This window comes from Sciurus vulgaris (genome assembly GCF_902686455.1).
Source record: "Sciurus vulgaris genome assembly, chromosome: 9".
Classification (NCBI taxonomy): domain Eukaryota; kingdom Metazoa; phylum Chordata; class Mammalia; order Rodentia; family Sciuridae; genus Sciurus; species Sciurus vulgaris.
The window spans coordinates 139466882-139755239 of NC_136469.1; the positions used below are offsets into that span (position 1 = coordinate 139466882).

The 288358-nt window shown below is 46.0% G+C and overlaps 2 protein-coding genes and 1 long non-coding RNA gene across 9 annotated transcripts; 2 read left to right on the forward strand and 1 right to left on the reverse strand.

Moving 5' to 3' along the window:
• Positions 1-82694: 82694 nt before the first annotated feature.
• On the forward strand, positions 82695-241165 carry CLNK (cytokine dependent hematopoietic cell linker). Its single transcript, XM_079153986.1, has 17 exons — positions 82695-82862; positions 94643-94695; positions 158534-158605; positions 169500-169528; positions 180045-180082; positions 187153-187294; positions 188475-188581; positions 193209-193254; positions 206094-206119; positions 206545-206564; positions 207595-207708; positions 213291-213544; positions 218974-219055; positions 227511-227904; positions 231223-231300; positions 234918-235073; positions 240032-241165. Exons 1-17 carry the CDS (start codon positions 82848-82850, stop codon positions 240176-240178), a joined length of 1773 nt encoding a protein of 590 aa, XP_079010112.1. The 5' UTR covers positions 82695-82847; the 3' UTR covers positions 240179-241165.
• On the reverse strand, positions 213547-218504 carry LOC306670108. Its single transcript, XR_013766320.1, has 3 exons — positions 217645-218504; positions 215963-216065; positions 213547-214780 (listed from the first exon to the last, which is right to left on the reverse strand). It is a non-coding gene; the product is annotated as an uncharacterized lncRNA (long non-coding RNA).
• Positions 241166-259423: 18258 nt separating the features above from the next.
• On the forward strand, positions 259424-276028 carry ZNF518B (zinc finger protein 518B). 7 transcript variants are annotated; one of them, XM_079154280.1, is made up of 4 exons: positions 259453-259494; positions 261430-261579; positions 261889-262263; positions 269885-276028. In XM_079154280.1, exon 4 carries the CDS (start codon positions 270061-270063, stop codon positions 273277-273279), a length of 3219 nt encoding a protein of 1072 aa, XP_079010406.1. In that variant the 5' UTR covers positions 259453-259494; positions 261430-261579; positions 261889-262263; positions 269885-270060; the 3' UTR covers positions 273280-276028. The 7 variants fall into 7 exon arrangements, with proteins under 7 accessions (XP_079010404.1, XP_079010403.1, XP_079010407.1 ...); XM_079154278.1 differs by lacking the exon at positions 261430-261579 and having other exon boundaries at positions 259424-259525; positions 261889-262444; XM_079154277.1 differs by lacking the exon at positions 261430-261579 and having other exon boundaries at positions 259424-259525.
• Positions 276029-288358: the final 12330 nt, after the last annotated feature.

Genomic DNA, 288358 nt, shown 5'->3' on the forward strand with positions numbered 1-288358 from the left:
GGGGTTTGGCTTTTGGAAGGGCTCACCCCTGCCCTTGGGTATGCTTGCACCTTGGCAAGGTTTCCAATGTACCAGCCTCATCTTGCTCATCGGTTGGATCAGGATGACTTTATCAATATTGTGGAGTAGTCGATGTTCTTGAGAACAGCCCACTGCTCCTGGATCTTCAGATCAGAGCTATCAGGGGTGGGGAGCATTCACAGTTCTGGGAAGGACAGTTCATATGCACTGTTGTCCAGTGCAGAGCAAGATGAACGCTGGCCCTCTTCTGAATAGAGATAGTAAAGAATGGACGTGCTACATTGATGGCCACCAGCCATGTACCTAGAAATAGGCCGACTGCCTCCAATGGTCATCCCACATGTGACCCAGCAGCTATCATAAGGCTATTATCTGGATGGATTCAAGTAGCTTTATTATTACCCTCTAGGGTCTGTGTGGGTTTTACAGATATCAGTGTGGGCAATTGAAAGCTATGAAACAACAGGAACCACCAACCCTACATCACTGAAGTCTTTAAGGATGCTGATTTCTGCTCTTCCTGCTGGTGTGCTGCATTGTTTTATATTTACTATTGACTGAGGGACAGGTATCTTCAATGACTTCCTCTCAGCCTTTCCTGTTACAAAAGCCCTTGGTCCTCCAGCCAAGGAACCACACTGGGAGTTGTGACAGTTACCAAGAATGGTGTATTAGTTTTCAGTATTAGAGTTGCTGTAATGAAATATCACATTCTGGGTGGCTTCAATGACAGAAATTTGTTTCATCACAATTTTGCAGACCTCACTTCCAATAGCAGGGTTGGTTCCTTCTGAGTCAGGAACCAACTGACTCCATGACTAGATGGTCATGTCTCCCTGTGTCTCCACATGGTCTTCTGTCTGTGTGTGTCTGAGTCCTAATCTCCTCTTCTTACAAGGACATCATTCATATTGGCTTAAGGCCCTCATTTTATGTTAATTGTCTCTTTAAAGGTCCTATCTCTAGATACAGTCAAATTCTGAAGTCCTGGAAGCCAGGAGTTCAACATGTGAATTTGGAGAGGACACAATTTGACTCATAATAAACATCTATACCAATGACATAGTTGAACACAGGAGAAATGACTTCACAGCACATCAGCGGAGCTGATGCAGGTTGCGGAGCACCCAAGAAGCAGATGTGAACTGGGTTATGGAGCCCTCTTGAGCCGAGTCCTAGAAGCTGAGCCCAGCAGTGCCCCACAGCAGGAGGATCCCACTCTTTCTTCCCGAAGCAGCCCTTTTGTGGGTGGGCCACAGCCTCCTGCCCACTTCCCTTGCATTCACACTGATTCATCAGGGACTCCTTGGCCATCTACCTCAACACCTTGTAAACTCAGGCTCTGTTTCAAATGCATACCACCTCTCCAAAATGACTCGTGACTGTCACCACTCTGGGCCACTGTAGTTTTGAACATCCTATTTCCAGAAACGATATAATTTCCTAGGTAAAATAAAGCAGTAAATGAGCTACTGAGAAACTCTGGGTTCTTAGGTCTCACTCCCAGAGTCCCTCACTACCCACAGAGTGGCCCATGGACCAGCCCCAGCTGCGTCCTCTGGGAACTCGTAGGAATGCAGATCCCGGCCCCACCCAGACCTGCGGAATCAAGATCTGCACTGTAACAAGATCCCTTCAGGTGGCTCTTATGCTCATCCAAGTTTGGGAAGCACTGTTCGATGTGACCCTGGGCAATTAATTAACCTTTCTGAGCCTGACTTTTCTCATCTGCAAAGGAAGAAAATTATAACTACAGGAGGCCTGAGATCCCTTCAAGTTCCAAAATACTGTGACAAACCTGAGCAGAGTTTGGTATTTAAAAGTGACACTATGCCTCTCAGAAACACATTGAACTTTTAGCCCTCTTCTTGCAGGCTCATTCTGCTTCCTGAAAATTTGACTTCTATCTGTAATCGGCAATTAAAGTCATGGTTGAAGGGAGACTTCTGATAGCCTGAATGTGAAAGGCATGCTTGTTAATATGCCAGCCCTGTGCCCTGCGGCTCAGGTACTGTAGAGGTGTCTTAGGGTAATGTGCAAATGTGCTAGACCAACACTTATTGGAGTTGGAAGGTGATTTAGGGGAGGCCAGCAATTTTACCCAGTTAGTGACTTGACTCTCAGCAAAGACCCAAGACACCTGGTTAGTCAGTGTAATTTATGGCAATGCTTCATTTACACCCAGCTATCAGCAAGATAGCGATGGGGAAGAGAGGAAAGATCTGGAATGAATGAAAGATAGACACTTTAAAGTTGAAAACTAAATTATCACCTGTTCTCTCTGTATGGATCATTGGAAGCCCCAGAATCAATTCTAAATTGAAAATTCCCAATTAATGAAGCATTCAAAGTAATGCAAAGATGATCTGAAAATAAAAATTGGAATTTTAATAATGCAAGACAAAGCTTATCATCAAAAGATACTTTGATTTTTTGTAAAGATCACAGTATAAATTTATAGGACTTAAAATACAGAAATACTGTCTGAAAAAAATAGCAGTATTATTAACATGAATACCTCTAATACCAATAAAAATAATTATAACTAACTAGTATTGAGTGGTTTCTCAGTGCTAGAAACTTTTCACGTACTTCATCAGTAAGACATAGCAATACAGCACTATTATTATCCCCTTTAAATAAGTGAAGAAACTGAAATTCAGATTAAGAGCTATTTCTAATGCTGTGTTAGCTAGAATAAGAATCCAGATATTGTAACTCCAATCCTCTACTCTATACTGTTTTGCACTTCTTAATAATCTAATACGTACTACAGATATATGCGTATATATACAATACACATACATAACATATGGACACACACGCATAGGGGTGTGTGTGTGTTCGTGTGTGTGTGTGTACAATCCCTGTTTTACAGATAAGAGAAAGTCAATTACCTGCCCAGATTCACCCTGGTTTGTATGTGTCTGGAAAGCAGCAGGTTCTACCTGACTGGGAAGCCAGCCTCTATCCACAGTAGCCACCCTTTTTCTGCACCTGGTTTGTGCTAGATCCTTTCCATTTGTTACAACTAGAAACCTACTTGCCTGATAAGCTCCATCAGGTCTTCTCTCCAGGTGACTGATAGGACTCCACTTTTAATCTATAATAAACATGATGTTACAACTTAATTTTAACTTAATTTTACTTCTAAAGAAGTAAAACTGCATGGAAAATTTAATTCACATAAAGATTCACTGGAAGATTACTGTTTGAAATAGTCAGTAATTCAACCTCTGGAACTATCCCAGATGAACTTCATGTCCATTTGATCAGTGAGGAGTCATGGTTGAGAGAGGCACACGAAAGGGCAGGCTCTGGGGTGGTCCAACCACACCCCTGGGCACCTACTATGCCTCACACTGCCTTTTTGACTTCCAGAATCCATGCTTTCTCCCTGAGGCTTTCGGTTTCCTTTAGAAGAAAACTTCTCTCTGCCTGAAAGCCAGAGGGCCAGCCATGCTGGAGAGTGGTCACCACCTCCCCACAGTCCTTGACCAGCGTCTAGTGGGAGCTGATTCCCCAATTCTCCATCCCTTCTCAACCTAGTTCCAAGATGATTTCTACACTTTCTCCAAGAATTCACCGGAGGAGTAGGTTGTGTCCATAGTGCCATAGTGCCAATGACCAAAACTTGCTTAATAATACCCTCCTTATTAACTTCCTTTTTCTCCATCTCTCATTTCCTCCAAGTTTTCCCTGGGATCAATTCCAAATAAACTCTTTGTAATTGAAGCTATAATTTGGGTTCCTCTCAAAAGGAAACTCTGAGACCAGACAGGTGACTTGCTGAAGTTTACATTCATATTCGAAGCAAAGTGCTTGCTTTATGCCAAGCACTAGACCAACGTTTTTAGAGAAATGAGAATAAGCAAGACATGCAAGGTCCGTCTTCTCATCGAGTTGACAGTTCAGTGGGCAATAGGGTTAGTCATAGTGGCACGGAAGAAGCCAGTCAAAAAGGGAGTCATGAATAGTGTTCCATATATTTTGATCCTTGAAGAGGAAGGAAGGATAGGGCCGATGCTCCACACAAAAGAAATTGCCTATGAGAAGGGAAAATCTAAGGGCCCTGTGATAGGTACCTTGGAGCAAGAACAAAATCAACGTGTTACGGAGAGAGAGAAAGGAGCAATGAGATGTGGGCTGAGGACGAGGAGGGGGCAGGGGACAGACCTAGAAAAGACTTTTAATTATAATAAGAGTTTAGAACTCTATCCTCTGGGCAACAAAAATCTGTTGTACAATTTTAAACAAGGAAGGGGAAAGATCACTCTAGCTAAAATGTGGAGACATGATAAGAATAAAAGCAAGAATTGCAGCTAAAAGGTCACTTAAGAGATCTCAGACTTCTAGTCCAGAATTATGTGTATATGTAATGGTTAATTTGAATTGTCAACTTGATTGGAATAAGAGATGCTGATGATTAAAAGGCCTCTGGGTGTGTCCATGAGGGCGTGTCTAGGAATGATTGGCACGTGGGATAGGAACTGAAGGGGAGCCCCTCCCTCAGGGTGGGCGGCACCACCCTATAGGATGGAATAAAGCTGGAAGAACCAGGAAGCAGATGCAGGTGCAAGCTCAGCTCTTCTTGAACAGGGTTCTTGATCATCTGAGGCTATCAAACTCTTGCTTCTTCACTCTTCCAAAGTGGACTATTCCACTAATCCTCCAGGTAGTTTCCAGAAGCCTTGGTCTTGAACTAGGGTAGCACTGTTGATCCTTCTTGTTCTGGGGCTTCTGCCTCTTAGATTGAGCAGCTGCTGGTTCTTCCAGCTCTTTAGCCTGCAGATGACCATTGTGGACTATCCAGCTTCTGGTCATGTAAGCCAGTCTAATAAATTCCCTTTTTTATAATCATTCTGTTCCTCTAGAGAACCCTGATTAATACTATATATACATATATAAAATTTTATATATATCTGTATATCTATATATATATATATATATATATATATATATAATTTCAACAAAATTTTGTTGACTGTGTCATTTAGGGATTGAGTTTAGTAGCACATGATGTGAAATGCATATAATGGAAGCTTAGCAAGTTAGGGGGTATGTTAGTCATCTTTTCATTGCTATGACAAAATACCTGAGAAAATCAACTTAAAGGAGAAAAGATTTATTTCCGTTCACAGTTTCAGAGGTTTTAATCCAAGTTCAGCTGGTTCCATTACAATGAGCTTGTGGTGAGACAACATCATGACCAAGAGGTCATGGTAGAGCACAGCTGCTCACCTGTGGTGGTTCAGAAGCAGAGACAGAAGAGGAGGAAGAGGCTGGAAATAGGATATACCTTCCAGGACAGGGCATGCCCCCAGTGAACTGTTTCCTCCAAGCAGGTCCCACCACCTATAGTGCACACTGCCTCCCACAGTCCATTCGATTATAAACCCACCGATGGATCAATTCAACGACGATGTCAGAGCAGAGCCCTCACAATTCAATCAATTTCCAAAGCCCCAACTCTGAACATCACTACATTGGAGACCAAGCCTTCAGTGCATGACCTTAGGGGACAGCTCAGATTCAAACCATAGAAGGGAGGGATTTTCTTCTCACATAAGTTCAAAAGTACGTGTGTTCTATCTTTAGTTTGTTGGCTTGAGGGTGTTGGGAACAAACCTTCATGGCTCTCTTGGTATTGTCCACGTGGTCACAGGTACTCCAATCCCAACGATCCCAACCATCATGTCTACAGTCCAGACAAGCAAATGTGGAAATGAAGGTGAACAAGATGATTCTGGTTAGTCCACTTCTTTAAGGATTTTCTGCTTGCATGAAATGGTCCCCAAATGTGTCCTGTGGTCGTCTTCAACTACCAGGGAAATGGGGAACGTGGTTTGTAGCTGAGAACATTACCACTGCGAAAAATCATGAAGTTCCATTAATAAGAGAGAGAGGGAAAGTGATATTGGGGAAACAATGAGCGGGCACCACCCACTCCAGGAACAATAAAACAGTCAGATCAGATGAAACAGCAAACAGCAGCAATAGCAAGAGAAAAACTCATAACCATTTGCAAAACATTTGTACTTTTCAAAATACATTTTGTGAATTCAATTCCCCTGCTTAATATACTTAATAAAATAGAGGAGCATAAAGATATTGACGTTTCACTAAGCAGAAATAACCCAAGAAAAGCCGAAAGCATGATAAATAGGAAGGGCAGGAGAAACCAATTGTCTTTGAGCCTTAAATTGTTTCCTTTTCACGAATACTTTTTTCTGGGCCTTGACCGACCTCTGTAATTGGCTATGTCTTCCTGGAGAAGGTACATTTGAGGGTCATTTGAACAAAGTACTGAAGACACTGCAATGTGGAAGAAAGAGAGACGCAAGTTCAGTGCTCGTGACAAGCTCCCTTTTCCCAGCCTGGGTTTCCTGTTCTGTAAAGTCTGGTCAAGCCTCCCTGTCTTAAGTTGCTCACAGGCTGTCAAGACAATTCTGGCTCAGTATCTACTAATTTTACTGCTTGTGCATTCTTTGTTGATTATGCTACTACTTTTAATTAAAGACACTAGGAAACATATTAAGGGAACATATTTGCAGGGCAGGTAGTGGTAGTTCTGACTTGCCATGAAAGGTTATGTAGCCTGAAGCCAATGAGCAGCAGGGGCCAGGGTAGGCCAGGGGTCTCACCTACCCCAGCCAGCACAGACAGTCAGGAGCTCTGCAGGGAGTTGAGCAGAGTCCTCTTCTGGCATGGCGAGCTTCTTGTCAGGGGTACTGCATCCGGCAGGGGGGGCGCGGGGAGGAGAATAGGAAAGACTTGAGGAGAAGGTCTTTGATTTTTATTTCCCCTCAGAATGATAAGTTTGAAGCATGACCAGAGTTTATGTCACCTTAAATAGTCTCTCACCCTGGAAGGAGCCTGGGGGAACGTGGTTTCCACAGAGACTCACAGCCTCTGAGGAGCGAATACCCAGGGCCTTGGGTCTGTCCGGCGGGCAGCCCCTCCACACCTTCTGGCCCTGCTGTGAGTCCAAGGCATTCCCTCTGAAGGACTGTGGCCTTGCGTCCCCCATCACACGCCTGCATGGAACATAATCTACTGAGCCAGGCCCCCACTGAGCTCTGTTAAGCTGCTGGAGGTCCCAGGAGGAAGCACAGGCGGCCACTCACAGGAATCAGCATGGCTGGCGCCGGGCCTGAGCAGGCAATGGAGTCCACCCTCATTTACCGAACATGGGCTGCAGGCCGGGATGGCCATAAGCAACCTTCTGCAGACAAGAAGCGGCAGAGCTCTGATCCTTCCTCAAGGAGGCCCCAGTCACCTCAGCAAGGCCACCTACCTAGGAAGAGAAAGAAAGGGTAGCGGCCTGGCTGAGAATTTGGGGCGGCTCCTAGAGAATGCGTTTTGTTTGGTTAGTAGTAGGAAATACAGCAGAAGGAAATAGCAGGCAGGGGCAGGAATGTCCAAAGGCCCAGGGTGGGGCACAGGTCAGCATGGCTGAGGCTGGAAGCACTGAGAGCCGCCCATTTTGGAGAGATGTGCCGGGTCTCCTCACGGATATGGGACTAAAGCGCAGGACAGTTTACTCCACCATCATAGGGAGCCGATGAAGGATTTTTGACCAAGGGAAGGCTGTACTCAGACATTTATTTGAATTCATAGATCAGCAGAGTGGAGCTCTCCCAATGAACTAAGCAACTAGCGTGAGGTCACCGGGAGAGGCTGCCTCCCGGGCAGCAGCATGGGATCCAGCGAGGACGGAGCCCCTAGTGCACAGCACAGAGGCGCCACGCCAAGTCTGTGCGGCACCTGTTTCCGCCGGACAGGTGGGAGGGAGGGCAAGGCCTACCCAGGGTCAGCCGAGGACTTCTTGGACACCCTTCCAGTTCGTTCTCTTGGGGTGATCTGGGGACCACCTCTGCAAACAAGGCATACCTTAATAGCAGGAATCACAAGTTACCCAGGCTCCTGTCAGGCTGATGAGCATCTTGAATGCTTTTAAAAAGAGATCTTTTGCACACACGGAGAGGTATTTCAGGCATATAGCTGAGGCCTCTCTTTGTCTTTCGGAGCCTCAAAGATACATTTTAAATATACAAAGTCCCAGAACTTAAGTCCTTTTACTGAGTCTCCTTACAAGTCACTACCACGATGACTTCTTGCTTCATCAATGACAGTCTGAAGCAGATGTGTTTGGAAAACATTAGCAAATTTGCTGCAAAATATAACCATTTCCTAACATTTGTATTCATTTCTTTGAGCTGTTGGCTTATTTCTGGGTATTAATTTAAATCCCCTCCTAATTTTAATTAGAGGTAGGATTTAACAGTGTCGGGTCCTTTTTAATTTTTTTTTTTTCTTCCAACATAGAATTTTAACCTCAGCCATCCAGGATTTAAAGGATCTCTATTTATTCCGAGACTTAACAATGATGAGTGGGGATTACTACTGGATAGGGAATATGGGAATGCGCTCACTGCACCTCTGGAAATTAATTAAAAATGTTTTAAGATTTTTTAATGGGTTATTTAGTGAAATCACCCTGAAGTAATGAACTAGTGTAAGCCGAGCTTTAACGTAAGACTCAGGTGTTGGTGAGTTCGGTGGCGTCTGGCTGGATCCCTCCTGGTCTGCATCCCCCCTCAGTCTGCACCCCTCCTGGTCTGCATCCTTCCATGTTCCCTGCCTCAGCTCTTAACTTCACAACCTCCATCCCACCTGTCTTCCACCGCCCTTTAAACTACAGCCCCCCTCAGTTTCTTCTTCTTCAAGTAACACGCTGCTTTATACCCATGTGCTTCAAATGTGTTTTTAAATGACAAGTAACCATGGTGTGTATTCAAGTGCAGAGAGATGTTTCAGTCCACACCGTGGGATGATTCCATCAGACCCAGTAACCAACACCTGCACATTTGCTTTGGAATCTCCTGTCTCTTCCAGTTGAACCTACTCCCCTCTCCACACTTTATTCACCTGAAAAATTCCTACATACCATTCAAAACTTTGCCAAGACATCCTCCTTTTAGTAAAACACTCCACGACTCCCCTAGACAGGATCTGTGTACCCCTCCTTTTGCCTCCATCCTTCGACAGCTCTGCTCCTATCTGTAATAAGGTTCTGCAATATGTGGATCTCTGTCTCCCTTTCTACTCTCAGCTCTGGCCAGTGGTATTTGCTTCTGTGTGCCACCCACAAGGGTGATAAAAATAGCAGTGATTCAAAAACCCAGATCACCCCTTATCCTACCTCTTGCAAGTTAAAGTGATGTAACGAACTAGGTATTTTTTTCCTTTTTTTTTAAAACGTTCCAGGTTGTTTATGCTTTCAATTTATCAGCTGCGTGGGTTCAGTTCATTCACACGCTGAAGAGTTCCTTAGGGCACTCATTAAATGCCAACTGAAAGAAATGGCAGAAAACTCTATCAATGTGATAGCTTAGAATTTGCAATTGTCCATTTTAAGGAGCACCATTGGTCTCGAGACTTGAAACCAAATAATAATGCTGTTCAACTATATGAGTAACAGAATTTTTTTTTTTTTTTTTTTTTTTTTTTTTTCCTGCACTGGGGATTTTTCTGCTTTCTTCTGAGAAGGAATCAAAAGCAAGAATGTTGATAGGGGGCAAAGTCCTGCTGCTTGCCTCCTGCTTCGGCTTCTGATTGTACCCAGGATTGACCTGCGATGCACAGCAAGAATGACGTGCATCTTCAAGACAAGTGATGAAACTAGATTCAGAAGTTGCATCCACAGGGACCTTCCATTTAAGCTCAGGAATTTAACAAACACACCTAAAGCTTACTCCCCAGAGCACCTGCAAAATATTTTAGAAACCTAGGGGTTCATAAAATATGTTGTCAAAAAGATTCTAGGACTCAGGAGCATCTTACTTTGCCTACGCTTCATGCCATTTCCTGTGGAGCACCATGGGTGGATCACACAGTCTGGAGCCTCATCTGTGGTTTTGAATCCCTGCTCACAGGACTGGCGGTCCCTGCCTGGGGGTCATCTCGTCCTGCAGCAGCCCATCAGGAGTACTCCAAGTACAAGGTCCCTGCTCCTCCCCTCCCTTCTTCCTGCCTCCCTGGAAGGGCAATAAAAGTAGACTTTCATGTTTGCGCTTCCCATTCTGAAATGCACAATGCTCTGACTGAGCTCTGAGTCTTTAGTGAATTGAGAAGCCAGATAATCAAATTTATTTGAATTACACAGGAGAAAATAATAAACAGAGTTCATTAAAATGAAGAAAGTTCCAAAAATGACTTTAAAATGCATACTCGGGACAAAGCCAGGGGCCAGGCAGAGCAGCTGTCATCCTACGTAAATCAAACATGCTTTCAGCAGATGCTGCTTTGCCTGCTGGGTCTAGCCCAATGTGCCGGATTCAGATTTGGCAGGTTCAAAGGTGATCAGAGGCAGAAGTGTCCTCTTTGCAATATGACAGCTCACACCTTAGTTGGGGACATTACAGAGTACCTCATTTTGTAATCACCTATAATCCCAGTGATATAATAAAGCCACTGTCCAGGAGTGGCGGGGAGAAGGACAGGACAGGGGTTCTGAACCTGTCACTCTGTGGGGGACCCTCCTGAGCTTGGTATGGACTGACTGCAGAATCACAGGTGAGGAGAGCTCAGGGAGGGTGCAGGAAGCTGGCAGTGGTGGCAGGAACCGGAGCAGAGGGAAGCCAGGAAGGAACCAAAGGCCACACGGTGGCCGTGGCTCACAGGAGGGCAGGTGTCCTTCCAGACCTTAGTGTCCCTGAAGGATGGTCAAGAGGCTACAGTCAGGACAGGGCCTGCACCTGGCAGCCTGTTTTGGAAAATAACGTTTCACTGACTCACCACCAAATCCTTGTGTTTACCTATCATCACAGATGATCTCGTGCTTCAGTGGCAAAGCAGAGTCCTCGCAAAGGAAACCCTGAAGCCCATCAGCCTGAAAGATTTGCATTACGCTTTACAGGGAAGTCGTCAGAATAATGCACAAGGCAAGGTTCTCCCCAATAATGCGCATGGCAAGGATCTCCCCGTAGTCAGGTTAAACTGCGCTGTGGGCCACTGCTGGGCTGTAACTCTCTGAAGCAGCTGTGCAGTTAGTTATCTTGTGACCAAGGTACTGGCACAGGATCCAGAGCATCATGAACAAAGACCCCCCAAGTGTGGGTAAGTCCTTAAACACATACTGATGCTTAAAATGTAATCTTCCTTTGCAAAACCAAAATTTGCTTCAAGGGATGCTGATGGTCCTTCTGCTGGGCGGGTTCTCTCAAATATCTGTCCAGTGTGCACTTTTACTTAATTCAGAAATGCCACTGTGTCAAAGAGCACCCCCGGCCCTATGGCCTGAGCACGCTCTCCTTATGTAACCACCAGGCTCTGCGGCAGAGCAGAGCAGAGCGGCCCTTGGAAGCCCTGTCAATCACTGGTTCCCTCCAGCAGAACACAGGATCTGGAGCAGGCCCTGTTTCCATTCCCCTTGCTATTCCCAGGGCCCCGATGAACGTGCCTGCTGGGAGTGAGTAATGAATGGACGGGAGCGTGCCCCACAGATGAGATTTGATCTTCTGTTAATGGGTTAGGCAGGAGTCTTAGAAAGAAAAGGGGAGGCGGGTAGTCAGGAAAACTTCCATGATAAACTGTGAACTGGTAAACCATGAGACATAGTGGCAAATTCATGGAGTGATACAGGTATGGGTTCAAATTCTAGATCTAGTTCTTAATATTTCACAATTTTATATCTCAAATATATTTTATTCAGAAATATGTTATTTATATATAACATACAACATTATGTATATGTACACATATTTTATCTAGATACATATCACATGCACACATCACAGTGTATGAGCTGAGTACACCTTACCCAACATATTTGGGACAAGAAGCATTTCAGATCTCAGGTGGTTTTTTTATTTTTAAATTTGGAAAATTTGCATAGACCTTACTAGTTGAGAATCTATAATTCGAAAATCTGAAAAATCTGAAATACTCCAAAATCTGACACCATTTAAGCATCATGTTGACCATCACTGAGGACGTTCAGCCTGTGTCAATGAGGACGGTGCATGTGAAGTTACTGGTGCCAGCCTGGCCCTCAGTTTCCTCCTCTTCCAGCAATACCCATGCCTGGCCAGGAGCCCAGACCTGCCTCCAAGCTCCCTGGCTCGGCCACACCTCCTTGGTTTTCATTCCAAAAGTAAAAGCGAGAGCCCTGAGTGGCCTCTCAGATGAAAGCCCCTGGGGTCCCAGCCTGCTCTGTTTGACTGGAGGGCGGAGACTCACCTCTGGGGGAATTCCAGGAAGTCTGCAGGCAGGGCTGCCATTCACTTCCTGTTTGAGTCTCCTGTTGCCATAGCTTGACTTTAGGCTGCGCCAGGACCAGCTTCCTCATTAAAATAAAGCCTGGTTTGGCTTCAATGGCAGATGCAAAGGCTGCTGGCCACCCCTGGCTGGGACTGGTGCTGCAGCCAGAGGCTGGGCCTCCAAACCGGGTGGGCACACACCCAGCTTGGCCCTCTGCCGGAGGCCCAGTGCCTCCCCAGGTGGCAGGGGAAAATATCTTTTAGTATAAAATGCAAATTTTATGCTCTAAACAAAATAACTGCTAAGGTTTCTTTGTTTGTTTGGGGGGGTTTTTTTGTTTGTTAGTTAGTTTGTTTGTTTTTGTGATGCCGATTGGAAGACGCTCTGCAAACGGGGCACCCAAGGAGCGGGAGGGAGAAGCGAAGGAATGTTCTCCCTCAGACACTACCTCACTGTGAGGGAAAAGACAGACTGAAATAAAATTACACTAAATAAAAGATTTGTTTTTCTCTTTCAAGAGAAAGTGGCCAGTTCTGCAAACAAAGAGTCCTTCTGAAAATTTAAGGACTTGTAATTACAACCAATAAGCTGAGCCTCAGACTAACTTCCTCCCCCTAAGATTTACGGCCTCCAGCTGCTTGGAGAATTTTAGTTCTTCGGCAGACTCCTTCCTGCTAGTGTAATCAATCCTTGTTTGTTTATGATATTCAGGAACTGGAGATTTCTAGTCTACTAGTTAATTCAGGTCAGTAGTGACAAATAGTACAGACTTAGTTTTAAGACCTGTGTTGGTGTTTTTATGGCTGTGTGCGCTTAGACAAGATATTACCCTCTCTGAGTTCAATTTTTCTCATTTGTAAAATTTGCAAAATCACGTTTAACTTTAAAGGCTGGTTGGGCACCTTATTTTTAAGGCACCTAGAATAGCAGGACTGGAGTAACATCTTCTTATTCTTCGACCTCTGGACACTGCTTTAAGATAGACCTAGGAAAGAGTTCAAGATGGTAACGTCACAAGCCTAAGGGATTGAAATGGGGTGGAAATTGAGGGGCCTAACGTGGAGAAGGGGCCATGGAAACACCTACAAAAGGCCATTGAATCTGAGTGGGCTAGATTTCCACAGGCGACATGGAATTACGATAGATCACAAGGAGTGGCAATCACAGGCGACAGAGTTTGGAATGGGGCCAGTGTGTTCCGTCCTGAGCATGAATCACGGATGACCGCGAAGCCGCCCAGATTCCAGGTCTCAGCAGTTCTCTTATGACTCGGGGAAATTTCCCTTCCTTCCCAGGCCTCAGTTTTGTTTCTGACAATTGGAGCCAATCTCAATCCTCAGAACCACCTATGACACTGATTATTCAAGACTCAGTGGTATGAAGCACTCTGTGCCCGGCTCATAACAAACATGAGGAAATAGAAAGTGACCTGAAACCAGGTGACGGGACACTCTGATAAGTGTAGCAGCTCCTGTGGTTCCTAACAGGCGAGGAGTCACCCAGAGGAGGATGGAGATGGTGCCTGGCCTCTGGAGGGAGGCGGGCAACAAGGAGCCAAGGTCGGCCTTGTCCCAAACACGCCTTCGGATGCATGGGTTTCAACTCCGACCTACGTGTCATCGTCACCGCTGTGTCCAGACGTGATTCACACATCACGGAGCTCGCCGTGGGGCCTGGGATCTGGTGAGCCCCGTGTTATTGTAGAACACTTCCATCCCCCTGGAAGCTTCCCCAGCCGCGGCAGGTGCTGCCCCGCCACCCCTTCTTCCCCACGACCCCGGTCTGCTTTCTGTCCCAGGGGAGTCGCCATTCGGGACAGCTCTGCAAGCGTCCGGGCCACCGGCTGGCTTCTCGCCCTTGCCGACCCGTCTCAGCGCTCGCTCCCGTTGCAGCCGTGTGTTGGTGTTTGGTTCCTGTTCATTTCTTCGTTTGGATGCACCACCATTTGTCCCCTTATCAGTTCATGGACACTTGGGTTGCTTCCATTTTTCAGCCCATCCTGAGCAAGTTTTGTGTGAGGTACGCTCTGCGGAAGCAGGACTTCTAGGTCACAGTATAACCAGCATTTCCTCCACATTCTCCGTCCTGTCTGCTGCTGTTTCTATCCCCCCTCAGCCCCCGTGGGTGCCACGGGGTGGCTCCTTATGATTTTGATTTGTATTTCCCTAAGGACTAAAGATGTTGAACATTATTTTTATGTGTTTATTGACCAGTTTTATGTGTTCTTTGAAAAAAATATGTTCTATTCCTTTAGGAAAAGACATCTATTCATATCTGCCCATTTTTAATTATGTTCCTTTGTTTTAGGAAAATTTTGATGTGTGCCACACATAAACCCCTTATCAAATATATGATTTACAAGTATATTCTCTCATTTTGTGACTTGCTCACATGGTTGCTGGTGTTTTAGTTAAAAATAATTTTTAAAAGAACACTAAGTTTTGATGACAAATGTAAAGGTCTGCTTTTGTCTTCTTGATTCTAGGCCATTGTTCTGTGGTTTCATTTATATTCAAGAGCCACACTATCTTGATCACTGCATGTTTGTGCTAAGTTTTGAAATCAAAACATGTGAATTCTTACCTTTTTTTCCTTTTTTTCAGGATCATTTTGGCTAATCAGAATCCTTTGCTTTGCCATATTGATTTCAAGATCAGCTTGTCAATTTCTTCAAAAGAAATCAGCTGGGATTTTTATAGACACCATGGTGAATCTGTTGATAGATTTCAGGAGTCTTGCCATCTTAGCAATTTTAAGTCTTCTGAGACATGAAGGAAGGGTAGTTCTCCCATAGATTCTTCTTTAATTTCCTTTGACAATGTCTCAGCTTCACACAATCTTGTACACTTGTTAAATTTATTCCTAAGAAGTTTATTACCTTTACTGCTATGGTGAATGAAATTGTTTTCTTAGTTCAGCTTTTAGATTATTCATTGCTAATGTGTAGAAAAGCAAATGGTTTTTGTATATATGCTGTTCTTGTGTCAATTTCAGCTTCCAGTAGGATCAGCCACACATGTACAAAGATGAATAAAAAAATAAAAAATAACAAACTGTAGATTATGTGGAGGAAAATGAGGAGGGTATGAAAGATGGTAGAATGAGACAGACATCATTACCTTGTGTCCATGTATGATTACACGAACAGTATGAATCTACATCATGAACAACCATAGAAAGGAAAAGATGTACCCCATTTGTGTACAATGAACCAAAATGCAGTCTGTAAAAATAAAAACAAATAAATTAATTAAATAAAAAAAGAACATGCAAGTATAATAGGTCAATTCACAGGTAAAAGAAGATTGCTTTATCGTTTATCTCCTAGAATGTTGGAAATAGTGACATTTTAATTCTGCATTAACCAGAAAATCATCCTAATTTTGCTTTTCTCCTTGAAAGACATTGCCAGAAGAGACAGGTACCTGAATGACAGCAGGAACAGACGGGTGCCAGTAAGCACCATGACCAAGGACCTGGGGGCAAGAACGTGGTTTGCTCTGCGTGGCCCTGCCAGCCACCTACAGCTTGATGTCACCTTCACAGCCTCTAATAAGAGAAGACTGAGCCCTGAAACCCTCTTATTAATTAATAATCTGCTGCAAAACCAAGGCAACAAACACTCAGTCTTATTCAAGTCTCATGAGTAGTTCTCAGAGAGAATTTTTTTTCCAGATTATAGTGAAACCTGAAGAAATCCACAGTTTCTATTCAATCTGTGCTTCTCGTTTTACAGTTTCGCTATATTCTCCCCAAACCACTTCTGCTCTTGTTCCCCAGGGACCTTATTCCATTTTCAATTTTAACACCATTCTTGATTTTGAAATCACTGGTGCAGCACTCAGAAATAGAAACAGCTACCTGAGTCATCCCGAGAAAGTCACTGTCCAGTACATTCCCAGCCGTAAACGACTATGGTGACGAGGTAGCACTTCGCAGACACCTGCATTTCAGGCCTTCTCAAACTGGGTGACGACCCCTGGTTCTCATACCTGTTCCCACAAACCCCTTATGAGACAGATCTGTGCCCTTTTCATGGGCTCCAGCCCCCAGCACAAGGGCTGGCCCATCTTCCTTGCTTAGAAAATGTTCTCAAGTGCATGTGTGGGGGCACTTCCTTCTGAGACTCTCCTCTACCCTCTCTCAGTCCTCAGAAAGCTTTCCAAGCATAACTGCTTTGGTATAATTTTTCTAAGCATTTCTTTTGACATTTCTTTTGGGAAATAATTTAACCAAAAGTCAACAGGGTGATTGAGCACCTGCTGTGTGGAAGTCTCCTCCAGATGTCACAGACATGCAAAGAACAAAGTGCTTGATCTAGCCAGGGACACAGTTGAGCTGGGTGATAAAAGAAGTGCAGGTGTTGGCCAAGCACCTACCTGTGCCAGCATCAACCATGATGCTTTGACGAATGAAACGCATTTAATTCATGCAGCTAATGCACAGGGTAGGTGCTGGTATTGTCCTTGACAGGTGAGGAAATGACACACGAGAGAGCCGAGCAACTTGCACAAGGTCCCCAGTCATGAATGGCTGAGACAGGAGCTGATCCTATACTACCTGATCCCAGGATATAACTGCAAAACCCAGTACTTCTGGCTTTCCAAATCCATAGACACCCTGGTGAATTCTATCAATCCTGGGTCAAAAGCATATGAAGAAAACAATTGTGTCTGTATTTAACATGTGCAGAAATTTTTCATGTCATTTTCTCCCTAAGTAATACAACCTGACTTCTTAGCTAACATTTACATTGCATTGGGGTTTATATGTGATCTAGAGATAATTTAAAGTTTATGGAACCATGAGTGTACATTATATGAAAATACTTCACCATTTTACACTAGAGAAGTCATGGGTTTTGGTACCCACAGGAGGCCTTTCTGACACTCTCCCATGGATACAGAAAGATGATTGTCTCTACTGTGCACACACAGGCTACAGATGAACATTGACAAGCAAATTTTGTCATTTATCTGGCAATGTACAGGAGCAGGTAACTGCTGTAGACAGATATTCACTCATGGGATCAAAAAGATGGTGGATTTGAGCGAGCCGCAGGAAGCCGCACCAAATTTAAAGACAATACAAGACACCCTCAGCAAAATGGAAGTGTCAGGAACACCTTAGAGAGGTGGGGCTCAGCCATTCAAGTGAGGTAACGGTTAATCGCGCCCCAAGTACTTCTCTGAGCAATGAAGATGTTCGTGCTCTCGTGTGTAATAAACTTAAAAATAAAGGTAGAAATGCCCAGTGGTCAAAGTAACAAAGCAGCATAAGAGAACAGAAAGGGACAAAGGAGGTGATGTTATTTAATGGAGTGCCTTCAGGAAACAGCCTGAGCAGATGACATTTCAATAGATAACAAGGAAGAGAGCAGGAAGCCATGTAGGAACCTGGAATGAGACATTTTCAGGAGAAAAAAAAAAAAAAAAAAAAACCCTCTAAATTCCTGAAATAAAGCATTCTTATTGAACGTGAGGAAAGTAAGCAGAACAAGGTGTCTGGAGTGGACCAAGCGGAGAGGAGAGTGCAGGGAGATGAGAACCCACGGGTAGCTGAGGCCGGTTCTGCCAAAGCACATGGGCGTGGCTTTGCATGTCCTGATGCCCAGATGTCCAGTGGCTCCCCTCCTGAGCACAGGGCGATGCCGGGGCTTCCTCCTGTACCGATGGCTCTGCTTATGTGCCCTGCAAAGGAAGCAGCTCGTGAGCAGGTAACCAGGGGCGCCAGGGGAAGCCGTCTTCCTCGGGCGGATGATCTTGGCGAGAAGTAACGGGAATCGAAGTTGAAGAAAGTAGACTGAGTGTGGTCTTGGTGGCCACCCTGGCTAATATGGACTTTGACTCCATGACACTCAAAGGGTTGGAGACCAGGACATCACATCACCTTCCAACCCTCCTATTTCCCATGTGGAATGTCTCCCTTTCTGCAAATGATGGAGCCCTGGTGATTTTCAGAATTTTGTGAAGGCATACTTGATGAGGTGAGCTAGAGAAACCGGTGAGTGTGGCTCCAGACTGCCAGGCAAGTAGGATGCTCCCCGCACCTTTCCTAAGTGGCAGCGGTGTCTTCTGAGCATGTTCTGTGCGCTAGACTCCCTGCTACATGCCTCCTTTGGATCAGCTCATTTCATCTTCCTTTGGTTCTTCATTTAATTTTTATAAGAAATCAAACAATCAGGTGCATCCTGACTTCACAGATGTGGAATCTAAGACCAGGAGAAGATGGGCAGCTTAGCCATGGGTGTACTTAAGAAATGGCAAGGACTGAGCATTTTCAGGAATATTCCACAGTCCATTTTTATTCTTATCATATGCCAATATGAATATTTACAGTTAAGTTGCTTGACTCAGAGTTAATGAATAACTCCCAGTGACCACTAAGACATCTTCTGTATTGGATGTACTAACATTTTTATATCACCTAGACTAGACACCTCTGTGTAGGGGTTAGGAGAGAAAGAAAATAAACAGCAGGTCAGTTAAGAGACAGAAGGAGAATGAGAAGTCCAGTCTTCCTGACATTGGATCAAAGAGTCATATCAATAGGTCACAAAGTCAGAGTTCTTTTTTAAAATTTTTATTTTTTACAGACTGCATTTTGATTCATTGTATGCAAATGGGGCACATCATTTCATTTCTGTGGTTGTGCATGATGTAGATTTATACCATTCATGTAATCATACATGTACATAGGGCAATGATGTCTGTCTCAGTCCACCATTTTTCATACCTCCCTTCCCTCTCATTTCCCTCTACATAATCTAAAGTTCCTCCAATCTTCTCTCACCCCTTATCGCCTCACCCCCATTATATATCCTCAAACACTTATCAGGGAAAACATTTGTCCTTTGGTTTTTTGGGATTGGCTTATTTCACTTAGCATGACATTCTCCAATTCCATCCATTTATCTGCAAAGGCCATAATATTATTCTTCTTTATGGCTGAATAATATTCCATTGTGTATCTATACCACAGTTTCTTTATCCATTCATCTGTTGAAGGCCATCTAGGTTGGTTCCACAATCTAGCTATTGTGAATTGAGCTACTATAAACATTAATGTGGCTTCATTACTGTAATATGCTAATTTTAATTCCTTTGGGTATAAACCAAGGAGTGGGATAAATTTAGAGTTCTTAAGACAAAAATTTTAAACACATAGTTACCTTTATCCTGTAATATGTATAATCAGAAAAATGAGAGATTACATTCTATTTATGTATGATCTATTGAAATGTATAAATGCATTCTACTGTCACGTACAACTAATTAGAACAAATAAAATAAAAAATTAAAATAAACAAATTTTTAAAAAGATCCTTATAAACATCCACATAGTTAGAAAGAAGTGAATTTGGTGAGGGTTTAGTTCTCATTCTCCACGTTCCGGCTGCTGAGAATTACTTGCCCCATCTCACACCTGCTGAATAAGCCGTGCTGACCCCAGGTGCCCTCTCCAACCCTGGGACGCACTGCCCACCCCTGAAACCCAGACCTGGTACCCGTGCTGCTACACAAGAGGAAGGGACGGAGTCCCCATCCGAGTCCTCCATGTGAAACTCACAAGTCCCTCCTGACGATGGCAGGGTTCCTCTGGCCGGGGGAACTGTGTCCCGCTCTGTGGGCTGCAGGTGTTGCCCGCTGGAGGAAGCTAACTCAGATTTCTCCATAGACATCAGGCACAGCAGAGATGCCCTGTTGGCAGCAATCACGCGGCACGTGAGCCCCAGAACAGTGTGCCAGGGAGCTTTCTTTTAGCACCGCCTTGATCCAGCACTGTGAATTCAGTTAGTGGGAACGACATCAGGGCAGGGGCAGCCCCTCCCCAGCCCCACTGTGACCGGAAGTGACCCCACTGGCAGGATTTCCCTGGCTCCTGCTTCTCCAGCGGGCCGACTCCCAAGGCACGCCAATCAGAGACCACTGACCAGACGGTCTCTTTTCTCACACTACTTCAAAAGGAAACTAGATCAGTTACAGGTAACTCTGCAAAATTGAGTGCTTGTTAAATACAACAATAACAAAAATGTGGTTTTCCACCTTTTCAGGCAGAGTAGAAAGGGAAAACAACCAACTTAATACAAGATGGGCACCCTTAGAATTTTCCAAGAATTGAAGGCAAAGGTCATGAAGAAGCTGTGAGAGGAGACATCAACGCTGATCTCGCCTCATTCACCCTCTCAGCCCGTCTCTAGTATCTACTTGCACATCTCTCTCCCTGTCCACCTTCTACCCATCTTTCTGTCCCCTGCCATGCGTCACTTGCCATCCGCATTTATCTATAATCTATGCACATAGCTGTCTATGGACAAGGTCAGCACACAGGCAGACACTGGCATGCTACCTGAAATTCACGTCCTAGTCTCATTTCTAAATTTTCTTTATTTTGTAGTTACAGGTTGGGCAGCTACTGCATCAGCCTGCCCTGTGTTGGTAGGGGTATGATACTCACTAGCGGAAAGACCGCCCTCCATTAGCTTACAGTACACGTGGAGGACTGACAATTGACGGTGATGGCACCCGGGGAGATACGCTCTGTGGATGAGGTCAGCACACAGACTGAGGGGCAGGGAGGAGAAATGCCTGGAGGAGGCTCGGTGGATAGACAGGCATCACACACCCAAGGGAGGAGGTAGATAGAGCAGGCTGCACCAAGACGCAGAGATGTAACAGAGAAGCCCGTGGATCTAGAAGAGTGTGTGCAGGACCCAGCTAGATCTTTCCTTGGTGCTACCTCAGGTTGATTTTCAACAAGTCCCGAATGTCAACTGGAACTCCGTCCAGAGCTCCTGCCATCCAAGTGTAAACAGTGCTCTGTGGTTTCATTCACATTCAGAGAAGTTACTGACGTCATGCAAAGTGCTCAGCACATCCACACAAGCCAGTGTCCTGCCAGTTCATGTCACTGACGTGTGTGCTGAGATGTTGTACAACACCATCCGGAATTCAAGTTACTGTTAAAAGAACTGGTGGAAAAAAGAAAAAGAGGAAAAAAAATAGAGACGACAAGGATAGTGGAGCCCAAGATGCAGCTGCTCCTGCTGGCCACTTGGAAAGCTGGCGTTCCGTTTCATACGTGGCCATCCCAGGTGAAAACAACTGCGCATTTCAGTTACCCCCCCAAGCAGGATTAAGGATCCGGCTTCTTCACTGACGTGCCAATCAAGCGAACTTTCCACTTTGGATTCAGTCCTCTAAACACAGCCTATTAAAAGTTGCTTTAATTGGCATTTTGTTAGAAGGTTAATGCAGACGTACCAAAAATAGCTTGTGAAGGAAGCAGATAAGAACATAAAAGGAAAATACATTCTAATTGCACAAATTCTTCCCTTTCACACGGGCTTCTTTTCAAAAGCGGTTTTAAAATAGTGGCTGCGTAACTCAGCCTTCAGCGGTCTTTGTCTGGGTAGTCTCTAGTCCTGGAGGGGCTGTCTGGCTTCCACGCCTCTGCTCAGACGGTGTTCAGAAGGCTTCTCGCCCACCCCACCCGTGCTGCTGACAGTTTATGCATTTCTCCTTCCTACACAGAGTCCCGCTTTGGTTGATCCTTTTCTGATTCTCCCTTTACCATAAAAACTCTACATTTTCTTGTTCCTCCTTGAAGAACTGTTTGAAAATCCTGTGTCTGAGAGGTTTCACTGTAGCCAACTCTTGCTCTATTCTCAAGCCTTTGCTGCCTATCTAGTGCCAGAAACAAGGGAAAGGACACCTGATTCTCACCTCCCAGAAAATGACAATAAAATTTGGAATGTGAAACTTTAAAGACCTGAGCCAATCCCAAAAAACCAAAGGCCAAATGTTTTCCCTGATAAATGGACGATGATATATGATGGGGATGGAGGGTTGTGGAGGGTGAGAGAAGAATGAAGGAACTTTAGATTATGGAGAGGGAAATGAGAGGGGTTAATGAAAGACGGTGGAACGAGACAGACACCATTACCCTGTACCTGTATGATTACACAAATGGTGTGAATCTACACCGTGCACAACCAAAGAAACAAAATGATGTGCCCTATTTGGGCACAATGAATCCAAATGCAGTCTGTAAAAATAAAAGAAAAATTGCTTATTTTCCAAAAACAAAAGACCTGTGCAGAGACAAAGAGGAAAAGAGAGGAACAAGACCAGAAGAGGGCCAAAGGAAGGTGGCAATCCACCACCTGCAGAACACGCCTTCAGACATGAAAAGGAATTGATGCTGTTGGTCAGCTCAGGGTCTGCAAAGTCCTGTAGTCCCTAGAACTCTTCATGGGTACACCTTCTTTGTTTTAGGATCACATAATTGCCCTATTCCTAAAGCAAAAAGAGGTCATACAATCGACTTCATTTGGCTTCGGCCTTTCTCCAGCGTGATTTTCCGCTGTCCCTCTCCTTCTACTGGCCTGTGCCTTGCTCCGCACTAACCCACACACCTGCTCTTCTCTCTCTGGAGCAAGTGGGCTAGTGGAGGTGAGCCGGCTCAGACTCACAGGGAACAGGAGGTGAGCAGACATCAGAATCGCCATCACCATTGCCACAGCAACCATGCATTGGTTGTTAACAGTGAGCAGAGACATCTGGTGTGGGGTTTGCCTGTTTCACCAACACTCTTAAGTAGAGTCATGACATCTCTAGGAAGTGGGATTGTTCTCTATGTTTGGAGATGAAGAATCAGGTCCTCAGCGAGTCCTGGCCATGAACGGAGGTCATTCCTCTGGGTAACACCTGAAGCGTTGGGGGGCAAACACAGACATAGGCTGGGGACCTCGGTAAGGCACAGAGTAGTTCAGCTCACAGGCTGACCTCAGACTGAGTCCAGGACTGCGGTTCTGAACCAATCCATCCCTCCTAACTGGCTCTGTTCCAGAATTCCTGGCCACAAGAGGAGGAAGAGTGGAGGGCGGAGCCAGGCTGGCCTGGCACCTCCAGCCCAGTCCATCCACTGCAGCCAGGAGGACCACTCTGCCCTCCACTTGCCACGGTGGCATCGGACATGTTGGGCTCACCTGGGAGGGCCAGCTGTGCTCAGGACTTGGAGATACAGGAGCCCAGAGTGGACTTACCCTCAGGCTCTGAAGAGGTGGCCTGTGCCCCTCCACTCTGCAAGGCTGCAGGGAGCACATTGGCTCAAAGTCCCACATGTCACAGCAGCTGTGCTCTGGTCACATTGGACCTTCTACCCCATTCTGAAAGAGGTCTCCTCACAAGACACAAGGCCCACTCCAAAGTCCAGCACTGGTCCAAAGTCCTGTCTCTTTCCCTCCCCTTGGGGTCCAAGATGGACAAGAGGGTTTCTGCCTCAACCCGGACCTGAGGCTCTTTTAATTGCCCGTTACCCACATTAACTTTCAAGGACTGTCACAGACCTTTCCGGACTCACGTGTCTTCACACAGGAGGCCTGAGCCCAGCTCATCGGGGAAAGAGCAGCGGCTACTGTGCTGCTCACTCCTGAGGCTCTCCTGACCTTGTGTCCTCATTACCCATCTTGCCCACCTCTCCTGCTCTGTTTTTACCTAACACACCTTGACCCTGTGCTGACTAATGGATGGGACCAGGATCTGACGCCCCACAACCTGAAGTAAAAAGCCTCCAATTCTGAATGCTGAGGGGTACCCCTGATGCCAGGGACCCAGCAGACTCCTCCCTCACCGCCACGGCCACCCCTGGCCCACCAGGCCCGCCCCACATCTTGCACTTCCATGAGCACACCTTGACGCCCACCACCCATTTCATTTCTTGAGATGCTCTTAAACGGCCTTAAACCTCCAACTGGTGCACAATAATCTGCACAGGTGTGACACATACAGCTTGATGATTGCAACCAGGGCACACAACCTTGAAACCATCCCCACAACGTAAAGGGAGTAGGCACACCCGTCACGTCCCGAAGTTTCTTCGTGTCCTTTATTTTTTGTTGTTGTTATTTACTCTCTAAGAACACTTAACATGAAAGTTACCCCCCAACAAACTTTTGAGTTCATATCACAGGGCTGTTGACTGTAGGCCCCATGTCAAGCAACAGATTTCTGGAAGATATTCTTCTGGTATAACTGAATCTTTACTCACTGTTCATTTTCTGCTTGGCAAACTCTTCATTCTTTGAGTGGAAAACTTACCTGATCTCCCCTAAGAAGGTGAAATTTGTCCATCTCCTTGCGGGTTAATATGTCTCTACTTTCTACCAATGGTCTGTGTTATCCAGGAATACAGAAAATTCTTGAGGGGATTTCTATCATTTCATATGCTTGTCTTCAGAGTTCCAGCAAATGGGCGCATCTGCAGGAATGTGAACCGAGATCATTGCCTAGATGATCTGTAGATCGATGGTCCTGGGGGTCCCATGGTTGGCAGGCATTGCTAATAGATCATGGTGTTCTTTTCCATTGAACCCGCTCACAGTCTCAGAACCTTTGTAAAGCGATGCTCCAGGCAACAGCCACCAATCAATACGAAATGGGATATGAATTTCTGTTCATCAAAAAGATTCCGCGAGAACAGTGAGAAGGCAAACCATCCTGGGAGAAGATATTTGCAAAGTACACACAAAAGATCAGCATCCATATTGTCCGCAGAATACCTACAAATACAGAAAAGAAAGGGCATGTTCTACCTTTGCTTTGGGAAGATTCTAAAGGGGACAGCAAGCCTGGAGTTTCCCAAGCTCAGGGCTTAGTCTTCATGGACGTAAAGAACAGGTGTCATGGGAACATGGGACTGTTGGATGTCAACAGCAGGTGTGAACTGGGCTGTGGCCGTGCCTGGGCTCTGCCACCTGCTTGTCCCCAAGCCATCAGACTTTGGGCTCTTGCTGGCAGCGTCCCGTCCTCATTGGTGGCAGGCAGGGGCTTCCGCCTGCTTTGGCTCCTCCTTGACCACTGTGCTTATTGAATAGACCTGATCCTGAGAGTCCCAGATCCTCACAAGGGGGCCATGGAGGATGAGTTTTCTGAAGAAGCACTGACGTACAGCACTGGGCATTTTGACAGAGAAGATCTGCTGGTTCTGTTGGTTTCAGCAGCTGGGATCTGGGCCCTGAGGTGGAAGATGTCTGCGGAATGCACTGGCAATTGGTCTGATCCTGTTCCTTACTAAGTCGCTGCGGCTTCAGTGGTGCGTCCATTAAACATTTCTTTTGTTGGGCTCCTGGCAATGACAAAAATGACAACACTGTCAACAGACCGTCCCCATTAAAAGAAAACAATTCTCTCATAAAGAGGCTGCGTGATTTTAAGAGCCTCTTGCTTCGCAGAACAATGCCTCTGACTCCACCGGAGCTTTCCAAGCGGTGGTTGGCGTTGGCCCACGTTGGCCCACTGCCAACTCTGAGAACGCGGCAGATTTCCAGAATTGCAGGCCACGCTGTGCTCGGGTTGGATGTCAGTCAACCCAGTTCAGCCTTCGCAAATCCTGGAACTGGGAGAAAGTTTCCTAATCTCTCTGGCCTTATCTAGCTTGAGTACAGAAGCAGGCAAAGCCTGCCTCTTCCCGTGACTGTTCCAGGAGAGAAATGAGATAGGACTACCATGTCCGCCCATTACAGGCACCTAGGTCGTGCTTACTGAGTAGTACTCGTTCCTTCCCGGGTCGCCTCCTTAATAACCAGATAAGAGAGAGGAAAAAGCACAACGTCTAGCGGTTGGTAAGCCAGAGATTAACCTTTAAAACGAACTTTAAGGAGAATGCGTCCAGACCAGGCTCTCGAGGAGAAAGACACCAGCGCCTGGCACACAGGCAGGAGCACGGGCCCTCGGGGGGCAGGCACGCCTGGATGTGGTCTCTGCACATCACTAGCATGTAGCCTGATGGCTTAAAAGTGGAGAAAGCACCTCTGGACAAAATGCACTGGCACAAGGAAACGGTGCCCATCGACTCTGGCCAGAAAGAGGAAGTCTACAGCGTGGCACCCGGCACGTGGCACCTGGCACGTGGCCAGGACCCAGAACGAATCAGTGAAGTGTCGGGCCATTGACAAGTGCAGAGATTCACGGCAGGTCAGGAGTAGATAAAAATAATAACTGTAGAAAATAGCATGTGATCATCTCCTCATCATTCCAGGTACTTTGAAATAGTCCTCAACCCTTAACCTAGAAAAAAATAAGAATTCCAATCCCTATTTTATACATCAGAAAACTAAGGCCCAGAGAGCTCCCTGCCTCGCCAGGTGTCAAGTAGTTAATACACAGGGAGCTAGGAATTTGTCTCCAGACACATCTTTCCTAAAGCCACCTCAGCCAGTACTGATGGGGACAGTCTGAGCTACAGGGAAGGGAGGGTGGGCCACTGTCAGGCAAGCACCTCCAGGGCATGTGGCCAGAGTGGGCTGAGGCACAGGGTTTGGGGGCAGACACAGGGCTACACCTGCCTCAGGGGTACTGCAGAGGGGCGACCAGGACAGACAGGGCAGAGGTCCCACAGAGACAGCAGTCCTAGAGGGGGACGCTGTGGCCCAAACCTGGGGGAGGAGGGGACATGGAAGCCAGGGCCACTAGTAGATTTCCCTTCTATTTGAAGGTATTTCTTAGGCTTTCTGATCTTCCATTGTGTTCTCTGGACTCTCTTGCACAAGGAGTTTCTTAAAATGAGAAGATGCAGTGTCTACTGTCCTACCCGCAAAAAAGTCCCCATCCTTCCCAGGATCACATGGGTAAAAAACACATTAGCAGATATGATCGTCTGACACTTTGAAGAAGTGATGTTGCAAAGATAAGACCCTCAGAGAGGGAGGGAGGGAGAAAACACCTGACTCACTTTGCTTCCTGTGGCTATTTATTTTAAAGATAAAGTTGCTTTAGTCCTCAAGTGGCTGGTGTATTTGTATATCTACTTATAAGGTGCATGGCACAATTTCTCTGTTCTTCATTCATCAGTTCTTACCTCTTCTGTTTGTTCTCTAAAACTTCAATCTCCCCTTGATTGTCAAAGAACATCAGAGTTAGGAGGAACATAAAGGGCATCTGGTCCCCATTCAGAGCTTAACCCTTTGCCCTAGAGTTTACCCACTTGGAATAAAACCACTCGGTGGCCACAGGAGACACCTGCCCCCTGCAGCAGGGCCTTGCCAATCATGATCATTTTCCCTCTACTTATAAACTGTGCCAAGCTCCCCTCACCACAGGGCCTTTGCATAGGCTGCTTCCTCCATGTCCTTCCCACACCTTGTTAAACCCACTCAGCCTTCAGTGGTGTGCTAGATCCAGCCTGAATGGGCTCACGGGGACTGACTTTAAATTTCCAGGAATTGAACAGGTTGTTAAACAAAGCTATTATTAAAATTCACTTACATAAACTCATGAATAAATTGTATTAAAACCAAGATAAGAAATACTCAAAACTTGTTTCTTCCTGGTTACTTTCACTATGTTGTCCCACTGTCTGTGACCTTTGGGTCCTCTCTGTCTGATGGAATGGCTGCCTCATGATGGCCGCCATGCTTGTCTGCCACAGTCCACGAGCACTCAGCATGGGTGGCTTGACATCGGCCACCGTGGGGAGGGCTGCACTGTGGAGATTCACAAGTGCTAGGCATCAGGAAAGCTGCTCCTGAAGAGACTGCGGCTGCCCTTGAGGAGCATCCGCTGCCTGGGACTCCCATCCTTGCCTCTGGTGGCTATCTTCTCAGACCCCGAGTCTGACTTAGACTCACATGTGGCATGCTTCCTCATAGCGAATCCCTTCCTAAATGGCTTCTTCTTTTGTAGTTACACACTAACAGTAGCTGGCAGTATTGCACGTGCAGATTCTAAACCCCAGAATTCTTGCTGGGTTTTGCACCTCATTATGATGTCCCTGCTGACAAAATAATGCCCAGCTCATACAAAGTTCTCAATAAATAGCTGAAGAATGAATATCAAACTCAGATTATCAGGAACATTTAACTTGCCCCAGAACCTTCGGCCCCCTTCAAGGGACAATAATGGTATATTAGCTTAGGTGAAGGAGAGTTCCTTAGGAGGAAGCTGTCTTCTGTTGGAGCAGCATTAATGAGCTGCCTGAGGTTGAGGGGAAGCCCGAAGACCTGGTGAAGCTGCCGCTAAGGCACGAAGGATGTGGCCAGCTCAGCTGCGTGTGAGGACAGGGACAGCAGCCCACGGCAGGAGGCTGGGGTCTGGCCACCAGATCTGTGTGGGCACACAACCAGAGTGTTTAAGAAAAAGATTGTGTGGTATTTCTTTTGAGGTTCCTGTTGACAGGAGGTAAATAGCTCTTAACTCTAGTCTTCCTTCCTAACTTACCCTCAGTAAGTGCACACATGCATAGCTACTGTGTGCACCCGTGTAAATTAAAGAAAGGTCACATTTCGTGCTTAGACTGATGGCAGGTGAAACAGGTACAGAATGCAGGTGAGGGCAGAAGTGTATATACTTAGATGGCTAAATGTATGCAGGAGTGTGAGCTGGAGGACGTCACCTTAGGTGTGCATGGAAATCCCAGCTCTTCTGGACTTCCAGTTCATGAAGCATGTAAGATTTTGGTTGGTTCATTTCTTCCTTTAAATCCTAAGGCCCTGGGGGACTAAGAAACATCAATTTCAGTGGTGGTCCTATTTCTAATTCTAGAGAACAGAGCATGCTTCATTTGTGGCTGGAAATCCCCTTTGAGGTAGAGGAAATGGAAAATTTGGAGCCAATCAGACCTGTATTCAAATATGTAATTAAAAATGCATTATGAGATTGGCACCCGCCACATCATCAGGCAGAAGTAAGTTCTGGTGTTGGACAGCAGCAAGGGGCAACAATAGATCATAATAACCTATTACATATTCTTTTGAGTAACTAAAAGGAGCTTGAAGACTCCAAATACAAAGTAATGATAAGGAAATGAAAATGTTAATTACCTGATTTGATCAGTACATATTGCAGGCATGTACTGAAATATCACACCGAACCTCCCAAATACAAATGATTATTATACGCCAATCAAAACTTTTTAAAAAAATATTTAAGGAGATGAAAATGTGAACCACCTTGGTTTAATCATCACACATTGTATACGTAGATTGAATTTCCACAGCACTATACCTCATCATATGTAACTTAAATAATAGTGAAATTGTATAACTTCAAAAATAAGATAAAATAAAAATAATGCATTCCCCACGTTAAGGTCATTATACTCAACCAGCAAGAACTAATGGAGTTCTAAAGTGAGTAAGAATCAAGGAGAGAGGCTTGGGCAGATTTTAAAATACATTTTGGACACAGCAAAATGTTAGTGGATTGATTTTGAGAGTGGGTAAACAAGGCTCACCCAATGATTCTGATTTCTGAGTACGGTACCCTAAAGGGTGGCATCTCTCAGTGAAGTAGGGACAAAACAGGACTGCCACCCTGCAGGACAGTCTGCACAATGTGAGAGTCCATGGTGCAGTGATGAGCTTCCACTGGGGCAAGGACAGCCATAGATGGTGGGCATGGGGACCCCACAATTAGCAGGTGGGAACCCAGAGATACTTGGAATGAAGTGGCATGACTGGGTTCCCACAATTTGTGCCATCCAACTTCCTGTTGGTTTACTTAAATAAAGGTAGGGCTTTGACTTATTGATATGCCTCTGTATTCTATATCCTTTTCTTTTGAAAAGCAAATGGCAGTAAAAATCATATTGTCTTGAGACTGCACATGGTTACTGTTCTGTGGGAAATTCCCAGCATGCATTTTCCATTCCTGGTTGATCTAATCTTTGCTCTGTGTAGGAACTCTACACTAAACATTGAAGGAAATGTGACCAAGTGAAAATTGGGGGGGGGGGGGCAGAGTGGATGAATAAATGCACATAAATTATCTTTTCTCAAAAAAATGTTAGCTTTGTTCTTACAATTCAAAGGTTTGGTGAACATCAAGAGAAAACCATGGCACTAACTATGTACAACTGGATGGGACTCTGAAGAGCCTCCAGTGTGAAGAAGCTAGTGCCAAATGGGACACAGAGACACATTCAGAAGAGAGGGCCTTCTCAGCAATGAGCCAGACGTTTGAATATGAGATACCAGCAGAGCATGGACTGCCAGGAAGTTGACAGCAATTATGAAATATAACATGTGTATGGGTTAAAGCTTCTTGGAAAATGTTTCCTCAAATAATTAACTGCCCTGTAATGTAGTCAATCTTGAAAATAGAATACTGTAAGTAGAAAATGAGAGTACATATATACATGCATTGAAATCATGGCACAGACCAGGGACCACCGAGTAGATGGCAAACCTGCAGCAACCAGTTGATGAAGGTGCCTATTGACCAAGGTGAAGCCGCACATCTTACCTTCAGCATCAGGTCAGGCTCCGTCTCCACACTATGGTCAACCAGACAGATGCTTTCTGTTATTCACACACGTGAGGATAAACTATTGTTCCATTGATGTTTCTTCTCCCCAACAGAAGAAAAGAACACTGAGCTAAAACCCAAGGCATGCATGCGTGCTTCTAAGCACTATTCAGTTTGGGGAGACGAGAGGTTTGGCAAGGCAAACGCTTCAGGGCTCCTCAATGTCGCCACCACTGACCCTCAGGGCTGAATAATTCTTTGCTGTACATTGTCAGATGTTGAACAGCGTCTCTGGCTTCTGTCACTAGATGCCAGCGTCCCTTCCCTAATCAAGACAAATGTGTCCCAAGCATTGTCAAATATCCACTGAGAGGCAAAAATCTTTCAATTTAAGCCTGTTTTAATGTCTACCCATGCATACCTCTAGTTCAGTAGCCTTTGGCCTTGAGTGTACATCAGAATCTTCTAGAGAACTGATTAAAAACAGACTGCCGAGCCCAATACCAGATTTTCTGATTGACTAGGATTGGGCGGGGTCCTGAACTGGGGTAGGTTGTCAGGCAACGCGGGGTCTCTGGTTCCGGTACCCCGCTTTGAGAACCACTGCTCTGTCTCGTTTCTTCCGGTGGCCACCTGGAGTGCCACTGTTTGTATCATCGTATTACATTCACTCATTTCTCTAGTGAGAGCTAAGCCGTCTCTCCATATTTCCTCATCTCCACAAACAATGCTCCCTGCAGCACCTGCCTGTCCCCTCACACATAAGCGTGTGGCTTTCCCTAGGTCCACACCCAGCAGTGGCATTGCCACCCCTAGGGCCTCGCACACTCCGTTTCGATGAGTCCTGCCTGACCACACTCCAGAATGACTGAGCCCAACTGGGCTCCCAGCAGCTGGGCATGAATGGGCTTCACCCCATTTAACAGAGGAAGAAACTGAATCTGGAAGTTAATTAAACTGACCCCCTCTGCCCCACCATTAACACAGAAAAAAAGTGGATTCTGGGTACGAACCCCAGTCTGAGCCCTTGCTGATCACTTATGAGGTAACCTTTCAGTGGCTTTGAGTTCAGTATGGAATTTTCCACAACTCTCAAACCTGTCTTTAGCATTCACCCCACCCCGTAAGTGTGCTGTTCAGTCTCCCTGGACTTTGCGTCCTTCAGACGCAGAAGAGCAATCACTGTGCTGAGATTCTTGCCAGTGGAAAGAGGACGGGCACCAGCTCTCGAGGTCCTCCCAGAGGTGGGCTGGACCTCCTAGGTCAAATCCCTGTGTTTCCACAGCCCAAGAATCACCTGTTGGCTTGTATGCCAGCCTGCGTGAGAAAGCAGAGGCGGTGACTGGGTGCTACGGCTTGGATCTGGAACGTCCCCCAAGGGCACATGTGTGCGAGGCTCCGTCCCAATGCAGCAGCGTTCACAGGTGGGGCTCCTCAATCCCTGGCAACCACTTTTTTTTTATTCTCTGCAACCTTCTCGTTCCTGACTGTTGTCTTAATGGAATCGCACAGTAAGTGATCTTTCTAATCTGGCTTTTTTCACCCAATCTTATTCCCTGAAGACTCATCCAAGTCATGGGTGCATCAGCCATTCATTCCTCTGTATTGTTGAGTAGTCGGTGATGACACAATATAACACTGTTTGTTTACTCATCCACAAACTGAAGGACACTTGTTCTATTTCCATTGTGGGGGGCCTTATGCACCGTGTGAGGGTTTTGGGGTGAAGACAAGTTTCCACGCCCAGGACTGCAATTTTTAAGAAACAGCATGCCTGTTTTCCAGAGCACCGGTACTGGCTGCCATTCCCATGAGCAATGCATGCACGACCCAGTCTCTCCATACCTGTGTCAGCCCCTGGTGTTGTCACTATGTAATTTATGTTTTTATTTTGCTCGTGTCTCTCCCATTGAATCTCTGGTGGTTTTTCTCACCTAATGACATTTTCATGGTGCAGAGGAAGGGAAACATCCCAGGCTCTTCCTGTAGCCTTTCTCCTAGGCCTGTGGTGAGCTCTCCTGCAATGTCTGTTGACATCGCGTGACCATTTCCTTCTTGAATGTTTGTCGGCTGGGTTCTGAGAAGTTGCTAGGCCACCTAGACGCTGGTTCTTTGTCAGCTGTGCGGTTTGCACGTTTCTTCCCAGTTCAGAACTTGCCCCCAGTCCTCCTGATTGTGACTTTCACAGAGCAAGACTTTCTGATTTTGAAGTTTTGTTGATTTGGATTATTGTGTGTTTATTTCTAGCACCTCCTCTTGGTTCTCGCTCGTATCTTCTTCTCTGTTGTCAAGATGTCACCCTTCTCTGCTAAGACTTGTCTTGTCATCTGCTTCAAGCCTGCTGCTAATTGCTCACCGAAGCACTTTCTGTGATGGCGTTCAGTGATAAATCTCACCCTTCTGTCATCTCCCTGTCAGTTGATCGTCTTCTCGTCGGGCAGGATGTTCTGGATTTTGGTGTGATGTGTGGATTCTGATTGAAACCTGTATGCTCTGGGAATCATGCTGACCTCCTGGATCTTATTTAAATTTGCATCTTCACTGGTTCTCATCATCTCCATTTGGGTCCAAGGTTGGGTTTAGGAGTCCAGATTCCCCATGTGACCTTGCTGGATCCCTGCCTGCCAGGGAGGCATGGGGTGCCTTGTACTTCTCCCCACCCCACCCCCCGGCTTCTCTGATCCCACCCCAGTGGGAGGGAGAGACATCTGATGCTGCTCAGGGAGGTACTCTTCTCTGCCACTGTCATGGGGAAGGGCTCATTACAGCAAGAGGACAGTTCCAGCTTCCTCCCACTCAGCCACCCCCGGCGGCACCCCAGAATTGGGGGTCTGCTGCTGTGGGTGGACCACAGCTCCATCTGTGGTGCTGGGCTACGGTTGTCTTCTGAAGCTTTCCTGTCTTGCTGGCACGCCCTTCCTCTTCCTTTGGGCAGCGAAGGCCTGCTCGTCTTGAGGTCTCTTTCCCCGGGTCAGTTGACTGCCCTGTTCACTGCCTTCCTCAGCATCGCACTTGAGACATAAAAACAGAAAGACAGTTGGGGAACTCGTCAGGTGATTGGTTTGGGGATCTAGAGGCCCTTGGCCCATCTTCCACCTTCTCCCCACATTTCAATTTTCTTCATTTTTAGAAAACAAATTTTCCAGAGTTTTAGTTGCACTGAGTGGAGACATTTAGTAAAAGTATGTCTCCTCCATAAGCCAGAAGCAGACTTCTCAACACGTTCCTCCTCCTTCTTTAGAAACATTGAACTGTTCTGGGATATCTACGTGCTTCCCGTTAACCTGCTTACCTGACCTTACCAGAACCCTAACCCTCAAAATCAACAGAAGGTGAAGGAAAAAAAAAAAAAAAAAGCCAAGGAAAACCAGTCCGCAAAAATCTCCCCAGGCCAGGCCATGGGAGAGTTCATGTTGACTCTTCTGAAGAAGAAATGTCTCCAGCATTAATTCAGGTAGAAACTGCCTCATGTTGATTTACTATTGCTGAAGCCTCATTTTTTGCAGCATTTACTCAGAAATCCCAATTTTAAAAATAATCAGGCACATTCAACACTTGCTTCCATGTCATTTAAAGCTTCCCTACCTTCAGAAAAAGAATCCACCTCTTTTCCATGACTCAGATCCTGATTCTAAGCTGCTGGGCCAAGGTGCATCCTCTGCCAGGCTGCAAAGCCCTCATTGGGTCCCCCACAGATGCTGGGCCACAGCCCGAGTCCTGCTTGCTGCGTGCCGGAAGTGGTGACCAGATCACCATGCCTCACAAAGCTGTGGGTAAATTAAGAGTCAGATTTGGGGGCCGAGAACACAGACCTCAGCAACAAGCACAGAATCTGACTCATGGTTTTGATAGTTTGATTGCTATTAAAGGGATGCAAACAATTCAAAATTCTTAGGATACTCCAGGTAGCTGAAGTTGCCCAAAACACTGAATTTTAAAGGAAAGAAAATAAGGTAAGAGAAACCATGTTGGAAATAACCCCATGATGAACATCCGACAGTGCTTCTCAAAGTCTCATGCACAAAAGGCTCCTAGTCCAGAAGGCCTGGGGAAGGGCTGGGGCCCATGTTTCTAACAAGGTCCCACAGCCTTCTGACACTGCAGGTCCACAGACCACCCGTGAAGTAGCAAAGACCTGAACGATCCACTTTGATAATATGTAAAGGACACTAACAGAAACCTGTTCTTTAATGGAAGATCTTTCAGGCAGTACATTGTTTTCCCTTTTAAAAAATGAAACATGATCATAAAAATTAAATGACTACTTCATTACTGATACTGAAACTGAATAAGGATGCTGATTTAAGGCAGGAAAAAATGTAGGTGCATAAGTGAATTAAAAGCAAAATGTCAGGCTGGAGATGTAGTTCAGAGGTACAGCTCCTGCCAAGCACACACAAGGCCTCCGTCCAACACCAGCTCCACAGAAGTAAATAAATAGATAATAAAAGCAAAAAGTCTGAATATAAAAATGAAAACTAGACCCTCGCCTCTTACCAACAGTTTTCAATATTCTCTAACTACACTGAGCATAATTCCTAAATCAAAACTCAGTGTACATATTTCAACTGTTTTTCAGAAGACTAAAAGCTGAAATCAGGATTTTGGTTAGAGTAACTTTTCCAGTGAAATCTGAATAAGCTATTTAGCAACAGAAGAAAGGTAAAAAATGAACCACACGTACACGTAAATCTATGAATGTGTAATCTAAATACTTTAGCCTAAATGAGATGTAAGGACCGGAAGATGTTTATATATTACCTCTTGACCTGATTTGGGGATCAAGGGTTGGTTTAAATCAAAGCAATCATCCTCTCTATATTAATCTAAAAGAAAATATTTACCATTTGAACAACACACACCTAAGTGTGCTCCAGATCATTGTATTTTCCATGGTGTATTAATTGGTCTTGTGTGGAAAACATAAAAAGAAGTTTGGAAAACGCAAGTCAAAGTTGACACGTTTTTTTGTTGATGGACTTCCTACTCAGAGCCTGGCCTGCTGGATGCCAACACAAGGTAACTTCATTTCCTTCCCTACTATTTAAGTTCATCCTGGGAGCTAGCTCTCCTCTGCCCACAGACTCCCTTGAGTTAAAAAAAAAAAAAAAAAAAAAAACCTACTCGTTTAAGTCACAAGCACAATGTTACTTTACTATCTTAAAAGTTCATTACAATTTAAGAAGAAAAGTTCCAGCTTTGATTTGGGGTCAGCCCCGCCCCTCCGGGTGGGGCTGACGCCTGCAGTCCAGGAGTCGGTCTGCAGCTGGTCTTGCTCTTTCTCCTCCCTAGGGCCTGCTCCTGCCACCTCGCCCCCACGGCACCTGCCTCTCCAGGTCTGCAACATGTGGACAGGAAGGAAAGGAGGGAGCGGCAGGAAAGCTGTCCTTTGGTCAGCATGTTGTGAGCAGGCGACAGTTTAGCCGTGGGAGGATCCATGAAGTAGCTACAAGAAGGTCAACCTCAGCGGCTCTCCACTCCCACGTTCACTGTTAGAGGCCTCTCCCTGAAGCTCTCGGATGTGGGTGATGCCCACATCTTCCTCAGGCCCTTCCTCTCTCTCCTCTCCCTCCTCTTGGCTGAGGTCTTTCTTCCCCAGCTTCCTTCCCTCCCTCCCTCCAGGGCCATCTCGAGCTGATTCCACACCAGCTCTCTCCTGGTCACGATGTTCCCTTTGTCCATGGAAAACTGCTCACACAGCCTTTCCCCCAGAGAAATTCCTGAAGAATAGGATACTCAACACTCCTTACCTCAGGTTCCACCCAGTTCACTCAGGTTCAGCTGGTCGGTGAATCATCTCTTACTCTTTAGATTGGTCACAGAAAACTCAGATTCCAGAACATGTGACTACCACCTCACCCCGGCCCATTTCCCACTTCAGGGAACTTTCACAAAATTCTCTGAGTGGTCCTGCTGTAGGCCCCACCATCACCAAACTGGATGTAGGAGGTACCTCCTTTCTTCTCTCTCTGTCATTGTGACCTTCTCATAACTCAGCATTATATTTTCCAAAACTATATATTCAAATAAAATCTCTCTCTCCACTCTGCTGGCCCTTTGATACCCTGAATGTGGGTGTAACATCTAACTAGCTTTTGATCTTCTACTTTGAACTTGCGGCATATGGTCTAGCACTTCCTTTGAGACAGATATCCATTGTCTCCTAGGGCCTTGGCCAATATCTCTGGCTTCACATTCTGTTGAATATGCTAATGGACCTCCAGAATCCCCCAAAGTATTTCTGAAACTTCTCCCAACTTCAAAACTTCTTTTCATGGTATAGATCATAGGACTAGTTTGCACTACTTCTAAATACTTCAGTAGAATGTTGGCCTTGAAAAGACTTAAGGAACAATACATTTCTAGTCCCTTCCATTAGGAGGGAAGAGGATCTGCAGCCCAGAAAGCGTATTGATAAAGTCAAGTCCCCCAGGGTCTAAGTGGAGAACAGGACAGAGGCAAGCTGCCCAGACACCGTCTCAGCCACTACTCAGGGTCTGAGGAAGAGAAGGGACTTTAATCTTTAAAGTTTTAAAAAATTGGGGAAGAATAAAAATATCCTTCCTTTTTTTAAGTGGAACAAAACCAGTCTTTGAAAACAAAAAGACTTAATGAAGAAAAGCTACACAGTATGCATTTCCAAGACTCTCTGTGCCAGAGTTCTCTGAGACATTTTGTTTTATATATTCATACATATTTTTTTATAATTCAAAACTATTTGGCAGCTCTTCTTTGGGAGAGAATGTTCTACAAGTCAGCAGCATTAGGCCAGAAGCTCTTCTGTGAGATTAAAGACCCACATTAGGGAGCACATGCTTTTCCTAAGAGAAATTCATCATTTTTATGCTCATATTGAACACCAGTTCCCATGATGCACAAAGGAAGACCCTGTGCACCCTCCCTGTTCCTAAGAGCCACCACATCAGGCAAAAAAGCAGAAAAGAGCAAAGATGCTTTAATGTCCGGGATGAAGTCCAGCCACCAGCTCCCACCTGAGAGGGAGCAGAGTCGGTGCCCACAGTTCTGCATCTGCCCTGTTGGTCTTGGGATCTTCCCCTCCCTGAGGGATGGGCACCTTCACCTGTTGACCATGGGACCAAGTCAGCCTCCCGGGTTCCACCTATCACTGATGTTAAGCCAGAGTCACGGACCTCAAGCCCAGAAGGAAACATTACAGCCTCAGGCATCAAATCCAGGGCACACAGGCTCCATCCTGCCAGCCCCATAAGGTCTTCTCATCACACGTTCACCAGGCATTCACTGTGAAGGTCGCCTGTGAAGAGGACTCTGCCAGAAGCCAGTAAGAGGGAACCTGAGTTTCAAGGGGGGAACACTGTAAGCAAGATGCAGACATGGCCGGAATACCCAAGTGTCTGGGAGGCACCAGGCAGCTCAGGAGAGGGACAGGCCTCTGTCTTAGGAGCTGAGCGCATCAAGCTCCATTTCCAATGATGCACTCCTCCATCAAGGTCTTCAGCCTCCAAAACAACAGTCCCCTGAGATGTAACTGGGGATGAAGACAGGGCCTCCTCAGGGAACTGATGTGCGGGTGGAGGGAGTTAGCACTTTCAAATCAGCCAGAGCCACGTCGAGCACATAGCAGGGCTCAACGCGCACACCAGGTCTTCCTAGAGAAGACGTGTGGGGACCACGCAGAAACCACGCAGGGGCCCTCTTGTTTCTTCACCAGTTTCCTTCGCCTGCCTCACTTCCCTCTGCATGTGCTCAGCCTAGCGTTTTCCCTCCTCCTCAGAGGCTCTGCACAAGGCCCCTGGGGTGTCCACTTGGCGCTGTCTGGTCTCTCTCCTGGCCATTTTTCCCTGACTAATAAGCCAACACCTGCCCATGGCTCACTCCTCTGCTGAGAAATCCAGGGGCTATGTCCCTGCCCTGAGCTCAGGTTTGTGAACTTTTGAGTTATAATTCCCATGGAGAGCCACCGGGCAGCCTGTTGCCTTGGAGGACTCGTTAATAGAGTCCTCTTTCTGTCTCAAAGGAATTTCTATCTGGATAATCAATCAAATGGTTATCAGATCAGCTGTCAATAATCCTGCCTAACAAGCAACTCCAAAACCAGTGACTTGAGACAACAATCATTCACTGAGCTTGTGACTTTGAGGGCTGGTGGCAGTTGCTGCAGTCTGATCCAGGCCCGGCTGGTTTGACATCGCCCTGCACCTCTGAGGTCTCAGGATGTTGACTGATGACAGGCTCATCCGGGATGGCCTCCCGAGTCTGCACGTGTCAGCTGGGACGAGGGGCTACTGGTCCTGTGTCTCTCGTGTCCAGCAGCCCAGCCCCGGGTGCTTATTGGTGAGCTGTTCGGCAGGGCCTATAAGAGCCCTTGAGGCCTGGACTTGAAACTGGCACCACATCACTTCAACATCCTTCCAGCCAGAGCAAGCCACGGGGAGCCCAGATTCAAAGGGCAGGGACATAGACTTTGCTGCCTGATGTGGAAATCTGAGAGCTCACGCTACCAGGACCCGGCTGCAAAGAGGGCTGGAGAATGGTGGCCATTTCTGCTGTCAGTCTTCCAATGTGGTCCAGCCTGAAGACCCACATGGAGGGGCTGCAGAGTCAGAGAGACACAAATTTCAAATTCACAGTGAGACTTTGGGAAAGGAACTGAGACTCCATTTCCTTCATCCATGAAATGGGATCATAATCACACCAACCTCACTTGGCAAAATAAGAAAACCTCCCCAGGTACAGGGACTGGATATGTTCAGTATCTGGCCACTTGGAAGGTATGACTATTGGGTGTCATAGTAGCTGCTCAACAAATACGAGATTTGTAGATAGTCCGTGTGCAGTGTCCTCCGTGTAGGAAGTGTTTTGTCCTGCAAGTACTTTATTTCACCAGTGAGAATAGAGTCAGTATAAGGATATATCTGAAACTCAAGCCTCCTGATTCTGATACCACATCTCTTTGCAACCAAAGGAATGTTACTAATATGAAGCTTACTTACTGAAGCTATTAAGTGCGTCTCCTGGCCTAGAGTATTTTAATTCTGTTTTGGATATTCATCCAAACTGATTTGTTAAGCCAGTCTTTTCAGTAGACCTGCCATCTTCTAGAAGTATTGAGAAAGACAAGTTTACAATACAGAAGTGGTCTCTATGCATTTTGGCAGCCCCAGATTGAATGCTGGTCTCTCTTTCTTTACAATCTGTGCTCCTTCCATGACACTCTAAGGCTAGGAATGCAGGCTCATAAATGTCTTTCACTATACACAGAAGGTTCTCCAAAATCTTGCAGAGACCATATTCTCTTCTATCCTTCCCAGAACTTCCTATACCCTGTCACCAGAGTGATCATCCTAAAATGAAAATCTGGCCATGTCATGGCCAACCGTCTCTCAGTGGTGCAGTGTCCTCCGTGTAGGAAGTGTTTTGTCCTGCAAGTACTTTATTTCACCAGTGAGAATAGAGTCAGTATAAGGATATATCTGAAACTCAAGCCTCCTGATTCTGATACCACATCTCTTTGCAACCAAAGGAATGTTACTAATATGAAGCTTACTTACTGAAGCTATTAAGTGCGTCTCCTGGCCTAGAGTATTTTAATTCTGTTTTGGATATTCATCCAAACTGATTTGTTAAGCCAGTCTTTTCAGTAGACCTGCCATCTTCTAGAAGTATTGAGAAAGACAAGTTTACAATACAGAAGTGGTCTCTATGCATTTTGGCAGCCCCAGATTGAATGCTGGTCTCTCTTTCTTTACAATCTGTGCTCCTTCCATGACACTCTAAGGCTAGGAATGCAGGCTCATAAATGTCTTTCACTATACACAGAAGGTTCTCCAAAATCTTGCAGAGACCATATTCTCTTCTATCCTTCCCAGAACTTCCTATACCCTGTCACCAGAGTGATCATCCTAAAATGAAAATCTGGCCATGTCATGGCCAACCGTCTCTCAGTGGTGGTCCATGAGACAAATACCAAGCAGAGCCCTCCCCTCCGGCCTCTGGCAGCCTCTGCCTACTATGTGCAGGTCTCTGCTGGCACTCCACCTGCACCAGCGTGCTCTGGTTAAGAGCAGTGCTGTCACGAAATGCCAGCTCTGCCGCTGATCACCTGACCTTGGGCAGGTTCCCCATTTCCTGTGTCAGGGTTCTTCATCTGCACATCTGTGGTGATAGTGTCTACCACACACACTTGAGAAGATCAGACAAGTTGATGCATATAAAGCACTTAAGTAGCACCTGGAAGAAATAAATACCAAGTTAGCTAATTATATGGCTTTCCAATGCAATCATCATGGAGATGAGGAAAAAACATTTCTGCTGCCAGATATAAAAGCCAGGGTTAAGGAGAAGCAGGAAGTGACACAGCAGGGTTGGAGCCACTCTCCCTGACCCTGCATCCAAGGCTGTCCCCTCTGCAGGCTCCTCCTGAAACCCTGCCATCTGAGGGACCCCTCACTGTTCTCTGAAGTTCTCAGGCGTCTCTGGCCTCCTTCCCATTGCATGGAACCCCCAGTGTCCTGTCTTGGTCCAGTGAAGGTTGACCTTGCCTCCCACGTCAGGACAAGCGTGGCTTCCTCCCCGGGAGGCCGCCGAGCCTGTCCACGCTGCCGCGGTGCAGCTGGCTTCTTTGGGTCTAACACCCCCTACACCCACATGGCCTCCAGGTCTCTGCTGTGTGAGCCACAGGCTGTCATCAGGCCCTGTCTCCTCCTGTCCTCTGAAGGAATGCAAGATGACACTCCTTAGTGTGTCCCAGTGACGCCTACGGCTCCTGGCAGAGAAGGGGAGCTCAGGGACCAAGTGCCAGGGGAGGGTGAGGACTCCTTGACCCAGCCAGGTGGGAATTTCAGGCTTCACCTTTCCTATACAAAGGAAACCATAAACTCTTTTCAAGATTTGAGGATAGATGAAGAAAACTGAATAGACACGACATCCCTGGGAGACGTATAGGAATGGCATTTACCTACTTTCTCCTCCTGAGGTCCCCACACCTGACAGCAACAGACCTGGTATTTCCAGAGACTATCTGGAGGGCATGAAATGCAGCTTGTCTCCTGCCCAGTGAAACCCTAGTATTTATTTTGACATCTCTGATGGTGCACCAGGGACCCAGGCTAGTGGCCCGTGGCAGGGAACTCTGTGTGGAGTCAGTTCAAGATGGAAACAAATCCCAGTTCTGTCTCAGAGTTTCCCCCTACAGGTCTCTCTAGCCCCGAACCTACAGTAATAGCAGCTCAGCCCTTGGGAGATCCCTGAGGTGCAGGAGGTTAATTCCGCTGTGATCCTTCCAATAGAGGGTCACAAGGAGAAGATAGGGTGACTTGTCCAAAGACACCCCTGGGCTGGGGCTCTGAATCCTGATGCAGGTGGGCTTCCCACCACACCTGCTCCCACTTTCTTGCCTTGGGAGGGTGCCAACTGAGTCTCTGTAAACCTGCAAGTCTGTCACTTCAGCTGCACAGCAGAACAAGACCTTGTCACAGAGCCCCTACTCCTGCCCCTTCTGCTCCCCACGATTGTTTTGTCTCTAGACAGGGCTATCGATCCACAGGCGAAGAAGCAGGGGACCATCAGGGTCACCTAGCTCATGAACATGATGCCAACAGCAAGTCTGGCCTACAGGACTGTTCTAGGGACCTCCGTGTGCATGCAGCCCACCCCCAGTTTAAATACACACTTCATTTTATGCAATGGACACATGGAAGCCAGAATAACAGCCCCTAAAATGTTCAGTTCTAATTTCTGGAGTCTACAAATGTGTCCTATTGGAATTAAGGAACAAGTGGAATTAAGAGTGTTAAGTACCTTCTTTTCAAATAGAAACAAAGCATTCTGTATTATCCGTGGTCGGGGGGGCAATGCTGTCACAGGACCCTTCAATGTGGAGGAGGGAGACTAAAGAAGAGGTCAGGCTGAAGCAGAACAAGAGAGACTCGCCAGTGCTACTGGGCTTGAGAGAGCTGGGGAAGCTAAGCAAGGAGGGCAGCGTCAGAGGCTTCAAGCCAGGGACTGTCCCCTAGGAGCTCCAAAAGAAGCACAGCCTGCCAAGCTGTTAGCCCAACAGGACCCATTTTAGAATCCTGACTCTAGAACATTCCCATTTAAAAAAATAATAAGAACCAGGTGCCGTTTAAGTCACTAAATTTTTGGCAATTTGTTAGAGCAGCAAATAGATAAAAGGACACCACCCTGGGTGGGACTAGTGCTCACCGTGGTCACACTCTCTGGTTGTCGTGGGTCAATGTGTCTTTTGCTCTCCCTTCTCCACTTCTGCAGAAGAAACTCCCACCCAGACTCCACTCCTTCCACCGGATCTTACTGGTATTCCCCAGGGAGTGTTTTAAAAAAGCTTATGTGTTAAATACCCGTTAAATCGGGTCCCAAACAAATGCTTCTAGCCCTTTTCCCAGGCCGACTCCAAAGACCACCCTTCTTTGCTCCATGAAGGCACTTCCTCCCTGGGCCCCCTGCACTTGAACTTCTCTGCCCATGAAAACCCATTGATGGCAGTGGCCCCATGCAGTCCCTGGAGACCCTGTTACACCAAAGGGGAGAGTTGTTCACTCGCATCGTCTGGTAATGAGAGCCCAGATCCTCCTCCCTGAGCTTCTCATTCAAACCACAAGGACCCAAATCCAAGAGAAAAACCGAGAAGCAATCAGCATCTGTCCTGGGAATGGCCCTGCATTCCGACCCCAGAACTCATCCGCAGGGCGTGCCTGAGCTCTGCGTCCTCTGGAGGTATTCTTCAGGAGTTCCCTGCATGCTTCAGGGATTTGGGGACACATTTAGAAATGCATTTAGAATTGCATTTAGAATTGCACATTTAGACGTCAAAGCCAGCAGGGCCAGGTTGCTTCCATTTCTATGTCCTGCAAGTACGTGGGTGTGACAGGTTGGCCTCGTCAGCACTGCATGCAGCTGTGTTGTTTCTTCTTCTCAGTTCAGAGCTGAGCTCCAGAAGGCAGTTGAGTGTCCCCCAATCCCACAGGCAGGAAGCAGCTTGCCTGGAACTTTGAGCACAGGGAGGCTGGACCCTACGGCACAAAGGCTGTGTCAGCACCAGCTGCCCTAGGCAGAGGTGCCATGGCCTGGACCAGGGGCCATGTGCTGTCCCAGCAGCTCTGCCCGCCCAGCCTGCCCAGCCAGGAGGTGCAGGCGTGGACCCTCCTCCAGCATATGGTTGATCAAGGTGCAGGGAGAAGCGGGACTGGAGGCAGTACCACCCCCAGGGGCTCAGGGTAGGCAGCTGGCATCCATCAGCAAGGAAACATTCATTTTTAAAACAGCATAAGAAAAATTAAACTTGGAGTTCCATCATTTCATATAAAAAGCCAAGAATGAAAATAAAAGCGGTTCCAGTTATTTTATTCTGAATTTATTTTTAATGCCAACAACAACAAAAGAGCTCTTTTACGTGAGTTATTTTACAAAACAGAAAACACGATTTCCTGAAATGGCATTTTAGAGAAATTAAAGAAGCATTTGACATGAAAGAGATGGAAGGCAACCAACTCCGTTCACTTGGGGAGAGGGTCTTTCCCTCCCCCTCTCCTTCCTTCTCCTCTCCCCCACCCTTCCCTCACCCCATCCTTCCCCAGCTTCTGGAATTTTCTCCTCCCTCTCTTCTCTAGTTACTCCTGCTCTTCCTGAAAATCTCATATAAACTGTTCCTTCCCCAGAGAGGACAGGACCCTGTTCCCGCGGAGCTTAGAGACTCACTGGGGAACTGATGGTTCCTGAGATGGTTTCTGCGCCTGCCTCAATCAGCTCCACGGAAAAGGGACGAGAGCACCAGGAGGGGTCACAGGCAGACGGGGCTGAGACGTAGGGGAAAACCGAGAGTAGGTCTCCCACAACCCCAGACCCTCGCTCTCTGCCCACCACCAGGGACTCAGCACAGGGCGCACGTGAGGTGCTCAGTAACTGACCATGGAGTCACTTGATGGAGTGGAAAGGAGCCTACCTCTAGCATACGGCATTAATGTGTGGCTAATGTCCCCAGCTCCAGGTTCAAAGCCGAACCCCCGAGTCTACAGGACTGACATTTCGGCTCTTGCCGCCGACCGTGCTGCCAAACGCAGGTGCGCCCCTCCTCGGGTGGAAACCCAGTCTAACTCATCATTTCCCATCTGTAGCTTAATTGCCCCAGGAGTTCGGCCCTGTGGAGTTTCTCCTGAGGAAAGCTCCCCCAGCTGAGCCCCTGCTGAGCTCCTGCCTCAGGATGGGCCTTCCCCTCGGGCCTTCCAGGCTGTTCCTGAGATGCCCCCCTCCTTGGGCGGCCCCTTGGCCCCCCCTGCCCAACACTAGTGTGTGTCAAGTGAGAGGCAGCAGCCCAGCTGCCATCCAGATGGAACTCATTTGTTTACTTATTTAACAAGCACTTGTAGTTCCAGGCACTATTCTAGATGGTTATAAATAATAATTCAGTTAAGCCTGCTACTTCCATAGCTTAGGAGTGGAGCCTGGCTGGAGGCACAGTTCCAGACTCCCTCCCCAGAAACAGTAGGGCAAATGAGTGGTGTCCATGATCTGCTCCAGCACCCGCTCCTCGACCGGTCAACTGTCCACGTCATCACACTATAAGCACAGCCGCAGGAAGCCCGGTCACCATTGTAGCCAGGCCAATGCCTTGCAGCATCAGGATCCAGTCCAGTCTGCCCTGCACTCACCCCAGGCAGATCTCCCAGGTACCACCAGCCCTAACAGCAAAGGTCAGACTGTCCTTCTCCCTGCTCTGCCTGAGGTTCTCCTGTGGACACCCTGAACCTGCCCACAGCCCTGAGCATCTTCTCTTCATCACTTGTGTGACCACAGTCCCCTAATCCACGTCTCCATCTCTCCCTGTTCATCACGGGCTCTCTGTTCTTCCTGCCGACACCATCTTTCTGTCCCCTGGCATCTGGACAATCTTGAGGACCTCCGGCTTTCTCCTTCCTAGCTTCAGATCTTCACAAACGGAGAGAACTTCCGTGGCTTCTTGTCCTGAGTACACAGGGAAGCATTTATTTGGAAGGATGTAAGCAGGCTGCCTAGCCTCATCCTTGGCCTCGTGTCCCACCTGTGCACCAGGTCTCTGTCCCTGCCTTTCCAGTCTCTTGCAGCTGCATAAACAGCTCTGTCTGCGTGGACTGTGCATCCCACACCCTCTCACTGCTCACCACCCCCGCCACGTCACCACTACTGAGATGGTGTAGGACAGTCACACGAGTATCAACTCAGGAGCCAGGAAACCCACATCAGCTTTCAACTCAAATACTTGCTGGGTGGCCTCATGTCACCTCACCTTTGTGCTCCTCAGTGTCCCCATCTTTAAAGTGGAATGATACTGTTATGTTACAGAGGTATTGGAAGGAACAAATGAGCTAAGTTGTGGGAAGCCCTTGTTTTTTCCCACTTTTTTTATTGGTGTATTATAGTTGCACATAATGATGGGAATCCTTGTTACGTATTTGAACATGCACACAATAAAGCAATATATTTTGGCCATTATCACTCCCCAGCACTGTCCCCTGCTCCCCACCTCCCACCCTTTGGTTCCTTTCCTCTACTGAGCTCCCTTTGATTTTTGGGAGAAGTCCTCATTACTGTGGCCCTGGCAAGCCCTCTAGTGTGCTGTCCTCCCTCCCGCAAACGACCAGCCCCGTCCCCAGACCTCCTATACGTACCTCTGTTTCTTCTTTCGCTGAACAGCATTTCTGTGTATTTCCAGTCTCTCACCTCACAGGGAACTCCTGGAGAGCAGGGACTGTGTTTGTCTATCCAATATTTGGCACTGGGCATGACAAGGACAAGGACTTCAGCAAAGGTTCAAGATAGCAGCAAGTGAGTCTGTCTTCAGCTGGGTTCTCACACACACATCCTGGCTTGGAGAGGTCAGGGAGTTGAAGTAGGACATTCGACCACACGGGGAGGAGGGGTCAAGAGAGGGGATGTAGAAGGAAAGTATCTTGGCTTATGTCCACTAGCAAGAGACACAACCACGTCTGAAACAGATGATGTCTGCTTGCAAAATCTGCAGCAGGATGGCTAAGCATTCCCTTGTCAAAAGATGGACAAAGAAATGAAAGAAACAGATTACACTTTTGACCAAGAAAGTTGGATGGTGATAGCCCTGTGGAGACCTTTACAGAAGAAATGGAAGACTCAACTAGGGGCTTAGAGGAGCGCTGCCCGGGCATGTGGGTTGGAGAGTAGGCAGGACCTTCTGCGGGTACAGAGCATGACCACTAATCCCAGCAAGTTGAAATCATCACCATTTGCTAAAAGGCTTCAAATTGGTACAGCAGTTGGATCGTTGGATTTCGGAACAGGAAGTCTGTTGAATTAGACGTGTATCATTACATGTGCTTTCCACCATGGCGCTCGCGGCTCAGTTTGCCATTTTTATGCAGAATGGTGTTTCCTTTACTCTCTGAAAGACTGGGGGGTCATCCTAGGTAATTTTACCCACCCAAATTTATTGCCCTACCAGCTCACTTGAGAATCTAAACTCTTAATTTTAAGAGTCATCTCTACTGAAAAAATGTAAAGCACGTGATTCAAAGTCAGGCACTTTCAGCTCCAGCATGAACCCTGGCTTCAAGTTGCATATTAGGCACCCATTTCATTCCCCCAAGTCCTGAGCTTCCTTATCTGTTCACCTATGAAATGTAAATAGTACCAACATCACAAGTCAGGCTCTGAGATTTGAATAAGGTGACAATGTTAAGTTGGGAAAATGTGAAGAACTGTCCATGTATAACAGAAGCCCACCTAAGCCTCCCCTGGAGAATAATAGGGGTCTCTGAAAAATTTCCCAGGACATTGGATAAGGAATCATCTCACGTGAGGACAGAGAAAAACCCCAAGAGCTGCAGTCAGTAGACTGGAGGCCCAAAGGAGCCAGTGGCGAGATTCCAGTGTGAGTCCTGAGAATCAGGGGAGCCAGTGGTATGAGAAATTGGGCTCAAGCCTCCATAAGAGCCGGTGTTTCAGTCTCAGTCTGAAGGTCAGAAAGACTGAGGTCCCAGCCCAAGCAAACAAAAGAAAAGGGTCCCCTCCTGACCAGCCTTGTGTTCTATCCTCATAGCCAACTAATTGGATAAACCCACCTTCCATATTAGGAAGGGCAACGAATGTCATCTCCTTCAGAAACTCCCTCAGACACAGCCAGAATAATGTTCGGCCAAGTGACTGAACACCTCCTGGCCAGTCAAGAAGTCCCAAAGTTAACCTTCGCAGCGAGAGTCCCAGAAAGTTCCTTCACAGGGGAAGTAAAAGGGTGCTCACTCACCTTTGCTTGAAGATTTTGGCTGGAAGCCAGGCATGGTGGCTCTGGAGGCTGAGGCAAGAGAATCACAGGTTCAAAGTCAGCCTCAGCCACTTAGCGAGGCCCTAAATAACTTAGTGAGACCCTAAGCAACTTAGCAAAGCTCTAAGCAACTTAGAGAGACTGTCTCAAATATTAAAAACAAAAAGGGCTGGGGATGTTGCTCAGTGGTTAGGCACCCCTGAGTTCAATTCCCAACACACACACACACAAATAATTTTGGTTGGAGGGTGCAAATATCTGATAAATACAAGAATTTTGGAAGGAGTGCTATCTATCAAGAGACAGAAGACACAGGTGGATCCGAGCATGCAAGAAGAATAGCAAAAGCAGCAGGAGTGAAATTAGCTTCACAGATTTTTCTGAAATATGACCAAGATTGCCTTACGTGTATCGTCACGTTTCATCCTCCACTAGTCGTCCATTCATTTATTTATATTTTCACTCGTGAACCTTCACTGAGAGCACAGTAATGGTCCAGATGTTACTCCAGGTACAAGGGCCAAAAAATCGACTACAGTACAGACCTTTTCCACAAATGCCCCTAGAAATTTAACCATGTTTATGAATCCCTCCAGGGAGATACGTTCATGACATCTGAGGATTGCTGGTTTGGAAAATGCTTTGATTGTTATCTGGTACAAACCTTCACTACCCAGGATGCCAGCATCACCCCAAGGGACCATCCGTATATTGTCACAGCTACATAGACAGGAACACATCAGTCACCTCCACCAGAACCAGTGTTCCATCCCTCCCCGCTTTCCTAGGGTCTTCAGTCCAAACCAAACTGCCACTTGCAGTTTTTACCCCCACCATCCTATTTATGTCACAGAAATCCACACAAAATAATCAACACTTCCATGGACACAGATTCTGCTCCTGTCTCTCGGTTCCCCTCTGATGATCACAAGGATGAAGATGATGGTGATAATGATGCTCAACCACAGTTTTTAAATAACTCTTTTATAATTAGCTTCATTTTATTCTCACAACTCAAAACATTTCAAATGAGGTGCCCAATGGCCAATTATGTAGGCCCAACTCAAGAAAGGTTCATAGTTTTCTCACTGTCTCTCAGGAAGTGGGGGCCAAGGTGGGTTTGAAACCATTTGAGTGACTCGCTAGTCCATCATCTGTGTACTACATTTGGGAAGCTAACCTAAATGGAGGCAGAGAGCGATGAAAAGCAAATTGATCTTCTGCACCCTCCAAGGCCCTCCCAACTACGGAAAGGACGAGCTCAGGATGGAAGCCATCCTCCTTGGACGCCTGACCTTAGGAAGTGAATTGCTTTCAGGAATGACCCATGCTGTCACCCAGTAACACAGTTTTTGTTTTCAATGCACTTACACTTACAAATACTGCCGTGGCTTCTTTTGTTTTCCAAGAGAGAGGACAGACTCCTGGACACCTTGGCACAACTCTTAAGTTACCCATTCTGACTCTTAAAATATCAATAGTTCTCCAGGTGCCACAGTTCTCCAGCATTTATTCCCCTGGATCCCAGAAGTTAAGTGTGCTGGGCCAGGACTCAGAAATTCCTGGTGGGCAACTTGAGGTGGGAGCTGGCAGGAAGCTGGCAGTGTTGGTGAGATTCCCTCCTGGACCCTCTGTGCTAGCTCTGCAAACCCAGGTGCTCAGACTTTTCTTGAAGGAGATTGGCGCTAAGATTTCCTTTGCATTCATGTGTGTGTGGAATCATTCACCATGGCAGGGAATGTAGCACAGGTGGAGGGTGTGGACAGCGGGCTGGGAAGCAGACATGAGGGGCAGCACAGGAAGCAGACGCAGCTCAGGTGGGACTGCATCTACCACAAGAGCTGGATCTGTGCCAAGGGCCACAGGCCAAAGAGCAGCAGGACCAAGAGGACCTGGGTCCCACCTGACCCAGACTCCAGGGTGAGCTTCCCCTCTTCTGGCCCCAAGGACAACCTAAAGTTATAACTGGTTAGCTGAAGGCCACACTTGTCCCAACTGGTGGGATAGAAGCTCAGTAGAATCTTGGAGTGTCCTTGGCTACTCTTATGTTGGTGGGGCTAATGCTGCTGAGAAGTCTGATGTGGTAATTGTACAGGCATGTGTCAATGGCAGGGTCCTAGGGATGACTCCCCCAACTCAGCCACAGATGTCAGCAAAGGCTGAGGAGGAGCGTGCACCACGCTGGGAAAGGCCTCGCATATCCCACTCTATCATCTCAAGCACTATTTAAACAAAGGAGAGCTGCTATTTGTATTATCTTGACCTCCAGAGTGGCAAGATGTTTCAGCCATGGTCTTCCCATTCTGTAACACATGGTTATGGTCAATTCTATTTGTATCCCCAGGAAACCTCAGGAAATTAACTTGAATCACATTTTTAAAAAACAATTGAGCACTTTTTCATGTATTTGTTGTTCACCTGTGTATCTTCTTCTGTGAAATGTCTGCCCAGTTCCTTAGCCCATTCATTGACTGGGTTCTTTGTATTTTGGGTGTAAAGTGTTTTAAGTTCTTTATAAACTTTGGAGATTAGTCCTCTGTCTGAGGTGTGTGTGTGGAAAAGATTTTCTCCCACTCTGTAGGCTCTTTTTTCACATTATTGATTGTTTCCTTTACTGAGAAAATCTTTTTAGCTTGAATCAATCCCATTTATTGATTCTTGCTTTTATTTCTTTTGCTATGGGGGTCTTGTTAAGGAAGTCTGGTCTTAAGCCAATGTGATGGAGACTCGGGACTACTTTTTCTTCTATTTGGTGAAGGGTCTCAGGCCTAATTCCTAGATCCTTGATCCATTGTGAGTTGAGTTTTGTACAGGGTGAGAAAAAGGGGTTTTATTTCATTTTACTGCATATGGATTTCCAGTTTTTGCCAGCACCATTTGTTGAAGAGGCTATCTTTTCTCCATTGTAAGTTTTTGGAACCTTTGTCTACTATGAGATAACTGTACTTATGTGGTATGTCTCTGTGCCTTCTATCCTGTACCACTGGTCTACCTGTCTATTTTGGTGACAATACCATGCTGTTTTGTTACTATTGCTCTATAGTAGAGTTTAAGGTCTGGTATTGTGATACCTCCTGCATCACTCTTCCTGCCCAGGATTGCTTTTGCTATTCTGGGTCTTTTGTTCTTCCAGATGAATTTCATTATTGCTTTCTCTATTTCTATGAGAAATGTCAGGTGGTCAACAAATATATGTAAAAGTGCTCATCATCCCTAGTAATTAGAGAAATGCAAATTAAAACCACCCTAAGATTTTATCTAACTCCAATTAGAATGGTTATTATCAAGAACACAAGCAATAATAAGTGTTGGCATAGATATGGGGAAAAAGGCACATTCACACATTGCTGGTGGAGTTGCAAATTGGTGCAGACACTCTGGAAAGCAGTATGGAGATTCCTCAGAAAATTTGGAATTTGACCCAGGTATCCCACTCCTCAGTTTATACCAAAGGCCTTAAAATCAGCATACTACAGTGATGCAGCCACATCAGTGTTTCATAGCAGCTAAATTCACAATAGCTAGATTGTGGAACCAACTGAGATGCCCTTCAGTTGATGAATGGATAAAGAAACTGTGGTATATATACACAATGGAATATATGAAGATGAATAAAATTATAGCATTTGCTGGTAAATGGATGAAGCTGGAAAATATCATGCTAAGTGAAATAGGCCAAGCCCAAAAAACCAAGGCTGAATGTTTACTCTGATAAGTGGATGATGATATGTAAGAGGCAGGGTCGGGGGGTGGGGGGGGAAGAGAGGAATGAAGGAACTTTGAATGGTGTAGAGGAAAATGGGGTGGGAGAGGGTGGGGAATGGAAAGACAGTAGAATGAAACGGACCAGTATTACCTATGTATATGTATGATTACATGAATGGTGTGAATCTACATTGTGTACAAACCATAAATGAAAAGCTGTACCCCACTTGTGTACAATGAATCTAAATGCAGTCTGTAAAAATAAAAAAAATTAATTAAAAAAATTGTTTAATGAGAATAAGAAAAAGATATGAATTCTATAGATGTATCAAAGTACATTCCACTGTCATGTATAACTAATTCAAATGAATAAAATAAAAATTTTTTAAAAAGAGGTATGAAACTAGAGTCTGATGGTATTTCTGTATGAAAGTAGTTTTTTCTACAGGGATTACGAAAAAAATGGTATTTCAGAGTGACAAACAGGTGGCCCTGTGTCAGTCTCCTGGGACTCCTATAACAAGGACTGCAATCTGGGTGACTTTCAACAATAGGTTTTATTTTCTTAGGATTCTAGGGTCTGATTCTGAAATCAAGGTGCTGGCGGGTCCACGCCCCCTAGGAAGCCTCCAAGGGAGGTCCTTCCTTGCCCTCCGCGCTTCTGGTTGCCGGGCACTGGGGCCATGTCCTCCCGCGTGTCTCAGCCTTCACGTGCCGCTCTCTTTCTCTGTCTCCCATTGTGTGGGGCCCGCCCTGGTCACCTCATCTTGACTTTACTATCTTCCAGATTGGGTCACCTTCTGATCTGCTGGGAGCTAGGACTACAGCATATCTCTACTACAGGGGACGCAGTTCAACTCATAACAGGCTCCAGCACCAAAGTGCCACTGACCCGAGCAAATCCACCTTTGATCACAACCAACTCCTGCAGCAACCTTTCCCCATGAACACCATCAGGCTCATTATCACGTGGCTTTCACACATCACTGTCCCTTTGGCCCCATTGTTAGGATGTGCTAGACCCAAGGACAGCCAGATAAAGCAGTGGTCTTGCAAGCCCAGCGCTTCCACAGGGCCCAGGGAATGGGTGGTGCTTCCCAGCCGAAATGTTTCGGCCTGAACACCAGCAGTCCTGCATGACAGCCCTGCCCCTGGTTAACCGATTAGAATAGCAGCTCAATCCATAGTAGGCACTCTCAGTACAGAAGCCAAACCTTCATCTGAGACCCAGGATCAACACACGGAGGCTGCATATTCAGATCATTTGGCACCACTTGGGAAGTCTGCTCAGCCCTTCTTTTCTCTTTTTTGTCTGCTAATTTACAAGGCTGAGCAAGGGCTGCTGAGAACGCTGGGAACAGATTGTGCGATTACAGAGACAGACCTGGCCTCGTGCAGCTTCTATCAGTCTTTATTAATATTCATCCAGCATCAGGTTTGTTCCTGGGGGTGTTCTACGTGGCAGATTTGGGGAGAAACCAACCCCTACACGTTTTAAGAACATTTTCCACTCTCTCCTTAAAGTGCCTTAGAATGCTCTCCTCTGCATTTTCCATTTGTATAAGCTTTTTCTCAGGACCCTACTCTCTTGCTCTACGTTGTAAAATACCTTTAGTGTTTTTGATGTGGGGATCTGACCCACATCATTATGAGCTATGCTTCTACTGGCTCTTTCAAGACCCCAGAGTTGCAGAATGTCCTTAAAAGGAGGCTGGGAAAGAACCCCAGCCCTACTGTCTCTGGCACAGGGTCAGCACTGCTGATGGGGGCATGGTCCTGACTTTTAACTTTGCTGCTCCTCTGCTCCCTCCCCTTCAGGATGGAAACAATGCCAGCAAAGGCTTCCACCTGAAGGTGAGAGATCAGAGCTGCCCTTGCTCGCTGGGCAGGACCCAGCAAGGGCTTTAAGCTAATGTCTTTGAGTCTCAAAACTAGTATTAGAAGTTATGTGCATGATAGGCTAAATGCAAATGAAGGAAAACAAAGGGCAGAGAAGCCTTTGAAAACCATCCATCACTCCACATATATGAGCTATTATTGCTCCTGTTTGTCTTAAAGAGAGGAAAGTACTCCAGGTTTCCTTCTCTTTCCCTCAAAAAAGCAAAAAGTAAAAAGTGAAGGACTCAGAATGAGGCGGGGCAGTTACAGGCCTGTCCCTGCAGAAGCCAAAGGTCCCGCTGCATTGTGGGTGCTCACCTTGGCCTTCGCCTGGGTTCCGAGTCCTTCTGTGTCCACCCCAGCTTGCTCGGCAAGCCTACCAGAGGCTCCTCCGCCAGCCCCTGTGCTGCCTTCTGATTAATCTAAGTCTTGCTTCAAGACCTGCACCCAGCCTGTGTGAGGACAGATGGTGTGGGCCCTTTGCCCTGCCAATTTAGCAACCCTGGCAATGATTTCAGTCCCTGCTTAGAGAGGGAGTGATTTTGCCTACATGGTTTAAAAATACTACCCGTGTTTTTAACCTCGGGAAAAGTGTTTGGCAAACAACCCACAGCAGATTTTTGCTTTTTTTTTTTTTTTTTTTTGTGGATGATGTCACATCCCCGGCCAGATTTATCTACACAAGAACAAGGCTCTGCACAAGAAAAAATGGCAAGCTATAGCGATCATTAAAAAAATTAAAAAAAAAATAAATAATAAACATGTAAAGTTAGGAGACAAGCTATGCTGAACTGGAAAGAGATTTCTTCCTCCGAGTCACTGTGTCCTCAGCCACCCCACCTCGTCAGGACTCTAGTTTCTCATTTAAAAACGAGAGGTTTAGATGACAGTCTTTCAGCCAACTATTGCTGGGTGATGCCAGTTAAGGTCTTAGCGTTATAAGGATTCCAAGGTGAGAAATAATTACAGCCACCTTCAAGAAGCCTTGAGTTTAAACACATACACCCGCAAAGCCCAGCCTTTCCTCAGGAACCCTCATGATGCTCCTCTTACTAGGTTTTATGCTTCGGATCAGGACTGTCCCCCAAGGCTGTGTCGAAGGCTTGGTCCCCAGGCAGCCTGTTCAGAGGTGGGGGCTTTGGGCAGTGATAGATCACTGGGGGCGCTGACCTCATGGGTGGATTAGTCCAATGACAGATTCAGAGCTGAACAGACTGGTGGGCGGTGTGGAAACTAGGAGGTAAGCCTCAGTGGAGGAAATGGGTCCTTGGGAGCACGGCCGAGCGGACCATATCTCACCCAGCTTCTCTCTCGCTCCCCCACCCCTCTCCCCTTCCTGACTGCCTTGAGGTGGATATTCATGACCACATCCTCCCCACCACAATGTCCGTTCCACTTCACCACATGGGACCAACCAACCGTGGACTGACGCGTCTGGAACCACGAAATAAATCTTTCCTCCGTCAAGTTGATCTTCTCAGGTGTTGAGTCCCAGCAGGGAAAACTGTTGGCACACCTGGAAGTCTCTTTCCTCCAGGGCCACCCCAGGCTGGTTCCTTCTCATCGCTCAGACCTCAGCTCAAGTGTCGCCTCACCCAGATTCCACCCCAGACCACCTTATACAAAGACCCCACCCCCATATCTCTGTCTGTGTCGTCCCTTCATGGAACTGCACCCTGCTCTGGGTCACTGGCATGCAGGTACAATAACGGTCAACACCTGTGACACTGAGGCCTGTCCCCATGGCCTCCACAGGACATGACTACTAGGTACTCCAGCCTTCTTGGTGCCAAAGTTGAGAGGGGACGGAGGGGGTGAACTGAGCTCTCGCCAGCGTTTGTGAGAACTCAGTGACTGATCCTCCTCTTTCAGATGTGAGACGGCAAGATAATACCCGCACAGAGGCATTGTTGTGCGTGTCTGTGAAGTGCCCGCGACAATTACGGAGTGTGCTGGGTCTTAATTAACATGATCCTCAGCAGGCCCTCTGGAGAACGGTGCCTGAAGTCAGCAGTGGGTTTGGAATTCATGGAGATTTATTCACTGATGGTCTGCCTATCATGTCTGTGAGTGAAGAATTGGGAACATCAAGGAATTCAAGGCAGAGTTTAGGGAAGAGCTCTTTTCTACATTATCGCCTCTACTGCATGATATCTAAAGAACTTAGACACGAATGACACACAACCAGGCTCAGAAATAAATGCAACCTCTGAAACCATTGTGCTCAGACTGACCCCCCACCCCCACCCCGTGACATGTGCTTGTAGGCGGAGCTCTGGGCTCACCCACGTCAGGTCCCTCCTTCCTGTGCGAGCCTCAGTCGGGTGGTTGGAGCAGGAACTGGGGGACACTGAGGATCCTGCCAGAGATAATGGACTCTCATGGAACATCCCACCACGGGGCCCCAGACAGCTGGATGCATTTGACTTGTTTATATTTGAGGGCCTTTTTCCGGAAACTACTCCTTAGCAGTCATAAAAGTTTCCCGACTAGTGTCACAGAGCCACTGAGTCGGCCTGTCTGCAATCCAGCAAAGACACCACTTGGAAAAGTGTTCCTGGGAGGTGAAAGGAGAACTCAGCTGACAGCAGGGAGGGTCCACGTACCTCCTGAAAGGGAAGGGAGGGCAGATGAGGCGGGAAGGACAATAGTGTGAGCTGAGCCCCTCTCAGGGTCCCGGGGGCCCAATGCCTGCCTGCCTGAGGCACCAGTGACAAACCTCTGGGCTCACTGACCCAGGTCTCCACACAGGCCCCTCACGTCCTTGGTTAGCGATGTTGTGGTTTGGATCCATCTTAGGAGACCAGCTCTCAAGTAGGAATTTATAAAGCAGACAACACAGCCTCCTCCGAAGGGGCTGAAAACCCTCCCTGTGTGTCGGGGTGTGGGGGTGTGCCGTGGGGTGCGGACTCACCCTTGACGTCAGCCTGAGACCAGCTGCCTGAGAAGAGGAAGCCAAACACCGCAGGCACCAGGCTGCTTACCCAGCACCGGCCAGGACTTTCTCTTCACAACTGAATTTATCTGGTTCAAAAGAAAACTACAGGAGCAGGAGCAGCAGGGAACAGCGGGAAGGTGGTGAGGTCAGGCCCTGCTGGCCATTCACTTCCCCCAGCACATGGCCTGGGTTCAGAGAGAGGAAGTGCATGAGGAGTCGGAATCTGCTTCTGCACAGTGTATGCCTGAGAAAGTTCCCCAGGAGGAGCCGGCAGGAGGCGCTACACCGGCACTCTCTACTCCCCCTGCATTCTGTGTGAATCTAGAATCATTTCAAAATTAAAAGGCTAAAAATAAAATAATTTTTAAAGTATAGATTACAACGTCAGTTTCTCTTCATGTGCATAAAACTCACAGAAGTTGAAAAGCAAAATGCAAAGATCTCCTGTTGAATGAGCTCCAGGTTGTTATTGTGTGCGTCTACCTGTGCCTGCAAGACGATTTCAGAATTTCATCCCTTTAATAATGATGGGGAGGCCGGGAGTGTCACGCCCTTCATAAAGATGAGAGATGAGAAGATCCGTTAGTTTTGACAACTTACCTAAATGCATTCAGTGAGTGGAGCTGGGCAGGGTTTGACCTAAACCAGTGTAACCCAAAGCTGACGCACCTTACGATGCAGGCTCCCAAAAGGACGTGAAGGGTCAACATCTTCCTTTCCCAGCCGTCCCCAAAACAGTGACCCAACCTGAATATGATTTTCCTAAATGTCTTGTTTGGTGGTGTCCTCCTCCGCCGCGCCTCCTTCTCTCTTCTTCTCCCTGTAATTCTTCTGCCTCACCTACTCAAGAGTTTCATGCCCCAAACGAATTAGCCAGAAAGTAAAAGCAACAAGCTCAGCAGGTCAAACTCAGACCCACCCCGCTCTGCACACACCACACATCCTTCATGCACAGAAGCAGTCTATCATTCATCCACCGGTGGTGACGGGTGACCCCAAATCTCCAGGGGGCACTGCAAGGGAGGCCCAGGGAAACAAAGGAGCTGATGTGACCCACATGCCCGGCACGGAGCTGGACCCTGCAGGAGGGAAGGATGGAGCCCTCAGTCACTCCTCCAACAGAAGCTGTGGTTCCTGTGCTACAGGCTGCCCACAGGACAGCCCAGTGCCTGGCCCCAGCCAGGTGACCTCTCAGCAAGACACCTGGACAATGGTAACCTGGTTGTCAGAACCAGACACCTCTGGATTGTTCCGGAGTGCGGTCCTATGACTCAAGGTCCCTGGGCTGTGCAGGCGGGAGGTGGAGTGAGCAGGGTGAGAGGCAGAGTCTGTGAAGGAATCGACACAAACCTCCATCCAAGAGCAGACGAACCAGGGGCCTGTCTCATCGTGGAATGTGGGGCAGACAGCAGGAAAGAGGAAGACGTCGGGCGGACCAGCGGGTGGCTGGCCGTGGACTTGGCAAGCACGAGGCCTGGGTCTGGGCTCTCCCTGCCTTCTCCGCACCCAGCCACTTCTGCGGAAGGGAGGCTCCTGCAGTGAGCTCCCTCTCCCGCCAGGCCCTCCACAGGCTCCCTGGGCCCTGTTGTCCCCATGACGCCCTACCGAGTCCCTCCCACGTCCTCCTCTGCCCTGCCCTGCTGCCTTCCCTCTGCCTTCACGCTCCTTCCTTCTTTCACCCCTCCATTCCTTTCTTCTTTCCCCCTCTTTCGCTCTAGCAAATCCCCGCTCACCCTACAGACCTCAGCTTCCGTTGCCTCCCCAGGGAAGGCCATCCTGAACGAGGCAGGGAGGCACCAGCCTCTCCCACTCCGGGGCCCTCTTGGTTCCCACCCCACTGCATGCACATCTTGACCATCATTTCCTGTCCAATCCCTCTCACCCCACTAGATTCTAATCTCCGCGAGGACAGAGATGTCATCTTTCTTCTCCACTCAATATCCCCACGCCTAGCCTAGAGCCTGGCAGATGGTAGGTAGAGGGGTGAATGAACGTCGGAGCAGACCCAACTCTAGCATTTATCACAGCTGGTAGTTCTACACGTTTGTGAAGTTTGTTTCCTTTATTTTTAACTCCTCCAGACTCCAAGGACAAGGATTAGGTATGTCTTTCAACCCAGTGGTATTTTTTAGTACCTACCGAGTGCTGGATATATAACAAATATTTAATAGATAATAAATGACACGTGCATGATAGTCCCAAAAGAGAGGCTATCAATGTCACCTATGCTACTAACCACTCTCACTCTACCAAACCGTCTCAACTCTTCCTTGAGACTTGGAATATCTCTACACTCCAGCCACTGATGAGACGTGACCACCAGTTTTAGGTTATTATTCAAAAAAGACGACAATCTATTCTTCTGTGTCCAACACTTAGAGAGGTCTCTTCATGAGTTCACTCAGGATGAATAAAAACCAGGAGCTGCATTTGGCCAGTGTGACCCTAGCAAACAAGATGTCTCCGAGACGGCACAGGCAGGTGCCCGTGGTGGTCCCTCTGCATCGAGTTCCAAGTCCACCGTGAAAATGAGTCTGGGTGGACCTGCTGCAGGATGAGCAGCCTTGTGGTGGAGAACTCAGGCACCTGGCTGATTTCCTGCCACCAACAGAGGTGGGAATGTGACAATCCTGGATCATCCAGGTGGCCCACCAACCCGTCAGCTCAGACCCAACCACGTGCTGTGGTGTGAATGGTATCCTCTCTAAATTCACATGTGGAAGTCCTGGAACCTCAGAATGGAACCTTAGTTGGAGACAGGTTCTTTGGAAAGGCCCAGTTAAAATGAGACCACAGGGTAGACGCTAGTTCAACGTGACTGTGTCCTCTCAAGAAGGGGAAACTCGACCCAGAGAAAGAGAATGCTATGTGGAACCAACCTAGGTGTCCTTCAACAGATGAATGGATAAAGAAAATGTGATATATATACACACACACAATGGAATATACTCAGTCTTAAAGAAGAATGCAATTATGGCATTTGCAGGTAAATGGATGGAGTTAGAGAATATCATGCTAAGTGAAAAGCCAAACCCAAAAAAACAAAGACCAAATGTTTTCTCTAATACGTGGATGCTAATTCACAATAAGGTCGGGGGTGGCATTAGGGAAGAATAGAATTACTTTATATTAGGTAGAGGGGAGTGAGGGAGGGGAAGGGGGATGGGGGTAGGAAGGATAGTAGAGTGAAACAGACATTATTACCTCATGTACATGTGTGACTGCATGGCCCATGTGATCCTACAACATGTACAATCAGAAAATGTGAAATTATATGCCATTTATGTATGATTTCTCAAAATGCATAAATGCATTCTACTGTCAAGTATAACTAACTAGAACAAATTTAAAAATTTTAAAAAGCATATCTTGAACTAGAAGAAAGAGGAGGGGTAAAAACAGGGCATGTTCCAAAATAAGTAATCATTGAATTATTTAAAAAAAAAAAGAAAACTGAAGAACACCAGCCGCCCGACCAGTTTAGAAGACACGTGTGACAGACCTTCCATCGGCACTCAGCAGGGACCTTTCCTGCCGACCCGCTTGATCTCAGACTCCAGTCCCCAGAACCCTGTGACCCACAAGTTCTGTTATTGCAGTCACCAGGGTATAGGACTGTGTTATGGGGAACACTAGCAAATTGATAAGGGTCCAGACCAAAAATAACTGACCGAGCGACCACACATTGGTGAACTGATGGCATGGCTACTGCGTTAAGCCCCGAGTGCAGCACTAACACTAATTGGTAAAGTGAATAAATACTTGACTCTATCTAGGCTTGTGTTTTCACAATCACAAAATGTGGTGAAAGCCGGGGCGCAGTGACGCATGCAGTGGCGCTGTGATCCCAGGAGGCTCGGGAGGCTGAGACAGGAGGATGGGGAGTTCAAAGCCAGCCTCAGCTAGAGTGAGGCAGTAAGCAGCTCAGCGAGACCCTGTCTCTAAATAAATGCAAAATAGGGCTGTGGATGTGGCTCAGAGATCGAGTGCCCTTAGTTCAAACCCCAGTACGGCCCCCCAAAAATGTGATTAAAAATGCTTTTATCACATGGTTACTAGTAAGTTACTTGCTCAGCCAACTTACAAGGAAAATGCTCCTATGTTTCTTAGCACACGAGTACCCGGCACAATTCACGTTCAGGGACGGCTATAGTTTAGTGCCACCTTTCAAAACCAAACCAGAGTTATTTACCCAACAAGCGAAGCTTCTTTCAATTCATTATAAATATCTGGGGGTTTATTATGTAATTCAACATCCATAACATCAATTTATCTAAAACTAAAGTGTGGAGTGACAAGTACCCAGAAGAGGACCAAGGGCCCAGGCGAGGACCCCCTTAGATACCGAGTTAGGCAGAAGGAACTCAAAGTGCCTCAAGCACCTAGTCTGTGCTGAACATATTGCTACACGATTTATTGACATCACTGTGTTCATTTCTGCAATAATTCTGAAATATAAGTATTGCTATCCCTCTATCATAGACAAGGGAATTAGTTGAGAAATAAATGACAATTTGCCCAATGTTGTCTTGACTAATAATGAACACAGCAAGAAGAGCCAGGCCTGTGTGTCCTCTCTGAAGGGCCGGGGCATGCATCCTGGACACTCAGGAAGCCACTGAGTCGCAGGGTGGTCAAGTGCAGTTTGCACATGGAGGAACCAATAGAGCCCCTGTTAGCTGTGAATGTTGCCCAGCAGTCTGCTTGAAGGCACTCTGGTGACTGTGAAGCGTCACCCAAGGCCGCTGTGTGACAGACAGGACAGCTCTGGGCTGGGACAGTGCCGCCTCTCACACCTTCATATGCGGCACTTCATCTCCATCTCATGGGGAGGAAGTCCTGCCTGCCCACAGGTCACGCCTCCCCAGGCCTGTGGCCTCATTTCACAGGAAACCAAAACTAAGACGGACAAGTGAGAAGGCTTCTGCAGAAGGACGCTGCGCAGCCCTGAGGACAGTCGGACCCCCACCGAGGACCCCCAGCTCCCTGGGCTCTCCACTGGGCTGTACGAGGGCCCCGTCATGAGACACGGTCACCACCGTCCTGGGCTTCTGGTACCATGCAGGCTGTTCAGGTAAAGCAAACAGGCCAGCTGCTTCTGAGGGGGGACTCTGGTGATCTCCCCATCGTAAATGATCCTCAGGAAAGAGAGCCACATCCTAAGGAAAGGCTTCCCTAACTTGCGATTCTGGGCCTCCTCTATAGCATCAAATGCATTAGAGGGAGCTGGCTTCCTTGGCCAGGATCCTAAAGCCCCCTTCATCTTGCAGGGAAAGGGTTCAAGATACCCACCCATACAAACTTCAAAGACTGCTCTTCCCAGAGCTTGGACCCCCAACCGTGTGCTGCTAAAGTCTAAAGACAGGCATGTCGCAGGCTTCCTGGATGACCTTCATTAGCACAGCCCCCTGGGAAGGCAGTCCCAAGTCAAAGGAGGTCGAGGTCGCTTAAAGCGGAGGCTGACTCCTGGAGCCCCAGGGAAAGGCATCTTCTACCTTCCAAGTGAGTGTGTTTCTCTCTGGGCTTTGCAGTGGAAGATGTAGCTGTGGAATCAGGCAGACATCCGGCCCCTCTCCGGGGGGCAGGGACCCGAGGGTGAGAGTGGAGGGGGGTGAAATGCTTGCCCTCCAGTGGTGCCAGGAGACTTCTCCTCGGGGTTTTTCCCAGAGAGAACAAAGTGTGGCGAGAGAGGAAAGAGAGCGATCTGATTTAGGGTGCTGCGGCCGGACGGCTGTTCCTTCTCGGCCACTTCTTTGCTCTTCACCAATGTCTCTTGCCTGATGCTCCTGGGAGGCCGTCCGGTATCATTTCAGGATCAGGAAGGCGATAGCAGGTCTGGCTAATTGGAGACCTACCAGAGCATTGGCAAAGCTGCAGAAATACTCGGAGAAGTGTAAGATAAAATTGATGCATATAAAGCACTTAAGTAGCACCTGGAAGAAAAAATACCAAGTTAGCTAATTATATGGCTTTCCAATGCAATCATCATGGAGATGAGGAAAAAAACATTTCTGCTGCCAGATATAAAAGCCAGGGTTAAGGAGAAGCAGGAAGTGACACAGCAGGTTGGAGGCACTCTCCCTGACCCTGCATCCAAGGCTGTCCCCTCTGCAGGCTCCTCCTGAAACCCTGCCATCTGAGGGACCCCTCACTGTTCTCTGAAGTTCTCAGGCGTCTCTGGCCTCCTTCCCATTGCATGGAACCCCCAGTGTCCTGTCTTGGTCCAGTGAAGGTTGACCTTGCCTCCCACGTCAGGACAAGCGTGGCTTCCTCCCGGGAGGCCGCCGAGCCTGTCCACACTGCCGCGGTGCAGCTGGCTTCTTTGGGTCTAACACCCCCTACACCCACATGGCCTCCAGGTCTCTGCTGTGTGAGCCACAGGCTGTCATCAGGCCCTGTCTCCTCCTGTCCTCTGAAGGAATGCAAGATGACACTCCTTAGTGTGTCCCAGTGACGCCTACGGCTCCTGGCAGAGAAGGGGAGCTCAGGGACCAAGTGCCAGGGGAGGGTGAGGACTCCTTGACCCAGCCAGGTGGGAATTTCAGGCTTCACCTTTCCTATACAAAGGAAACCATAAACTCTTTTCAAGATTTGAGGATAGATGAAGAAAACTGAATAGACACGACATCCCTGGGAGACGTATAGGAATGGCATTTACCTACTTTCTCCTCCTGAGGTCCCCACACCTGACAGCAACAGACCTGGTATTTCCAGAGACTATCTGGAGGGCATGAAATGCAGCTTGTCTCCTGCCCAGTGAAACCCTAGTATTTATTTTGACATCTCTGATGGTGCACCAGGGACCCAGGCTAGTGGCCCGTGGCAGGGAACTCTGTGTGGAGTCAGTTCAAGATGGAAACAAATCCCAGTTCTGTCTCAGAGTTTCCCCCTACAGGTCTCCTAGCCCCGAACCTACAGTAATAGCAGCTCAGCCCTTGGGAGATCCCTGAGGTGCAGGAGGTTAATTCCGCTGTGATCCTTCCAATAGAGGGTCACAAGGAGAAGAAGGGTGACTTGTCCAAAGACACCCCTGGGCTGGGGCTCTGAATCCTGATGCAGGTGGGCTTCCCACCACACCTGCTCCCACTTTCTTGCCTTGGGAGGGTGCCAACTGAGTCTCTGTAAACCTGCAAGTCTGTCACTTCAGCTGCACAGCAGAACAAGACCTTGTCACAGAGCCCCTACTCCTGCCCCTTCTGCTCCCACGATTGTTTTGTCTCTAGACAGGGCTATCGATCCACGGCGAAGAAGCAGGGGACCATCAGGGTCACCTAGCTCATGAAATGATGCCAACAGCAAGTCTGGCCTACAGGACTGTTCTAGGGACCTCCGTGTGCATGCAGCCCACCCCCAGTTTAAATACACACTTCATTTTATGCAATGGACACATGGAAGCCAGAATAACAGCCCCTAAAATGTTCAGTTCTAATTTCTGGAGTCTACAAAGTGTCCTATTGGAATTAAGGAACAAGTGGAATTAAGAGTGTTAAGTACCTTCTTTTCAAATAGAAACAAAGCATTCTGTATTATCCGTGGTCGGGGGGCAATGCTGTCACAGGACCCTTCAATGTGGAGGAGGGAGACTAAAGAAGAGGTCAGGCTGAAGCAGAACAAGAGAGACTCGCCAGTGCTACTGGGCTTGAGAGAGCTGGGGAAGCTAAGCAAGGAGGGCAGCGTCAGAGGCTTCAAGCCAGGGACTGTCCCCTAGGAGCTCCAAAAGAAGCACAGCCTGCCAAGCTGTTAGCCCAACAGGACCCATTTTAGAATCCTGACTCTAGAACATTCCCATTTAAAAAAATAATAAGAACCAGGTGCCGTTTAAGTCACTAAATTTTTGGCAATTTGTTAGAGCAGCAAATAGATAAAAGGACACCACCCTGGGTGGGACTAGTGCTCACCGTGGTCACACTCTCTGGTTGTCGTGGGTCAATGTGTCTTTTGCTCTCCCTTCTCCACTTCTGCAGAAGAAACTCCCCCCAGACTCCACTCCTTCCACCGGATCTTACTGGTATTCCCCAGGGAGTGTTTTAAAAAAGCTTATGTGTTAAATACCCGTTAAATCGGGTCCCAAACAAATGCTTCTAGCCCTTTTCCCAGGCCGACTCCAAAGACCACCCTTCTTTGCTCCATGAAGGCACTTCCTCCCTGGGCCCCTGCACTTGAACTTCTCTGCCCATGAAAACCCATTGATGGCAGTGGCCCCATGCAGTCCCTGGAGACCCTGTTACACCAAAGGGGAGAGTTGTTCACTCGCATCGTCTGGTAATGAGAGTCCAGATCCTCCTCCCTGAGCTTCTCATTCAAACCACAAGGACCCAAATCCAAGAGAAAAACCGAGAAGCAATCAGCATCTGTCCTGGGAATGGCCCTGCATTCCGACCCCAGAACTCATCCGCAGGGCGTGCCTGAGCTCTGCGTCCTCTGGAGGTATTCTTCAGGAGTTCCCTGCATGCTTCAGGGATTTGGGGACACATTTAGAAATGCATTTAGAATTGCATTTAGAATTGCACATTTAGACGTCAAAGCCAGCAGGGCCAGGTTGCTTCCATTTCTATGTCCTGCAAGTACGTGGGTGTGACAGGTTGGCCTCGTCAGCACTGCATGCAGCTGTGTTGTTTTCTTCTCAGTTCAGAGCTGAGCTCCAGAAGGCAGTTGAGTGTCCCCCAATCCCACAGGCAGGAAGCAGCTTGCCTGGAACTTTGAGCACAGGGAGGCTGGACCCTACGGCACAAAGGCTGTGTCAGCACCAGCTGCCCTAGGCAGAGGTGCCATGGCCTGGACCAGGGGCCATGTGCTGTCCCAGCAGCTCTGCCCGCCCAGCCTGCCCAGCCAGGAGGTGCAGGCGTGGACCCTCCTCCAGCATATGGTTGATCAAGGTGCAGGGAGAAGCGGGACTGGAGGCAGTACCACCCCCAGGGGCTCAGGGTAGGCAGCTGGCATCCATCAGCAAGGAAACATTCATTTTTAAAACAGCATAAGAAAAATTAAACTTGGAGTTCCATCATTTCATATAAAAGCCAAGAATGAAAATAAAAGCGGTTCCAGTTATTTATTCTGAATTTATTTTTAATGCAACAACAACAAAAGAGCTCTTTTACGTGAGTTATTTTACAAAACAGAAAACACGATTTCCTGAAATGGCATTTTAGAGAAATTAAAGAAGCATTTGACATGAAAGAGATGGAAGGCAACCAACTCCGTTCACTTGGGGAGAGGGTCTTTCCCTCCCCCTCTCCTTCCTTCTCCTCTCCCCCACCCTTCCCTCACCCCATCCTTCCCCAGCTTCTGGAATTTTCTCCTCCCTCTCTTCTCTAGTTACTCCTGCTCTTCCTGAAAATCTCATATAAACTGTTCCTTCCCCAGAGAGGACAGGACCCTGTTCCCGCGGAGCTTAGAGACTCACTGGGGAACTGATGGTTCCTGAGATGGTTTCTGCGCCTGCCTCAATCAGCTCCACGGAAAAGGGACGAGAGCACCAGGAGGGGTCACAGGCAGACGGGGCTGAGACGTAGGGGAAAACCGAGTAGGTCTCCCACAACCCCAGACCCTCGCTCTCTGCCCACCACCAGGGACTCAGCACGGGCGCACGTGAGGTGCTCAGTAACTGACCATGGAGTCACTTGATGGAGTGGAAAGGAGCCTACCTCTAGCATACGACATTAATGTGTGGCTAATGTCCCCAGCTCCAGGTTCAAAGCGGAACCCCCGAGTCTACAGGACTGACATTTCGGCTCTTGCCGCCGACCGTGCTGCCAAACGCAGGTGCGCCCCTCCTCGGGTGGAAACCCAGTCTAACTCATCGTTTGCCATCTGTAGCTTAATTGCCCCAGGAATTCGGCCCTGTGGAGTTTCTCCTGAGGAAAGCTCCCCCAGCTGAGCCCTGCTGAGCTCCTGCCTCAGGATGGGCCTTCCCCTCGGGCCTTCCAGGCTGTTCCTGAGATGCCCCCCTCCTTGGGCGGCCCCTCGGCCCCCCCTGCCCAACACTAGTGGTGTCAAGTGAGAGGCAGCAGCCCAGCTGCCATCCAGATGGAACTCATTTGTTTACTTATTTAACAAGCACTTGTAGTTCCAGGCACTATTCTAGATGGTTATAAATAATAATTCAGTTAAGCCTGCTACTTCCATAGCTTAGGAGTGGAGCCTGGCTGGAGGCACAGTTCCAGACTCCCTCCCCAGAAACAGTAGGGCAAATGAGTGGTGTCCATGATCTGCTCCAGCACCCCCCTCGACCGGTCAACTGTCCACGTCATCACACTATAAGCACAGCCGCAGGAAGCCCGTCACCATTGTAGCCAGGCCAATGCCTTGCAGCATCAGGATCCAGTCCAGTCTGCCCTGCACTCACCCCAGGCAGATCTCCCAGGTACCACCAGCCCTAACAGCAAAGGTCAGACTGTCCTTCTCCTGCTCTGCCTGAGGTTCTCCTGTGGACACCCTGAACCTGCCCACAGCCCTGAGCATCTTCTCTTCATCACTTGTGTGACCACAGTCCCTAATCCACGTCTCCATCTCTCCCTGTTCATCACGGGCTCTCTGTTCTTCCTGCCGACACCATCTTTCTGTCCCCTGGCATCTGGACAATCTTGAGGACCTCCGGCTTTCTCCTTCCTAGCTTCAGATCTTCACAAACGGAGAGAACTTCCGTGGCTTCTTGTCCTGAGTACACAGGGAAGCATTTATTTGGAAGGATGTAAGCAGGCTGCCTAGCCTCATCCTTGGCCTCGTGTCCCACCTGTGCACCAGGTCTCTGTCCCTGCCTTTCCAGTCTCTTGCAGCTGCATAAACAGCTCTGTCTGCGTGGACTGTGCATCCCACACCCTCTCACTGCTCACCACCCCCGCCACGTCACCACTACTGAGATGGTGTAGGACAGTCACACGAGTATCAACTCAGGAGCCAGGAAACCCACATCAGCTTTCAACTCAAATACTTGCTGGGTGGCCTCATGTCACCTCACCTTTGTGCTCCTCAGTGTCCCATCTTTAAAGTGGAATGATACTGTTATGTTACAGAGGTATTGGAAGGAACAAATGAGCTAAGTTGTGGGAAGCCCTTGTTTTTTCCCACTTTTTTTATTGGTGTATTATAGTTGCACATAATGATGGGAATCCTTGTTACGTATTTGAACATGCACACAATAAAGCAATATATTTGGCCATTATCACTCCCCAGCACTGTCCCCTGCTCCCCACCTCCCACCCTTTGGTTCCTTTCCTCTACTGAGCTCCCTTTGATTTTTGGGAGAAGTCCTCATTACTGTGGCCCTGGCAAGCCCTCTAGTGTGCTGTCCTCCCTCCCGCAAACGACCAGCCCCGTCCCCAGACCTCCTATACGTACCTCTGTTTCTTCTTTCGCTGAACAGCATTTCTGTGTATTTCCAGTCTCTCACCTCACAGGGAACTCCTGGAGAGCAGGGACTGTGTTTGTCTATCCAATATTTGGCACTGGGCATGACAAGGACAAGGACTTCAGCAAAGGTTCAAGATAGCAGCAAGTGAGTCTGTCTTCAGCTGGGTTCTCACACACACATCCTGGCTTGGAGAGGTCAGGGAGTTGAAGTAGGACATTCGACCACACCGGGAGGAGGGTCAAGAGAGGGGATGTAGAAGGAAAGTATCTTGGCTTATGTCCACTAGCAAGAGACACAACCACGTCTGAAACAGATGATGTCTGCTTGCAAAATCTGCAGCAGGATGGCTAAGCATTCCCTTGTCAAAAGATGGACAAAGAAATGAAAGAAACAGATTACACTTTTGACCAAGAAAGTTGGATGGTGATAGCCCTGTGGAGACCTTTACAGAAGAAATGGAAGACTCAACTAGGGGCTTAGAGGAGCGCTGCCCGGGCATGTGGGTTGGAGAGTAGGCAGGACCTTCTGCGGGTACAGAGCATGACCACTAATCCCAGCAAGTTGAAATCATACCATTTGCTAAAAGGCTTCAAATTGGTACAGCAGTTGGATCGTTGGATTTCGGAACAGGAAGTCGTTGAATTAGACGTGTATCATTACATGTGCTTTCCACCATGGCGCTCGCGGCTCAGTTTGCCATTTTTATGCAGAATGGTGTTTCCTTTACTCTCTGAAAGACTGGGGGGTCATCCTAGGTAATTTTACCCACCCAAATTTATTGCCCTACCAGCTCACTGAGAATCTAAACTCTTAATTTAAGAGTCATCTCTACTGAAAAATTGTAAAGCACGTGATCAAAGTCAGGCACTTTCAGCTCCAGCATGAACCCTGGCTTCAAGTTGCATATTAGGCACCCATTTCATTCCCCCAAGTCCTGAGCTTCCTTATCTGTTCACCTATGAAATGTAAATAGTACCAACATCACAAGTCAGGCTCTGAGATTTGAATAAGGTGACAATGTTAAGTTGGGAAAATTGTGAAGAACTGTCCATGTATAACAGAAGCCCACCTAAGCCTCCCCTGGAGAATAATAGGGGTCTCTGAAAAATTTCCCAGGACATTGGATAAGGAATCATCTCACGTTGAGGACAGAGAAAACCCCAAGAGCTGCAGTCAGTAGACTGGAGGCCCAAAGGAGCCAGTGCGAGATTCCAGTGTGAGTCCTGAGAATCAGGGGAGCCAGTGGTATGAGAAATTGGGCTCAAGCCTCCATAAGAGCCGGTGTTTTCAGTCTCAGTCTGAAGGTCAGAAAGACTGAGGTCCCAGCCCAAGCAAACAAAGAAAAGGGTCCCCTCCTGACCAGCCTTGTGTTCTATCCTCATAGCCAACTAATTGGATAAACCCACCTTCCATATTAGGAAGGGGCAACGAATGTCATCTCCTTCAGAAACTCCCTCAGACACAGCCAGAATAATGTTCGGCCAAGTGACTGAACACCTCCTGGCCAGTCAAGAAGTCCCAAAGTTAACCTTCGCAGCGAGAGTCCCAGAAAGTTCCTTCACAGGGAAGTAAAAGGGTGCTCACTCACCTTTGCTTGAAGATTTTGGCTGGAAGCCAGGCATGGTGGCTCTGGAGGCTGAGGCAAGAGAATCACAGGTTCAAAGTCAGCCTCAGCCACTTAGCGAGGCCCTAAATAACTTAGTGAGACCCTAAGCAACTTAGCAAAGCTCTAAGCAACTTAGAGAGACTGTCTCAAATATTAAAAACAAAAAGGGCTGGGGATGTTGCTCAGTGGTTAGGCACCCCTGAGTTCAATTCCCACACACACACACACAAATAATTTTGGTTGGAGGGTGCAAATATCTGATAAATACAAGAATTTTGGAAGGAGTGCTATCTATCAAGAGACAGAAGACACAGGTGGATCCGAGCATGCAAAGAAGAATAGCAAAAGCAGCAGGAGTGAAATTAGCTTCACAGATTTTTCTGAAATATGACCAAGATTGCCTTACGTGTATCGTCACGTTTCATCCTCCACTAGTCGTCCATTCATTTATTTATATTTTCACTCGTGAACCTTCACTGAGAGCACAGTAATGGTCCAGATGTTACTCCAGGTACAAGGGCCAAAAAATCGACTACAGTACAGACCTTTTCCACAAATGCCCCTAGAAATTTAACCATGTTTATGAATCCCTCCAGGGAGATACGTTCATGACATCTGAGGATTGCTGGTTTGGAAAATGCTTTGATTGTTATCTGGTACAAACCTTCACTACCCAGGATGCCAGCATCACCCAAGGGACCATCCGTATATTGTCACAGCTACATAGACAGGAACACATCAGTCACCTCCACCAGAACCAGTGTTCCATCCCTCCCCCGCTTTCCTAGGGTCTTCAGTCCAAACCAAACTGCCACTTGCAGTTTTTACCCCCACCATCCTATTTATGTCACAGAAATCCACACAAAATAATCAACACTTCCATGGACACAGATTCTGCTCCTGTCTCTCGGTTCCCCTCTGATGATCACAAGGATGAAGATGATGGTGATAATGATGCTCAACCACAGTTTTTAAATAACTCTTTTATAATTAGCTTCATTTTATTCTCACAACTCAAAACATTTCAAATGAGGTGCCCAATGGCCAATTATGTAGGCCCAACTCAAGAAAGGTTCATAGTTTTCTCACTGTCTCTCAGGAAGTGGGGGCCAAGGTGGGTTTGAAACCATTTGAGTGACTCGCTAGTCCATCATCTGTGTACTACATTTGGGAAGCTAACCTAAATGGAGGCAGAGAGCGATGAAAAAGCAAATTGATCTTCTGCACCCTCCAAGGCCCTCCCAACTACGGAAAGGACGAGCTCAGGATGGAAGCCATCCTCCTTGGACGCCTGACCTTAGGAAGTGAATTGCTTTCAGGAATGACCATGCTGTCACCCAGTAACACAGTTTTTGTTTTCAATGCACTTACACTTACAAATACTGCCGTGGCTTCTTTTGTTTTCCAAGAGAGAGGACAGACTCCTGGACACCTTGGCACAACTCTTAAGTTACCCATTCTGACTCTTAAAATATCAATAGTTCTCCAGGTGCCACAGTTCTCCAGCATTTATTCCCCTGGATCCCAGAAGTTAAGTGTGCTGGGCCAGGACTCAGAAATTCCTGGTGGGCAACTTGAGGTGGGAGCTGGCAGGAAGCTGGCAGTGTTGGTGAGATTCCCTCCTGGACCCTCTGTGCTAGCTCTGCAAACCCAGGTGCTCAGACTTTTCTTGAAGGAGATTGGCGCTAAGATTTCCTTTGCATTCATGTGTGTGTGGAATCATTCACCATGGCAGGGAATGTAGCACAGGTGGAGGGTGTGGACAGCGGGCTGGGAAGCAGACATGAGGGGCAGCACAGGAAGCAGACGCAGCTCAGGTGGACTGCATCTACCACAAGAGCTGGATCTGTGCCAAGGGCCACAGGCCAAAGAGCAGCAGGACCAAGAGGACCTGGGTCCCACCTGACCCAGACTCCAGGGTGAGCTTCCCCCTCTTCTGGCCCCAAGGACAACCTAAAGTTATAACTGGTTAGCTGAAGGCCACACTTGTCCCAACTGGTGGGATAGAAGCTCAGTAGAATCTTGGAGTGTCCTTGGCTACTCTTATGTTGGTGGGGCTAATGCTGCTGAGAAGTCTGATGTGGTAATTGTACAGGCATGTGTCAATGGCAGGGTCCTAGGGATGACTCCCCCAACTCAGCCACAGATGTCAGCAAAGGCTGAGGAGGAGCGTGCACCACGCTGGGAAAGGCCTCGCATATCCCACTCTATCATCTCAAGCACTATTTAAACAAAGGAGAGCTGCTATTTGTATTATCTTGACCTCCAGAGTGGCAAGATGTTTCAGCCATGGTCTTCCCATTCTGTAACACATGGTTATGGTCAATTCTATTTGTATCCCCAGGAAACCTCAGGAAATTAACTTGAAATCACATTTTTAAAAAACAATTGAGCACTTTTTCATGTATTTGTTGTTCACCTGTGTATCTTCTTCTGTGAAATGTCTGCCCAGTTCCTTAGCCCATTCATTGACTGGGTTCTTTGTATTTTGGGTGTAAAGTGTTTTAAGTTCTTTATAAACTTTGGAGATTAGTCCTCTGTCTGAGGTGTGTGTGGAAAAGATTTTCTCCCACTCTGTAGGCTCTTTTTTCACATTATTGATTGTTTCCTTTACTGAGAAAATCTTTTTAGCTTGAATCAATCCCATTTATTGATTCTTGCTTTTATTTCTTTTGCTATGGGGGTCTTGTTAAGGAAGTCTGGTCTTAAGCCAATGTGATGGAGACTCGGGACTACTTTTTCTTCTATTTGGTGAAGGGTCTCAGGCCTAATTCCTAGATCCTTGATCCATTGTGAGTTGAGTTTTGTACAGGGTGAGAGAAAGGGGTTTTATTTCATTTTACTGCATATGGATTTCCAGTTTTGCCAGCACCATTTGTTGAAGAGGCTATCTTTTCTCCATTGTAAGTTTTTGGAACCTTTGTCTACTATGAGATAACTGTACTTATGTGGGTATGTCTCTGTGCCTTCTATCCTGTACCACTGGTCTACCTGTCTATTTTGGTGACAATACCATGCTGTTTTTGTTACTATTGCTCTATAGTAGAGTTTAAGGTCTGGTATTGTGATACCTCCTGCATCACTCTTCCTGCCCAGGATTGCTTTTGCTATTCTGGGTCTTTTGTTCTTCCAGATGAATTTCATTATTGCTTTCTCTATTTCTATGAGAAATGTCAGGTGGTCAACAAATATATGTAAAAGTGCTCATCATCCCTAGTAATTAGAGAAAGCAAATTAAAACCACCCTAAGATTTTATCTAACTCCAATTAGAATGGTTATTATCAAGAACACAAGCAATAATAAGTGTTGGCATAGATATGGGGAAAAAGGCACATTCACACATTGCTGGTGGAGTTGCAAATTGGTGCAGACACTCTGGAAAGCAGTATGGAGATTCCTCAGAAAATTTGGAATTTGACCCAGGTATCCCACTCCTCAGTTTATACCCAAAGGCCTTAAAATCAGCATACTACAGTGATGCAGCCACATCAGTGTTCATAGCAGCTAAATTCACAATAGCTAGATTGTGGAACCAACTGAGATGCCCTTCAGTTGATGAATGGATAAAGAAACTGTGGTATATATACACAATGGAATATATGAAGATGAATAAAATTATAGCATTTGCTGGTAAATGGATGAAGCTGGAAAATATCATGCTAAGTGAAATAGGCCAAGCCCAAAAAACCAAAGGCTGAATGTTTACTCTGATAAGTGGATGATGATATGTAAGAGGCAGGGTCGGGGGTGGGGGGGAAGAGAGGAATGAAGGAACTTTGAATGGTGTAGAGGAAAATGGGGTGGGAGAGGGTGGGGAATGGAAAGACAGTAGAATGAAACGGACAGTATTACCCTATGTATATGTATGATTACATGAATGGTGTGAATCTACATTGTGTACAACCATAAATGAAAAGCTGTACCCCACTTGTGTACAATGAATCTAAATGCAGTCTGTAAAAATAAAAAAAATTAATTAAAAAAATTGTTTTAATGAGAATAAGAAAAGATATGAATTCTATATGATGTATCAAAGTACATTCCACTGTCATGTATAACTAATTCAAATGAATAAAATAAAAATTTTTTAAAAAGAGGTATGAAACTAGAGTCTGATGGTATTTCTGTATGAAAGTAGTTTTTCTACAGGGATTACGAAAAAAATGGTATTTCAGAGTGACAAACAGGTGGCCCTGTGTCAGTCTCCTGGGACTCCTATAACAAGGACTGCAATCTGGGTGACTTTCAACAATAGGTTTTATTTTCTTAGGATTCTAGGGTCTGATTCTGAAATCAAGGTGCTGGCGGGTCCACGCCCCCTAGGAAGCCTCCAAGGGAGGTCCTTCCTTGCCCTCCGCGCTTCTGGTTGCCGGGCACTGGGGCCATGTCCTCCCGCGTGTCTCAGCCTTCACGTGCCGCTCTCTTTCTCTGTCTCCCATTGTGTGGGGCCCGCCCTGGTCACCTCATCTTGACTTTACTATCTTTCCAGATTGGGTCACCTTCTGATCTGCTGGGAGCTAGGACTACAGCATATCTCTACTACAGGGGACGCAGTTCAACTCATAACAGGCTCCAGCACCAAAGTGCCACTGACCCGAGCAAATCCAACCTTTGATCACAACCAACTCCTGCAGCAACCTTTCCCCATGAACACCATCAGGCTCATTATCACGTGGCTTTCACACATCACTGTCCCTTTGGCCCCCATTGTTAGGATGTGCTAGACCCAAGGACAGCCAGATAAAGCAGTGGTCTTGCAAGCCCAGCGCTTCCACAGGGCCCAGGAATGGGTGGTGCTTCCCAGCCGAAATGTTTCGGCCTGAACACCAGCAGTCCTGCATGACAGCCCTGCCCCTGGTTAACCGATTAGAATAGCAGCTCAATCCATAGTAGGCACTCTCAGTACAGAAGCCAAACCTTCATCTGAGACCCAGGATCAACACACGGAGGCTGCATATTCAGATCATTTGGCACCACTTGGGAAGTCTGCTCAGCCCTTTCTTTTTCTCTTTTTTGTCTGCTAATTTACAAGGCTGAGCAAGGGCTGCTGAGAACGCTGGGAACAGATTGTGCGATTACAGAGACAGACCTGGCCTCGTGCAGCTTCTATCAGTCTTTATTAATATTCATCCAGCATCAGGTTTGTTCCTGGGGGTGTTCTACGTGGCAGATTTGGGGAGAAACCAACCCCTACACGTTTTAAGAACATTTTCCACTCTCTCCTTAAAGTGCCTTAGAATGCTCTCCTCTGCATTTTCCATTTGTATAAGCTTTTTCTCAGGACCCTACTCCTCTTGCTCTACGTTGTAAAATACCTTTAGTGTTTTTGATGTGGGGATCTGACCCACACATCATTATGAGCTATGCTTCTACTGGCTCTTTCAAGACCCCAGAGTTGCAGAATGTCCTTAAAAGGAGGCTGGGAAAGAACCCCAGCCCTACTGTCTCTGGCACAGGGTCAGCACTGCTGATGGGGGCATGGTCCTGACTTTTAACTTTGCTGCTCCTCTGCTCCCTCCCCTTCAGGATGGAAACAATGCCAGCAAAGGCTTCCACCTGAAGGTGAGAGATCAGAGCTGCCCTTGCTCGCTGGGCAGGACCCAGCAAGGGCTTTAAGCTAATGTCTTTGAGTCTCAAAACTAGTATTAGAAGTTATGTGCATGATAGGCTAAAATGCAAATGAAGGAAAACAAAGGGCAGAGAAGCCTTTGAAAACCATCCATCACTCCACATATATGAGCTATTATTGCTCCTGTTTGTCTTAAAGAGAGGAAAGTACTCCAGGTTTCCTTCTCTTTCCCTCAAAAAAGCAAAAAGTAAAAAGTGAAGGACTCAGAATGAGGCGGGGCAGTTACAGGCCTGTCCCTGCAGAAGCCAAAGGTCCCGCTGCATTGTGGGTGCTCACCTTGGCCTTCGCCTGGGTTCCGAGTCCTTCTGTGTCCCACCCCCAGCTTGCTCGGCAAGCCTACCAGAGGCTCCTCCGCCAGCCCCTGTGCTGCCTTCTGATTAATCTAAGTCTTGCTTCAAGACCTGCACCCAGCCTGTGTGAGGACAGATGGTGTGGGCCCTTTGCCCTGCCAATTTAGCAACCCTGGCAATGATTTCAGTCCCTGCTTAGAGAGGGAGTGATTTTGCCTACATGGTTTAAAAATACTACCGTGTTTTTAACCTCGGGGAAAAGTGTTTGGCAAACAACCCACAGCAGATTTTGCTTTTTTTTTTTTTTTTTTTGTGGATGATGTCACATCCCCGGCCAGATTTATCTACACAAGAACAAGGCTCTGCACAAGAAAAATGGCAAGCTATAGCGATCATTAAAAAAATTAAAAAAAAAATAAATAAATAAACATGTAAAGTTAGGAGACAGCTATGCTGAACTGGAAAGAGATTTCTTCCTCCGAGTCACTGTGTCCTCAGCCACCCCACCTCGTCAGGACTCTAGTTTCTCATTTAAAAACGAGAGGTTTAGATGACAGTCTTTCAGCCAACTATTGCTGGGTGATGCCAGTTAAGGTCTTAGCGTTATAAAGGATTCCAAGGTGAGAAATAATTACAGCCACCTTCAAGAAGCCTTGAGTTTAAACACATACACCCGCAAAGCCCAGCCTTTCCTCAGGAACCCCTCATGATGCTCCTCTTACTAGGTTTTATGCTTCGGATCAGGACTGTCCCCCAAGGCTGTGTCGAAGGCTTGGTCCCCAGGCAGCCTGTTCAGAGGTGGGGCTTTGGGCAGTGATAGATCACTGGGGCGCTGACCTCATGGGTGGATTAGTCCAATGACAGATTCAGAGCTGAACAGACTGGTGGGCGGTGTGGAAACTAGGAGGTAAGCCTCAGTGGAGGAAATGGGTCCTTGGGAGCACGGCCGAGCGGACCATATCTCACCCAGCTTCTCTCTCGCTCCCCACCCCTCTCCCCTTCCTGACTGCCTTGAGGTGGATATTCATGACCACATCCTCCCCACCACAATGTCCGTTCCACTTCACCACATGGGACCAACCAACCGTGGACTGACGCGTCTGGAACCACGAAATAAATCTTTCCTCCGTCAAGTTGATCTTCTCAGGTGTTGAGTCCCAGCAGGGAAAACTGTTGGCACACCTGGAAGTCTCTTTCCTCCAGGGCCACCCCAGGCTGGGTCCTTCTCATCGCTCAGACCTCAGCTCAAGTGTCGCCTCACCCAGATTCCACCCCAGACCACCTTATACAAAGACCCCACCCCCATATCTCTGTCTGTGTCGTCCCTTCATGGAACTGCACCCTGCTCTGGGTCACTGGCATGCAGGTACAATAACGGTCAACACCTGTGACACTGAGGCCTGTCCCCATGGCCTCCACAGGACATGACTACTTAGGTACTCCAGCCTTCTTGGTGCCAAAGTTGAGAGGGGACGGAGGGGGTGAACTGAGCTCTCGCCAGCGTTGTGAGAACTCAGTGACTGATCCTCCTCTTTCAGATGTGAGACGGCAAGATAATACCCGCACAGAGGCATTGTTGTGCGTGTCTGTGAAGTGCCCGCGACAATTACGGAGTGTGCTGGGTCTTAATTAACATGATCCTCAGCAGGCCCTCTGGAGAACGGTGCCTGAAGTCAGCAGTGGGTTTGGAATTCATGGAGATTTATTCACTGATGGTCTGCCTATCATGTCTGTGAGTGAAGAATTGGGAACATCAAAGGAATTCAAGGCAGAGTTTAGGGAAGAGCTCTTTCTACATTATCGCCTCTACTGCATGATATCTAAAGAACTTAGACACGAATGACACACAACCAGGCTCAGAAATAAATGCAAACTCTGAAACCCATTGTGCTCAGACTGACCCCCCACCCCCACCCCGTGACATGTGCTTGTAGGCGGAGCTCTGGGCTCACCCACGTCAGGTCCCTCCTTCCTGTGCGAGGCCTCAGTCGGGTGGTTGGAGCAGGAACTGGGGGACACTGAGGATCCTGCCAGAGATAATGGACTCTCATGGAACATCCCACCACGGGGCCCCAGACAGCTGGATGCATTTGACTTGTTTATATTTGAGGCCTTTTTCCGGAAACTACTCCTTAGCAGTCATAAAAGTTTCCCGACTAGTGTCACAGAGCCACTGAGTCGGCCTGTCTGCAATCCAGCAAAGACACCACTTGGAAAAGTGTTCCTGGGAGGTGAAAGGAGAACTCAGCTGACAGCAGGGAGGGTCCACGTACCTCCTGAAAGGGAAGGGAGGCAGATGAGGCGGGAAGGACAATAGTGTGAGCTGAGCCCCTCTCAGGGTCCCGGGGGCCAATGCCTGCCTGCCTGAGGCACCAGTGACAAACCTCTGGGCTCACTGACCCAGGTCTCCACACAGGCCCCTCACGTCCTTGGTTAGCGATGTGTGGTTTGGATCCATCTTAGGAGACAGCTCTCAAGTAGGAATTTATAAAGCAGACAACACAGCCTCCTCCGAAGGGGCTGAAAACCCTCCCTGTGTGTCGGGGTGTGGGGGTGTGCCGTGGGGTGCGGACTCACCCTTGACGTCAGCCTGAGACCAGCTGCCTGAGAAGAGGAAGCCAAACACCGCAGGCACCAGGCTGCTTACCCAGCACCGGCCAGGACTTCTCTTCACAACTGAATTTATCTGGTTCAAAAAGAAACTACAGGAGCAGGAGCAGCAGGGAACAGCGGGAAGGTGGTGAGGTCAGGCCCTGCTGGCCATTCACTTCCCCCAGCACATGGCCTGGGTTCAGAGAGAGGAAGTGCATGAGGAGCGGAATCTGCTTCTGCACAGTGTATGCCTGAGAAAGTTCCCCAGGAGGAGCCGGCAGGAGGCGCTACACCGGCACTCTCTACTCCCCCTGCATTCTGTGTGAATCTAGAATCATTTCAAAATTAAAAGGCTAAAAATAAAATAATTTTTAAAGTATAGATTACAACGTCAGTTTCTCTTCATGTGCATAAAACTCACAGAAGTTGAAAAGCAAAATGCAAAGATCTCCTGTTTGAATGAGCTCCAGGTTGTTATTGTGTGCGTCTACCTGTGCCTGCAAGACGATTTCAGAATTTCATCCCTTTAATAATGATGGGAGGCCGGGAGTGTCACGCCCTTCATAAAGATGAGAGATGAGAAGATCCGTTAGTTTTGACAACTTACCTAAATGCATTCAGTGAGTGGAGCTGGGCAGGGTTTGACCTAAACCAGTGTAACCCAAAGCTGACGCACCTTACGATGCAGGCTCCCAAAAGGACGTGAAGGGTCAACATCTTCCTTTCCCAGCCGTCCCCAAAACAGTGACCCAACCTGAATATGATTTTCCTAAATGTCTTGTTTGGTGGTGTCCTCCTCCGCCGCCGCCTCCTTCTCTCTTCTTCTCCCTGTAATTCTTCTGCCTCACCTACTCAAGAGTTTCATGCCCCAAACGAATTAGCCAGAAAGTAAAAGCAACAAGCTCAGCAGGTCAAACTCAGACCCACCCCGCTCTGCACACACCACACATCCTTCATGCACAGAAGCAGTCTATCATTCATCCACCGGTGGTGACGGGTGACCCCAAATCTCCAGGGGGCACTGCAAGGGAGGCCCAGGGAAACAAAGGAGCTGATGTGACCCACATGCCCGGCACGGAGCTGGACCCTGCAGGAGGGAAGGATGGAGCCCTCAGTCACTCCTCCAACAGAAGCTGTGGTTCCTGTGCTACAGGCTGCCCACAGGACAGCCCAGTGCCTGGCCCCAGCCAGGTGACCTCTCAGCAAGACACCTGGACAATGGTAACCTGGTTGTCAGAACCAGACACCTCTGGATTGTTCCGGAGTGCGGTCCTATGACTCAAGGTCCCTGGGCTGTGCAGGCGGGAGGTGGAGTGAGCAGGGTGAGAGGCAGAGTCTGTGAAGGAATCGACACAAACCTCCATCCAAGAGCAGACGAACCAGGGGCCTGTCTCATCGTGGAATGTGGGGCAGACAGCAGGAAAGAGGAAGACGTCGGGCGGACCAGCGGGTGGCTGGCCGTGGACTTGGCAAGCACGAGGCCTGGGTCTGGGCTCTCCCTGCCTTCTCCGCACCCAGCCACCTTCTGCGGAAGGGAGGCTCCTGCAGTGAGCTCCCTCTCCCGCCAGGCCCTCCACAGGCTCCCTGGGCCCTGTTGTCCCCATGACGCCCTACCGAGTCCCTCCCACGTCCTCCTCTGCCCTGCCCTGCTGCCTTCCCTCTGCCTTCACGCTCCTTCCTTCTTTCACCCCTCCATTCCTTTCTTTCTTTCCCCCTCTTTCGCTCTAGCAAATCCCCGCTCACCCTACAGACCTCAGCTTTCCGTTGCCTCCCCAGGGAAGGCCCTCCTGAACGAGGCAGGGGAGGCACCAGCCTCTCCCACTCCGGGGCCCTCTTGGTTCCCACCCCACTGCATGCACATCTTGACCATCATTTCCTGTCCAATCCCTCTCACCCCACTAGATTCTAATCTCCGCGAGGACAGAGATGTCATCTTTCTTCTCCACTCAATATCCCCACGCCTAGCCTAGAGCCTGGCAGATGGTAGGTAGAGGGGTGAATGAACGTCGGAGCAGACCCAACTCTAGCATTTATCACAGCTGGTAGTTCTACACGTTTGTGAAGTTTGTTCCTTTATTTTTAACTCCTCCAGACTCCAAGGACAAGGATTAGGTATGTCTTTCACCCAGTGGTATTTTTAGTACCTACCGAGTGCTGGATATATAACAAATATTTAATAGATAATAAATGACACGTGCATGATAGTCCCAAAAGAGAGGCTATCAATGTCACCTATGCTACTAACCACTCTCACTCTACCAAACCGTCTCAACTCTTCCTTGAGACTTGGAATATCTCTACACTCCAGCCACTGATGAGACGTGACCACCAGTTTTTAGGTTATTATTCAAAAAAGACGACAATCTATTCTTCTGTGTCCAACACTTAGAGAGGTCTCTTCATGAGTTCACTCAGGATGAATAAAAACCAGGAGCTGCATTTGGCCAGTGTGACCCTAGCAAACAAGATGTCTCCGAGACGGCACAGGCAGGTGCCCGTGGTGGTCCCTCTGCATCGAGTTCCAAGTCCACCGTGAAAATGAGTCTGGGTGGACCTGCTGCAGGATGAGCAGCCTTGTGGTGGAGAACTCAGGCACCTGGCTGATTTCCTGCCACCAACAGAGGTGGGAATGTGACAATCCTGGATCATCCAGGTGCCCACCAACCCGTCAGCTCAGACCCAACCACGTGCTGTGGTGTGAATGGTATCCTCTCTAAATTCACATGTGGAAGTCCTGGAACCTCAGAATGGAACCTTAGTTGGAGACAGGTTCTTTGGAAAGGCCCAGTTAAAATGAGACCACAGGGTAGACGCTAGTTCAACGTGACTGTGTCCTCTCAAGAAGGGGAAACTCGACCCAGAGAAAGAGAATGCTATGTGGAACCAACCTAGGTGTCCTTCAACAGATGAATGGATAAAGAAAATGTGATATATATACACACACACAATGGAATATTACTCAGTCTTAAAGAAGAATGCAATTATGGCATTTGCAGGTAAATGGATGGAGTTAGAGAATATCATGCTAAGTGAAAAGCCAAACCCAAAAAAACAAAGACCAAATGTTTTCTCTAATACGTGGATGCTAATTCACAATAAGGTCGGGGGTGGCATTAGGGAAGAATAGAATTACTTTATATTAGGTAGAGGGGAGTGAGGGAGGGGAAGGGGGATGGGGGTAGGAAGGATAGTAGAGTGAAACAGACATTATTACCTCATGTACATGTGTGACTGCATGGCCCATGTGATCCTACAACATGTACAATCAGAAAAATGTGAAATTATATGCCATTTATGTATGATTTCTCAAAATGCATAAATGCATTCTACTGTCAAGTATAACTAACTAGAACAAATTTAAAAATTTTAAAAAGCATATCTTGAACTAGAAGAAAGAGGAGGGTAAAACAGGGCATGTTTCCAAAATAAGTAATCATTGAATTATTTAAAAAAAAAAAAGAAAACTGAAGAACAACAGCCGCCGACCAGTTTAGAAGACACGTGTGACAGACCTTCCATCGGCACTCAGCAGGGACCTTTCCTGCCGACCGCTTGATCTCAGACTCCAGTCCCCAGAACCCTGTGACCACAAAGTTCTGTTATTGCAGTCACCAGGGTATAGGACTGTGTTATGGGAACACTAGCAAATTGATAAGGGTCCAGACCAAAATAACTGACCGAGCGACCACACATTGGTGAACTGATGGCATGGCTACTGCGTTAAGCCCCGAGTGCAGCACTAACACTAATTGGTAAAGTGAATAAATACTTGACTCTATCTAGGCTTGTGTTTTCACAATCACAAAATGTGGTGAAAGCCGGGCGCAGTGACGCATGCAGTGGCGCTGTGATCCCAGAGGCTCGGGAGGCTGAGACAGGAGGATGGGGAGTTCAAAGCCAGCCTCAGCTAGAGTGAGGCAGTAAGCAGCTCAGCGAGACCCTGTCTCTAAATAAAATGCAAAATAGGGCTGGGGATGTGGCTCAGAGATCGAGTGCCCTTAGTTCAAACCCCAGTACGCCCCCCAAAAATGTGATTAAAAATGCTTTATCACATGGTTACTAGTAAGTTACTTGCTCAGCCAACTTACAAGGAAAATGCTCCTATGTTTCTTAGCACACGAGTACCCGGCACAATTCACGTTCAGGGACGGCTTAGTTTAGTGCCACCTTTCAAAACCAAACCAGAGTTATTTACCCAACAAGCGAAGCTTCTTTCAATTCATTATAAATATCTGGGGGTTTATTATGTAATTCAACATCCATAACATCAATTTATCTAAAACTAAAGTGTGGAGTGACAAGTACCCAGAAGAGGACCAAGGGCCCAGGCGAGGACCCCCTTAGATACCGAGTTAGGCAGAAGGAACTCAAAGTGCCTCAAGCACCTAGTCTGTGCTGAACATATTGCTACACGATTTATTGACATCACTGTGTTCATTTCTGCAATAATTCTGAAATATAAGTATTGCTATCCCTCTATCATAGACAAGGGAATTAGTTGAGAAATAAATGACAATTTGCCCAATGTTGTCTTGACTAATAATGAACACAGCAAGAAGAGCCAGGCCTGTGTGTCCTCTCTGAAGGGCCGGGGCATGCATCCTGGACACTCAGGAAGCCACTGAGTCGCAGGGTGGTCAAGTGCAGTTTGCACATGGAGGAACCAATAGAGCCCCTGTTAGCTGTGAATGTTGCCCAGCAGTCTGCTTGAAGGCACTCTGGTGACTGTGAAGCGTCACCCAAGGCCGCTGTGTGACAGACAGGACAGCTCTGGGCTGGGACAGTGCCGCCTCTCACACCTTCATATGCGGCACTTCATCTCCATCTCATGGGGAGGAAGTCCTGCCTGCCCACAGGTCACGCCTCCCCAGGCCTGTGGCCTCATTTCACAGGAAACCAAAACTAAGACGGACAAGTGAGAAGGCTTCTGCAGAAGGACGCTGCGCAGCCCTGAGGACAGTCGGACCCCCACCGAGGACCCCCAGCTCCCTGGGCTCTCCACTGGGCTGTACGAGGGCCCCGTCATGAGACACGGTCACCACCGTCCTGGGCTTCTGGTACCATGCAGGCTGTTCAGGTAAAGCAAACAGGCCAGCTGCTTCTGAGGGGGGACTCTGGTGATCTCCCCATCGTAAATGATCCTCAGGAAAGAGAGCCACATCCTAAGGAAAGGCTTCCCTAACTTGCGATTCTGGGCCTCCTCTATAGCATCAAATGCATTAGAGGGAGCTGGCTTCCTTGGCCAGGATCCTAAAGCCCCCTTCATCTTGCAGGGAAAGGGTTCAAGATACCCACCCATACAAACTTCAAAGACTGCTCTTCCCAGAGCTTGGACCCCCAACCGTGTGCTGCTAAAGTCTAAAGACAGGCATGTCGCAGGCTTCCTGGATGACCTTCATTAGCACAGCCCCCTGGGAAGGCAGTCCCAAGTCAAAGGAGGTCGAGGTCGCTTAAAGCGGAGGCTGACTCCTGGAGCCCCAGGGAAAGGCATCTTCTACCTTCCAAGTGAGTGTGTTTCTCTCTGGGCTTTGCAGTGGAAGATGTAGCTGTGGAATCAGGCAGACATCCGGCCCCTCTCCGGGGCAGGGACCCGAGGGTGAGAGTGGAGGGGGTGAAATGCTTGCCCTCCAGTGGTGCCAGGAGACTTCTCCTCGGGGTTTTTCCCAGAGAGAACAAAGTGTGGCGAGAGAGGAAAGAGAGCGATCTGATTTAGGGTGCTGCGGCCGGACGGCTGTTCCTTCTCGGCCACTTCTTTGCTCTTCACCAATGTCTCTTGCCTGATGCTCCTGGGAGGCCGTCCGGTATCATTTCAGGATCAGGAAGGCGATAGCAGGTCTGGCTAATTGGAGACCTACCAGAGCATTGGCAAAGCTGCAGAAATACTCGGAGAAGTGTAAGATAAAATATGCCCTGGAGACGCAGGAAGGGCAGCTGGCACCTGCCAGCCGGGCTGAGTGTGAGCCCGCGTAACCTTGCCCCTGACCTCGAGGGCTCGCCATTATTTTCCCTGGGTCATAGATGAAGAATTCGAGGGGTCTAAGCAACATGTTCAAGTTTCCCCAGACAGTAATGAATTCAGCACCAGAATTCGAATCTAAATGGGCTCTCCCTGGAGGCTGATTGACAGGGTTAGTGCGCTGTTTGTTAGCAGCTTCATGGAGCTAACTATGGAATCCCCAGTCCCGGAGTGGTTGGTCTGTGGCATCTGACATCTTAATGGTGGCACTTCTGCTTCCTCTCTCCTTGTGGAAGACTCCCTGAACAAGCCATGCTGAAACCAAAAGCTGTGACTTTCTCCACCATCTGGCCAACCTAGGCCATAAAATCAGGAGACCCCATTTCTGGCTCATGTTGCTCATGTTCCAAGATAGTCAACTCCTGTCTTGGAAGACTGGGATTTGATGCCTGACGGAGTCTGTCAGGGTCATAACTGTTACTAGGACCAGGCATCTTTCTTTACCTCTGTTCCTGGATTCCGGCATCTTTGTAATGGAATAAGATCACATAAGTCTTGTATGGAAAATTATTTAGACATGATAATATGATATTTAAATGAAATATTATATAGAATATAGTATTACTTGACAGTATATACATAATAAATATTGGCTTATTTCTCTGTTACTTCTCATTCCTTGCCTGAGATCAGCTCTGACCTTATTCATTAAAACATGCCCACAGTTACTGTGGAGTTTATTAATACACACAACTGTATGAATATTTTAATAATCTCATTAGAGAATCATTATGTACCACAGTTGCATAGCTTTGTACAGTCCCCAGAGCCTATGAGGACATGTTTTCTCATTTAATGATCTTAACAACCTGATGAAGTAGAAGAGCATGTTTTAAATCAGTCAAAAGATGTTGAAACTGAGGCTCAGAGAAGTTGATTACAGTGCACAGCATGGTAAAATGGGAAGAGAAAGGGCTTTGAGATCAATCAAAACTGGATATGAATCTAGCGTGTGGCTTGTGTGGCTTTGGGTAAATGGCTGCATCTCTCTGATCTTCCTTTTGCTATTTCTGGTGATTTTTAATTTGAAACTGGGTTGACCAGTACACTTTGTGGGGTGCTGTGAGTTTGAGAAGTAACACAACCATGTGGACACAGAAGAGAGGCCCAGCAGATGGATGAACAGCAGAGGGGCAGCACTGTGCCTGAGGTCACAGGGAGCGCAACAGCAAGATGTACCAGCATCCTGCTCTGCATCCGGCTGCCTAAACCAGTTATGTCCCCACCACAAGCCACTGCCACCTTCTGCCACGGTCAGAGTTCTGCAGAGTCCCTCCAGGCTATGCCTAGCCCTCCAAGCACGGGAAAGAGAGAATGTGCAAAGGGATTAAATTATTAAACAGAGAGATATGTAGTGAATCTACTCACATCTAAGATTTGAACAGACTGAACCAAAATTCCAGTGATTTTGCAAAGCAAGTCATCACTAAAACTGAGAAGCATCAAGTATCACAGTTCAAAAAATAAAATAACCAGAAAAAAAGGAAGAGTGAACAATAGCTATCCCAGGGGGTTTGTTGTGATCTTTGCTATTGTTGTTGTTTTTACTTTCATGATAGAGTACTTTGAGAATCATCCTAATTCATTGTGCTTAATTTGAATCATGTCCTCCAAATAATATTGATTTGCAGATGGCCACTTGAGGGCCTGATATGTGTCAGACATTGAATATTTATTGTTTCTCAGCTTTTCAGTAGATGTCCTTATTTTTACTTTATAGAAAAGGATACTGAGGTTCTGAGAGACTCCATACATTGTCCATGTCACACAGTGAATCAGAGATTAAGACAAATGACACCCAAGTCCACCTCAATCCCAAGTCCCTGCCTTTTATATGGTGCTGATGCTCAGCTGGATGTGTCCAGAATCATGGTCAGACCATAATTTTCTCTTTTTAAGTTCTCAATTATTATCTGACAAAATAGTTTTATAGATATGTATATACATAAACACACACTCATGGGGTAAAAAGAAATGTTATGATTTATGAATGCATCCTGAAATAATTAAATCAAGCTAATTAACTTATCTCTTACCTTAAGTAATTTATTTTTGTGGTAAGAACATTTGAAATGAACTCTATTCATAATTTTGAAATATGCAATACATTATTTACTATATTCACTATGCTGCACAATGTGTCTCAAGGAAAAAACCCTTTCATCCTATCTCTTGATGCTTTTTTTGCCATCACATTCTTTCCAACTAACCAACAGCATCTTGGGACTCACAGATGTGCCACAAGGATTAGCAAAATGTGTGGTTTCTGAGAAACGTATTGCTGATGTTATTTAAAACACTGCTTCCTTCACACATAAGCATGAGAAATGAACCTCCACGTTTCAATGGCACTGTGGAAGGACTGTCTCCATGTGAGATAAAATGAGTCACAAGGTCTGGACATGCATGAAAATTCAACACCATCTGTTTGGGTCACAACCTTTGATTGTGGTAGGTTCTCTGTTGAATTTAGTTTGAGGTAAAGTAGAGGAGGCTGGCTGGTAGCCCAGCCCCACCTCTGAGAGGATTAAGTCTTTGTGGCCTCCTTAAGGACCTGCATTGTCATGACCCTTGCAGATTCGTGCATGCAGGACACTCTGAGCTGACAGGGCTCAGGAGTTGCTCCTACCTAGCATTCCGGCCTTTACATACATGTGTTGCTCCTTCATTTAAGCAGTCTGGAGTGGTGAGTTCTGATGATTGGCATGTTTGCTCTCAGGATATTAAATTGCTATTTGGACATACTTGGTAAACAGAGTCACAATTGTCATTGCAAGAGCTGGGTGTTCCCAGTTACTGATGGCCGAAGCCTCGGAAGGCACCCAGGATTGACTATGCACAGACGTTTATAGCCCACAGATGTTTGTAGGACTCCTCACACATGGCAGGGCTGGGGATCTCCTGGTCAGCTCCACCTATCTGGGCATTTCATATAAAACATCTCCACACTGCCCCCACCCATTCCCCTTCGTCTGTTTCCAAGTTCTTTCCACCATGCCACCCATCCAGTCAGAGAAATAGCATGGGTTCGAATTCAGACACTTTCCTCTGAAGAGGAGGAATTCAGGCAAGTCATTTAACATCTCAGAACTTCATTTATTCGCTTTACAATGGAATTTCAGTGCCTATATTTCAGCTCTGTGATTAAAGAGATTTTGCATGAAAAAAATCACGTTGTAGGTGTCTTAAAATTTCTCAGATGACCCTTTGGAAAGTTCAAGATTGCATGGAAAATCATAGAAATTGTTTTAGAATCCTTTCTTTGCCAATTTCAGATCCTCAGCATCTTCATAGAAATCACCCAATAATTACTTATTCAATTATATTTGCATAATGCTTAAAGTTTACAAGGGACTCGAACCTACATGATCTCAAGTGGTCTTCAAAATTCAATTCCCATGAGCAAGGAAAGGCAAGCATTTATATCCCCATTTGTCAGACCTGAAAAACTGAGACTCGAGTTGGACGATTCAGTGTACAATTCAGCACAGCTGGGCTTAAAAACCTGTCTCACATCTCGCTCACTCAGGTGAGTGAGCCTGAGTAGAAGGGACAAGGACACAGTTAATTACACTGAAGCCAGTTCAATTCAGAAGTTAGGTTCTAAGTGTTCTGGAAGTCACAGAGAAAGGGATGATCTCATCGGGATCCATGCTGTGTGTTTTCTTCACTCGACAGATTTGGCTCAGAAGGACTCTCTGAACCAAATGACAGAAGTGCTCAGTATTGAAAAATCTGGGTCATTTGGATTGTTGCCGCATGATGGAATCTAAATTGAACAAAAATGCCTTACCTTGAGTTCTGGTGTGCAGTAAATGGCATTATTATTATTACTGTTATTACTATCATAAATGAGGCTATTCTTGGTCCAGTCTTAATTAGAGCACCTGGACTGTCTTTCTTCCCCTTTGGATTTGAGGTTTTTTACAAACCTCTTCTGGGCTCTTAACATGAAACAGTGATATAGAAAATAACCAGCATACAGCAGGTGCTTAATTAATGGTATTGAAAGAATGCATTGCTGCATTGCCTTTGCCATCAGCTTTGAGCTGTCTGTAGGGCAGGTGGAGCTGACGGGACCCTAGGCCAGTCTGGAAGCTGTGGTGTGTGTCTAGCAACCCCCGAATCTTAGTCGATCTTTTCGTTCCTTTCTTTCCCTACAATTTTAGTAACACCCTGATGCATTAATCACTTTATAGACAGTAAGTCACAGAGAGGATGTTCTGATTGATCAAGGCCTAGCAGTCACACCCCAAACCAGTGGAATTCTGCCATTATTTATGAAAGCTTAATGAAAACAGGGGCGAGGCGGGGGTAAGTCGTAAAGCCAAAGTAGCAGCCTCTTTGTTAAGATCTTGGCGAACTCTAACAAGTACCCCAGGCTATAATCTACTTGGTAAACTACAATTGGACGATAAATAGGTGGATAACAGGTGGTGCACGTATTTGCTACTGCCTCGTTTTCTCAGCACAGTAAAGTAACTTCAGTAATAAAAGCAGAGAGGGAAGGTCAGATGAAAAGAAGAAGAAAGAAATGAGTCTGAGACAAAATAGGTGAATGAGAGAGGAGAGGATAAAAACAGGGTCTCGTTTACTATACCACCAAATAAAAGGGAGAGAAAATCTCCCAGGGAAGAAGGGGAACCCTTTCTGCAGAATCAGGTAGCAAAGGGAAGAAGGAAATGACTTTTGAAAACAAAATGCTCCAAGAGTAATAAGCCCCAAAACTACCAATGGCATCAGTACATTAGGGGTGTTTTCAAAGTCATTTTAGCTAGCAAATGGACAGACCATGCATGTTGTCTTGAGACACTTAGGGAAGTTACTTGTTACCAAGAAGTTGAAAAATCTTTTTTTAAAATACTCCCATACTTGATAACAGAAAAACGGTGAAAGCAGACGTCTCTAGTCCCCTGGGGAAAAAAAAAAAATCTATAATGATAATCCATTTGATTTCAAATGCCTCCACTCATTGGAAATCCAATAAAATTAAATCTTATATTTAATTAAATTTAGCTGATTGCTCTGACCAGGGTTAGAATTAGAAATCTAATCAGCATGTATTTTTTTCCCTAAGTACAAGCATCTCTAAAATGTGACTTTCTAATTTTTTATATAAAACTAGAAGAAAATTACATATCATTTTGAATCGTGGCCAAATTAATAAATATCTGTCTTGCAGAAATTTTAGTTTTAACAAGCTTACTGAAAGCTCCTGCATGTGTGTGCACAAATTCACACGCGCACACACACACTCTCTCAGGCTGCTTCCCCAAATGTACAGATGTTACTCTCTCCCTCAACTCTACCATTTAGGGTATGTAGGGTATGTGTTGAGAGAATCAGATGTGTGTTGGAGGTATTCTACATTGAGTTTTTTCTTGTTTTCCTGTTTTAATGAGAAAAAAGCATCAAGCTTTAATTTAGACCTTATCCTCAGCCTTGACCCAGTTTGGGGTCTGCACTTACCTCTTCCCTTCTTGACTGACGGATGCACACATTTTCTTCAGCACCTTGTAGTTTGCTTTGGGTCATTTTCTCTATCTTTGTCAGGTATTGTTATCATTATAATGATGTTTCTTAAAGTTTCAAATAAGCAGAGGCTAGTATTTTTATAAGCTTTATTTTCCAGGAATAAATGAGAAACGGAGAGGGAAAAAAAAAAAATCCTTACTGTAAAGCATTGTTTTTGCTTCATGAAATATTAATTTTGGGATCAGGTAAAATGCAGCAGAAATATTTATGATAAAATGTTTCTTTGTAAGTGCAGTTTGGTAGCGTTGGTGAATTCCCGGAGGATAACAAGAGTTCTCAGGGATAACAAGACAACGCGATTTGTTGTGTTACACATTTTCAATTGTTTAAACTGCTTATGATACCATAAGGGTATTAATTATTTTCGGATTAAGATCCACACCAAAATCCAATCCATTCATACAACTTGTCTTTGTCTTCTCACACATTCACTAAGGATCCAGGCAGATTTCAAGCTCAAAAGCAGGCACCCTGGATTCAACACTAGATCTAATACATGCTCTTTAGAAATCTTTACCATCCTTCCATATAAATCCTTCTTTCCTCAATTCTAGTGTTCTGCTTAAAAAAAAAAAAATACACTAATGGTTTTTATCCATCAAATCCATTATCTTTACAAAATTTCTTTGACCCACAAACTAAGAACTTAATGAACTAATCAAATATAATCTCTGAGACCATCACCTGCAAAACCAAAATGGTTTCACCAAAATGGATGCTGAAGTTAGGAGGCTGCTCGCAGAACATCCGTCATGCTGTGTGCCTCCTTTGACACGACCCTTCTCCTACCTTGAAGAAGGTTCCCCAGGAGCCCCAGATTAGGGTTCCTGAAGTCCGTGGGAACTCTGCTATTGAGACGAAAGCTTCCATTTCTAATCCAAAATAAATGATGAACATGTTCCGGCTCTTTGGCCTGGGTCAGCAATTTTAGCAGTCAGGATGGCACTGGTAATTACGTTTGCTTTGGCATCTGACACTCAGTGCAGTGACATTCTCCCATATTGGGTAAATACATAAAAAGAGACAGCCCTTCCAAGTGCACTCTCGGAAGACAAGGCCCCTTCCCACCTCCACACTCCACCCAACTCTGTCTCTTCCTGCTCACTTCCTCCCTGACCGTGGGTCCCTGAAGGTGGGGTGTGGTCTGCACTTGAGACCCTAAAAGCTCTTTCCAGCTCCAACATGGCAAAACCAACTCTGACATATCTTTTGTGCCAAGTGCCCTGCTGTGAATCTGGGTTCCACGAGCAGGACTGACAGATGGCTGGCACCTTGGTGTCACCTGTCTTTGACAAGGAAAGCCAGACTCGCATGTTATTACTGTGGCTAACCAGGGAGAGAAAGGGAAGGAAGGCCCTGACCCTATAGAAGGTGAAGGTAGAAAACACCGTGAGACTCTCCACTCTATGGGGGACCCTGCTTCCCGGACGTGAGTCCCGGCAGGAGAATGTACAGCTGTGTTAGCCTGAGCAGATCCTGAGGTCCCTGGAGAAAGACCTGCAGCCTGGGGCCAGGGCTGCTCCTCAGCTGGAAGGCCTGCCTCCTTTATCCCCACTATCACGCCAGACCTGGGGCCAGGGTGAATTCCAGGGGGAACTGGGAAGGAGCTGGCTCCACAGGGACTGAGCGGATCACTCGGGGAACACTTCCTCTGCATTCTAGCAGCTCCTATGGTCCTCTCTTACGTGGCCATTCACAGCACCAAGGAGAGCACAGGCTGTGAGCACAGGGCACTCTCTCCATGGCCTCCAATTCCTAGTATCTGGAATGTGCCCAGCACATAGTAGATCCTCAATAAATAATTGCAGAATGCATGAATAAACTCTACCTTTTAAGTTTCATGAGCCTGACTTCAATTCCTCCTTGCCTACAGATAAGATCTGAGAAATTTCTGCCTAATTAGAAACCTCCCCATCAGAAGAGCCCAAGCGTTCCCACACACAGAAACGATGAGTGGCAGGGGAGCTGTATTAGACACTGATTTGAACACTGCACACCACACACGTGTATCAGGTTATCATAATCTGTCCCATAAAGAGGCACATATATGGTGTCTCCATAAACCAAGAATGAAATCTTTCCCCCTCTCATCCATGTTTATGAATATTGGGATGTGGTGGACTTTTTTTTTTAAATTCAAGGTCAATTCAGAAATAATTCTAAATGGAAAGAGAGTTCTTTATGAGCACTGGCTTTTCCTGAATTTCTGGTTTGCATGGGCTAGAGACATAAAGCAAATGAAAGTGTTGCTGTTTGATATCTCATCTGAAAATAAGAAACATCGGCATGCTCTGCTGTCTTCCTGCGCCCTGCCCGTCTGTACTAGCTGAGGCACTTCATAGTTGAACATGGACTCCTCCCCAGGACACTGAATCAGATCTTCCAGGGAATTCTACAACTGGCACCCATGAATACCCAGTACACACCTGTCATTCCTGAAGACGCAAACCTAGGAGTGGTCTAAGGCATTTAATTACTCTTCCAGTCCCAGTTAATATTAACCCCCATTTCCTCTTGTCTTAGAACACTGTTTTCTCACATGATCCTTACAAGAGCATTTTACAGATAAGCAAACAGGTTCCAAATAAGAAAGCAGTTGTCCCAAAGCATGACTCAAAGGTGGCAGGGCCCCTGGAACTGAAGTGCCAGCTCGTTCCACATGCCATGCAAGCCAGTTACTTCATGTGAATGTCAGATTGGTTTTGAATAAAATAAAGATGATAATGCCAATCTTTAGGGGTTGCAGCAGCGTGCGGGTTGAAGGAGCCCAGCAGCTGACCCATGCTCATCCCTTCTCTTTGAAAAAGCACAGGTCAGGAGGGGGAGGGCCTTAGATTTTCTGTACTTTATCATCTTCATAAAACCTGTGGACACAAAACTCTTTCTGACTAATTCAAATTCTCACCACATCCTTTACAAAGTGATTGAGGTCAGATAAGCGTGTTGTGCTCTTTGGACACGGGGCAGTGCAGAGAGCTCCACTCTGTCTTGGTGACAACCTGTGTGGCTGACAGACTCTGGCATAGGTCTCTAACACCCAAATTTTGCTTTTTACAATGCCAGTAACGTTTGGGTTCTCTTCAAAATATTTAAGACTCTTCTTATACTCTAGGTTTCTCAAACCTCTCGAAAGCCCCAAATAGAAGGTCTCCTTTAATTTTTTTTAAATATAGGTGTCACAAATCAAATTGCAAAGGCTTACACGTAAGCAAAATGTAAGGATTCCCCACAGCTGCTCTCCACTGTCCCATGTGGTAGCAATTTGGCAGAGACCTCTGCAGTTTTGCTTTGCTAGGAGTTGTACTGGAGAAGACAAGAAAATGTAGGAAACATAATGATGTATTTTTAACTTTTAAAACCAGTTTGTGTTGCTATCAGATGTGGCTAGATTGTAGTTTTTTAAGGGAACTATTTTGTGGAAGCTTTGAGCTGGAAGAGTTTCGTTGGTCCAATCTACTCAAGTCAGATGACGAAACCAAGGCCCAGAGAGGGCCAGTAATTTGTTCAAAGCTGCACAGTGGATGGCAGGGTCAGAGATGGCCACCTTCCTGCCTTACTGATCTGAGGCAGGAAGTTATGGAAAGAACCATCCTGCATCTCCTGGTTCCCTTGCTCTGCACATGCAGCTGGCCAAGAGCTAGAAGCACAAGACAAGGGGATGTGCTATGGGGTAATGCACGGGGTGTCAGAGGACCTGGAGGTCAGTCCAGCTCTTCAGTAACTTTGCTACAGTTACTGGCCCAAGATCACAGAGTGCCAGCCAAATCCCATCCCTCAACACGCGTGATCCCTGGCAATCATAATGCACGGGCCCTCTTCATTCCACGTGCCTCCAACATCCAACAAGCTGGCTTCTGTGGTCCCACCAAACTCTGCAGAGCTCTTGTGGCACACAAAACATTCTAGCACAGCCCTGCACGTGGTTCTCCGCCAGCCTGGAACACCTTCCTTACCTCTGAGCCTGGAAGACCAGATTTATTCAGTGAGACCCAAAGTACTGTCTCCTCCATGAAGAGTCTCCTGCCTTTAAAGGCAGAATCAGGACCTGTTGTGCTTTGTTTGGGATGCATCAAGTTTGCAAAGCACTTTGATCCCAGAAGGATGCAGAAACTATACTCTCCTTAGTTTTAGGAGGACTTGAGGGCAGGACGAGGTCTCATTAGGCACAATATTTGTACGAAGTCTGTTTTCAGTAAGTGGGGGTTGATGATGGTGGGTATGCTGACGGGTGAGGAAATAGAGTCTTAGGACCTGGGCTCTGATTGCAGATGGCTGATATTGGGCCCATAATTTAACCTCCCTAGGTCTCATTCTCTGTGAAATTCACTCGCTTCCTCATCTGGGCATCCCAGGATGCTCCATAGTTCCATATCCTTGGCTTCCTGTCGAGTTTGGCCAAGGGGAGGCAGCAGTAGGAGATCCAGGGCAGGCGGAAGTGAGATGGGGATTTTCCTTCCACCCACTGAAGCTCCCTCCCTGTGCTGGCTCAGCTGAGAGCCAAGCTCCTCTCCACCCAGCCCTGCCTCCGACTCCAGTGACGACTCATGTCACTCCCTGCCCCCTCCAGGCCCAGCCCCCGTAACAGCACTTTCCTATCACCTCCAGGTATCCCCTGTCCCCCGTGGATTCCCTCTGCCCTGCCCACACCTTTTAAAGGATCTTTTTATTCAACGGTTCTGAAATTAACCTCTTCCAGGGTGCCATCTGTTTCTTGCTGGACCCCCACCTGACGCGGAGGGAAATACCCCTTATACCTACCAGGGACTTGGAGTGGATTAAAAGACGTAAGCCCTTAGTGAATGTTCCCAAGTTCTCTGCTGCTAATTTACAAAGGGGCTAATAATGTCTCCTTTGTGGGTGAATTCAGGACTCAAATTAAATGCTGTTGCCTATGTTACATAAAGGTAACTTCCAGTAAATATTTCACAGAGAAGTCACACTTGGAAATGAACAGCATCCCTTCTCCCGCGTGCCTTGGTAAGCCCGTGGAGTCTGGGCCAACATGCTGAGGTGCCCAGGGGAGCACACCAGAGCACCCCAGGGGAGCGCAGGTTGGGTGGATGTTTGCTCAGCTCCCCAGGGCAGATGGGATGGACGCTGACAGAAGGAGGCCAGCTCAGCAGTGGTGAAAAGCCCTCCTCCACCCTGTTCCAGAAATAAACCCTTCGTTGACCTGGGCTGATTCTCCTTCCATCAGATCCTCTAAGCCAACACCTGCATCCAGCTTTAACAAGAAGCGACAGTAGCATGTTCAACAGAATTCAAACGCGATGTGTCAGGTAAAGAGTTTGCTTTTGTTTCCACAGGCTGAGCTGAAGAGCCCTCTTCTTTGCCGTGAGCTGAGAACCATGAGCAGTCAGTAAGTACGGCTCCTGTCTTCTAGTGGGGCAGGAGCCACAGCCTGGGTGGTGTGCTAAGGACCGGTGCCACCGTGTCCCCAGGGGAAGGGCACGTCCTGCGGCTGGGACTGCAGATGTGCGCTTGGCGCTCGAACAAGTCCTTTTCCAGTCATGGTGGTTTATTTGGAGAGGTCACTTTTTCTGACCCAGGATGGGTGTGTGGCTGGAGCAGGGATGAGGGGCTCAGCACTGGGATGCTGGAAGGGCACCCAGAAATACCACAGGTCATTCCACGCCCAGCTGTGTGACCGTATAAGAAAACCCTAGGAGCTCAGACCCTCGTTTCCATGGGAGGAATCCTGGGGTCCAGCTTTCTCCCGCGGACACTCAGAACATGTGATGCGACTGGTTTGGATAACTAAACACACACCTGATTCAGGAAAAATGCCATCCATACTTGATGTTTATGAATTTAGTCAGAAGAGCAGCTCTCCAAGGTTTAAGGAGCATTTATAATGAAAAAAAAAAAAAAAAAAAAAAAAAAAAAACCACGAAACTTTAAATTGATTGAGAAAATTTGGCGTACTAACTCTAAAACTAGCCTACTTACCTATTCATTTGCTTTGTTTATTGGCCACTGGGTTAGGCAGCACTGTTGTTCCCCTCTGGTGTGAGACAGAAGCAAAGTGTCTGCACCAGACAGAATGTGGGTGCCAGAGACAAGCACCCTGTTTCCATCACTGGCCTGTCACTTCCCAGCCGCGCGACATTGGGCTAGTCAGAAAGGCACTTAGCCCTTTGGAAAGTGGGATCCGGCCTGGTGGAGGAAGAACACCTGGTTTCTAATTGACCCCAGGTCCTAGAGAGAGCTTGGGGGGCAGCACAGGGTGAGAGGGCCAGGGTCCTGAGCGACACAGAGGGAACAGCGGGTACCACGGCAGCCCCAGCATCATGACTGTCCACAGCTGCCCGCAGTGTGAAGGTGACCCACGGTCAGGCCCACAGGATGGGGAAGCTGGAGCTTGAGTCCCTCCTGTCGCCTGAAGAACAGAGGGAGCTCACTGGTGCGCAGGCCACAGGAGCTCACTGAGCGTGGCCTCTGGCCCGGGCGCAGCGACCCTTCCCTCTTTGGTCCTTAGGCAGGGTTGGATGGGGAGGGCAGGCACCCCTGGCTCCCCGGGGCATCAGCTTCCTGGTCCCGGTGACTCGGCTGGGATGGCACAGAATTCAGGGACGGACGCGAGTGCAGCTCCAAACGCAGCGCTGCTTCCACGATCCCACCGTGGCGGGAACTGGCAAAGGCGCGAGGAGGGAGGCAAGGCTGGGTCAGCTGAGAGGGCTGGTCCATCGTGGCAACTCAGCGCAGGGGCTGCCCCACAGGTAGTTGGGGCTGAGCGTGGCGAGCAGCAGCTGCATTGTCCGCGATTGCGGTCGGCAGCCATGTGGAGAGGTCGCAAGGCAGGCGCACCAGAGTCCTGGAGCTCCCACCATCTGTGTGGCATAAAGGGACAGAAATTGATCCTCCCACTGTTCTGGAAGCTCCAGGTCAACACCAAGATCAAGCAGGGCCTGCTGGCTCTGAAGGCTTTCAGGGAGTCCCGGCCGCCTCCTCCAGCTCCTGGGCTTAAGGCAGGTACACATGAGCTTCTCCTCTCTGGATTTGTCATCTTCTTTCCTGTCTTAAACCCACCTCTGCCTGTCTCTTATGAAGATACTTGCTATTTAAAATTCACCTGGATTCTCCTGGATAATCCAGAATGATTTCATATCAAAATCCTTAATTACGTCTGCAAAGACCCTTTCTCCAGATAAGATCATATTCACAAGTACCAGGAACTCAAATGAGCTTGTTTAGAGCCACATGCAACACACTACAGTGGGCTTTATTCTCAGCCCCGGAGCCCTCTTTGAAGGCAGTGTGTGGTGCCCGACAATCCTGCCATGCTTGCTGTGAGCTTCCACCTGGCTTCGCACTTGAGACTCCCTGCCCTTCGGTCTTGTCTTGTATGTCTTTTGTTGAGGTCACTCTGAGGCAGTGATCTTCTCGTAGAGCGAAGAGGTCCCCCTCATGTCTATGACAGACACTTGTCCTCTTGGCCATGGCTGCTTCTCAAGCTTTCTGAAGGGTAGCATCATGGTGTCAACTTTAGATAACTCCAATCCATAGACTAGAGGGCCAGCCGAACCATCATGACGTACTTCAGTTTTCTCCTCTTGGGATGAGCCAACACAGAGCCCACATATCTCCCCATCTCAGTGTACCTCCACGTTAGAAGCTGCCTCGGAGAATAACACTTATTCTTCCCAAAGCTCAGAGCATCCCTTGCCCCCACCCCATCAAACCCAAACGCATCTTCACTTTCTTCTTAATGCACCCTCAGGTCACCAAGCCATGTGGAATAGCTTGCTAACTGTTTTCGTCAACATTTTTGCTTCTGTGTCAAAAAGGACCTGACCAGAACAATCGTGGAAGAAGAAAAGTTTATTTGAGGACTCACAGTTTCAGAGGCCTTCGTCCCTAGAAGGCCGGCTCCATTCCTTGGGTCTGGAGGTGAGACTGAATTCACAGCGGGAAAAAGTGGCCGAGGGAAGCAGTGGGGCAGCAGCTCACATGGTGATCAGGAAGCAGAGCGAGACTCCACTCTCTAGATGCAAAATATATAACCCAAAGCCAGGCCCCTAATGCCCCCTCCCCTCCAGCCGCACCCCACCTGCTTTCAGGTACCATCAGAGATCAATCCACTGATTAGGTTAAGGCTAGAATCAAATCATTTCTCCTCTAAACCTTCTTGCATTGTCTCACATGTGAGTTTTAGGGGACACTATATCTAAACCATAACATAACCCATCCCTAAATGAAACAGAAACATTAAAATGAAAAAGCTCCCCAACATACACACACACTAAAGAGAAAGACACACCAGCACCATATAAATGAAAAGTAAGTTGTTATCCTCAACCGCCACGATCTCCTGCCCAGCACATTTAACGATGTGGAATTTTGTCAAAGCAGCAGCACCCAGAGGGCTTCTTAGAAATGCAGAGTCCACAATCTAGGTATTGTGAATTGAGCTGCTTTAAACATTGATGTGGCTGCGTTACTGTATATGCTAATTTTAAGTCCTTTGGGTATAGGCCGAGGAGTGGGATAACTGGGTCAAATGGTGGGTCCATTCCAAGTTTTCTGAGGAATCTCCACACTGCTTTCCAGAGTAACTGTGCCAATTTGCAACTCCACCAGCAATGTAAAAGTGTGCCATTTCCCCCACATCCACTCCAACATCTATTATTGTTTGTGTTCTTGATAATAGCCATTCTAATTGGACGAAATAAGATGAAATTTTAGAGTTGTTTTAATTTGCATTTCTCTGATTACTAGAGATGTTGAACACTTTTCCATTTCTTTATTAGTCACCTGTATATCTTCTTCTGTAAATTGTCTGTCCAGTTCCTTGGCCCATTTGTTGATTGGGTTCTTTGTATTTTAACTTTGGATTATGTAGAGGGAAATGAGAGGGAGGAGGGGGCAGGGGCATGCAAGATGGTGGACTGAGACAGACATCATCACCCTATGCACATGAATGATTGCACGAATGGTGTGAACCTACATCATGCACAACCATAGAAACGAAAAGTCGTACCCCATTTGTGTACAATGAATCAAAATGCAGCCTGTAAAAATTTTAAAAAGAAATGCAGAGTCCAGCCCAGATGCTGAATCAGATTCTGTGTTTTCATCAGTCCCCCACTGAATCCGAGACGCAACAAAACCTGAGCAGTGCTGGACTAGAGCAGAGGAGCCTCGAAGTATTTCCCTCCCCGTGCGCTGGACGAGCATCTGCAGCAGTGGCCAGGGTGTGACTCAGGGGAGGCGCCACACGTCAGGCATGGTGTGAGTGCTGTTTGGAAATGCGTGCTCCCTACCTCACAGGCAGGAGATGTGCCTTTGGGCAGCACCTCCTTCCTCAGTGACAATCATCACTATTGATACAAAGCTGAAGATTCTAAGTCCAGCAGAACATTAGCGTCACTAGGGAACCTCTGGACAGAGAACCATCTCAGTGTCCTTTCCTGGGCCAAAGAAGTCAGAACCCCTGTACGTCATCTTCTTATTTTCTTAATGCTCAACTGGGTCTGTGGCAGCCAGGGTTGAGGAATGATGTCCTACAATTCTGTGCCTGGAATTTCCTACAATTCTATCACTGGAATCCTGAAGGTCTTTTGTGACCATGACTAATTCCTTGTTATCTGTCTTAGTCTGCCTGGGTTGCTGTAGCAAAATACCTTAGACCAGGTAACTCATAAACAACAGAAATGTATTTTCTGTAGTTCTGGAACCTTGGAAATTCCAAGAAGAAGGTCTGGTGAGGGTCTACTCCCTGGCTCACAGATGGCACCTTCTGTGTCCTTATGTGGGAGGAAGCATGACTCGGAGAGCTCCTAGGACACAAGAGCTCTTGTTGAGGGCTCCACCCCTCATTACCTGCCCAAGACCCCAACCTCAACACCATCACCCTGGTGACAAGTGTTGAGCCACACTTAAACCATCTCAATATCTCCAGTTAGGCTCTTTATTAGTGAATTAATGAATACAAATGCATGAAACAGAAATAGATCCTATATACAATCTACACTAGCAAGTGCATATCTGTAAGCATACCTATTTATTTACACAGGCAAATATACTCACACACTTTACATACATAGGTATATATACATACAATGAGAAGAATCTGCACACATTCTTGTGTATAATTGCATCAGCTCTGTCCACAGCATTTATTATAACATATACATCAAGTCAGGCACTGAGCAAGGTGCCGCACTTAAAATGATGAAGATCTAGACTCTGCCCTCAGACAGTGCGAGCCGTATGTTTAACAAATCATTTTGTTATTATGTAGAAAATGATGGGGAAACTCCACAAGAATTAAGAAGGGGCCTGGATGTCATTATTCTAAATTGCTTCTTAAATTAGCAGACTATTTTGCATTGACTTTCTGGGCAACAAAATGCACAGCTTCCCTAATCATCCGTTGAATGCATAAAGCCTTGTTCCTTGGAATAGCTCAGGGCTGTAAGAGATGAGGAGACTGACCTGTGTGTGCCCTGCTCCACACTGGGGTTTGGTTTCCAGTGTGTCTTCTTTAGTATGGACAGAACCCATAAGACCCTAGAGGCAGAGGTTTAGACACAAGGTCACTAAACCTTGTTTCCAGGTCCTTTCCACTAAACCACACTCTAAGCCTGGCCAGAACCCTCTGGAGAGTAGACACTTCTCTACATCCCAGACAAGTGCCCCCAAAGTGCCCACTTTTAAATAAGCTGAGAAGGTATAGAAGTAAATTAGCTTCGTTTGTTGTTAAATTTATTTCTAATCCTGGTGGAAATTTTAGAAAACTTTCAAAAGCACAAAGAAGAAAATGTAAATCATCAATTATCCTAAAACTCAGAAACAACCACGACTTGGCTTCAGATACATCATTTTTCTATCTCAACATGAAAGGTTTTAAAAGTTTAGAAACTTTAAAACTCCATATTGTTTTCAGTCATTCACTTAATAATACTGTCTTATTTTATGAGCCATTGCCCTGCATTATTAAATTTTCTTCAGAATTGCAGTGTTGTAAAGTTACTACTAAAATAAGGCTGTCCATTCCTCTGTCATTATGTCAAAGGCAAAAAGCTTTGAAATGTCAGAAGACCTTGGTAACTAACGTGGGAGCAAAGTCTGAACTGTGTGAGGTGGCTTTGTATATTCTTCCTTCATCCCTTGGAGTAAGGCTCTCCACATGATTACTGCAAAAATAGTGCGTTTGATGATCAGGGTGACTCTGGACCTAGCTGGGGACATTTCAGAGTATATAGAATGTGTGCCTTATTATTTCACCCACAGTAATCTGAATTCCGGGTCCTAAGGAACTTGGATGAAGGAAGTGAACCTGTGTTTTATTTGGTGGTATGTTTTATCTTGCCATTGGTGTTGGATGCTTAAGTTGAGTCCCATGAAGCAGTTTTCTCTCCAAGCATCGGCTCAACTCTAGGAAAACGACTGGAGGTGGTGTGGTGTCCCTAGCAGCAGAGCTGTGTGTGCTGCCATTTGCAGCTCGATCCTGCTTCAAGGATCCACTGTTAAAATAGTGCTTTTTGTCTGCATTAGGGAACATAGCTTTTGTTTTTACTTATTTGGAAAGAGTTTTGATGGCTAACAACAACAATAAAAAAACAGTAACACAGAGATTTTGGAGAGACATGGAATATGAGCGTCCACACACTATAACCCCCTTAGCGACGGTTCTGTGAGACGGAACTGAGACTTCTGAAATACTCAGGATAAAGAGACTGCTGGCTTCTAAGGCGGCAAGCTAGCAAACAGCCAGTGAGCCCTCTCTGTCGGCATGGCCAAAGGCAGCTTGGAGTTAATCAGCCCTCGCTGACCTCATTCATTTCACTGAGCACGGCGACGATTCTTTCCTGACATATTTTCCTCACTTGCATATTCAGCGTCCAGTCATGGAGACAAAAGGGCAAGGGCCACCTCCTACCAGCCAGTCACTTGCTAGCTATCTCGCATGAGGCTCTGGGTCAGGTTTTCGGGCTGCTCAACCTCAAACGCACTTCCCAGGTTGCTGCAGAAACCCCGCCTTGGGATCACAAAATTCCCAAATTCAGAGCCAGGAGTTAGAGCCACACCCCGACTCCAAAGTCCGTGCTTTTATGCCACATCGAGCTGCTCAGCAACCATCAACAACAGGGCCCTGTGTATTTCTCATCAGGGACCCATCACCAAACCGAACAACGGCTTATTAGAGGCCTATTTTCCTTCAAAACCTTGCAGGGTAAAATGCACGCAGTCCCCAGACGGGGCGTCTATGAGCTGCTCTCCAAAGGCCTCGGCCAGTGTCCAGCACGCAGGAAAGTCCAGGGGGTGGCTCTTCCTCCTCTTGTAGGAATGATAAAATCAAACTCCGTGTCAACTCCAGGTCATTATTTTCCTTCATGATGTGTGAACAACCCCTGCTTTGGACCTCGGGGAGGGACTTCATTTTGATTTGCAGGAATTAATAAGTGTAAATCCCACTGAATCTGGGGAAAATGGGAAGCAATGATTCCGGCGCCCTGAGATCAGAGCCCTACACCTAGCAGAGTGTCAGTACAGCTGCCCTCCTGGTCACCCAGAAGTAATTATGACCAACCCTCGGCCAGCCGGGCCTGTCCTCTGATGCCATCGAAGTTGCACTGCTAGGACTCAGCTTTGTGGTTGGCTGGTAATTAAAAAACTGCAAGCTGTGCGAGAACACAGCGAGATCCAGGGAGAGGGCTTGCCAGAGGCTGCAGACATGGCCCGTGATGCCCTGCAGGGGCTGCAGGTGTCTCAGGCCCCGAGACAGTGAAGATGGTCCATGGTGGGAACTAGAGAGGTTTAAGGTGAACTTCCTCATTCTTAATGACAAAATTGCCAGCTGGTGATGGAACTAGCTGCTTTGACTAGCTTACCACCACTTGGGAAACTTCTAGTAGAACAAACTTGGTCTCCTATTGACTGTCCAGAAGGCTGCACTTTCATGGTTATTGCCTTTAAAAAAAATCACAAAGAAGGTTGTGATTTCTTTTAATATTTGGATTTGTTGTGTTCATACAAGTCATTCATTTCATGGTGGATATTTTAAAACACAAAAACATATACATAAAGAAAAACTACCACTAATAAACCATCAGAAAATGTTCAGCATTATGGGTAGTTCCTTTTAAGTTTCCTTACACAACTATGTATTCTATTTTGTTTTTAATTTAATGTATCATAAGTTTTTTCCAATGTTACTAAAGTCATTTTTACAGCTACACAATTTTCCATTATTTAGACATCCCACATTTTATATTCTTTCACTGCTTAAAAAACAACACAACTCATGAACTAATTTGACAATCTCTATTAATATAGCCATGCTCAATATTAAGAAGCTGTGTTTTACTATCTGACAATTAAAAAAAAAAATCCACCTCTGGGAATCTTATGAGCTAGGTCAGTGTTTGGAGAACCTAATTACAGTGACAATTTATAATGAATCCATAGTATTTGATTATGTAAATGTGTCACCAAGTATTGGAAATAAGGTCCAGCATTTATAATTGGATTATCCATGAAGACCAAGCTGATAGTCACTTGCATCTCTACACTTTTCTATACCCAGTATTCCCCTGCACAGATGTGGAAAACTGGATTCATAAAAACCTTTGGTCATGTCCAAGTGATACAAATATGGTGAAATGATTTCCAAAAATTTGGGATGGATAAGATTTGGGACCACTGTCCACGAGGAAGTCCTGGAAAAAGGATGAATTGGAAAGAAGAAAGAGGATTTCCAGGAGACCAGGCTGCCTAGATGTCCAAGGCCAACAGAAACCAGGTCACGGAGAAGCGTGACTGAGCACCTCCTGCTTCAGAATTCAATCTTGCCTTGCATTCTGCTCTATTAGTTTTATTTCAAAAATTATTAGAAGTAATTTTTTGGAGATTTAAGTGCTTAGAAAGAATTCTGCTGAGTTTAATCCATGAAAGCAGACATTAAAGTCAAACATTTACTTAGTTCTCATGGTAGTGACACCAAGTACTTCTGTGATTAAGAGTTCAGACTCCAGCAAAACCTGATGGAATATCAGCTCTGCCACTCACCGACTGTGACACAATAGACACCTATTAGGCTCTTCAGGCCTCATTTTCTTTGTTAAATAAAAATGGTAATAATAACTTTGTTAAAGGATTGTGGTGAATGCAAAGTGACTTAATGCGCACACTGTATTCAGCACCGTAGTGTCACATAGCAGGCATTCCACAGGTGGAGCCAATAGTGTGCCCCCAAGATGGCGACAGCTAGGTTTCCCACCCCACATGGTGTTCTGCCATGTGACCTGGACATCCCCCATTTACAGGAATCTACTTCTCTGCCTCTTCTAATTTACATGAACCTGCAACAGTTGTGACCAACAGAGAAGAGACCCAGTGCCAGATCTGAGACTGTCCTTCAACTGTCCAGGTAGCTCTGCTTCCTGTCTGGAAGTCAGCCTCCACCCAGGTCTTGTGCTGTGACCACCATGCTATGAGAAGGCCAAATCATGCAGAGAGACCCTGGGGAATTGCCCCTGGAGAGACAGAGAGGTGAGGGCACCAAGCACTGCATGTGAGAGTCAAGAAGCCATCTTCAGTGCCCCTGAGAGTAAGCCTCTGGATGGAAGAGCACCCAAGAACAGGAGGTGTCCTCACAGCTTAGGACCAGAAGAGATAAGGAGATCCTTGTTTCAAGCCTCTTGGAGTGCTGTGTAGACAGCAACGGGTGCCTGGAACAGAGGATGTCTACTATGTCCAACATCATCACAATTATCTTTTCCTGAAAGACCCTTCACTGTTAGATATTCAGGAAACAATTTAGAGACTCACATGACTTGAACCTTGCTGTGAAGTACATGTAGACAGAATGAGAGTAACAGTAAATAAACAGCTAATAGTGGGCAAGCAGGATGCTCTGAAGCCTTCCCGTCCCACATGTGTGCCAAGGGCTAAGGGCACAGGAGTGGAGGGCTGTTCTGTTGGGGAGCAAGACTTGGGGAATGGTGTGTGGCATTGGAAGGGACATCCTGGCAATGAGGAGGGGGAATGATGGGATCGTACAAAGCAGCAAACGCAGAAGACAGTGGAGATGGATTTTCTTAGAGCAGCTGGAGAGTTCTATCAGAAATGAATGTGGAAATAAATATTAAATTGACTGATAATTTGACTTTTGTGCTGAAAAACTGATTCTAAGTAATTGGAAAGATAATTTCTTGACTACCTGGGATGGGTGGTGGAATTTAATTCTCATCTCTTTCTATTAGTGGGGAAAAGAAGGAGTTAGGGTGCGAAATCAGGAGGATAAAGGCCCGAGTCTGGGTGGCAATTTGAGCGCCTGTGTTGGGAGGGGTTCTGGGGGCTGCGGGGCTTGCTCTGAGGCTGCCGTCAGAGGCATCGGTGCCACAGTGTTGGCATTATCGTTTGTTTGAACAGAAGTTCTTCAAATAATGAAAATTCTACATCCAGGTCAGTGTCTGTGGCCCCTGCGAAGAGTCTTGCCCACAACCGTGCAAGTGTATGAAGTGTATGAAAAAGAAACATGAAGTGTCCCTCTGACCCTCAGCCAGGCTTCATTCTCTTCCTTTAACTTTCCCGATTGCTTTGAATATTGATTAGATATAAATGAATAGTTATTAAAATGCATAAGATATCAAGAACAATAGAACAGTTCAGATCAGCATAACCATTCTGTTTTAAAATCATCTCTCATATAATCCTATTATGTGATACTTCCCTGACCAGAGCTCCTCAAGTCCCAGAAAACAGTATCCTGAATTTTGTGTTAATCATTCACTAACTTTATTTAAATAACTCTGTATTCAAAGGTTAGTTACTACATATATTTGAATCATCAAAAGCCTTTAGTTTGCTTGCTTTTTAATTTCACCCAAAACACTCATACTACAGGATACATTCTGTCCCCAGATGGCCACGTCTGACAACTGGTTCTGTAGTTGTGGATGTAGGATCTCAAGCAAGATGGCCAACCCCCTGTGCTTCTCTCCTCAACTGCACAATGGGAATAATAATATATGTGTTTCATAGCGCTCTTGTGAAGACTGAATGAGCTAATTCATACAACACATTTAAAATACTCCCTGTAAAATATTCCCTGGAACAGAGCATGAGCTATCTCTCCATGAGCTACCGTTGTTTGACAATCTGTGTTCTACCTGATTCACATTTCACGATAATCCATGCAAATTTGGAGATCCACACTTCCTTCAATTTCATGGGCATTCAATATTTCCTTACGTATCGACCCCTCTTCTGCCCAGTCAACGAGACATTTGAGTTGACTTCTGAATCTTACACCAGAAATTCTAAGAACAATCTAGTTTGTGTGTCCTGGTGCCTGTATGGTAGGTAGGATAGGTTCCTAGAATGGAGATTTCTGGAGTCCAGGGTAAGCATACCTTCAACTCGGTCAGGCAGTGGCATGGTCTTCAAGTCACCAGGCCACTGTACACTCCTTCTCGTCATTGTGAGTGACACCTCGCTGCAGAACCTCACCACCCGACTGTACTGGGCAGTTTTAATCTTTACCAAACTGACTGGTGACTTTACATCTTGTGCACTCTGGATGTGGCTCAGCATCTTTTGAGATGTTTATTTGACACTGTTTTTCTCTTCTACACACAGTGCATTTCAAGTATTTTTCCCACTTTTCTGTCAGGTCTTTTGACTTTTTACATTGACTTGTACAAGTTACTTACTCTGTACACTTTTCCCAGTTTGTGACTTAAATTTTCATTATCTTTTAATTTCTTGGTGACTACAACTTCAAGGCAGTGGAACATATCAAACTCATTGATTCTTTCATTTTATTCATTGTTTAAGGAATCTTTTCTTAACCTGATATCACTAAGATCACCTATCTTATTCAATTCCAAACATCATAAAATGTACCCTTTTTGAGGTCTTTAAGCAGACTGGAGTTGATTGATTTGTTTGGTATAAAGCAGAAGGGTCATCACTTTTGTTCATATGGATAGGAAACATTTCTCAGCATCACATTTTAAAAATTCTCTCCTTTCCCCACTGATCTGCAATGCCAGCTCTGCATAAGCCAAGTTCTCTCACACAGGTGGGTCTTCCTCCGGGCCTGCTCTTCCATGCCACCATAATTAGGATATCTACCCCATGTCAGTTCCTTGAGTCCTAATTAGTATAACGATATAATAATTCATGATGTCTAGAAATTTACATGCCCCAGCTCGTACATCAATTAATTTGCTTGTGAAACTTTGTTCTTTCATGTGAACGTTGAATCATCTTATCAATACAGACTCTCTCTCTCTTTCTCTGTGTGTGTGTGGTGTGTGTGTGTGTGTGTGTGTGTGTGTCCCTCTCTCTGTCTTGATCTCTTTCTCTCTCTCAGATTTTGATAGAAATTACTTTAAATCTATGGATAAACTTAAAGAGAAATGACTTCTTTTTGATATTAAGTCTTCCAGTTCACGAACATGTTATATAACTCCAGAGAAAAAGAATTTATTCAACATAATTCAATAAGATTTTATAATTTCCTTCCCAAGGAATTAGACTTAGGGATCTTGTAAGAGATTAATTTCCAGGCACTTTATATACTTTACTAATATCTTGAAAGCTAAGATGCCAAAATCTTTTTCTTCATGTTTTTGTTGGGGTATATATACATATATGTGTATATATATATTCATAAATTTTGTTGGTATATATATATATATATATATATGGTATATACATATATATATATATATATATATATAAATTAACATGTCCAGCAAGCCCCCTAAATGTTGCTTCGTCAAGCCTACTGACCTGTGTGTTCACTGTTGTTATATTAGGTAGATAATATTGTCATCTGTAAGTAACTTAATTTGATTCCTTCCTCTCCATTTCTTGTCCACTTCTCCTTGCCTGACTTCTTTGGAGAGGATCTCCAGAATGATGCTAAATTAAAGTGATAAAAGCAGGCATCCTGGTTCTTAGTCTGGAAAGGAAACTCAGGGCTTCTCCACAAAGCCCTGGTTTGTTTCAGATGTAGTTAAGCTTTGAATGTCAATTCAGTGATTGGTTATCACCAGTCTTTAATTTTTTTTTCACTTTAAAAATTGAGTAAAATTTTAATTTACTTAATATTTTTCTGCATTTGTGGAAATGAGTGTGTATTTTCCCTTTCCTTTCTGTTAATGTAAGCATTTATATTAATGAATTTTCTAATGTTAAGCAAAAGTTGAATTTGTGAGATAAGTTGAATTTGGTCATCATACATATTTTTAAAATATATTGAGGCAATGGATTATTAGTGAGTATTAGAGAGAATGGCCTGTGATATTCTTTTCTCCTCCTCTACCTGCTGGTCATGGCAGACGTCTGTGCTAGCTTCAGCAATAGCTGCAGCAATTTCCTACTCAGGACAAGAGATTGTATGACAAGGAATGATCTATTTCTAAATCAATGAAACCATCTTGGACTTTCTTGGGGGAAGAGTTTTAGTTATTGATGAAATATCATTGTTGTTTAAAGAAAAATAATGTTTTACTATTTCTTCATGAGTAATTTTTGTTTTATTTTTTTCTAAATTTTTTTTTATTCACTAATAGTCTCCCATCTTTTTAACCCATGTGCCCATAGTTAGCTCCTCTTCTACAAGTCTGATTTATTCTGTTGGTGTCTTCCCTTTTATTTCTGATCAAGTTTGCAAGAGGCTCATAATTCCATGAGCCTTTGGTATTATAATTTTATCTCCACATTCCCACTTCTGCTCTTATCTTTACTAGTTCATTTTCTGTGTGTTCTTGGCATTTTGCTTTGTTATTTTAGAGATCTATCAAGTCAGCTACATTTGCAATTAAATTTCAGCTGTTTTTCTTTTCTAAAATAAATATTTCAGTTCTTCATTTTAGATTACTCTTCTATTTTAAATATTTTTATTCCTGTTTACCATTTATTCTTTACTCATGACTTAAAGATTTACAAAAATTACTTCAGACTTTTTCATTACCTTATTATAACTTACCACTAGCCTAACCATATAGTGGTGAGTCCCCATGATGCTAATCTGTGAGTTTTTTTAGAACATGATTTATGTGCAAACATGGGCTGCCTTTTCCAACGTTTCCCATGTACCTTTACCACCACAGCTGAATGCAATGTTGTTTAAAACACCTCATTTTTTTCCTTAAACATAGTACACACACTGGTTTATACGCTCTAATAATCTCGACACATAAAGACTGAGCGGCGATTCTGTTGTGCATAGTTTCTCCTAGCTCTTGCCAGTGCTTCCCTACCTTAAGACTTTGATTTTGTCCGTAAACTCATATTTCTTAGCAATTAATTGGTGGAAATCCTCTGAGGCTCAGTGTGAAGGCACAGGGAATTTGGGTTTGCTTTTGTCAGGTACTAGAAGGAACTATTAAGAAGGACTTCCTTATGAAACTCCAGTTGAAGGTCTTAGGCAAATCTAGGCTGGAAATCCATGTGTGTGGACAAAATCTCAGAGGGAAAATGTCCATTGGGTACCAATGCTTGAGAGTGCAGAAGACAGACTTGTAGTCCACGCTTGCACAGAGAGTGCAGCTCTTCTGGGTCCTGTGGAACATGGGGCGGGTCTCCCACCAGTCTCCTCCTACTGCACACCCTCTCTGCACTCCTTCCAGACTATTCCACAGTGCAGAACACCTGGGCTTTGTTTCAAGTTCCCCATGCTCTGCAAGGCCATGGAAACCAAAGGCCATTCCCCTGTGTCAGCAAGTCTTCCAAGGAGAGCTGACCCGGTGCACCACTGCCCAGAGTGGGTTCTCTCCTTCACCGGCTTTCATTGGGTTTTGGGCTCCCTTTGAATAGTCTTTAATTTTTGCCAGATATTGATTGAAAAATAAGCTATTAAAAATGTTTTCGATGGAATGTTCAAAGTATCTTTTATGCTTCAAAAAAGTAAGATAAAATAAATAAATTGGAATTCAATTTTTTTAAATTTATATTTCAGTTTAAGCAGAAGAAAGGAGGATATTGTGTTTCCGTTTTACTGATGGTGCTGTTATTTTTATGTTAAGGACTGCAATACATCTCTGGGACTGGTGTGTTCTTTACTTAATGTGATTCACCAAAGTTTTGCAAATGCTCATCTAATGTGCAAGGATTAAGCTCCACTACATGTCAAATTTTGCACTACTCAAATTTAAAGACATTATCTTATTATATTTATTCTTGTGAGACAAAGGATTCAGGAAATAGTCCATGCATTAAAGTGGAAAAGCTGGATCTCTCTGGCTTGCCAGATGAGAGAGGGGGCATCATATGGAGCTAATGGACATATCACACAGTTTCTTGTTCTCAGGGAAATGCATCCCTAGAATAGTTGAAGTTCTGGAAATAGAAAAAAGCCTTGAGATGTTTGAAAAGTCTTTAAGAGGAATTTGTGTTAATATTGAGATTTGTTCTTTGTTCTCTCAAGCTTTGGGCATGAAGGCTCAGAAGAAGAACAGAGTGGGAGCCACTGACTCAGAATCAGGAAGCTGAACTATGGTTCTCTCCTGAACACTCACAAACTCCAGACAAGACCTTCCCTCTATAAGCTTTGTACACTGTTATCTAAAAAAAAAAAAGGGGGGGGGGTATATAATAGTCTCTACCCATTTTCTCCTGCATGTTTCAAATGTCAATGCTTGAAATGGCAGAATGTTGGATCCTGCAGGTAGACAACTATGGCCACTGGGAAAAGAGATTATGTGAAAAGAGATTAAGCCTTGAAATCAGCTGGACAACAGTTCCAATCCTCTCTCTATCATCTGCTGGCTGAGAGTTACAAGAAAGGTTTGTAAAGCACATGGGAACTATCTATCAGCATCTTCCTCTTAATTGTTAGTTTTTATATTGAAGTCATCAGATGATAATATCTCAGCACCTAGCAGCAATTGAGAGTCAGATAAAATGGTCATTTTCCTCATCTACAGAGCAGAGGTAAAAGTATGACTCATAAGATGTTACCTGAGTTCATGCATTGAAAAGATTTAAATCAGCTCAAAGGGATCAAAGGATCTGATCTCTCATTGTGTGATATTTTATACAGAAAGATAGCTAACTGAGAAGATCAGTATAAAGATTGGGAGCCTGTCCTATAGAATGAGGTGCAAACAAAATGAAAAACATGATGCCATTTCTTTACAGTTTGCAAACTATGCAGAAGGTGCTAGTGTCCTGAGATGTCATAACAGAATGACACAATTACATGCAGAGGAATGAGCACTGACTTAGAATCTGTAAACTTGGATTTTGGTTCAGAATGTAATCTATGCCAGTCTTTGAAGAATCCGAGGAGTATTTCTGCTTCAGAGCAGCTACCAAGTCTATGTCCATCATTCTTGCATCTCCATTGCCTAGAAAAATGTCTTGCATGGGTGGGCTGAATGAACAAATGAAGCAATTGTTTTTACAGTTAGTTTCTTCTATGTGAAATGATGATTATAATACCATCCTCTTGGAAGTACTGATATATGTAGGAAAAGCCTCACATAGTAGGTACTTGGTATAGAGTACTTCTCTCCCTGAAACTGCTCATAAGCAGTTCATATCTATATCATAGGAGGATTTAACATGGCATTTTTCCACAAGTCCTATCAGAGAGCTATACACATGTCCATAAATAAGTGCTCCTCCAACTCTAAACTGGTATGTCCTAAGTAAGGTGTCTTCTTTTTCTTCACTGGAATTAATGACTATAAAAGAAACTAAATATTTCTTGTTAACAAAATGCAAAATCCAAAGGGGACAAATGTCTAGCTCTTTCCAAACACTAAAGGACTTCACTTTCATAATCTATCAACTCAGATGCCTCATCAAAAAGTAATCAAGTAGGAGAAAAGAATGGAAGAGTTTTAGGAACTCCCAAAAAGCCTGAGATTCTGTGACTGAAGTTGTACAATCCCCATTTTTAACCAAAGAGTCACAGAGAAAAATAATGGAAAGAAGGATTTCTTGATGGACACCATGTTTTCAGTGTTAACCCCAGGGCCAGCCTATGATGAGCTGTGACTCCTATGTGTTGCTCCCAGCCTGGACCCATCCAAAAGGTGCTGGTGGCAGAAGCACCTCCTGAGCAGCTCATAGTCTGTAGGACTTGGAGGCACACAAATGAAAATACTACCACCCAGAGAGCATTGGTGTGGAGGGGCATACAATGTTCAGTGATGGCAACAAAAAGAGAGGAAACCAAGTCTACCCAAGGACAAACTGCCTTGAAGACATGTTTCTTCAGGGTAGCTTTGACAACAAGTCTTTGTTCAGCAATTACTCTTAAAGTTGCCACACTATTGCCTTTAAAAAATAGTGCTGGGGTTGAGCCAGTTGCTATCTGCTCAAAGTCAATCCTAGGGATAATGATTAGTCAATAATCCCTAGTCAATAGGGATCATGATTTGAATTCTAATGCTTTGGCTCCTGAGAGTCACGGATAGTTTCATTTACACAAATGTAATTATGAAATGCAGTTTCAAAGTGTATGTACAAGGAAAAGGAAAGAAAGGTCAGAGGCCCGGCCTGGCTCAGGAAAGACAGCAGTCCTCTTTCTTGATTGTAGTGGAGATGGGAAATCATGCTCTGTGCTGAGAAGCACACAGCTTGTTGGCCCACTTCTGCCTTCGCTCTGTTCTTTGCAGGCCAGGTTCACTGGCAATGGGCAATTTCTTCTTGACAAAATGGATTTGCTTGGACACATCTGCTCCAAAGCTGATAACATGTCCTGGACATCCATCATCAAGTCATTTCACTTTGCACTTCAAGTCCTGGGCCTATTTCCTGAGCTGACACATAAGTGGCCTAGACTGTCCTTTCAAATGCCAAAGCTCTCTGGATTTAAAAATAAACCTTAACTTTGCAAGGTGCAGGCTCTAATTCACTTTTAGTTGTGTTTTGTTTGGGAAAAAAAAATGGCATTAAAACTAACTAGTACACAAATCTGATCTTTTCAAATTGGGCATCTATACAAAGAGCTGTAATGTGCGTGTGCATGCATGTGTATGTGTGTGTGTGTGTGTGTGCGCGCCATTTTTTAAATGCTCACTGCATACCCAACATATATATTATTCCACGGGATCATCCTAAGGAATGAATGAGGATTAAATGTATTATTATCTCCAAAGTGAAAGATCAGGCAGTTAAGTTTGTACACTCAAGTCTGTCTGAGTTAAGCACTTGGGTCATTTCTACTTAACCATGAAGAATTATAAAGCTTTACCTTGAGAAAGGAGAGGAATTGATATTTCAAGAGGCACACAAAGTCCTGGAGCAACAGAATTAGAAAGTCCCCTTGAAGCACAGTTATCCACTTCTCAGGCATTACATGAACCCTATGACAGAGGGGGCAATGACTGGCATGGGACCTGAGAGCCTGGCTCTGCCAGTCCTCCATTCTCTGTCTTCACACCACATCATCAGCCCTGTGGCAACAAATGCTACAACAGAGGGAGGCGCAGGGTGCCAGGCACAGCCCAGGACACCTGCCTGAGGCTGGAGTGGAGGCTGCAGAGGAGTGAATCCAAAGGTATTTTGGAAGAAGTACATTCTCATCATTCAGCCAGCACCCTCTGTGGGCCCCAGGTGAAACCCTCAAGGTGTCTCAAGATACCTCGGGCATCACGGACTGAGCAAACAGCATGCACAAGAACAGGGAGGCCTCACACTTGCCCTAAACCTTGACATTTAGCTAAGACTGGCAGGAACCTGCCTTTCATTCTTTGTAGAAATGTAAAGCCCTACCTAGGAATTGTGTGAATCCCCAGCAAAAGTATCCTCTCACGGGAATCTCTGGCTCAGAGTGGACAACAAGAAATAAGAAGTGATGGGATGGGGCTGATGGTACAGCTCAGCAGCTAGTACACACTTAGTGAGTGTGAGGCCTGCGGTTTGATCCCTGGCACCTGAAAAAATAAAGAAAGAAGGAGGAGGAGGAGGAGAAGAAAGTCTGATTCCCTTCAATATCTTGCTGATCCACATGGGAGTTAGTGGGAAAAAGAAAAATCAGACACATGAATACCATCTTTATTTTTAAATTAGAGTTTTTCATTATGGATTTATTGTATTAATTTTGATTTTTTAAAAAAATACCACACTAAAACAATACCCATCCTTTTGCTAAGATTTCTGGTGACCTTTTACATTTTACTTCCAAGTCAAGGACTCTACCTTGATCTCCTTCCCAAGTCTCCACTACATTCTGACTATAAGACAGAGAGTCTGAGATCCACCTGCACTTGTCCCTACTGACAGGAAAAACTTCTATATATAGTAAGGACTCACTGAGCCTCAATTTCCTCACCTGTAAGATGGTGATGAGAACAGCACCATATCACTGAGTTGTGAAGTTTAAATGAATTAATACATGGACTGTAGCACACGCAGGCCAAACATCTAGAAGGCACAGTACTGAGTTATTGTGAAGGTATGTAAATAAATATGAAAAACTGTTCAACTTCCCAAGCAATCAGAGAAATGCAAATCAAAACTACAATGAGATGGTATATCACTCCAGTCAGAATGGCAATTGTCAAGAAAACAGATGAATGGATAAAGAAACTGTGGTATATAAATACACACAATGGAATATTATTCAGCCATAAAGAAGAAGAATATTGTGGCATTTACAGATCAATGAATGGAATTGGAGAATAATCATGCTAAGTGAAATAAGCCAAGCCCAAAAAACCAAAGCCTAATGTTTCCTCGTGATAAGTGGATGATGATACATAATGGGGGTTGTGGGGTTGTGGGGTAGGAGAAGAATTTAGGAACTTTAGATTATGTAGAGGGAAATGAGAGGGAGGAGGGGTTGGGAGTATGAAAGATGGTGGAATGAGACAGATATCATTACCCTATGTACATGCATGATTACATGAATGGTATGAATGTACATCATGCACAACCATAGAAATGGAAAGATGTACCCTATTTGTGTACAATGAATCAAAATGCAGTCTGTAAAAATAAAAAACAAATAAAAAATTTTTAAAAAGTAAAAATTATGACTGAAAAAAGAACACAAATAATAATAAAAATGCTGGTGAAGATGTAGGGGAAAAGGTGTACTCACACATCACTTGTGGGACTGCAAATTAGTGAAACCTCTCTGGAAAGCAGTATGGAGATTTCTTGAAACACTTGGAATGGAAACTTCATATGACACAGCTATCCCATTCCTTAGTACTTATCCAAAAGAATTAAATCAGCACACTACAGTGATACAGGCACATCAGTGTTTACAGCAGTGCAACTCACAAGAAGCAAGTTATGGAACCTGCCCAGATGCCTGTCAGTATATGAATGGATTAAGAAAATATGGTATATATATAATGGAGTTTTACTCAGTCATAAAGAATGAAATTATGGCATTTTCTGATAACTGGATGGAACTTGAGAACATCACACTAAGTAAAATAAGCCAGACTCAAAGTCAAGGGTTGAATGTTTTCTCTCGTATGCAGAAGCTAGAGCAAAATAAGTGGGGGAAAGGTGGGGTGAGGGAGGGAGAGACCTATGAAAATAGAAGGGAGATCAGTGGAGTAATGAAAGAAGATAGAGGGGGAGGGAGGAAGGACATGAAAGAGAGGAAGACGAAATGAAATTGACCAAATTCTGCTGCGTACGTACATGAATATACCATGGTGAATTTTACCTTTATGTATATCTATAAAACACTAATTTAAAAAAAAAACCTACAAACAAATTGGAAGAAGACAAGTAGAGTTAGAGGAAGGGGAACAAGGGAGAGAGGAAGAGAGGGAAAGGGGAAGTACTTGATACTGAATTGAAGCAACTTATCTTCCAGGCTTATATGATTATGTCAAAATGAACCCTGATATTGTTTATAACTATAGTGCACTAATAAAAAATATGGACAGAATGGAAAACATCACACTGAAAATCATCACCTGAGAGATACATCCCTCCACCACTGGCCACCACTCTTCCCTTCACTGGGTGTCCTCACCAGGGTGTCTTGCTCCTGTCTTGTCCGAATTCATCTCCATATTACGAAGCCTATGTGAACCTTTTCCAGCCCCTTCTCCCAAACCCAGCTTGAAACCTGCTGTACACAGCCAAGCTCACTGAGTTGCACAACAGAGAAAAGGGATTTCCATGCAACATGGCTGAGGGAACTGCGGTTATAGACCCCAGGGGAGCAGAAAGAATTGAGGAATGTAAAATATTTGGAGCTGTTGATGTCCAGAGGTGGCATGGTGGAATTTCTCTCTGGGACCTTTAGACAGTCCTTAGGGAATGTTTACAGTTTACAGTTTACAGAGTTTACAGTTGTTTTGCGACTTTGGCATGTTATGACCTGCTTCCGAACGCTAGTTGGGACGTGAGAAAGCAGAGGAGTCGTGAGAATGCGGAGATACTGGAGTGACTCCTCCAACTCCACCTGACAGCCCTCTGTCATTAGGGTTTAGACACTAGGTGTCCCCAAATGCTGTGTGTGAGACAACGCTAGAAAGTTTGGAGGAGAAATTATTGGGTTATGAAAGCCTTAACCCAACCTGCGAATTAATCCCCTGACAGGGATTAACTGGATGGTAACTGCAGGCAGGTAGGGTGTGGTTGGAGGAGGTGGGTCCTTGGGGACGTCCCTTTGGAGTATATATTTTGTCCTTCTTTAGCGGAGCGCTCTCTCCCTCTCTCTCTCTCTCTCTCTCTCTCTCTCTCTCTCTCTCTGTGTGTGTGTGCATGTGTGTGTGTGTCTGTCTCTCTTTCTCTTTCCTTCCTGGAATGATGTCTTGAGCCACATCCTTCTGCCACACCCTTCTGTCACAATGTTCTGTCTCACCTCAAACTCCAGGATGGAGCCAGCCTTCCAGGCACAGTTGGCACTTGACAGGCATTTTATTAACTGGGTTATTGCTACAGTGATGACTAAAAGACAAGGGGAACCTGGAGATGAGGGTCTCATGATATGCCTCCCTCTGCTGCCTCCCCAGGAGGAGAAAATATGAAGAGCGATTTGCATCTCCAGAAGGTATGGGTTAGAAATCAGTCAGCAAAGAAAAGCAGGAGGTCAGGATCACACAATAGCCAGGATCCAGAAAATTAGCATTCTACGATTTTAAGCATCACGTCTATGTCTCTGTCTGTGGGTATGTACATAGGCTGATCTGCACTGGATGGATTCTTCTGTTATCCATCAACATAGATTTACCAGATACCTGCAAAAATAAGCACTCAAAATTGTGACGTGCAGTTTTACAGCATTTAACATTTTAAATGTCCTCAGTGTCTGATACTTTAGATATTCTTCTAAGGGGCAAATGTAATCATTCACATCTTAGAAGTTGAGTCAACTGAGGTTTAAAGAAATTAGGTAACTCTCCAGGCTACATAGAAATTAAATGACAGTGTGTTCCATTGAAATGGGGTAGGTCATTGCTTTTTACTTTATTTTATTTTTTCCCTTTTCTGTTATGCTGTGCCACCTTCAGGATGTAAATTAAAGGACTTTTCAGGAGAAAAAGAACATGCCACTCACTCTTGTTCCTCATGGAACCTCCCCTCTGCAGCTGCTCACCTCACTTTGCCTTTATCCCACCACCTCTGCAAACTCATCAGAAGCTTCCAAGGCCAAGTACAGCAACTTGGCCCTCTCTGCATGTCACAGAGCAGTTCTGGGAAGGTGTCAGGCATGAGGCAGGAGGAACTGGACATGAAGTCAGAATTTGTATAGCAAGCTGAAAACTGTGAAGGTCTGTTATATGCCAGATGTGTTTATTTTTACTCTTTTTGTACCTTGACCTTTATTTCCAAAACTGACTCACAAAACTTGTTTCTCATATGTTAGTGATTATGGAGGCAACTGAACAACGCCATATTAGTGGATGATACACTTGGAAGCTGGGCTTGTGTCAACCATTCATCCCTTCATTTGGATGGAGAGCTCTCACAGTTGGTAGTTGTCTACAAGCAGCATCTTAATAGCCAGGGAAACAGTCCTTCAGCCTCAAAGGGGACTCTAGGTGACACACCACATGATCCTCTGTGGTCCTGGCACCATGTTTGGTCTCTTTCTCAAGGGCACGGGGACCCACTGATGTGAGCAGCACCTATAGTTCACCTGCTGCATCATGCTGAGCCCTGAGTGCAGACCCAGATTATCAGTTACAGACAGTGGGAGTGCCTGCCCCTCTCTGCCCCCACTGAGTCTTCTGCTCACAACAACATTACCTCGAAAATGCCTTTGCAGCTCTCCATGGTCCATCTGGGCCACTGCCCAGGAAGCCTATGAAATCCCACTTTGCTCACCTTGTCACCCACCCCCAATATGGCTCCCAGGGTCCTGCTCTGGCTGTCCCGCATGAGGCCCATTCCCCTTGTGGATCACACACGAACACTATATTTTCCTCTTATACAAGCACTCCTCCACTTACAATGTGGTTACCTCCATATGAACACACCAGAAAATGCAGTAAGTCAAAATGCATATGGCGTACCAGGAGCTGCAGCTCACTGCACTGCCCCCACTGGGAGAAAAGGACTGTACCATGTATTGCTAGCCCAGGAAAAGATGCACATTCAGGATTCCAAGAATGATTTCTACCAAATGCATATCGCTTTCATCAAGTTTTTTATCACAGGGTCAAATACTTGTAAGTCGACCATCATCAAATTGGGGACTTGTCTGTAGTTTCAAGATACTCAAGGCAAAATCATGTGTTCTTCTTTCTTTCATGTGAAAAACAGGTGTGGCATGCTGGAAGTTGGGGAGGGTGAGCTTCCAGGGGTGGCCACCCTGTGGTCCCTGAGCTGTGGCCCCCTTCCAGCGGCTGATGCCTGTCTCTGCAGCTTGGAGTGCAGGCTCCCAGGTGAGCACGCTCTGCTGGCTTCCAGCAGCTGCCTTTCATCTGCCTCTGAGTAGGTTTCACCTGCTGTTTATAGTTCTTGCTACAAGGACCATTCTTGGGTGGGAAAGCAGCCACCTGCAGTGCTGCAGAGAAGGCAGAAGCTGATGACAGAGGAGTGAGAACGATAGAAACAGCTTTTGGTAATCTACATCTAAGTCTGGTGATGGGAACAAGTAGCCTGGCAATCAGATCCCTATCTTGCCAAGGGGCTGGAAGTGAAAAACGTTCACATCATTTCCTTAACATTACACAGCAGCTGGCGGTGGGGGGGAATGATAACTAGGAGGCTGGAATGTGCATGTTGAACATATGTGTGAGGGACAGAGGGAGAGCGAGGAGGACAGGCCTTTATGTCCGTCCTCTTCACAGATTTCAGCGTAGCCTCCTGGCTAAGGCAGCGGTGCCCTGGATGACCTCCTTGGTAGAGCTCCACAAAGTCAGAAGTGTGCTTACTGCTTGGCAGGTTGGATCATGGTTTTGTGGTCTCTAATGACAGAAGAAAAATGGTCCACTGTTAAGTTGAAAATAGACGATAATGTGTGTAGTGAAAGAGTCGACGACTCTAGAGATTGGACAGTTCTCCAGCGGAGTGCCCGTTACTCCACTCTGCGTGCGAGACGCAGAAGGAACTGAACATCACCGCACCTCCAGGCGTTGGTCATCGTGGGGTAACTCCTTTCAGGGTGCAGTGTACAAGGCGCTCGCTCAGCACCATCAAGAACTTTCTGTGATGACAGGAATGTGCCTGAGTCCACACTGTCCCACAGGGTGGTCACTGGACACTTGTGAGCACTGAAAACTTAGAATGTGAGTAGTAAGAGAGAGGGACTGAATTTTTCATTTATTTCAATTTAAACGTAAGTAGCCATAGGAGCACATGAGGCCACGCTAGGGACCAGTAATGTCTGGAAACTACAAGTTTGTGTTCTTATATGTTCATCATGACAACTGGGAGTTACGTGATACAGAAAGCCTTTTCTTCTTTTAGTGATGGGACACTGAGGCTCAGAGGGGATCTCGGTGACCTCTCAGCATCATCCCCTGCCATTAGCTGGGGAGCAACAGGCTGCACCCTCCCCCAGCCCAGCAGGGCACCCACGAGCCCTGAGGTCATCACCTGAGCTAATGCTGTGCTTGGCACCATGAGCCAAAGCTGTGGACAGAGCAGCACTCATGTCGGAGCCATGGCAGTGACACACAGTGCCATTCACCAGTGCCAGGAAGAGCCTGGAATTGGATGCTCCACTCAGCTTCCTGTTGGCCACACGTCTCCAGCTCACCAGAGCACGTGTCCTGGAAATCCCCCTGCATGTGGGCCTTGACAGACAGCAGCGTTTTCAGGGATAAGGACTGGCATGTGTAATGGGCTGACCAGTCCCCCAAATTCATCTGCCGAAGCCCTAAATCCTTGCAACTCAGCATGTGGCTGTGTGGAGACAGGGTCTCACAAAGAGAGCGTTAATTTAAGATGAGGTCTGTAGGGTGGTTCCTAAACCAACATGACTAGTGTCCTTAGGGAAAGAAGAAACGTGGACACTGCTGTGCAGCGGGAAGACCATGTGAAGGCAGATGAAAGCCATCCAGCTACAAGCCAAGGAGAAGGGCCTCGGGAGGAACTGTGATCTCAGACGCCCCACCTCCAAAATCGTGAGATGGTATATTTCTATTGTTTAAACCACCCAGCCTGTGGATCTTGGCTACAGAAAATCAAGGAAACTGGTTCATCATTTATTCAATAGATATTCCCAGATGAGTCTAGCAAGCAGAGGTGGGAACCCAGCTTTAATTCACCAAGGAACGACAGTCACAGCACTGCCCAGGTCAGCCCCCACAAGAACAATCGATGAAAGCGATCCAGGCCTCTGCAATGAATGTGCCTCTTACACAGACTTTTACACAGCGTGGTGAGGTTAGTCATTGTTCCCATTTCAAAGGTGAGTAAGTGAAACCCCAGGAAGCAGAGTAGCAGTTGGTTCAAGTTCATCAAGACTATTGCTACTGAAGCCGGGTCACAAACAGGTTCCTAGACTCCTGGATCCTGGGCACATGCCATGTCATCAATCCTCAGCCTCTTACCCCGCTTTCCACCAAGCCACCTCTGATTGGGGCGACAGTGTATCCCAGCTTTACACAGACAGTTCTAATCCACACCGTTTCCCCAGAGGAAGTACTAAGGGCATCCCCTTTCATTCTCAAAAGCATCTGGGTTTTTACAAATTATTTGCTGTCATCCAACATACTGACTACATTTCATAGTTAGAGTTCTCCCCAAGAGGCTACACATCCTCCCTGGATTTGAGCAGCATTGGCTTGGACCAGACTCAGTCAAGGGCTTCCGTGCCACAGCTACAATGCCCTGCCTGAGTGCCAAGCCTCAGACGCAGGAGCACAGGAGAGGAACTGACTCCATGTTCAGAAGGCTGCCGTCCCTCTGCCGGGCCCACACAAGACCCACCTTGCATCTTCATTTAGGAGTCATCTGCTTGTGTCATGTCCCTAGGACTGCCATAACAAACTGTCACACGCCAGTGGCTTAATGCAACTGAAGTTTATTCTCTCAAGTTCTGAAGACCAAAAGGCCAACATCCAGGTTGCCAGTGGGGCCACACCCTCTCGCTTGCTTCTGGAAGTTGCTGTCACTTGCCATCTTTCCTTGACTTGCAGCCACGTCCCTCCAGTCTTGGCCCCAGGGACCATCTTCCTTCTGTGCGTCAGTCTCCTCCCTGTGTGGCCTGGCACAGGGTCTGCCCTCTTAAAAACAAACCCGTTGTGCTGGATTAAAGGCCCAGCCCCACTCCAGTATGAGCCTGACTCGCATCTTCATTACATTTGCAAAGACGGTATTTCCAAAGGAGCTCACAGCCCCAGGAACCAGGGGTGTGGACTCAACGGACTCAACGTGTCCCTTTAGAAGTGTCTCCCCAGCCACCCTTGAGCAGAATTTCTCCCTCCCACGAATCTAGACACCAGATGGGATGAAGTCTCATAGGATTGTCACCTCTCTTGAAGCGGGAAGTAAGCAAAGGACCATTACAGCAGATTTGGGTTGGGCGACTCAGTCCCACCTGCTCTCCAACTAAAGGGCTATGCAATGCTGCAGGGCCTTCCTCTGGCTGAGCCTCAGTTTCTCCCCTGGAGACCACCCAGCCTGACCACACTTCAGCCAGTGGTGACCTCCTCAGATCCTTCCTCATCTCGGTGTCTTTCACAAATCTGGATGATCCTGAAGGAAAGGCCAACTGTTCTCCAGGGAGTCTGTCCAGGGGATGCATAAAAGCTGCAGTGCTGAACAATGAGAGGTATGGAAAAACCGAGGCCTGACCAGGCAGGCTGGAAAGGCAGAGGTGACGCTGGGGCGCGCTGGGCAGCTGGAGCGCTCACAGGAATCAGCACCGAAAGCGCTCTGTCTTCCAGAGAAGCAGCGCATGCACGGCGGGCAGGCTCCCGCTGCGGGGTTACTGTCTCTTCTCTGGATCAGTTATGGAGAGGTAGAAATCACAGAGCTTGCGTCACAGGGAAAGGACAGGGAAACGCAGTAAACAGAACTAATTAACTTCAGCCCCATTCCCCAGATGGCAGAGGGCAGTGTGCACAGCAGGCTGGCCGGGAGGTGGGGGCTGCAGCCTGCCTACTGACCATGGCTGAGGGACAGTTCCCAGGGTGACCACCCACAAATTTCCTTGTGTATCTGAAGCTTCAGGTGGGATGGTGTTTTAGGAGGGTTTTGTTCGGGGAAAATATCCAGTCTTCCTCTGTTAGCCTGACCTCAGTGTCCCCTCTCAGAAACTTTTCCTGACAACCTGGTGGCATCAGTGGCTCTTCTCTGAGCCCTGGCACCTTTAAGAAACAAGTATGACCAAGGAGATGAAGTCACAATGGTGATAAGCACAGAGCTCAGTGACTCCATCAGTGCAGACCCAACTCTGCCTGTGTGACCATGGATGGGTGACCTTGACCCTCTATGGGTCTCCTTCTCCTTGTTTGTAAAACAGGAGCTTCAATTTTGACTGGCTTTCCTAATAACTAATGGGAGTCACCATCCTCAAAGGCCTGGGAGACAGGCGAGGATGATATTACTGGGCCGAGTCCAGGTGGAGAGAGGTGGACAGACCCAGGAGGCATGTGAAAGTGCTGTGGTTGGTCTTGGTTTGCCCCCGAGGGCTCATGTGCTGGAAGTGTGGTCCCCAGCACATCAGTCTTGAGAAATAGATCCGTAAGAGGCGGGGCCTAGCGAAAGGTGGCTAGGTCATGGGTCACCACCCTTGGCAGAAATTAATGCTGGTCTCAGAGTGAATGAGACACCAGACATAAGCATGATGCTGCTTGTGTTTTTCAGTCACCAGAATTATAAACCAAATAAGTCTCTTTTTTTAATATATTACCCAACCTCAGGTACTCTGTCACAGCAACACAAAGCAGATTAAGGCAGGAGGAAACCTCTCCAAGATTGGCTGTGGATTGATCTGGGGTCATGTGATGGCCAAGCAGGACTCCTGGGCTTCTGTACCAGACAAAAGGGTGAAAGGAGATACCACTCTCAAACCAAGGACACATGGAGAGATGGAGATTTGAAATACAGAGTTAAATTTTGGATATTTAATATTAAATGCTTGCCAGATATTCAATTAGAAATAGTAGGTGGCTGCTCTCTTCAAGAGCCGTTCCTGTCTTCAGTCACCATTTAATACTATAACTAATCTGGGTTCAGTAACATGCATATTGAGTCTTCCATTCAAAAGAAGCAGCTTGGGGCTCAAATTAAGAGAGACCTCAGAAGATGACACATTTGAGTCCTTGCTCCATTATCCATTCACTGTATGACATTTGGAAGACAACTTTTGCCTGTTTGAGTGTCCCTAAAACATAGAAATAAGTCCTAGGTCGCAGAGTTGCTTTGAGAATGAAAAAGGAGATGGAAGACTTTCTACCTGCCTGATGCTGTAGTTGAATTATTTCCCCTTCTTTCCATTTCCCTTTCTCTCCTCTGTCTTCCAGCTGCTTGGTGATGGGGTAGACATGCAATTAGAGATCACTGAAACAGTTGTGGCATGTTAGAAACATCTTCGCTCTGCTCCAGTGCCGGCTACTGCACGTGTCTTTAAATACCTACCCGCCTGTGTATTTATCGATCCACTAAGTGTTGCCTTATTTTCACACGATACAATAATACAAAAAAGTTTAGTTCCCTGTGATTGGGAAATGCCTCCCCTGGCATTTTATCTCCTTTTCCCTCATCTGAGCCTCTGGGGCAGAGGCGATTTCTGGCTCCACTCCTCTCTGGCTTCCATCCTGGAACAGAATGCAATTAAGCGACTTCCTGCGGAAGGAGCGGGGGTGCTCGCCTTGTGGAGCGCACGTACCTTAGGCAGTCAATCAATGTGCGGTGGGCAGGGGTCACCCAGGCTCTGCTTCTGTCCTGTAGAGCTCGTCAGGGGCCAACCTCATCACGCTGACCCAAAGACATCTAGACATGGGGAGGAGCAGGGGGCAAATGGAAGGCAAAGAGGGTCTCATGAAGCTGCAGAGCGAATCGGGAAGCGCTGACTCCTTCAAGCAGCGGCGGCTCTTCCCCGTTTCTCCTCCGTACTTTCTGTAAACTGCGTTAGCATCCCAGTTCCTTTGTCCGTCCGCTCACCCACCCACTGAGAACGTGCACGGAGGCAGCTGCCTGGCCTCCTGCTTCCCGGTACCCATGGCTGCCCTGCGGCACACTGGGGCAGCATGCCCAGCGCAGGGCCCGGCCGCAGCAAGCACCCAGCAATGAGGGTACGGGCCTGTGGATGAACGAGAGGAGGCTCAGCGCACCCAGAAGGAGCGCAGGAGTGGGAGGGCAGGACGCCCAGCACGTGGGCAGGGAGGCGGGGGCGGGAGCCACGATCCTCCTCCACTGCAACGATTTGTGGGCTCCTCCCTTCCTGGGGGTCACAGCCTGTTGGAGAGGCAGTGACGCCGCGGTGTCTGGATCCGGGCGCACAGATCAGGGCTCAGCGTCGTGAGGCAGGGGTGAAGGCGCCAGGCTCTGGGCTAAGCACACGCAGGGGGACCAGCTCTGCACGTGCCCCCCGGAAAGCCGGAGCCAGGCCCTCCCCGCACTGCCGGGTTCCCACTTCCACCTGGGCGTGGTGGGGAAGGGGGAGCCCTCTCACTTGTCTCCGGCCTTCGGAGTCCCAGGGCGGCCCCTGTGACGTCGTCCTCCAGGGATCCCCTCTCACCAGGCCGGCGAAAGCAGGCAGCGCACGCGCAGGAGCAGGGATTGGCTGGCAGCGCCAGAGCCCTGGGTGGGGCCTAGAGGAGGGTATTTCACTATTTTCATTTTCAAAAATTGGTGAAATATTTCCGAACATTTGAAATAAATGAGTCCCAAGCCTCCCTCATGAGGACTGTGATGCTCTGTCTTGAGAGAGCCTGTGACTCTCTGGAAGCCTTTCCCAAGGGGCAGCCAGGGCAGTAACCACTGCCCAGTCCTAACCACACAGTCCTACCTGTCCCCACGAGCTCTGTGGTTTGGAAGATTGCCTTGAAAATTAAGTGAGCTGTGTGTCTCTGGCCTGGGCAGGCCTTCCTGGGTAAATGCGCAGACTTTCTGAGGTTTCCCAATGTGCTGGACCTTGGACTGAGTTGTGCCAGGTGTGGGTGTCTCTGTCCCCCCATACACACACACCACAGCCCTAGAAGGTGTCATGCCTCCTTTCCTGGCCCATTCCTATGACCCGTACACATCAGGCAGCCTCCTAAGTGGGCACTGCCTTACCTTGACCCAGATTGCCAGGAAGCCGTGGGAAGGTGAACTGCCCCCTCCCTTCCACCCCAGTTCAGCTCCATGAGGACCACCATGAGGGAGGCAAGCGCGGCTGTGCTCCCTGAGGGATGGAGACAAAGACCAGGACCGTGTGGCTTCTCCCTGGGAGCTGTGCCTCAGAAACCCTGGGTCCCTCAAGGTTTCACCCTCGGCTCCAATCAATTGCAATGCGCCCGGAGACCTTCTAGGTGTTGTCCTGTCCTGGTGAGCAGAAGAGGCAGACCCTGCCTTTTAGACACTTAGCATTACGTCCAAGAGAAGAAAAGTGAATAATCTCACAAATATTTGCACATGACTATACATTCAGGATTACTTCTGGGAGGAAGCATTGATCTCCTGAGTAAGAATGTAACCTTGAGTTGAAATCTGAAAGATAATTGTAAAACCAAGCAAAGAAAAAATAAACTTCGCATCTACATGAACCACACAGAGACAGACCTTGAGGCAGAAGAGAGAGGAGAGCAGCCCTTGTAAGGAAATGAAAGGGTAGCGTGGCGGAGTCAGGAGGGAGGTTGGGGGAGCCCTCCAAGATCAACAAAGGCCAGAGCATGTTGGAGAGGCAGTGACACCGTGGTGTCTGGATCCGGGCGCACAGACCAAGACCATATGGTCTTGGTCCCAAGCCCAAGGACAGGACAAGTCTCAGGCATTGGATCAGCATACACAGAGGCCTGTTTGAACAGCCCCTGTAGGCTACTTTCTGTAAACTAGATTGTAGGGAGTACCAAGGGGACATGGACTTGCCAGTGGAGAGGGTGTGACCTGCTAAAGTCCCCTTAGGATCTGCTGGTCCTTGTGCCCCATGCCAATATCTCTAACAGCCTGCATTCTTATGCCGTGGCTTATGGAGGGGCTCCTCATAGAACCCAAAGTGGGGGGAGGAAGGAAGGAGGGAGCAGAGAGCCCTGGAAGGTCTAGCCTGAGCCTCGCTCTTCACGGAGCCCTGGAGCGTGAGTCTTATTACAGGTCGCACAACCCAGAGGCTGGGGGCTCAGGGTACCCCTGCAGATATGAGTGGGGTCCAAGAGATCAGGCTCAGGGCAGGTGGCCCCTGCCATTTAAAGATGGTCCTTCCAGAAAGGATGAAATAGAGACCATCCCCCAGAGCAGAGGGGATTGGCTGGCTGAGTAAGGGTGTCAGCAGTATCTGTTACCTCTCTGATCACAGCCCCAAGTGGCAGGACTGTCTGAATGGATGAATCAACCCAACACTCTGTCATGAAATGGAAAACAGTGTTGAGACTATTGACTAGGCAGCTGCTCAGAAGCTTATGTGGTTAGTGATGTTTGAAAAATAGTATTTCCTTCAAAAGTCAGAACAGAGTAGGGGCAAGGTTAGGAAGGAAGGATTCTCATTTGCCAGCCTGAAGTCCCTGGAGCAGGGGCTCTCCTGGGCCTGGCAGGCTGGGCTTCGAGCTGTGCCATGTGGTTCCTCTTCAACACAAAGGAAACATTTGCATCCGACACTTGGACGGCATGCAGCCCCATGGTCCTGCAGCAGCTCCCAGCCCTGGGGGGAGGTCTCTGGAGAAGTCACAGTTTTCCTCAATAATACCAACCCATTCTCTGTGTTCATCCACCTTTCTGTAAAAATGTTAGTCCTTCAAACAGGAGGGAAACCCTGCCCTGGACACGCCTGTGGCTTCTCATTCAGGCGGCAGCAGGTGGGTGAAGTTCGCGGAGCAGGGGGCAGTGAGACGTGAGAGCCAGGCTCTGGTGCCAGTTCTAGGGAGGACAAGAGGTGCAGAAGTCCTCGGTCTCTTGCAGGAAATTGAAGCAGGGAGCAGTTAAGCTGCTGCTCAAGGAAAAGGTGGGTCTTGAGTGGCAGGACCAAGAGTAAAGCCCAGAGGTGGCATTACATGACACCAGATTACAGCATGCACCTGCAACTGTGTACTTGGGAAATGGTTAAAATGCATTATAGTAGCCCTATTATGAACTACCATGTGACCTTTGAATATGATTTCATGGAGGTACAGTTTTTAATGCACATATTTTTACCAAGAATGTAATCATTTATGAGTGAACATGTTATAAACAAGAACATGTCAACATTTGTATTACCTGATTGTTATTTTCCTCTTTTTTCTTGTACCTATTTTCTCAATTTTCTACAATGTCCAAGAATTGATTTTATAACAAAAAACATTCCATAAATATAAATCTGAAAACAAATTTAAGAAAAAGAAAAGAAGGAAGACAGGAGGAGGGGGGTGATTTTTCCAGCTTTCTCAGGAGGAAAGGAAGATCTCTGTGTGAATTAATCAAAGGGCAATTGAGAGAATCAGTGGGAATAAAGACAGGCTGGCTCAGGTCAATGAAACCTCAAGAACAGGGAGGAGGGAACAAGTGAAACCTGGAGAGTTGGGGGGCCTGTCTGTCCAGAAGAAATGATAGTGGCTGGTCACTGCAGAGCAGAAAGGGCACCTGGGTTGCAAGCCAGCGCCCCCACTGACCAGCCATGGACAGTCAAGGACTCGGAGCAGGCAGCTGCAGACCGAGTGTGCCCATTTCCCTCAGGACTCTCCTGCCTCTGCCTCCATCTCCGTCTCCTCCCTCTCCAAGTCTCTCTTTCTGTCTTTCTCTGTCTTGTTCTTCTCTTCCACACAAATGTGTGCACACACTCACACACACCCTTGGCGCCACAACTGTCTGCCACTCTTTGTCTCCTAGGTTCATGATCTCACAGGGTCTAGACGGGGTGGGGGACAGAGCAGAAGAGCCCCGCTCAGTGTAGAAGCAGCAAGAAGAGCAAACGGGAGTGGCTGGAACACCCTCATGGTGGGGACAGCCCGTCCCACTTGCCTCCAGCTCTCCCTTATTCTCCAACCTCTTGCTCCGCAGCCTGGAGGACAGCCCTGCTCGCCATCCCTACAGTTGATGTTTCCCTGTGAGAGTGACACTCAGACGTCCCCAGGGCCTGGCTGATGGGTCTCTTCAAAGTCCTGAGTGGTTTCACAGCTGCCAGGCAGGATGTCTCCATGCCGAAGGCGTCTCGCAGCAGGTGCTGCTGGGCTCTTGCTGTGCTTGGGGGCGAAGGCACATTCACAGTCACAATATCATGATGGCTCGGATTGTACCCATAAACCTCTGCAGTTCATTCTTGGAAGCTGCAAGAAGACAAGTTGGAGCCCCAGCCCTGCAATCAGCAATGCAGAACCAAGGACACTTGAGTCCAACCTGCCACCACTAGTTTGCAGATGCTGGACTGATCACGTGCCCTCTGTCATTCTGTGTCCTCACAACCATAACACAAGGATTTTGGGTAAAATCACCATTTCTCCAAACACTAGTCACGAGGATTCTACAACTCGACAGAAAAATAAAATGGGTCCTTTTACAACCAAATCACTTGGGAAGCAGGACAAACTCTCTTTCTTTTGAGTTTCATGATGCTTGTTAACCTATTAAAGGCCCTGAGAAGTCCTGCTATCCTGTGAGTTGCACAGAACAACCTCCCACGAGTTTGCTTCTCTTCATGGAGTGGCTATTAGCTAGCACGTCTTAAGGATCAGGGTCCAGCCTAACCCTGGTGCTCCCTGCTGAGTGTCTCTGTTGGGCCTCCAGCTCTGCTGCTCTGGATTGTTGAAATGAAGAACACCGAGAGGCAGGGAGACAAGGAATGTTCCCAACCTGTGGGCGCTCCAGTCCTGGGAGGTCTTCGTCTCCCAGGAATTCCCATCTTAGCAAGCGTCAGCATCCGAGGTAAAAGCTGGCTGGCTGCTGAAGGTCTCCCAGGTTCCCTTCCCTCTCTGGTCCATTCTTCTCTTGTCCTTACCTGCTCTTTCCTCTGAGACTAGACATGACCAGCCTGGCTGGGGTTCCACAGAACGTTTCTTAAAGTTGAGTTTCCCTTCTGCAGTGACAGCATTTTCTACTATTTAAGTAGCATTCAAAGCACTAAATCAAAACTGCTTGTTCATTTCCCTATTTCTTCCTCTAAACTGGGAGTCCTTAGAAACCAGGTCACAGAGTTGCATCACTTGTGTGCCTCAATTTTAGGTATTATTATTCTAATTCATGTGAATATGATAATGTGTCAGACACCAGCTATTTAGTCTTTTCAAGAATCCAGTAGACGCGAGCCCTACCCCTGATTTATAGAGAGAGACCAGGGGCTTTGAAGTGGGTACTGACATGGCTTGAGTCCACATTACTGCGGTCAGGGGCTGACAGTTGAATCCAGGCCGTCAGACACCACAATGCCTACACTGATCACATCCTATTACCAAAGGTACTGAGGAGATGCCCAGCAAACATTTGTTGAATGAGAAATGAGCAAAGTTTTATTAAAGGAACGTTCCATAAGAGAGCTCCTCTCTGCTCTGTGTACCCTGAATCCTGGAGCTAATGATCTGTGAACCCTCTCAATCCCGGGATCTCTATCTAAACTCCCATAGAAGGACTTCTAGTCAGGAGCTCTTGAAGCCAAAATGGTGAATTAATTGAGTAAAGGGTGACCCTTTCTCTGGACTAAGAACTGTGTATAATACCAATGTTTGCTAATATTCTCAAAGCTTTATTGAGGTATGATTTTCTGCTGTGGCCTGAATGTTTGCATCTCCCCCACAAATCTGTGGCGAAGCAGCGTCTTCATTCCTTGGTACTGCTATAACAGAGTACCTAACACCGAGAAACTGGGAAACAGAAAATCATCTCCACAACGACGGAGTCCAGATAAAGTTGCCTTAAGTTTAGTGCCTAGCAAGGGCCCAGTCTCCAAGGTGACACCTTGAACACGGGGCCCTCGCGTGTTGAAAAGGACAGAAAGGCTAAAGGGGGCCACTGGGTCCCTCCAGTCCTTTTACAAGAGAGCTAATCCATGCATGAGAGCAAAGCCCTCGTGACCTAGTCACTATCCTAAGGCCCCAACTTTTTACTTGGTTGCCTTGGGGATCAAGTCTTGATTTGAATTTTGCAGGGGGTCATTGGCATTCTGATCTCTGCTTTAGGAAGTGAGGCCTTTAGAAGGTAACTACTTTAGCCCGTAGTCATGGGGCAGAGCCTCCATGGTGGGATTGGTCCCCTCGTAAGGAGACATGAAGCAACCAGAGCTCTCTCTCCACCATGCACTGAGCAAGACAGCAGCTCTCTGTGAGCCAGAAAGGAGCCCCTAACCATGGACCGACCCTCCGGGCACTCTGATTTTGGACTCACTGACTCCAAAGCTGCAATGAATACATGTTGCTTCAGTCACTCAGTGTGTGGTGTTCCGCTGCAGCAGCCCAAGCCAACTAACATATTTGTGTAATAAAAATCATTGGATCGTACACTTAAATAGGGAGAACTCCCTAGTACAGACTTCGGGTAATTTGTACTGCATTCCCTCTGCCAAACCATGGCACCGGGTTCAACACCAGAGCCATGCTCTTGTCAATAAAGAACCTCAGGGAAACCACAGCCACTGTGGGGCAACCATCCCTCTGTGCTGTGCAGACCCCTCTCTGCCCTGCAGCATTTCCAACAAGACAAAACCAAGACCCTCTTTCATTGGTCAGGACCCCCTATGTCTATAGTACAGTTAGCCAAGAGCTGTTCTATAACAACCAGCCATAGCTCCTCATGAATTAAAACTCTCAAAGAAGAATAACATTCTTTTATGTCTTTAGGTGGTCTCAAGAATAATAAGAATATTTTTATCTGGAGAAATCTGGGCTTGAAATTATGTGATCCAGATTTATGCCCCAGAATCACCCCTGTTAAGCTATGTGACCACAAAATTCAATTTCTGCATCTGTATAATGGGAATAATCTTTATTACAGCCCAGCTGTGCCCCTGACAATCTACATTACATTTATCAAATAAAAGGGTAAAGACCTCAAAGACATTTAAGTATTTTCTGTTCTTTAAATCTTTGATACCTAGATTTCAAGGACTCAAATTTCCAACAAAAGCTTCTTTTTCCCTAATCTCTAAGCAGTCATTGTTCCCAAGCCACTTGCTTTTATAACCTGCACTGCAAATACCAAGTCGTGTTTTGCTCAGACGAAAGAGTGATTTGAGAACCATTTAACAGCATACATTTTCTCAGCATCACAATCACAGAAATACCTGGGCTAAAGGGTTCAGTGCTGATTCACTGTGAAAATTTGTGGAGTGTTCAATTACCCTTAGAATTGTTCTTCTCTTACCTGTGGCGCCCCAGCATCGAATCATGGCACAATAGGCTAGCGGTGGGAATTTTTTTGCTGCATACAAAGAAAGTTCACTGAGAAGTGATGGGCCCAGACCCCTTGTGGAAAGTGAGCTGTCCTTCACTTTTCTGAATGTGCATTACCCTTTTCTTGAGTTTTTTTCTTAACCTCTTCCTGTGGAGGACAGAAGAATAACAGAAAAGCTGACAATGGCTTAGGAAATCTAAGGATAGAATGAGATCAAGGGCTAGAGATTCCAGTGGCTAACATCTGGGAGTCTCAACTGGAGGCCACTGGAGTTGGATAGAGGCCACATATCTGGCCCCAGCTCTCTCAAAGACATGCTCCTGACACAAAGGAACCCCTGAGCCCAGAATGCAAAGACTTCGCCGGCACTTAGCTTTCTTGGATTGGGTTGCTCATCTATTCCTACAAACATTTAATAGTATCAGCTTTCCAGGAGCTGTCCTTGGAACCTGGAGTCCCCAGCCTTGAGTCTCCTGGCCTCCAGATGTCCTGCTGCTACTCTGCCCTCTTTGAGAGGTTGCTTCTGGTCTGCTTCAAAGCACAGAGGTGCAAGAAAAACAGCAGTTGCGGAATGATCCAGCAAACGGCCCAAGAGAAGAAAGCACAGAATCCTAGGAGTGAGGGCATGGACGGGCAGGCAGGCCCGAGGGCTGAGCAGGACCAACACGGGAGCACAGACCTGCGGAAGCGCTGGGGAGGCCCAGCCCAGGCAGGAGGACCCTCATAAGCACGGGACACCCCCACCAGGCATCACCAGAAACAGTCAGCAACAGTCCTTGGGCAGCCAAGTCAGTGCCCGAGTGAGGGACTTCATGGCAGGAAGGTTTGGGACATTGTGTTTGGTGTGGAGACTCTGGGTGCCAAAATGTCACTGAAAAGGATAAAGCAATTGGTCCCAGGTGAAGGGACAAATTCCTGGTGAAACTGCACAGCACCTTGAGTCCTGGAGGGTCCAAAGAAAGGGGGCAGGCACAGGAAGATGGACAGCGCTGGGCTCCTTCCCTTCCCTGTGCAGAAGATTTCTCATTTGGCTGTGAAGACCCTGGCAAGGAGGGAAAATCCAGGCTACAGATTATAGATTTCTCACATTCTTTTTAGGGGGATACCAGGATTGAACTCAGGGGCACTTGGCCACTGAGCCACACCCCAGCCCTATTTTTATTTAGAGACAGGGTCGCATGGAGTTGCTTAGCACCTCGCCCTTGTTGAGACTGGCTTTGAACTCAGGATCCTCCCACCTCAGCCTCCGGAGCCGCTGGGATAACAGGCATGCGCCACTCTGCCCAGCTGATTTCTCACATTCTTGCAAGGAAAGAAAACTGGGCCAGCTGTGGAGGCTCTCTTCTCTGTACCCTGAGAATCCCCAGGGAGTATGAAGACAGCATCCTGAAAGGACCGCGGCATTTGAGCCTCTCAGGAGAGCCTCTGGCCTGTAGCTGCCCCCTCACCACGTGTCTAGGGTGGGGCATTTCATCTCCCTTTGCCTCCGTTTCTTCCTCTGCAAAACAGAAGAAACCCAGGGAGGCCCAAGGCCACCATGCTAGGTGCCTTGTGGTTGGTGTTTTGTCTTTTGAGAATCATAGAAATCTACCCAACCCGGCCACACTCTGCAACTTTCCTTTCTTTTTTTTTTCCCACCTCCAACCCTTGCACGCACACGCACACGCACACACACACAAACACACACGCCAGTGTTTCCTGCACACATGAAGCTCCTTCTAGCACCCATTAGTGAGGTCATTGTCACTCAGAGAGCAGCCAAGCAGCTGTGAGAGGGACGGTAGCTCACGTTTGATCGTATTCCCAACAAGGAATTGACCTCACGTGGCACAGTCTTGGGACTCCATCTGCCTCCCGTAGGTGTCTCTGTTCCTGATTCTCTGGCAGCCGCTCAAGGGGTCTGGCTGACTTAAAAGTGCAAAGCCCTGAAACCAGAGTGAGTTTATTTTCCTTACAGTTGATTAGCATGCCTAGCTGTAATTCGTGTGGCTTCCTGAGTTACAGCACTGGCCCGGGTGTTCCCCCACCAGCATGCACAGTAGAGGACCTGTGTGACCACACATCACTGAGTGGGTGGCCTGTCGGGTAGAGCACTCAGGTGCCCACGCGGTTCCATGGGAGAGGAGACGTGCTTCCGCAGCTGATCAGAGTTAAAAGGAGAGGCTTCTCTTAAATACGAGCTGATCCAGGTACACTTCACACGTCAGCTAACTCACCAGTTTAAAATATTACAATTCATGATTTTTTTAGTAAATTTACCAAATTGTGTAACCGTCTCCATAAATCTGTTTAGAACCTTTGCCTGGCCCTGGAAGGTGCCCGTGCCCACTGATAGTTAATTCTACTCTCTAACCGCCACCCGCCCCAGGCGACCGCTTACCTATTTTCCATCCCCGCAGAGTGGCTGTCTCTGGACCGTCAGATAAGTGGGATCCCGCAGTCGGACTCTCGGGTGTCAGGCTTCTTTCCCTCAGCATTGTGTTTAAGGCTCGCTGATGGTGTGGCGTGGGCCGCATTCATTCTTTAGATTGTTCTGTTGTGCGAGTGGATCCCACTTGGTCACTTGCCAGTCCATGGACAGCTAGGTTGTTTTCCATTTGGGTCCGTCATGAATGAGACTGCTAAAAACGCCATGCGCAGGTCTTTGGTTAGATACATATTTGCATTTCCCTGGGGTGGACCTAAGATGGGATTTCTGGGTTGTGTGGTGAATTCACGTTTAACTTTTTAAGAGACCGTCTCCAGATCTTGACACATTCCCTCTCGCGTCTCAAGTAAAACACTGGTGATTCTGACATGAGACATGTACCCTGCTCACCCCTCTCCCTCCAGCCCAGGATGAAAACCAAAAACAAAAGCTGTTCCTTCTCACCCGCTGCCTCTCCTCCTGGACAGAAAACAAGGGTTTGAGCTACAGAGTGAACCTGGCAGAAAAGTAATAATCTTTTTTTTTTTTTTTTCTTTCCCTTTCGCTCTCCCTCTTTTGAGGTCTTATGGTTCAGGGAGAACAGAACAATAGTAAGAGGTACTAGAAAGTGAAGCAATAAGCTTCAAAAGGTTGCCTCGGATCATGAATCACCAATTACAGCCTTTATCGTAGTGCCCTGAGCAAAGGTAGCTGTTATCTACTAACAGTTTAATATAGCAGAGAGTTCGGGTACCACTAAGTGCCTAGCACAGAAAAAGATGGAAGCAGGAGAGCAATTCGATGACCAGTGTTAGTCCCCTTGGTGAGAAGCTGCCCCTCACCACTATATGTTGCCCTGGATCTCTCAGAAGGATTCTGGATCTTCTCTTCCCTTTGCCTCGCACACAGTAGGCCTATTGACCAAGATTCTTATAGGAGGACATAGGACATTTGAACTTGGCTCTGCCCTGGGTTTGCATCTCCTCCAGTTATACCTGCAGATGCCAATGAGTTGAACTTGAAGAACAGCAAAACCAATATTGAGGGGTTAATGCATTAGAGAAGGGATGAGGAGGCCCCTACGTTACACATACTTTGGGATAAAGGGGAGGAAATTCTGTGGGATTTGTTCTCCTTGTCCCTATACTTCAGAGGAGCATAGAATTAACTTTCACTGTGCCCCAGTCCCCATCGTGCATCCACTGAGACGTTGTTGTTTTCACTCCAGAGATGAGGAGCATGTGGCTGAGAACAGGAGAGTCATTGCATCAGCCAGAAACCCGGGGTCTAATCCCTGCTGTGCATGTGCAGGCTGCAACTGGGCCCCAAACTAAGCTTACATTTTGGTCAGATTTTTTGTCACCGTGACCAAAGACCTGACAAGAATCTAAAGGAGGAAAAGTTCATTTGGCACTCAGCTTCAGAGGTCATGAATGGCCAACTCCATAGCTCCGGACCCAAGGCGAGGCAGACATCATGGTGGAAAGGCATGCTCAGGACACGGAAATAGGAAGCAGAGAGAGAGAACTGTGATCACCCATTCTCCAGCTGGACTGGCAGTCACCATGGCAGGTAACCTGAGCTCTCAGGGCACAAAGGCACATTGCCAGTGACCTGCCCCCTCCAGTCACTCCCTACCTGCCTAAGGTTACCACCCATTTAATCCATATTAGTGGATTAATACACGCTCAGATTAAGGCTCTTATAACCCACTCATCTCACCGCTAAACTTTCTTTCTCACACCTGAGATTTAGGGAGACACCTCATTTCTACACCATGACAGCTCACTTTACCACAGGGCACTGTGAGCAGCAGAGGTTCAAAGTGGGCTGGCCAGGGGCAAACAACCCTTGTGGCAGGGATATGCATGTAGATATTATATATACACAAGTTTACTGTACATTTTGCTGAAATAAAAGATTTGTAGCATGCCATTTACAAATAAACAGTGAAAGATACAGTACTCTTTATCATCAATTCCACATAGCAGATCGATTCTCACAGAATGGTTTCATTGATTTTTTTGCTGAACTCTTATATCCTTGGCAAATCTATGTTGCAGCTGACAGATGAGGCAGTTCTGATAGCAATATTTCCTCACTAATATAAAGGAAAAGGATATTTTTTCCTTATGTTAATAAGCAAAACAACAGGGACATATGTCAGAACTTATTCATCAGAGATAGAAGCAAATTCTTTTCTGGATCAAACAGTAGTTTGAAATACTGAAAGAATGATTACCTCTTCAATGTTTATCATATCCACAGTGCTGCCACTGTAGACATGGCATGCTTTTAAATTAAATCTATTTCATTAATGTCTCCTTCATCACTTTCTTAATATGAACCAATCCCTGATTTGTCTCCTGTGTCAATTTCTGTGGGGTAAATATTCCCACCATAGCCAATGTCAGACTGCCAGTGTGAACTCACTACTGCTGAGTGAGGAAGAGAGCCTAATAGCGGGTTTCCACCATTCAGAGGTAACAGATGTGCATAAAATTAAGACCTCAAATAATAGAAAAATTCAGTAAGATAACTAGAAAGTGATGCACTTTGTATTTTTATTACATTTTTTTTAGTATAACTGATTCACTTGTAATTTTATATAATTTAAGTTTTAATAATGGCTGTTTTAACAACTAGCATGGAAACCTCTTAAAATGTTATTGCAGGGCTCAGCCCTACAGTGCCCATGTGAGCCAACTTCCACACACACTCAACGACCCAAGGCAGCCCTGTTCCTCTTCCCACCCATGCGGATCCCATGCTAATACCCCCTTTACTACTGACTGTCTGCTTGCAGACTTGGGACTTTACCTTAATGTTGCTATTTACTGCTCTAAAGTTTGAGCCAGCAATCTCAGTGCTCAAACAATCTAAATTCTTATCTCATGGCTGGAGAAAGCCGGATCTGGAGAGGCAAGCACACATGTCAAGGGCCGCACACCCATTCTCCAGCTGGCCTGGCGGTCACCACACAGGTGACTTGAGCTCTCAGGCACATGGCCACCCCTGGCTCTCGGCCTCCTCTGAAGTCCTATGCACGGTGTGGTCCGTACTTCAGGTGGGACAGAGCATCTCCAGCAAGCTGTGGAAGACAAAGCCAAGAAGCTAGCCAAACCACACGGAACAGAACAGAGGAAACATGAAACGCTGGGAAACTTGGATTTTTAGTGGTTTCCAGGGAAACAGTTGTGAAGAGGAGATTAGTTCTGCAAGCGAAGTTGGGAGAGGTGACAGGAGACTGCCACAGAGGCTCAGCTATTGTTCAGAGCAGAATAACACCTCCTCTCCTTCACCCTGGTCCTAGGGCACTGCCTCCTGCTTGGGTTATTACAATAGCTTCCAAAATCATCTCTCTTCGATGTTATCCCTGTCTCAGCTCCTGTAACAAAATACCTGTGGCTAGGTAATTTGCTAAGAAAAGAATCTGCTTAACTCACTTTCTGAAGGCTGCGCGCGCCACATCTGGTGAGGGCCTACTTGCTGCATCACAATGCGGCCCAGGGTGTTGTATGGCAAGTCACAGCCGGTGTGAGATCTTGTGTGATCCTTGGGCTCTTCCTCTACTTATTAAGCCTTCATGGGGCCTGCGCTCATGCCCTCAGGAAACCCTAATTCTCTCCCAGAGACCCCACCTCTAAATGCCATTAACATGCAAATGAGGAGATTATATTGGCTTCCAACACCTGAACTTCTACAGGACACATTCCAAACATAGTGTCCCCCAACAACCCATCCACTCTGCAGCCAGCAGACAGGGAGATGCTTCGGAAACATCACCTGCAGCACCGTAGCACCGTGCTCAGCTCATTCCCCAGATCTCTTGCGCTTTCTCTCTTTCCCTCTCTCTCTCTCTCTCTCTCTCTCTCTCTCTCTCTCTCTCTCTCTCTCTCTCCCCCTCTCTCTCGTCCAACCTGTACTCGCTCCAGATGAGCCACACAGCCTCCTTGCTCTGACTCCACCAAAAGCCACACTCCTGCCCCAGGGCCTTGGCTCCATTCATCCCCTGGGCCTGAGGTTCTTCCCTCAGAGCCTCACAGCAGAAGCCACAGTGCCTTCTCCCTGTTCCCTCCTTCTCACCTCCACCAGCCCAGGGACTCCCCTGCCTGCCCACTCGGCCACCTGGCTCTCCCACCTCCCAGAGCACCTTCTCACCTACCATGTGCCCTGGGCATTCCTGATGCATTCTGTGGACTGTTATTGTCAGCCTTCTTTATTCCAGGGACAGGGGTCCTTTTGCGCTTTACTCCATGGGAGGTGGGAGGCTCCACTTGGTGCACGGGTATACTCTGAACACTGGCCCATGTTGCATACTAAGGGGGAAAATGTGTTATTGAATTAATTTGGAAAAATTTCCAGCCTACATATTTATTGTGGACTTACTCTATTCCAAACACTGTTCTAAGCATTTTGCATGCACTCTCTCATTTAATTCTTACAATATTCTCAAAATACAACAAAACCTAAACACCCACAGTGCCAAATGATGCTCTTAAAGAGTCCCTGGGAAGCACAGAAGAGAGGATGTATTGCAAAGAATAGCTGCAACGCTGCTTTTCCAGGTTTGATATCTTTTGATGAGTGCTGTGAAAACCAATGTTGCCAAGCCATATGATAAGCTAGACCTGCTGCAGCACAGAGCTCAGCAGTGGGGGAAAGAAACAGTGTTCAGATAACAGCAAACAAACCCTGTGGTGACTCTGGGATCCTGGCCACGCTCCAGTTCCATGAACCCCAGCATGATGCAACAGAAAGAAGCGGTCTTGGAGAAAGCAGGCCTTGCCTTGCATGCCACTCCAGCTCTGAGAGCTGTGCAGCCACAGGCAATGGGTTTTGCCTCTCTGTTTATCTCCTTCTCCATCCGTAAAATAGGAATGAAGCTTCACCCATAATCTCTCAATAGGCCTCCAGGAAAGTGGTTGACACATACTTATGTTAAGTCTTTCATGAGTCAGTTGGTCCAGTCCCTTGTGTTTTAGGTACTGATTTCAAACTTATGCTGCCTCCTAAGGACTACGATGCTGGACAGACCTTGTATTAAAGCTCAGTTCTGTCACTCTGGGCCAACCGTGTTGAACACTTCCTGCGGGCAGAACCCCACTCTAAGGCCTGGGAATATGTCAATGCATCAATGTCATCTTTTCATGGAGAGGTGTAGGCAGGTCCCTTAATCTCTCTCAACATCAGTTGGCCACAGGACAAACCCAGATGGCCCGGAAACACAAAGCTGGCCTCGAGTGTTAATCTGTGGGCCTTTCACCCTGGAAACTATGGACAAAGAGTGGGTTGAAATTTATGCTGCAGGGCTGGGGAGACGGCTCAGCTGGCAGAGTGCTTGCCTCACAAGCACAAGGCCCTGAGTTCAATCCCTGGTACCGCAAAAATAAAAAAGAAATTTATGCTGCAAAGCCAGACCCACCCAGGGAGGCTGGGTCTCATAGCACTGCCTTCAGGTGCAAAGTTGGCTCTGAAGGGAGAGAAGAGTGGAGAGTCACCAAGGACCAGATAGGGGAAGGCCTGGGAGTGCTCAGGAGATGAGCAAGCTGTCACCACGGGCAGTGGAAGCTCCAGATTTTAGCCTGACTCTGGCTACAGCATGCTGGGTGGACCACAGGAAGGGACAAGGGGTGTGGCAGGAAGCGGGACTGTGAAGGGCACTGGGGACCCTCAGAGGGGAGGAGGCAGAAGCCACGCCCAGCAGCTGGCCTTGGACTTTCTCATTTTCCTTCTGCCTTGACTTCCCTTCCTTTCTTTGGACTTTCTTTGGGAGTCAGACGATGTTGAAGGAAGGGACAGAGGAAGGAGTATTCTCCTGGAGGGCTCCTTCCAGAGGTCCCTCTGCACTGTAAGCACAGGCCCCCTCTGGCATTTCCACAGACCACAGGCAAAGGTCACTCAGGCCTCTTTACCTTAGGGTTTTTACTGGTGTGCACTCACCAGGCACAAAGCAAATTTTCTGAGAGTTTTTTAAAAATGCACTCATTGGTTTTTCATGTTGTTTTGTATCACGCAGCCAGAATCTTTCAGCCATGACCATCTATAAATTAAATTCCACTATGAACACATCCATAGACCTATAGAAAGGGTAATTCGCTGTTGTTATTGTATTTGCTCATTGCGAACATTGATGGTCTATTAGAAGCTGCATTCCCTGCCAGTCAAGAGATGGAAAAGAAAGGAGAAAGCATTTGAGAAGATGAGCTGTAAGGCTTCTCTTTGTCTTGGTTCATTTATTTCCTTCTGCTGAGTCCAAATTTAAGCAAGAAAAAAAATAAAGAAGAAAAAGGTTTTCTGGGGTTTCTTGAAACCTGGACATAAGGATTCAGGATTACTCGTTTTCTAAATTAGATTTTCTTTTTTAGTCTTTCTTGCTCTCCTCAAGAAAATTACAAAGAAAAAGAGGAGCATTCATTTCAAAGGCACACAGGAGGCTTAATGAGAAGACAAGTTCTAAGGCGCTCAGAGCCAGGGACGGGGACCGTGAACAGCACTCCTGGCCTGGGATGTGGTGGAAACTGTTCTCAGTCAGCGTCTGGTAGCTGGAATGCCTTCTTTCCTTTCTCCAGGCCTAATTTTTCTCATCTCACATTAACAGATTCAAACAGATGACACTTTTATTTTCTCCCAGCTCCATGCTCAGAGATTCTCTAAGGTCATAACTCTGGGAAAGGGAAGAGCTAAAACCAGATGCCACCCTCTACTCTGCACCTGCAGCCAATTGGCAGAGCTGGTCCAGTCTAGAACATTCTGGATACAGTTTCTGCCTAGTACACCAGAACTGGTTATTCCCTTGAGAGACCCTTGCCTCCCTGTGTGGCTGGTCCTCTGCGGCTGCTCAGTGGGAGGTACTCAACAGGTCGCCCTGATGTCAGGAAGCCCAGAGCTTTGGTGGCAGTCGTACATAAGAGAGGATCACTATGCTGGTGGTGAACCCTTAAAAGTGAGGCCTGACCCACTCCAACAGAGAACCTGGGGCTCCCCCTGAGTCAGAAGAAGGTGGGGTGAATAACAGCCCAGAGGACCCCAGGAGCCTGAAGGAGGTTGGAATGGGGTCGGGGGTGCATGCTGGCCAGAGAGGGCTCTGAGCACATAGCATCCAGCAGGCAGCGGGGAGCTGTGGATGCAGGGAAACCAGATCAGAACCAGGGAGACCATCCTGGAGCTTCACAGCCAACTGAGTCACGAGCAAATTAGGAGACACCGGGTGGCCATTCAAATTAGGAAACTATAGACAGGAGAAAGGCAGAGGGAGTGAGCGTCCCCTGCTTGCTGGTGTGGCCCTCGGTTTCCTGAAGGCAGAGCCTGTCCTGTCTTGGCCACCTGTGTCCCTGTCCTATCGATGTTCACATCCTCTGAAATGCATAGGTTGAAATACGAACTCCTAATATCGGCATTCAGGCCTCTGGGGAGATAGAGTATTCATGGGTGGGATTAGTGCCTTTGTAAGAAGAAACACAGGGAGATAGTTTTTTTTCTTGGCCACATGAGGGTACAATAAGAAGGTGGCCATCTGCAATCCAGGAGACAAGCCTTTAGCAGATGTAGTTCTGCCGGCCCCTTGATCCTGCCCTTTCCAGTGTACAGAACTGTGAGAAATGGTTGCCTCAGCCTGCAGAATACAGTATTTTGTTCTAGCATCCTGCAAGGACTCAGATGAAGCCTAATCCAATTCTCAGCCACCGTGACTACTGGGTAAAACCTGTTGGAGGATGGCACTGGGGTGTGCTGCCCAACTCCAGTTCAGCCTGGGGAAGGACCCAAGTCTGACTAGACTCTGTTCCCATCCTCCCTGGTCTTTCAGGAGCAGAGGAAGCAGGAGGAGTGGAGCATGGTCCAGGGTGGAGGTGGGTGGGGACTTGCGAGACAGGGTCCTCATTCACAGTGGAGAGCAATAGCATCCTGGCCCAGGGGGGACCCAGTCCATCTGCTAGGCAACTTTGAGACAGATCACTCAGAAAGACGACATCTGAGCAGGGACTAGGGACCAAGGAGTGTTTGGGGATGCAGAGATGGGGAAGGAGGAGGAGGACAGAGAAATAGGATCACAGGCAGAGGAGACTGCCCAGTGGGGTGCTTCAGCTTGCAGGGTTTCAGCCCAGCAAGAAGAGCAGGTGGCCTGCTCGCAGGTGGCAAAACCAAACTTAAGACCTGAAACAAGCATGGGGCAAAATTGCAGGGATCCTTGAGTGGACAGCGGTCGGTACCCAGAAGGTCAGTCAAGAGGCCTCATCAGGGTTCAGGTAAAAGATCAAGGGCTTCACTAAGCACAGGGCTCTTGAGCTACATAGCATGTCGCACCCTCTTAGGGCAGGGTTTTGGGGGCTTTTCCACTCAACACGCAGCTGCTTATGAATCAGGACTCTCTTGGCATTCCCTTTAGGCAGGAACCAGAAAGCGCCCAGGGCACGTGTGATCACTGTCCATCATGGCTGACACAATGAGTCCCACCCCCTGGGCTCACAGGACAGGGGCCCAGGGCCCAGAATAGTTAAGCGATTTAATTGGGCCAACACAATGAATCAGTAAAATAGTTCAGGCTCAAGCCTGAGTCACACAACCAAGCTGTCATTCCCCCTCAGCACGCGTCTCTGGAACTGTGGTCCAGGCTTGTGGCCGTGAATGCAGCAAGCAGAGACGCTAGGCAGGACAGGCAGGGCCCTGGCCAGGCCTCCACTGGAAGCTGCTTCAAGGTCTGCCTTTCGTTCAAATCATTCCCCTTACTTTCTGCTACAGATGTGTCTCCTGGTAGGGCAGGCACGGCTCCACAGGGGGTGGGTGGTGATCCGTGAGGAGCAGGGACACAGTGAGACCCAGTACCTCCCTGCTCTTCAGTCTCTGAGGGGGGCGTGAAGCCCGTCAGCATCTTCCTCCCTGCAAACACAACTCCTTGTGAGATGGCGAGGCAGGGGTTCACTAGGTCACCCCCATCAGGAGACTGGACCACGTACTGTAGATAACGGCACCATTGTGTCCCCACCGGCAGCTCAAACTGCAGTCTGACTCCAGGGGCATCCCAGAGTGAGACTGAGGCAATAGGTTACGGCCAGCTCACATGTCCCTGCTCTCCTCGGCCTCCTGAAAACCCTGTCCAACTCTCAGGGGACCCTGGGCACAGAAACACTCCTGGGAGTCCCCCTGCTGTTGTTCAGCCAGTGCAGGATGGACTGCCCGTGGAGTATGGGGTCTGTCAGTGAAGCAATGGGTTTTAAACTGGGATACACAGAACTACAGACCTTCAGCGACTGGAGCCCCAAATCTTGGTTTCTTCATCTGTAAAATGAGGACAATGTGAGTCTCTTATTAGAGGGACTGTGAGAATCACATGAGCTCACCCAGGGCCACACCTGCAACAGGGTAGGTGCTCACTAGCTGTTAAAGATGCTTCTCAACTCTTCTGTGTTGGAAGGCAATTTCCAATGACTGAATCTTTACCATGTATATTAGTCAGAATACCTGAGATAAAGTAACCAACAGGTCATCCAGAGAGGCCAAAGAGGTAGGTAGGTAGGTAGATTGGTAGGTAGGTAGATTATAGAGATGTATGATGGCATTTGAGAAGAGGGAGACTATAAGGGGTTGCCTCTTGGACTGTGAAGCTCAATGAGTCTGAAATCTGTAGGGGAGGCCAGAAGTCTGAAGATGCATATAACAGTTGATGTCACAGCCCAGATTTCAAATTCCTCAGGACAACAGGCTAGAAACTCAGGCTGTATTCTACGTGGCTACCTTGAAGCAGAACTCCTTCTTCAGCAAGCCTCAGTCTTCATTCTACTGGCTGTCAACTGATTGGAGGAGACCCACTGACACTGTGAAGGGCTGTCCACTCTCCTCAAAGCCAAGCAAACATAAATGTTAATCCCAGCCAAGAAACACCTTCCCAGTGACGTGTAGATTGGCATCTGGACACCATGATCTGGCCAAGTTGACACATAAAATTAACCAGCAGGGCACAGAACTGAAAAGGTGCCAAGCAGGTGAGGGCCAGGAAGTGCAGCCTCTCCCTGTGGTCAGTTCAGTACCAAGTGGACTTTCCTCTCTAACTCCCTGGGAAGGGCCGCCAGCTCAGCCAGGGGCCAGGGACAGTGGGAAATGGAGGTGGGGCTTCATGAACTTACGAGAACAGGTTCTCTGTAAACATGTTTTAATTCTAACTTTATAAAGCACTGTGTCAAGAAGGCTGTGTGGGCTCTTAACTTTCAGGGTGTGGTGGTGCCAGCGCATGGGTGGGGCCAGGTTCCAGTCTTGGTGCATCCCATGCTCAAGAGACCAGGTCTAACTTGGATGCACAAGGAGAGCGCTAACCATCCTCTGGGTTCAGAGCCTCTGTACAGGAATGCGACTTGAAGGAGGCTTAAGCATACCACCTGTGCCAGGGAGGGAGCCAGCAAGGTGGGGAAGCACCGCCTGGAGAAGTCCTTTGTGTCCTGCTCCGGTCACTGTACTGCCTCTCACAGGAGGAGCCAGGCACTGGAGGGGCAGCCTGTTCTGGTATTGGCTAGCGCCTTAAGGAATCTGCTGAAAAGCAGAACTGACTTGATAGTTTAGAGGACGTAGATGGCTACACAGTCCATGGCTTTGGCTTAGAGGGTTACAAGAAACCTTCCAGGAGTTGCTAAAGCCTCATTCCTACTCATACACCCTACGCGGCGGATGAACTGGAAAGCCTGCGTACCCCCACACCCTGGTACTCCTCCCCTCCCTATGCAAACCCCGCTCAGCGTGAGGGCTCCTGTGACTGTCCTCTCTACTCACACACAGCACTCAACACGCACACTTGGCACAGATGTGTGGAGGCAGCTCAGCTCTGCAGAAGCTCCAGCAGGCTCCAGCTCCGTGTCCTTATTTTGACCTTGTCTACCTGGAGTTACATCAGACCCCACAGGTTGAGGGCCCAGTCCCTCAGGACTGCCCCACTTCAGGTGCCATTGCAAGCCCCACATCCTGACCTGACGGTCTAGAAATCAGGGATTTCCCTGACCCCCTGCCTGGGTTCCATGAATTTTCTAGAGCAGCTCACAGAGCTCAGGGAAACATTTTTACACGTAGTTACCCTCTGTTACAAAGAATCTCTTAAAGTGGAAAAGATCAGCCAGACAGAGAGACACACAGGACCGGTCTGGAAGGGTTGAGGGCTCAGAAGTGTGGGTGCTCCAGGAGCTGGGATGGCCACGCTCCAGGCTCATGGATGTGTTCTCGTTCACCAGCCAGGAAGCTCTCTGAACGCAGTTCTTTGGGGGTTTTATTGAGGCTTCCTTGTGTAGGCAGAGTGGACTAAAGCATTGGTCATTTGTAGTCAACACTGTTCTCCTCAGCTGGGGGTTGAGGCTGTGAGTTCCAACCCCCTAATCCTGTGGTGGTTTCCTTGGCAACCAGCCCCACCCACCCAGTGATTATCTAGGAACTTTGCAAAAACCACTTCATTAACACACATTCAGTGTGGCTAAAGGGGGCTCATTACGAATAACAAAGGACACCTTGCCTTCTACTTTTATCACTCAGATCTGCTCTGGAACTGTGTCAGGAACCCGAGTCCAAAAATTTTAAATTTCAAATATTTTAACGAAAGATCCTCATATTGCTCCAGTCTCTCAGGAAATTACAAAGGAGTATAGCTGAGCCAGGAACTGTGGACAAAACCAAATATGTATTTCACAGGGTCACAAATAATAGAACATTGACGGGAAGTCACTTCCATGACTACAGAACATAAGACGGTATTTTTCCTCTTGTCTTCTTGGTGACATGAGCTTATGGGGGAAGCCACTATGTCAGAAAGGCCCACCTGGCCAGGAACGGTGGGCAGCCTCCAAAGAGTATCCAGCAAGGAAACGGCCCTCCAGCCCAACAGGTCAAAAGAAAGTTCTTCCTGTCACCATGCACCATGCTCAGAGACAGGCCCCTCCTACAGGAACTTTGAGATGAGAATCCAAAACTAGCGGGCACCTTAATGGCAGCCTCACAGGAGACCCTGAAGCAAAGAAGCCCACCAGGATGTGCCTGGAGCCCCCACCGGACCTGCAAAAACCAAAATCATAACTACAGTTTGTTTGAGCTCTACATTTTTGGTACCACTGTTGTGTAGCAATGGATGACAGATACAGTATGTGCAGTTTTTAAGAATGAAACAAAAGACACTGTAACATCTGTAAGAGAGTAATCTAGCAGTGTGTCCTTTCCTTCTGAAGACAGGATAACAGAAACTACACACATAGAAGTCAGTGCAACAGCACCAGGTTCTGCAAAAGGAAAAGCTTTATGGCCGAGTCCACCAGACTGAGGAGTTGGGGCAGCGATGGGGATTTCGGGAAAGAAGAGAGGAGAAGCTGGTTACTGACTGGATAGTGACAGGGGTGAGGGACCTTAGGCGCTAATGGGTCATCTGCCTCTTCAAGAACAGCATATATTGTTTGGCGGGGATGGTTATCCTGTTCTGAGAGGGGAATTTTGAGCTCGTGGCATCAAAAGTCATTGACTGCAAGAGCTGGCTCCTGCACATGTCCATTCTCAAAAAGACAATTTCAAACTGTCCTTGAATGGACTCTGGTGGCTCTTCCTGAAAGACAACTAAGCACGATGTTACTTAAGAGATTTATGACCAGAGGTCTCCAGACATGGTGATTTCATCCATGGGAGAATTGGCGAATTGTATAAGGGAGAAAGAAAAAATCCTTGCGGATTTTTAAGGAAAAAAAAAATCACATTGATTTCATAAGGCAGTAGGAAGTCTCATGGTTGTATGAAGGAGAAGGAACTCTCATGGATGCCCAAGGTAAGTTCAAGGTGATGCTAGAATAAAGGAAGAGTAACAGGTGGCAGCAGGGAGGCAGTGGTTCCCAGAGGACCAGGCAAGAGCACACGCGATGTCCTGCTGGCAAGGCTGGGCCCATCCTGGGGTCACAGGTTTATAGGCACTGGTACTGCTCCCTGCTGAGAAGAATGGTCCTCCTGTGCTGGACGACCTGGGCCATTGTCCTGGCTTTCATCTCTCCGAGGGTGGGGACAAGCAGATGCTGTATGCATGAGAAGGAGAAGGCACATCTTGTACAGAAATGCTTTAGGGCTTCACAGTGGACTTGATGATGACTTAGAGAACAGAGCAGAGCAAAGACAACAGCAATGGTTTCAAAGACCTCAGTAGGGATGAACATCTTACACCCGGAAATGGAGGGACAAAGCTTGACCTGGCCAAAGGGATCTCATTACGTGGAAAGACACATCGTGCTCCCGACTGTAAGCTGTGCAAAATTGGGCTGGAGCATCGAAGCCTTCAGCAAATCCTGGAAGGAAATTCTAAAGTTAGGCAATGATAGAGCCTTTGAAGCTTATGGAGTATTAGATTAGATCATGAGGCTAAAGTTCCTGTGAAAAAGGACACGTTGGAATACATTATTCTAAAAAAATGTTGAGTCATTCACTAACAACGATACAGCCACTGCATTTGGAGAAAGTCAGATCCTCAAGGAATGACCAACCAGAGACCCAAGGCCCCAAGAGGAAGGCAGGTGGAAGGAAGAGCAGAATGATTCTAGAGTTTCATTTTTCACTGGACCTAGGAAGTCTACATTGGCAGTAAGTCTTGGGCTTCTTTGATGTTTCTTGGTCTCCTTATGCTAAAAAGCGCTCTGTTGTTATCCCCTGCTGTACAGGACAATAAAAGCTTGCTATGCACCTCCCCTCTCCAAAAAAAAAAAAAAAAAGAGGAAAAAAAAAAAAGAAGAAACAACTTTGTGGTCAAATTAGATAACAACTCCAGAACTGTAGATTGGCATCCCTGAAATTGAGTAACACACTCTTTGACCTGGTGGAAATATGCTGTCGACTGTCCTTGATGCTGCTGGTTGCCCCCTCTGGCATTTAGGCAAAGAATTGGGCCCTAGATAATACGTATGATTACTCGTGTGCGATGGACACGGGAGGAAAGTGCTTAACTCTGCCCTTCCCCACTGTGAACTGGGAACAAGACAAATGGAGTGACTTGCTTAGTTGTCAGGACTGCATTCAAATGGAAACCGGGCACCAGAGTTTGCCATCCCACGTCACCTGCTTGTCCACTCCGTGTCAGGGGTCATTCACCCTCTGGAGAACTCCTGCCCTTGGCCATATTCTTCCTTCCTCCTTGGGTTCTTTCTCCTCTTCTAAAAACTACAGCCCCTGCTCCCCTTTCTTTGGTCCACAGGCCCACTAAATACAGGGGTCAGAACCCAACCTGTCTTGTCCCAGGTGCTCTGAGTCTCCACCCAGGTCTCCTCGGCCTTCTTTGGGAATCCAGCTGGGCACTCACAGCTACTGACTGGCCCACCATGGGTCCGCAGCCCAGGCCCTCCCACCCCAACACAGGACAGCCTTCCAGGGCATAATTCTCAGTCCCTGAGATGTCGTCCATGGTTGCGACTGTATCAACAGGAAGCCCAACTTCTGCCCTGCCCACTGCTAGCCCTGCACAGGGTGGACCCCTGCAGCCTCCCTAATACCTGTGCCTATCTGCCTCAGAGCCTCTCTCTCAGGAGCCCAACCTGAGACAGCTCCTGAAGAGACAGAGCAGGAGCTGAGCATGAGAGGAAGCCCTAGAGGGTTGGGGACAGGAGAGGACCAGCCCCACCAGGTTGCTGTGAGGATTAGATGGATTAATACGCATGAAATGCCCAAGAGTGACCAGTGAGTCCTAAGTCTTATAGAGTGTTTGGCTGTTCTAATTATCATTCCAATTATAATGTTATACATCATTATTATGCATGATCTTAGAGTCCAAAAAAATCCATCTCTACTAGTCCTTGAAAGAGAATTAGGACTTCAGAGCAATGTGTGCAATATCTCAGACACTGGCAAGCTCACGCTGAATGTCTAGAATGAGAAGTGTCTGGAAGTATCGGAAGTCCATTGAGGGAAGTGTGGGGTCACAGCAGAAGTGGTTTTCATTCCCGTGCATCTGCCAGGGGTGTAGCTGGGGGCATCCCACTATGAGGGTGAGATGGAGCGAAAGGACCAGGCTGGACTGGAGAAGGTATCTTCAATTTGCTGAGTAGGCTGCTCCCTCCTTATGGGTCACCCCCTTCTCACCAAGTCACCTGTCTGCAAATATCTATACTTCCTCAATCCCAAACCAGCGTCACCACCCAGAAGCCCTCCTTGACATCTCTTCCATCTCAGGATATTTTTTTTATTCACTGTATACAAATTGGGTACAATTTTCATTTCTCTGATTATACACAAAGTAGAATCATGCCATTTGTGTAATCATACATGTACATAGGGTAATGATGCTTCCCCCATTCTTGCCTCCCTACCCCCCATTATGTATCATCATCCACTTATAGAGAGATCATTCGGCCTTTGGTTTTCTGGGATTGGCTTATTTCATTTAGCATGATGTTATCCAACTCCATTCATTTAACTGCAAATGTCATCATTTTATTCTTCTTTATGGCTGGATAACTTTCCATTGTATGGATATACCACAGTTTCTTTATCCATTCATCTATTGAAGGGCATTTAGGTTGTTTCCACAATTTAGCTATTGTGAAATGAACTGCTATAAATATTGATGTGGCTGCATCACTGTACTATGCTGATTTTAAGTCCTTTGGGTATAGGCCAAGGAGTGGGATAGCTGGGTCAAATGGTGGGTCCATTCCAAGTTTTCTAAGGAATCTCCATACAACTTTCCAGAGTGGTTGCACCAATTTGCAACTCCACCAGCAATGTACGAGTGTACCTTTATCCCCACATCCTCTCCAACACCTAATGTTGCTTGTATTCTTGATAATAGTCATTCTAATTGGGGTGAGATGGAATCTTAGGGTAGTTTTGATTTGCATTTCTCATATTACTAGAGATGTTGAACATATTGTCATATATTTGTTGATTGCTTGCAGATTCTGTGAAGTGTCTGCTAATTTTCTTAGCACATTGGGTTATTTGATTGGGTTATTTGTATTCTTGGTGTAAAGTTTTTTGAGTTCTTTATAAATTCTGGAGATTAGTGCTCTATCTGAAGTATGTGTAGCAAAGATTTTCTCCCACTCTGTAGGCTCTCTCTTCACATTGTTGATTGTATCCTTTGCTGGGAAAAATCTTTTTAGTTTGAATCTATCCCATTTATTGATTTCTGCTTTTATTTCTTATGCTTTGGGAGTCATGTTAAGGAAGTCTGTTCCTAAGCCAACGTGATGAAGATTTGGACCTACTTTTTCTTCTATTAGGTGCGGGGTCTCTGACCTAATTCCTAGATCCTTGATCCATTGTGATTTGAGTTTTGTACAGGGTGAGAGATAGGGGTTTAGTTTCATTTTGCTCCATTTGGATTTCCAGTTTTCCCAGCACCATTTGTTGAAGAAGCTATCTTTTCTCCATTGTATGTTTTTAGCACTTTTGTCTAGTGTGAGATAACCATATTTATGTGGGTTTGTCTCTGTGTCCTCTATTCTGTACCGTTGATCTACCTGTCTATTTTGGTGCCAATACCATGCCGTTTTTGTTACTATTGCTTTGTAGTATAGTTGAAGTCCTGGTATTGCAATACCCTCTGTTTTCACTCTTCCTGCTAAGGATTGCTTTATCTATTCTGGGTTTCTTATTCTTCCAGATGAATTTCATGATTGCTTGCTCTATTTCTGTAAGGTACATCATTGGTATTTTAATTGGAATTGCATTGAATCTGTATAGCACTTTTGGTAGTATTGCCATTTTGACAATATTAGTTCTGCCTATCCAAGAACATGGGAGATCGTTCCATCTTCTAACATTTTCTTTAATTTCTTTCTTTAGTGTTCTGCAGTTTTCATTGTAGAGGTCTTTCATCTCTTTCGTTAGATTGATTCCCAAGTATTTTATTTTTTTTCTTTTGAGGCTATTTTGAATAGGGTAGTTTTTCTAATTTCTCTTTCAGAGGATTCATCACTTATGAATAAAAATACATTAGATTTATGAGTGTTGATTTTATATCCTGCTACTCTGCTGAATTTATTTATGAGTTCTAGAAGTTTTCTGGTAGAATTTTTTGGCTCCTCTAAATATAGAATCATGTCATCCGCACATACGGATAGTTTGAGTTCTTCTTTTCCTATTCATATCACTTTAATTTCTTTGGTCTGTCTGATTGCTCTGGTTAGAGTTTCAAGGATGATATTGAATAGAAGTGGTAAAAGAGGGCATCCCTGCTGTTCTAATTATTAGGGGGAATGCTTTCAGTTTTTCTCCCTTTAGAATGATGTCAGCCGTGGGCCCAGCATAGATAGCCTTTACAATGCTGAGGTATGTTCCTACTATCCCTATTTTTTCTAGTGTTTTTAGCATGAAAGGGTGCTGTATTTTATCAAATGCTTTTTCTTCATCTATTGAAATAACTATATAATTCTTAACTTTAATTCTGTTGATGTGGTAAATTACATTTATTGATTTCTGGATGTTGAACCAGCCTTGCATCCCTGGGATGAAACCCACTTAATCATAGTGCACTATCTTTTTAAAATGTTTTTGTATGTGATTTGCTAAAATTTTGTTAAGAATTTTTGCATCTATGTTCATTACGGATGTTGGTCTGAAGTTTTTTTCCTCCATGTGTCTTTGTCTGGTTTTGGTATCAGGATGATACTAGCTTCATAGAATGAATTTGGAAGGGTTCCCTCCTTTTCTATTTCATGGAATACTTTCAGGAGTATTGGAATGAGTTCTTTGAAGGTCTTGTAGAACTCAGCTGAGAACCCATCTGGTCCATCTTTGTTGGTAGGCTTTTTATGGCTTCTTCTATTTCATTGCTTGAAATTGATCTGTATGAATTGTGTATGTCCCCCAGATTCTGTTTGGGAGGATCATATGTATCTAGAAACCTGTCAATGACTTTGAGATTTTCTATTCTGTTGGAGTATAGGTTTTCAAAATAGCTTCTAATTGTGTTTTGTATTTCAACAGTGTCTTTCAGCATGACTTTTAGTAATCTGAGTTTTCCCTCCCCTTCTCTTCATTAGTGTGGCTCCTTAGCCACTAATGATCAATTTTGTTTACTTCTTCAAAGAACCCAATTTTTGTTTTGTCAATTTTTTGAATTGTTTCTTTTGTTTCAATTTCATTGATTTCAGCTCTGATTTTAATTATTTCCTATTTTCTACTACATTTGGTGTTGATCTGTTCTTCTTTTTCTAGGACTTTGAATTGTAACATTGGGTTGTTTATTTGTTGACTTTTTCATCTTTTATTAAATGTGCTCCAGGCAATGAATTTTCCTCTTAGTACTGCTTTCACAGCATTCCATAGATTTTGATATGTTGTATTGTTATTCTCATTTACCCCTAAGAATTTTTTTATCTCCTCCCTGATGTCTTCTACTATCCATGCATCATTCAATAGTATATTATTTAGTCTCCAGGTGTTGGAGTAGTTTCTGATTTTTATTTTATCATTGATTTCTAATTTCATTCCATTATGATATGACAGAATACAAGGTAGTATCTCTATTTTTTTTGTATTTGCTAAGAGTAGCTTTGTGATATAACATATGGTCTATTTTAGAGAAGGATCTATGTGCTGCTCAGAAGAAGGTATATTCGCTCATTGATGGATGGAATATTCTATAATATGTCTGTTAAGTCTAAATTATTGATTGTGTTATTGAGATCTATGGTTTCTTTGTTCAATTTTGGCTTGGAAGATCTGTCCAATGATGAGAGATGTGTGTTAAAGTCACCCAGTATTATTGTGTTGTGGTCTATTTGGTTCCTGAAATTGAAAAGGGTTTGTTTGACGTACATGTATATGCCATTGTTTGGGGCATAAATATTTATGATTCTCATGTCTTGCTGATTTATGGTTCCCTTAAGCAGTATGAAATGCCCTTCTTTATCCCTTCTGACTAACTCTGGTTTGAAGTTTGCTTTATCTGATGTGAGGATGGAAACCCCTGCTTTTTCACTGAATCTGCATGTATGTTTTTTCCCATCCTTTCCCCCTTGGGCTGTGGGTATCTTTTTCTGAGATGAGTCTCTTGAAGGCAGCAGATTGTTGGGTCTTTCTTTTTAATCCAATCTGCCAGTCTATGTCTTTTGATTGATGACTTTAATCCTTAACATTCAGAACTATTATTGAGATATGACTTGTATTCTCAGTCATTTTGACTTATTTTTGGTTTTCAACTTAACTTGGTTTCTCCTTTAATTGACTTTTCCTTTGCTGACTTACATTGCTGTTTTTCATTTCTTCCTGATGGAATATTTTGCTGAGAATGTTCTGTAGTGCAGGCTTTCTATTTGTAAATTCTTTTAACTTTTGTTTATCATGGAAGGATTTTACTTCATTATCAAATCTGAAGGTAAGTTTTGCTGGGTATAAGATTCTTGGTTGGCATCCATTTTCGTTCAGAGCTTAAAATATGTTGTTTCAGGCCCTTCTAGCTTTGATGGTCTCGGCTGAGAAATCTGCTGATATCCATATTGGTTTCTCCCATTATGTAATTTGATCTTTTCTCTCACAGCCTCTAAATTTCTATCTTTAGTTTGTATGTTAGGTATTTTCATTCTAATGTGCCTTGGTGTGGATCTGTTGTAATTTTGTACATTTGGTGTCCTGTAAGCTTCTTGTATTTTATTTTCCATTCATTCTTCATATTTGGGGAATTTTCTGATATTATTTCATTGAGAAGATTCATTCCTTTGGTCTTTATCTCTGTGCCTTCCTCAATCCCAATAATTCTTAAATTCAGTCTTTTCATAATAGCCCATAATTCTTGGAGGTTCTGTTCATGATTTTTTACCTTCTTTTCTGTTTGGTCAACTTTGTTTTCAAGATTAAATATTTTGTCTTCATTGTCTGAGTTTCTGTCTTCCAAGTGATCTAGGCTGTTGGTGATGCTTTTTTTGGAGTTTTTAATTCGGTTTATTGTTTCCTTCATTTCAAGGATTTCTGTTTGTTTTCTTCAGAATTGTTATTTCTTTATTGAAATGATCTTTTGCTTCTTGCAGTTGCTCTTTTAACTGTTTATTGGTAAGATCATTCATTGCCTGCTTTTGCTTTCTTATCTCATCCTTTCCTTCTAGGATCATTTTAATTTTGTACACACTGAACTCCTTTTTCGACATTCATTCTACCATGCTGTCATTGGTTTTTATTGATAAAGCATCTAGGTTTGTTTGGGATACTTTCTTCCCATGTTTTCTCATGTTGTTCATGTATCTTCCCCTCTAGCAGTGAGAATCTGAGGTACTGCAATCTTTCCCCTATAGGCTTCTAGTGTCCCTGCAGATTTCCAATACCTCACTTTAAAGTGGGAGATCAATATTAGCAGCACACAATACAAACAATATGCATCCTTAACCCAAATAGTCCCTATTAAGGTATTAACAGTATTGTCTTAATAAACAGAAATGATGAGTTCAATTATTATCTACAGCATAAACAATAGGTCTGCAATAAGGTTCACAGTTTCTAATGGTGGACAAAGAGGATGGGGAGGAGTATAGGATGTAATGTCAATGAGATAAGAAGTGAGTTTATAGAGGAACCAAGTCATTGGAATAGTGAAAGCAGAATCAAAAGAAATTGGTTGTTAGCATGAGAAAAGGGAAAAAGAGTCTCCAAGGAAACAGAGAGATAAGAGGGAAATAGAGAGCGTGAGAAAGATAAAAAAAGAAAAGTAGGAATAATAGTAAAAGTACTACTATCAAAAAAAATTCTACGATAAGACTATGCTGTACTGTTCAAACCTCCTAGTCTTTAGTAGCCTGATGCCTGAGAGGTACTTGATAATGCAGGGTCCCAAAAAGGGAGCTGCCCCACTAGGGATGGTGGCCTCCAGGTTGGGAATAATCCATGAGAGTGGGCAGAGGCAACCCCACGTGCTGGTAGGTGTTCAGCCACAGCCCAGGCACTAGACTGCGCAGGCCCTAGACCGGCTGGGCCAGGGCACATTGCTGGAGTTCCCGTCTCAGGATTTGACGGGCTTCTCCCTTTCTTCTTCAAGCCCGTGTACATTCACCATGGTATGCATGGCATAGCTCAGGCTTGGATGTGAATCTGATTCATTCTTTTCCCTGGGGACAGATTAGGTGGTCAGCATATTATTTCCACAGGTCTGCCCTAACATGCTACCACAAACTGGGTGACTTTAAACACAGTTTCAGAGACCAGACGACTGAAAGCAAAGTAGCAATTGAGCCCTGCTCCCTCCAAAAGCTCTAAGAATGTAGGTCTTTCCTTGCCTCCTCTAGCTCTGGGTGGCTCCAAGTGTCACCTGGCTTGTGGTAGCTTTGCCCCAATTTCTGCCTCTTTCTTCACATGGATACTTACATGACCTTCTTTCTCATGTTTCCTCCTCCTTTCTTCTCTGAGAACACATGCCAGGAATTTAGGACCCACTTTAGTCCAGGATGATCTCATCTCAATAGTCTTTGCTTAGCTACATCTTCAAAGACTCTTTTTCCAAGTAAGGTCACATGTACAGGTCCCAGGTGGACACATACTGTGGTGCCCACCACTCCGTCCACTGCAGTAGGTGGCTTTTGATTCTGCTACACAGAACTGGCTTCTGTTGGGTCCATCTAACAGGTAATGCAGGTGTGCAGAGGTCAGTTCCAGAAGGAATACAGGGAAGGGATGAAAGAGGAACAGGAGTGAAGGAGGACTAGGTGAATCCTTCCAACTGACCATGCAGGAGGAAGGTGGAAAAGAGTGTCACAGTTGGTTGACAAGCATGGAAACTCAAGTTCTGTGAGGGCAGTCAGGAAGAGAAGCCAGACCTCAGGGGTCTGTGCTATTTTAGCAGAATGTGAAGTGAGTGCAGGATGATTCATTGGCTGAGACACCAACTCTGGGCCTCAGTTTCCCCACAAGCCTGTGGCATTTGCAGCTCACCTGGAATGTGCAGAGTTCTCTATGCAAGGACTCCACACACTTAAGTAGGCACGTGGTTCACTATTGCATATGAACCCAGACTGGCACGTCAGTTATCTACTTACCTATGTATCTATTAATTACCTTACAAACAGTCCCAAGAGCATGCTGAGTAGGTAGCCAGTTCCATGAAAGAAAAGGATGCCCCAGATATGCTGCCTGCCAAGAGGACCAACCCCAGGGGAGAGGAACACACAGGCGCATACAGGGCAATATGATAAAGTGAGCTTGTTTTCTTTATTGCCTGTCTCCCCATCTACAACAGCAGCTCCATGCGGCAGGCTTCCTCTCTCTTCCATAATTGCAGTTACTGAATCCCATTGTTAAGCACCCTGCCTGGGACAGAATGGGACCAGTAGCTATTGGTTGAGTCAATGAATGAATGGGTTCTGGAACAAATGAATGAAGGAAGGAAGACAGTAGCATGCAAAAGGACTATAGGTACTCGCAGAGAAAGCAGTAAAGGAGAACTCAGAGGGAAGACGCCCTTGAACTTGATCCTGCAGAATGGAAAGTATTTTGACAGATCCAGAGGAGGCATAAAGAATAATCTGATCGATGATATAGGAGCATCAAAAATACCCATAAATAAAATATGGCTCAGAAGCCACAGCACGGGGCCCTGGCAGGAAGGGCAGCCGGAAATCAGAGCATGATAACAGAAATGGAATTCAAGGCCCCAAGGAGAAGCAATCTTGGCTACTATGGTAAAACATTTGAATTTTATCCTGCAGGAATGGAGAACCAGGGAGCACTTTCAAGGAAGGTGACTAGTTGGTTTCCTGGTACTTAGAAAAGTTGTTCTGGAGGCAGTTTGGTGGATGAAATGGAGCCTAGGAGGCCAGGAAAGCAGGTAGGGAAAGGAAGCTCCAGGCCAGGTGGGATATGCTAAAAGTCCAAGAAAGACTGAGGCTGACTTATGTTGTGAAGAGGGAGGGACACCATTGAGGGGCATTTATGAATCCAAGTGTTAGGATCTGCTATCAAAATTAGCAAGACAGCAACGATAGAGGAGGAGGAAAGGGGAGGCCCAAGCTTAAGGCCCAGACTGCTGATTTGGAAGTTAAAACAGTGAGCAGTGGAGTCTCATCCCAGAAAGAAGATCCAGGACTGCAGGATATCGGTAAGAAAGACCCAGAAAACAGATAAATGTTCATGTCCCAACATAGACATGAAGTCAAGGTGTGTAAGTGCAAAGGACGGATTCAGAGAAGCCTTTATTCCTTCGCAGACTCGGGCGCCTTTGGGGCCCACTTTCCAGATGGGAAAATGGCCCTCGGTTACAGAGGGGATTTGGGTTTTATAGGGCACAATGATGTATTCATTGGGAGCTGTGTATATGCAGCTTTGACAGTCAGGGTCTAGTTGAACAGGTTAAAACTTTAACTTAGGAGGGTGGTTGTAAGAAGGTTGAAACTCAGTGTCGTCTGGGGAGATAAGAGTCCAGATCCCAGAGATGAGTACTCAAATCTTGCCCATTGGTATTTGCTGTGCTTCTGTTCAGGGCTAATTAGCTATGGGGGAAGATCATGGTTTAGGGCCCAACATTCAGTATCCACCCCTTTCCCCAGGGCCCTTTGTTCCTTGGCTAGTTTCCCCTCCCTCCTCCTGAGCTGCACCCTCCATTTTCTTCAGAGAGCTGTCTTTTAGGAGTATTATTTTCCACAACCCTTCGAAGGTGCACATATAGATTTATGAAACAGTTTGCCCAGATTGGAAAAGAACAGTAAACAAAAAAGAAATATGGGAAATGATAGAACAATGAAATCATTTTGAAACAATTAAAAAACAAAAACAACGAAAATCAGCAATGAAATCACAAAACTATGCCATTATTTTCTAGAAGATCAATTTACAGAAAGACAGCTCAGTGGAATTTTTTATTTACCATGTTATATCCCATGGGCCCCACAAGAAAAGCCAGCTGGAAAGGGGACTTCAAGTTATCAGGAGGTTTGTCCTGGACTCCTGGACGCGTTCCAGGTGTTCTGGGAGGCTCCCTGTGGCCAGGCACACTCCCAGCCCCCACCCCAGGCATATCTGCACTTCTCTGCTCCCTCCAAGGTGCAGTTCCTGGTCTTGTCAGATGCAAATGCAAACCACAAGTTAAAACACAAGTGAAATTAAAACTCAGCCAAGGACCACAGAGGAGCCCTCTGAAAGGCCAGCAAGTTTCCTGGGGAAGTACCCTGAGCTGAGGTCCGAGACCAGATAATCAGAAAAAAGAAGACAATGGGCATCCCAGAAAGGGAACACGGGGCCTGAGAGAGCCCTGTGGGAGGGATCCAGGGGCAGTCCAGGGCCTAAGAGGCAAGACCCACCTGGGGAGAGAAGGAGAGATGAAGTAGGACCACCTCATGGGCTCCTGTTCCAGAAACTTTTGTTTATGGAGGAAAAAGTCACCAGAAAGTGTTCGATAAAGCTGATGGAATGTGTACAAAAGGAAAGAAAGTATGTTGAACTGGGCTAATTATATGAACTAGGGATGCATAACAATGAGGGTTTATGATAGTGAATGCATTTAATGAATTTTAACAAATTACTGCAATTTGAAATGATTTCATTTCCTCATGGAAAGTATCTAAATTACATGGGAGTTCCATAAAGATTACTCGGATCAGAGTGCTCTTGCTTGGAGTCTGCCTTCCCATGGGATGTTTACTAGATTTTTATCCAATTCAACAAGTAGAGGGAACCATCTAGAACGTGCTGGCCACTGGCTCGCAGTTGACATCCTCGCGATATCATAGCCGTCTCTGGTCAACCGCATGGCAGAGTGCGATGCACTTGGTGTTTTGCGTGAGTCGGTCTGAGGCTCTCGGAGCTTAGGATGACACCAAGGTGGCTCTGTTGATGGGGGAGAGGCAGCAGCTCCCCATCCCACAATACCCCCTCCCCCCGAAGATGATGCTCTTACATTTTCACAAAAGTGTTTTTAAGTAATTAAATTACTGAGAACATGGACTTTTTTAACCCCAATGGAAATGCAAAAAGAGATTCAGAGTTGTGTGTAAGACATTAATTACTTAATCTGACTGGCTGGGTTTTTTTCTATGAATGAATGCACTTAATTAATTTTCCCTTAGCTTCTTGCTATCTCCTGACTATAATCTATTTTCTTTCATCCCAGGGGCAGTAAAAGGACAACAAAAGAAGTATCTAGTGATTTGAAATTCCAGAACTCCACTCTGCCAAAACTCAGGTCAGAATATTTACTTGTTTATTGATAGAGGAATGAAAATTTTTATTCAGTGGCAAATAAACTGGCCATTGTACGCACAGATTCACACAGAAAATGTTCACGTGACTGAGTTACAGCTCTGGTAGTGAGCTCACAGGGACCGAAGAAGAGACTTGACTGGGCTGCACAGCCAGCAGGACTGGAGCCCAAGAGAGAGCCACTGAGGGGGATCTCTGTCCCTCTGCCAGTGAATGATTAGATGACGGATCATGCATCCGGCCACAAGTTCACCTCAGGGTCTCACAAGCCAGCAGGCACCAGAGAGCCGCCTGCCTATATCATCAAGTCTTTTTGTCCCTCGGCTCAGAAACACAAGTACTGAGCCGTTATGCCATCAGGACTTGCTGAACTTACCGAAAAAGCAGAGACACAGGACCATGTCCTGCCTCTGAGAGCTCACGGATAGTCCAGCTTCAAGTGTCTATGAAATTACTGGCAAGAGACCAAACGCAGTCAAGTCCAGCTCTGCACTAACCAGCAGACTTCCTGGCTCACAACACAAGGTGGCCCTGCACCCAGCCAGCACTCCCTCACAGCACTCCTGGGGTGCTCTTTATTCCCAGCATTGCCCAGGAGTCTGCATGAGTATACCCATCCTCCCAACTTGGTTCAGCTCAAGCCTGTCCAGCAAACTTCCTGCAGGGCCTACTCTGTGCCACACACCGTACGCAGTGTTGGGATCCTAAGTCATGCTAGAATAAATATTTTCCCTAAGCAGAGTGAATGAATGCCTGTAAGACAAAATACTTGCATTATTTTTCAAAACCACTTTAAGCAAAGGAAAATTTGTGGCTGTTCTCAGACTTCTTTAATGTTTACATTCAAAACATTTGAATAATGCATTTTAAGTTCATTTTTTCTTATTTCCTGACAAAAGGAAGAGATGGGGAATGGAAGGGTTAGAAGCCTTCCTTCGAAGGGAGAGGGTTGAAGCAATTACATACATCAAAGTAATATTTACAGTTACATTTGAGGGGGAGAAAATGAGAAGAGAGCAATGCTTTTTTCCAAAGCAAATTATTTCAGAATGTGTCATAGCATGCTCAAGATATATTAAAAAGAGCAACAGATGATGTTTCTGCAACCTGTTCCAAACCATTTATAAACCCAAATTTAAAAAAAAAAAAAAAAAACTATACATACAAATTTCGGTACCACTGCATATTTTATGATGGAGGTATTATTACATGAATATAAATTAGTATTTGAAATATATAACTCAAATCAAAATGTTGAAAGCCGTATGGTGGGGTCTACTATCCATTCCCCATAGAAGCAACAGTGACCAGCACTGGAGCATTCGGGTGAGAGGGAGCTGCAGTTGGGCAGCCTGGCAGTGCAGAACGAGCCCATTGGACCCAACCGAAATCTCAGCGGACTTGCTTGCTGTGTGGCCTGGCACAGCACCTCATGCACTTTTGAAATGGCATTTTCAAAAGCACAGTCTCTTGTTCATCACCAAATGCCTGAACCTACCAGTGCCTGTGTCCGGGGAATAAATCAATGACCACTGAAGCGGGCCTCAAGGTTTTCAAATAGGTTCTCAGTGCAGAAAAAGGTCACTGAGTGCTCACTGTGTGCTAGGTATTATCTACCAGCTTAGGGTAGCTCTCACTGGATCCTAGCAATCACACTTCACTAGTCTCCCTTCCATGGGAAAGAAAGGCACAGAGGCTAACTAGTTGCAGCCTGGTAAGAGGTAGACATGATAATCTTTACTAATAAGAAAACTGGCCCTGTTGCTCCACACCGCTGCCCTCCTGCTGTGAGGTGTGAGTGTGGACTCTCCAGACCCAGGCAGAAGGGCTCATACACGCACACATAGCCTCCTGGTGACTTACAAAGTAAGATGCTAAGCTGGGTGCCACGTCCACTCAGAAGGTACAGTCCAGGAGATTTTCCAAGAACAGCGTAGGTCATTTCCATGTTTAGTACCCATGACCCATTTCCAGGAGCAAGAGGAGTGTGTCCCAGTATTCCATGGTATTTGCCTGACTGAATCCCAGTACTTTAACGTTGTGCTGCTTCCCCATGTGTATGGTGACAGATGCATTCCACTTGGTGCTTGCCAATTGAGTCCACCCTCACCAAATGAATACCTAATTGGCACCAGATGTCACCCTTCCCAATAAGACTCCACAGGTATTTTTATTCCCATTCACTGATAGGGAAAAGTACTCTGAAAGAGGTCGCACGTTATGGCCATGGTCACAGGGGTACTGAGTCATGACAGCTGGACTGGGATTCAGAGCTGCCTTCAAATCCAGTGCCACTTCTGCATCCCAATGATCAAAATCTTCCTATACGTCAGTGTGTAGTTGGACTCCACAGCTGTGGGATCTGCGCCCCTAGATTCAACCCACCACAGATCAAAAACGTTAAAAACTTAGGTCTGTACTGAGCATGTGCAAACATTGTACTTATTATTCCTGAACAATATGTTACAACAACTGTTCACATAGCATTTGCATCATATTTGTTATTATAAGTAATTCAAAGGTGATTTAAAGTAGATGGGAGGATGTGTGTAAGTTATATGCAAATCCAACACCATTTTACACAGGAGACTTGAGCATTCACAGAGTTTCTTTTTCCTTACTTTTATTTAATTTTTTATTTGTTTTAATTACTTATAACAGAATGCACTTACACATTTTGAGAAATCATACGTAAATGGAGTATAATTTCTCATTTTTCGGATTGTACATATTGTAGAATCACATGGGTCATGCAGTCATATATGTACATGGGGTAATAATGTCTGTTTCACTCTACTATCCTTCCTGCCCCCATAACCCTTCCCCTCCTTCTCTCCTCTCTACCTAATATAAAGTAATTCTATTCTTCCCTAGCCCCCACCCCTCTATTGTGAATTAGCATCCACATATCAGAAAAAACATTCGGCCTTTGGTTTGTTGGGTTTGGCTTATTTTACTTAGCATGATATTCTCCAACTCCATTCATTTATCGGCAAATGCCATAATTTCATTCTTCTTTAAAGCTGAGTAGTATTCCATTATATATATATATATATATATATATATATATATCTTGATCCATTCATCTGTTGAAGGACACCTAAGTTGGTTCCATAGTTTAGCTATTGTGAGTTGAACTGCTATAAACATTGATGTGGCTGCATCACTGTAGTTTGCTGATTTTAAGTCCTTTGGGTATAAACTGAGGCATGGGATAACTGGGTCAAGTGGTGGTTCCATTCCAAGTTTTCAGAGAAATCTCCATACTGCTTTCCATAATGGACACACCATTTTGCAGTACCACCAGCAATGCATGAATGTACCTTTTTCCCCACATCCTCACCAACATTTATTGTTGCTTGTATTCTTGATAATAGCCATTCCAATTGGAGTGAAATGAAATCTTAGAGTAGTTTTGATTTGTATTTCTCTAATTGCTAGAGATGTTGAACATTTTCTCATATATATGTTGATTGATTGTATTTCTTCTGTGAAGTGTCTGTACAGTTCCTTAGCCCTTTACTGATTGGGTTGTTTTTCTGGTGTTAAGTTCTTTGAGTTCTTTATGCATCCTAGAGATTAAAGCATTCAGGGAATTTGCATGGTGGAGCTGGAACCGACCTCCTGCACATAGCAAAGGACATCTGTTTATGTGTGAATTTAGTTTTCCATTCCTAAGGGTCAGTGATCTGCCCCTGCTAAGACCCGGCTTGCAGGAGAGCTGTGTCCGTTCGGCTCCTGAGAAGTACATCTGTCAACAGCCACAGTGACAGTGCTGCCTGTCAGCAGTGGATCATCAGCAGCAGCATCCCTTGAGAACTTAGAAGTAAAGATTCTCAGACTCCAACCTACGGCCAGAAACCTGAGTGCGGGAGCCCAGGCAGCAAAATCAGCTGCTCCATGATCCGGAAGCCCGTTCAGGTTCAGAACCCACGACAGGAAGATCACTCCCAGGAGGGCAGGCTGCAGGACGAGGCCTCTGGGCCTGACCCTGCTCTGCCCCTTCCCACTGAATGGGAGCAGGACAGAGTGAAGATCTTCAGCTGAGGGCAGGGCAGAGGACCCTGAGTGCCAGAGTGCCTCTCCCTCACAGGGACCTCCCTCACAGGGACCTGCCATACTGAGGCTTGGGAAAAGCAGAGGTGAACAGGACACGGCCCCTGCCATCAGGATGCTCGCCCATGGGGGCCGAGGGCTGTAGAGATGTGAAAGGACAAGACACGAGCATGGCAGAACAGAGCCCTGTGGGAACGGAGGGACGCAGGGTGGAGGAGGAGGTGAAGGCCGGTCAAGTCCACTCTCCAGCGAGTAGCAGAGCCAGGCTTCCAACCCCTCTCTTCATTTGCTCCGTGCCTGTCCCCTGCGCCCATCTGGACAGCTCAGTACTAACAGTGTCCTATCCCCCTCGGACCCTTCCCGACTCATTGCCTCATCGATGGTCAATCTTCCCCTCTGCCACGAGCACCCGCAGCCACGGTCTGTTCCTCGGGGGAGAAGGTGCAGGTGGCTGTACTTCCTCAGGGCCCCCCTGCAGGGCCAGTCCTCATCCTGAGGAGACAAGCACCCTCTTCCATTCTGCGCACTAGGAGGTCCCGCCTGGGGCCCTCCAGCCAGGCACACCCAGGAGCCCGATGACACTGCTGCCTCCGCTCTCCCCACAGTCTGGCTTTGCCACCTGTGCGCTGCTGCTCTGGGACTGTAGCACTAGAGACCATAAGAAGGACTTCTCCTCTGCCCCCACCACTCGTGGAGGGTGGTGCGTCCTCCTGAAAGATCTGGCCCACAGTTTGCCTTTACGGAAGATGCACGGATCCAGAGGAGTGCCCACCAACTTTCTTCAGACTGTGCACACGGGGATCCTATGCTCAATAATTTTCTGGAGGGAGAGGAGGGAGAAGGAGAATAAAGTCGGGACCACACAGGCTTTATGGTGGTGACACACTCGGATGCTGACTACCTGTGCCATGCGCAGAGCCTCCTACAGTGCCTGCTGTGTACCAGACACCTAAACAGAAAACAAAGGGCACTTCAACAGGAGGGGTTGGAGGGACAGAAACCAAGTGGGAGGGTCAGAGGGTGGAGGGGTTTGGACACAGGTTTTGACTGCCCTCTGCAGGAATGTGCCAGCCAATCTAGGCATGGGGACTCATCCGGCTGCTCTTACTGGTCCGCAGCAGGAACCCATCAATACAGTGAATTTTGTTTTCATTTTTAAGTATTTGTTAGGGAGGCTGATAGCTTATCTGGAAAAGATTATAGCTCATCAAAACGTCTGTCCTCAAAGAACTTAAAGATCTAACTGGGAAAAGAAAAAATGAAAGTGTACGCATATGAGATTAATAATAATAATCATGTGTGACTCTCCAGCTTTACTAAGCATGTTATAGAGCAGGAAGTTCTACAGGACCTCATAAGAGGGAGTCCATGGGCTCTGGCAGGGCAGGTTTCCAGGCGGAGGGGGCAGGCTGGGCTTCACCTGGGCAGGAGGGCCTAGGGTGCAAACCGCCACAGCAGTGAGGGACACCAGGTGCTTTCAGTGTCCTGCCCACTGCTCCTATGGCTGTTTGCATGCCCTAAATATATTTTATAAATTTAGGGTAGATAAAAGAAACGTTCTTGGCTTGAACGTTATATAATGTACACATATATCAAAACATGCATATTATGCATAATTTTTATGTGTCTATTAAAAAAGATTCTTGAAACTAAGCAGGGATGCCCTTAAGAAAAAACAGACCCATTGATTCACTTATTAAATGTGAGACTCGGCTCCGTTCCACCTGGGGTGAGTTTCGTCCGATCGCAGTAAGCGCGGGGCTGGGAGATGCTCTCCAGTCGGCGTTCCTAACAAGCTGGGAACCTCCTCCAGCTTCTCACCGCTCACCCTTCGCCGCTCCTCCGTGCACGTGGGCCACGCCCAGGCATGCGTGCTCTGGTCTCCCTTTTAGGAGCAGGAAGTCCAGTGTAGGAGGTCAGAACTCAAGCTGCACTCTTAGAGTTGTCCGCATGTGAGTTCCACGGGACAGATGCCAGGGACCTACCCAGTGACAAGAGGCAAGGCAAGCCCTCCTTCTTGCCCTTTCTCTGGACTACCATAAACCCCATTCTTCCCTCTCCAGTGAGTCCTGTGTGATCCCATGTGACCCCCTGAGCTGCGGCTGGGAGCACCCTTTATTCACGTGCCCTGTGACCCTGGGTTGCTAACACAGCCCTCCAGGCTCCCTGTTCTCAGGTCACACTGCCTGTCCAGACCTGAGCCCCAGAGTCCTGATGCAAACTTCCTCCTCTGAGCGTGGAGGACACTGGGTCCTTCCACCAGGGAGGAGAGTCTGCACCAACCTGGGTGTCAGCTCCTCAGGGCCTGACCGCAGTCAGTCCCTCTGCAAAGCTGAAGGGTCAGTTGATGTCTCCAGTGCCCCATTTGGCACCAGAACTCTGTAAGATCCCTGAAATGGAGATAAAGATGCTGCCCACCAAAGATTGCCATGAGGCTTGCCTGAAAGCACTTTTAGAAAGTGCTCAGTTCCCGATTCAGTGGGGACATTTAAACAAAGGGAAGAGGGAAACTTTAGATCCTTCTTCATTTCTCTCTGTATTTAAAACGAGTTTGCTGACTCCTGGAAGGATCAATTGTCTTTATTCTGGAGTAGCCTTTTAATTTCAGGGGCAGTGCTTAAAAAGAGATTTGGAGCTAAGCAGTTCATCTTAGAGCTTGGGAGAGGGGAAGCCTAGCAGTGTGAATCGCCCAGATCCTTCCCAAGGGTTTGCTCCTGAAAGTTGGACTAGAGTTGGTACCTGGAGAGACCCAGAGGGGACAGCACACCCCGCACCCGAGGGGCCAATGAGTTATTGTCTCCATGCCAGGAGCTTGACCCTGGAGACGGGACAAAGTGCTGCCCCCACAGGACCAGAATAACACACCACCCAAACTTCGTTCCCGTGGATCGGCAGCAGGCAAGCATATCCTGCCTACATCATCCAATCCAATTCCGCTTGGCAGAGGCACAAGAGAGGAGGAGAGGCACGTTTACTCGAGTAGCCTTTAAAAATTAAAAATCATTAAATGTACTAAATTATTTAAAAGTATTAAAATTTTAAAATAATTCAGAATTAAAAATCTGTATCTGTAATGAGTCTTACATATTGAAAACCACAGACCTGGAAGGGGAGGTCAGCCTGGTCCATTTCACATGCAGAGAATTCCCCTAGCACGACATTGACACCTGTCTACACACACGGGAAATGCAGAGGAAGGAAAACCTGCTTCATTCTGGTCCAGGTGCCGAAGGAAGCAGGGTGCTTGGACACCCCATCCAACTGGGGCCCATTTGCACATGGCTGTTATTGATGTTGTTGACAAAAGGAAGCTGGGGCATGTCTTGTGATTCCCTGCAAGAGGCCGCTTGCTACCATGATGGCCTTCTGGAGTATGAAGAGGACACATCACAGCTCCATGAAGTTTGCTAGCAGCATTGTTAATTCATCACTCTGGACTGTCAAGCTGCAAAGAGCCTTTATAGATAGCTTGTCAGCTGTGGTGTCGCGGCGATGTCCACTCGCCAGCCAGACAGCACCGTGACATCCAGACGCCCTCTTCCCCAGGCCCCAGGCAATGGTTCCAGCCTTCCTCCTCTCCCTCCGCCCTTGTTTCTCCAGCTCTCTGGCTCACAGCAGCAGGCTCAGCTGGAATAACAACCCTGTTCCCTGTTTTGCTGATGCTTCCTCTGCTAATTCACTTGGCTTGTATTGACGCATAGAGAGCCCCGGGTGCATAATCCCAGAGGATATGACATATGAATGAGCACCACCACTTGGGGCCCTGCAGACAGGCAGAGCAGATCAGATAAGCCACTTTCAGATGGCTTCAGCAAATGGGAGGAAACTCCAGACACAAACTCTGGGCAGTCTAAGCTGCTGCTATAGGCTTGTAAACAATAAGGAAAATGGAGTGGACCAAATCTGTTCACTGCACCTTTTTACCTGTTATGCAAATCTTTAAGGTCTGGTTGCATCTGCCAAAGCAGAACTAGAAATGTCTGTCAGTTGAAATCTGTGCCATCGGCCTATATATAACCTCTGAAACTTTCCTTTCCCTCTCAATTTAGTACTATTACTATTAGTGTACATATCATTTTTTAATTTTATATTTGTTCTAAATAGTTGTACATGACAGTAGAATGCAGTTATACATTATGATAGATCATACATAAATGGAGTGTAATTTCTCATTTCTCTGATTATACATATTGTAGGATCACACAGGTCATGCAGTCATACGTGTGTATGAGGTAACCATGTCTGTTTCATCCACTATCTTATTAGCAAAATTTTACCTATACAGCTATACACTCCTGTCAGCTATAGTGCTGTCTGTCCAGAATGCTATCCAGGACCTGTCAGGCTCATATAATCAGAGTTCACTCTCCCTCTTCCCCCTGGCCACCACCCGCCCCCTCTGCTGCTGAGTCAATTTTAGATTTTTTTTAAAAATGATATTATATAGCATTTATCCATTCACAGGTATAGCTCCAAACTCATCAAATTGTACTCATTAACTAATTACAGATTTTTGTATGTCAAAAAAAAAAAAAAACTTTTAAAGAATATTGAATTGGGGAGTAAAAAAGAAATTGTGAAAATTAATATAAATAGGTCAAACTGTCTATTAAAAAAAAAAAAAAAAGCCTACCAGCTGGGATTGAACCTAGATGAGCCTAGATCAGTGTCCAGACAGAAATGCAGAAGCCATGTTCTTTTCTATTCCCGTCTTCTTCTGTCAAAGAACCTCAGCTCCACCTCCCAGAGTCTGAGAGGGGAAGAGCAGGCCAGCAGCGCTGAGCCCAGCTCTCTCCTCCGTAAAACCAAAAAATTAGATCACGTTATTTTCAATGTGCTTATGCTTCTGAAAGTCAGGTGAGCCAGGTTAGAAGGTCAGTGTTGAAGCCCAAGTTCTTTCTAGAATCTCCAGAGGAGTTTGCCTTGTATTCAGATTCCCAGGGCTCAGCTTCACAAGCAACCCTGGCTGGAATCGCTGCCTTCCAGCAATGGAATGCCTTGCCACTCTCACAGTGAGCTCATGGTACACATCACAAAAGCATGTCATTTCTGTTCCGCATGTCATGAGTTTCAAGTCTGGGAGTCTTTTGAGGCCTTAATCAAAGATCAGGATGTCAGGGAAGAGGCCATATGTCTAAGGTGTTGAAAGAGAGCTCACGGGCCCCAAGTAAATGATTTACTCCTCCCTGGTGGATCTACTGTTAATTTCTGCAGAATCTTAGGCAACTTGACAGGGTGCCAGCTGCTAACCACAAGGGCTCCGAGGACGCAGCTGCATGAGGCCTCCAGAGCATGACTCGCCACTTCCCACAGGCTCGGGGTGAGGGGACCGCGAGGCAGCAGGGCAGACAGGCTGCCTGGTTCCTAGGGCTCTCTGGATTGGCCAATGCATTCAGCCCTATGAATGTCCCATTTCCCATTCTATAAAGTGGGGCAGTCACAGGTACCCCACAAGGTCATTTTGAGGGTGAAACCAGTGAAGAAAAAGCATCAGGGTAGGTTGCAAGCTGGATTCATGGACTGTGGTCTCCTGGTGACGAACACCTCACCACTTAACTACTCTGTGCCCAACGTCCTAACCACCAACCAGGTCTCATAAATATTTACACTCAACGTGTGTTGCGATGCTCAATTAATTGTTCCTGTGACGCACTTGGTGAGCCTCAGAGGAGAGGTGTACTGCAAGGACCAGAGATTACCAAAGGCACAAACAAGTCAGCCCGCGGAAGCAGCATCCTCCGGAGTTTGCCATTGCCTCTGGGCTTTGCAAACCTGAAATCTAGGAAGAAGCTGCTTCCCAAAGGCACACCGTCCAAGGGTGAGCCATGGTGATCTGCAGAGGCCTCGCTGGAAAGCTCAAAGGCCTGGACGGAGTTTACCAAGGAGGACATGCATGTGACCCCAAACATTTGGAAAAATAATGATTCAATCTCACTAGTATTCAAGGAAATAAAATAAGGACCCAAGTGCCAAGGAAGCAAAATGGTTAATGGTGGTGAGACACAGTAAGATGGTCATTTCATATTCTGTGGATAAGAATGTAAATTATTACAAACTGACACAACCCATTCAGAAGCAGACAAGAATCACGCAACAAGGAGCCTCGAATGTCCCCACTGCACTAGATTAAAGTCTGTCCCTGGAAATATTCAGAGATGAGATTAAAAATGCAAGAATGAGCATACTTGGTGATATTATTTACAGTAGTCAAAAACAGCAAGAACTAAATCCTCTTCCAAAATATCATAGAGCAGATAAATATCATGTTTTGAATAACATTGAGAGAGAATATATTTGTAACATCAAGACCCTGCATTCTTTTTTGAAAACCTTTTTGGTCTCGGGGCTTACACTCGGGGCACTTTACCACTAAGCCACATCTCCAGTCTTTTTTGTTTGTTTGTGTTTTGTTTTTTTTGTTTGTTTGTTTGTTTTGAGACACAATCTCACTAAATTGCTGAGGCTGGCCTCAAACTTGCAATCCTCCTGCCTCAGCCTCCCAAGTAACTGAGATCACAGGTGTGAGCCACTGCACCCAGCTAATATTCTGTACATTCTTTTATATTATTTTAATACATATATATGTTTAGATGCATGTAAGCATCTACACACACACACGAGAATCAACAAAAATGTGATTTTTTTTCTAGGTGTCTTTTTTATTTCCCACATTTTCCCTAGCGTCTCTTCCTGTCTGTAGTCACACAAACCTATAGACTTTTCATAGGATGACTTGTCAAATGGACTCTGATGATGGCCCTTTGGGAGAGGACAAGGAACTTGGTGCCAGACACTGACATTGGTTCTCTTTTCTGCCCTAGGTCCTGGCCTCACCCCCACAGTACCACAGGTGAGTCAGGGCCTCTGCCTCCTAAGCTCTGGGAAGGTCAGCATGGGTGTGTGGGGCTGCTGCGTCCATTGTTCTTCTTCATTCTTTGTATGGCAGAGAAAATAACGACTCTCTACTGTGCTCATGGGCTTTGCAGTTCAGGACTTTGGACAGTGGACAGGCGCTTTCTGCAGATTCCTTAACCTTTCCATCTCTAGTGCGGAAGCTCAAACAGCTGGGGCTTCTTCACTGGGATGGTCCCTGGGCACGGATGACAGGTGACGAAGGCGGCATCTGTTGGCTGGGGTGGGCTTATCACAGAACAGTGAGCAGGTTTTGAGAGGGATTATCCCAAGAAGGAAAAGCCAGAGAGCAAGCATCCCAAGAGACAAGGCTGACGCTGCAAGTGGTTTCTGACCTGGCCCCAGAAGTCACGTAGCATCATTTCCAACACACTGGGTTGATTACAAGCACGTCCTTAAAGTCAGTCTCACTTCCAGGAAGGGAAGCTGGACTCCGCCCCTTGATGGCTGTTTCCATTTCAATAAAACCATCGGCCTGTTTCACATACCGTTAGCTGCTAGAGGTCTTCCCTGCAGGATAGGGCTGCCTGTGACTCTCGCAAGCCCTGGAAGCTGGTGATGAAGGGTGGTACAGAATCCTGGCTCTCCACTAATTAGCTGTGCAGCCTTGGATGTAGGGCGTCTCTCTCTGAGCCCGATCTAGGTCTAGGTCTGCCTAAGCACCAGGATTGTGGGTACTCTTTAGTGTTCATTCAGCTAAATACTATATCACAGATTTCCCCAGAAATGAGGGTTGAAGTGATTCAGGAACCACATTTTATGTTCCTCCTGTCTCTCTCTTCAGAGCCTATTTCCCGGCACTAGGCCCTTAATGGGAGCCATTAAAGTGTGACTTACAGACTGTAAAGTTTGTCTTGGAGGGTGATCATCTCGGGGAAAGTCCATTGAACTTCTCTGGAAAGCCAGTGGCTAGACATGGTGACCAGGAGACAGAAAACTTGAGTGACCATCCAGAGGAAGGGACAGAGAAGTGATGGGTACTCGGCAGGCATACTGGAAAGTTTCCTCACGGAGCACAGTAGCCTAGACCTGGCCCTCGACGTGTGTTGAAGGAGAATCCGGCCAAAGCAAAAGCTACATCAAATCACTGAGTGCGAGTTTATTTAGGGGACGAGTGCCCAGCCTACCCCGCCTACAGAAAATGTTCCTAATAAACTTCGCAGTCAGGTCTAAGGAAGGCTGTGTGCTGTTAAGGCAGATACTTCCAAACTGTCCCAGAGTACTTTTGGTCTCAAATATCCCACCTTCTCACCACTTCTCATCCTTTCTACCATCCACTGGAGATCTAGAGGGAACTGGAGAAAATCCTAAGGGGCCCAGTGCCCAGGAATTAAGTGCTAGCCTGATGCATTGGCAGGTGTCTTAGAGATCAGGTGGGTAGAGTAGAGCAGCCAGCTGTACCTTCTACTCTCAACCTCTGGCTTGCTCCCCACCCCCTTTAAGGTAGAGAAACACTGTCGGGTAGATGCTCCATTTCACTAACAACGTTCCAGAAATACAAGCAAGGGAAAGAACAAATCAAAGCCTCCCAAAAGTTAATTGAGATACAGCTGCTCAGGCCTGCCCATGCACACAAGTCTATTCCCTGCCAAAAACACTTAGCAAATCACAGTGCCCAGCCTGTGCGTACTTACGGACCTGATATGATTAGGGATGTGCAGGAGGATGTACAGTAGACACTGTCCATCGCAGGATGTTTATAACATTCTCAGATGCTTAAAGTTCTCTTCAATTTTTTAATCATGGGATTAGCTGAAACTATGGTTGGGCATCCATATGAGAAATTGCTATACAGTCATTTAAAATGATGATGGTAGGTTGGGGGTGTTGCTCAGTGGCAGAGAGCTTGCCTAGCATTCATCAGGCCCTGGACTTAATCCCCAGTACTGGGAAGGTGGGGAGTAACAGAAAGAAAAAATGAGGATGTTGAAGCATGTCCATTGGCCTGGCTGTGTGGATGCTGATAGCATGGACATTGTAGAAAACAACATGAACAATATGATCATGAATGCACACGCTAGGTCGGGCGAGACTTGGCTACAATCAAATATTTATAGTGGCTGTCTTGGTATGGTGACATGGTAGTGATTTTTAGTCTCTCCTCCTTTGCATATATGTGCCTTATAATTTTTCTACAGGCACATATATTTTTGTATACTAGAAACAATCTATCAAGATTTAAATTCTTAGGAAAAAAAAAAAAAAAACTCCAGGCCTAGAAAAGACACATATTCAGACTTGGACAATCTGTCAACGTCAATACCTTCTCAGAGGCTTATACAGAGAGAAAAGAGCTATATTTTTCCATAAAATAAACTCATGAATTTTCCTCCTCCCACTGAATGAAGAATGAAATTGGAGAAGATAGCCTTATTTGGAAAGTGGGTCCTTCGGTCGTAGGTCATCCTATGCAATAAAAACCCTGATAAAGACAGATTTGGCTGATTTGATTAAAAAGACAAGAAATTTCATTTTGCCCAAGAACATTTGATTTTTTTTTCTAGTTTTCTAAGGAAAGAAGTCTTCAAGGCTGATTTTTTTTCCCACTTTTAAAAGAAAAATTAATAAGGATTTTAGGATTGGAAAAGGCAGGTATAGAATAGTGAGTCTCCAGTGCCCCCTGCTGGCACCTTCAAAATCCTGCAGCCCCAGCACTGAAGAAGTAGAGAGGACAGTCAGCCTGGGCCTGTCTAGGATGTGGGGAACTTGGGTGCACAGAAACAAATCTAGAAGTCCACAGCTGAATTCCTGGGCCAAGGGTCACCACGTTCTTTTCAGCACAAGCCAGAGTTTCAAATCAGCCCAAGACTGGCAAACCTGAGGGCGAACAATCACCTTCAAATCCAGTGAATGTTAGAGTCACAGCATTAAAATGCCTATTCTCAAGCCCAGGTCTATAGTGAGGCCAGGGGAACCTCATGTCACCATGATGATGCCAATCCAGGTACTTCTAGGGTGTTCTTTTGAGAATCCCTTTCTGAGGCCATGGACGAAAAAAAATGGCAGGGTGAGATCAACTAGATATTGAGACTATCCCCACAAGAAAGCTGCTGTCACTTAGCTAGCCAAGGACAGTCCCATATCCCATCTGGGTTTCTGAAGGCAGCGAGGAGTGGGAGGGAGGCAGCTGGCTCCCCTATCACCATCCCTTTGCTGTCCTTCATTCACTCCACCGGTTTGCAGTAGGTCCATACTGTGTCAGATGCAGTAGCCAGCATTGGACAGATTTTTTTAAATAAAAATTAAAAGATAAGATCTCAAGGACTCAGCTAGGCTGGGGCTGTGGTAAGTGCTTTGCAGATGAGGAAATGAAGCTCAAGTAAAGGGGAATGAACTTCCAAGGGCCCACCCAATGAGAACCACAGGCCTCTTCTGCAAACTCCCAATTGAGGTTTCCCTGTAGCTTTATGTGACATGGAATGATCAATTCATAATCTAGGAAGAGGGAATTGTGGTTCACTAAATAAAATGGAAATACCCAGAAAGTTAAATGACTGACTTTCTCCCTATCTGTTTTTAGATAGAGCAGAACATATCTACATACATGTATACTCTCATATAGTCGTGCACCACATAAAGACCACATATATGATGGTGGCCCCCTAAGACTGCAATGAGCTGAAAAATTCCTATATCCTGGTGGCATCGTAGCCACCATGATGCTGTGCACCAAGTAATACATGTTTCTGCTGATGCTGGTATGAACCAACCTACCACGCCACCAGTCTTGCCAATGTAGCACGTACAATGGGGTACGGCACATGATACTTGATAATGGTGACAACCTGTGTTGCTTACTTATGTATTTACTGTACACGCTTTGTATCAATATTTTGGCGTACTCCTGCTTTAGAAAGGTGCACTGTCAAACAGGATGCCACGCTCGCTAACAGCAGCTCTCACATCTCATGCTCACCAGGGGTGTTGATGGCATCAAGGGCCCCACAGGCACGCGGGTCTGTGTAAGCGCACTCGGTGACGTTCACGTGACGAAGTTGCCTAATGATGCGTTTTTCAGAACACAGCTGCCACCAAGTAATACATAACTGTACTTCTATTTTGCCTCTGTTTCTTTCACTCTCTCTCTCTCTCTCTCTCTTTCCTTTTCTTCTACCCTCCCTTCTTTTCCACCTCCTTCTCCAGCACAAGCCAGGGAGTCAAAGCCACCAGCAATCCTAAGACCCAGGATGAGGGAAGGGAAGGAATTAACATATACTGAGTCCCTGGTACTCGCCAGGCATTTCATGACTTTGCCTAACTTACCCGTAAGATACATTTATTCTCACTGTACAGATAAAGTAAACTGAGCCCCAGAGACATCAGACAGGTTGGAAAGAAATCAGTAAAGTAGAACTCAGACCCCTCAGGATGCACTTGGGCTGTTGTTAGAGAACTCAATCTTTTGCCTCTCATTGAGGGGTCACCACCTGGTGACCCAAGCTCCACAGCCGAGAAGGGTCAAGCCTTGAAGAACCCATGTGAAGGAGAGCCAGGTGGATGTCAGCAGAATCCAATGCTGAAAAAGCCACACTTCACTTAAAATAAGCACAAAGCAGTGAACACGTTCCTATAATAGAACTGAAATCAGTGCTAACAACTTGCACTGAGTGAGAAAAATTTGGTCATGAAATTGAACTTGAAAAGAAACACAGAACACAGCATCTTGTTTGTGGGCACTGAGCCAGGGAGATACCCTCCAGAAATTGTGAGCCAATTTTCCACCTCCGTGCCATTGGCCGAAGCTTTCCAGCAGCTCTTTGGAGTAGACACTATTACATCCATTCTCAGGTAACATTAGGTCACCAAGGCTTGTCAGGGGTGGGGTTTGCCTGGGGCCACGTGGTCAGAAAGGCCAGGGTTGAGAGCCAGAACTTCTCATTCGGCTGCCATGAAATATACCTTGCCTTTCTCTTGCCTTTGATCAGAGATTCGGCTACTCTCCTGGTGAACTCCAAAGCTGGCCCCCATGAGGAGATAAAACATTGAAGACTAAAAGACATAAAAAATGCCATTGGGGCTTAACCTCAGAAATGTTTACTGTACTCTTGTAAGGCAAGTCTAGAAGTTAGCAGTTCAAGGCTGTGGGCACCTCTGCTCCTGGTGGCCTTCCAGAGACTTGGTTCCTCCCATCCTCCTCCTCCCACCCTGTATTGGCCTCAACTCTACAGACTAAAATAGTAAGTTCTATGCTCCATGGAGCCGATTGGAGGAAGAAAAGAGAAAGAATAAACAGAAAGTGCATAGCAACTTACAAAATTTCTTGGAAATTGTGAGTTGATTCTGTATCTATATTCCATTGACCAAAGTTTGGACTCAGGGCCACACGTAGCCATAAGGCAGACATACTGTACAGACGGGGTGGCCAGGTGCCCAGCACCTGAGAAGACAGAAAGCATGGACACAGGGAGACACAGATGTCCCGCATAGACTCCTTACAGATGGATGGATGAGGTTACTGGCCCCTTGATCTTCACCACACATTTGGGAGTAGATCCTGCCGGGTGCCAGGGGAGTTGGAGCCAGCTCTAAGCACCCCATCCCTGTCCCCGCTCTCTACTCCTCTGGGTGCTCTCTCATAACTGAAATGAAAACGGAAGCTGGTTTTCCTTGGAAACCTGTCCAGCTAGGGAATATCTGAGAAATCTGCCGACTTCATTTCCTAAAGAAATAGGTGGTCAGATCCCTTCAGGCTTCCCGCTTTGCCTTCTCCTCTCACACAGGTCAGCCTCTTCTCATCCCGGGGCCTGCTAGGGAATTCTCGGCCTGTAGAATCCTTGAAATGGGAATGGCCTGCTGCTGCTGCTCAAGCGTCCCTCTGAAGCCACCAAGTGAATGTGGACCATGGCACCAGCTTTGCGGGTCCAATCTTGAGCCAGAAAAGTGTCCACAAGTGAAATTAATCTGAGGCTCCATATCTAACATAGGTGGCCAACGTGCCCCCGGAAGAGGGTGGCCACTCTGAGATGCCTGGTTCTCAGACTTCAGGGGGAATGCATGGCATCCGGGGAGTCTGCATACCCCCTGGGCTTTATATCACACAGATTCGTCTTCACTTCCCTCTGAAAAATAGCTTTCAGAGGAATGTTGTTATTTGTAAAAGGATGTTTCCTTGAGGGGAACGCAGCAGTCAGTTGTTCTGCGGAGCTGCTTGGTGCCTATGGGTGATGAATGGCTCTCCGCAGACCCACACGACAGAACCATAACTCTTCCGAGGGTGATGTAAAAAGCTTCTGAGCACTTTCCTTTTGCTTTTTAGAAAGTGGCTCTCATTAAGAAGCCAACTGTATTAGTGAGCCTTCCATCACTGTGATAAAATACCCAAGATAATCACCTTAAAGGGAGGAAAGGTTTATTTGGGTTCACAGTTTCAGAGGTCTCAGTCCATAGTCAGTTGGCTCCTTGCTTCCCAGCCCATGAGGCAGCACATCATGGCAGGAAGCCCATGGTGGAGTAAAGCTGCTCACCTCATGATGACAGGAAAGTGCCAGGGTCCCAATATCCCCTTTAAGGGCACACCCCAAACAACATAACTTCCTCCCACTAGGCCCCACCTCTAAAGATGCCACCACCTCCAGAGTCTGGGACCAAATCTTGAGTAGATAGGCCTTTGAGGGACAGTCAAGAGCCAAACTATAGCACCAACTTGTCCTTCAGTTCCAGGAAGATACGAAGCCCTGAATGAGTTTGGAGTGGGCCATTTTGGTGGGAATCTGAGGTCCAGCAAGAGGAAGGGTCAAGCTCAAGTTCACAAGGGAAGAGACCAAGGTTACATGGCTTGGATCCTGGAATGTCCCTCATATTAAAAGCTTGGCCCCCAATGCAGCAGTGTTCAGAGGTGGGACCCTTGAAAAGTGATTGGTTCATGAGGGCTCTGACCTCGTTGATGACTTAATCTACTGATAGATTTATAATTTGATGGTGTTGTTGGGAGGCGGTTGAAACTATAGGATGTAGGGCCAGTTGAAGGAAGTAGGTCACTGGGTATGTGCCCTGGAAGGGTATATCTTCTCCCTGGCCCCTTTCTCTCTCTCTTTCCTTCTTTCTTCTCTTCTCTTCTTTTCTCTTCATCTTCTTCTTCTCTTCCTCCTCCTCCTTCTCCTCCTCCTCTTCTTCTTCTTCTTCTTCTCCCTCTCTCTCTCTCTCTCTCTCTCTCTCTCTCTCTCTCTCTCTCCCCCTCCCTCCCTCTCTCTCCTTCTGGTTCTCAGCTACTATGAGGCAGATTTGCTCCTCACACCCTTCTGCCATGATGTCCCGCCTCACACCAGGCCCAAAAACAATGAAGCTAACCAAGCATGAACAGAAATCTCTGAAAATGTGAGCCAAAACGCATCCTTATTCCTTTGTTTTCCTTTCAACAACAAAAAGCTAACTAATATCAGTGTCTACTTAAGATTCTTCCCTGGGTTCTGGTTCTGGGACTTCCCTTATACCCTTGCTGGATCTGTTCCACCCACTGAACAAATACCATATGCTGGTCTCTGCAATATGCAAGGTGACAGGAGTAATCGAGAGTCTAAAATCTTGCCACAACCTTGGAGGAAGCAGGAACCACAGTCTAACTATATAATTTGTTGATTGGCTTTGTTCCTACATGCTATAGAGAAACTAAAAAGGAGATGTTAATTAGGCAGGACTAATATCTATAATGAATAATCATAAATTTTTTAGTGGTGAAATAAGATAAAATAAAATAAATATACTTCTTGCTCACATCACAATCCAGGGAGGATGGACTAAAGGAGGTCTTTTTCCAAACAATCATTCACTGTTACCTAATGGCTTCCATTATACCCATGGGCCACTGGCTGAGGCAAAACAAGAGCTTGCAAGGTCCAGAAGCCCAGCCTGCGTGGAGCCAGTCACACCCAGGACCTCCTGGAAGCCACTGCATTGCCATACCCACCCAGCATGGAGGGAACTGGGAAGTACACAGGAGCCCAGTACCCACAGGACAAGGAAATGGCTCTGGTGAGCCCACTGGTGAGTGCACCAGAGTTCCAAGTGGAGAAAGTGTTGAAGAAACAATTTCAGAATGTCCTTAAAGAAGAACGAGACTGGGTTTATTCAAGATGGTGGGGAAAGGCACAGGGTCTATGGCCATGGGGTGTGCAATCAAAGAGAAAGATGGACTCAACTCTGAAGACAAGGAAAAGTGGGAATTTATAGCCAAGGAACAGGCTGGGGTCAGAAGATGGAAAATTACTAAGTGGAAACATTAGGGATGAGGAGAATTCTGGCTGATCTGACCCAACAGGATGCATGCTGAAAGCAGGCCGGGGGAGCAGCTGTCACCAGAGGGGAGTGGCAGAGGATGGGGAACCCAGTCAGATACGGAAGGTGAGCAGATGTGGAGGGTGGCGGATTCTGGCTACACTGACTTAGGAAGATTTTGCTGAAATGGACGATGCTGAGACAAACACGGAAACCCGGGAGCCAGGGCCTGGTTGAGTCTAGAGGAGCTGGTTGAGGTTTGGTTCCGCCAAGAAGCTTTGTTGAAGAGATTGATAGGTGTCAGGAGGAGACCAAGGCTCCTGGACCGTGTGGGGAATCTGGACTGTGTGCTGTGGTGATGGATGACTGGAATGAATGCAAAATTTTGGAACCCTGCTTAAAATCATATATCAAAACTCTGCACTGGTGTGGAATATAGATAGGTATTCTGGGAAAGAGATAAAAGACAAGTCCTTCCCTAAAGAAAGACAGTGTACACATGCACCAAAGAAGTCCTCCAAGGCTGCCTATTTTTATTTAAGTGTCCTGGTGAGTGGGACAGCAAATAAGTGCCGTAACCATTCAGTGAGGTTAAGGTAGCCTGGAGAAGTCCAAGAGAGAAGCCCGGGAGGTAAGGACAAGACATCTCAAAGGACACAGCACTTGGAAAGCAGAGGGGAGGTGGGAGGGCTGAGGACACCAGATGGGTGGGCACACGCTGACAGAGTGATTATCAACAAAACATATTTGGGGAATCCAGGAGAGTCTCAGACTGAAACACTGGCCTTGGGTGAGAGAAGAGACCCCACAGAGTCCCCTGGGGACTCGCAAATGACCACACTCAACAAGGCCAAAGTCCTGACAGGAAGTCAGACTGCACCCTGATTTAAAGACAGAGGAGCTGCTTTCCTGGGTGAAGAGGGCCAGAGCAGATCCCCAGTAATTCTCTGCTCATTTGCTCCTTCCGGGCCAGCTGGCTCTTAATGACTGTCCTGATTAATTTAATTCAATTCATGAGAAAGTACAAATTGCTACTCTGAAGAGCTGGGAAGCTTGTGATTTCTCCGTCAGGGATCTCAGTGGGGACATAATTGTGCTGGGTCAGGAAGTTGTCACTCATGGCCCAGGGTAGTCTTAGCTGCTCTTCCTACCACCCCGATAGGCTAGGCCAGGGGTCAGGGGCAGACAGGATCCTGCCCCTCCTGGCTCTTTCCCCCAAGGAGACTGGCCTGGCTGGTTAGCACTTCCCCTCTGCGTGAGTCCTGGGCAGATACCAAGGAACAGTGTTCCTATTGAGCCATACTCTCATTAGCGACCCTAAAAAGATGTGCACGTGCTGGCACAACTCACAGCTCTGTGTTACACATTTTGGTACGTTAAGGGCATTCAGGGTGAAAGGACAAGAGTTTAAGAAAATCATAAAGTGGAAGCAAGATGTAGAAGGGGCCACACCATGGTCCTCGCCATACCTGATGAAGTCCAGAAGCTTGCCCTGAAGATCTTAGCAGCCAAAGGAAGGAGGGGAAAGTAATTTCTCACAGAAATAATGTTTTCCATTAAACCAAAGCAAGCCAGTTGCTGAAAAGCTCATAGTTTTGGTCCCGAGGCTGGGAAGAAACATCTCATGTGTGTGCTAATGAAGAGAATGTGATTAAGAACATCTCTTCTTTTATGCTCCTCACAGTCTATTAAAGGACGAAACTACAGTGCAATCGGGGAAAATGAGGTCTACGAGGAACCAAGACTCTGCATTCACATGAGCAGCTCCTTTACATAATCTGAAGGTCCAATTTAAAACAGAATATTGAGTGGGCTGCAGGACCTCAGGCGCTCTTCATGAAAGGAGCCCAAACGAGGGGGTTGAGACTTGACAAACCTCAACTGCACAGTATTTATTCAACAAAACCTATGCATCCTGTTGGGTCAGATTAGCCAGAACTCTCCTCATCCCTGATGTTTCCTCTTAGGACCGCAGGACCTGTCAAGTCCTTCTCTTGGGACTTGTCCCTGGAGCCAGGGAGAGATGAATGGCTAAGTAGGAGCCCTGCTCCGGAAACACTCTCAGTCATTGGAGGAGACAGAGGGACAGGGAAGATTTTTGTAAATACAACATGGGCATGACAGTCAAGCCAGGTTAATGAAAGGAACCGGAGCTTTCTGGGGGAGCAGGGGCCCGTCTTTTCTGTGTTCTGAGCTAACACATGGACCACAGTAACAGGACATCTGCTCTGTTTTGTTGGCAGCCCAGGACCAGACTATCCACGAGCCTCTTCCCCGTTGGGTAAGTCCGCTCTTTGCTGTAACTACGGGGTCAGTCTTTGATGCTTACAAGGTCAGGGGTGGTTTTTTTAAGTCATCTGATGAATTCATTAAACAAGAGAAAGAAAACGTTTCTAAATGGCATTCTCCCCTGCTTTTCAATTCTTGGGAATAAAACTATGTTCTAATTCCCCAATTATAAAATAAAGATTAAAAATTAATTCACAGCATTGTGAAAGTTGGAAAAGGTAAGAAAAAAAATACACTGTACTGGCAAGTATGTTGTGAATAAGGCACTTTGTTCATTGTCAAATTTTAAATGCAACAAACTTTCTAGAAGCAATTCCATAATATTAACTAAATGATATAAGAAACACAATATTTGACCCAATAATTCCATGGTTAAGAATTTAAACTAAGGAACTACCCTAAATTTCAGATTAATATTTAAGCACATTCACTGATATTTTGTAATAACATATTTTAAATGGCAGCACATTGGAACCAAGCTAAATATTCAGTAATACAGAAATAGTTGAATGTGTTATATCCATCTTATGAAGCCATTTGAAATATTTACAAACAATTTTAACAACCAAAAAAAAAGATTAAAATTTAGAACACTCAAATATCTACTACTACAAGTAATTGTATTGTTAAATTATATATGCATTTAATTTAAGTAGCTCATATATTCACAGATGGTAGATATAGATGAAATCTACATATAAAATCATTGACTTGTTTCTTCAAAGTACCTCTTTAAAATTATTATTCAGGCTATGGATTTCTACCCAGGACAAACAGACACACTCTCTCTCTCTCTCTCTCTCTCTCTCTCTCTCTCTCTCTCTCTCTCTCTCTCTCTCTCTCTCTCTCACACACACACACACACACACACAATATTCTTTTAAGTAAGGAGGCTTGTGGGTAGTGAATATTAGACCTGCAATTAAGAACCCTTGAGACTGACAGATAATAGATAAAATTTGATAGATATGACTCATTCCAAACAAATCTTCTCCTCCCTCCATCTCTCTCTTTCTATATTAAAAAAAAAAAAAAAAAAAAAAAAAAAAAAAAAAACAGACCAAAATATTTATACCCAATACCAGGGAAGAAAATCTGGAATGTCTGGTATATACTCTCTCAGCTGTGGTTCTTTCTGGCTTCCGCCCCCAACTACCCCCATGAAGTCTAGCCAAAGGGTTGGGTGAAAAGCAGGTTCTCTAACAGGTCCCAGGCTTCCCCAAAGATACCTATGGCCCTAACAGGACACCTGGGATCCTCCCAATAGACGTCCATCTGTCAGCTCCCAAGCAGGTCCCCTACTGTGCTCCAGCCCAGAACTTAGTTCTGTATGCAGTTCCAGAACCCAACTCCATGCCCCTCTGCCATGTCTGTGGGACTTCACTTTCCAGCAGCTTCGCTTGGCCCTGGGCCCTGGGCTCTGCCAAGTCCCGACATCAGTGAGAGGGAAGCAGCCTAACACATGCTGAGCTCCTGTTACAGGGCAGATGCCAAGTGGAACCTTCATATGCATCTCCTCAATTAACCTTCAACAACCAAGGACCAAATAGAATAAGCTTAACCATCTCCAATTTACCGACTGGGCATCTGAGTCGGGGAGGTCAAGTTGACACCATAGCCAGAAAGCGAACCCCAGTTTAGATCTAGGACAGAGTGACCACACAGCCATGCTGTCACCAAGCCTTCTTACCTGGTTTCACATCCAGGAACTTCCCAGTCCTAGCCCCCCATACCTCCCATGAGCAGGCAAGGAGACAGACTTCAGAGTGGCAATGCGCAGTCTCCGAGGGCACCGCCCCAACGCCGCCATGAAAATGGTCCTACTCCACCATCTTTGTGACCGTGTCCGGTGACTTGCCCTTCTCTCCTTCAGGTGGCCAGGCTCTTCCTTTCTACCCTGCTCCTGCCTGTGGGTCACTGCATGGCTCCCTGCAGCTGGGCAATTTGCTCTGTTAAACTTGATGACTTGATGACTTGTTCCCCACTTCAGGGAAGATCTGAGGCCAGCCTTCCACCGGGAGCAGGCGGTGGGAGACAAGGGCTGGAAACTGGGAGTCAACACAGTTGTCCACAACACCCTCGCCCTCCTCTTAGGTGTCCCATGTGCAGCACAGGCTCAAGCTGCCTTGGGCATCCTGACGTCCAAAGACACCGCTTAGATTGCCCTGCTTACACCCACAAAGAAGGCCCGAGAAGCACTAACACACACGGGTACTTGGCAAGGGTTAGAGGCTCCAAGAGGAGAGGGAGGGGGCTGGAGGCAGGCTTGCCCCTCCCTGCTCACAGCGCAGAGGCCTGGGACCCTACCAGGCCTTTGCCACCAGCCATTCTGCCCACAACTTTGCCTAGTCTTGTTTAAGACACTCCTCATCGCCAGAGTCATTCTACAACAATGTATGACTGGAGTTTGCGTGCCTGGGTGTGGGGTGTGTGTGCATGTGGCCTTCTGATTCAAAAATAGTTTGAAGTGGATCCCGGCAAAGAGACCTTTATAACTAGACAAATTATGGCATAAATAAAATTTTGAAATCACACACATAGGAATAATTAGACCCTACGCCTTGTTAGAATCTATTACTTTATGCACTTACTTAACAAGCTTCTGTTAAGAATCTACTGTGGGCAAAAAAAGGAAAAACCCAAATACGGTTAAGGCCATAAGCAACAACTTTGACTTTACATTTTCAGCCCCTGAGAGTCCAGAGAGATCAGCGGCCCACATACAGGTGCGAGGCTGAGGCTGAGAAGAAATGACACTCCCACAGAACTGCGGGTCTCAGCCACCCATACCCTGTTCCCATTGCACTAACTGGGCAGCAGCCCACCCAAGGAACGTCCTAGCTCCTCCACCTCCATTTTTGGGGTGGAGAACACTTTTAAATTCCTGGTGCTGGGTTCCAATGTGGATATGGTGGAAAAGTCTGTTTCTGCCCACACATGGCACCTGTGACCGGTACAGATTTAGCAGGTGACTAATGCCAGGTTCCATAGTTTTGTTGTTGTTCTAATTAGTTATACATGACAGTAGAATGCATTTTGACACATCATACATAAATGGAGTATGACTTCTCAATTTTCCGGTTGTACATAATGTAAGATCACACAGGTCATGTTGTCATATAAGCACTTAGGGTATTCACATCAAAATCATTCCACTGTCCTTCCTACCCTCATACCCACTCTCCTCCCTTTGCTCTCCTCTGCCTAATCCAAAGTACCTCTATTCTTTTTTTTTTTTTTTTTTAATTTTGAAATTTTTAATGCACAAAAGAACAAACAGAACAGGCATCAACTTATTAACGATGAAGTACTACATAAAGGAGACCCCTCCCCACTTAGTAAATAGGAATATAGTGTAAATAGACATGAAAGGAGGTGAGCACTTTAGGAGTAATGCAAATCCTAAAGTTGTATACAACATTCATATATGGCTTCTTTTCTCATAGCAATATTTTCATGATGTATATGACATTTATATGTATCAATAAGATGCTTTTGACTCAAACATTAACAAAAATGAAGAGGTAGTTTGGCCAATGCAAGGTGAGAAGAAGGTTTTACCTTACTTTGGTTGTTTCCTCAACAATCTACATTTGTGTTCCAATTTTCTCCTGGATCAGTCAGGAAGATAATGTTTTTAGAAGAAGCCAATTTTTAACCAAGAACCTGTTCCCTCAAGAGGACAATGATGCTTTTGAAACAACTGCTGTGTGAGTCAAACTGGGAAGTTTCTATCATGTTCCTCTGTTTTGGATATGAAATGGATTCCGACTTAATGGAAATCTGTTTCTATCTGACCAGCAGTTGCAGGAATTCAACCACTTTTCTCCTCAATTCTGTGTCTGGTTTCATGATATGAACTTGTAGAGTGACCCAAGAATATTGGTAGGTGCCATTAAAAGTCAGGGATTGGTTTAATGTTTTTAAAAGTCAGAAATAAATTGCAGAGTGAGTACTACAATTACATCTAGTTCCTCGCATTTTAGGTCATGTTTCATAAGGCCATCACATCTTAGACTCAGTTCTGGCTTCCGATGGCCAGATGTCACATGCTGCTTTTTCTGTGGGACACATGGACTGGGGAAGGTCTGCCGATATTGAAACTTTGACACCGGTCATTTGACTATGTACAACTTAGCTTATCCTATCTTTACAAAGGGAAATAAGCCCAAACACACAAAAACAAGTTAAGAGGAACAAAACATTTGTCAATTTGCAAAACTAAGTCATTTACCAGACAATGGTTAGGAACCACTAGAAACAAAGTGACATCATATTAATCAGGTGTGGCTTATTACACACAAGAAAGCATAAATATACAGTAAGTAGGACTTTGTACATAGCCCCAGCAGAATATGTACATGTTAGCACTGCACTGAACAGGAATTTCCATTGCATATCCCCAGTTAAAAAGCAGCCTCATCACAGGACAGTTTGCAGGTCACAGATGCTTGAGAACACCATGTGGTAACACTAAGCAGATATCCAAAGTACCTCTATTCTTCACTAACCCCCCTTATTGTGAATTACCATCCACATATCAGAGAAAACATTCAGTTTTTGGTTTTAGGGGATTAGTTTATTTTGCTTAGCATGATATTTTCTAGTTTCATTCATTTACCTGCAAATGTCAAAATTTTATTCCTCTTTAAGCCTGAGTAATATTCCATCATGTATATATACCACATTTTCTTTATCCATTCATCTGCTGAAGGGCACCTAAGTCAATTCCATAGTTTAGCTATTGTGAATTGAGCTGCTATAAACATTGATGTGGCTGCATCACTGTAGTATGCTAATTTTAAGTTCTCTGGGTATAAACAGATGAGTTTGGATAGCTGGGTCAAATGGTGGTTCCATTCCAAGTTTTCTGAGGAATCTTCATACTGCTTTCCATAGTGGTTGCACCAATCTGCAATCCCACCAGCAATGTATGAGTTTACATTTTTCCCCACATCCTCGCCAACATTTATTGTTACTTGTATTCTTGATAATTGCCATCCTGACTGGAATGAGATAGAATCTTAGATTAGTTTTGATTTTCATTTCTCTAATTGCTAGAGACATTGCACATTTTTCCAAACATTTGTTGATCACTTGTATTTCTTCTGTGAAGTGTCTCTTCGGTTCCTTAGCCCATTATTGATTGGGTTATCTGGGTTGTTTGGTGTTAAAAAGTTTTTGAGCTCTTTATGTATCCTGGAGATCAATGCTCTATTTGAGGTGTGTGTGGTATAAAGATTTTGTCCCATTCTGTAGACTCTCTTTTCATGTTCTTGATGGTTTCCTTTGCTAAGAAGAAGCCTTTTAGTTTGAATCATTCCATCAATTACTTCTTGATTTTACTTCTTGCACTTTAGGAGTCTTGTTAAGGAAGTCAGTTCCTAAGCAGACATGGTGAAGATTTAGGCCTACTTTTTCTTCTATTAGGCACAGGGTCTCTGTTCTAGTGCCTAAGTCTTTGATCCTCTTTGAGTTGAGTTTCGTTCAGGGTGAGAGCGAGAGATTTAATTTCATTTTGCTACATATAGATTTCCAGTTTTCCCAGGACCACTTGTTGAAGAGGCTGTCTTTTCTCCAGTGAATTTTTGGTGCCTTTGTCTAGTATGAGATAGCGTATTTATGTGTGTTTGTCTCTGTCTTCTATTCTGTACCATTGGTCATGTCTGCTTTGGTGCCAATACCATGCCATTTTTGTTACTACGGCTCTATAGTATAGTATACTATTATGACACCTCCTGCTTCACTCTTCTTGCTAAGGATCGCTTTAGCTATTCTGGGTCTCCATATTTTTAAAAGAAGGATAAAGTTTCTTTATCTTGAGGCCCAAATTGGGGAGTGTGCGTGGAAGTAGATATTTCTGTCTCCCTGTGTTTGGGGCATCATGTGACACCATTTAGATTTTTCCAAACTTCAGCACCGATGGGCTCAATCCCATCTTTGGCACTTCAATTTCTCTTAGGCATAAATGAAGACTAAAAATCAGTTCTAGGAAAAAGCTGATTATTCTGAGATCCGGGAAGATGAATGATCACTGGGTCACTTTGTGGTGAAGGAAACAGAGAATTTAGTCATGTCCCTGCTCACACAGGGCACCATGCTGGCTCCAGAGTCCAGTGCACAGATGCTATGATGACAGTTATATGTGACGACATCGACTGTGTACTGGCATCCATTCTTGCCAATCCCAGGGGTCAGCCCCAGGGCCCATGAAATGTGCCTATGTTAGTGTGCTTGGACCACCATAATGAAATCCCATAGACCAGTGGCTTGAACAAATGATTTTTACACAGTCCTGGAAATCAGAAGTCCAAAATCAAAGTGCAAAAGGGCTGGTGGGCTCTCCCATTGGGTTGCAGATGGCTGCCCTCTTGCTGTGGGCTCCATGCCCTTCCCTTGATGCTTGAGAAAGCCACTGGGAGTTTGGGAAGGACTGTGCTGCATCTGTATGGCAGTTGGCAGTTTCCAACTTTATTTCTTAGAATCATCTGTCTTCCACTTATTAAGGTTCATAACATTACTTCCAACAATGCTCTTGCAAATGTTAGTGTATAAGTTTTATACTTCTTTTGCTAAATTTATTTTGAAGCATTTTATTCTTTGTGATGGCAGTTAATGTCATTTTATCAATCTTTATTTTGAAATAATTGCTAGTTTATAGTGAATTCTTCAGGATTCTTTTAATCTATAGAAGATCATCACATCAGTGAATAGGAGCCCTCTCCGCTTTTCTGCTCATGTAATGACACTAGGCTCACCCAGGTAACCCAGGGTCACCTCCCCATTTTAAAGTCAGCTGACTAACAACCTTAATTACATCTGCACTGTCCCTTCACAACAGTGCCTAGGTAGGTATTTGAAAGTCAGAGATAAGAATATTTGAGGGAGCTCTTTAGAATTCTGCCTTTCACAAGAATTAAATTTCTACTTACGACCCCAGGCCCTTAAATCACTGAAACTGCAGCTCAGGAGTCCTGTCCCTGCCCAGCCAGCACTGCAGCCTCTGATCTCTGCCAGTATGGTCCCTTCCTTTGACTCCCTGGAATGTCGCTGCCCACTTAGGAAAGGAGCTTCACTGCGGCCCCGGAGGTAACAGGATACCACAGCGAGGACGAGTATGAAGACCCTGAGCTTCAGATGGTGGACTCATGGCCATCCATGAAGATTCTGCCAGCCCGGCCTATCAAGGAGTCTGAGTATGCAGGTAACGTGGCGGCTCCTGGGGTCTTTAGGGGCACATCTGTGCTGCTGCATCACGGTGATTAAGGGTGCAGATTCTGACGTCGACAACCCTCGGTTAAGATCCTGCCTCCCTGGCTTCCTGGCTGTGTGGCCTGGAGCACATTTCTGGAGCTCACTTTCTCTGTCAAAAATGGGTTTTGTCATAGCAGAACTTGCCCCAAGGTCCTTTAGAAGAGGGCATGAAGGCGACATTGAGCTTTCACTAGAGGGCCTGGCTCAGAGGCAGAGGCAGTATCTGTTAGCCGTCACTGTCATGATGAGGCCCTTCCTGAGTCCTTCCTGATGAGGCCCTTCCTGAGTCCTAGGAGTGTGGCAGCGGGTGGGCAGGCAGAGCCGTGGGCCACGTGGCAAAGGTTAAGATGGAGTCTGCATGGCGAAGGAGAGGAGGGAAAGCTTGGTTGGGCAGTTTCTGGGTGGCCAGCCTCTGAGTACTTCCAGGGCGTGGCAGCAGTTCACAGCTGCTAGGAGGAAGACCTGGCTTCACCTTGCCAGGCTTTTCCTACCTGGGGCACACAGGGCAGTGTCCATAGGTTCTCCAGACCTTAGCCAACGCACACCATGTGAAAGGAAAGAGGGAGCCTGCGGGGTTCCTGAGGGCCTGCCCACTGAAATGAGTCCATGGACGTTTTTAACAAAGAATCATCTTGCAAAAAATGATGACAATAACTCTTGCTCATTTACTCCGAAAGCGTTTACTGAATAATTGCATTGTTCCAGTTTCCATTTTAGAATGGACCCAGGACACAGGGGCAAAGAAAGTGTGCCCCATCCCCTCCGGAAGGTCTCCATCTAGTGGCAGAAACAATCAACAGAGAAATGGCACACCCTGTCAAATGAGGGCCAGGGCCAGGGCAGAGGAGGGCGGGTGGGACGCAGGGAGCTTTCTAAAGGGCGGCAGAGCGCGGATCTTGAAGGATCAGCAGCACGTCTCAGTGGGTGAGAAAATGAAGCCCAGCCCAGCGCAGCTTCAGGGTGTATTTGTGAGAACCCCAAGGAGCAATTTCTCTGGCACCTTTCTCCTCAGTGGACAAGTGAAGGGGTCGGTTTGCTTCATACCTATGTTGTGACGATTCGGATGTTGTAGAGGTGAGAAGAGTTTGTAAGTCGGAGGGTCTGACTTTGCTGTTTTTCTCTTTGCACAGATACGCGCTGCTTCAAGTGTGTGACGGACACTCCCACTCTGCTGCACGCCAAGACCTCCCTGCCCCCTCAGGGGCAATTCTGGAACGTGCGGACGAGGCTGGAAGAAGTGAGTAAGAGCTGGACCCTGGGAACCCAACCAGAGCAGGGCACTTCCAAACCAGTGGGGAGCCCAGTTGGGGAGTGGCCCCAGCCAGCTCTCCAAGGCAGCTCCCTTGGTAATAAGCGGGACAGGCTCAGGGGGACTTGGGGCTGACTCACGACTGGTAGGGTCTTATTCCTGTGGAAGAGTCTGGAAGGAAGGAGAAGTAGCATTTGTTGAAGGGTTATCCTGAGCCAGGCATCGAGTCACGACTTTCACATGCATCTCATCTGATCCTCACTGCTTTCTTTGGAGCCAAGACTTAGAATCAGATCTTTCCCATCATAACATCATCTTGCCCAGAGTCTCCACCCAGTATTCTGCACTGCTAACTGGGTGGTAATAAGTGAATCCAACCACCTCTCCAAGCCTCTCTGATCTCATCTGTAAAACAGGAATGAAAACCCCTTCCAAGCTTGCTTCAAAGGGCTATTTGGAAAGCTACAACACATAATGTTATAAAAATATTTCGTATATGAAAATGTTCTAAATATATGTGGATTTTTATTTTCAATAAGGTGCTGAATAACATTTAATTTTCTTAATGAAAAAAATGCATAAAATAGATTAATCATCCCTGGGACTGCAGGGTTATTGACCATAATATTTTTATGCATTTCATGTCAGTATTTTCTATGCAGATATATTTCATGCAAAAGAATCCTTGTTGTATAGGATACATGCCTGGCATTCTCTTCTTTTCACATTGAGTTCTGGTTATAAAATAATTTTCCACTTGATACACAAGGACTCAGAATTTTTATAGACCTAGGTACCCATTATACAATTTTTAATTATTTTCCTTAACCATTGAGTGAAAACATTTTAACAGTTTCTGTTACTTATTTTGAGATTTCCTTCCTGAAAAAAATGTTTCAATTTACCTCCCCAGAAGTCCTGTCCAGGAGTGTTCATTTCTAGACTTCACACCATGGGATACTACTTTTTTACTCATCATTTTTTTTAAAGGAAGGATCTCACTGGTACCTTTTTCTTGACGGTGCAGCATAGGTTGCACTTGGGGACGTCTGTTATTATGGACGATGTCTCCATCTGCCTGTTTGCACCTGAGACTGGATATTGATAATGAACAGAAAGTATTTCTCAGCCTGGGGAGCTGGGAAGTTGAGGTCAAAGTGCCAGTATCTGGCAGGGGCTTGCTTTCTGCATCCTGCCACGGTGGAAGTGCAGAGATGGGGAGGAGCAAGTGGAGAAAGTGAGAGAAGCGGGTCTGTAACTACCCCACTCCATGATGACAAACCCACTCCCAAGTTAGGGCCTGAATCCGCCCAGGAGGGCGGAGCCCACACCGCTCAATCACCTCCCAACGCTCCTCCTCTTAATACTGCTACCGAGGCAATTCAACTCGGCCATGCGCTTCAGGGGACAAACATTCACAAAAAATCACAGCAGACAGGAAAAGGAAGGTGCAACCGTGCCAAACAATGCCACCTCCACAGAACCTATGCAATGAGAGAGCGAGCGTCGTGAGGGGCCAGCCCGCCCCCATGCACAGCACCTGCACGGACACGCCTTGACGGACACGCCTACTCCAGAGCATCTCCGGCCTGCCAGGGGCACGTGTGATCACAGACCAGAGACTATCCAGTGAATACCGGCTTCCCTGCACTCAGGAAACTTACATGCCAGTGAGGAGGGGCCGGAAGAAATAAGTAAAGGATGGACAGGCTTTGTGGCAAGTGCCACATGCTTTGAAAAAATAATTGAGGCAGGATGAAGGACATGAAGGAAAGCCTTCCTCGACAGAGATCAGACTGAATGAATGAATGACATGAAATCCTTAAAAGAACCTTGCAACATGAACATTACCATCCCCATTGGAGCAGCAGCAATTTTCCAAGCTGTGTGCCTTCAAGCCAGTGCCACCTTCTCTGAGCTTTCGCTGTTAGGGCCTGTTTTGGCTCCGGCACCTGGCAGGTTGCCATTATGTGAGTGGTTCTCAATAAATGAATGAAGATGAGCCGTCGTCGTTTGAACTGGGTCCTGAGAATGGAGAGCTGTTCCACAGGAAGGAGTCCAGCCTTGGCCCAGCTCGCTGTCTGTTCACAGGAATGCTTTCTCAGTCTGGCCTCCAAAGTTCTCCCACTTCTCTACACTGTTGTCAAGCAGCAGCCAGATCTGCAACGGGGGCAGGGCCAGCGGGGGCGGCAGGACACTCTCATAAAGCACAGCCCATGTCTGGAGGAGAAAGAACTCCAGAGTCCTGGCCCACTGTGCAGGAGTGGACACGCTCAGCTCCCTTACCTAAGTCACTGATGACCCCGTGGACACAGAGATGGGCCTGTGTGGGTGGAATCTTTGTTATTGTTGCTAAGGAGAAGCAATCCTCATCTGAGTTTCTAAAACAACTCTCAGAATTGAAGCCTCTGTTCCTAGTACCTTGTATTCCTTCATATTGCCTTTGTAGCTTCCAATTTCAACAAACTTCTTCCTTTGGCTAAGTCACTTTGCAAGTGGAAGCACAATCTCACTCCATGAAGTCAAGTGAGATCATGGGAGAAAAAGAAAAGGGCTGGAGAGGAAGCAGCAAAAATCTGGACAAGAGCGACATTGTCTTCTAAATTCAACAAGGTCTTGGCCTCGATTCAGATAGAGTTTTACTTTTATAATTAATGCTTGACTCATCACAGTTTTAATGATAAGGAGATTATCTTTTTCATTACCAACTCATTTCCAGGGGTTGAGTCTCATTTTGTAGTTTTTTGGTGAGATGGAACTATCTAAGAAATGGATCATCAGTAACCCTTACAGAGGTCAGTTCTTATCTCAACTCCTGGGGTGGTGGCAACAGTCCTGCCCCAGTCTGCTGCTGCTTTGGGGGCACTTACTGTGTACCAGGCACTATGCTTGGTGGTTGGAGGATAAAGATGAGTCAGTGCACTCAGTGGACCAAGAAAGGTAGTCAGCCTAGTGGACAGCCTAGATGTCCTAGGAAGGTCTAGAATGGAGGTGAGCCCTGGAGGCAGAGCACAGCTGCCTGGCCCAACTGCTGACCAGGGGCCTCAGGAGCCTTCTGGAGGACATGGGCAGGGCAGTCCCACACACCTGTAAGGCAAGGTGATCCGTGCTTCTCACCGGAGACCCTGCCTCCCAGCACTTTTGGCAAGGAATGGAGACTTCTGTGTTGTTCCCTCAGGAGTTGTGCTGACATCTAGGGAGTGAAGACCAGGGGCTGCCAAACCTTGCCCAGGGCACAAGACAGCCTTACACACACACACACACACACACACACACACACACACACACACACACAGCGCGAAGATCTACCTAGCGCCAAATCTCAACGGAGCTAAGGCTGAAGACCCTGCTGGGACTCACCGTGGGTGCAGCTTTAGAATCCAAGCTCTCAGCCCACTGTTGCCTCAAGACCCAGCACTGTTGTGGGTACCCAGCAGGCACAGGAAATGCACAGCCCACAGAAAATGGCAGAAACCCAACAGGAAGTACTCTTGGGCCTGGGATCCTGTGTGATACCATCAGAGGGACCTATGCTGGGGGAGACACCAGAAATTCATGCAAAAGATCCGCCAAAGACACAGAGCAGAATCTGTCTGCTGAGGCGAAAGAGCAGGGGCCCCAAGGAAACCCTGTCCCAAGCCCCTGCTTCCTGAGCCCCGTCTGCAATGAGGTCGTCAGAGAACCTGTCCTGCATCCACAGCCAGGCTGGGGGGGGGGGGGGGGGGTTGCTGAGGACACTGGGACCAGACCAACCCTGTCTGTGGGGCAGGCATGCAGGGGTGAGGTGCACCAAGAACACTCCCAACCCTCCAGCACCCGGTCCTCTCAGGTGACTCCGGAGGAGCCAAGGCTGCTGGCGCGGCCTAGGAGCCCAAATGGCAAGAACATCCAACCAGCACTCAGCTGGGCAGGCTGACCAGCAGCACAGCATCCAACCTGTCCACTTCCACTTGGTGCCCTAAAAAGAAGCACCAGGCCCGGTGCTAGTCTGGGCCTCAGACAGTCAGAGCTGGTTCCTAAGGACAATGTCCTCACCTGCCCTCCCTGCGGCCAGTGGTTCCTGCGCGGCCATCAGAAGCTCACTAAGATTGGTGGTGGTGTCCACGAGGACACGGGAGGAGTTCAGTGTGACTCAGACACCTCACCTTCCTGGCACTCTGTGTCAGGTCCCCTCCCACCCCTGTCCTCACAAGGAAGCTGTCATCTTGTTACTCCATTTCACAGATGAGGAAACTGAGGTCCGGCAGGGCGAGTGACCTGTGTTGTCACAGCCGGCATGTGGTAGACGCAGCATGCGGTTCACAGCTTAGGGGACCATGCTTTGGTCCGCCTGCCCGATGGCTTCCCTGTTACAAATCACGTGTGCAGATCTTCATAATAACCCAATGGTGCAAATTGGCCACTGAGTCTTTTCTCTGAAGACCCTTCCCTAGGGTCTCCCAGCCCCAAGATCCAGGATGTGCATTCCAAACCCTGACAAATACCACCTGGGCCACCGTGCCTTCCCAGTGGCAGGTGCATCCAGGACTTGTGCATTGGTCCCTGGGAGTCTACCCACACAGAGCAGGGATGCTGGATGACATCAGAGGTAATAGTGCCGTTCTGTCTTCTACAGGTAGACAAAGCTGTTTCCAAGGACATGAGAAGCCACCACGCCAAAGGTAAAGTCATGTCACAGAAGTTCCAAGTGTGAGAACATCTACTTTATTTCTAAGGTCTTGTGTTTTTGTTGGTGACAATGGGGACCTTTCACAAGGTGATCTACTGAACTACCCTTCAGGAAGTAACTCATTCAGAGTCAGGTATGCTGTGCCTTTTCATTGTGTTACCTAGGGACAGAGAAATCCACCGTGAAAATTCACATTTTGTATTGCATAAATATATAACTATGTGGCTTCTATGATTGTATACCCAGAAAAATCACAAGACAGAAATCTTAGGTAAAATGTTGACTAATTAATATGAAAACAGATTTTATACTTTGAGCCAAACAACTCAATTTGAAGATGAAAATGCAGGTATCAACCTGAACGGAAATATTCAATTCCGCCGTGCTGGAAGCACAAACGAAGGTCTGGAGAGGGTTTGGTAGGACCGGGTCCACCACAGAGCCTCTGGCCCCCCTCCACGACGCCCCCTCCTCTGCCCGTCCGATGGGAGAAGACGACAACCTTATATCCACACTTCCCAGTAACCGAAACCTGTCCAACTCGCCCCCTGTGCCCGATCATGTACTCTGTGGTGTCTCGCTCGCGGGTGCCACCTTTTCTTTAAGGAGACAGTGTCACAGTTAGGGTCCCAGCAGGAGACTGCAGCTCAGGCCAGAGTACTTCCGGGAGGTTTACCTACAAAGGAGCTACTTCCCGAGGTGTGGGGGTTGGGGAAGGACAGAGGGACAGCTGTGGAGCTCACCGCCCCAGGCGCAAAGGAGCCGGGGGACAGCTCTGGGGGAGCCTCCCAATGGCTGCAGCCAACCAGAAATGGCAGTGCGGCGCAGCCTGCGCGCCTCTGATGGTCCTGTCCAGGCAGAGCAGGGGGCGGGCAGAAGGGTCCTGCGGGGAGTGGGAGATCTCACAGCGGGGGGCAGGGTGCACTAGCAGGAGGCAACCCAGCTCGGCCTCGCCCACCGCGGGGCCTGAGTCAGCCCCTGACTGTCCAGCCTAGCTTGACTCTCCAACTTGTGGAGTGGGCGGGGCTCGCTGACACCGCACTTCCAGTGCATCTGCCAGGCAGGCAGACCCTGCAGAGGTGGGAAGGGTCCTCGTGCCTCAGGCCACGCCCTCCGGCCTGTCTGCCGCGGGCCATTCACTCTGCACCCCCAACACACACAGCGCAGGCGCACCGCGTCCTTAAGAATGGCAAGACCTTCCCTGCACACGGCACTTGACTCAGGACTCGGCTCCATTAACTGTGGTGCATTTTCACTCTTAGCAAAAGTTATTTTCACTCCTCTTCTCAGAGAAAGGGACCGAGAGCCCAGAAGGGTCACAGAACAGACGATGATCATTTGATAGGCAGCGTCCTGGGTCATAATACTATACTTGTGTGGCTCTCGCTAAGAAAAGGGTCCTGGGAGAAACCAATGAGAAAGGACTGCATGATTGTTCTATTTTCTTATAATTCTCTGTGGACAGTGCCTTGCTTCTTTGGCTCAACAGTTTATTCAGCCATTATGCACATATCCACATGTCTATTTATCTCTCCATTTGTGTATTTATCCACATTGCACCTGAGTTCACAAAGGTATCGGAGTAGTTAATAAAATTTTGAACAGTAAAAGAGAAAAATTGAAATCCTAGGGAAAATCTAGATAGATGATCTGATTAACATAAAATGTAGGCTCCTCAGGCCCATATTGCTAAATTCCATTAAAATCAAATTGCTAGGTTGCTTCTGAGCTTCCTGGTAATAGAAGCAAAAGGGGAATCAAGCTCCTTTATGTGTTATTAATTTCCCAAAACAAAAAGTAGACCAATTCCTTAGGGAAAGCATCAAGGACATATGTCTCAGGATCACATTAATGCTGCTTATTGTATACAGCATGCTGCTATAGACCAGGGCTACAAAATAAAATCGTTTATTAAAGTAAGCCCCAGTGCAAAATGAGGGCATAACTACAGAGAGGACCTCAGCGTGTTGGGCCTGAGAGAAGGTGGCACACAGACTTCTCAGTGGGAGTCCTAGTCTTTGCGTTTCCCTCTCCTGCACTTCTGTAATGGATGGTTCTCTACAACGGCCCGGAGCTCTGAGCTACTGTACAAGAAGGAAGCTGGAAGGGGGGAAAATAGCATGAATACTCCCCATTTTTAGAATCCAGCATCTTGCTGGAAAATGTTTGAATGATTTATGTGTTTATTAAAAAATTCTATATTTCTGATGCAAACACATTCTCAGATAATTTATTCATTCTCACAAAATGTCACAGAAAAAAGCCCTATCAGTTGGCTCAGTGATGGAAGGATTTTATGGTGATATTTTTCATCAAGTTGAGCAGTTATAGATTTATGTTAATGTACATTTTATATCATTTTTCTTGCAATCACATTCTGACATTATCTGGAAGCCGTCAGATTTCAAGAACTTATCTTCCCTGATGCTTGACATTTTTTTTTTTCTTCATTCCTAAAAACGGGTAAAAGTTTATTTGGAGACGAAATACTTACAGTGTGAGTTGTTTGTGATGAACCACGAGCACCCAGAGGAAATCCCTTCATTGCCAGAGGAGGACAGCCGGGATGTTCAAATATGACCCGGCTTAGCTCCCTAGAAAACCAACGCAGAGAATGAAAGCAGCTGACAAGCGTCCCCCTGGGCCCTAGGTGTGAACCAAGCGGAACTCTAAACCATTTCCTTTGAAGTGTCGGGTGTGCTAACTCAGGAACAAATTTGTAGGAAACACAATAAACCACCCAAGCAAAGAAAGAGAATCAGGAGGGGGCAACTGAACACGTAGATCTACACCCAGGAGTTTGTTGGAAAGAAGCAACACGGGATTCCACACCAATCCCTCCAAAGACCCTTGTTCCAGTGCGCCTTTAGGCAAGGTTGGGTTCTGCAGAAACTAGAACCAGACGTGAGTTTAGAGTTAGTCTTGTTCAACTCCCGGGTTTCAAGAGGCTTAGCCAGGAGTCACGCCCTGTAGGGACGTTTCCAGAACTTCATGGCATAATACTCCCTCTGCACACTCCTCCACCACCAGGTCTCACCCTAACCACTCCGCGCGCAGTCCTGAATTGGTCGGGGATACTGCCCCCTGGTGGCAGGACGTGGTGACACACAGAGTTTAGTATCCTCTAAGCTTGGACCTTAACAGAAAATAACAAGGCTTAAGTTGCAGAGTGGATCAGAAATAAATTTAAGATTATTCCCCTATCATTTTATGTTTATTTCAGTCACAAGCCACAGCACAAAAGCAACGCAGGCACTGATGCAAATACTTGGATCAAAGTTAATGTTACAAACTTTGTGAGGTCGCTCATTAATGGGAATTCAGAGCAGTATCTTGTCTCATCTCCGCACAGGGAAAATAATGAGGCTCAGAGAAAAGGAAAGACATCCAATAACTGCTTGATGCAGCGGCTACATTTCCCAGTAGACAAGTCGTCACGAATAGAACTGGAAAACAAGGTTCTCAATAAAAGAAGCTCAAGAAAATCTGTATCTCCCAGTAGCAATTCCCCATGAAGACTCGATTTCCTAATAGAATCCCCATGTACAGTAACTGTCTTTACAAAGAAAAGCATGCTCCTCCCCTCAAATCCATTTCAACATCACTGAATATTCATGCAGAATGAAAAACACTCTCTTTGTCTTTGTAAAGTCGGGACATGACCTAGGAGAAACCCCTCCCTGTTTGCTCTGGGCTGAGGGTTTCCTGATAAGTAGGACTTCAGGACTAAACCAGAGGAGTCCCGGGCCTCCTGGGCCCAGCCAGTCCCCCTAGGTGTGGCCTCTAGGTCCGCATGTCTGATGCAGAAGGAAGGGCTATTTATTGGGTTTATAATAGCAGAATCTCCATCACCCAGCCCCTCCCAGAACTGAGGCACAGCATCCTCACAGACTCCTGAACACACACGAGGGCCTTGCCAACCTTCCCAGGCAACCCCCTCCTTGAACAGCACCAGCTGTTTCCTTTCAGCTCAGCATAAGGAACAGCTCTGTCTTCCTCCAGCCTTCCCATTGGATCTTGGGCCACATAGCTAGAGTAGTGGGAGGCTGAGTCAAGCTAAATAAAAGGGGACTCTGCCTGCATTGACCTGAAAACACTGGAAGAAATCAGCAGAAATCAGCAGATCTCTTTATTGCTCAGCTCTCCAGATCTGTGGCTCACCACGAGGGGGATTCAGCATGGAGAGCTTGCAACTTCAGCATCCATAGAACTATTTCCTGGGTCATATTTCTGAGCACAGGATCGTTAGAATGTGCTTCAAAATAGCTGACACCAACTCAGACATTCTTTTCTGCTAAGGTTCACTGTATGTACCCCATTCAGAATAACTCCTTGGGGGTTACATATATTTTTGATTAATGCGTTAATTATACACGTTAATGGGGCCAGTGTGATTTATGGTACTATACAGTGTGTGCTGATCAAATCAATCTCCCTTTAGCCACACTCCCCACCTCCTTCCTAAACTCTAATCGGTATTCAGCTTCAGGTCAGCTTTTTTTTCTTTTTGTTTTTTTAGTTTCCACCTACGAGAGAGAATGTGCAGTCCGTCTTTCTGGGTCTGGCTTATTTCACTTAACGTAGTGTCCTCAGCTCCATCCATTTTGCTACGTACCATGGAATTCCATTCTTCCTGATGGCTAAATAATATTCCACTATTCATAACTACCATATTTTTCTTCATCAATTCTTCCACAGATGGGCCCCTTGGCTCTGGGGATGGTGTGGCTACACAGACATTCCCTGACCCATGAAAGCCACGTGCACAGAAGCCTTGTGGACACAAACCCTGTCCACCTTCCTGCTCTCCCTGGCAGTCCCCAGCGAATGGTGGAGAATGACAAGCTCACCCTCCCTCCTTCCCACTATTATTTCCTAATTCCATATCCTACATCACAATTTGAAGAAAAGACCATGAAAAATAAACATTAAATTGGCATAGTGCAAATTCCTGGTACTGTCAGCCCCCATCTCTGTAGGTTGCACACTAGGAGTCAAACAACCATTGACTGAAAATTTTCCAAAAAAATTGTGAACATGGACAGGCTATTTTTCATTATCATTATTACCTAAACAATACAGTGCAACCACTGTTCACAGAGCACCTAGGTCAGTTTGGGCAGTGAGGGGTCAAGAGACGGCACAGTCTACAGGAGGGTGGCAGCAGTTACTGGAAACTCTTGTGCCATTTCACCTAAGGGACTTGAGAATCCTCAGAAGTTGGACCCACAGGGGTCACAGTTGAATCCCCCAAGGATTCTAAGGAATGGTGGGGAAGAGAATTTTAAAGCCAGAGAAATATAGGACGCTCGAAAGGTGAAATGCATCTGATTCCAGCATGTTCCGGACAGTAGTGCTGGGCACCACCTGTGTGCTCCACAGCAGGCCAGCGCCTTGCCTGTCCCAGAAGCACCAGGTCCCCAGGGGCACTGCTTCTGTGTCTGTGTCCCTACCAGACAGTGGGCTCCTGGAGGACAGGGAGCAACGCACGCGTGTCGATTCTGCACCGCAGCTCCCTTGGTCTACAGTTGCTTTGCCCCAGGGTCCAGAGCCACTCAGTGTCACGGGAGACCTCTGGCCAGCGGGAGCTCAGTGTGTGGAGTTCTCCACCAAGTGCAGAGGACGCCATCAAGTGCCTGCAGAATGACACCCAGGGAGGCCTGTGTCTCCCCAGGGGGCCTCACCGAGCCAGGGTCACTGAACAGAGGAGCGAGACCATAACCTCGGGTGAAGGCAACTGCATTTTTGCTCCCCAGAAGTAGTTCAAATGTGGCTTCGTGAGTGCCGGGCACAGAAACCACAGTCCCAGCTTGGCCGCTTCTCTAGAATGGCCTACCGCACGGAGGAACTTCTCAACTGAGAGTCACCTGTCTGCGCTGGAGGAGAGGCAGCACCTCATGAGGCATCCTCTGCTTTAAAGGTGCAAACCCCACCTGACACACGGTGGAGCCTCAGCTGAGGCGTGTGGCACTCAACTAAAGGCCCCAGATTTCCATTCATCTGGTTCATTCCCTGACCTCCTCCCTCTGCAGGCCAGCGCCATCTCATGCTCTACCTAGTTTGCAGTTTAGCCTAGAAAATAAAGATGTTACGGATGAATTTATAAAAGAAATAAGCTAGATGTTCAATCTCAGAGACCACAGCTTAGGGACCTTCATTTCCCCTCAGCAGACTCAACTGGTAAATGGCTGTTACGTTTCTTCCAGGATTTAGCCCATTTTAACAGTGCACAGGCAAGCACTGCGTCTCTGCCCCGTGTCATAGGCCCACCCGGGAATGCTCTTGGGCCCCAGTCCCACATTCCCTCTAGGTGGGGCCTCTGGAGGGGCAAGTCAAGAGGTCTGGGTTGCTTCTGGCCCCGTCTGCATTTCTATCTTCTAAGTTTAGACACTTTCCTTCACTGGGCCTTAACAGCCCAATAGACAGTAGAACTCCGTGGTCACCAGCTTTCTGCGAGTCCACGCACAGGGCTCATGTGTACGCATGCACCCTCCGCACCCCCCTGGCCCTCCTCCTCAGTCTCAGTCCGTCACTTCACCAGCCTGCGCCCTTCCCCCTCCCCGGCCCTCCTGGGTCAGCAGAAGAGACACCTCCCCAGGCTCATTCTAGGGGCCTTTCATAGTGCCACCATACAGTGGAGGCAGATCCCCCTCACCAAGCCCTGTGCCCAAAACCTGCTGACCTTGTGTGAAAAGCCATTAGCGCAGGGAGGTCCCCCCACACCCCTGGCTCTGCCTAACTTGACCCTCCCCACTGCAGCCCAAAGACCGGGTTCAGGCATTTATTGCTGCTGTTAACTTCAGGAAGCATGGATAGCCTTGGAGGCGCTTCCCAAACAGGCTTTGCCAAATATACATTATTAACCTCGTGGCTCAAAAGTGACTTTTGGGGACAATTACAAAGTTAATCCCCAGGACATGTATCCTGAGAGTCCATTTTCTCATAAGACTTTTAGATATATTAAATGTTCTGAGTGAGGCCAAGTTTTATGCAATTTTGTCCTAAGTCCATCTCCCTAATCACAGAACATCCCACTGACGGTCTATTTCTGAAAGTGTTGGTTTGCACAACTGTACTCTGTAGATAAAGGGAACTATATATATTCAGCATAAATTGGATAAAAAGCTCAGTGAAAACCAAACATTATTATATTTAATCCTCACCATCTAAAGAACTAGATGTCATTATCTGCATTCTACAATAACAACATGGGCACTGAAACTCAGAATATTGAAATAACTTGCCCAAGGTTAGTAAGTGACAGGCATTGGTTTTGAATCCAGCCTGAACGACTTCATAGATGCCATTGTGACAATGTCTCTTGCACCAAAAGACAAATTCTCGACTCCTCCATGTCTTCTTTGCCAATCCTTTAAAATCACAAATAAGGATATGAAATGCAAAAGCCAAGTAGTTTGTATCAAGCCACTCACCCAAACTAGATTTCTAGAGGGAAAAAGAAAAATACATATGTATTTGAGGTTACTTTACATTTTACTGATAAAAGGATGTGTATCACACAATTTTGAAATAACAATAAATGACACAATACTTTCCTCATAATTCCATAGTCAGTCGGTCCTTATAGAACCCTTCTGAAGATTTTTCCAGACTCTTGCATCTGCGCCAAACCATGGTTGCCATTAATATAAGGACTTGGACGCTCTAACCTGAGTCTCTTGGTGAAAGAGTCAGTTTGTATTTCCTCAATTTTCCACTTTTCACAAAGTCACAGCTGCAGACACAACACTTTGGAAATGAATCTGCCTTATTATCATCTTCTCTATTGCTGTCTTAAGTCTGGACAAGCAACAAAACAGGAAGTCAGACTCTGATCTGTAGCGTTCCTTAGTTCTCCTGGTGTAAATTCTCCCGCAGGCCAGGTTTCAGACTGCGGTTGTGACCAGAAAGTGGGGTGGGGAGGAGATGCCATTCTGTCTTCCCTGCATAGCTGCTAGGGAGGTCAAAGACCCTGACAGCACAGAAAACGGTCTGCCAGCGGGAGTGCACTGCCCCACTCGTTACCTTTGTTTTGATCAATCTTGGGTGTACATTTATATGACTTATCATTAATACTGTGTGTATTTAACAACCAGGTTACAAAAGTCTTGAAATTTTAATGCCCAGCCTCTGTGGTGTGTGGGAGCCTCTCCAAAACCCCACGAACAGATCTCTTAGGACTTTCTCCTTCTCCAGGAAGCCTGGCTTTCACCTCTTCTGACACCATGCAGTTCACTTCTTTATGGTTTTTCCCTAGTGGGTTGCAGAGGAAATAGACCAACATCCACCAGCCTTTACAGCCATGCCCGCCCACCTTTCTGCATTACCTCCCCAGGGGAACCTGGGCGGCTGACTTGACCCCTCTTCTTCTAAGACTGAAAAGCCATCAGGGCAGACGGTGCTAATAACACCTCTGGCCACCAGGTGGCGCCCCTCAAGACAGCCTGCTCCAAGTGAAAACTCATATTTTAGGAAAGACCTTGAAGAACTACCAGTTGGCTCCTCCTGTTTGACAGGACATTTGTCATAATATTTCAGAATAATCTATGTACTTATCAGAGAGGCAAATTTCCATTTCCACTCTAATTTCCATTACATGATTATAATAGTAACACAAGTACACAATAAGAACAATGGTTTGAAGAACGTGAACTCTTTGTTTCACATATAAATTCCCATGACGTAGTCATCCTCCGCTTTTCTGGATGAGGATGTTCATTAATTCCTCAATGCATTTGTTTTGTAAGTATTGATCAAGTACTTGCCACCTTCATGCCCAGAGTAGTAGCAGAATAAGATGTGATCTCAAGAAATTCAACTCCAAATCTTACCTTTTCATTATTGAAAACATCTAACTTGCTATTACTTTATTTTAAACGACCTCAATATTTAAAACAAAACTTGTCAAATTTATCTGAATTACCATGAAGGTTGTATGACAGCTGTTTGCAAGCTACTTTCATGTCTGATCCAGTTTTCTCACCTGGGAAGTCCCTCAAGTTCCCATGGCCCTCCCACTTTGTAGAATGTCGATAATCTAACTTAAGCAAGGCGTAAGTGAAGCTCCTGGCATCACTGATTGGAAGTGGGCATATCTGATGTGGCTCAAACCCTCAGGGGCCTTTGCTGCTGCTATTGATAGTATTATACATGAAATTTCAAAAGTGAGAAAGAAATACCAGCTGGCTAGAAAAACCCTTATGTTATAATGAAGACAGAGGACACACAGAGCACCAAAATGATTCACCATGTCCTCCAGAAAAGATGAGTGGAAATCTTGAGTAAGAGGAACAAGGCTAGAGGCAACATGCTACCTTCCTTCAAGTATCTTACTGCGTGTAGTGGTCAGGGTAGCGTGGCAGAAAACACACACAGACCAGTGGAGCAGAAATAAACCTACAGACAGTCCTGATTTTCTAAAGAGCATCAAGAATACACAATAGTTAGTGGGGGGCGGGGGGAACTTGACCTCTTCCATGAAAGTTGTTGGAAGGACTGATATCCACATGCAGAAGAATGGAGAGTTGGACCTTTGTCTCACACCATGCAAGGAAACCAACTTGGGGTGGACTAAAGATTAAAATGCAGGACCCCAAACCAAAGAACTCCTAGAAGAAAACACAGGGAAGTGACTCTTGACATCGGCCATGGTGGTAACTTTGGATATGACACCAAAAACAAAGGCAACAAAAGCAAAACTAAGCAAGATAGATCCAGTGAAAATGCTTCTGTCCTGCAAGCAATCAATGAGTGAAAAAGCAAGCTCTATAATGGGAGCAAATGTTCTCAAACCATGTGTCGGATATGGGGTTAACATCCAAAATACACAAGAACGCACACGATAGCAGGAAAAAGAAAGGGTGACCTGACTGGAAGATGGGCAAGGGTTTTCTTCTCCCAGGGACACAAATGGTTAGCTAATAGGTATACATAAGGACTGCTCAGAATCTCTGGGCATTGGTGAAATGCAAACCAGAGCCACAGTGCCATGCCACCTCACACCTGTTAGGACCACTCTTATTTAAAATACAAGATGGCGAGTGTTGGCAATGATGTGGAGAAAGGGGAGCCCTTGCACACTATTGGTGAGGGTGTGAATGGGCTCAGTCATCATGGGAATCAGTAGGGAGGTCCCTCTAACATTAGAAGTAGAACCAGCATACGATTCAGCAGTCCCACTTCTGAGTGTGCATCAGAGGACCTGAAACTGGGATTTTGAAGATGGGCACTCCCAGGTTGGTTGCAGCATAATTCACAATAGCCAAGATACGGAAGCAACCTGAGTGTCTGTAGACAAGTGAATGGATAAAGAATGGGATATTCTTTCCATCTAACAAGGAAGGTGATCCTGTCGATCTATTTATGACGGTGTGGACCGACCTAGAGGGCAGGGTGTGTTGGAGAAACAAGCCAGACATTGATGAACTACTGTCTGCTCTCACTTCTGTGGACCTAAGAGTCCCGCTTATAGACGCAATGAGCGGGATGGTGTTCACCAGGAGCAGGGAGGGGGTGTGAGAAGGCGAAGCTTAAAGGGCACCAAGCTTGACTGATACAAAATAAAAACATTCTGCAGACCTAGGCAGCCTAATGCCTATTACTAACAAAACTACTTTAAATTGCCGAACGGGTAAATCTTTTGTTAAATGTTCTCAACCAAAAATGCCAATTCAAAAAAATAATAATAAAATGGAGCAAGAGGAATCTTTGGGAGGTGATAGACGTGTGTTTTTATGAGGCTGATGGTGGCAGTGATCTCACAAGTGTATGTTTACCCCAAAACTCACTGAGAAGTCCTCAGGCCTCAGCAAGGGGTGAAAGAACTGATTATGGTCCAGGCAATGCTCTTACCACAGCGTGCAAGAGCCCGTGCCCACCCAGGCCTCCTCCAGTGGCACTAGCACCTGCTCTTCCCACCTGGGGACCTTCACACTCGCTGTCCCTCTGTCTGGAATCTTCTCCCCCAGACACCTACAGGATGCACTCAGACTGCTTTCCTAGGCAGAGGTGCCTCCTCAGACCTGTCTGAAAAGAGCCCCAAGCCCTCCCCTTCTCTCCATGTCCCTGCTGTCCCCTTCCGCTGCTTCTTTGTCTTTGCCTGTCACTACTTACTTATACTTCCGTTTATGAATTTCCAGTCCTGCCACCGGAATGTAGGTAGCAAGGGAATGGCAACTCTATTTTGGAAATTGCATTCCCTAACACCTACACCGATAAATCCATTAAAGACGAGTCCACACCTGACACGATGGGATCAACAAGTTGATGAATAAAAGAAACACTTCGGTTCTTTTCTGAACTCTCATCCACTGAAGCAAAATGAAGAAGTGTCTCTAAAACAATGAATGGGACTGTTCCTACTGAGTTAGAGGCCCCGAATCTCCTTCTTGAATTTCATTTCCAGTAAATCGAATTGGTCCCCAGTAGAAGCAGCGGTGGGCCTGGAATGAGGCCGGCTGGAAGCTTCCGCAGGGAGGGTCAACACAGCACCCAGTGGCCCACCCGAAGCTCCTGAGGGATGCCCATAAGAAATGAAACGAGGGGAAATTAAGCTGAGGTTTGATCATTTGGGGCCTGGATCAATCATCACGTGACCTGATCCTTCTGTTATACGGTTGAAACAGTCAAAGATGTGGCGCTCGCTGGGCTGCTGCTGCAGCTGGAGTGGACCCCAGGGCAAGGTTTGCGTTTTGACGATGCAGAGAACCTCTTTTTTTTTTTGGTGCTGGGGATCGAACCCAGGGCCTTCTGCTTGCAAGGCAAGCACTCTACCGACTGAGCTATCTCCCCAGCCCCCAGAGAACCTCTTGTTTGTACTCAGTGAGTGTCTGCAACTTAGATGAAGAGATCGGTTCTACTCCTTTGTAAAAAAGTGTCCAAAAATAGAAACAAAACAGGTAGACTAATGATTTCATTCAATTTTATTCAACTTTTTTTTGACCTGGAAGAGGTGTTACAGTCTTCCGGATCCGAATCCACTTGTATCATGTTGTTTGGGGCCAGCTGGATCTTGTGCCAAAACAAATAAAAGAAAAAATCTGAAGAGAAAGTTGATAGGAAGCAAAGTGAGGTAAAGCCCCCTCTGTGACGTGGATGGGAGAGCCAAGCCCTTCCCCAGAGCCCAGCTCCTGGACGCTCCGCCGGTTCCTTCCGTCTTTTCCCCTGTGCTTGGTTTAGGCTTAAACTCAGGGTAGCAGCTCAGTAACTACCTTTGAATTCATTTGAATCATAGAAATAAAACAGCAGAGAAGTCAGGAAAATCAGTTCTAGGCCCAACTCAGGCTGTTCAACTCAGGCTGTTCCTGAAATTAGTCGACCTTCAGAAATTGTCCCGTCTGGTTGGTTCTACTTCTGTCATTCATTAAATACAGGAGTTGGATTGCAGGGTCTTCAAAACCCTTCTGTTTTTCCTCTGCTTGGAAATAGATGGATGAAGATATAAGAAAGGAACTCAAATTAATTACACACATATGTGTAAAACTATACATATACAGTGTAAATGTAAATGTAATGAATGCTAATTCGAACCAGGAAGGAGGCCCCTGGGTGTGCCTAGGAGTCACACCAGCATTCTGTCATACATTAGCGGGTGACTATGGATAAGGTGGTCAACCTCCTACACCTCATTTTCTTCAAAGGTGAGATTTAATAGGACCACAGCACAACAGTGTTTAGCATCACGCCAAGCACCTACTAAGATCTCAGCGAATATTAGTCAACATTATCATCGATAGTATTTAAAATGGAATCGATTTCCATTTAAGTGTATGTAAGAATAACACTTGACAGTATTTTCTATAAATTCACTGGTTTTTTCCTCTTGTGTTCTAGAGAACAAATCCATAAGGGGCAACAAGGTAAGTGAAGTAATTAAAATATATTTGTTACTCTTTGTTTTTTCAGCATAGAAATGTGGGCCATATGGGGGCTGGGGATATAGCTCAGTTGGTAGAGTGCTTGCCTCCCAAGCTTAAGGCCCTGGATTCAATCCCCAAAGAAGAAATGATAAATTATAAGCAAACTACTAGAACTTATTTTTCCAATAATATTTAAGCTTCTACGTGGTTCACATTTTTTGTGTTTTTTTGTTGTTGTTGTTGTTTTTTTAAATGATGCTGGGGATTGAACCCAGGGCCTTAGTGCTTGCAAGGCAAGCACTCTACCAACTGAGCTATATCCCCAGCCCATAATTTATCATTTCTATTCATAAAAAAAAATTGTTACCCATTGGAGCTTGTCAAAGAACAACAAATGTCACTTCCAATTCTCTTTCCTTTTGCAGACTCCCGTACCACCTCCTCGGTAAGACGTTTAAAATCCTCTTTCGTTTCGCTTTGTACTTGAGTGATCTGTGCTGCCACTTGAAGGGAGAAACATTGGACACTGGAACCTGACGCACGTTGGCCAACAGACAGGGCTAAACCAGGCCTCAGTCGTCCATTGAGGCCTTCCTTCATTCAGTCACCTACCCAGGGTGCTTCCCTTGTTGTTTCTCCATGAGTGTATTTCTCTCCCATTCCTTCCCCTTTCTTTCCCTTCTTTTAGTACAGAAATCACCAGATCAAATGCAGGGCATGTATCTCGATGCCCGGATGCCTAGGAGATGGCTATGCCCACTACATGTACCTGGATCATAAGTCGATACATAAAACGACTTGTGATTTAGGCGAAGGGTTTACGATATAGAAATATATGTTTATGGAGGTGAATAATACATATAAATACAGCATTATTACATTTCTCCATGTATGCAGAGGCAAGAGCTGGAGCCCTGGCTGCTGAGACTCTGAGGGAGTTGGCCACTGTCCTCGGGCCCGAGTGGCTCTGCCGCAGCCCTGCAGTCTCTGGCCATCAGTTCTCCACCTCCCGCTCTCCCCTCCCAGAGGGAAGCGTCTTGTAGTAAACACTGTTGTTTTCTCTCTGCATCTCCAGCATCAACCAAAGTGCTGGATACACTTTATGAGCAAATGAATAAATGAGAACATAAAATGGGTGAGAGGGGCATTCACTGACCTTAAAACACTCTCTTATTAACTCAGGTCTTCCAGTCTGGGAGAAATGGAGGCCTTTATTCTACTTTCCCCAGGACTCCAAAAACTAAACAGGCAGCATTTTAAAAAGTGCCTGATGCCCTGGAGGAAATCACATCCCATGCTGTAGATCCAAGGGCAGTTGCGGGGAGGTAGACTTAGACTCATGGGAAGAATGATCACTGACGTTTGGAGCTACCTGGAAGGGGTTGGGCTGCTCCGCAGAGCCAAGGATGTAGAGGGCGGGTGAGGAGCCTCCTGTGCCGCAGGTAGGCTCAGGCCCCACTGTGGTCTTCACCCAGGCCTCCCACCACTCTCCCGAAGCAGCACCAGCCCCTGCCCCCGGCACCGGCACCAGAGAGCTGTGCACCTGTCCCTCAGAGACACACCTCTCCGGAAGCCCAAGGAAGGCCCAGGTGAGAGCCTAATTCTTGCTGCAGATGGAATGACCAGGAAGAGTGGCGGGCAGAGGGAGGCAAGGGAAGCCAAACAGCTCACTGCTCTAAAGGCACTCCCCCGGGGCCAGGGGGCCAGTGACACCCAGAGGTAAGAGTGGTAGAAACCCAGGGTTTGACTCTTCTCAGAAAGTATGGCCTCTCTGTAACCAAGTGAGCTATTGAAAGAATTCCTCCCTTGAGGCCTGCCTTTGTTGTTAAAATGTTAAATGCCAGGAGGAAATCAGGACATTATATAAAAATCAAAAAGAGGTTCAAACCATTCCAGAACCAATCCGAGTCCCAGCTTGCTATCCCTCAGGCTGGGAAAGATCTCCATGCTTTAAACCCCTCCTGTCAAAATCACTAGTGCCATTTTTGACAAATATTTAAAAACAAAACCTCTGGAATTAAGGGCTAATGATGATCTACAGTCCCAAACATGCGGGGCACTTGGCAGCTGATGCTCATCGTAAAATGTGACTAAACGCAACGAACATATTTTCCCAAGAGAGTTTAAATTCCCGAAGTTGCCTTACTTTGGAAGTCGGGGCGAGGCTGGCACCTCCTTCCTTCTTTCTGCTTTGTGACTGAGGGCTTGCCGTGGGAGAGTCAGGCACAGGGCTCGATGCCTTCTCTAGAGGCCTTTCTCAGGAGCCCAGGAATCGAGGACATGAGGCCCATTCTGAGCTTCGGTGGGGACCCCATGCCGCGCGGGTTCTGATGGGGACACAGATGGCCCAGGCCATCGCCCCCCAGCTGTGTTGTGAAGGTCTCACCTTTCCATCCTTTACACTCAGGCCGCATAACAGACCTCTTAGAAAGCACCCTTCCTGTCCTCTGTCCCGAGGCAGGGCCTTCAGGTCTGTGGGAAATGGCGCGGGGTCTCACATCTGCATTCAAACTGCCCCATTGAAATTTAGGTTCTGCTGCTTATGAACTGGCTTCTGGGGGCAGGGGTTCTCAGTTGGGGGCACTTTGCCCTCCCTCCCCGCAGGGGACAGGCTGGAGAAGTTTGGGTTGGTGGAGAGTCGGTGTTGGCATGGAGGGAGAGGAGCAGGATTACTGCTGAGCCCCCTGCAGTTGCTGGGGAGCCCTGCGCAGGGACAAGAGGCCTGGGAGGTTCTTGTGCACACGTGAAGAGACCCTGCCTCAGGACACCCTGAAAAATGTGGAATAGAATGTTTTTGAGGCCAAGGATTTTCTTTACTGCATGCTTATGACCTTGAGCCCTTTTTTTTTTTCCACGGTGCTGGGGATTGAGCCCAGGGCCTTGTCCTGAGAGGCAAGCACTCTACCCACTGAGCTATCTCCCCAGCCCAACTTTGAGCCCTTTCTATGCGTGCGTGCCCTCCTCACCCCTTAAATGCCCTGAGATTCTATCTTCCCGCTCCACTCCAAAGGGAAAGACTAGCTCATTTGGGTATCCACACTTCCTGGAGGTGACTGACACACCATTGTGGGTGTTTGACAAACATACATCTCCTCCTGCAGCTTCCAAAGGCACCTAACCAGAGCAGGAGTCGGCAAAGTTGCTCCATTTGGATTTTCACTTTCAGAGTGAAAGACAGAGAGGCAGCGGCAATAGCAGACCCTTAGACCTATGCATGGTGTCAAAGAATTGGAAATAAAATGTACCATCCAGAAACCCTTGGTCAAAATGTTAAGAACTGGTTGGAACAGAGAGAAATAAGGAGACAGAAAATGGGACTGATAAAATCCCACAGGTGATGAGGTTATTGGATGTGAAGAAGAGGCTTTGATCTTTTTTCTGCTTCTTTGTACTGGAAAGAACAAGATCTTGGGTCCCAGAAGAACTGGGTTTGGATTTCATCTGAGCCGCTTCTGGCTGGGTGATTCCAGAAAGCTCCTTAAGACCTCTAAGTCCTGCTGTCCTTAAGAAAATAACCAACTCTGTGTAATGGGGTTGTGAGGAGGAGGTATGGATTTCTATAAAGTGCCTAGGATAATATCTGTCACATCATAGGAAAGAAAAATAGTGACCTAGCATCCCCATCTGTACACAGCAGATTTAGGAGCCAGAAATCCTTTGATCCTACAAACAGGCTAGAAATTCTAGTGCAGGATTTCTCACCATGACTTTGCACTAAAATAATGAGAAAGCTTTTTAGCAGGCACTGTTCAGAGCTGGGGCCGTAGCTCAGTGGAACAGCACTTGCCTCCCATGTGTGAGGCCCCAGGTTCGATCCCTAACACTGCAATATAATAATAATAATAATATTTAAATAATGTACTACCCCAGTATCTGTTTGAGTTGCTGTCTGGCAGGTTCTGAGCATTTTCCATGTGCAGCAGGGCTAGGAACCAGAGGGAACTAGGTGCTAGGAATGTACCCCCACAAGACCTTTGAGCCCCTGAGCCTTGTCTATGCCCAAGTTTCCAGTGCCTGACAGCAGGCTCCCTCCACCACTGAAGTGTCCCCCTACAGTCACTCCAGTCCATAATGCTGCCATTGAAGGGGTGTGAGTTGGTGCTTGGTGTCTCTGGGCCCTGTAGGTGCAGTTCACATTCATTGGATCATGGGAGACCTGGGCTGGACCTCTTTGCTACAGACACCTCCAAGGAGGAATGGCATTTTGTCTTGTTCCCTCTTCCTGTAAAGTACGGCACCCCAAGGCTTAGAAGGGCAGTGGATGGTCCCAAGGTGCTCAGTAAATCTTAATTCCCGTGGGCCCCTCATGTCACCAAGCGTCAGAGAGGTGGGATAACTCAGTCAGAGCCCAGGGAGGCAGGTGGCTCCTGAGGGAGCAGAGGCATGCCAAGCCAGGAGAGCACAGGCAGAGGCACATCTGCGTCAGGAGGAGAGCTGCGCCTTCCATTGCTCTCCAGCAGGTCCACATGGGTGGTCGGACAGCTTGAGTGTGACCCAGGTCACATGTAAACAACTGTGAGGCTGGGAAAATGCGCCCCTCCCCTTCCCAGCAGCTGCTCTATAAAGCACTGGGGATGTGTCAACCCCAGGCGGGACCGTGATGTACAGCTGGCCATCAGCTGCAGGGACTGCAGGCAGCTCGGGCTGTGGCAGCTGCAGCCCATGATGGCCACGCGGCCCTGAATGGCGGCCGTGATTCCAGCTATTGTCTTTCAGCCCCTGTCAGTCTCCATCGGCTCTGCCATTCTCTTTTTTGAAGCTAAGTCTTGGCTTCACAAAACAATTGCTGAATGAATGGAAGCACTTCAGTTCAGGGAAATGTCATTTAGATCATTCATTGGCAACTAACCTTTGAAGTTTGGAGAACGGGGTGGGGGGGAAGTTCTCAACCATTTCTGCACCATGATTGCTATTGTTACGATATCTCTATGTTTGATATTTCTTTGCCCAGTTCATTTTTTCTTCACTTAAGTACATTTAATTAAAACAAAGACTTACAGCCATAAATAATCACAGCACAGTTCCACACTAAAACTTTGACCCTGAGGAAATGTCTATTATAAGAGATGAGACACGAATGTTAGATGAATGCTTAGGAAATGCTGCAGCCAGGTTGAGGAGCTCTCCTGGAAGTACTCTGAACGGGAGCTAAAAAGAGAGGCACCTTACAACTCTGAATCCAAGGCCCAGGCCCCAGATAAAATCATTAAGTAGTATCGGGAGTACCCACATTTCTTCATCCTACCTGCTCACCAGGCCCAGCGCTGAGTCTTCTGTCTGTATTAGCCCCACTATCCCATGACTGTCTGGATTTGTCCATTTTATAGATGGGAACACTAAACTTCAGAGAGGGAACTGAACTTATCAGGGGTGACAGAGCCCACAGATGGCAAAGAAAGGATTCAAATCCAATTCATTCTAAACTAAGAGATGTTCAGGAAGGTCCACACTTGTAGTAAACGGTAACATCCTTAAACTTATACCAAGCACATATTATGCACAAGAAATAATGTGAGAACTCTTTTTCCATGGAGTTAATGGCCATGTGTCCTTGGCCATCTCCATGGACATCTCCATGGTCAGAGATGCTCCCTCTGAGGCCACGTGGTCCTGGGAAGGATCGAATGGACAGAGGCCAGAGGGTCTCACCCTGCTATGCAAAGAAGGCAGCCTACAGTCCCCACGTTGTCTTAAAATTCAGTTTGTTAAAGTGACACGTTCCAAATCCTACCTTTCCTGAAGCCTCAAATTTCAATCTGTAAAATGTATTGCTCTATTTATAAATTGAGTCATTTTATCTGAAGAGAAACACAATCACTCTGCTTGTTCTGCAAATGTGAACTAACTCAAGCAAGATAGGTTAAGTTATCTTAGACAGTAAGAAGTACTTACAAACTCAGTTAAGTCTACTTAAATATTTGAAATGTCTTTATAAATGGAGCGTACCTGATTTTTAAGTACTTCTAATGCTGGCAAGGTAGTTTTAAATTCTAGCAACCAAAACTTTAACAATTTTTGTAAATCTAATAAAGTAAATGTACATAGATAGATAAATGTAGAAAAATTCAATCTCTCTTGCACAGCTTAAATGCTTTATAAATGGAGTTGATTTATATGCTTGTCAAATGGGAGTCAAACGTGTCTTGACTATCGTAAGTTAAAATTGCAAGTCTAAAATCGATGATACATTTTAAATTGAAGCCACAGTCAATCCATCAGCATCCCTACTATGCCAGAGTCTCTTAAACATTAAAAACACTGAGATTAGCCTCAATTCACTGCAAATTAATTAGTAGTATGGGTGTTTGTCCTACTTGGTTGCCTCTGACTGTATCTTTATCTTCTTACCTTCCAATTAAAAGGCAAGGGAGGTGCAGAGGTGCTATCTGTCTCACATGGGTTGAGAGAGGATGTTAAAAGCTGTGGAACCCAAGGACAGTCACCCTAGCTTAGAGATTTGAGACCAGGAAAGTATCTGGGTGCCATGTGCTCTGGAGCCATCTGAGAGACTCAGGATCTTGGGATCCACTGCTCCGATGAGGTTGGCAGGGCAGAATTAACTCCATGGTGGCATTTTGAGGTTTGAAGAAGTTGACTTGGTATAATGAACATCTGGGAGATGATGCTGAGACTCAGCCACTGTCCCTAGGGTTGAATTCCGTGTTGGATTCTTTTCCTTTCCTTTCCTCCTTCTCATGACTCTATTCCTGTCTCAGGCCCCTTTTCATTGTCAGAAATCTTTCTTTTACAGTGCCTTCCTGGGCTGCCTCTGTACCTGACAGCTTCATATTTAAACCCTTTACATTTTCTCAGAGGAAAAACCTGAGAGCTTTAAAATCTAGTTAATAATAGGTCTGACTGTATGAAATTTGACATGGTAATCAAATGTCAGAAGAAATGACGATGTCATTTAAATTCTCCTAAAATGAGAAGCAAGTGTATTCCTGTCCTTGCAGTCACCATCTTTTATACTGGCTTTTATTTTCCTTAGAAAATTATGAGAAAAAATAACCTGCTTTAGATTTATAGAAGAGTGATAAATATCACACTGGACTATGGGCTGTTAATTTGGCAATGAAGATGTAATCAAAGTTTTATAAGGGCTCCGGATGACTTTATCTTGGTGATCATGAATTGGATTTTATTAACACCATGTTTCTTTTTCATACAGACAGATAAACTTACAGGACTTAAGTGGGGTAAGTAGCAATTTTGTCTTGGGAAACAAAAAGGGAATTTGTGTGCATTCAGTGTCCACAATGAGCGAGATTCTCTCTGCTTCGGGTACTCCATCACACTTTGTTCTTGCTGCAGCCATGCTCAGGATGAATGATCCTCCCTCTTTTAAAGATGGGAAACCTAAAATTAAGCAGGTTCTGATCCAGAGGGTAGACCAAGGCCCTCTCTGCCCCACGGTCATTCGGTGTTGATAGACACAGCGAGGAGCAAGCCCACTTCCCAGCGGGAGGACACAAGGCCCCCCTCCTGCTTCCAGTCTCCACCGTTACAGAAATGAAATGCTGGAAGCCCTGTTGCTCTATGCTGTTCATTCCTCACAGGAAAGCAGGACTGCAAAGTAGAAGGAAGATGAGACTCAGAGCCACACAGATCTGGATTTGGACCCTGTTCTACCCCTAGTAGTGTTTGCGAACTTTGGCAAGTGCCCCACTCACCAGGGCCATTAAATAGAGAGGGGCACACTTCTTTACAAAGTTGTGATAAAGCCAAAGTAAATACACGATGGCCAAGTGACTGGTAGAGGCTCAACAAGTAGCAAGGACATCAGGCAGGATGGCACTATCGCAGAACCCTTCAAAGCTGCCATGTCCTCACCTCCCCAAAGAGGACATTCCTTAAGAAGGTGGTGGACCTGTGACTGATGAAAAGCTTCGTCCACCAGCACGAACGGCCTCACCTGGCTCGCCCTGGACTCCCCAGGGGCTCGGTTCTTGTCAGTATTTGCCCTTCACCTCCATCTAGATCATAGAGGTCCATTTCTTTCCTGATTTTCTTTGTATTTGTTGGCTTTATGAGAATGCTAACATCAGGAGTCACATGTCTAGTTTGTCACTCAAACAAGATATTTAGTAATACCTTTAGTCCCTAAAGTCCTAGAAGGAGCGAGCAGGTGACGGTGCTCTTGCTTACACATCTAAGGTGCCCGAACCCAGGATTCTCCCTTTAGTTGGGGTTTCTGTGCCTCAAGTAGAGGTTGGCAGCTACTCAAGATGACTTCAAGTCTGTAACACAAAGGTCAGTCTGAAAGGGCAAGCGGCCCCCGGTCATAAGCAAGCAAGAAGGAAATGGGGAGGCAGGAGAGAGCATGCAGGGCTGCTGACTTTCTTTGCAATTCCGGCCAGCTTCTGGAAGCTGGTATCCTCTGAAGAACAAGGTCTAATAGAAATACTCATTCTTACTTAAGTTTTGCCAACATGCTCCTGCATTGTTTGTCTAGACTGAGACTCAAGGTCATTTCTCCATTGCAAAAGCCCATCCAGAAGGTAAATGTCACGCTGTGTGCACATTGAGTGATTGCTTAATTATGTCTTGTAAAGTAAAATATATTTCAGCAGAAATGATGTGCTGACTCAAATTCACATGGCACTCTGTAGTTTTCAAAGTGAGTAGAGACGCATAGTCTCATTTCATCCTTTCGAAGCCCTGAGAGAACAAATGAAGACAGAGGGGTGGCAAATCGCCACTTTCCCCAGTTGGCAGAAGATAGACCAGTCCCTAAAATCTCCAAGTCCAGAGTCCTGACTCTCTGCCTTAAAAATTACAGGGACAGCCTGAGCGAAAAGAAAAGGAAAGAAAAGAAAAGAAAAGAAAAGAAAAGAAAAGAAAAGAAAAGAAAAGAAAAGAAAAGAAAAGAAAAGAAAAAGGAGGGAGGGAGAGAAAGAAGGAAGAAAGGGAGAGAAACGAGGGGCAAGAGGGAAGAAAGATGGACAGCAGGAGGTGATATTTCTATCTCACTTGAAAATGCCTATTTTCTAACAACAAACAAAGTTAAAGTAGAAAAACAAGAGATAGTGCACTTTCCTAACTGCATTGATTTTAAAATTCAGAGCCCTCCAGCAAAAAATTGGCTGGGTCTCAATGAGATAAAACAACTGCTCCCCCAGAGGCAGGCTTCTCTGCTGCTCTTACCTTCTGCCTCCCTCTCCTTTGACAGCCCAAGCACTCCTGCGGCCTCGGAGTGAGCACTGTGAACTGCCAGGTTCAAAGTCCTGGGGAGGCCTCCCGGGGGGACTTCCAAACCACTGGTTAGAATGGATTCGTGGCCCTTTGCACTTGGCCATTGATTTGCTTTGATTTTCTCTCCTAATGAACAGCATGTTCTCCTTCCAGAACCGTAGGGGAACCATGGTCTTTAAAACAAAAAGACCTGCTCGCTGGCTGGCTTCACACAAGACATAGGATGCCTTTGCGAGCAAACTGTTGCTACAGGTTTCTTATCTATGGAGCAAATGTGAGCTGGCAGCTGGGTGCAGGCCAGCTTAGTTGCAAGGTGGCTGTGGGAACCTGGGCAGATGGCACCAACTCTTTGGATCTCATCTGTAAGCCAAGGACATTTCACCTTTTTTTGGACTTCAGACCCCTTTAATAATTTGATGCTGAGTTAATATAACTTCCTCATCCCACCAAAAAAGTATGCACATATTTAAAGGGAAAAAACATTTTCATTTCAAAAGGTTCATAAATCTCGATGGAGCACCAATGGCCTTCCCATCCCATAGGTTAAACAAGTTTCGGTCAACCTGCCATCTGAGGTCATCTCCAGCTGACTCAATGCATGAAATAGACTTCACATAATTATTTGTAGTCAAGCAGCAAATGTCATACCTGCTGTAAAGATCCTTGCTTCTTCAAGAGTTCATTGTGGTGAGGGATGAAGGGCCAAAACTGTGGACATTTGCATGACAAAGGACAGTCAGGAATTCCACCACTTTTAAGGAAAGAAAGAAAAAGGAGATGTTTGAGAAGATAAATGGTTGTGTCTAAAAAGAGTAATACAAGTATTTTCGGCCCATTTTTAAAAGTAAACATTCAGAATAAGTATAAAGAAAAGATTACTCATAGCCTCATCACTTAAACACAATCTCTATTGGTATTTTGTATCAGTTCAAACCCATTTTTTGTGTAAACACACACGTACATTGAAAACATACTAGCATGCCAATGTATCGTGGGCCCAGCTTTTGTCCTGAGCTTTGCCATGAGGCAAGCACACAGTGCCATTTCAGTCCCTTCTCTACATCGCTACCTTCAAATGCCTTCAGCATATTTCAGTAAGCAGGTATCACACCAAAATTAACAATTCTTATTTATCCGGACTTGTGATACTGTCCAGCTATATGAAGCTACAAGTCATGATGCTGAACACCTTGTACCTGAAGCTTGGTCCAGAGTTCAGGTTGTTTCTTGGAAATAGTCTCATTAAGGCAATTATTGCAATAGGAATAGAATATTTCTAAGACCCTTTATAACTATGGTTAATTTGATTTCCAATAGAGTCAAAGCAATTTATAGTACCATTAGCAGATGGTATGCTTGTCTGTTATAGCATACAAAAAAGTATAAAATTTGGGGTTTTGTTCAGCCTTTTGGAGAATTATAGATTTTTTAAAACTCTATACTAATGAAATTTTTTCAAAATTCTACTATATTTTTAAAATCTATGCTAACAAAATTGTTTCCCAAATTCTACTAACCAGATGTTTTAAAAGTACATAAAGTATTAAATTTTCTAACACTAAAAGTCACTGAACATTTTATTTTATTTAATACAGGTCCTTGAAGCAGAAAAAGGTGAATTCTTTAATTTTCTTGCCTGAATGCCATTATATTGTGCTCAGTTTCTGGATCTCTAGGGCTAGTCGTAATTCAGAAGCAGTGTTCTGAAGCCCGGATGCAAGGATGGGTGTGTGTGTGCGTGTGTGTGTGTGTGTGTGTGTGGTGGAGGGATCCAGAGGGCTCCAGGACCTCAGAGTCCACTCAAAAGTCCCCTGGTCTAAACAAGGAAATGTAAATCTGGGTTGAATCAGCCACAGGTACTCACCAAAAGAGTGACACTGTCACCCCTGACACTTGCCAATGGCTTTGCTGTCCCCCTGCTCCAAAGATTGTGGTGTCTCTGCTGCTAATACCATCCATGCACCTGTGCCTTAATTTACACACACACACACACACACACACACACACACGTACACACGCACCGTTGGTACCATTATCAGAGAAGCATGCAGTCTGACAACACTAAGGGGCAGGATGCGGAGCAGGCAGTGCCTGAACCTACCCTTGTTTGAAATGCTGTCCATGTTGAATGATCAAATATGTTCAGAGGAAAAGGACCTGCTCATGGCCCAAAGAGAGAACCAGAGACAGCATGGTTCCATGGAGCAACGCAGGACAGGTTCCACAGACCTACTGCCAACTCCCCGAGTGATTTGGGTCAAGGTGGATGTCCTCAGTGGGTCTCAAGTCTGCTCTTCTCTATGTATCAAGGAAACCAAAGAGGGGCCTACCTGAGTTTGTGAAGTCCCAAGGGTCCCTGATGGAGCAGTGGGGGTTTGAGGACGATTTTAAAACTGAACGTGTCCTTCCCCACAGGAAATCTCAACACACAACTCAGGCGTTGATACACCAGACTCCAGTGTTCATCAACACAAAATGTGCATGTGGCACTATGCAGCTCAAGAGGGCCAGATGCTCCGGATGGCTGTTGGTGACACAGAATGGCTTTACTGGATGTGTTATTAATGGGCCAGTCAGTGGCTCCAATCACAATTCAAGTAACCACAGTTGTTCAAACATGTTTAGTTTGTGACCAACCTTGGACACAGCACAGACTCACATCCGAAAACAGTGTCATCAGCGTCTGCATGCTTCCCTGGCTTCGTCACCTACATCACAGCTGGGAGAGGCTTTTACAGGGTTTCATATTCAGTAGTCGTCTGTGCCCTTGGTAATTCTGGATGGCTAGTTAAACTCTCTCCACGACGAAAAGGAAATAAAACGCAGCAACACCACTGGCATATGTAATTACTAAATAACTCCAGTGGGTATGTTTGGCAGAACTTTTCAAAACGTGATGATCAAGGGGAAAACATTGAGGAAATACAGCCCTGGTGGTAACCAGCTGGGAACTGCCAGTCCACACCAGAGTCCTGCAAGCTCCCTTTCCTATGGCGGGAAGGGTCTAAGAACATGGGTGTCTGGTGCTGGTGTTGAGCATACCTGTCCCCTCATTACCCAGAGCAGTCCTTTGGTTTAACTTTCTTCTCACCAAGAGCTCAGTTCAGAGCTCATCTCTCAGAAAATTTGCTTTAGCCCACAGTCTGGATCCCAAAGTAATACTTAATTTACTTTCTATCACTCACACTGTGTGAAATGCAAGTACTGATCTGTTTGCATGCCTATTTCCTGTTGCCTTTCCTTGGAATGTAAGAACCATATCTGCCTTCTCACTATAACCCTAGATTCTGGAAGAAGACCTATTTCATAGAAGCTGTTCAGTAAATAATTGCAGAGTGATGTGGGTGAATGAGAATCAAGTTAGAAGTCTAAACTAACTGGTCTAGAATAATCCCTATGATATCTTCTAAGGCAATACTCTATATTTCTGGGAAATTAAGTAATTGTGTGTTCCAGATTGTAAATGCTCAATGTGATTTTTATAGTCTCAGAGAAAAGTCACCCCCAGGATCTAGAAGGGTTGTAGAGTTTCCAACGACACCAACATCCCGGTAATAATAATCAGAGGTTATTCAGATGGAATCACAGTCATTCTAGTTGGCCTCCAACTCCATCACCTTCAACATGCAATCTGACCAGATGACTTCACATCTTTACAGCTTCTTATGACCAGATGAGGCCAGCATCATGCCACCCTTCCCAAAACCGGAACACTCGCAAGATTCCGCTTGCTCTGACCAGGTGAGGAGCCACAAAGTCCTCCTGGGGTGGTTGCTTGCGGCCGCAGGAGTGCTTGGGCTGTCAAAGGAGAGGGAGGCAGAAGGTAAGAGCAGCAGAGAAGCCTGCCTCTGGGGGAGCAGTTGTTTTATCTCATTGAGACCCAGCCAATTTTTTGCTGGAGGGCTCTTAATTTTAGCCTGTGGGTATTGGGACTGTGTCCTCATCCCCCTTACCAGGACGTTTGCTGTTTAATCCCCAATGTGATACAACACCAAACAGAACACCCTTTCTTAACACAAATTTCTCAGAGAAAAATATATCACGTTATGGTGAAAAGACAATGAGCTTTTCAGTCAGACTTACACCTACCGTAGTTGTTTGATAGGTTTTGGCTTCTTTTATTTGCTTATCTAATTTATTGCACAAGGTCTCCTGATTTTAGCATAATTATCTTTCTTAGAATTATTTCCCAAACTAACTCTAAACGTTGGAATTACTCAGTTTCTTCGAGGTTCTCATTTCTGTCCCTAGAGCCTGTACAATCTCAGACGTCTATGTCCAATGTCAAGTGCATGTTGATCATCCCCATGTCTCCAGTTTCTGCCCAGACCTCCTGTCCTGGCTCCAGACCTACATATCCAGCTTTCCTTAGATAGTTCACAAGCATCACAATTGGGAAGGTTGGAAATTAAACTCTTCATTTCTACTCTCAATCGCAAGCCACCGATGTCCTCCTGAAAACTTTCTCACCTCTGTCATGGTGAGCTTTGCTCCCGTTGTCACGCTTCCCAACAAGCTGTTTCCAACTCCCAAAATCCTACTCCAAAACATGTCCTGAGTCTCCCTATGTCCCCCCACTTTTCCAGCTCTCAGCTGGAAACAACTCTGGTCTGCACTGTTGCGAGAGCTTTCTGCTGACACAGAGAAGCCCCATGCCTTCTTCCATCCCTGCAGACCTACCTCTTGGACTTGCAGACGAGGCACTGGATCCTGGCCTCTAGGCCTCCTTGCCCACTGCCTGGAGCACCCTCTCCCTCCTCCGTTCCCCCCTTCAAGGTCAGCATCTCACCCAGAAGTGCTCCTGAGATCCAGGGAAATGTCTCCTGCGAGTGACCTTTCACTGCCCCAGGGCGTTGGCCAGGTGTGCTATGATCGTGATGCAAGTGTGTCTCCCCTGCACGAGGCAAGCTCCACCAGAGCAGAGCGCGTGTCCCTGCATGTCATTGTCCCCAAACACGTTGTGCATCTAGAGGGCGCTCAACATGTGTTTGCTACATGAAAGAATCATGATTTTCATCTTAGTTTTAGTCGTGTTATTTTGGGCTTTTTTCTTCTATTCTTATAAAGTCTGTACTTAAGACCCGGACTATCCTCATAGGGTATTCCTCCTCTTTCAATATTTCCTAAAATCCTGGAAAATTAAGGAATTTGACTGCTGGTTATTTTCCCCAGACATTTAACAGAAGTGGACATTGGCTGCTAGTAAAGGGATCCTGGCTTCAAGAGTGGGGAGCCTGGATGGCAGTCTGACCTCTGGGGAGAGCTCGCTGTGGCAGCCTAAGGGCCTGCTGGCATTTTTACCTACAAAGCAAGCTGGGAGGCCCCACGGGCTTCCCTGGGGTAACAAAAACCAGATTCATACCCAGATAGTTCATAGGTGTTAGGAAAGGGTCAAGTTCCAGATAATTAACCCGGAGGCGCTTTGAGTCAATAGCAGGATTCTTGGAACAGAGCGTGTACCGTGTAATTAGAATTAACAGTCGTAGCACCTGGAGCTCTCCGCCCCGATGCGCACCGCAAGACAAAACGAACCAGAAAATTAGCGCAAGGTGCTAAGGGAAGCCGCCACCAACAGCCTTCAGCATCTCTTCTGCGTTTAGAAATGCGTATTGCTATTTTGAAGGTCTCATAGCCTTAGAATCCCTTTTTCTTTACGGATCTCCTTGTAATGGTCCATACCCTTTTCTCACCCAGCTCACATTTCAAGATGGAATGAAATTTCTGTGCTCTTCTTTCCACTAGAGCTGACTCTTGTTCGGTGAGCAGTTTCTATAGAATAGGAGCCCCAACCAGCTGAATATTAATTTCTATGACTAATGACAAGGCAAGTCAAACTCGTGACTTTAAAAAGTAAAAAGTCTGATGTGGGCTCACTGCAATGACCTGGGAAGAACTTCTGCAGATCAGTCGTTGTATTTCATATCTAATATTTGCTGGTCTTGGGAAAGAAGGGGAAGAGCCAGCCTGGTTGCTTTAGAAAACCAACAAATCTTCTAGCATGTTCAGTAAAATAAGAAGTGCTTTATGAATGCGATTTCGGCCATGACCATTGACCGTGCCCCTGGGTGGATTGTGAACACCACAGGAAAGTCTAACGTTCTGTCATTTCCTCTAGCTCTTCGTTCAGGCCGAGCCACCACAGTCTGCAAGACAGAGGTAAGGCACTTTAAGATTGTAAAACAAGCAGGTAAGTCACCACACTGTGATATTCCTGCACATGAATTAACTTTTGTGAACCTCACAGTCACTGAGCTGAAGTGTACAGATGTGATTAGCTCTTTTTCAGAATCAATAATATTCCATTCGGTTAATACGACAATTTTAATTCATAATTAAGTATAATCACTGAGGTGGTTTCCAGTGTTTTCCTTTTATGGCATTATGTTATGAGTGTTGTTGTAGACGTCTTTATTGTAGAATCATTTCTCTTTTTTAAGAGAAATTGCTGGATCTTAAAACATGTGTCTCTTTAATCACCTCAAATATATTTTCCAAGGTAGATGGATCGAACCAACCATTCCCCATCTTCTCCAACAGTTGTTTTTGATGAATAATTTTCCCAGTCCTTTGGGTGTGATAAAACAGTCTGGAAAATGGAAGGAAATGCAACCAACCCCTCTTACAGATTGATGGTAAAGATCACCCTAAGTACACGTATGATTACACGAATGGTATGAATCTACATCGTGCACAGCCATAAAAACGAAAAGTTATACCCCATTTGTGTACAATGAATCAAAATGCATTCTGTAAAAATAAAATATATACCAAGAAAAAAAATCCTAAGGGCCCTGGCACTAGTTCAGAGCGGCACGTGCACACCGTGGCCATGACATTAGAGTGGACTTTGATACTCATAGTATCATTTTTCCCAAGTTAGATCTGCTATGCGCCTCTACCTTTCTTTCTTCACTCCCAAAAAGAGGGTTATGCTGAAGGAAGTGCACCCCGGGTACAGTGGAGAGCTGAGGGGCACTAGTGATCTCCGTCCACTTCTGCCTCCCTCCCTACAATGGGGTCGCCTTTGAGCAAGTTCATTCTTTGAGCCTCACCCTCCCCATCCATAAAATTCAAATAGCTCACACTCATAGAGATATGATACACTCCTGTGCACACAGAGCCTCTGCTTGAACAGTGGGCGGCAGATGTGTCCTTAGATCCTGCCTTCTTTTTTGTATTCCCTTCTTTCTCTCTACCCAGCTGACCTCAGTAGACATCCCAGTTCCTCTATGGTCTCCTCCTTTCACTTCTGCTGCACGCCATCTGGGCCTTCTGTGTTTCCAATCTAAGATGAACTCATTTCCCCTAATGTACTGAAAGCTGTGATTAACACGAGGGTTTCATCCCCAGGAATCGCAGGGATCCAATGTCAGGAACAGCAGTGCTAAAGGTCAGATCAGGAGCATATGAATATATTGGCACATCTGGGTGGAAAACCCGGGGACTGAGTGGGTCCAGAAAGGGCATCGTTAATGGGGGTTGCAGTGATAGAGAAGCAGAATCATGACTTAGGAATCCGGAGTCTTGGCTTGGAAAATAAAACCATGCCAGGTTTGGTGGCACACACCTATAATCCCAACAGCTTGGGAGGCTGAGGCAGGAGGATCCTAAGTTCAAAGCCAACCTCAGCAACTTAGCAAGACCTTTGGCAACTTAGCTGTCTCAAAAAAAAAAAAAAAAAAAAAAAAAAAGGGACTGAGGATCTGGCTCAGTGGTCGAGCACCTCTGAGTTCCAACCACAGCCCCAAAATAAGAAAAAATAAATAAAAATTAAATTATGCATGGTACAAAGAAAAGATCGATAGAAGAATGAAACAGAAGTGTTAGAGAAGGGACCGACCTTCTCCAGCAGGAGCCCGGCAAACATCCCAGGTCTGTGGGTAGATCATTCATCCTGGGATCTTGTAGATAGTTCTCGACTTATCTCAGAGGAAGCAAGTCCTTAAAGAAGTCTGGAGCGAGCAGAGGAAACGCTTTGGCCTCCACTGTTTCCTCTTTCAGTCGACACACATGGCCAGGCTCCTGATTCATATCCAAAATCGGGGTCAGCCTCCTGCTGACCTGTGCCTAAGTCCCTGCAAACCCTCCACTGACTCGCTGCACATCCACTCTGCCAAGGAAAACTCCTGTTCTGGGTCACCAGTCCTGGGCCAAAGTTAGATGTGCAGAAAACACACCTGCCCCGCGCTCAGAATCCTTAGCCGAGCACAGCTTCAGCTTGCACGTATCATGGGTGGACATTGATGGAGACCAGTGAGAGCTATCCTTGTCTTGGAGGACAAGAATTTGGGGGAAGTTTAGTTCAGTCACAGGTAAACACGCTTGTTCTCATCAATGGGTTCAAGCCAGCCTTCAGGAAGAGAATGATCTACCCACACTACAAAAGGGTGCAAACAAAAAACAAAAGCATGATTTGACATGTTGGATGAAGGTCTAGAAAAGCCTGGTTGTGTCCCCAAACAGTGTCAGTATGCTTCTCTGACATTGCAATCGTGAAAGATTTGTTTTCCCTTTTATTTGTCATTTTTGTTTACTAATTTTTTTTCTTTTTGAAAACACATAGGGCTTTTGTCCTATAAAATTAAAGTGTAACATTAAATTAAAAAGTCTTCTAGTAAACGGCAATGAAATATCTGATTAAAATGTTTTATAAGTTACAATAGACTTAGGCATAAGAATTTTAAAATAAGCTGGGCACAGTGGCACACACCTATAATCCCAGCAGCTCGGGAGGCTGAGGCAGGAGGATCATGAGTTCAAAGTCAGCCTCAGCAACTGAGGCCCTGAGCAACTAATCAAGACCTTGTCTCTAAATAAGATATAAAACAGGGCTGGGGATGTGACTCAGTGGTTAAGTGCTCCTGGGTTCCATCTCTGGTACCAAAAAAAAAAAAAAAAAAAAAAAAAAAAAAAAAAAAAATTTAAATATTAGTGATTACTGATAAATGATTTTACAACCTTGCCTGTTATTGACCACCTGCTTTGTTATTCTTGCACTTACTTTGTGTGATCTCTTCATTGCTGTGAACCTCCTTTTCTAAGAAGAGTCCTATGTCATAGGGTTATAAAATGCAAATGCAGTGTTTGCTGAATGAAGAAGTTCCCCAAGCCTAACTGCTTCCCTGATTTTATAACAAAACTGAGTCATCACTCACAGTAGAATACAAGCTCAGAGTTGCATTCATTCAACAAAGATCCAGGCAGAGCTTCCGGAGAAAATTCTGCAGCAAAGTTGTTGAACTCATTCTCTGAACACACTACAAGTGCATAACTGTTTCCAAACACTTTTTGTTAAGCATACTCTTTAAATATTCAAGCAAGGCTTGCAGGGTTGAAAAATAATAAATCAGTTGCCACAATATCATGAAAAATTCAAACTCACTGAACACGGTGAGGAATGAAACACATAGTACGTGGCAGGAAATGGCAGTAATGGCCGTTTTATCCTCAAGAATGCTCTCACTGCTTCAACCAGACTGAAAAGGTGGCTGTGGTCATTTACACTGTGAGTCTCTGCATCCTGCTGCAGGTAACCTAAAATAAAGTTTTTCATTACACTCCATGTGCAGTGAGCACACCACTGGAAGTTTTACACCAACTCAAAGCTGACTTTTAAATGCTTAGTTTGCATATCTGGTTTTTGTTGTGATTATGAATATTCTGGATCGATTTATAGCATTTTGTGCCTATTTACCCGACTTTTTATTGATTTTTTTTAGTTTTTTTTTTCTGTAATATATTGGATTCATCTCTTCTTTATTCCCCATTTTTTCTCTTTTTTTGGAAGTTGTGTATTCCAAAATTATTCTTGCATTGATTACCTTTAACATTTTAACTACTTTTTTATTTTACTATTTTTTCATTTTTACAGACTTCATTTGATTCATTGTACACAAATGGGGTACATCTTTTCTTTTCTATGGTTGTGCAAGATGTAGATTCATACCATTCGTGTAATCCCACATGTATATAGGGTAATGATGTCTGTCTCACTCCACCATTTTTCATACCCCCACCTCTCTCTCATTACCCTCTACGTAATCTAAAGTTCCTCCATTCTTCTTTCACCCTCCATCCCCCACCTTCATTGTATATCATTATCTAATCAGGGAAAACATTTGGCCTTTGGTGTTTTGGGATTGGCTCATTTCACTTAGCATGATACTCTCAAATTCCATCCATTTTATCTGCAAATGCCATAATATTATTCTTCTTTATGGCTAAATAATATTACATTGTGTATGTTTGAGTTTTAAAAATCTGAAGCTGGTATTCTCTTCCCAAAGAATACAAATAAAGCATTTAAGAATATGGATTCTGCATCATTTGAAAGCTAAGCTTTATTATTTATAAAAGTTTAGAAGGAGGGGATTTCTTTAGTTATATTCACGTTTTTAAGGTCATAAATTGGTAGGTGAAATTAATTTACTATGACAAACTTAATTTAACCTTTAAGTAATTAGTTTTCCGTTACAAATATTTCAATGACATAAATTCATACAACAAACACTCCTGGGCTCAACATTACAAAGTACAGTCAATGGTTCCACTAAGATGGAGTTTTCCAAGTATCGGGAATACAATTTGCTCTTCTCAGACATCTTGGAGGGAAAGTTGGGTTTTGATGCCAAGAAGCAGAATTAATATATTCTAAACATTCTAAATGTTACAATGACTGGCATGTAAATATGTGCTGATGTTTTATTTAGTATTTCATCTAAAAGAATCATTGGGTTGAAAGTAGCCCATTCTTTCAAAGTTCTTAATAAATTAATCTATTAATTAATTAATCTATTAACCAGACTGTAATTTGGGTTATATTTTTAAACTGTATTGAGAGTATAATGCTTGTAATTGTCCTCGCATTGATCGCCTCTCTTTCATTGTATGTTACTTTTGTCCAGTATTTTACATACATATTTTATTCACATATTTTAAATCCTTTCTAAGTCTTATGATTTTTAAAGTTATTCCTTCCTTAAAATTAGTAACATTTACAAACATCTGGTTATTCCTGCTTGTACCTCACTCTATCCTTTTGATCTCAATTCAAGGAATTTTATCTTTTTTTGTGTTTGCTGGAAGGACATGCAATGGCTGAAGTATATAGAGAAAATGCCATATGGAAACTTGGCAAGTGGGGGAGTATCTTAAAGTTTAAGTTCCAGGGGATTCCAACCCTATCGATGATCTTTTTGCAGTGTGCTACTTTAAAATGCACTTGTCTATTAGACAGTTGAATTAACCTTTCACCCAGACATGATGTCGCAGCATCCATACATTGGTGCTTGGATATCCACCGTCTCCCAGTGGTAGCAGCGTGTGAGTTTGACCTCTGTGACTGTGACAAACACCCCAGATAATCTACTTTGTACAATGAAAAGGTTTACTTTGGCCCATGGCTTCAGAAGATTCAGTCCACGGTCACTTGGCCCCATCGCTATGGGCCTGTGATGAGGCAGAGCATTGTGGGGAGTGTGTGTGGTAGAGCAGGTGTCTCAGCTCTTGGTGGCCAGGAAGCAGAGAGCGAGGAAGGGCTGGGTCCCCACACTCCCTTCAAGGCACACCCCTAATGGCCCAACTTCCTCCTTAGGCCACAGGGCCTCAAGTGTACACTGCCTTCCAATAGCTCCATCCCCTAGGGACCAGGCCTTCGACACATGGGCTTTGGGGGGGACATTTAAGACCCACACCATAACAACGTGTGATAATACTTTTAAAATTACAATTGCAAGTGACACCACCAATCTCATCAGAAAAGTCTCTTGGGATGCTCTTATGTCAGCGGCAGAAGCAAGCCAACCTCAATTCCAACCTGCACTTGCAAAGTCCAAATTCGTAATTAGCAACAAATCTGCCCTTCTCCCCGTGAAGTGATAAGCTCACTTTCTCCATCTAAAAAAAAATGCTTACCAGCTACCTAAGTCTGAATGACCACAGTGTGCCTATCAGTCATTCCTTCAAGTTTAAAAAATGAGGTTTTATTTATTTGAAAAGTTATTATTCTAAGCTTTTTTTTAAAAAAGGTATTTCCTGAGTTGTGAATGAGCTTGGCAGGTTTAAGAAACTGAACAGAGTTCATCATGGCCAGAAGAGAGCGGGCGATGGAGGGAGGAGTGCGAGGAGGGAGCAACCAGGAGAGACTGGACTTTGGGAGCCTCAGAAACAGAAGGAAGAGGTTTCGATGTTCTTCCAGGGAGGAAGGGAAGCACAGGAGGATTTTGAAACAGGGGACGTGGCAAAGTCCGAATGACATTTTTGAAAGATTACTCCGGGTGTCCTATGGAGGGAGGGGAAGAGGCGCAAGCCGAAGCCAGAGAAGAGTGCAGAGGGAGCAGCCCTGGAGGAGAGGTGGTGGGGTGCAGGCCAGGATGGTGGCTGCAGACAGGCAGGAGGGAGGGTCCTCACCTCCTGCAGGGGAGGCGGGCCGAGCCAGTAATGCCAACCACTCAAGGGTGACTTCCCTCTTCCCAGATGGTGAGGGCAGCATGCGGGCCAGCCCTGCTCAGAGGGGCCAGTGTCCTGGAAACATGCCACCTCATAAAGACTCACGCTGGAGAAAACCTTTCCCTGCAAGACCTGATGAAAAGGTGAGATAGACTTCTTCACCTAGTCTCTGCAGGTGTAAGTAGCATCTGGAGAGAGCTGTAGTGGGCAGTGCCCCAAAGGAGACGGCTTGATTAGCACTGACTTGTTTCCCTTAGGGCTACATATTATTGGGTTTCAATATTTCTAACAGTATTATGTTGTATTATTCTTTCATCAGTTTCTTCAACTCCTATGTTTCCAGATTCTCAACGGGTTTTTTTGTTGTTGCTGTTTGTTTATTAATCCATAAAATAGAGATGTTTGGACTCTCAGAGTTTGAAAAATCTTGTGGGGGATTAACTAGGATTTATATATGGTAATTCTTTCTCCAATGAAATATTCAATATCACTTACTCGCTTCATCGAACCGTCCAGTGAACGTTTCCTGAGCACTTACTATGTGCCAGGCGATATGCTGGAGGTTATGGTTCCTCTCCCAGAGGAGACACACAGAGCGTGGGGAGAACAGTGTTCTTGTCTTTCGTCTCTTTCCTGTTCTGGCTCTAAAACCAGCTCCACTAATAGGATCTCCTCCTCCCGGACCACTCTGCACTCAGGCGTGTGGGGAAGAGCTTGCTTTGCGGCCGGTGTGTTCTCCTCTCCCTCGCCTATGCTGTCACTCATCACAGAAGGCCACTGCAGCACGGGCGGGTGCACTTCTGGTCTGCATCCCAAGCCCTGCATCACTCAGTGTTCTGTTCTAGAGCTTGCCAAGGTTGGCAGGCAGAAGCAGAGCGCATGGGGCATCTCCAGTCAATTCCTCCTTATCTTATGCTGTCTCAAAGGCCTTTGTTGTCCTTATACTCAAATTAATTCCAACCTAATTCTGAAAGTCGTCTTGGCCTCTTACTTTAGACTCTGGGAAACCACGGTCCATACTTCTCCTATTGCCCCTTCTCCTATACGTGGATTCCTTCCCTCTGCCATCTCTGTAAGCGGGGCATCCTGGCTTCTAACTGGATGTTACCTGAAGTCAGGACCCTGTCAGAGCCTGGGATTCCTTATGGTCAGGAGAGAGGCTCAAACTAGAACAGGATGTCCCCAAGTTCAATTATTTACTACCAACAACGGTATTTACTTAATGAACTTTAAGTTGACTGTTTTCTCTTTGACTCACTGCTCTAAATAACAATTTTTAAAAAAAAAAATAGTTTTCCATGCCATGGGAAAGTAGTCTTAAACTAATTCCACTCCCCAGTATTTCCCCTCAAAGAACTGAAAGTAGTCATGTAGATATGTGTATGCTCATGTTCATAATGAAATTAGTTCTAATAGCCAAAAGATGTAAAGAATCTATATGTACATTGAAAGGTGAATGGATAGGTAGAATGTTGCACACACACACACACACACACACACACACACGCACACACGCACACACACAAATTATTCAGCCCCCATAAGGAATGAAGTTCTGACACTTGCTACAACATGAATCGACCTTGAAAACAGTGTGCTAAGTGAAATACAAGGGACACAGCAGGACAAATGTGTGCTTCCTCTAGCCTGAGGGACCCAGAGAAGTCAAAACTCAGAGGAAAAAGGGGTAGAGGCATAGTTAATGTCTAATGGGTGCAGAGTTCCACTTGCAGAGGGTGGGAGAGCCTTGGCGATGGATGATGTGACAATGGCTTGAAAGTAACACTTAAATGGTGAATGTTTACATTATTTTACCACAATTTATTAGAAGTCATTGCAACAGAAGCGAAAGCAGGCCATGGAATTAGCAGGATCTCGTAGTCTGCCAGGGTCTCTCAACGGAGAGTTTCTCTTCTGTTAAAGGAGAGAGTAGAAATGTCAGAGACATTAAGGAAATGCATAGAAATGAAATGTTGCCCTTGACTCACTCAGAGGTCTAGAACACTGCTTCTGCCCCCATGTAGCTCAGAGCAACACCTCGGCCCCCCTCACGGACACGCCTGGGGACACGTGGGCCTAGAAACTGTGCACATCCTCCAACTTGAACAATAAGTCAGTACAGATGAAGCGCACCATGAAGGAGCCCTGCCAAGCCCCCAGGCTGCCAAGAGCACCCGGGCTGCAGACAGCTCACACTGCAGCAGGAGGCGGGGTTCCAGGCCCCTCATCCTGGGATCCTACCTCACGGTTCTCTGACAGCAGCATATTGGAGTCCCTTCTGGACCCTCCCAGCACCTCTGCTCCCTGGGGCTGTGAATGAGGTGAATTCATTTAATACAAAGGAGGCCTCAAAGAAGAGATGACCCTGGGTCCCCATCTCGATGGAAGAGAACAGACAAGCTGGGTAACAGAAAGGGCGGGAATAGCTGGGGCTCTGGGCCCAGGGCTTGCTCCTGCTCTGAAGCTCCTTTCTAGGAATGGCAAGGCCATCTGGCTGCCAGACATGTCCTGAGATGGGGGGCAAGAAAGGAAGTGGCAGGTGGGCCTAGCACATGCCTGCCGATGCTGCTCATGCGTGCTCACCGTCCCATGGACTGGGTTTGCCGGGAGGCCAGACTCCAACTGAGGCACCAAAGACCCAGCATCATGGCCTTAAATCTTGCCAAAGATGAGGCAGGTTTTGACTTCCTGAACCTCTACTGTCCCTCTAATGAAGTTAACACTACCTGTCACGCCTGTTTCACGGAAATAGTGGGGGTAGAGCCCAGGGCCATCAAAAAGGGCCCTGTCGAGGGGTCACTCAATATTGTGATCCTTGGCATCCTCTGAAGGGATTGCAGGTCCATGGTCTGTGTTTCCAATTCTTTCCTTCTCCCTGTTGTGGGGGAATTTATAATCAAAAGAATCTAAAACGCTTTATCAGCAGTGTAAATAAGGGAGTGCTGCAGAAGGAAAACACCGTCCACTCGGGGATTCAAATCTCAGTCCCAGCACATGGCTACATGCAGGTGGCACGCAGACACTCCACCGGCACCTGTCTCCCTCCTCGCTGCCTTTACGATGGCAGGGGAGTCAGGCTCCACAGCGACATTCATCCCACCTCGATCGGCTTCAGCAGAGTCACGAAGCCTGAGAGATGGAGGGTTTATCATCCACCCTGAGAGCGGAGCCAAGGCTCCCTGTCCATCCTTGGAACATGACTTCCACTCACTGCCAAAGCGAACATTCTCACTCCTGACAACCTCAGAATCCCCGGCTGCAGTCATTTTTTCTGTGTCCTCCTTCTTCAAGCATCTGTGGGCACGTCCAGGTTCAAGGACAGGAATTCGAGTGCTGAATTTCTACTACAAAGTCGTCTGTAACTGGGCACTGGTGGAACAAGAATAATGTCATAGTGAAGTACTCCATAGTTAGACCCTCTCTTTGGTCCTAAAATGTTCTTCCTCGAACCTGTTCTGTAGGATGTCCGGCACAACCAGTGGTACGTTGGACAGTACGGTCGCCAGGAAGTAGAAGAGGCATTAATGAAGGAGAACAAGGTAATGCCTCTGCAGGGGCCATCACAGGTGACACAGTCGCCTTATGCTTTTCTGTTGTAGGTCACGGGCTGTGACGGGCAGCATGCTCCGGCGTGGTGGTTCCTGCAACACCCTGCGTGTCTCAGTGTTGGGAGGCTATCATCGAAAAGAGGATTTAAAAGTGGACAGTTTCAGATCTGTAACTTGGTTTTGCCATTTACCAGCTATGTGACTTCCTCGAGTTCCTAAATAACCTTACCTCTTGTTAGTTTTTAATTAATAAATTGAAAAATAGTAAAATCAATCCCAAGGAAGTAATTGGAGATCAAATGTGGAAACACTGGAAGTTTCTTCCTGCTTTCCTCAAGTCCCATCTCCTCACTAAAGATCTGCCTAAGGCACATCAGGTCCTCATGTTTCACTTCTTCAGGAAAGGAACAGGGACCATGAATGCTGCGTAGTCAGGATGTGACAGGTTATGCTGCAGTAACACACTAGCTCAGGATCTCAGCCATTTAGCATAACCACATATTGTTTCTCACTTGCACTCCATGGTCTGTTTAGGTAAATCCAGGCTGCTGGCAGTGCTGTCTCCCTGGTGTGCTTCCACCTTTACACTCTGGATCTTTGCACTCTCAGAAGTAATGTACTTCACCTCTGTTCGCATATCATTGACCAAATTCACATAACCAAACCTAACCTCAAAGAGGATGGGGAAATACAAACCTACCAGGTAGCCAAAAGAAAAGAACTAGAATATCTGCAATCAGATCAAATGACTACCATGACTATCATCACAAAGCAAATAATTATCACACAACTACTATGTGCAGAAAACTATTCTAGGCAGCTTAGAAGTAATATAAAGTTTCTCAAGACCAATTAAACATCAAAACCTGACTAGCTCAGTTGATAGAGTGCTTGCCCCACATGCACAAGGCCCTGGGTTCAATACCCAGCACCACAAAAAACAAAATTAAAAAAAAAATAAAAAACCTATACTCAACTAACCAGTACGGTGGTCATTATTGAGTAAGGAAACACAAAAATGAGTCAGTTAATCAAGGAATAAATGATGGGTCTCCAATAAATTTTAATAAAACATTGTTCTCAGAATTGATAAATAAATAAATCCAATTATATCTATGTTGCTTTGTTAAACAGAATCATGGCCCACCCCAAGATGTCCACACCCTAATCCCTAGAACCTGTGGATACATCACCTTATATGGAAAACAGGACTTTGCAGTTGAGATTAAGTTGAGGATCTTGATGTGGGGAGGTCACCCTGGGCTATCTAACTGGGCCCAGTGTCATCACAAGGATCCTTATAAGAGGGAGCAGGGGTGTCAGAGTCAGAGAGGACATCCAATGATGGAAGTAGAGGTCAGACTGATGGGGAGACAGGAGCCATGAATTCTAGCTGCTTTAGAAACTGAAAAGGTCATGGAAACAGACTTTCCCCAACTGGTACAAGCCAATGAGATCCATGTTAGACTCCAGACTTCCAGAGCTGTTAAAGAATACATTTGTGTTTCAACAGAGGTGCCAGCAAAGTATCCTGAGCATATCAGGAATAAATAGAACTATCCCATTTCCTGGATGAGGAGACCGAGGGTAAGACAGGCCTGTGTCACAAAGGAGAAAGTGGCAGAACGTGAATTCAAGATCTGTGCCCTTTTCACTAACCCTCAGCAGCCTCTAGGAGGCACTGCAGTGTTCACAGCCCGAGTAGCTGGGTGATGCCCACCTCAAGGACCTCCCCTTCCTCTAAGAGGCTGTGCTGGCCTCTGCTGGGAGAATGGCAGGCACAGGAGGTGGACCCAGCGTGGGCTCCCTCCTTGGCTGGTCAATGCCAAATGCACTCTGCACCCTCAGAGTCTGTTTCCCACAAGGAAATGGCTCTTGGAGGACCTGCATGTAGGAGCCCGGGTGTGGACCGTGCTGGAAAAGCAACATGCATGTCGCAGATGCCCCTCCGACAATATTTCATGTGGTCATTCAGTAAATGGTTCGTCCCTCCAGTTTGTGCCTGCCTCTGCCTCTTCCCAAGAGGCGTGGAGGAAAAAAACAATCTAAGTTGAATGACTTCATGATTTCCTTTGCATAATTTCCTTTTCTGTTTGCTTCAGTTGTGTCAAAATGTGTTTCCCATTTATGAAAGATAATTTAATTTAAACTGTGGGATTTCCCAGATTTCTTTTGACAAATTCATTGCAGAGTTTAAGATGATAAACCCGTAACTTGGCCTGGAGCCGTGGCCCCCTCTCCCTGTCTGATCTTTGGCAATGTTCTGTGCTGGAGTATTAAGGCTTCAATTATGGATGAGTGTTTCAGGCAGAACAAGTTCCAGAAAAATTCCTCAATCACACTTTATATGATTGGAGGCTGGAGTATTTGAAGAGACAGAATCTGAGTTTGACTTTCAGGTTTTCCATTTACTGACTGATGCTTTAGGAGGTTCACTTAAGTTCTTAGGCCCCAATTCCCTTACCTTTAAAGTGATATTAAAATACCTGTCCCTCAAAGTTAATGCAAAGATGAAGAAAAGTGCATGACGTGCTCGTCACCTTGAAGGAACTCAGTAAACCTTATCTTCCTTCCATGTAGTGTAGGGACTCTATAAATTTAGTGCATTGGTCACATTATGTAGCAATGTATAGTACTATTACCATTATTACATATATTAACATCTGTAACTATGAATATTAATTATAGCTAATTATATGTAAATACTATATACAACACATACCTATAAACAGATATTATATAGCTATTATAGATATTATATGTAGCTGATATAGACATATTATATATAATCCACGCCTATAGAGATATTACACATGACATATATAGACACAATACTATATATAACCTACATCTATATACTTTATATAGAGACATAAATAATTGTTATAAATGAAAACCTATATCTAAAATATCTATTTTTATAAATCACTTATAACCTTCTATACTGTAATCCATACAGTCAGTTACAAAAGTGTCAGCCTTTCTCATCATATAAATGATACAAGGTAACTACAAAGCCAAGTCTCATCCTGGGTTCAGGAGGCCTGCTCTGCCTCTCAGCCCTTCACCAGGCCTTCCTCCTGAGCCTTTCCCTGGAGTGCACCTGATCACCTCTGCCCAGGGACTGGTCTTAGTCCTTGGACCCCTTGATCCTCTTCACCTTTTGGAAACCCTCCCTCTACCATGCTGGGTAACACCAAGGCTCCTGGTTTTCTCCTTCTCTTGGCAGACTTCCTCCTGTGTCCTCCTTGCCCTGCCTGCCCTTGCCTTCACCTCACCGGTGTATTCCATCCTCTCTCACAGGGTCTCTCCATTGTTCTGATATTCAACTCCTCAAAGCCCCCTGCTTCTATGGTTGCAGGCATTGGGCTGAGGTCAGGAAGATTTGAAAGAAGGGAGAGCCAGGATCCACCCAGGGCCCTTCTCAGAAAGTAATAAGAACCCTCATTCACTTAGATGCTCACTTAAAACATACTGCATCGATTGAATAAACAACTGTTTTGCCTAAAACTAAGCAACCCCATCTGGGACTCTAACCCACAGGAACATGGTTACACAGGCCGACACTGATGTACCTGAAAAGATGACCATTATTCCTTTTGCTTCAGGATGGTACTTTCTTGGTCCGAGACTGTTCCACAAAATCCAAGGCAGAACCCTACGTTCTGGTGGTTTTTTACGGGAACAAAGTCTACAATGTGAAAATCCGCTTCCTGGAGAGGAGTCAGCAGTTCGCACTGGGAACAGGACTCCGAGGAGATGAGGTGTGTACTACCTACCTGCTCCCCTTTCCCAGGCGACAAGCGGCAGATACAGGTAGAGTCTGGAGGCTGCCACAGGCCTGTGCCCATGAATGAGCGCACAAGTGAAGGAGCAGACCAGCGCACATACCTGCCATGCACGGCCACACCCAAGGCCTGCTTCCAAACTAAGAGGCGAGTGGCCAGGTCCTCCCACGTGGTGAGGACCGGCAAGTGGAGGAATGTCAGACACCCCAACAGTGCCAGCACACGTGAATCCTGTGGCGAATGTTAGTTACTATACTTTCATTATTCTTAATGAGTTCTTTTAATAAGTAGAATGTCATCCAGTAGAATGTCGTCCTACTCTAATGAATGCTTACTGTCGATGGACTTGCCAGCTCCAATTCCCTTTATCCTCCTACATCTTCTTCCAGCTCATAGAACTCCCTTTTTTAAAGTTTTTTTTTTTTTTAGTTGATAGATTTTTTAATTTATGTATTTATATGTGGTGCTGAGAATCAAACCCAGTGCCTCGCACATGCTAGGCAAGTGCTCTGCCACTGAGCCACAACCCCAGCCCAAATTTCTTGTTTTTAAGAAAAGCTTTTTATCAATCCCCAGCACCACAAAAAAAAAAAAAAAAAAAAAAAAAAAAAAAAAAAAAAAAAAAAAAAAAGCTTTTATAAATGCTTGGGTTAAAAGGCTCCTTTTCCTTAGAGAATGCAGGATGTGGATGTCGTGTGGCTTAGCATGTGCCAGGGGTCATTTAATTTGATCTTTCACTTGGTCCTTGAAAAGCTATGGGAAGGACACATTGGTCAGTCCCTTTTACTGGTGAGTAAACTGTGTGTGTGTAACAAAGTTTTGCCAGCACGTCATCTTTGGTCTGTTAATAGGAGAGACGAGGCAGAGCCACTCTGTAGTCAAATCCTCATGGAGTTTAAGCAGGTTCTCAGCTGGTCACCAACAGCCTTTGCAGTGTGGAGCTCTCAACTAAGGCAGCCCGTAGCCCTGACCCTTGGTTCCCAGATAAGCTGCTCCAGTTATTGCCACTGAGGACCCTTAGGAACCCAATGCCTGTTTTAAGAAACCTCTTTTTTCGTTAATCCAGAATTTCCTCTCCTTTGCGTCCTTCAAACATGGGTTTCCTTTTCTTGTACTTGCTGAACTCTTCCATGCCTTGAGTCTGTGTAGGCACCACTCTGTGCAGTTAACAACCATTAACTAACCTGATCCACAAAGTTCCCAGAGCCACCCTGTGAGTCAGGTGCAGCTGACACCTCCATTTAACAGATGGTGAAACAGAAGCATAGAAATGTTAAGTAACTGGTTCAAGGTCATGGCTAATAAACAGTAACACTGGGAGTCAATATAACTTGAAAAAAAATGACTTCCTCATAGGGTCACAGATAACATCAGCACCAAATGCAAACAATCCCCTTCCCTTTTGAAAACAGCGCAGAACAAGCAGGCTGAGGAAGAGTTAACACCCATGGCGCTCACTGTTGGCTGGGCCCTGGGTGAGCAGTTGCATTTTGTGGGGAAGTGGGGGACCTTTCTTCCTGCCTCTCCTCAAGAGGAGCTGTCCTTTCACCCTTTCAGTCTGAGCCTTCGCCTTGCTGGGGAAGAAACTCACATCTTTAAGGAAAGACAGAGGAAGGTGACACAGCAAGCGCAAGACATCGCTGGCTCCTGCCTCTGTGCTGCATCACATGGCACTGTCACCAACTCTGCAGGAAATGCATAATGAGAAGAGGGTATTCAAGGACGGTCATCAGTTCACGTGCTTGGTCGCCATCCCCAAGCTTCAGAATGTGACTGCAGAAGCATGCAGCAGCACCTGACTCATGGCAGGCGCATAGAGGCCGGTGCTTAATGAGCCCGTCCAGTCCACCTCGTGTGATCCCTGAAAGCGCTTTCCTTAGGGCTGTGTGGCCCGGCATAGCAAGGACCCTGAGGGCTGCAGGAGAAGTCTGGGTCAGGCCCCAGGAAAGCTCTGCACGTCCACACTCCTCACCAGCATGAGGGTGTGCAAACCCCGTAGACCCCCAAATCAAACACCTGGGCAGCTCCATTTTGCTATATATTAAGATACATGGGTCATGCAACTAGCCAGATGGCTAGAAATTCATTCCTGAATTCAGATTTAGGGATTATCCATGGGATAAGTTTTCTGAGGGCACTATTATAAATTACCACAAACTGGGTGACTTGAAACAAGAAAAATCTCCCTCTGTTCTGGAGACGAGAAAAAAATCAAGGCATTAGCAGAAGACGATCCATCCAGAGACTCCCGGGTGTGGTCCTTCCTCAACCCTGCTATTGCTGGTGGCTGCACCGTGGTCAGCTGCCATAGCGTGTGACCCCATCTTCCCGGTCTCTGGCTCTGTGTTCACAACACCTCCTCTGCTCTGATTAAAACCTCCCACCACTTTAGTAAACACCCGATTGCAGCCCGGGACCCCAGATAACCTAGGATGAGTTCCTCTCAAGATCCTTAGTTTGTACCATTTTTACCAAATAAAATTAGATTAGCCCTTTGAACATGTAAGGTGATAGCCATCGATTCTGGGACAAGGACGTGGAGGTGTGAAGAGGGACACCATTCAGCCCACCTGCCCATTTTCTCATGCAGTGGTCAAACATTTATGTTATGTCTCCACCTTGCTAGGCTCAATGCTCCGTTCTGGGGACAGACTGAGGAAGGTGGAGTCCCTGCCACCCAGGGATACTCTGTTCACCTGTGCCCACCTTTTCAGGCACCTAAGCAAGAGTGAGACTGGGCCAACACCTGTCCTGGCCAGCCAGGGAGCCACCTGCCCTAAGCAACCTGCGGGGCTGTATCTGCTGCCAAATGCCAGTCCTATATCTAAGCTTTCTGAGTCCTGGTCGCATTCTGGGAAAGATGAAAGAAGAGAGCAGTTTCGGTTACCAGTTCCTCCACGAATGCTTACAAGTTTCTGAAACACCAATGTTTACTTGATAACTTGAACTTGAGAGACTAAGACTTAGATGAACGATGAAGGACCGGTTTCTTTCTCACTAGCATCTTCTTTTACCTCCTCCTCCCTTAGCCTTTCCCAACCCTAGCACTGCTCTTTCCTCCTTTAATTTCCATGTGTGTACCTGATTTTTTAGCAAGACAGAAAAGAGAAACATGTATGATAAACACAGTAAATTTAAACAAACTTTAAGATCTCATTTTAGGCCAGGCATGGTGGCACATGCCTGTTGTCCCAAGAACTCCAGGAGGCAGAGGCAGGAGGATCACAAGATTGAGGCCAGTCTCAGCAACTTGAAAAATCTAAAAAGTACTGGGGATGTAGCTCAGTGTAAATCACCCTGATCCTCACTACCAAAAAAAATTAAAAAGATCTAATATTAAGATGTCATTTGCTGTCCCACTGAAAAAATAATTTAATACAAAAATAATAACAGTTATAATCTTTTCTAAAAGTCTCTTTGGGCAACATTTCAGTTGTGGGCATGTCACTAGAAGTCAATAATAAATGACAGCATGATTAACCGTACCTGCCTTGCTTCCTGCTCCTTGTCAAATTAGGATTCCATATAACATATTATCCATTTAGTAGATCATTAAAACAATTATTATTGAGTTCATTGTTTCAGGGCAAGCCTGAGGAAGACAGAAAACAAGTTAAACCTGTGTCTTGCCCTCTCAGTCTCTGACAGTGTCTGTGCCAGAGTTTTCAATGATAAACTGTCTTTCAGCTTATCTAAGTCTGTGTGGGATTCTACAACAAAATACCATAGAACTGGCAGCTGGTGGCTTGTAAACAACAGAAACTTATTTCTCCCAGTTCCAGAGTCTGGGAAGTCTAAGATCAAGGAAGCCTTGGTGTCCTAGTTCATAGATGGTACCCTCTCACCATGCTCTCACGTGATGGAAGGTCTCTCTGGGCTCTCCTTCATAAGGACACTAATCCCATTCATGACGGTGCCATCGTCATGACCTAAGAACCTCCCAAAGCCTCACCTCTTGATACCATTACCTGGGGGGGTGTTCTGTCCTGTTCCCCAAAGAAAGAAGCTCCATTCCCGACCCTGGCCACACAGCTGTGTGACTCTGAGGAAGTCAGTACACTCCTCTGAGTTGTGATCCCCTTAGCTCTTCAGGAAGATCATCCTACCTGCCCTGCTCACCTCATGGGCTTGTGAAGGAGGCTCAGGTGGAGGCAGACAGAGCAAGCCTTCCCAGCTACCTTCTAACACTGCCCTTAAGGAGCTCATCCAAACCACCAGTCGGAATGGCTGCATGATTCAGCACAAGTATTCCCCTACCATCCTTGTCTGTGCTCCGTACATCCTGGTTTTCAAGTCTCAGACCCTCCTTGCCTAATATTTAGAATCTCTGATAACACAAAGCCCATTTCAAGTCTGTACCCTGAACAAAACAGCTCCTGGTTCCCCAAAACATGAAATAATCTTACTTCCCATTAAATTGCTGTAGCACTTTGTGTCTCTAGAAACTAAATCTGTGGTCTCCTCCCTGCTTCACGAGAAGCCCAGGGAGGAGAGTCAGGCTGGCCTAGGACTAGTGGCCCTGTGTGGTCACCACTCCTGTGTGCTAACTAGACTCCTGAGGACACAGGGCTGGCCGGGAGGAAAGCAGCATGGGCACTTCCACAGCTTCTGGGCCCCAGCCCGCCTCCTCCCTTCCGGCCCGTGGGTCTGACTCCGGAACGCTCCGTGGGAGGAAGTGTGAAGAGCTGCTTGGGGTCCACCGTGGTCCCTGCAAACACCTTTACTCCGTCTCACTTTCTCATTCTTGTCACTCATCCTTCAAGAGTGTCTTTGCCAAATACTTAAAATAAAACCACTCTCTGATATATCTCTATAATATGAAAATTGTGCAATGAGGTCCCCTCGTCCCTGAGTAGAAGAGAGCACGTTGTAACATGGTGACCCACAGACACAAAAAATTGCTAAAACTGTCACCTCTCCTTTGTGTGTTGCAGAAGTTCGATTCTGTGGAAGACATCATCACATACTACAAGTGTTTTCCCATCACCCTCATCGACGGCAAAGATAAAACTGGGGTCCATAGGGAGCAGTGCTACCTCACCCAGCCGCTGCCCCTCCCTGGACACTTCCCGCCTGGGTAGCCTGGTCCTTGCTTCCTCCTCGTTCAGTGAAGTCAACGCGTACATCCTTTTGCATTTATTTCAAAAGATTATTTTCTGTGTCTTTAAGGGATGACTTTTTTGACTTTGTAAAAAAGTAAACATTGTGTAATTGAAATTGGAAAAAATCAAACATGATTTTGAAAGTTTAAACAGAAATATGTGTAATGTGCAAGGATAAAAATCAGGCTTTTAAAAGTATTTTCTAAACAACAACAAAACAAACCTATCAACAGGCCATTATGCTCATGTTGCAGCAAAGGTTGCAAAAAGTTATCGCTTAAAGGTATTGTCATGTGCAGCTGGCCAGCACATGACAAGACTGAATGAGGTGCCCAAACCTGCCTCTCCACAGGGTGCTGAGCTGGCCTTTGTCTCAGAATTGCTTGGGGTTTGCACATTTACAATGTTCAGATGATTCCTTAGGCTAAAAATGTTGGGGGAATGTTAGTTCTACTTTATTTATAATTCAGGAAATTCTATTATAGGGATGAAATGTGTATGAGAAACAAGAGCACTTGTGATTATCAGCTGAAGGACAAAAACTGCAAACACTGACTATGGCCTGAAATGTCCACAGGGCCAGTCTCTAGCAGACTCTGTTTACCGTAACTTTGAGACAAATAAAATTAGCAAATTCTAGGGAGGAGCTTGGATCACATCCCATTCCAATATAAGGCAAGCATATATCTGAGTGAAAGTAAATATTTTTTAAAAATAATTCCAATAATGGATTTTCATTCAAAGGCACAGAAGAACTGTCCTCAAATTAGTGCTGATTCTTGCAGTGACACTGCGTGACAAGACATAGTCTCCTCTCCAGATGAATGGGATTTAATTTTAGTCCTGTTTTGCAATACAGTTGAGGGAGTGAAGATTCAAAGAAGTTATTGATCTCACTTAATATAAGAATGAGCCCAGCGGAGCGTGGTGGCACACACCTGTAATCTCAGTGGCTCTGGAGGCTTAGGCAGGTGGATCACAAGTTCAAAATCCAGCCTCAGCAGTTTAGAGAGGCCATAAGCAACTTAGTGAGACCGCATCTCAAAAAGTAAAAAGAACTGGGGATGTGGCTCAGTGGTTAAGCACCCCTGGGTTCAGTTCCCGGTACAAAAAAAAAGAGTCCAGATTGTGATCCACTGAGTCAAGCTTCATGTAACTACATCTGCCCAGGCACCATTTGGACCCTACAGAATTTTCCAACTGAGGTAAAAAGTTAGCTTAGATAAAAAGAAAAAAAATTAAATACGGACTTACCTTAAAATAAAGAAATTCTTATAGTGGAGTAAGTTTTTTAAAAAAGTACTTTGAAATTAAGGAAACACCATGACTTCAAAGTGTAAGTGTGAAATTCATGGGTAGTTATGTAATGGGAGCTCTAATGCGGAAGTAAACCTAATGGAATTAAAGGCAATAGAACCAAATGAAAGCAACATCCAGGGTAGTCTCTTCCCTAAAACAGCAGAGAAGGAGCTCTCTGGGCAGAGCTCATCATGGGCCCAAACACCAGCTCAGGTGCCCACCCTCACGAGGGCACCGGAAGTGATGTGTCCGAGACAGCTCGGGAGTATTTGAGGAGGAAGCTCCTTGTGACGTTCTGTGAAGGGTGGACCTGGTAGACAGGAGACCCATGCAGCTGCTGCTCTGGGAGCAGAGAGGGCAAGAGGCAAGAGTAGGAGACACATAGTATGACTGGGCGGCAGCTCAGGGAGTCTTGGCCAGACCATGGTGAGACCCATGGCAAAGGTTGCTCATAGATCAGAGTGTCACACAGGCAGAGGTGGCCCGGCCTCGGTGTCTCTCCACGGTCTTTGCCCAGTTCCCTGCAAGAAAACATACCTTCAGGTCCTGAGGCAGACCCAGAGGGTGCTACTCAGGGAGGCAGTCAAATTGTAACTGTATTTGATCCTGACAACAAACAGTTCTATAAGGTAGACAGGGTAGGTATTACTAATGCACTTTATAATTGAGGAAATTGTCCTTCATTGACCAAAATCTTAGAGTGATATAGTTGTGACTGGAGCCAAGGTTCTCACAGGTGATTCTGTTTGGTTTGCCTGCTTTATTGGTTATTGAAAATTCAATACAGGGGTTGGGCATGCCCACATTCCAGGGTTTAATCCCTTCTCTACCCTTATGCATTTTCAGTCTAAGAGAGTCACCTGATACTCAGCCTCAGTAGAGCAGCAGGATTGTGGCCGTGTCTAAGGAGAGTGTCTATGCAGTCGCTGTTTCTTTCAAACTAAATGATCCCCATTTTGAATCTTTATCTCTGTCATCCTAGTGAAGAACTCTCAGGGCACACATTTGCATCCAGCATGTGTGTGTACTGTGGGGAATTACTGTGGGTTAGGAACAGAGTAGTGAATAAGTGATTCCAGACAAGTGTGCAAATAAGTAAGTCACTTTCAGCTGGTTTCCCATGACTCTGTGTATTTCCATTTTAACACTTACCACTGAGAGCTCGTGCAGTGAGACCAACAGCAAATATTTTAATGAATCTCCCAATGGCTTTGAAAAGTCCTGAACCAGAAAATTGTAAAGTTTCCTCAATTTATTTCATAGAAAACTTCCCCTCTTGGTGTGGGTGTGAAAGAGAGAATAACTGCATCGTAGCTGTAATTAATTAAATCAGGGATAATTACTATAAAATAATCAAATTTACCCATTGGCAAATAGAACCCATATCATAAACATGTGTATCATGCAGTACACATATTTTGTGATAGCCTATATTGTATATGATTAGCATTATATTTGTAGATCTCTTTTTAGCCTTAGTAATATTTGTTCTAGCTAAGCACATTTATTTCTATTGAGCAGTTGTGATATATAGCTATACTAACTTAAATGAAAGCAAATATGTAATTAAATATTCTATTATTCTCAGGAACTGAGTATTGAAAAAGGGAATTCAAAACATAGTTTAATTTTCTTTGTTTCATTTCCCATGACCCCTAGAGCCCTTTTGAAATCATATTTAGGCCAGATATAGAAAAAAACTTCTAGAACAATTATTGACATATGTGCCTTATGCTTGATTGGGGGGATAAAAATGAAAAAAGAGACAATCCCTCTGAGACAGTCAGAGCCAGGCAGGAGCTTCATGTGGAACGACCATCTAAACAGGTATGAGATGATATCTCATTATGACTGATTTGCATTTCCTGATAATTAGTAACACTGAGCATCATTTTATATACCTAATGTCCAGTATCAAAAAACAAAATATACCAGTTTTCTCTGTATCAATTATATCTCAATAAGTTGTTTTTTTTTTGTTTTGTTTTTTTTTTTTTAAGAGACATGTATTATAAAAATCATCTGGTACAATATAATAGATTTGGCAGTTTTCCCTCTTGTACCTCCAAGGCTCTGGTGGGCAGGAACATAGTCATGGAGAAGATGTGTCAAGGAAGGGCTCCCAGAGATGGTCACAGGGGACTTGAAGGGTGCCCAAGAACATGACTTCATGAAGTCCCTTGTCAGTCTAATGTTCAGTACTCTTGTCTCAGAGGCACTATTCTAGGCCTAAAGAATCAAGTAATGACCACCTGCTGAAGAGGTTAGTGAAGACGATAGCATCCAAAGGAAGGATAGATGATTTATTAAATGGTTTTGGGAAAAGTGGCTCACCATCCAAAATAAACTGCAATTAGGTCTCTCTCTACTTCAAATTAGAACAAAAATATGTTCTACGTGAATCAAAAAGTCAAAAACAAAGTTGAAATTGAGTCTTGTATTTTCATCTAATAAATTTTATCACTTTGAAATAAGGAAAGGATTCTTAAACAAGATGAAAACATATACCACAAAGGGAAAGATAGATGAATTACATCAAAATTGTAAATGTTTACAAAAGTTAGACCAAATCAAACAACCATTAACCCGATATGTATGAGCAAAGGTGTTAACAAGTAAGTCACACACTGAATCGGAAAACTCCCAGTCCTTTAAGACAAGACATCAGACTTGGTATCTGTGTGTCTGTCAAAATAGGCCAATCCCAGAAAACTAGGGGCCAAGTGTTTTCTCCAATATGTGGATGCTGATCCATAATGGGGTTGGGGGGGAATGAATGGACGAAGTTGGGATTGGGCAGAGGGAAGTCAGGGGAGGGATGAGGACAGGAAAGTGGGAAAGATGGTAGAATGATATTGACATCATTACCCTAGGTACTTGTATGATTGCATGAATGGCATGACTCTACACCATGTACAACCAGAGCAATGAATAGTTGTGCTACATTCATGTACAATGAATCGAAATGCATTCTGCTGTCATGTATAACTAATTAGAACAAATAAAAATGGGATAGATGGAGTTATCAATGTCAGCTTTGTAGGAGGAAATCTCCTACAAAAAACAAGCTGAATTCCAATACAAAAATCTGTAAAGGATTGGGAATTAGCATACTATTTACCCTTGAAGACTGGTAAATGAACTGTGGTTAAAAGACGGTCATGATAAAAATCCATTACAATCAACATGACCCTCCCCCAGGAACTGGGCTTTAGTCAAACAGGCTACTGGTGACCATTGGGACAATACAGCTCCAGGAAGAACAGCAGAATGATCACCATAAACCAAGAGAATAGAGCAATTCTACAGCAGATGCTAACACTGTGCTGGTCCCCAACACAAGAGCCAGACCCACCTCATCAGGCTACAGGAGAGTCCCACCCCCACCCCTCCACCCCCCACCCCCACACACAGTTTTCATTCCACATCTTTATGCCTCAATCTTAAATAGGAACAGTCAAAACCTCAGAGGAAACCACTAATATGAACAGCATTAAATAAAAACTACAATAAAAAAAAAAAGAACTCAAAAGGAAGGGATAAAATATAGGATGAAGAAAACTACAAAGTATACTTAATATCATCAGAGACATAGGATGCTGAATCCATGAAATGTGAATAGAATGCTATTTAAATAAATATTCAAAAATCAAAAAATGAGAACAGCAATGGAAAAAAATGGATAAAACCATATGAATGTTGGAAGTTTTAACACATGGCTATCAGAAACTGATAAGGTAAGAAAACAATAACCAACCAGACCTCATTCACTTACAGGCTAGTTTACAAAAAAGATAGAGAATACATAATTTTTCCTCATCCACTAAGAAGTACCATTACCCAGGGCTTTAAACAAGTCTCAGTAAATTTTTAAGAACTGAAAAAAATGTAGATTATATTTTCTGAACAACAACAAAAAAGAGAATTAAATCAGAGATAACAAGATATCTAGAAAAATCTTCAATTAGTTGGAATTAAACAACACATTTCTAAATTGCTCAGTCAAAAAAACAAAAGAGAAGTTTAAAAATGTCTCAATGAGTAATTAAATGCCACATTCCAAAATTTGAGGGATGCAATAATCTTAAATACTTCATATAAGCATTGATAGTTTGGTAGACTTAAATGCTTGCTTTGGGAAAGGAAGGTCCAAAATTAAGTATCTTAGTTTCTACAGCCAAAAATAAAGAATGAATTAAGCTCAAAGGAAGTAAAAAGAAGGAAATAATAAAGTTGAGATCAGAAATAAAAGAAATGAAAAATGAACAATAAAGAAAACCCACAAAGGTAAAAGTCAGTACTTGGAAAAGATTAAGAAAATCAATAAAGTGGCTACAGTTATCAAAAACACAAGCAAAGAACACAGAAACTGCCAATATGAAGTAAAAGGACAATCCAACAGACCCCACAGACACTGGTGAGATCCTGAGGGGAATATCAGAAGCACTTTTATTTCAATGAGTCAAAAAATATTATTTCACAGTTATAAGAAGAAATAGAATATCTGAACAGTCCTTCATCTTTAAAAGAAATTAGAAGTTTTCCCACAAAAGGAAAGCTCCAGACCAAGACAGACCCTATCAACTTTTTAAAAAATAATTCTAAACTTACAAAATCTTTTCATAAACTAGAGAAAGAGGGAGCACATCCCAACTCTTCTTATAAGATTGGTATAGCACCAATTATAAATAAATACACAGATGTGATAAAAATTAAAAATAAAATTATAGATTAATATGACTGACAAACATACAAAAATGCTGAACAAAATATTAGTGAATCTCTGGGGAGGAAAGATGCTGGTTAACTTTGGAATTGAGTGCAGACTATAAGATTAAAGACCAAAAGAACTGAACCAAGCCTTGGACTCCAGTTGGTAAAAGCCACTGTTCATGAGGCTAACGTGTACACTCTGGAGGAGTGGAGAGCTGCATCCTCACTTGTTGAAGGCAGAGTGGCAAGAAGGACTGGATAATGTGTGCACCCTCTTTTATAAGAGCCACACGACACAAATGCTACGCCTTTACTCCATGTACAGAGAATCAACATGTATCCCATTTGTTTACAATAAAAATAAATTTAAAAAAAAAAAAGAGCTACAATCCCATTCTCCAGGGAGGAGCCCCACCTCTTAATACTATCTCATTGGCAACCCCTGAATTTTAGGGGGAACATCCAAGCCCCGGCAGTGTGTATTAGCATGTACACATTCCTAAACTCTGCGCTTTTGGAGAGGTTAGAAGCAATGATTCCCCAAACAGCACCCAGGTGAGTAGAAACTGTGCCCAGATTCAGGTTTCTCATACCATTCCCAATAAAAGGAACAAGGACTCCATAGAGAAGTGGTCGACTCTGAGGCCAGGGCAGGGAATATGCACGAGGGAGTATGCACTAGAGCACCTGTGATACCAGAGAAGGAGGAAATGCTCAAGGCACCTGCACAAGTATAGGGGACATCAAGGCATAGGAACCAACTGAGAGATCGCCCAATGTGACAAATTGAGCAACAAGATAAATAACATAGGATCGCAATCAAAAGCATAAAATAGGTGATAAACAATAGACAAATCTCTCACACAAAGAATCCCAAAGCACAAGTATTAGGACTCTGCCCTTGGGGAGGTACAACATGCACAACTGCTTCTTCCCAAAGGCACTTGTGAAGAGGGAGAAGCTAACTTTATGGCTGAGAAACCTGGAAGACACCACCTGAACCTGGTGATCAAGCTTAGATCACCAGTGATAAGTCCCGCCCAGGGCATGGGCTCCTGATCTAACGTAGTAAGAGTGGCACCACAACACTGTGGCCTTCCCCAACACACCCACAACCACCCTCCAGCATGAGAACACTATCAGACAGATGCAAAGAGAGGGATGTTCCCCAAAATGCCTGATCAGTCTTCCTCAAAACTGTCAATGGTACAAAAAACAAGGGAAGTCTGACGCGGGAACACAGAAGAGCTAGGGCGTGTATTCTGGGGCAAGAGCAGCCCGGGCAGAGAGAACAGCCAGAGTTGACCCTGAGGCAGCCATGGACTTCCCCAGAGACCCATGTCAGCCAGAGGAGCCTCTGCTGTCCACTCCAGTTAAAATGTGCTTTCACACCCACAGAGGGCACACACGTCCCTTTACCATCCCTCCTTTCCCTTTCCCAGGAATACCTGTACCACTTAGAGGGTTGCCAACTCTTCCATTTTGCCCAAGACTCTCCAGTGTCCAGCTCTGTAAGTCCTAGATCCTGAGAAGTCTCCCGATGCTGGCAAACAGGGACAACTGGTCACCCACTTCTAGCACCACTTAGCAGGCCTACACGTGCCCTGACTCCCTCTCCAGAACATGAAGGTCAGGAGAACCGAGGTGGTCCTCCATATTGCCCACAGGGTCACAAGTGCTCAAACAGGCCTGGCACACAGTAGGCATTCAACAAATGGTTGTTGAATGAATAACTGAGCAGGAGAATAAGGAGCTGGGTCAGAGAGGTGACAAGAGCTGGATCATGCAGAGCTTCATGACCCCTGTGAAGACTGACCGGGACTGGGTGGGGCTGGCAGCCCCTGGGGAGAATCAGAGACAACCAGCCTTTCACTTTTTCAAGGTTCACTTTGAAAGGAAAACACTTTCAGAGGCCACTGAAGTAACCCAACCAGGTGCTCCTGGGGTCTCCCGCCAGGACCCAGCAAAGGTGGGGAAGAGGCCATCTCTTTCCAAGGTGAGGAGATCTAGGAAGAAGAGCACCCAAAACACAGGGTGGACTGGACTCAGCCCCGGCAGGAGAGTCCAGCACCCAGCCTAAGCAGAGGTTTGCGGCAGGGAGATAAGGGTGCACTTCCCAGCAGTGCCCAGCTCCAGGCCACCATGAGCTTGCCAGGGCCGTTGCTCTAGTACTGAAGAGGATGCGGATCAGATCAGCTGCAGCCCTACGGCTTGATGCGTCAGGGGGAAAACACGTTTCATGTGGAGAATAAATGTAGGAGAATAAATGTCAGAGAATAAGAAAATGCAGGGGGGAAATCAACTCTGGAGAGTGAAGTGCGAACCAGTCTTACTTTACCCCATTTTTATTAACTTCAGGGAGATCTTAATGTACAAAGGGAGATCAGTAGAGGAAAGGGACCCAGGGGTGAGAGGGGGAAATGCTGGGGAGTGACACTGGTCAAATTGTTATATTGTGTATTGTGTACACACAGAATATGTAACCACAAATCCCATCAGTATGTACAACTATAACACACCAAAAAAAAGTGGGGAGGAAAAAGGCCAAAAAAAAAAAAAAAAAAGTCATAACTAAAAAATACTAGAAATCCACAAATAGAAAATTGAAGATAGAATACAGGCAGTGATGACTTAATGAGAGAAGGGTGTTTTTTTTTTAAATAAACTTTTCCTGAACAACTGAGAATTGAGCATCAAAGGTGTGGGAAGGAAGGGAGTGTTCCTTTCCCCTCTAAAAAATAATTTCCATGAAAATTACACATTTAAAGATAAAATATAGGGGCTGGGGAGATAGCTCAGTCGGTAGAGTGCTTGCCTTGCAAGCACAAGGCCCTGGGTTCGATCCCCAGCACCCCCCCCCCCAAAAAAAAGATAAAATATAATATGTACAATACAGAAGAAAACCTAGGAAAATGTTTTATGCCTCTGGCATTTGCAGCAATGATAGGTAATGCTGCAGGAGACTCTGAAGCCAGACAGGAAACTCAAAACTCCAAGGGAAATGAAGAACTCTGGATTATGTAAACATTTAAGATTCAACATATAACACAATAAGCAAGTCAGAAGACAAAGAATGGGCTGTGGAAAATATCTGAAATTCGAATGTCAGATAAACAACTCTTTCATAGGATGCATAAGTGATTCCTGTAAACTGGTATAATAAGAACAAAGAGACCAGTTGAGAAATAGTTAAAGGATAAAAATAGTCATTTTGTAGAAGAGGAAATCCTGATACTCATAGAACATGAAAGAAGTTCTACTTCACAATTACCAGGGAAGCACCAACTAAAGTAACAACGGTCGTCATGACTCCACCCAACGGGCCACAGAAGTTCAGAACTCTCGCACCTGGTCCAAGGAGGAGGGTGAGAGGCCGGTGGGATGGGCGTCCCTTACATTCTCACAACAGACACTGGAATTACTGCAATAGTTTGGAAATTAATCTGGCAAACTCTGTTAACATTAACACACATGTTTCATTTACTCATTTCTAGCTCTGCAAACTTATCCTATAGAATGAATTCCTATGAAATCTAAGACTTATTTACTAAAGTAGAAAGTATATAGGTAAAGGGTATTTATGGAAGCATTGTCTACCAAGTAAAAAAACAAAAACTAAAAAGAAATACATTAATAAAAGGATGGTTAAAAGAACTGAAGTATATCCCTGCCATGGAATATCATGCAACTATTCACACTGCATCAATTTTCCTATTGGGGCTAGTATGTTGAGTGAAAAGAGCATCTTAGGACAAATAGGTGTAGAATTATTCTGTCTATAAAAAGAGCTGGATTCCACAATGTGGGTTTGGCTAAAATTTTTTTCACAGTGGAATTATATAAGAATATACTAGATTAGCATTCACAAAAAATCAACTCAAAATGGTTAAAACAATCAAATGTAAGAACTGAAGCCACAAAACTCTTAGAAGAGAACACAGGGTAAAGTACGCCACATTGACCTTGTCTGATTATTTTTTAAAATCATATCAAAAGCTCATACTCCCAAAGCAAAAATAAGTAATCAGGGTTATATCAAGCTTCTACATAGAAAAGGAAACAATTAACAAAATAACAGGCAATCTATGGACTGGGAAAAAATATTTGAAAAGCACATATTTGATAAAGCATATATAAAGAACTCTTAAAATTCAGTAACAAAACAAAACAAACAAACAACAACATATAACCCAATACTTTTCTTAAAAGAAGACATCCAAATACCAACAGGTATCATGAAGAGGTACTAACACTGCCCATCATAAGGGAAATGCAAATTTAAACCATCTGAGATACCACCCGATATGCCTCAGAATGGATATTATCAAAAACATAAGAGATAGCAAATATCAGTGACCCTAGTACGTGGTTGATGGGAATGTAGACTGATACCACCAATTATGGAAAGCACTGTGAGTTTTCTAAAGAAATTAAAAATAGAACCACCACATGACCCAGCAATCCCTCTTCTGGGTAACTTCATAAAGGTACCTGCTGTCAATATTCATTGCAGCACTACTTAAAAGAGCCAAAATGTGGAAATTCCCAACTGCTCATCAGCGGACAAATGGACACAAACACACACACACAGCCCAGAATACTATTCAGGTTTTGCCATTTGCCACAACATGGGTGAGCTAGAGGGCATTAAACTAAGTACATTAAGCCAAAAGAGAAATAAAGATCTCTGATATTGCAAGATCTTACTCAAATGTACGATAGTTTTAAAAGTCAAATAAACATTAGGAATAGAAAACAAAATAGTGGATACTGTGGACACTATGGTGGAAGAAATAATAGACAGAGGTCAAGGGATACAAAGTAGCAGGTAGTTCAAATCTAGAGATTGAATACACAGTGTAAGGACTCTGTTACATTGTATTGTATTAGGAATTTTGCTAAATAAGCAGATTTTAGTTGCTCTTGTAACAAAAAAGTATGGGAGAGGATAAATGCTAATCTGTTTCACTATAGTGACCATTTTACTACTTATATGTATCCAATAACATCATGTTGTAAACCTCAAATATACATAATTTTAAAATATTATATACTAGCTTATTAAGATTTGTTAGAGGTGGCATGGGGACACGTTTGAGAAAGGAGAGATGGTTTGAGACAGATAAAAAGGGAAAAGGTCATATACAAAATACAATATACCCTGTCACTGTGTAAGAAAACTAGCTTACCAGAGAACTCTGCTGGCCTAGAAGCCCAGCTCAGTGGTGGAGCACTTGCCTAACATGTGGGATGCTCCAGGTTCAATCCCCAGTATGAAAGAGAGAGACCATGTGGTGGCGTGGGGGGTAGTTTGTAAATATAACAGTAAATGTGTAAAAATCAATACTTCCTGAGTCCCTTTCCAAACATAAAGCCTCCGTTATACGTTTCAGTAAAAAAAAAAAAAAAAAAAAAATCTAGGTGGTCTAGTCTGTTGGTAAGACTTTTCCATTGATTTTTTAATTTGGTATATTGTTTCCTTCATTTTGAGGATTTCTGCTTGTTCCCTTTTTATAATCTCTGCCTCTTTATTAAAGTAATCTTTCATTTTCTATATTTTCTCCCTGTTTCCACCCTTTATACCATCCTTTATTTTGAAGATCAGTTTAACTATATACCTTCTAAATTCCTTCTCTGACATTTCTTATGTGTTGTCTATGGATTCTATTCTTGGAACACTTTGGTTCATTTGAGGCACTTTGTTCCCTTGTTTTCTCATGTTGTTTGTGAGTCTTCCTATCTAGCAGGATCTGAATCAGTACGGTTTCTACCCTGTAGTCTTATAGTGTCTCTGAAGACTTCCAGTACCTCACCTTTAAGGGGGAGAGCAATATGAACAGCACCCAATGCAAACAATATACAGCCTTAAACCAAATAGATCCTATTAAGGTGTCTACAGTTTTATCACAATAAACAGAAATGATGCATTTAATTATTGTCTACAATATAAACAGTAAGTTTGCTAAAAGAGTTTACTGTTCAAATGATGGACAAAGAATTGCTGTGGGATGTGATGTTTATGAGAGAGAAGGAGAGAAGACAGAGATAAAAATTTATAGTATGAGTGAAGGAGGAATTAATGGAGGTTGGCTGTCAGCATGAGAGAAGTGAGAAAGAGAATCCAGGGAGACAAGTAGGTGAAAGAAAAACTATATACATATTTTTAAAGTAAAAATATAAGAATATACAACAAAACTATATCATTCAGACATCCCATTCCTTGATAAACTGATGCACAAAAAATTTTAGTTTCAAAAATAGTAGAGATGTGAGAGAGAGGAGAGAAATGGAGAAAAAATCTAAAACCTAAAATCCTAGCTCATTTTTTGCTGTTACTGCTAAGAGAAGGGTGGGGGACACATTGGGGGGAACATCTAGCAGACTCCACAACTCCTGCAACCATAAACTGATTTCACATTTCGGTGGGCTAGCCTCTGATGTTCTAGAGCATTCCTTAGGAAAGAGGCCTGTAAAGCGCCACAGTGTTCAGGAGCATAGGACAGGGATTCAGTCTGATGTCACTATGGTCGGCTTGGTCATAACTGCCATTTTGCGCCCCCCCCCCCCCCCATTTGACCCTGGCATACATTCCAAAATGCAAAGGACAAATAAAGTCATTAAGATAGTCCAGCTTGGAATGTTTCTCAAGCTCAGGGTTCTGGTTGGCCATGGCCTCTTTGTCTAGCTTAGCACATAAACCCTTTCTCCTGTCTCAGGGTATGGAAATCCTTCTGTCTTGCTGCCACCCAAGACACACTTCTGTATGTCAGCCCCTAATAAATTGCACTCTGTGCAGTTTTGGATCTGTCTGCCTCTTCATTCTCTTGGAACTTTCTGCCTTTGGCAGTAGGTTCTCATACATCAGGCTTTTCAGAAATACCTAGATAAAAGTGGGGTTCTACTAAGGAAGGAGGGGAGAATAGAGTGGGAGAGACCAGACAGCTTCCAACATAAAACAACACATTGTGTGATATTTTCCTCAAGAATAGCTCAGAGTTAAAGGTCCGCAACTCCCAACCCCTGGCAATGGATCCAGAACATCTTTCACCTCAGGGTGCCTTCCCTAGGCTCCGCCCCTCTCTCTGATCTTTTCTCTCAAGTTTTCCAAACCTCACCTTCCTTGGAACTAAGCTCAAGGAATTGACTCTGCTTAGGTATGTAAAGTGAGTTCCCAAGTCAAAGTCTGAAAATTTAACTTTCTTAATAATGACAACTTTTCTCTAGGGGAAGGGGATAATTTTCCTGACCATTGTTAAAGTAACAATGTTTCCATCTTGCTTAACTTACTTGGTAAATGAATGAGTGTTCCAATTTTTTCTTTTATAGAGTTCCTGAATAAACCAGAAAGAGATTCTATGGGCTACTGTCCCTGTAGTAGTGCCATAAAATATATTTGCCAGATCATCAATCATGCAATAAATATTATGTCAGCCACTGTACCAGGAGCTCAGAATACAAAAGGTAAGCAAGAGAAACACAATCTTTGTTCTCAGGGACATCTAGTTCATTACCATGCACTATCTAGTTCCATCTAGATTTTGTGAAGAGAAATTGAGTCAACCCCAAGAGAACAGTTGCCAGTGCATCCCTCAGAAATACAGTAAGTGCTGGGACATAGCCAAGAGCAAGAACAAACATCCATGCTGAATGTTTATGCAAGCCCAGCCTTCCTGGAGTTCTGTCATTCAGGGGAGAAGAAACCTCACAATATACTAGAAGGGAAACTGAGGCTGGATAACATTAGGTATTTCAGTCTAGGAAACAGCCAGTTCTCACGGAAAGGGTAACATGGTGCTACTCTGCCTCTTGCAGTTTGGCATGATCATGTGACTGGCTTTGGCCAATGAAATGTGAGCAGAAGTTACCCATGCCTTCTGATTGAAAGCCAAGCTCTCCTTCCCTCTGCCTTGGCAGCTGGTGACATATTTGCTGGTGGCAGCTTGGTCAGCCTGGTTTCTGGACTAAAGATACCAAGGAGCTGAGTTCTCAGGCAATCTGGGTAGCCTTATAGTGTAAGTGAAAATGAACATTTGTTTTTGGAAGCCGCTAAGATTTGGGGGTGCTCACCACTGCAGTGTAACCCAGCCCATCCTGACAGGTGCAATAGCTCAATCACATTAGGCTCTCAGCAATGGAAATAGAAGTCTTCTACCAAAGCAAACTCCTCTCATCCTGTAGCAACTTCATGGAGCAGGTGCTACCATTGGCCCATGATTTCCTGAGAGGAGAAAATCTAGAGTTGAAAGGGTAGATGAATTGTTGAGTGTTCATCTCCTGAGCCAGGGATTCCAAGAGTGCTTTCATACTCTAGTGAGTCAAACCGGATTTTTATTTATTATTAATAATATGGTGACTGAACTCTCTTGACTGCTGTCAAGTACTGGGCCCTGGGTCTTAAGCACTGGGAATGTAAGGATGAACAAGAGAGAGGATAGCTTATTTCATAGTGAAGAATGAAAGAGATCCAGGTAAACCATTTCAGTTCTTTGTAGACTGAAAAGGAGAAGCGATGTCCCCGTGAGATGAGTGGCCAGAAAGCCCTCTGAGAAGGTGACTTTGAGTTGAGAGAGGTGGGAGGCAGGGGAATACTAGCAAGGACCTAGAGGGGGCATCCATCAGCTGTGCAGAGGGGAAAGAGCCTGGCAAGAGAACTTGTGGGGACCAGGTGGACAGGGCAAGAGCTGACTTAGGAGGGGCCATGCCCCGCCCCCTCGTGTAGGACTGGAAGATCCTGCAAGGACCGGCAAGCAGGAAAAGGGCATCCCACTCGCTCTGTGGAGGGTCTGTCCTGGGTGCTGTAGTACCCGTGAGAGGAGGATAGAAGCAGCGAGGGAAGATCACAAGTTCCCAGGGCATCCTAGAGCTACCTATAGGGAAGGACCACGTCTTCCCCCAGCGCCAGTCACGTTTGGACCTACGTGCATCTGTGAGATCCTAGCCAGAATCTGCCACCCAGCTGAATTCTCCTCTTTGAGTTTCTAAACGCTCACACTTTCTCCACCTGTCCCCTCCTGAATCAGTCTGGGAATGACTGCAGTCCCCACCACACTTTGCATAGCCCTGGTCTAGGCAGGGATGCTGACAGAGGGCCCAAGAGTGACCTGGAAGCTGGGCCTTCTCTGTACCAGGCACTGCGCTAGACCTCCGGGCTTCCGGGATGAACAAAACAGACTCTCGTCTTGGTGGCGCTCACGGTCCAGAGGCGGCAAAGCATGTTTGTGTGTCTGAGAAACTGAAAGGCCTGGGGATTGTGATCTCGCCGGGAGCCCCTCGGTCAACGTAGGTCAGGGGAGCACCCGGGGCGCTCGCCCAGGCGGTGCCCAGCGCCCAGCGGAGTCCTTGGCCATCTTGTGTGCCCTGAGTCTAGCCCCCGTGCTCCGCTCCCCAGCATCAGCCAAACAAAAGCAAAGCAGTACATTCCCATTTTTCGCAGGCGCGGGTGGCTAGGGCGGCGAGGGTGGTGCCAGGAGCCACGCGAGCCGACGCCCGGCGGGCGGAGCCGGTAGAGCTCTACACACGCGGCAGAGGCGGGGCCCGCAGCGACGCCACCGGCAGCCAGCGGCACCGCAGCGCTCTTGCATTCGAGGCTCTACCAGCCGCGCATGCCCGGTGAGCGGTGAGCAGTTTGCAGCTCAGAACCAGCCCCACCACGCTCCTGGCAGAAAGGCTCACCCTCCAAGGGACAGCGCAGCCCGGGGAGCGTGCGGCTTGGGGAATGGTCCATGCGCCCGCGCTCTGGCAACCTCCCCGAAAGGCTGCTCTGGTTACTTCTGTTTTAGTTGAGAAAAGCATCTCAGAGACGGCAGTAACTTGCTAAAGGTCACTCAGCAAGATGAGTAAGGAGATTCTACTCTACAGTCTCCACTCCCTGCGCCCTAGTACTTCAAGGAGAGCTAAGTTTGAGTGTCCAGGCCGTCATACACCAGTGTGGGGAGCCTGGGCAGTGGGGCCATTATCCTTCTTTCACCTATAAGCAAACTGAGGCTCGAAGAAGTTACTAGAAATTTCTGAAAATTTTTAAAAGAAAAAAAAATGTCACTTTCTTGGGTCTTCTGTTTATAAATAAAATGTCTGAGATTTGCAGTCTGTACCTCCCAATGCTGGAGCGAAAATCCTGGCCTGGTATAAGAGCCCTGGCCCTTTTCCAACAGACAGTGGGGTTCTAATAAAGTAATATAATTAATGTTGGGCAGTGCTTGAGGCCACTAGGGGGCGGAAATGGGGAAGTGTGGTGTGGAGGGAGGTGCAGAGCAAGATAGGATGATTTTTAGAAGATTCGTGGAGAACTTCCTCTGAGCCACAAATTTCTCCTAGCAAAATTCAGCAATCGTCTCCTAAAGATCACACAGTGCTTAAGTGCCTAGGATGACCTAAATCCACACTACCTTTCCTTCTCTCTGCCAGCATGCCCAAATTCTGCCTGTCTATGGCCTTTGGACTTGCCCAACCCCCTTGTAGAAAGCTCCATCTGTATGTTGTGGATCTCATCTCCAAAGCCCCTTCAGGGAACTTTCCACTATGTTTCTCCCCCTTCCACATCTCACTACCCAGTTTTAGTTTCTTCCTGGCATCTAGCACTCCTGAATATTAATCACACATCCCTTCACAGGTTTGTGATCTACACCCAACAACACAAATGCTCCCTGAGGACAAGCAGCACCTGGTTCCCTACCCTACCCTCAATCTCCAGCCTGCACCTGACTGCATAGGTGCTCCAAAGCAGTGAGTGTTAGATGCACAAGAAAATGAACGGCAGCTCCCAGTCCTACTACGTGCCTGGCTGCATTCACATCTTCTCTCTTTTCTCCTACATCTTAGGCAGTTGTAACTGCCTAAGGCTTAGTTTCTTAGTCCTGTCATAACTAACAAATATCTATTGTCCCACATTTCCAAGGCCAGAAATCTCAAATCGAGTGTCAACATGGTCATACTCCCTCCAAAACTCATGAGAGAATCCATCCTGGTCTTTCCTAGCGTCTAATCACTTCTGTTATTTTTCACTTTGTGGCTGTACGACTCCAGAGTCCACCTCTGTCTTCAGTTCTGTCCTTTCTCCTCTGTCTCTCCTCTTCTTCTAAAGACCCTGCTTAGACTGGGTAAGGACTCCACCCTAATGGCCTCTTAAATTGATTACATTTGCAAATATAGTTTTTCTCCCCCCCCCCCCCCCGCAAAGGTCACATTCATGGGTACCAGGACTTTAACATATCTTTCTAGGGAATATCATTCAATCCATATCAGAAGCGATCCAGAGAACACTGGAAAAAGAACTAAGAAAACTATACTAGAGAATGGGAGGGAGACGTGAAGGACAACCCTTCACGGAAGGTGCAAGTGTGTGGAGGTTCATATTTACGGTTGCACTGTCCTTTCATCAAAAGACTTTGGGAGCACCACCCTTCAAACTTAAAGGTTTCTGCATGAGTGATTTCCTTCCCTGCTTGGCCCATTTCCACGCTGTGAACATCCAGTCTCCAGACCCTTTGAAAACCGTTTTATCACCCTGCATTTGGGCTACCGAAAAATTTGTTAAGTTTTCAGTCACATCTTATCTTCCAGGGTCTTTGATGAGTCCTTACCTGCTTGCTTTCTCACTAACTGTTGACAACCCTGGTGTGAGGTAGGTCCTGCTGTTCAACCCTACTGTAAGGAAGGTCCTGCTGTTGACTGAATTTCACATGAGAAACTGAGGTTCAGCCAGGTTAGGGAGTAGGCATGTAGCTGCCAAGCACCAAAGCTGGACTTTATAACAACTCTGACTCCAGAGAAACTTGGGGAAAATCACAGGTGACCTTTCATCAATTCCATGTGACTAGAGGACAGAACTGTGATACTGATGGAAGTTACAAGGAGAGATGATTTGGGCTAACGTTTAAGGAAATTTTCTCTAATCTTAAGCCTTCTGATTGACTCTGCCATCCATAGAGCTAACTGCTTTTTCAGATTCGGCTCCTCCTGACAGCAAAGCTCTTTAGGCAGTGGCCAGTTCCGATTTTCAATGTCCTTCCCAACCCATCCCCCTCTTGGGGGAGAATGAACTCTACACCTCCCTGTATTTGTCTAACAAGAGGTCCATTTGCTTCTTTGAGCCTAGGAGACAGAGCACAGGAGTTTAGCAGCTCCCTTATCAGAACAGTTCAAGAGGTGACCTCTCAGGGCAGGGAAGCACCACCTCTGGGATCAACATTCCCTATCGTCTCAGGGTAGGAGGTCTTGCCCTTAGGCTGGCGCTTTCTTCCTGAACTCCACTTCTGTGTCCTGGGAATTCTGGGAATTATTGCGACCCTGCAGGTCCTCTGTGCAGCATACTGCCCAGGTCCAGGCACTCTGACCTCAGCAGTCAATAGGTAGGGGCTGGACACCAGCCTTCTAGGGCTCAGAAACACACTTTTGCTGTTATTCCTGGAGAACCTGCACTTCCCAGTGAGGATGCCCACCTCCCACCACAATATTCCCTTGCTGGGGAGCAGTTTTATTTGGAGGGGAGCCTTCATCATTAGGCTGCCCCGTCTTTCTTTTCTCAGAAGAAGTGCGTCTTTCTTTAGGTGCACGCCTATGTGAGGAGTAGCTGGTTCTCTGAAAACGGTACTGGAGTCTAGGAGACGGAAAAAATGTTGTCACTGATGAGCTCACACCATCTGCAGTCTCTCCCACGATCGTCGTCCGACCCCCGCAATAGCCTACAGAAAGGAAAACACGAGACTCAGGAGATGGGACCTCCAGGTCAAAGGTCCAACAGCTGGGATATACAGGTGTGGGATTCGAATCCAGGACTTCAGGGCCACCCCACCTTCGCGGCAGCTCTGCAAGGAGGAAGAAGCTGGGGGGCTGCGGACCTGCGCTCCTGTGCTCACTTGTGCTCACCTGCTGCAGGACGAAACGCTCCATGAGGGCAGGCGCCCAGCTCCATCTCCCCGGGACCCAGGACCCGCAGGCGCTCACCAACGTCTGTGAGCTGGGCTACCAGAGGATGTGAAATGAGTCCTCCTTTCGCAGAGGAGGCTGCTGATGTGCGCCCTCAGTGTAGACATTGAGCGCTCCGGATGCACCGGGTCCAGCCTAAGTCCAAAGCAGGGCCCAGAAGCCACCGAGGCGGGGTGGAGAGCTCAGGCCCTGGGCATCTCAGAGCCAGGGGGCGGCGCAGACTTAGGGACCTCTGGTGCTGGCCTCGCCACCGCAGCCACCGCACTGCGCACGCGCGCTGCCCCGGCTCCGCCCCCCGGGTAGGAACCTACAGCGGGCGCGGCAGCGGCGCCGGTCGCCGGCGGTGTAGACGCCCCTGGGTAAGGACCGGGACCCTGGACTGGCCGCCGGGTGAGTGGCTGAGCGGGAGGGCAAGGGCCCCGGCCAGGTACGCGGGGCAGGCGCGGACCCCGACTCCGAGCAGCGCGGGGCGGGGGCCTGACGGGCACCCGGCGGGCGCCTGCGGGTGGAGGCCCGCGCCCTGGTGAGGGAGTCCGGAGCCCGGCCTGCATCGTGGCCCCACGCCCTCGCACCCCGCCCCGCAGGCGCCCCGCGGGGGCCAGGCTCAGGGGCCGCCGCCAGGGCTCCCGCCAGCGAGTGACAGGCCGCGGCCCGGGCGGGGACGGCGGCGGGGACCCGGGTCCGGGCGCGCCGGGGGTCGCGCCCCCTCCCTGGCCCTCCGCCCGCCTTTGTGCGGCTGCCGGCGGGCTGGCGGGTGGGGACCGGCGCGGGGAGCCGGGCTGGCGGCGGTGTGGCCGCCGGGCCGCCGGTCCCCGCCCCCAGCGTTTTAAATGATGCAGCCTGCGAGGATCCCTACCGGTCGCCGAGCAGGAAGTGTGCAAGAGGCCATTTTTAAAGCCTCCTGCGGGCCTCGGAGGCCGGCGTTGACGTTCTGTGGGCTTCAGGAGCTGGAAGACACCCCGGCGACCCCTCGAGGGGGCCCGGACGGCTCCTGGTGCAGGACCAGGGAGTCTCTCTGTCCCCGCGCCTCCCTGCCTCGCGCCACGCTGTGCGACGTGGACTGGCCTCGGATAAGGGTGCCGTCGGTGCGAGCGTGCCAACAATAAACTTGAGAACCAGACCGCATTGTCTTTCCTTGGAGTGTCGGAGAGGGTGTCCCGCCGGGAAGGCTTGTCCTTGCAGGACCCATGCATGAGGTGGGGGAGCGGAGTGGAGGGGAGGAGGCCGGACGAAGCTTTGAATTGACCCCAAAGCTGGTGTCACTCTTTGTGGGACCTCCCCATCCCAACCCGCCCCCCTCTTTTTTTTTTTTTTTTTTTTTTTTTTCTTTTTTTCTTGTTGTCTTAGGGCTTGGGGGCAGTTTACTACTACGGCCAAGAGAAGGATACAAAATAATGAACATTTGGTAACCAAGAAAGGAAAGTCTTAGAAGAAGACATTGAACCCCTGCATGTATGCTGGTGTTTAAAATATCCCCCTAAAATGCCCCTGATTTTTAAAACTAGGATAATGAATACTTTGTCAAGGAAACATTAGAAAATAAAAAGTGAAATACCTCAGCACCTTGTTCTGTTTAAAAATAGAAGCCTAGCCAGCTAAACTAATGTTGTGTTGGAGTCCCTAGAACATTATCATGCAAGTTTAGAATTGAAATCACCTTGGAAGAAAATCTGGCCTCCAGAAACCTGCTGTACTTGACTATAGAAGAGCAGTGAGGGAGCATGGGAATATGTCTCCCTGTTCCTCTGAGTCACATGTGCATAGTTCAACCCAGCCCATGATTGCACACCATGAGAGATACGGACCAAGGGTATTAACAAGCCAGAAAATATGGTTTAGAAACCAATGTTATATGGTTTCTTTAAGTAGAAGACAAATAGAGCAGTCAGATTTTTTAATTGTGTGATATCTTAGCCAAGGATGAATTTTTTGCTTAGTTTCTGTTTTGGATCTAATATAGTAACCTTGAAAAATAACGCTTTGCCTGTATCCAGTTTTGTTATGCTGTAACATTCATTACAAGTGTGATTGGAAATGAACAAAAGAGAGCATTCTTTTTATTGGGACTCCTCCCTGATATATTACCCTAAGCTAATGTAGATTTTTAAAACCCAGGAACAACCATTAAAAGAAATAAAATCACACTTCTGTCTCTCCTTTCTATTTGCCTTTAAGTAAGAGGATCTGGGCTAGTGTTTGTGCAAGAGGAAGAACAAAGAACGATTTTATGATGGTCACTAGGAAGGCGCATCGCTTTCATTCATTCCCTCGTTCTTTCATCCTGGTGTATTGAGTGCCAACCCACTGATGTTGGTTATGATAAACGCCCTCCCCAGTGAGGATTTTCCCGGTCTACATCCTTCTCACACTGCCCGTCATCCACTGCAGTTTTGGTTCATATATGCAAACCCAGCCCACTGCCATTCCCAGGGTTCATCCTTGAGGTAAAAGCAGCTCGAGATCATCCAGGCCCTTCCATCATGGGGAGGGAGTGGGGTGGCTTAAGAATCACCTGGGAAGAATTTTAAACCACATGCCTGGACCCCACCCCAGGAAAAGAGCCATCTGATTCATGAGGTCACATGAATCTTGGGACTCCTCTGTTTAAGCTCCCTGAGTGACTGCCACACACAGCAGTGTCTGAGAGGCACCTTCTGGGGCTCTTTCCTCTTATTTTCTAGGAAAAATGTGCCCAGGAAACCAAACATTTGCAGCTCCAGGACTTAAATCCAAGTGTTTGGCTTCTGTTGCAGGCTGCTGTGGAGCCCAGGGTTCTGAGCCTGAGCATAGAAGCCTACTCCGGGGCAGGAAGCTTCAACACCCGTAGCATCTCCGTGCTTGAGAAGAGAAGGAGGCCTGAAAGGGAAGGAAGAGCCCATGAGGCTTGCAACATTTTGACTTGTGTCTGCAGTTGGAAGCAGGAAGTAAGAACAGTGCTCGAGAGGCAGGAGATCCTGTGACTTTGGTCTACAGCTTCGCACAGCAGGGTAATAGAAAGCAGTTTAGATTTGACATCCGTTGGCAGCAGCTGATCTCCAACTCTGACCTGAGCAAAGCCACATACCTTCTGCGGACTTTTGCTCTTGGAAGAAGCAGGTACTTGAAGGCTTGCTGTGAAGAGTACCCAGGTAACATATGAACCTGCTTCTGCAGGCACCTCTTCTACCTGACTTGAGCCATGGTGCTTCAGGATTGACAAGCAGCCAGCCACTGAGTGCACCTGTTCAGATCCCTGAAGTAGGGATCCTCACTGAAACCATGCATCTTCTTTTCCCATCTTCTGTCTCTCCTTAAGGACAGCAGCCCATGGTGGATAGGGATCAGACAATCTGATCTGTGCCCATTGTTCTTACATCATGCCAGGCACTGCCTGGAACATTCGAGTTTCTGAGAACCTACAAAGTAGATCCTGGCATTGCCCACCTTAACATCAATGACATGCCAAGGTCATATGGCTAGGCAGGGGTAGAACCTTGAGACTTCCTGCCTAGTCACTTCATTATAACCCCAAGACAGTGACCCAGCCTCTCCTCTAGTATAAAGTACTATCCAGGATGTGGTCATTCTGCGCACTTCTCTGTGGACCTTCCTGGAGAGTGCCAGGTGGTTCTCAACCTTGGCTGCATGTTGGAATCACCTGGGAAGCTTTGACAGCCCTTACTGTCTGGACTGCCCCCTCTTCCCAGTCCCTTCCAATTAAATTGGAGTCTTTGGGGATTAGGGCCCAGGCATCATTGTTAAAGTCCCCAGGTAACTCCAGTGTGCAGTAGGTAGCCCACTGTTCCAGGGACCTCCTTTAAATGTCCTGGGCATGTCCTAACGAGTCACCTTAACACAGCCAAGGCAAGAACCACTGATGTAGGAGGATATTTCTTCTCTGTTTGGTTATACTTTTAATTAAACTCCTAACTCAAAATTTCTTCTACAAAATTTGGTTTTTTTTTTTTTTTTTTTTTTCAAAGGCAAAAAGAAGAAAAAAGGTAATAATGAAAGTCTGTGTACATTTTCAGCATCATTAAGGCACCGAAATCACTTGGAATGTTCTGTAATGTATAATCTTATGATATTGCTTATAGTACTCCTTTTCCTTATCTTCTGTTTATACTTCATTTGCTCCTTAACATCGTTTTTTCATATACAAAACAATAAGCTTTTGTCACTCTCTTATGAAAAGTTTTTTCTCTTAAACTGTTGAGGGGAGAGAACACCTTAAAATCACTTTGTTTCCTAATATTCAGTTGATGTGCATATAGCTGTGTCAAGTCATCCCCAAAGAACTCTGTACACAGGATGGGCAAGGCGATCCTAGCCTGTGTTGTGTGGACCTTTGTTCCATCAGACTCATTTGTTAAACTTGCTAATCTCTGCTTCTCTGGACCTTACAGCACTCTCATACAGTTGACAGAGCCTTAACAAACTAGGTTGACTTAATTTGTATCAAAACCTCTCTGCCCAGCATACAGCTATCTGCATGTACCTGGCAGCAGCCATGCCAGTTAGGCATTGTTCTTTCCAATTTACAAGTGAGAATACTTAACGAGTCTGAAATCACAGCTAGTATAGAAGAACTAGGTTTTGGACTTTGTTCTGGACATCTCTTTCCAGGGTTACCCTGAGCTGCATTCATCTCCTGCAGCCTTCTTCCCTGTTTGTTGGCAACGTCTGGCAGTATTTTTTGGCCATCAGGGTGGCACCCAGTTTGCAGTTCAGTCATTTCTAAGTGTGAGGCATTTTGACATAAAGATTGCAATGCTTAATTGATTTTTTCCCTGTTTAGCTATTTACCCATTCAGTTCAATCCTGAGTTGTTGTAACGATCAGAAAAAGCTCTTGCTGAGGCGACAGTTTCTTCCTAAATATCCTGCTAAGAAAGTGTATCCGGCGTATATGCCAGACATCGGATTTCTTTCTTTTATTCCCTGATCAGGTATCACTCTTCTCCGTGCTTCTGGGCACTTAGGGTAAAATTGTGTTAAAATTTATGTCACTGGGAAAAGCTAGTAAGATGAATCTTTTTGTGGCCAGAGACAAAAGGAACACAGATCTAGCTTTCGAGCGGCTATGCCATTGGCCTGTGACCTTCGCATACCTTACCCACTATGCTTCTCCTCATCGCCCTTTTTAAGTTTGAGGGTGGTAAAGCCTGTTTCCTTGCAATGAACAGAGAGGAATTACTTGTCTAGGAACCCAGCAAATACAAGATCAGAGTTCGAACCCCAGACCTTCCAGCCCCATTGCTACGCTCTTCGTGGGCACATCAGCTGCACCCCGGCCCCCGTAAGGGATGTGGTGGAAGCCACAGTGAGACCAGAACTTTAAGTCAGAATGCCCAGAAAGAGTTGCCTCCGTTGCTTCTTCATCTACAGAGGACACCAGCAGCCAGCCTACTAGCTCAAGTCTGTTGGGCTTCCTTCATGCATGAAAATGTAGGTGCTGTATTAGGCCTGCCGCTCTGCTTCTGTTTCACACTAACATCCAGCTCAGAGGCACCTTCCTGCTACAGGGCTGCGCAGTGGCTGCATGTCAGGGGGCAGCCTGGGGAAGGCAGGTCAGTAACTAGCTCACACCCAGAGCGCAGTGAGGGTGACTTCTGTGGAGATTGTACACAGCTGGCAGCCTTTGGTCACTGAAGCATACAGGTGGACTTGCCCCAGAGGTAAAACTCTTTTAGTCTGTACAACCAAACAATTGTGACTAAAATTATAAATTGAAATTCATATATTCTTGAAAGAGCAATTGTCAAGCAGCTAAGAAGCCTGTAATTGAGCCCTTCTATGTAATTGGCATAATGTCTTCATTAAAACAATGGAAAGTGTTAGATTTCACAACTTACAGTGTGCCCCTAACTTATCCAGGCACCTTCCCTCACGTCCTCACCCTCAGTCCTCCGACAGCCCTGGGGGTGAGGGTCCCATCGATGTCTATTCTGGTGAGGAATCAGTTTGCCCAGGTCACACCTAGGAAGTCCCAGGCTATGATTTTAAACCCTGTAGTCTCTTTCCAGAACCTATAGCTTTAAACATGATTTTACCACTTATTCCTCTGCTAAAATTCTGTTGAGCATGAGTCATTTCCAGTATTTAGAAGTCAAGATGCTTCATTTTTAGTAAGAACTTATACAATCTTGCATGTTTTATGATCCTAGAGTCACTTAACCAATTTCTTCCAAACTCAGTGATTTTTCCCTTTTGTCCCATAATAAGCATTTTAGAAATCAGGACAAGTAAACTCAAAAACGAAGAGAACCCCCAACCCCCCCAACACACACACACACACACACACACACACACACACACACACACACACACAGAATGAATGCAGTTAGGCCTCTTCCCAGGCCTTGCCTTCAAGGAAGGCCAGACAGTGAAGAAAGCAGGCTTCTCACACAGAGGACTGCTTCTGTTCCTGCATGGAAGTCACCTGGGCTTTTGCTGTAGATATCTGTATTAAAAAAAGCTCACTTCTGCTGCTAAATAGCTAAGCCAAACAGGCATCTGAATGTTGGGGACATTTTACTGTGCCATAATGACAATAATACTATTTCTGTGTTTTTGAGAGCACTCCTAAATTATCTGAAAGGAAAAAAAAAAAAAATGTATATATATGTTTTTAGTCCCAGGAGGTCAAATGCAGGGGCTTCTGTAAGGTGTGGTGAGTAAGGAAGATTAGTGAACTCCAATGCCAATTTAGTGTAGTGATTTCTTGAGTGCCGTCAGCTTCAAGTGCACCCATGCACAAGGCTTTGTCTACCATGCTTACATAATCCTTGGTTATCAGCCCACTGAGCAATTACTTGCCCAGAGGACTCAGCCTCTCAGGTGATTGCATTTAGATGGAGGACTTTGTATGCAAAGAACAGGGACTTGGGAGCTCTCAGGAGTATTCACATGCAAATCCCAACATCTCAGTGGCTTTATGATTCCAGGCTGTTCTGTTCAGTCTACTTTTGTCTTGAAGTGTTACCTCTGAGCCCTCCATCCTCCACACCCTGCTGCAACTAGCCAAGCAAGAACTTTGTATTGAACGAACCTCCCATCTTTTCCACCAAGAACAAGGGAAATGGCAACGTAGCAATGCTCATTTATTTTGAGAATAGCTCAGAAGTCAAGAAAGATACTGTCAAGCTGGTAACACGGTGCACTCGTGGCCAGGTGTCCTGCTTCCCCCATGAAACTGCTGGTCAGACTTGTGCTTTATATTAGCTCTTGCCCCTGTGGATTCTCAGTTCAGAATGTAGACGGTGCTTGATTTATGATGGGTCTGCTCACGATTTTGTTACAAAAGCAGCATTCATCAGTAGAAACTGTCCTTCTAATTTTGAATTTTGGTCTCTCCCCAGGCTAGTAAGTAATGTGCAGTTCAACACTCCCGATGCTGGGCAGAAGCAGTGAGCTCCCAGCCGTCCATGCAGCCAGGAGTGTAAATAACCTATACCACACTCCACAGCCACTGGAGGCAATAAATTACCTGAGGTGCTCAATGCTTGATTGTCAGATAGTCTTTGTGCTGAATGGTTTGCCAACTGTAGCCTAGGTAAGGCTTCTGAACACACTGAAGGCAGGGTAGGCCAAGCTCTGATATGCAGTAGGTTAGGTGGACTAAATGCATTTTCTACTTACAGTGTTTTCGACTTACAGTGGGTTTATTGAGATGTAGCCCTGCCATAAGTTAAGGCACGCACAGCTGGTTAGATATTTTACAGAGGCACCTCTAAAAAGCTGTGTGTTCCTCAGGCATGAGAATTAACCTGATGTCTGTGGACTTCCAGAATCTCTCCACTGCTTGCCAATGGTCATGATCTTGCAGTCCAGTTTGTTCTGTTTCAGGAAGAATGACACCCTCCAAGTTTTTTAAAGGGCTTGGAAAGAAAATGGCAAAACAGCCTTCCTTGGTTTTTAAAAATCTTAGAGGCTGAGAAAGAAGCTGAAAAGGTGCAAATGTAATCTTGGGTTGAACAATTCTTCAAAGGAAGGAATGTTGCCACGTGACTTTCGAGAATTACTTAGAATTATATGTTGAAACATTGGGTAAGCACGTTGTGTTGGGCTAAGTAAGTTAGTCTTTGAATTAGGAGGCTGGTAGGGAACAGCAGAGATCTACATATTGATTGGTATGCAAGCTTTTGGTACAGAACTGAGAAGGACCACAAAATAAGCGAGGTGCAGATTATTAGCTGGTCTATTAAGAGTGATTAACTTGTTCCTTGCAGCTTCAGAGTCAAGGTGGAAGATAGTTACAGGGAAGACAGTTCCTGTTTCATTGAAGGGTAAATTGTTGACAGTGAGAACTAGGTGAAAAGTAAATTCACTGTCCAAGGAAGGAGGAGCTTGGTGTCCGCAGCCTCAGCTGCAGGGTCAGTGGGTGGAGGTTTTTAAGGTAAAGTTGCTGGAAGCTTTAGCTGGTGATTTCAGATGTCGACTCTGCATCAGCGTTTCCTGAGACGGCTGTCCACACCCCAGGTCTCTTCCCCTGCCCTCTCCCCAGAGCCTGGGATTCCCTAGCCAAGGGATGCAGACCCGGAGAGTGTCACCTGACCTGAGCCTCGGGTTCTGAGTGCAGCCATGGTCCCTGGTGTAGCTGGATAGGAACACTGGCAGGAGCGTATAGATATAGGGTTCTCTCAGTGTCAAATCGGATTTCAAGGAACAGCAACCTTGGCTGGTCTTAGAAATCACGTGGCCCAGCCTCGTGTTGTGTAGAAGAACGAGCAGCTACAGATGGGTAGTTTGCTTGAGGCCACTTGATCAGTAGCAGCTCAGTGTGTCCCTCCTACTCCCTTCACTGAACCTAGTTGACAGATCTGGAAAAGAAAGTGCACTCATCTTCTCTAGTGATGCCTCCAGAAGGTCTCCCTGAGGTCTGCAGGGCTTTTTCCCTGCCCGTGTCATCTTGGCCAGCTCAGGGCATTCCTGCGTTCTCTCCAATGCCACGGTGCCTTCTGTAGGTATGTGTTGGAACTTGGAGAAGAGGGACAGCACCTTGCAGCCCCAGGCCGCTGTCCACTACCTGCCTGTGCACCGTGTGCACACAAGGCTGGACTGGGCTGGAGTCTCTAGATGCCATCGAGGCTTGACCACACACTAGAAAATGCTTTTGAAAGAAAGTAACTGCCTTTCACAGAAGCAGAATAGGGAGAGAACACTGCAGGGAAAGTGCAGCTTGTTATCATACATGATAAGTTCTCCTGGTGTTTTTGCAGGGCAAGTTCATGCCAGATCTGAATGTGCAGCAATTGCTTCTGCTCACCCTACAGAGCGCCCTTTCCCACTTCCTTTGCGTAGCCCTTGGCCTGATGGCCCTGTGCTTCTGACCCTCATGTTGTGGCCCAGCGTGGAAGAGGTCCCCTGGAGAAGGACTTCAGTGTCTTGATCCTCACGGCAGCTCCGTGGGTGAGGTTGGATCAGTGTTCTTGATTCTAATTACCAGTTGAAAAATTGAATTCCAGATTTAAGTGGATTCTAAGATCATAAAAGAAAGGCTTTTAGCAAGAATGGTTATTATCTAGCTACTGGTTCTATATACTTTGAAAAAGAAGAAGTGCCATTAAAGATGACTTGAAAACTAGTCCCCGAGGAACACGTAGCATCTGAGTATCCTGTTGTTCTGGGAAACATCGGTCCCAGGCTGAGTTGTCCAGGGTCTCCCTGCTGCCATCCTCTTGTCTTCCATACACTCATGGCCTTATGGCAGCTAGAGACTGTTGGAGGGAAAATCATGTGTCATGCTGCTGCTCCAGGCCTCAAGTGTCCTCCATCTCAGGCAGAGGAAGAGCCCTTTTCCTGTGAAATCCGTTATGCAGCTTCCTTGACCAGTCTCCCTGTTCCCTGTGACCACGTCGGCAGCTGCCCCGCTGCTTGCTCATTCCCCAAGTGCACCAGGCCCACCTCCCAGAGACCTTTGTCTTTTCTGCAGAGACTTTTCTGGGACACATATGGGGCTCACACCCTGGTCCCCTAGCTCTGTGCTCACGTGTCACTCACCCCGTGTGAGGTCTTCCCTGGCCGTCCTCACTCCGCACCCCAGCTCCACACTCATCCAAACGCGCTCCCCATCCTCCTGGCATGGTTGACCGTATTTCCTTTCCTGTTCTCCCCACACCGCCTGACAGCTGAGTACAGGATTCGTTTGCCCTGTTGGCATGCACTGTGAGCGTGGGGACCGAGTTGCCTTGGTCCACTGCCCCGCAGCACTCGGAGTAATGCCTGGCACTCGGTAGAGGCTCAGTAAGATGTTGAAGAGGTGATTATTTTTGCCCTCACAATATTGTCGGTATCACTGGCTGAAAGTGAGTTGGGTGTGTGAGCAAGAGCTGGCGTCCAAGCTGAGGAGGACTGAGAAGAGCCCCGGCTCCACCTGTATTCAAAAACTGACTGACAAGGTCCCAGAGGAGGTTTCTGTGAGGCTAATAAGAAATTAAACCTGAAAACTCCTTAGATGTGCTCTCTGTCACTTAAAAATAGCTTTCACTGATCAGAGGCTATTCTGAACGGCCTCTCTGAAGTCCTTCCTGTTGGTGCACCAGCATTCATGGTCTGAAGTGATGATTTTTAGGGGACCAAGTTTGAAAATGTGTTCAATATCAGCTAGGCTGCCAGCTCCGTCGTGTTGAGTGTTACTTTAACACACAGGTGTAAGATGGCATGTTGAGATTTTCCAAGGCCATTAAAATGCAGAGTAAGTTTGATAATGGCTTAGCCAAACCCTGAATTCTTACCTTAATCATGTTTTGTGGTTTTTGCTTTCCTGTAGTGTTACCGGGAATATCAGAGACTTGCAGCAGTCGTATTTTGGATCATGCACCTACAGTGGCAGTCTACCCAAAAAGGCCGTAAAGGGCAAGCCCTCCACCAGTCAGTGTGCTGAAGCGTGCCTCCAAAGGAGTTTATCATGTGAACTCTCTCAATGTCAGTCAGCTCTTTCTAGAAATGCAGATAAAGAAGATGAAGGATATTGGAGAGCCTTCGTATGCTACCCCAATGAATGGCACACATGACTCCTTGACTTTGTCACCCAAACTCCCGAGTTCTAACAGGGCAACTCGGCCTGACAGACAGGAAGCACAGGCCCTTTTGTACCAAGGCTCAGAGGCAGAGGCTGCTGTGATGACTATTGCTACATGTGCAAAGTGCAAAAGTGTTCACAAAGTCCCTCTTCAGGATTTGAAGAAGGGTCCTGGGCAAAGCCATGCCCAAGACAAATACGTCTGCCTCCCCTGCAGCCTTCACACAGCTCCTCCCCATTTTCACTTCGTAAACAGTAATCCCAGCGCAACTCACGTCGGGAACAAAACTGAAGCCATCTCAAGTCCTGTCAATAACAAATTCAAGGTGAGGAACTTTAAACCGGGTAAATACTACTGTGATAAATGCCGGTTTTCCACTAAGGACCCCCTGCAGTACAAGAAGCACACACTTCAGCACGAGGAGATCAGGTTCATCTGCTCTCACTGCAGCTACATCTCCTACACAAAGGGGGAGTTCCAGAGGCACCTGGTGAAGCACACGGGCATATTCCCTTATCAGTGTGAGTACTGCGACTACGGTGCTATTAGAAATGACTACATCGTCAAGCACAGGAAGAGAGTCCACGAGAGGGCTGGTGCTAAGAGACCACTCAAAACCGCCACCAAGCTGGAGCCAAAAAGAGCCGGTGTTTCCCGACAAAACATAGAGCTCTTAAAGCCTGCCAACCCAAGGACTACATTTCAACATAAGCTGTCGGATCAGCTTTCGAGGTTCTCTCTCCATGCGAATAAAGACAAGATTCACAATATTCTGTTGTTACCTGAGTCCAAGGAGTATCAAAAAGACGTTGTGTGTATTCCAAATCAAATGCCCTTATCCGAGCCAAATGAAATCAGCCTGTTTGAGAACAAAAGCGTTGAGGTGGAAGTGTTATCTCCTGCCAAGGAACCCGTGCAGCCCGGGGTGCCTCTGACTGTCGTAGCCCCTGCGGAGCTAGTTGTCCCTGCAAACTGTTTAGCCCAGTTGATGGACGTGAAGGTTGTCAATGGCACACAGCAGCTCCTTCTCAAACTGTTTCCACTGGAGGAAAAGAGTTGCCTGGAAGCTGGCAGGGGCGATGGAGGGGATCCCAAGCACATGAGCAAAGAGAAGGGAGCAAAGGAGCCGGAAAATACACTTTCTGCCGAAAAAATAAAGTCACTAGCAATGGAAGGGAACACTGGAAAACTCGTAGGTGTCGATAATCTTCGGTCTTCAGTTCAGAAACAACTGAAAGATGTGAAGTGGGTAAGGTCTTGCGATCTTTTCACGTCTGGCTCTGGTGCGCACAATCACAGGGAACCCTTTCTCCATTCTGATGTCGTCGAGAATATGCAGACAAAGAACAACTTGTATCCACATAGGACCGCTTTTCCTTTTGCCTCCTTAAAAGGTCACTCTCCAGTCTCTGTCATGAAAAGCAGTGTCCTGTGTGGTCCTGGAGCTGCATCAGACCTCTTTCCTTATAAAGCTGCTAGTTCTTTTGCTGAAGATGGAATAAGCGTGCACAGTGATTCTCAGCAGCTATTTCACCTGGCAGTGTCACCTACAGCCACTTCCTGCTCTGGGGAAAAGGGCTTATTGCCTGCAGTCAATCACGGTGACTTGGAACCTGGAAGTCAGAGCAAAATGGCTTCCTCTACTGGAAAGCTGGAAGATGACCAGGCAGCCTCAAATCCAGGCCAGACCTCCTCTCCACAGGAGGGTGAGTATTTACACACAGACATGACCAGAGAAGACGGCGTGAGATCTCGGCCTGGAGGCGAACATGGGGAATTAAAGGATCCCGAACGGACCGGTGAGACTTCCGAGGGTCCTGTCATCTCATCAGTATTTTCTCTGAGCTCTGGGTCTGAAAATGTCCCAGAGGGCATTAAGTGGAATAGTTCAACATCCAAAATAAAGTCAATTGAACTCTTACGCAGGAAGATTGCCCAGCTGATTGAGTCCTGTGGCAAGCCTTCATCTCTGTCTGCAAACAGCGCCCGGATTCGATCCACACCCAAGGGGACCTCTAAAGCAATACCCGAGGGCGTTCAAGTCACGGACGTGCCTCTGCCTGGTCCGGGCCCTTCCACACATCCTCTCCAGCAGCCCCAGGATGAGGATGGTGTTAGCGGCAGTGGAGAGCTTCCTCATCAGCAGATCTACCCACAGTTTGCTAACGGCAGTGACGGGAACGCGGAGAGCAGAGGGACCAGGAAGGCTCGCGTTGCCACTCCAGTGCTGATCCCCAAAGGGGCTGTGCTGAGGGTGCTCAACTCCTCGGAGGACGCCCACATCATAGAGGCTACCTGTGATGCACCTGTCGGCATCCCTTGCAGCGAAGCACAGTTACCAAAACCAGCTCCTTTCTGCCCCGTGAAACAGACAGACTCTGACCTGCAGCCTTTGATGAGTGACAGTGGGCCAACAGACATGTCCCCAAGTCTCGAGACAGCCCTTCGGCCTAAACCAAGAAAAGGGGATGCTCTGTGTAGCACCATCCCTAAGAAAACTGGCCCTGTGCCCGGACATCACGGCTGTGGCGACTTGCATAGGCAAGGGAGACTGCTGTCCAGGAGTCTTCCGATGAGTAGGAATAAAACCAGGCAAGTGAACTCTTCCAAGAAGAAGAGCAAGCTGCAGGCCAATCCCAGCCGCTGCCTCAAGGATCCTTCCGTTTTTCAGGTTGCCAGACAGCTCCGACTGATGGCTGCCAAACCGGATCAGCTGATTAAATGCCCCCGGCGGAACCAGCCGGTCATCGTGCTGAATCACCCCGATGTGGACTCACCAGAAGTGACCAATGTGATGAAGGTGATCAATAAGTACAAGGGCAATGTCCTCAAGGTGGTTTTATCAGAGAGGACGAGGTGTCAGCTGGGCATTCGACGGCAGCACATGCGGCTGACCTACCAAAACATGGAGGACGCCAACCAGCTCAGGAGACAAATGATGTTGAGAATGAAACTGAAGAAGGTTCATAAGAACAGCTGCCAGGTGGTGGGCTCCCTGCCCGATGACTCTTCTCAGTGCATATTTAAGTGCTGGTTTTGCGGGCGGCTGTACGAAGACCAGGAAGAGTGGATGAGTCACGGCCAGCGGCATTTGATAGAGGCGACCCGAGACTGGGATGTTCTTTCTTCCAAGGGCAAATGAGGAAAAGCTCGTCTTTGAAGCGAGTGGCTTTCTTTTAGTTTTTCTGTTTGGGGGATGATTCCCCCAGATTCAATAGGAGAAGTGCAGACGGTAGGAATGAGGTTTGCTGATTCTTCCGCTCCCCTGTGGAAATGCTGATTCTTACCCGGGACTGTAGGACTGGACTCCCGGAGGTATTTGAAGCCTCTGAAATTGTGCACACAAATGGATGTACGTGCATTTTTCTGAAGAAAGGAAGTGAAACTCTCAATGTTTTTCAGTGGGATCCAAGACCTTTCTTTGTTTAGTACTCATTTTTTTGAGTAGACACCAATCTTTCATATTCCACTTAGGAGGGGCAAGTTTAGAATAATTTACACCTGCTCCTTATATAAATGCTACTGAAGAATTAAATCTACATTTTGGTGTGCTTTTCCACTTTGTTTCTGCTTTAACTCCTCTCCTGAATATTTGGTACCTAATGGGAATTATGTTTTCTACTGTATTAGTTGTCTTAAATTTATTTTTTTAAAAATTGACACTTGGGGGCTGGGAGTGTAGCTCAGTGGTGGAGCGCTTGCCTAGCATGCACAAGGCCCTGGGTTCCATCCCCAGCACTGGGGGGCAGGGAGAAAGAAAGGGAAAATGGCATTCTTTTTAACCCCTCCCCACTCTGCGGCACTCTTCGGTGTGTGCGTATCGTGGAGTTTTGCTCGTGCGGCTGTTTTAAAGAACAGTTCCAAGGGTTTACCTGCAGTTGCTATTTCAACAACAGGCATCAGGAAACAAAAGCAAATATTTCCAAGTGTTAGCTTTTGCTTTCTTTTGAAAATCCCGATTTGTGACAGTCAAATAGGGAATATGCTGTTTTGGGAAAAAATAATATTATGGAAGGACAAGATCTAAAATCTCCTTAAAATTCCCACAAGCATAAATTAAGCGGCCAGTTCAAAGGTGACAGGACAGGCTTCTCACGGCAGAAGTGGACCCTGGGAAGGCAGCTCAGGGTGACTGTGGAGGTGCCTCGGGAAGGGGCTGTCTTCACTTGGGAATGTGTCCTCAGACATGGTGGATGCTGCCTGCTGTCCTGGATCACTGGGGTCAGGGACATTGCTGCGAGGTCAGATCCTACCCACTTTGACCATTTTTTCTGAATAGGCAATTTTTCCTCATGAAATTTAGTAGAAACTGTCAGAAATCACCAAAATGGAAGGGAAGCCCCCACTGTCTGTCAAGGTGATAGCAAGCACTGCCCTGGTCTTCATGGCAGCAGTTGGCCATTGAACATGCTCTCCCGGGAGAGCTTCGCTCCCTCTACCCACGGACGCCTGCACTGGGCCTGAGCTACAGGCACCTTTGCACACGTTGGGGGCAGTCCGCCCCTGCTCAGGCCTGACTTCCAGGCAGATGACGACTGTAAACATCCCCCAAGGCAGGATTTTAGTCCTCACTTGCCCAGGCAGATAGCCGACCTTCATGCAGGACACAGATGGCAGAGTCGCTGCCCTCCCCCTTCAGGGACGGGCCTGCCTCGGGGGTACAGTGCAGAGTGGAACTGGGGCAGAACATCTGAAAAGGACACCAGGGATCTCCGCCTCACCAGGTGGTCAGGGGAGACTTCTGATTCTTTTTTTTTTTTTTTTTTTCCACATGGGAAGGTCTTTGATATGTGGGATTGTACTCCTCTGAAGTTTGTTCTCTTTATAATCAACATTTCTTAGGTATGATTCAATACATGGTCATTAAGTTGATTAATTGGCTAATTTTTATTGAAATTTAAAACTTGCTTTTTTTATATATGTGTGTGCACATATAAATATTTTTTACCACATGGAAGTTGCAATAGCTAATTTTCTGATTTCCTATTTTATAATGATATGTGGGCTGGGAAAAGGTAAAACATTTTTATATTCTAGAAATAATTTATTTTGGAAGTACATTTTTATAATGGTTTGATCTCATTTTTAGAGAATGAAAGCACATTATGTGATAGGATCTGATCTATATGAACAAACAGGAGTAGACACCCCTGTGAACCCTTTGATTATGACATTTAGTTCCTATTTTTTATTTGGTGCTTCGTGGTAAGTGGCTTCTGTGAACTACCATCACGTAAGAGCATTCTGAAATCGTATCCATGTTACAACTGGCGTAAAAGAAACCTGAACTGTGGAGAGAAGGGAAGAAAATACTGTGATTTTTAATTTTTTGCTCCGATACCTCACCGCCCAGTAGCTTCTTCCTGAACGGCCTGGCTGAGAGCTGGCTATGGATCTGCTCAGTGTTAAGTGTCCGTGTGAAATATTCACCTTTGGCAGCACTGTCTGTTGTTCAAGTATTACCCAAGCCACAAGTCCAGTACTTGTGTGGAGTTGAATTTTGTGAGTAGAATATGTAGCAGAACTTTGGGGGACATTTGGAAGTACAGTACTTAAGGAGTTAAAAGTGTTCCTGGAAGTCATAGAAAAGAGAAAACAAAAGTGGCTGTCTTCCCTAAATAGCTTTAGGAAAATAGCTTGTGAGCATGTAGGTAAATGTCATGAGATGAACACGTGTCTAACGAAATCGGAGGGAGTGGGCAGAACAGTGTTGAGTACCCTATACCTTGATTTTGAAGGATCTCCAGTCACTACATTTTGTTAATAATACTAATAAAATTATTTTAAACTTATTTTTAAGTAGGTTTTCTTACTTTTGGGAACCAGAAATAGGCAACCTTGTTATATTTGTTATAGGCAAATAGAGTAAAAATGTTTAAAAAAAAAAAAAACCCACTAAGTATGCTTCTAACAGATTATATTTTATTCAAATGTTTATCCCCAGTCCAAAAACACTCTGTGAGCCCCTGTTATAGGTCAGGCACTGTGTTGAGCTGAACTGAACACAAGGTACTAAGCCTCAAAAGCTCATCCCTCCTTTAGGACTTCTATAAGCCATCCCAGAAAATGAAGATGTGATGCTGCTCGGCCTTCGGAATAACTTTTGAGTCCGTGAATGTCTATTTGAGCAGAAAACAAAACTTTGTATAACAAGTTAAGCATTATTATAACTCCTGTGTTAACAGTTTGTGTGTCTGCTGAAACACATTTGTATATAGGTAGAGAAGTCAGAGGAAGTTTTGTTAAATAAAGCAACTGTAACATTTTCTCCGCCCTTGATTTCACATGTTAAGCAAGGGGCCTTTGCACCACCTGTGCCGCCTGTCTGGATTATGCGAGGTGAGGGCATGCGTCTGTAGAGCCCGAGGGCTTTGGATTCCACCCGAGTGTTTGCGTCAGGCACTGCTGATTATTCCTGCGTACCCTGAGATGGAGCAGGTGACTGTTTTGTTTTGTCTTAATTTCCAAGAGATGCTGGCATGGGGGCGGTGGGAGCGGGAAGCAGTTTTCCTACCATGCCCAGTGGCTTGGCAGAGAAGGTATCTGCACACTTCACCCTCTCGCATGTCTGACCTCTCCAGTCGGTGGGCATCCGGTGGAAGGTCCCAAGCAGCCTGAGCCCACTAACCCTGGGAGTGTTTGCAGGGTTGAGTCACTTGTCCAAACGTAGCTGACCCCTGTACCTGATTCCACACATATTTGGGAGGAAGGGAGAGTAGGATATTTGAAGAGTGCTCTTAAAGTCCCCATCTGACTCCCAGGTCCCAGTCAAGGGACAGGAAGAGAGTGAGACTTGGAAATGTTGACAGAGACTGAGGAAGGAGGGTCATTTCCCTTCCACCATCTGGTCCAATCATGTTTCCTCCAAGTTAAAATGAGTCGTCATCCCGGGGTCCTGTCCGACTCTTCTATGATGCTGTCGCTTTGACAAGGGTTCTGGGGGAGAGTAGAGATCCCATGAGGCATGGCAGCCTGAAGAGGGATCTGTTTCAGGCCTGGACTACCAGGCTGGCTCGGTGTGGTCAACAGGATAGAGAATGGGCAAAAAGGGCTTAGAGGCCAGACAGCTAAGAAGTGGCAGTTACTGACCCACACGACATTGCTAAGGAAACTTCATCTCCAGAGGATTCACCAGTAGCTCCCAACTCACCAGCTTTACTTGGGGATGGGTGAAGAGACATGGAAGGCAATGTGTGGGCAGGAGTTCTGCGGTGCCCCTCACGTCGGCGAGGCCCTCCGGTTGCTGTGTGCATGGTCCTTGACTGTCACAGCCCCACTTGCCCTGGGTTTCAGCACCAGCCCTCCCAACTGGCCTGAGGCTCCATGCCAAGGCAGGTAGACTTGGTGTGGAGCAGTCCCAACCCATAGAAACCGTGCAAGCCGATCTGTGCCACCTGTCATCACGCCAAAAACAACAGGTGAACTTAAATGACTGATTTGACCCAATACATTTAAGTTGTTTTAAAAATATTTCAATCACATACAATTGATTGATATAAAAAAAAAAAAAAAAAAAAAACCTGGCATGTATTTCACCCTGACATGTTTGAGGTTTAATGTTAAATCTTTCTATTTTAACCAAAAACCCTATTAAGTGTTGAACAGGAAGATATTGAGAGTATTTTACACTGCTTTAATTTTAAAACTAGGATCTAGTTTCTCCGTTACCCTGGCCACATTTCAAGTGTCCACATGCCATAGTGGGTTGCACAGGAGAAGGGGGAGCAAACGGTAAACATCAGGGCACTTGTCTGAGCTGCTTGGCGGGAAGCATTGGACTTTATTTATGTGTCTGCAGCTAGGGTGTGTGAGGTCTGGCTTCAGTAACATGCAAGGAATGCCAGTTCTGTGCCAGCTTCTGTACTGGTGCCCAGCAGCTCTATTCCCAGGTCTAGGCCCCGAGAGGAGCATTTATTTTCCAGTCCTACTTGGTCAAACAGATTCTTATTTCTCATTCACTTTACATGCCCATCACAGATTGATGAGGGGCTCAACTCCCAGTCTGTCAGGGACCTAGGCTTATAGTGGGTTCCTTCTTGTAACTGCACCATCGGGACCACAGGGTGTCTCCATCACTGAGACGAGAGAAGAGCAAGAGCAGAGGATCCTGCACAGCTGAGAAGCAACACCTAGACTTCCACTCCCAATCACACAGCCCCTGGAAGGGGCTACTCAGCACCACCATAGGAGTATGCAGAGGAGTAGGAACAGTGCATCGTTAAAGAGGGACGGTGCCCATGTTGGAGAAGTATAAGTGGTAGTTGTCTACATGGAAAGCAACTTGCCACCTGACAGCTGTGAAATATTAATGTTCTGAGAAGCATTGGTGAAGATATGGAGAAGCAGGAACTTCAACTTAATCTTTGTAAGTACCAAATTTGAAGTAGTACTTCACTGTGCTCATTTGCAATTCCCAGATTACTGATGAAATAGTGTACCTTGGCAAGTGTTTATTGGGCATTTGGATTTCCTGTGAATAACCTACTGATATTCATCTATTTTTCTATTAAATTCGTTTTTCAATTTTAGAAGAAATTAGAGACTCTTAAAAAACTATAAAGAAATTTTCCTTTTGGGTTTTGTTTCTTGTGTTTTGTTTTAGAAAACTTTCCCTAACTTGAGATAAGAAAGTTCACATTAAATTTGATATTAAAATTTTTTTTCACACAGTAGTAGTTAAAATAACATATAAGCCATCAGTTCTAGATCTTGTTGAAATATTTTTCAAAAGGTTCAAGGTCCAGATATTTTTCTGTGTGAAAAAATACTTTCATTTTGTTAGAGCCACATTCTCACAAGTCAGCTGCAAGCAGATTGTCCACTTGCACCATGCGGGCCCAAGGTCCATTGTCCAAGTGTCTAGGTTCCTCCCTCTCCTAACTCGATCCCAGACATCCAGGTTTCAAATTTGTGGGGATTTATGGCAAGGTCTCTGTGCCGCTACATTACACTGTGCTGCAATGCTTCAAGTTAATTCAGATGGCAATTTACTGTTAGACACAGCTATACACAAAGTGGAGAAATCTCCACAGCAGGTCTTGTAAAGGTACATTCATGGCCCTGTCTATTCTTGGCCACTGGCTCTTCCATATGCATTTTTAAGTCAGTTAGTCAAGCCCTGTTGAGATTTTCATTGGAAGAAATTGAAATTCTAGATGCATTTGCAGAAAATTGGCATTACTGGAAACATGTCATCCCTGTTTATTCTGTTAATGTGTTCGAAAATGTAACAAATAAAGTTGTTCCAGATCTATAACAATTTATAATTGGTTCCATTTATTTTGGGGAAAATACCTAATTTGCAATAACTAATAAAAACTATAAGTCTCATAATCAAAGCTGAGAAGAAGGGGAAAAAATCCCCAGCATACAAGAGGGTTCAGCACAATTGCCAGACATAAATTCAGTAAGTCAGACGATCAAGTGACCCCCCAGGCAGCAGGATGCAGATAGCTCCGGGGGAAATGTTCCACCACCTCTTTTCTTCAAGGGGTTCAGAAAGGCCCTAACCAGTGTGATATGAAATGGAAAATAAAATGAGTGCCTTGTATTTTCTATGCGGAAAAAAAGATTAGCATTTAAAAGAAATCAATATTAGAAAAGACAAGAGTTGAGTTTCACCATTTCAAAAAACCTGTTTTTGTCATAGGACTTTGGAAGACACCTGGCTTAAGGCAATTCCTGCTCTTTCATAAATTCCTCGAGTTTTTATAGCTACATTTATTCCATTTATATAACTTGAATTGCTTTCTCTTCTTTAAAACCATCATGTAGTGTATTGCTTAAATAGATTGTTCTCATGTTGAGTTTATTCCTGGATTGAACCCTACTTTGTCATGATCTATTTATATGTATATAGTTCTGAGTTTGCAGATCTAATCTTAGAATTTTTAAAGTGATATTGGTCAGTAATTTCCTCTTTAAGTGCTGTCCTTATACTGTTTTATTTTCAAGATTATAGTATTCTCCTAGAATGAAGTTAGTCCCTTCTCCTATTTCTCTGTTTGATGCAAATTGTTTCAGAAAATAGACATCGGTCATTTAGCTCACCATTAAAACTGCGGACAGGTGTCTTTAGCCAAGGAGGAGAAACACAGATGGGGCATACTCGAGGCTGAGGTCAGAAAGCCTCAGATATTGATTTGGTTTCTGTGATACATTTTTTAAAGTTTTCTATTTTTCCTGAAGTCAATTTTTCTACTCTTTGTCCAACATGCCTAGAAACAGCATTTATGCTCTTTTGACATAAAACAAGTGAGATAATGCACCTGCGTGACTTTGTGGGATACACAAGTCCATGTGCCTGAGCTCAGGCTGCTATCACAGACAGACTGCTGCTGTTTGTCAGCACCCAGTCCATAATATTCTCATGGTTCTGCAAGCTGGAAAGCCAAAGATCAAGGTGTCAGAAGATGGTATCACCTGGTGCGACTTGTAAGGACTAGAGATTCTCTGGCTCCATCCTGACCTCCTGGACCCCGATCTGCAGCTCCCAGGGGTACGCAGATGTCCAGAACACTGCTCCCTCATCTCTCCCTTCATCTGGCAAATTCTTTGTTTTCTTTCTCGAGAACACCTGCTCCGACTGTCTGGCTGACCCCGCCCCCACCCCCATCTCCAGGTTAGGGATTAAGAGCTCCAGGCGCGTTGCTACTGCTCTTGGGAAATGAAAGGAGAAAATGCACTCCCGCCTGGGGAGGGGTATATTTGTTATTAGAGAAAGCGTCTGAGAGCCGCAGGCAATAATTATTAGTAATATGAACCAGAGGTCTGGGGAGGAGGGGAAGGCGGCACCCGAAGGACAGTGTCTGCACTGCAAGAAAGGAACCGAGATGCCGCTGCGCCCACCTCAGTGGAGTCCGGCCAGCCCCGAGTCGGCCGTGTCGCTGGGACCGAGAGCAAGCCTTCGCGGGGCCAGGAGCACGGTAAGGCCGGGACTGCAGTGAAGATGGAGAAGCACCCTGTGCTGTGGACACGAGTCTCTAAGGATTTCAAAAATGCAGATTCCAGATTCCGATTGGCTCTGAAGGATGATGTCCCTGCTGCTGTTCCAGGGACTGCATTTCCAAATCTTAGTCCTCTTCTAGAAAAACGGACTAGCAATAGCTGTCTGTTAAATAAGTGAAGTCATTCTTCACTTGTTTCTATTAACTGACTTAAGTCAGCGGCATCCTAAACTTTGCCATGTACCCTTTAGAACACAGTATATCCAACCCTAAATTCTCCAGTCCTGCCTCAGAAACTAAAGGGCCAGTAGTGAATTGGGTGGCAGAGCAGTCTGCACTTGGGCACCTCAATAGGTGACGGGCTGCTCCCAAGACACCTGCATCTCGCTCCTCTCAAGCCTCTCCTCCAGGGCCACCCCTGAGAATTTGGGTCCTTGAGCCTCCTAACAATTTGAAACTTGGGCGTGCATCACCTAAGGGTTTTGAGGACCGATTTCTAGCAAACTTCTAGAAGCAGCCATCATGAGTGTGGGCGCTGAGGTCTCTAAGCCGGTCCCAGGGCTATAAAACCTCCCCGGAGTCTGGGCAGGTGCCTCAGGGCTCAGCAGGGCACAAGCGTCCCCCACTGCCCAGCCAGAACTGTCCTGACTCTGCATGTTTTTGTCTCCAAGTGTCCTAGGAGCAGAAGCAATTGGCCCCTTTGGGAAACTCCCACCTTCACCTTTACTCTCCGCTTTAGGAATCATGGAAGAACCTTCGGAGCTACCTCAGTTCTTCCCGCCTCAACATCACACGTCTGTCTTAAAAAGGGCCATGTTCCAAGTTTAGAGGGAGAAGGGAGTTCTTTCCGGTTCTATTCATTTTGGTTGAAGCTTCTCTAGGAAATCCATGAAATGAAATGATGATTTAGAACTCGGATTTCTCAAATAAAAAATTATCAGTTATATTTGCCAGTAATTCACACAAACATTCTCTAAAACTAGAATTTATCCACCTGTTCAAATACAATAAGAGCTGAGAAAGCTAAAAGTAATAAAGAGCTTAACCATAATGTTTTAATTATTTTTTTTATTTTTACAGACTGCATTTTGATTCATTGTACACAAATGGGATACAACTTTTCATTTCTATGGTTGTGCATGATGTATATTCATACCATTCCTGAAATCACACATGTACTAGGGTAATGATGTCTGCCTCATTCCACCATCTTTCATACCCCTGCCCCCCCATTTCCCTCTAAAGTTCCTCCATTCTTCTCTCACTCCCCACACCCCCACCCCCATTATATATCATCATCCACTTATCAGGGAAAACATTTGGCCATTGGTTTTTTGGGGACTGGCTTATTTCACTTAGCATGATATTCTGCAATTCCATCCATTTATCTGCAAATGCCATAATATTCTTCTTCTTTATGGCTGAATAATATTCCATTGTGAATATATACCACAGTTTATTTACCCATTCATCTGTTGAAGGGCATCTAGGTTGGTTCCACAATTTAGCTATTGTGAATTGAACTGCATTAAACGTCGATGGGGCCACTTTATTTTAGTATGCTAATTTTAAGTCCTTTGGGTATAAACTCAACAGTGGAATAACTGGGTCAAAATGTGGGTCCATTCCAAGTTTTCTGAGGAATCTCCACACTGCTTTCCAGAGTGGCTGCACCAATTTGCAACTCCACCAGCAATGTAAAAGTGTGCCTTTTTCCCCACATCCACGCCAACATCTATTATTGTTTGTGTTCTTGATAATAGCTATTCTAATTGGAGTAAGATAAAGTCATAGAGTTGTTTTAATTTGTATTTCTCTAAGTACTAGAGATGTTGAACACTTTTTCGTATATGTATCAGTTGCCTGTATATCTTCTTCTGTAAAGTGTGTGTCCTGTTCCTTGGCCCATTTGTTGCTTGGGTTCTTTGTATTTTTGGTGTAAAGTTTTGTAAGTTCTTTATAAATTTTGGAGATTAGTTTTCTATCTGAAGTGCATGTGGAAAAGATTTTCTCCCACTCTGTAGGCTCTTTTTTCACACTATTGATTGTATCCTTTGCTGAGAAAAAGCTTTTTAGTTTGAATCCATCCCACTTATTGATTCTTGCTTTGACTTCTTGTGCTTTGGGAGTCTTGTTAAGGAAGTCTGATCCTAAGCCAACATGATGAAGATCTGGGCCTACTTTGTCTTCTCTTTGGTGCAGGGTGAGAGGTAGAGGTTTAATTTCATTTTACTGCATACGGATTTCCAGCTTTCCCAGCACCATTTGTTGAACAGGCTATACAACACCCCTTCATGCTTAAAACACCAGAAAAAATAGAGATAGTAAGAGCATACCTCAACATGCTAAGCCCAACATCATTCTAAATGGAGAACAACTGAAAGCATTCCCTCCAAAAACTGGAACAAGGCGGGGATGCCCTCTTTCACCACTTCTATTCAACATAGTTTCATCCTTGAAACTCTAGCCAGAGCAATTAGATAGACCAAAGAAATTAAAGGGATACGAATAGGAAAAGAAGAACTTAAGCTATCACTATTTGCCAATGACATGATTCTACATTTAGAGGATCCAAAAAACTCCACTAGAAAATTTCTAGAACTAATAAATGAATTCAGCAATGTAGCAGGATATAGAATCAACACATATAAATCTAATGCATTTCTATTCATAAGTGATGAATCCTCTGAAAGAGAAATTAGGAAAACCACTCCATTCGCAATAGCCTCAAAAAAATAAAATACTTAGGAATCGATCTAACAAAAGAGGTGAAGGACTTCTACAATGAGAACTACAAAACACTAAAGAAAGAAATTGAAGAAAATTTTAAAAGACGGAAAACTCTCCCATGTTCTTGGATAGGCAGAATTAATATTGTCAAAATGGTCATTCTACCAAAGGCGCTATACAGATTCAATGCAATTCCAATTAAAATTCCAATGATATTCCTCATAGAAATAGAGAAAGCAATCATGAAATTCATCTGGAAGAATAAGAGACCTCAAATAGCCAAAACAATCCTGAGCAGAAAGAGTGAAACAGGAGGCATCACAATACCAGACCTTAAACTATACTACAGAGCAATAGTAACAAAAATGGCATGGTATTGGCACCAAAATAGACAGGCAGACCAATGGTACAGAATAGAAGACACAGAGACAAACCCACAAAAATATAGTTAATGAAGGGATATGGAAAATAATATTTCTGCAACATAGCACTCAAATCTTGCCCATTGGTATTTGCCATGCTTCTATTCGGGACTAATTAGCCATGGGGGATGGTCATGGTTTAGGACCCAGCGTACAGTATCTGCCCCTTTCCCCTGGGCCCATTGTTCCTTGGCTGGTTTCCCCTCCCTCCTCCTGAGCCCTCCCCTCTCTCCCTTTTTCTTTGGAGGCTACGTGGCAGGAATATTATTTTCCACAACCCTTCAGTTACCTCATACTAAATGTTTTCATGAAGCAATTGTTTTAAAAGCAAAGTAAAAATTTAACCTGTAAAATGTGAGGATTGGACTATATCAAAATGCTTCTGTTATTACTATCATCATCAAGTAGGGTCCCAAGGGAATTTCTTTTAGTACATTTCAATCACATCCTCAGATCTGCTCTCTGCCATGTCGGCCACCAATAGGCAGACATGGTCTATCCACTAGCACAACTGGATAACCTCAGGCAGGTCCCAGGGGAAGACGGTATCAACAGCTCTATGCTCAGTCCCTCTGCATGAGTGGAAGCATTTCAGCAGGAAGGAGCCAGTGGGGCTGGGCTCAGGTAGGGTCCAGCGCTGTTCTAGGGGAGGGCCTCTGGGGCCATAGCCAATGTTCTGTGCCACTTCAAAGACTGAATAATTGGTTCCCTTCCGTGCTGGCTTCCATCCGGTTTAGAGATCAGAGGTTGGGCGTGCGTTACTCCCGCCTCCTCGTTGACAATCTGCCTTTAGAACTCTCGGGGTTTCTCTACCCAGCACCACAGCCTGTTTTGTGGAGTAGAAGTTCATCCAAATTTTGGATCCTCCTTAAGAAAAATACAAAATTACAAATATTAGATATAAAAATGAAGATCAATTTAGAATGAGACATCTCTACTTTTCCAAGTTGAAAGGCTTTTAGAAACTTCACAAAATTCATGCACACCTCAAGAGTACTTGTCTATTTTATCATATAAAAAGTGCGATCAACTTAATAGTTAGGAAACAGAGACATTGGTCTTTTGTTTTGCTGCTTGAGCACTAAAATCACTGCATTATTAACTTGTCAAAAATTATGCAAGTGTGAAACGGGTTTTATTTCTGCTAGCTGATTTCAGATTACACTGGGGTCGGAGCATCTCCGCCACCTGGACCCCCCACTTATACTTCTGCACATTCCTACCCTGGGAGAATTTTCCAGACCCACCTGTGTCATTGTACATTTTAAAAATCTTTTTTCTCCTTGTCCCTGAATGCTGCTGGTAGTAGGCTCCATTAGATCCATTTATATGCCAAGTCGCCCGTGGCCTTGCAACTCAGAGTCACAGCCTTGGGCGGTGGCTTGGAAGGTGATGGGACACCAGGAGACTGTCCCTACCTAGCAATGCCTGCAAGAACTGCCCCCGAAGAGGCTGTCAGACAAGTTAATCCCACCCCACACTCCAATCCCACCCAAGAGAGCAGTAGAGGAGGAAGAGGTGGTGGGAGACAGAGACCTTACCCGGCTGTGCCCGAAACATCTCTCTTGAGAATTTTAAAAACGCGAGAGTGTGATCGCCCCGCAGACGCCTTCTCCAGGGCCTTAGAAGCGTGCAGGAAAGCCAGCATCCCGCCTGTTTGTGTGCTGGAGAGTCCCGGTAGTCACCTCTTCCTCTGGCCTTCTCGTTCAAGACTCCTCAGTCACACTTTTACGAGTGCCATCTGATTTCTGCCACGGCACAAGGCTGCCCCTGGCCCCACGATGCTGATGACAGAGCCAATGTTTAACAGCCCCTGCTCTTTCCAGGCACTACGCTGAGGCCTGGGTGCCATTGGATCCTTGGATACTGACACCCGCCCAAGCGAGTCCTATCATGACTGTAACCTGGCCTGTCACTTAATAGGTCGTGACTTGAAATCTTTGACAGTTCAAACCACTTGATGAGTTTTTTGCAAGTGAAGTAAGGATTCTCTTATATTTAATCCTGTAAGTTTGGATAATGTTTTTTGAAATTAGTAGGTAAAATTCTTACCTTATTAACCTCCCACATTTAGAGGCAAATAAGGATGTATCCCCAGAAAAGATGCTGAAAAACAGTGACCAAAGTATTACAAGGAGGAGAGGAATCATACACAAGAGCGGAGAGTAGGCATGGGGGGAACGGTGGGAAATGACCTTCAAGACAGCCATTAAGTCTCTAAACCCGACAAACAGACCTTGGTTTCTGCTCATCCCTTCATGCCTTTCTTCAACTTTATTGAATACCTACAACATCCCAAGCATTGTTGAGCACTAAGGATGCAAAGGCCAAGACAAAAAAGAAAGAGCTGTGGGCTCCATGAAGCCCACGTACTATTTAATAGACAATAAGGCATTTACACTGATTTAAAGCATTTATCCTTCTTCAAAGCAGATTGCTGCATGAGATCAGAACTGCAAAATGTTTGCAGAGTGACCAAGAGGGGAAGGTGACTTATTTCACACATGGTAGGTGGGGCAGGGGTGCCTCTCTGCAGGTGACCTTGGGGCAGACATTTGAAAAGCGAGTGCAGGAAGTGCGCAGGTACTGGAGCCAGCGCGACCGAGCAGGGAACAGCAAGCTCAAGACTCCTCGGCTGGCTCCTCTGTTGGGCTGATTGGCCCCACACTCGGCGTCACCCACACAGGGAGGATCAGCTGATGCCCCTTCACTGTCCACTCCTGGAGCACTGATGTCCTGTTCAGGAAGTCCCTTTGTCACTGCTGCATACTACCTTCCAGAGGGAAGCTGGAAGGAGCCAGGAAGGAGCCAGGAAGCTGCACGGACCCGATTCCACTACTGGCCACAAACACGGGTGGCTTCTTCTGGCCACTCCGTCCTTTCCTGGGCGCTTGGTGGCACTCAGCCATCCTGGCTTTGGCTGTAAGCAAGGACGCTAAACCTTTCAGAGACATCAATGTCCTGTTTCCTAAGCAACCTAACTAAGGATGTGAAGGATGTCCCTTGTCTCCCTCTGGCACCGTCACGAGTCCCCAGTTGTCCTCGTCCTCCAGGGGCTTGCCTCTGGCTTCCTTTCGACCAGGAGGAAAGGCTTCAGGAGTGTCCAGCCCGCCCCAGGTGCCAGTTCAGTCCTCACTCAGCCTGCTACATTTGCAGGTTCAGGTGAACCACCCCGTCAGGGCTGAGCTTCACTCGAGGCTTCTCACTTGCACCTCTACGCTGCACTGACTGCAGGACTCAGCGTTTCCCGCGATCCTTAGAGAGACTGTCCTTGTGCTCACAAGAAACTCAGTCTGAGGCAATTATGTCCTCTTGGTTTACTCACCACGCTGGGTTGATCCCATCTCTGAGGCCACCAGCGGCAGGATCCGGAGACCCTTTCCCATCTTGACCTTCCAAGGTCACACGGAGCATAAGGGGCTGGTGAGTCTCCAAGGCCCTGCTGTGGCTCACTCCCTCTTTGTCTCTATTTACAATTCAGAATTGCATCAGCTTGTATTTTTCAAATGTGGTAGCTTTGGGCAACTTGGGGTCCCCTTGCCAATTCTCTGGGTATCATGATTTTGTTCCTGTTGATGTTTAAATTTACAGTGATGAGAAAATTCACAGGCACCTGGGTAGTTTGTGATCATTATCCTCAGAGCGTTGAGAGGCATGCTAAATAAAACCACCCTTTGTGTTAATTCCTCTGACACCTCATTGAGCATTTCCAAATCATTAAATTAAAACTTGCTCCTCTTTCACTTTTCTTCATTGCTCAGGCCTAGGTTTAGTCTGTGATTCTATGGCCACCCAAGGACTGAGTACTAAGCCATCCGCTGGTCCTTTAGTACTCAGAATGGCTCCAAATCCGTCAGCTGGCAGAGAGCCAAATTATCTGTCCTTTTGTCCTTTGCAAGGGGTGGGGGACAATGACCACTGCAAAACTGGTGGCAGAATGTGAGGATGAACACTGGATTAATCCAGTGTTTCCCCTTTGCCAACTCCCTTGTTGACAGTTGATTTTTGTGGCTTTTAGAAAACACCTGTACAAGGTCCTATAGAAGGCACCTGGAGACCGGGATTCTAAATTTCAGGCCAGGTACTGGGACAGCTACTCACCAAAGGGTACCGAGAAAGAGAA

Bases quoted from the DNA above. Each gene is read 5' to 3' on its own strand.
- ZNF518B (XM_079154278.1), top strand. From the start codon at position 270,061: ATGCAGATAAAGAAGATGAAGGATATTGGAGAGCCTTCGTATGCTACC.
- CLNK (XM_079153986.1), top strand. The intron at 180,083-187,152 runs GTAAGTCCGCTC...CTGCCCACTTAG, and splicing joins ACGAGCCTCTTCCCCGTTGG to GAAAGGAGCTTCACTGCGGC. The intron at 227,905-231,222 runs GTGAGATAGACT...CCTGTTCTGTAG, and splicing joins CTGCAAGACCTGATGAAAAG to GATGTCCGGCACAACCAGTG.